This window comes from Lepisma saccharinum, chromosome 28, assembly GCF_977018435.1.
Source record: "Lepisma saccharinum chromosome 28, izLepSacc3.1, whole genome shotgun sequence".
NCBI lineage: Eukaryota > Metazoa > Arthropoda > Insecta > Zygentoma > Lepismatidae > Lepisma > Lepisma saccharinum.
The window spans coordinates 4805090-5093447 of record NC_139256.1 but is presented as its reverse complement, the minus strand read 5'-3'; the positions used below and the strand labels follow the sequence as shown (position 1 = coordinate 5093447).

The following is a 288358-nucleotide window of genomic DNA, read 5'->3' as shown; positions in this document are numbered from 1 at the left end:
AAATCCACAAGTGACACAAAAATTGCGTACAAAATAAGTCAGCATCGTTTAGACGTTAGCAAAAGTCAGTGTCAGAATGTAAAGTATGCGGCACAAATTTTTTTGAACACCTTGTTGAAAGCTCTTCTCTATTGTGGACAAGCAGGTGAAATTGAAGGAAGCTGGAAAGAAACCACTTACATTCTAAAATTGATAAATGATTGGTTCGATATTTTTAATTCACGTGGTCACTTTGAAAACATTAATATAAAACGTGGTTATGGATGTGCATTGGAAGAACAAAATGCTGTTCTGAGTGAAGTTGACAAATTAATGGAGTCCCTGCAAGTGCAGGGAAGTGGAAGAAAGCTGCCATTTCAATATGGCATTGAAATGTGTAACAATTCTCTGTTTGCCTACATGCAAAACAAGTTTAACATTAAATACCTGACAACAAGCAAACTAAACCAAGATATTCTTGAAAACTTCTTCTCGTGCATTCGTGGAATGGGTAGCACGAATGATCATTCCAGTCCACTTGATGTAAAGTACAGAATGCGATGTTATATTTTAGGTAAACATTCGTCTTCAATTTTTGTGGCACAGAAAAATATACTTGACAGTGAAGACGAAAAGTGTTTAAGTGGCGAATATGACGTAAAGGGGGATATTTTGGAGGAAAGATGTCAAACTGCCACATTGTTAAACAAGATCATTGAAAAGGAACACACAGAAAATGAAGAGGTTAGTGAGGACTTGGAAGCATGTGACATCACTGAATGTGATTTACAGCTGGACAAAATTTCAGAGGAAGCTCTCAAATGCGTTGCAGGATTTGTGGCTCACCGTTTTAGACAACAGTATAGCGACCTAGGTTCTTATGTGGCTCCAAATGTGGATTGTGGATCAGCAGAAGGAAGCTGGGTGCAATTTGTTTCTTATAAGCGGCTGACGGAAGCAAGTCAGCATTTCTTTTCTGCTATAAAGGTAGCAGAAAATTGCTTCAGAAACTTTCATGGAGATTTCTTTTGTTCTGGTAATGGAATTATTACAAATTTAGCCCAGATTGTTTACAAAGAAATTCAACAGTCTGTGCCGCTTGAAGTTATTCAATTTTTCATCAAAACTAGAACATACATCAGAATAAAAGAAATGAACAAAAAGAACAAAAAACACTGCAGAGAAAAGAAAATTTATGAAGAAATTGAAAAAAACTTGTATGATACTGTACATATTTTCTTGCTATGTAAATAATGTTAAAGGACTCTAATGTTGTTTTGTACTGTTATAGTTCATTTGTTCGAACAAGCAGCAAATGTAACAATAACAATTCTTCAGAAAAATAAATTTAAAAGCTTAATTTTCCATTTATATATTGCTTTTCTATTGTAATTTCTAATACTTTCTCCTTCGATTCTACTCATGTGGTTGCAATAGTGTACCGAATATTTTAGGGGAAGCTGAATCTGGAGACTATTTTACCTGTAGGAAATGCTTGTAAAATTATCAAGTACGAAATAATTTCCCCATCCCCCCCTCTCTCTCTCTCTCTCTCTCTCTCTCTCTCTCTCTCTCTCTCTCTCTCTCTCTCTCTCTTCTCTTTCTTCCTCATTCTGTGTGTTTTCTAGCCCTTAGAAAATCAGATAACAACTGTAATGGGATTCAGTATGCTAATATGAAAGAATTAAAACTACTTTTCAAATGTAAGACAGGTAGTCAGAATTGTGACAGTGTATGGTTAAAATTTGAATTTGCATTTTCCAAAAACAAAGAAGGAGAAGAAGAAATGAAGGTAAGACTATCATGATGACGAGAATTAATTATGATACATGAAATCTATGAGAGAAAACTCTCAAAGGAGTGCCTAAATCTGGACTGGATGTCGAAGCCTTCGCTAAGTCTGACACTCAACATGCTTGGACACGAAGGTTCCTGTGTGTGTAAGACTAATAGAAGACACAGAAGAAAGCTATGCACTAGGCTCATGCTGACCAGTAAGGCTTAAAAGGGATTTATTACTAAATGACACTTTTTCACAACATTGTATTTGATATTTGCAAGATACCCACATTCTTAACTATTCCCTTAATATATTTCTCAATTTTTTGGCTCGTGCATTTGGGGGGCTGCAACCCCATCACACCCTCCGCTTGGTACATCATTATATGGTTATTCCACCTGTTTTGAAGTTATATTGAGTCTGTAGTTGAAATATTTTGTTTCACGAAGAACGCTTCACTGTAGAGCGAGCGGACACCCTGCCCCATAGTCCTCTTCGACAACGATGATGACGTCATGTGCTGGAAGGGTGAGTTTTCAGGATCGGCTTGCATCCACCTCTTTAGTCTTTCCACCATGGAGTGTACCTGCTTTGTACTGAAAATGCAGTCTACCGTTCCGTGCCCGACTAACAAAAGTGCCTTTTTATAATTTTATGAAATTTAAATTTTTATAGTTTTATAGAATCTCAATCGAAAGAAAAGTTCTAATCGTAATAATTGAGGATTTGGCATTTTAAACCATTAATTTAGCATATTTTTAAAACCCAGTCTCTGGCACCATGCACGACCATCGACGTAATGCGACACACAAAGGGATAATTGAAGCTAGGGTTCAGAGAGGCATTTGCAAATGAATATTTAAAGTTGACCTTGTTTTGTAAATATATATATATTCGTGTTTCTTTCCTGGAGTGGTTAGCGCAATGCACTAGGAATACAAAGACCCCCAAGTTCGTATTTTTGATGAAACATGCATTGTTATATTTCTTACTTTATATCACTTTTATGCCACATTTGGCTAATTGCAACTGATATTGAAGTTGATGGATACTAATGTCCAGACCAGGATCCAAACAATAAATGTTTGGTGCAAGGACCACTCAATGCCCTTAGCAGCTTAGGTGGCTCTGAGAATATATCGATGTCTATACTCCTTCATTGTTGCAAATTACCCAAGAAGAAATGCAAGGTAAAATATCATGCAGGAATAGTAATAAGATTTCTATATTCTGAAGTGGGTTATATTGATTTTGTATAAGATGGATGATTTATTATGAAGTGTTGAATGCTAAAATAGACTGAATTGTTAATAGAGGTCAGATCTGGAAAATTTACAAAATGGGAAGTTTCATCTCATGCTGTTTTTGACCCTCTGTTCCGTTCAAGTAGATCATGTTACTTCTTCACCATCTGTTTCTTTGTGCACACTGAGGCAGTAATTTAGAACTAACAGAAATATATCCATTTCATCGAAGATTGAAATTATGTGAAAAACATTTAGATTAGTTATAAACATGCTGATAAAATTTTATAAATTATAGTATTGTTCTACAATACACACAAAAGGCATGCATCATTCCATTAAGTACAAAATTACACACAGGTACCTATAACACACACATGGGCAACACTGAGAAGGAGGCCCAAAGCTTGCATTACACAGAGCATACACCAGTTTGCACAAGAGCACATAAGTTTCCCAAGCTTGCTTTAAATCGTAAGTTAGGAAGATTACATTATCTTTTTTTGTAGACATCCACCCAGTCATTTTTTAAATAAATAAGATAAGCATTTTTCAAGCAATCCAAATCTTTACACACTGTAATTAGAGTCTACAGTATGAAGAATTGAAATGCTCATTTTTTTTTTAAGAAACTAATTAGCACACTAATTTTTATTTATGCGGAAATTATGATTTGATAGCTTACATGAGCTAGCTCCACTTTTCCCACAGAGCAGCCATTCTCGGTTTATGGTCATCTTGGACAGAAAATACCAGTGAATTTTATGCAAAGTTCAAAGGAGGTTTCGTGCTTGAGACCAGATATTACATGATCAGGTGTTCGAAGGATTTAGGACCTTTATTTAAATGCTGAAAGACCTAAACTCGACCTGTCTAACAACGAGAGCATTTATGATGTAATACCCCTTCGTATGTTATTAACACAGCATGCTATGACAGGTGTCTTCAGTTCAAATCCAAACCTGAGTATGGATATTCTTTGTGAATGTGCCTTCATCAATTTTACATCATCGTCACTCTTCCTCATGATTGGCCAGAAATGGCAGAAAAGTGAAGTAAAGTAAACAAAATCAGTCAAATCAACCAAACCTTTCACACATCATGTTACCTAGTAGCAGCAGCCCAAGTTCCAATTCTTTAATTCTGAACTAGTCATGGTTCACGTGCATTTTTTAAGTGGTTCAATTTCTAATTATGTCTGTTAATGCATACTTTATCGGCGTACTTACTGCAGGTTTTGTAGGAAACTATTTTTTTCCTTCTGTATTTGTTTTCTAGCAGGCAATTGTTTACTGTTGTCGAGGATACAGAATTTTGCTGCCATCTACTTCACATGCATAGAGCACAATGGTTTTTTCTGGTTCCTAGCTTTAAAATAATATGTGTAAAAGCTTTCATTTCCGGTTTGGTGCTCTTAGCATTAAATAAAGGTCCCACATCATAGCAGTTTTCATACATTATACTTGCTTTATTGAGAAATTTCATTAATTTTTTTAAAAAATAATTTGGTGCTCTCTTTCTCTTTCAGGAACCTGGATCCATTAACAGAAACAGTATCCTTTGTGTAAATATAGCTTTTATGCACTACTGTAGTAGTATGTGTGCAGTATGGAGTGGTGAATATGAATAAGCACTATTATAGCCTATATGCATGAAAGTGCTTGTGCTTATAGAATTACCAAACTAATGGAACTCAAACAAGCAACTCTTATTCTCTCAGCAAGTGGAGGTTTTCGCTATTTGTTTTTGAGTTTATTGACTGGAAAAAAACTTTCGTGCCTATATTGATTATACTGTACTATCATGAAAAATAATGGAGTAAGTCCTATCTTGCGTAACGTGGGAACTTTAATTGCATTATTTCATTCTATTATGATTCACTGATGAATTAAATTAAGATTATTGTTGCATGTAACTTTCACTGTTTCATGCTTCATGTCAAAGGAAAGCCCCCCCCCCCCAACTACAGCAATTTATAACAGGTCAGTGAATAATAAATATTATTGTATTTACTATAATTTCTATTAAACTAACGTTACAGTTATAACTATTTAACCTGGGATTAATTTAGTTCTCATGTCATGTCTCACAGCTTTGATTTTTTTGTATCAAATGTTATTATACAGAGCCATCTTGGTTAATTTGTAATTTGTTTGCTAAGAATTACAAATATAAAATAGAATATATTCTTAATTTCCCTAAAGTGATGTGTTGACCTAAACCAAATACAAAATAGCACAGTCTTTGAGCAATCCTAAAAATATCAAACAACAGAATTGACATTAATGAAAATTTATTTCAGCAACACTCAATATGTAACACTAAATTGGAATTGTTAAATGAAAGGCTCGATTGTAAAAGATCGTAACATTTTCGTCATTTCTGAGTTCATTAAGAAACAAATTATTAGAAGCTATACTGTAGATAAATTGTTTTCGGGTTGGTTGTGTTTACCAATTTCAGAAGGCTTCACTGAGTACAATGCAAATTGTTGACATGGCAATTTCCCTTGAAAATCGAAGGATGGCACATTTTGCTTTGTATCTTACCATATTTTACACTTTTACACCTGAGCCATTCAAATATTATCTCTTGATAGAGAAATGTCTGGAATTATGTCAAATTTTGTTTGTCCTTCTGTAGTTTTCATATTTTTTTATTAGAAGTTAATGACTTTTTTTATATATGTATATATAATATATAGTAATATTATGCTTCCAGTTGGAAATTCCTTAACATTTGTTCAGTATGGATTGTCTTTTTATATGCAGTACTTGGCACACTGGCCAGAGTATTTTCAAGTGGCAGAGTCACCTAGTGGAGAGATCATGGGCTACAGTAAGTTAATTTTATCATAAGTTTGTAATTCGTGCATAGCATTAAAGGGAAGTTGTATGAATAAATCTGTCAAATGTTTTGTAAAATTATTTAAATTATGTAAAATGGTTTAGCATTTTTTGCAGTTGATCATACATCTTTTAAAAAAAACAGTTGTAATTGTTAACTGGTAATCTTAATCTTTCACTCTTCCTTTGTATTTCAGAAATGTCTCATTGTTCATGTGTCCATCTTAATATACCATTGACAGTTACGTGACCATTTCCACTGTTGTTTGAACCAACATATTGATGACAATTTATTTTACATTAACAGAACCATCACCACAATATTAGTATCTGATCAAGAATTGCACTGTTGTGTTGCAAGCACTAATGCTCACTCTTGCCAGCTCTCACTCACAGATTATACTTCCAATTCAAATACATCACATCTAGGATGAGCCAATACCATACTGACGCTGAAAATCCCACAGATTCGAACCGATATCAATGCTTTAAATTATAACAATGAAAAGTGCAAAATATTTAAGAACTGCATCAGAATATTGAAATAGCTCTCATCAAAATCAAGTTTTTCTCACAATACAGACTCCACAAAGTTTATTATTATTGTGGACCCTGTGAAAAGCAAAATGCTGAAAAAGTGTTGGTAAGTAATTTACAACCAAAACTTTTCGATAACAATCCATGAAAATCAGTATCGGCTTCGTCCTAATCACAGCATTATTCATATAATCATATAACTCATCAGCAAATACAGTATGCAATTGCACAGAAACTGATGGTTACACAAACCACCTGTATTCAATTAACAAGAGACAATCAGAAAAAAATATTAAAAATCACGTCTTGCATTTCAGTAATGGGGAAGGCTGAAGGCCACGGCGAGAACTGGCATGGCCATGTGACTGCACTCACAGTCTCCCCAGAGTTCCGAAGGCTGGGTCTTGCAGCTACTCTGATGGCATGGCTGGAGGAAGTGTCCGAGAAGTGAGTAGCATTCTTCCTTCTCTCATTATAGTGGGAAAATGTATCACCTATGATTTATTTAAATTAAAATGGAAAAATGTCTGTTAAATCCAATTGTGCAAGTCTAGCCATCGGTGCAAGTGTGTATGTGCCGACTGGATGAGTCCAGTAGCAAAATAGAGCTGAAGGGAAATAGTTTCCATAAAAATCATCTGCTGTTGAAACAACATTGAAGTTTCACACATAGTAACATCGTCAGCAAAATACATGAAGAAGGTATGATGGTATAAGTTGTAACTTTTTTATTTGTTGTTTTAAGTCCACTTTATGCACAGTAAGGCTAATCGGGACTGGACCTACAGTTTAAAGTGGGATCCGAACCACTTGTGCCTCCACTGGATATTGAACCTGGGACCCCTTGATTACAAGGTTGTAACAATCACAAACATAACAAGGAGAGAGGGAGATAATAAACAAACCAATTGAATAGTTGTGTGAAAGAAATATATGAAACATACGTACAGCGGAGTTGTTTGGGTATGTTTGTATCCAGTGATCAGAACGCTACATTTTATAAGTAGCTTCGCTACAACTACAGCTACTCTTCCAAAATGTAGCTTCGCTACAGCTACAACTACATTTACCAAAACGTAGCTCGCTACGCTACTCCTGTTCGCTACTCGCTACTTTTGCGCTACTTCTGTATTAAAAACTTAAAACAACTATATGGCTATTCAAAAGAAGCCCTAGTATGATGGTTGTACGTACTGAAAAATAGATTCTGTTATTTATTACTATGATTCCCTTCATTCTATAATTTTTATAGCAGTGTTACATCAGTTACATATTTTTAATAAAGTGTTTGAGAATAAAGTACCTTTGTAAGTGGCATATCAATTCAAAAAACTGGGTCTTACACGAATCCGTGATGTTCTTATTGTCATATCAAAAATATTTATGTGACATACTTCCTTTTAAAATTAATTGGAAGAATATCGCAAGTATCGAAATTAACTATAACGTGTTGCGCAAAATGGGAATAAGAAAAAATGTGATATTTAGCAATTTAATCTTCTTAACTTAAACAGAATGTTATTTCGGGGATGGCAGATATTTTCTCGAACCTTGAGGATAGCTGGGGAATGCTTCTAATGGTATAAATGAGAAACAGGTGGAGCAATTTCTTTACGTAAGTTTTTCCATTGAAAAGGCTTCCCCGACGACACAGTGAGAATTGTAATTGTCACCTTGTATTCAAAGGGCCCCAGGTGCGATACCCAGCGGAGGGTAGGCTACATGGTGGTTCGTATCAGTCTTGATCAGCTGATCTGTGCATAAAGTGGACTCAAAACAAATAGTAGGAAAGATGCCTAGTTGGGAGGATGGGAAATTCCTGCTCCTCTATTCCCCACTCTGCTCATCATTCATCATTCTTCCTCGTTCTCACAATTAGTCAAAAGTGGCAGAAAACGGCCATAGATAAGAAAATAACTAAATAAACAATGCATCCTCATGATTAGAAAAAGTTACAGAAAAGGGACGCAAAAGTAGGAAAAACCCATAAATTTGAAAACTGTATTAACAAAGAAAATTGTCATTTCTGCAGAAAAGTCAATAACTTGTACGTTCTTTTTACGATATGATAAAATATATTGAGTAAACTGATGTGTATATCCGAGTGTTCTAAACATATTGTTATTTTAAAATTTGCGAACAAACATTATGACCAGAATAATTGTAATTCCAGAAACTCTATCGCTCTTGTAACAATAATTTCTTGCCGGTGTTATCCTATACACTGACAATGATCAATGCTGTTAACGTACTGAACCATTGATTGCTGGCACTATTGCTTTGTCAGATTAGTAGGAAATGGATCCCTCGTTTTTGCACTGTAAGTTGAGTTTTACACAGTAAATATCGATATTTTGCTGTCTGTTACGTCATGGATATCCACAGGATTTGTTCCAGGGGTGGCGCAAACGGGGCATTTTTTCCTGGCGGTGTAGCAAATGAGGCATGATTCTCCCCAAAATAGCGATGCAGATAAAATAAATGGCTATTAGCCGGAATATATTCATGTATGCCAGTTACTTATCTGGATATTAGAATAATTCAGATGCTAATGAAATAAATTACACAGATATCTATAATCTGCGTTATAAAGATATTTATAATCTAGATTATCTGTATTTGCATGTAATGGACTTTGTCTTTTTGAGTCTCTTGCAAAAGTAAGCAATATTGTAGTTTATTTTTGACGCCGTTGCCACTTTCCAAAATTACCTCAAAATGCTCAGGAAAAATGTAGCTGTAGCGAAAATTTCGCTACAACTACAGGAATTTTGTAGCTTCGCTACCGCTGCAACTACAATCTTCAAAATGTAGCGCAGCTACCGCTACAAATTTTGTAGCTAGCTACAGTAGCTATAGTAGCTCTGTTTGTATCTACCACAGGTTTGATCCCAGGGGATAAACATTACATAATGATTCAGGTGCCACTTTAAACTGCATGTCAAGTCCCGTGTGAGCCTATCTGAGCATAAAGTGAACTGGGTTTCTTTTCGGGATATGTTTGCTTTGAAACACTGTTGAAGTCGATGGTGTATTATTTTTTCCAGTGTAGAAATTCCAGCAAAGAAAGGCAGTTGCAGTAGCACCGAGACCGGTAAAACAGCAAGAGTGCAAAATCAGTCGAAACCAGGGCTGGCTCGGTACCTCAGTTTTAGAGCAATGGCGTGGTATGTCAAAGACCCAGGTTCAAGTCCTGGTCATTTTTCACTGGAACTTTACATGTAACCAGCCTTTTTTTAAGCCGAAGAAAGGTTCCGGTACACTTTAAGTTGGTTTGTTATTGTGTTTGTCATAAGAAGTACTCAAAATATTATGGTATGTTCATATATGATCGTGCATCCTTGTAGTTACACACATACATACAAACACACTTATTTTGTTAAATTGTTAATATTAGTTTTATTTTTGCATATAAACAGGTGCCACTATGGCATGCCACCAGTAAAAAGCAGTTGCATAACTATATGTAATTCAAAATCTCATATATGATCCCTGCTGTTGTGTTTGGGGTCATATTGGCCAGAAACTATATTTTATGTGTATAGAATTCTTGTATTAATAGTTGCACAAGGCTGTACTTGGTTAATCAAAAGAAAAAAAAATATATATATAGGTATATAGTATTTTTTTATCATCACTACATACCCTTAATGGTGTGTTCGGGTCAATATAACCCGAAGTTATTATGTAAACTTTTGATGATATATAAATGCATTATTATTACTAACAAAATTACGAAACCAGAAAAAAAAACATGAAACAAAAATATAAGCTATGAAAAGCCAATGTTGCCATATTTCTTCAAAGAAATAAGAAATATGTCACTCAGGTCATATTGACTCGAATGCTACAAACATAAGCAAAATTTGAACACTACAGCAGAGATATTCTACTGTGTATACTACTGTAAAATTGTGTGGGTATAAAGTGTCACATGTAGATTTTCTAATATGCCCGTGTTTAATAGTGCAACTTCTTACCTGTTCCATAACTGAAAAAATCATTTTATTTACTTTTGCACTCTTTCAGGAAGAGAGCATATTTTGTGGATCTGTTTGTGAGAGTGTCAAATAAAGTGGCCATCAACATGTACAAGCGACTGGGGTACATAGTGTATCGGACAGTTTTGGAGTATTATTCAGGGGATCCGGATGAAGATGCCTATGGTAAGTATTTTTTTATTTTATAAAATGCAAATTAAGTGTATGCAGACATAATTTAGAAATAATAACACTATGAAATAATATTAACTACTGAAATTGATGTTGTTGTTGCATAGAAGGGATAATCAATTCTCATTTGTTCCCTCATGGTTCCGCTCACTTTCAAGAAGTAGCGATTCATTTCATCACCTTTCTTGTTTCTCTCTCAGATGTCTGGTCAGTTTCTCTCCATTTTTACTTTGGTCTTACTGTGTCAAATACTTTGATAAACGAGCATGGGTGATGTTTTTATGATTGTTCTAGGTTGAAATGCATTTTTTGTATTTTTGTTTTTGTTATTTAACGTCGCTTTTCTGCCACTTATGAAATTGATAAAGCACAGTCATGTACAGGCATTTATTCTTAAATATGTTGCCTTTGCAGATATGAGGAAGGCTTTGTCACGAGACGTGAAGAAACGGTCAGTGATTCCGCTTGCGCATCCTGTGAGGCCAGAAGATGTTGACTAGCATTGACTGTGTGCTTGTCTCCATTACCATCAAATGTCGGGGGAATTACACTAATTATGTGTCGCGAAAGAACCTCGGAATTTATTTTTTCATTTTCTATTCTATGTAATGAACATTCTGCGAAGATTGGATTGAAGAATCTCAATTGGCATTTGAGTACAGTCTGTTATTTTTTTGGTAAAACTGAAATCTGGTTTTTTTCTAGAATTGTCTTTTTTTTTTTTAAATAAACACTGAATTGTGGAGACAACACATCGGATAGGATTAAAACACTATACAGTAAGCTTCGGACAAGAGCCAACCCAAGTGGTTATTTTTTTTAATTTTATTTATAAATGAAACCTAACATGTTCCCTGCTGTATTGTTATAATATTTGTCCAGAAAGTGCGCTTTACCATACATAACAGTGAAAACAATTGTATCAATATTGAAACACATGTTCATATATATTTTCATGTCAGTGTATTATGTGCTTCAGTGTAGGAGAATTTATAGATATTATATATGACATGGTGCATGCACTAAGTATGAGAGAAAATACATGTACACAAAAGTGAAAAAGCATTTTGAAAGTTTTCATGACCATTTTATTACTAAAACATGAGACATGTGAAACTTATTTGTTTATAATGGCTGTGAAAAAAGGTGTAATAGCTTTTCTTTTAGGTATCATGGTACAGCATATCCATTAATTTTCTCAGCAGTGTTGACTAAAGTGGTATAAGTGATGGATAAGTGTTCTTGTAATACAATAAATATGTTTACCCAAAAATCATACAAGCAGTTACTTATAGACCTAACATTTCATGGATTCAGGCTGATAGTAATTCTTTGTAGGCATATACAAATATGCAAAATGTTTATAATAAGATTGTGCAAAACCTGAAATACAATAGTGAAGAAAACTGTTAAAAAATCACATGAAAAGATTTTTCTTTTTAACCTAAACAATGAAGGCAGTGAACCTTATACGTACAGAGTATTTTGTGTACAAGAGTATTATGAAACCATGTTGTAAAATAGCCATCACATGTAATTGTACGCACTACAAGACTGAGTCAGGGTTTACTCTGTCAGAAGAGGACAAATTGGATAACACTGTGTCCACAGAATCAAAGATCGTATTGAATTTTTCTTGTCTATTTGTCACTGGTCATGTCTCAACACTCTCCGCCTGCTGCAGCCAATACACAAGGCCCTGTAAACTTCTGAATTTCCTTTGGCAGCATCCAGATATTTATCCTGGAGGCCACTTATTATGTACTACATTAATTTATTTTTGAAAATGTTAGGAATGGGTTTCCTGACCAGGGCAGATTTATTTGCGATGTAGTACAACATATTCTTGTTGGGAAACCTGATGGTAAGAGACCAGAAGGAAGACTAAGATGGAGAGATAATGTGGACATGGGCCTAAAGGAAATTGGCAGGGATGGAAAAGAGTATACTGGGTGATTTTTTTTAACCTGAATCATTTGAATATCTTGAAAAAAAATCATCATACAAAAAAATGTTCCAAATAAAAAAGTTGATAGTTTGGAGGGGGAAGTTTAGTGGTGCAACAAAAGAACACCCCCTCCCCCTCTTGTAGGTGGGGTGGGGGGTAACTTTGAAATTTCAAATAGAAACCCCTATTTTTTATTACAGATTCGGATTTTGCGGAAAAAAAATACGTAAGTTTTGTCTGAAACATTTTTTTTGATTCGTGATAGATGGCGCTATAATCGACAAATTTTCATTTCTTGAATGTTTACACTTTAAAACCAATGTATTTCATTTCGCAATTCATTTAAATTCAAAAAATAAAACATTCTCGTGCATGAACTTTGTACTAATTCTTGACAAATTTTTTGAGATTTCATTAAGCTGGTAATTCGCCTATTTACAACATTTAAAAGTTAGATTCGATATTTGTTTAATTTTTTTTATTGTTGTGTCAAAGATGCTTAACAAAGCTACAACAGAAAAAAAAATTTAAAAAATAAAACAATGTCAAGAAACAGTTCCTTTTTAGACTTTTCCTGTTAAATCATTGTTTGTTTTTCATTGTTTGATAGATCACAAGAATGCTCCGAGCGATTAATTTGACTAAGCTGTTGATACTTTTTAATATCAATGGATGTATTAACTGTAGAAGAGAAAATTGAAATGGTTCTCGTGTATGGAGAATCTGGCAGGAATCTCCGTCAAGCTGTATTTGTTTATGCTCAGCGTTTTCCAGACAGGGTGCATTCTTTCGCTTCGTTTCAACGTACAGTCAATCAATTTACTACTGAAGGAAGTTTTAACCTAAACAAAGGACCCGTCGAAGAACAGTTACTGGAAAAGAAAATGAAATTAATGTGTTAGCTGCTGTGGCCCATGATCCTCATGTCAGCTTGCGAGAAGAAGCTCGAAATTTCGGATTGTCCCAGAGCAGTGTTTTGAAGATTTTACAACGTCATAAATATCATCCATATCATGTGTCATTGCATCAAGAACTTCATGGCGATGATTTCCAAATCGAGTGACGTTTTGTCAGTGGGCACGTGAACAAATACAAATAAACCCAATTTTCTTTCGTCTGGTATTGTTCTCTGATGAGTCATCTTTTACAAACCATGGAACGGTCAATCGGCATAATATGCATTACTGGAGTGTCGAAAATCCACACTGGCTGCGCCAAGTTGAGCATCAGCGTCCATGGACTGTAAACGTGTGGTGTGGAATTATTGATGACAAACTCATCGGTCCCTACTTCATTGATGGAAATTTGAATGGTCAACAGTACCGCGACATTCTTCAAAATGAACTGCCAATATTACTTGAAGATCTTAACCTGGAACTGAGACAGAACATGTGGTTTCAGCAGGATGGATGTCCAGCGCACTATTCGAAAGCAGCATGTGAAGTACTTGACCGTGACTTCAATGGCTGATGGATCGGCAGAGCTGGTCCTGTAAATTGGCCTGCCAGATCACCAGATGTTACTTCACCAGATTTCTTTTTGTGGGGCTACCTAAAACATAAAGTGTATCGAGAATTGCAAACTACTCGTGAAAATATGATAGAGCGAATCCAAAACGCTTGTGCCATAATTGAACCAGAGGTACTTTTGAGTTGTGTACATTCATTCGAAGCGCGGATCAATAAATGTATTGAAGTTGAAGGTCACCATTTTGAACACTTAATGTAATTGAGAAGTGAATATAGTTTACTAGCCATCGAGATATCTAGAGCTAAGAATTGTCGAGTAATTTTGTATTTTCAAAATAAATTTATTTGTTTTACAACATTTTCAAGTCCTGGAATAAAAATGTTTTATTTTTTGAATTTAAATGAATTGTGAAATGAAATACATTGGTTTTAAAGTGTAAACATTCAAGAAATGAAAATTTGTCGATTATAGCGCCATCTATCACGAATCGAAAAAAATGTTGCAGACAAAACTTATGTATTCTTTTCCGTAAAATCCGAATCTGCAATAAAAAATAGGGGTTTCTATTTGAAATTTCAAAGTTGCCCCCTGGTGGTACGTTACCCCCACACCCCCTATATGCCTTCATGGTGTGGTGTTATGCACAGGGGAGCACTTTACCTTTTTTTTTTCAAGTTAAAAAAATCACCCAGTATAGATCTTGCTCAGGATAGGGACAGATGGAAGGCCTGTGGTGGTGCAGCGATGACCCTTCAGGTTTAAGAAGGCTAGAGAGATCCTAGCCTGGATCTTGCATTCAGGCTGGTCAATCTCCGTGGTGCAGTTGTTAACACAGCACACTATGGCACCAGGGGGTCCCACTTTCAAATCCCAGCATGGGTGGTGTTTGATCAATTTCATCATATCATCACTCATCCTTATTGTTGCGATTAGCCAAAAGTGGCAGAAAATCAAGGCTAAATAACAAAAATAAAATTAAATAAAATTTGGAGTAAGAAGTGGCACCTTGAGCTTATATAGCCCCAGCGCAACCTTTGCTACCAGTTTCCTGTGGAAACTTTCTCTGCAAGTACATGAATTCCAGGAGACTCATACAACAGATGTGGTGTACACCAGGCTGCAAGATTACCATACATTACTAAGTAATGGACAGACACTTCTGGGTTGTAATGATTGAATTGAAAGGTTAATGGGATTGTTACATGACTAAATCATTACCATGAAGTAGCGATGTGACGAAGCTGAAAATTTATCGATGCTGATGTACTCACCAATAATTTTTGGAACAGATTCCGATACATAAGATTATTCAACAGAAATGGGATGTTATTTTCAGCATGACAAAAATAAATTTGCTATGTACATTTCTATTGCATAGCATATGTATATACATATATAAAAAAGTCATGTGAACCTTTAAGAACAACATAAGATTCTCAAGAGATTTAACATTAGTACACAAGCAGTTCCTTGAAATGCAAAATTAATTCCTGTTGTTAATGTAAATTTAATGCTGGCAGATTCAACTTCAGAAACACAAGTTCTTGAAGCACTTCTGGAAGTAACCTACTTCTCTTATCGCAAATATGTCCAGCAACACTGAATACTGATGCAGCAGGTATGCCCAAGTATTTTCTCACCACTTGCTTCAGGTTTGGATACTCACTTTTGAATTTACAATACAACAGCGGATCCTGGTCACGTGGAATAGTTGCCTCTCCGATGGTCCAGTGGTAGCACCGTCGCCTTGTAATCAAGGGGTCCCAGGTTCGATACCCGGTGGAGGCACAAGTTGTTTGGATCCCACTTTAAACTGTATGTCCAGTCCCGATTAGCCTTACTGTGCATAAAGTGGACTTAAAACACCAACTGAACTCAACAACATGGAATAGTTGGTTCAGCAATGTACTGTTTTATTTCTGATTTTCAGGTAGGTTGATCCTCTGAATGAGAGTTTGCAATAATTTTATTACAAAAACTCTACAAATGATGATGAATCATAACCTAATTTTCAATAAATCTTACAAAATTAAAATATAGAACTTAATTAGAAGGTAAACTCTAGTATTATCTGTACCGGTTTAAATATCGGATTTTTGCCGATGCCGATATGTCAATTTTTCATACATCTGTAATCAAACTGCAACATTCAACGTTTTTTGTAATTCCTGTGAATGTTATAGCACAAAGAATGATTTGAAAAAAAGTGAGGGGTTGAAAATGGCAGTGTTGGATTGGCTGAACTCTGGCAGCAAACTTCTATGCAGAGAGTGTATATAAAAAGCTTGTTCCATGGTACCAAAAGTGCTTAGAAAATAATGGTGACTGTTGAAAAATGAAGTGGATATGTACATGTTGGTAACCACTAATACAGTGTTGCTACACTTCTTGTCTGGTTTGATATAATCAATCAGCCCTTTTAAAAAATGCACCTCCTATTAATATGGCAAGTGCAGAATTGCCAGAGAAAAATTTTTTGAGTTAGTTTCATATTCTGAGGCCAATTTTACGTATTTTGTTTGAAATTCCAGTTTGAAAATTATAATACGGAAACTACAATAATAAATGTGAATCACCTTATATTTACCTTAAAACATTTACTTGTGAGCTTAGTTCTGGTACATTTAATAGTGGAAAATACACTATTCTTCAACACCTAAGTTTATTGGGTGGGGGAGGGAGGGGGAAGGAGAAAATATTGTAATAAAAGAACCATGTTTAAAATTTATAAAAAATATAATTTACATATATACAGCTGAACAATCATCTTGCATGCATCAAACATCATTTTCTTTGTCCTCATCCCTTTCTTCTTCGGTGGCAGCTGCCCGCCTCTCCTGCTGCTGAGCCCACCTCTTTGCCATTGCCAGCAACTTGAGATTTGGTTTGGCTGCTTCGTCTTCTGGGAAGATGTAGTCAAAGAATTCCTCCCAGCCAACTTCCATCTGGAAAAGATAACACAAGTTCATAACATTCAGTTGCAAGTTCATTGCTTCACAAAATTTCACAAATTTTTGAACGTCAATGCATACACAAACACTTATTGTGTTTTCTGTTACACCTGATGACGATTGCTATATGTAGTTGAAATATTTTACCGAAGTAACATATGCTAGAAGTATAAATGTTTCTATATTACGAATGGACCAACATGAAAATTTTGCAGCTACCAATTAAGTACTGAATATTTACCATGAAGAATTTGAATGGTTCATTCACCTCCTTAATAAATAACTTTTGTTGCAAGTGTACATGTTGGAATAGGAGCTGTCTCAATACAACACATTTGGGTCTCAACATGTGAAAAGTTGCTGCACACTTAACCTGTCTTCAAGGTGACCTCTGTGGCAGAGTGTACAGCGTATTACGATGCCAAGGGCCCTGGGTTTGAATCCCTACCTGGGCATGGGTGTTTGTGAGTGCTCCTTAATTAATTTCAATCACTCATCTTCGCAATTAGCTAAAAAATTGGTGGTGATGACGATTGAATGTAGCATGTATTTAGCTCCTGATAACGCCCAGTTTTGAACATGAAACCTTATTGTTAGATCTCCCCAAAAAGCTCCTGTATTGGCAAAAATTTGTGAGAAACAAAACTATGTTCTTACCCCATCCTCGGCTTGTACACGTTGCCTCTTCTTAACCCTTTTGGGCATCCTCTGCTTGACTCGTGCTTGGTTCTCTTCATCCCCGTGGTCCATCTCGAAGTTCAGCCACGCCTCAAGCAGAAGAACTCTCTCTTCCTTCTCCTGGGCACTTCGCAGGGATTGGTTCGCTCGTTCGTAGACACGACGGGCTCGAATAACACTGTCCTCTTCGCCAACGGACAACTCAAACTGTGCATAGCTCATCCATACCTAGAAATTAAAATGGTTACATTAAAAATATAATAAAAAGCAATAAATTGAATTTGATAGTTCACTCTAATCAACTTTTCCGTGCAGTTTTTGTTCACGATAGATTTCGCCACCTGTCTGGTAGCTTCGTCAGGCATGAACTATCTCTCTCGGTGTAACCACGAAATGGATATATTTAGATACAATGTAATTAAATTTGAGTTTTTTTAAGGTCTCTTTGGCCCCTATTAAATTAGTATTATAGTCAATTTGAAAGAAATTGTCCTAAGAATTTTATTGCATACTTTTCTACCTCTTTTTGAGAGAGGCACCAAGTTTATACTTATTCCTTTAAAAACTGAAAGTTTCACTTGTAACAACTTCTCTATCATTAATTTTATCCATCGAAAATGTGTGGAAAACCGAGAAGTGCCAGGAAGTACATTACCATGGCCACAAAAATTCAAGTGAAACCGCATAGGGTGTCCTACAACACCGAAAAAACTTGCAGAGGATGCAGACAACAATAACTTTTCCTCACTGATGCTTCACTTCAATGATACAAGGCCTCTGAAAGTGGCATCTTTTACCATTTTTTCCTATCCCAACCATGCAGTACAAATTCATTTCTTTGTTGGAAAATGAGAAAATACGACCTGATCTCTAAACGATCTATGCAAGGGTGGTCTTCTGGTCATATTTTACAAATTATTTCTTCAGTGTAAAAGCAGGAGATAGAATTTTTGACATATGCATGATTTGGGAAGGCAGGGTCAAAGAATAACAGAATATTTTCTTTAAACACCCAATGACCACCACCTTCCTTATGTTCAACTTGCATATACCCTATGTTGCCCTTCGTCACCGGACACCCCAGTACGTTAATCCGGTCGCAGCACCACATCAGTATCGTGTAGGGCCACCTTTCGCTGCAATGACGTCCGCAACCCTTCGAGGAAGACTTTCCATGAATTTGCGATATGTGTCGACGGGAATCTTGCCCCATTCCTTCTGCAAAGAGGCAAACAGGTCAGTGGTGTTTTTTGGGCAGCATGACCTGACTCTCAAGCGGCGCTCCAACTCATCCCAAAGGTGTTCAATGGGGTTGTTCAAGTTTTTGCACACCCATGTCCTCGAACCACTTGTTGATAATGCCGTATGACATGGGGCATTGTCGTCCTGAAACAGGTATGGGCCAATACCGAATTGTTCCCACAATGTCGGTAGCGCAGAATTGTCCAGAACCTTTTGGTACGGATCGGCATTTATGTTTCCCCAAACTAAAACAAGAGGACCAAGACCATACCACGAAAAGCAAGACCACACCATAATCTCACCTCCGCCGAATTTCACTGTAGGTACGATAGTCCTGTAAACGGCAAAACGCCACACCCACACACGTCCATTGGACCACCACATCTGGTAGCGCGATTCATCACTCCATAGGATGGATTTCCATTGTTCGAGAGTGGAATGGTGGCATTCCTTGCACCACTGGAACAGACGGGTCGCATTGCAGGCTGTGATATGCAGCTTGTGAACTGCTGCGCGACCATGAAAACCAATTGCGACAATCTCCCAGCGGACAGTACGATCACTTGCAGCACTACTGGAAGCCGATCGAATCTCCTGTGCCAACATCTGTAACAACGCCTTCCGGTTTGACTTCACCACACGTTTCAAGCATCGACGGTCACAATCTGTTAATATTTTTGGTTTACTGGGTCTGGGTCGGCATGTCATGACCCTCTCTCGCTTCCACTTCACGATAACATCACTCACTGTCGACCGGGGTATCTGAAATTTGTTGGAAATCTCACAGGTCGAATGCCCAAACTTGTGGGCTCCAATGATCATCCCTCTTTCCGCCTCACTCAGTTCGCATCGTCTGTCCATATTGACTGCTGTAGCTGGTATGAGTGTATTCTCAACCGGCAACGCCTTTTATAGGATGTATGACGTTTACAGACGATCCCGAGCACTTTTTGAGGGGTGTCCGGTGACGAATGGCAACATAGTGTATACAACTGTAATGAATACTTACTTTAACATGAAGCGTCCTTTCCAGCAGCCTCTCGTACAGGTTTCTGCCCTTCTCCATTTCACCAAGTCCTACTTCGAAGTCTACGTATGCTTTCCACAACAGTTCTGGCATGTCAAGACGTGGTTGGTTTACAGCCAGTTCGTAAACAGCCCTTGCTCTTTCATTGTCTCCCAACAGGGTTTCCAACTCTGCAAACTAATAACAAGAAACAAATTCTGTAAATGAACAGTTTAAGGATGTATTATAACTGTATATTTAGACACTTACTTTTACAATTGAATTGTATACTTTCAGTAAAATAAATAACAAAAATGGCAGAGAATAGAAAATGAGGACCGAGCTAATATCAACACCAGCCGATGACTATTGCAGTCTAAATATCCTGGAAAATGTACAAAATGCAAAATTTTCATTATTTTTCAGCAACACTGTGCCGAGAAATAGATTTTATGATTATCTCATGTGAAATCATATATATATATTACAACAAAACACTGGCATAGTATTACAGCAGAGTTCCAATGAAAAACTGCCTCCTCGATGGTGTAGTGTTGCCTTGTAATCAAGGCATTCTTGGTTTCATACGCAGTGGAGGCATGTGGTTGTTCACATCCCACTTTAAACTATAGGTCCAATCCCGATTAGACTATTTGTGCATCAATGAAAAACTTATGATTTATAAATACTTGTGAACTGTTTCAATTTTCAAGTATCAGTGAGAGTGTGAGCAGTGGTATCAGTACTGGTTGAAAACTGTATTAGTGATTTAATATTTCCATAAGTAGCCTGTAATTTAATGCAAAAATCTGCAATTTTGTTCTTTGTTATTAATAATTCTTATACCAGTTTATCGTAAAGTTCTGTTTCCTAAGGAAAACACACTGTCAAGGTCTATATAAAAAAAAGAAGAAGAAAAACATGAAAAAAGTTTGTGCAAACCAACTTTTGTAGCCCTGCATCATAAGAGATCTGTTACCAGTACCATACCAAAGTATGTCACTTCAGTACAAAAGTGCATTTATTTCCGAGGTTCGTTTCCTGAGGACTGAAGCAACAAATGAGCCAATCCAGTCTACAAAGAAGCATTCACCGTACATACATGAACAAAAAACCGAGGCAACATGATGCATGATATTAAGAAAACGACCCGTATGAGCGGCATGTGCAGCTTTGGTTTGGGAAGTTGCAGTTTAGAAAATAGGTAATCAAAATTGCACTATAAGGCTTGAATTGTTAGAAGGCTATGTTCATATTTTTTTTTTTTTAAAAAAAAAAAAAAAAGTCTTACCCTCATCCACGTTGTGCAATTTTCAGGACCAAATTCCAGAAACTTCTGATACAAGTGGCGACACCTATCAAATTCTCGCAGCTGGATTTCCAAATCAATATATCCTCGGAAGAGTTTATCTTTTGGACAGATACCCAAAGCCATACCCTAAAAAAAATTAGACAAAAAAATATTTAACAAACACAAAAAATCATGACTGACAAAGATAGATAGAGAGAAGCACGTTGCTTGTCCAGTGTTCAGACTCGGAACTTGCGATCTATGCAAGGGTTTTCACAAATCAGTGTTGTAAATTTTTAAGCTACCACATGATTAATTGATTTGGTGTTCTAAGTCCACTTTATGCACAGTAAAGCTAATCAGGACTGGACCTACAGTTTAAAGTGGGATCCGAACCACTATGTGCCTCCACCGGGACCCCTTGATTACAAGGCAATGATGCTACCACTGCGCCATCGGGGAGGCTCCCTACCACCTGATTTTCACTATTTTTTTTCTTCCAAAATAATTCCTTGACTTCTGCAGATTTTTATTTTCACCAACATACACTGCCATTCCAATTAATCAAGTTTATTCAACACTATTTGGCCAAACTGACAGAAAAATAACACCAAATTACATAATCAACTCAATTTACAATAAATGAATGAAATGGTATATAAACACATAATTATGTGAAACTATCGCATGAAAGAGCTGGATGGAGGAAAATGTAAAATATGTTCTTAGTCTCTATTCATGGGAAAAAATCCCTGATTTTTTCAATCATAAGTTAATTTGACTTTTCCATGACTTTATCAGTATTCATAGATAAAAGCATATCAGTATATTGGTAAAATTGCCAAGATATTTAGGGATCTAACTAATATGTAGTCCCGCACTGTGGCCGTGCAGTCTAAGGCATTGTGCTTTGGTCTCCATCTACGGGATGTGCACAGGTTCGAATCTCCTGGGGGAAGTGTTGCAACTTTTCTCTTGAGAATTCAGCCTGTGTAAGGGACGGGTAGCCACCCACCATCACGAGGAAATTGGGGAGCTACAAATGAGTAGTGTAACCCGGTCATGGAAATCTACAACAATGACTGGGGGTTTGTCGTGCTGACCACATGTCACCTCTTAACTGGTTGCATGATCACTGCTGAGGCATGTTGAAGTGAGGGCAGTAGTCGGTAGGTAGGCCCTGTTGCACCATGGAATTGCTATTTATCTATATGTAATTTAGTGTAAACTTCTATTTCGTTATTATGGCTGAGCCATTACCAGTAGTGATGTGAATACCCTAACCGATACCAACACTTGGAGATTGTAACAATTGAAAATTGCTGAGAATATTGATTAACACTAATATACAGAGCAGTCTCAAAAACGTATAACTAGGGGCATGCATATTTCGTTTTTGACGAAAAAACGAAACTTGAAAAAACACATTGTAGTGTTAATTTTTCATGTTCTTGAAAGGTGAGAGATGCATTTTGTGACGAAATAATGTGAAATGAACTGCAAAATGCGAAATTAACTCTTAAACACGAAATTCAGGGTTTATTCACCGACGCGACACCTTCTGAAGTCTGAATTATCCTGAGAGTTATGCAATTCCCGGAAAATTGATTAATTCTGCTGTTAATATTGGAGAAACAAAAATTGACTCCTTTACACAGAAATAAACTTAATACTCGGATAACTACTTAAATGTGCTGTTAGAAGTGAAATGTTAATTCTGTGGAATAAGTGTAGTTTTTAAATCAAATTTATGATTATATTCACAATTTTAAAACAAATATGTATTTTTATATACCACTTTTCATCCATTTTTTCACCGCTATAACACCGATATTTTATTTTATTTACCACTTTTGAACCCGAATTTGACTCAGTTTTTTGTTCCGAAATTTTGCTTTTTTATTTCCCAAAAATATGTGCCTCTACATAACCAAATTTATGCAGACTGACTCCAAGTCATGTTTGACTCCTGTAATTTCAACAGGCACTCAAAGTATGTCTTTTGGCAAACTAATGCTTGAACAGCTGATACTCACCAATGTCTTTCTAGCCACTGTGAGATTCTTCTGCCTGATTTCAAACTGGGCGTACAGAAGCCATATCTTGCCAAATGTGAAGACCTTGTGTGGAATCAGTTCCAAGCAGGCTCTGTACACTTGTCTGGTATGATCTATATCCTCTGCCTCAAGCTCTTCAAACAGGGCATAATTTATCCATAAATAGATGTATCGCCTCCAGTACTGCTTCTCCTAGGGTACGTAACAAAGAATTAGAGTAACATAGTGTGCACAGATATTACAATCACAATCCAACATCGTATTTTCGTACAAGCTTATTCAGGTGAGTTTGGTACAAGGGTTGGCATGGCAACAATCGGCACAAAAATTCAAAATTTACAAATGGAAGAGGATGCTGTATGAAACTGAACAATGCAGGTCGTGTGTACCAGCGGTTGGTAGCAATGTGCCAAAAAAATGATTACATGCACAAACAGAATGTAATTTTTCTGCCTTGGCACTATAATTCTGCCACATCTGAAGTTGAACAAATAGCAAACAGATCTTGTCTTATTGGTCAGGGCATGTACACAACTGCAAACTTAATATAAAATAATTTTAAAAAAAAGCAAACTGCTCCCTTGTGCTTTGTACCATGCCATGAAGGTGTATAGGGGGTGATGTGATCAGCATCACGCCCCTGGCCACCTTTACCCCCTAGTTTCCTCTAGGTACCCACTGTATACGGCTGGGTGGGTGCCGGAGCTGCTTGAACAGGTGGAATTCCTGGTTCTCCCCCCCCCCTCCCCTGGGAATCTTGCATGGTAGTTAGACACCCTAATGACTGAGCTGCCGCAGCTCACTAACATCTAATGCAAACTATAAAAGATAATTTGTATTTTACAATAATTAATTAATAGCATGACTCAAATTGGAATGTTGTATTTTTTTTCTGATTACTGCTCAAAAAAGATGACAGCATATGTTGCCGTCATACTCTACCAAGCCTCCCTGCAGCAACAACCCATCTACATGTCGAGTGAAAACTTATATGAATGCCATAATATGTACTATTAAAAAGTATTGACAAATTAGTTCTCACTGAAAAGGAAAAGTAGTGAAATATCTGAAAACATTAATGAACTGAAATGCTCTGTTGTCATTTCTGACGAAAAGGTCCAAATATTCATGAACGAGACGTGATTCCGGTCCATTTCAAGCCCTGATTAAAAGGCATTTCCTGTGGTTGAAAAATTTTATGCTGTGTATTTGGCGACACTTACCTTAGTAGGTGGAACATTTGCTATTGCCCGTTCATATGTTTCTCGAATAACCTCCAGATTTCCTTCACTTTCTACTAATCTCAGGTAGTCAAACCATGCATCATAGTTGGAAGGATTGGCTTTAACTTCCTGTAAAGATAAAACAAAAATAGACATTTACTCAAGCTCAATGAGAAACTAGCAAAAAACATGTTCTTTTTGTTCATTGTGCCTTAAATGAAGCTGTAAGTAGAGCATCATTTTTTTTCATTAATATGAATTTATAAACTTTAGTAAACCATACATCTTTGTAATGTTATGTCAAGTACAAGTGTAATAATATCCAGGTGGACATTTTGTGATTCCGCTAGTGTAATCCCTCACTGATGCTGCAGCATTCATCGTACCAGAATAAATGTACTACAGCATGGAATTAATGCAATGGACTCATCTTACAGGAATAAGAGCGCACAGCTACACAACATTTAAGGTTAAGAACCATGCACTTACCTCTTCATATTGGAATTTCCTTTTGCTAACAATTACGTCTTCAATACCGGTACGGTCTCCATATTTCTTCTCATGAATTGTATATGCTTTGTACAGTTCTTGAGCCCGTTCCTTTGGAATGTGATCAAGTGCATACTTGTATATTACACGTGCTCTGTCATGCTGAAAAATAAATTTAAAAAAAAACTATAACAATACATTGTTACTAATTATTACACATCAATAAGTGCTAAGGTTTGGCTGAAATATAGACATGTCTAACAAATTACTTTCTTGAAAAAGTTTATTTTTCAAACAACACCAGTATAAATTCTGAGCATTTAGGTCTGTATAAAGTTCCTCCTACAAGTGTTCCTCAACTGCTGGGCTGCAGCCTGATACTACGCTCTGGTACCAATTATCAGGGCTCAGAGATACATTACATCCACTATAGTCCAGGAGGCTTTAGAAAGTGTGTTTCGCGGACTAACAGCAGACGTCGCTCGCACACAATTGCCGATACTCTCGCGTCGTCTGCTCTTCAGCCGAACAAACAGGCTGAGGTAGCAAGAGGCAGAGGTCACTCACCCTTCCAGAAGGGTGCAAGATCTAGCTGTGGCAACCGGGTTCGCTTATTCGTGGACCTCATTGGTTGTCGCAGACACACCCCCATATTGTTGTCTGCTGGAAGTCCGCGAAGCAATCTTTTTAAGGCCTCCTGCACTATAGTTGACAACTAATTTAACATCACTGCAGGGGCCTCCCCGATGACACAGTGGTAGTGTCGTCGCCTTGTAATCAAGGGGTCCCAGGTTCGATACCTAGTGGACGCACATAGTGGATCGGATCCCACTTTAAACTGTAGGTCCAGTCCCGATTAGTCTTACTGTGTATAAAGTGGACTTAAAACACCAAATCAATTAATACCCCGGCTGAAAGTGCCTGGAATATGCGGTGGATGCCGAAAGGTGCTTGTCGAGTTTTCCTATAGTGTTTAATTTGGAGGGGACCTAGCACGCCAATTTTACAGTAGTTATTTTAAGTCTTTAGTTTAACCATGAAACTGGCAGCTTTTATCTGAGTAATTTGAAATTGTTACAATACTGAAATTAAATAATTACTAATATTACAAGAAGTTTTTTGGGTTTATGCTAAGAAGATAATATTTGCGAAAGTGGAATACCCCCTAGATCATTTTCCCCCCCACTTACTTCTTTTTGGCCTTCTTCAAACTTTGCAAAAGCGATGAACAACTTCTCATCCATTTCTTCCTCTCCAAAGAACTCAACAGCACGTTCATATATTTTTCTTGCGCTGGAGATGAAATTATGCTGTTCTTCAAACCTATCATGAAAAAACATGAAAATAAAGATTTATTTACAGGAAAATACAAGTAATACTACGAATAATATATTTTAACCATTCATGTTATACACAAGAAACGTGCTGACGTATATGTGCACTTTATAGAATTTAATAAATAGGTACACAGATACATAGGCATGTTTCGTGTGTATATTAAGGTTTTAACTATTTACAAATACAACTATTTTTAGAGAATAGTGAAAAATTCTAAATACTGATTTTACACTATTGTATCTAAAAAAAAATATTTCCCATAGTACAATTATTTCTCCTAGCATCAATACAACAAAAATCTAAGGATGTTATCCTCGATTATACATTTTTCCGCATTTTATGTTCTATAGATTCAGGCCTTTGCTAAATGCATAGCCAAGACACCATTGTAAATATATTTACTATTTAATCTTGGCCAACACAAACAATGTCATTTTAAAGAAGCACTCACTTTGCATACTTGGTCCAGTTTTTCACATTTGGATGCACATACACAAATCTTTCATATATACTCCTTGCTCGGTCTATTTCTTTGTATCGCAGCTCAAATTTGATGTACGTCAGCCAGGCCTGCTCCTCAGGCTCCCACCCCATCCACCTCTCAAACACCTGCCTTGCACCTGAAATTAAAAAAAAATCTTTTTTAGTAGGTATCTTTAATGACAGAAATTACATGGATGTGTTCCATGTAAATTGATATTGTAAGAATTGAGTAGTGTATTTGTGTTTATAAATTCCATGTTTTAATTATTTCTGGAGCATAAGTTCTGTGAAACAAATAACATTATTCATCAGAGCATTCATTTCTTTGCTCAATGTTTTACATACATCTGTCAAGAGCAAAGAACACTATAAAATGTAATGCTAATTACAAAAGATAATTGCAACAATGTAATAAGAAATTAAAGTATAAGAGATTAACTCAAGAAAAGTAAAGTTTATGAAAGCAATCAGTAAATAATTAATTTTTAAATCACTGTTGTCTTTTAATGTACATAACTTATGAGATGCCCATACACAGATACTATTATTATTATTATACATATTTAGATACAACTACTGTCTTTCTTTCATTTGTATTATTGCATGTGTGTGTGGCATTTATTATATTATTATATTGAGACTTAGGTATCAGAAACAATTGGTTAATTTTGATTTGTTGTTTTAAGTCCACTTTATGCACAGTAAGGCTAATCAGGACTGGACCTACAGTTTTAAAGTGGATCCGAACCACTTGTGCCTCCACCAGGTATCGAACCCGGGATCAAACAATTGGTTAAATTTGATCCCTGATGTAGCTCAATTTTTCCAGTCCTGTTATTTCAGTCAAAAAATGCACCATGCCACTTTTACAGGGTCTAGATATCCTAGAAGTAATGCAAAATTTATTATTTTGGCAATGATATTGTTGGATTAGCTAATTAATTATCTCATGTGAAATTATGGATATTTTAAAGCAAAACTCTAGTAGATTGATATAATACCAACGGGAAACTTATGTATTACAATTCATAAATATTCTGAACTATTCTGAATTGTTACAATTTTCAGGTATCGTCAGCATCAGTTCAGCCCTAATTTAGACAAAATTCTAGACAGAGAAAGAGAGGGGGTATGTGAACTGTATTGCTAATACGCATGGGCAGCACCTCTGAAGTGTAAATAGCTCTGGATTAAACTTATAAAGTCTTTATGTACTGTAACAATACCAAATACAATATGGAACATAAGCATTTGTGGTGATAAAATACATAACATAAGGGAAAAGAATAAGCCCAGGGACTTAACTCTGACATTTCTACTGGCATGAGTTTCCACAGTGTATAATACTTTTTATAACTTGCCGAGCATAAAAAAAATAAATGATAGTGAAACTCATCAATCTATGCATCATGGTTTCATACATGCAGATTTTTTTCAAGGATTCTAACACCGAAAGGAAACCTCTACCAGTAAAATAAGCTGTGAAATTTGTCCAGAGTTACACAGCAACACCCTGTATATGAACTTGATTACAATCTCACCTGCAATGTTGCCAACCATTTCTTCCATGTAGGTGTACTTGTACCAAAACTGATTTGCACGAGGCAAGATGGTGACTGCTCTGTCCCATAAGTTGCGTGCATGATTCACTTGGCGATTGCGCATCTCAATCTCTGTATATTTGAGCCACAAAGTAATATTCCGATGGTCCACATCCAGTGCTCGCTCGTATATGGACCGTGCCCTGTTTAAAATAGAAAGTAAGCCTTTGTTGATGATTTTCAAAAACTTTACACTGAGAACAACAAAAGATTAAGTAGGGATGAGCCAATATCGATAAAGTACCGATACTTATACCTGATATTCTACCGATCTGATATACAATTCCAAATGGTTCACTGACCTCCTTAATACATGTAAGTTACTAGATAAACCAAACTTTTGCAATGGAATAGAAGCTGTATATTTAGAAATTTACTTTAAAAAAAATGTATGGGATAGCTTCATTTTATAACATATAGCTCAATAATAAAAAAAGGTAAAGTGTTCCCCTGTGCTTAGCACCATGCCATGAAGGCGTATAGGGGGTGTGGGAGTAACGCCCCACACTTTGTTGATCCGGTCGTGAGTGGGGGTGATGTGATCAGCATCACGCCCCTGACCGCCTTTACCCCCCAGGGTTTCCCCCAGGTACCCATGTTATTTGACGCTGGGTGGGCGCCGGGGCCACTTCCAACGTTAGAAAAGTTCCCGGACTTGAACCGGCCAGGGATCGAACCCGGGACCTCTAGCATGGTAGTCGCAAGTGCCACCGTGGGTCAGTCTAATCATGGATTTGATATTTGTACAAATTGTGTAATTAATCTTAGTGTTCATCGACTATTGTGCGATGTATAATATGTTTGTATCTGAAAGTATTTAGCAGTACTCTGTTGTGATTGTACTATATTGTGTTTGTATTGTGTTCTGTTACTTTGTGTAACATACCTACTGCCATTTTTATCTTTTGCTTTGTATTTTGTAATATTGTAATTCTGTAATTTTTAAAATGTATATTTAATCTTTATTGTAAATGATTTTAATATGATCCTCTGTAATTGGAACTATTGGTTCTGTTAAGGATCTTTTGCTAAATAAATAGATATGTTTATATTCATAAAAATTATAACAAAATGGGACAATATTGCATTAAATTTTAAGATATTTAGTTATATTGGATCGGTAAAAATAAAAGGTAATTTTACAGATAAACCGATATGCCCATATCGGTCGATTAATCTGCCTCATCCCTAGTTAATAGTAATGTCTTTCTTAATGAGCTTAAAAATCAAATATGTACAAAAAGTTATTTATGAAACTAACAAAAAAAAATATGTTATTTTCAGCCTTCTGAAAAATAACTTATGAATAATGTGCTATGATTATGATGTGAATTCAATTAACCACGGTGAAACTTCAAATTCAAAAAATATCTTGTCTAGTCTCTGAACTTACAGGTCACATCACAATTTTTCTAAATTTTCAACACTGAGATTCATCATTATTACCTTTGAATTTCCTTCTGACTTTCTTCCCATTGTGCATATTTTATCCAGTTGGTGATAACCGTTCTATTCTTCCTTATATTATCTTCAAATGTCTTCCTTTTCCTGTGCTGATAATCTGCAAGTTCTTCTGGATCCGAGATCTTTTGTTTCGGTGGCTACAAATAGAAAGAAAATGTATTACCAAGAGAAAAAGTACAAGAAGCTCATGTTAAAGGTTGGGTGTAAAAATGCATAAGTCAGGAGAGAACGATGAAACCTGTGGAGTATGTAATGTAATCCTTCATGAGTACCTAGTACCTGGCATGACACATTTGTCACATACAAAGGAGCATATATTTCTTGTTTTGAATGTTACACCAGTTGAGATTTTGAGAATATGCAATCACACTATGAGTAGCAAATGATGTCACGGGCTGCAAGAGTGTACAAGGGCTGCTGATGAATGAACCACGTGGACATGTTTGTCAGTGAATATCGAGAAAATGATCCTTTGAAGGTATATAGAGAAAATCCTATTTTTACATTCAATCTTCATGGTCTCAACCGAGCAACATGTTATGAAATTTTCCTTCATATTGGCCTTGTGAAAATTTAAAATCAAGGTTTCACTGTATTTATTTAAAATTCCTTGGCCCCTTCAGCTCAAAGATGGTTGCAATTTTTTAACACCATGGATTTTTATTTTGCTCATTTGTGAACCTGTTGTCAATGGCTGTTATGTTAGACATTAAGGATCAAGCTCCTTCATGAAATACAGGCTGCTTCAAAATGATGTGAACGATTTCAACTCCTTATATATTTTTTTTTATTTTTCGTCCAAATTGCTTTAAATTTTACATGTAATTCCTAAAACTGTCCAAGCTTTTTTGATAAAAATTTGAACACAGTATCTCACAAATGTTTTTCAACATGTCTGCATCAACAGTTTGCACTGCAGCAGTAATGCGCTTTTTCAGTTCATGGACATCTGAGGGTAGAGGAGGGTTGTACACAATGTCTTTTAGATGTCCTCACAGAAAAAAATCACAGGGGGTTAAATCCGGGGATCTTGGTGGCCAACGTAGTAACTGTTGATCATTTTGAGTAGATCGCCCAATCCAGCGGTCTGGCAGTCTGTTACTAAGGTAATTTGTAGTAAGCATGTGTAGGAATGTTTGTCCAGTCACAGTTTCTTCGTGAAAGAAGTACGGACCTTACACTTTGGTAGATGAAATGGCGCAAAACACATTAGTCTTCAGTGAATCACTCACAACTTCAATGATTTGACGACGATTCTCAAGTACCCCAGATGCAAACATTTTGCTTGTTCACTCTTCCTGTCACATGGAACATAGCCTCATCACTGAAACAAAGTTTGTCAATAAAATCATCATCACCTCTGCATAACTCTAGAAATGACTCACAAAAATTTTTGCTGGACGTCTGATCATTAGGTGTTAAATGTTGTAACAACTGCACTCGATAGAAATACATATTTAAATGCCTACGCACTACGCGCCAAACAGTTGCTCGAGGCATTGTTAGTTCTTCACTCACTTTCCTTGTAGACTTTTGGGGGCTGCGTTGAAAACTAGCTCGAACTCTCTCGACATCTGCCTCAGACGTGGACGGTCTACCGGATAATTTTCCTTTGCAAATTCATCCCATTGTCTTGAATTTATCGTAACACTTACGTATGGAGTTCTTGGATGGTGGTTCTTTACGAAATTTCGTACGAAACTCACGCTGAACACTAACAACAGACCGACAAACGTGAAACTGTAGGATGCAAAAAGCTTTCTCTGCACCACAGGCAGCCATCTTGGAACTTATCATCCTGCCACCTAGTGGAGAAATTTGGAACTACTACGACCATTGCAAACAAAACTCGAGGATATGGTTGAAAGTATTTACAGAGAACTTTAATTGTTGATAAAGTTTTATTGCTCCTGGAACGGTTTCTTATTGTTCAAACCATTTTGAAGCACGCTGTATTCATTTGTTTGTAAATTGCACTTTCTTTTTGTTTAATGATTTGCAATGACTCTCTTGTATTTGTAGATTTTTCATGGCATTTCATGTGAACTTTAATTACAACCAAGTTAAAGGTAATGCTTTAAAAAAATATAAAACTTTCATATTAAAACCCATTTAAGTTCCAAAACATATTCAATTTCCTGTAACTACATTTACGTTATTAACATCAAGCTAAAAACATGAAATCAGTACAGGAAATTATATTTGAACCATTCAACAACAAAAACTCTAATAATGGACTGAAGGTTGCATTGCTTTTAAATCTGAATTTTTACTATTTCACGACACGTGCACTACTCGATACTACATAATTACCTGGGCTGCATACCATTATGCAATATGAAGAAATGTAAAGAACTTGGTCACTATGCGCATTACGTAAGCCCGTGTTCTACGTGTGTGTCCATAGTGATAGTCATAGTATTTTACTCTAAAATCAGCACATACAAATTTTACGTTACACTTACCGGAGGAAGGATCTCAAGGTCACGCTCCTTTGCTTCTCGGAGAAGTTGTTCAGCTGTTATCTGTATCTCTGCAGGAGCTTTGTTTTTCACCTGCAAAGAAAAAGGAAGAAAACATATTACAATAGCTCTTCAGGACATTTTAAATGAGTTCCACATTTTAACATAGTACATTTTCATTCATATAAAATGACATCAACATACAAATTGTTAATCAAGAGATGTAAAGAAAAAGAAAAATTGCATACTGAAACGGCAGCAAGTAATCAATTCAGCAGTATCACATATCAATGTGAATACTTGAGCTGTAGAGAAGGATGATCAAATGTAAAATACAAATTATATAGTGAAAACAATAATATGTACAAGGTCAATTATCTTGACATGTACGTTTTGAATACTTCCTTTAGCCACCTGGCTATTCATCAGGAAAGGTAAGAGGATAAATGCACATGGGTTAGAATAAGTTAAAAAGAACGTTATTTTAACCCCTGTACAATTAATACTCTTCTTTTGGAGTTTCTGACTCTGGAAAATGTTTTGGAGTGAAAAATAGTTGACTTTTCATGCTCCAAGAAGGCGGAAAAAATCCCTAATTTATCTCACATTTTTCTGGGACCAGAACTTATGCTTCTTACCAAATTATACCTATCTTTAAACATCAAATTCCGGATGCTAGTACAAATCCATTATGGAAAAAACTTAGTATCAGACTCCAAAAGCTAGTTTATTTATATACATTATTACAATCATCATACAGTTTCCAAAAGTTTGTTTATTTATGTACATTATTACAATCATCATACAGTTGGTGTTGTATCAAAGCTGAACGCACAAGACACATGCAAGTTTTGCTCTCATTTTTATTATCGGTAATAGTTCCGAATGTTGGTAAGAATTTACAATACCGGACCCTTCCGTAATGTCTATCCTAGCTCTTATCCTCACGAAATATGTAGTCCCGATGAAGTATCTGAGGTTAACATGTTGGGGTGACGTGTTGAAATTGATAATTGATGTGTAGAAGTTGTAAAATAAGCTTCTCAATTACCGATCATTCTCTGTATACAAGCATGGAAACCATGTTTGTTCAACGTAGCGTTCACTTGTTCAGCAATCTGCGTGGTGTGAGGAAGGTGGACTTTGAAGGTAGGAAATAAAGTTCTTTTTTTGTAAGTTTTTTTAGTAACCTTTAGTTGGGTACATATATATATATATATATATATATATATATAATACAGATAAACCACAAACCATTCACAGTAAGGGTAGGTTAGGTTAAGCAAACAGTTCAAATTTCATTCCAAAACGTAAAATATTGAAATAACCATTGTTTTTGTGGAGAAATCCAGGGTTTCTTCCGATCGTGGACCACTCAACTTTACTTATTTTGCAATTTCTACACATGACCTCCAAATTTTAACTTCAAATTCGTGATTAGGAGGCCTCGGTAACAGTGTGGTATAGTGAAAACACATTTCTTCAAATTTACAGGAGAAACTACTTACGGAACTGAGTTTCTGTAGACTTTTGGAAGGTGGTGGAAGTGTTTTCTCCCTTACTTCAACTTATTCGGTCAGTAAATCATGTATTTTTCGACATAAATGTATCTCTGATGCACGATAGCTCTTGCAACCATTACCGTCGACTATGTGAATCAAATGTTCCGTGCATTCGATTATGTAACCCCCTGTTAGTGTAGCAACAACGCGGTAGTTTGACAAGATGACGTGTGATTATTTTTTTTCCAATTTAATTTTCTATGTTTGCCTAACCTAACCTTCCGTGAATGGTTTGTGGATCAATTTTTGCTTAAAAACCTTTTGTGAATAGTTAGTGCGGGATTTTTTGGTTAATAAGTTTGGAAACACTGCATATCAGCTGACGATAGACAATGTGAGTTCAGATTTGACCGCCATATTGTGTGTAACGAAAGCGAAGTAGCAACGAACAATAAATACTTGTAATGTGAAAAATTACCCTTTTTTCAGTGTAAAAAGCAAAAGTTATAATTTAACAATACAGGAAATTTCTCCAATTTGTTTGAAATTTCGGATACTTACTAATTTGGGTCTCCTAATCACGAATCTGCACTTAAAATTTGGCGCTCACGTATAGAAATTCCTGAATTATGGCTAGCCCCATGGACCATTGGCGCTAGCCCCACGAACCATTGGCACGTGGTTAGGTTAGGAAACATAGTTAAAAAATGTTAGGGTCGTAGTAATATCAGGAATATATATATTTCGTTGTTTAAGTATTTGAAACGGAAAATCTTGCGATAAATAATGAGCAATTGTGCATTGTTGGTTGCGATGACTGACCCTCTTATTTTGCAAGTTTGACACGTGAGCGCCAAATTTCGGAGCAAATTTACAATATAGAGAAAGTCTCCAATTTTGTTAATTTTCGGTATACTAACTATTTTGACCTCCTATTCACGAATCTGTTGAAAAAAACCGGGGGTCACGTCTGAAAATTTGAAAAAAAGCCGATTGAATTTTTCTTATATATAGGTGTATATGCGTAGTTTTACGAACAAAAATGTAATCTCCTGTCATTGTGTCCAACCACGCCGTTGTTTTACAAGAAAATGATTTATGATGTTCAATTCTAGTACGATCTCTATTCTTTCGATGAATTTAGGGGTGAAATGAGTGCTAATGGAACCTAACCTAACCTCGTGTGAATGTTTCATGGGGCTACCCGTGGATGGTTTTTGGGGCTACCCGTGGATGGTTTTTGGGGCTAACGTCAATGGTTTGTGGGGCTACCCGTGGATGGTTTTTGGCGCTAACAAACAATTTTTCATCAAAATGTACAATTTCCAGACGTGACCCCCATTTTTTTACAACAGATTCGTGATTAGGAGGCCAAAATTAGTTAGTATACTGAAAATTAACGAAATTGGAGACTTTCTCTATATTGTAAATTCTTACCCAAATTTCAAACAAAATGGAGAAATTCCCGGTATTGTAAAATCGCTTCAAGCAAAATCCCATGTTCAAAAATGTTCCGCTATGCATAACATGTAAGTACAAATGTAAATAATTTAGGAAATAAACGAGTGAAATGTGTTTTCACTATACCATACTGTCACCGGAGGCCTCACTTAGTGAGTATGCGAAATATTACAAAAATCAGGGAGGGTTGAGGTATTTTAAATTCGCTCCAGAATGTTGAATAACTTGGAACGAGTTTACAATACCGGACCACTCTCCAATTTCTATGAAATGTCGCCTACTCACTAATTGTGAACGAATTGCGAAAGAAAGATGGTTCCGAATTGCTGTGTAGGGACAATCAGCGTGGTAAATCGCAAGGTTATTTTACAATTTCTAGACGTAAATGTACAATTTTAACAAGCGACCGCCAAATATGAACTACAGTTACGTCATCAGGACACCGAAACTAGTAAGTAGACGAAATTTTATAGAAACTGGAGAGTGGTCCGGTATTGTAAACTCATGCCAATAACTTTTCCACATGTAAAAAACGCCTGTGCACCATGATAAATTCGGAATGAAACAATCAGAACTTGGGCCTTTATCAAGGATTCTCGCACAGACAGATGGTTAGCGCTCTCATCTTTGATGCGACCGGTCCCGGGTTCAATTCCCAGTGGGAGGTCTAAAAAAATCGGTGTTGATCCAGCACCGTGAGGACAATTGTAGAGATACTTGAAAAGAAGTAGCGGGCTCCGATCTCGAAAGCCAAAACATGGTTGCGATGGGGTGTTGACCACACGTCACCCAACAAAAAGTCGCCTGGTCCTCAAAGGGCTGTTGCGCCACGGAGTTTAGTTTTAGTTACGTTTGTAAAGCAGTACTCTGGTATTACTACAGTAAAGTAATTACCATGTACCAAGATGTGTTTTTGGGCAATTAACACGATAACAAAGGTTTCACACAACAACAAAAAATACTTGATAAAATGAAATATTACAAACCTTTGCCACTTTGGGCATTTTCTGAGGTTTTGATTCCATGTTCTTGTTTAAATTACAATTATACGAATCCTCTCTAGGTTTCACACTTAATAAACAAACACATTCAACTGCCTGCAAGTAAATGCCTTGCTCCCACAGATTATCTCCTCCAAAAGAAAAACTTCTTCTTCTTCGTTTTTCTGACTGGGACACAATCGAAATACAAGCGATTCTACATTGCGAGATTTCAGATCAAAGGTTTCATTGAGTTTGTGTTTTAAGTCCACTTTACGGACAGTAAGACTAATCGGGACTGGACCTACAGTTTAAAGCTGGATCCGAACCACTATGTGCCTCCACTGGCAATCGAACCCGGGACCCCTTGATTACAAAGCGTCGACGCTACCACTGCGCCATTGGAGAGGCCTCAGACCAAAAATGCAAGCGACAAGCGACACATGCTGCTCGGGAACGAGCCAATTAGCAGTAACGTTTCACACCGTAGCGGCCTGACTATCCGCACAATCTTGTGTTCGACTGCTGAAATCCTCAAGCTATACATGTCTCTTCTATATGAAATCACCGTAAGTCGTAACGAAACCCTCGTATCGAGAGAAAAATACCGTCGTCGTGAACCTGGTAGGGGTGTGCGGGATCCAGAAAAGTCGCGACCGGGATCGGGAAATAAATTTCGTTCCGATCCCGACTTCGGGAATTGACTTCCCGACTTTTCGGAATCCCGAGCAGTCGGGAAATACCGAATGGTCATTTTAAAAAATTGTTAATTCTCGACGTTTTCTGCACTGCAAATGTCTGGAACTTATCGGAAATTGTTTGCTTTTATTCCAGAAGTGCAAAAACAATCACTTTAGTTGAAAATGACGTGTAGAATTCGAGATTTTCAGAGCTTCGGTAAATTTCGACCATTTTCCGTCCCGAAAATTCTCCGAGTTTGTCTGGAAATGGCGATTTTTTCCAGTCCCGAATGTCGGGATTTAAAAACTTGCCCGTCCCGAACAAAAAAATTCTGTCCCGCACACCCCTAGAACTTTTTTCATTTTTGAATTTGAATTTAAAATTTTGGGTGCGTCAGCACTAAGGCTATTTTTCACCCGTCACATTATACGGGGTCCAGCCCCTTATCGTTACACATAAAAACTCTAACGTTGCAGAACTAAAATCATAAAAATATTAAAATCTTCTGACTTTCGTTAAAAGCTGAGGCTGTAAAGGAGCACTCAGCACAAATAAGGACTAAACACAGGACAAGACAAACAAAATGGACATTTCCACTCAATTTTTTTTACAACAATTTTAAAATCTACACCCTGGAAAAATGACCCCTGCAAGTTCTCGCGTTTCTCTGCGCCCAGTTTAAGGCAGAAACGAGACTTCCAAAGTTGCGAGGCTAGCGTTGCGCTGAAAACACGCCGCCGCCATGTTACTACGTCACTCCTTAGGGAGAGCTCGTTTGTCGTTTGTCGTCTGCTTCGAGCGTCCAGTTCCGGATGGGTAGCCCACAGTGAACGAACACGTGCAGCAGTTTTACAAATCTGTACCGATTTAAATAATGGAAGAAGGAGCGATAGGAGAAAGGAAAGCTATGCTTTGTAATGATCATTCTTCTATGAAATATCCGTGCTGCTCACGTGCAAGATAAATAAAATGGTTCAGCTGCGTGTGTTCTCAGGCCATGCGAAAAATATTGCTTATAAAATTGGTTGCTGACCAGACACTCAAAAATATTTTTAAACTTATATTTATCGATATTTACCGTAACCTATGTAGTGCAAAATAGGAATTTTCACATTCTTCACTTTATTTATTCTTTTCCATAAAGCAATTTCAGTTTGTGTTCCATTTCTGTTGCGCAAATTATGATCAAATATTTTTGTGCAGATAAGAGAATATACACTGAGAAGATTACATCAGTTGCACAGTACATATCTATACTTAGTTTATGTATAATTATTACAAGGAAATAATGTGTATATAACCATGGGCGTATTTAAGGGGGATTCAACGGGTCCAACCCCCTCTTTTTTTTGGTTCACTAAAATTACCAGTTTCCTTGTTCTATCCGCTTGTTCATAAAAAAATCCTTCGGACTTATTTCATTCTCTTAAATTAGAGACGTATAGGACGGGATACGGATGGGAAGGAAATTTCGGTAATTCCACACACCAGATGGGACTGCAGATCAATATCTGCAATTTCCTGATAGTTTCGGAATTTCTGCGATAAGAAACTGCATTGAGACTATCAAATCAGTTATTTCCCCCCCCCCCCTCGAATCATATTAAAGAAATTTGGTTCTTAAAAACTTAGTGACACAAGATGAACAGAAAAGTATCAATACTTCGTGACTACAAACACACAACTTTGTCGGGTCCAACATCCCCTCCCCCCATGCTTCCCAACAAGCTTCTGGCCAGCAGTGTCCTGGATTTTCACTTACGAAATAAAGCAACCCTAATCATACCAAAAGTTGATCCATCTCTCCCCCCCGTGAACTATATATACACGCCCATGTGTATAACAATATCCCATACTGAAATGGTACGATATAATTATTTTGAATTTTGTACGGTGAAAAAAGGAACCTCATCTCGTTACCCCGAACGCATTAATTGGTTGGTTCACAACTTCACCACTAAGGATCCTATCGAGACGAGACATGGCAGCCATGGTCTCGTTCTCGTTGAGAGTTGTAAATGTCTGTCTCGTGTTTATTTGTAAATGTCCCATTGACAGTCTCGTCTCAATGTATAAACATCCGTCTCGGTTTGAGAGGGCAATTCTCGTTCTCGTCTCAAGTCTAGAGAAATATAGAATTAAGAACGTATGCAGGGGCTTATCATTATAAATACAAAAAAAACCTTTCTTAATATTATTATTATTATTATTATTATTATTATTGTTTGACTCCTCGTTTCGACGGTACAGCTCTCGAAAACTAAATATTATCCTGCTTATATATACAAACCAAACTGCAGATTCAGAATTACCAGGAATGAACTGGCGTTGTAATTATTATACACAAAATTCATGATTTATCTGAGGAAGTCGCATGTTCCAGGTTTGACATTCGACCTGGGCATGACTGTTTCCTTGTGAGTGACATTTCATTGAACAGGAAATTGTTACATGGGAGGATGTTTGCTCGAGACTTTGGGAACAGCTAGGGGAATGCTTCTATTGTTAATGTTAGTGTTGCTCACGAGTCGAGGCATGTTTCGTCTCGTCTCATAAAAGGAGATGGGACAAGTGAATGTTTTCGAAATGAGATGGGACAGAAGAAAAATTTCGTCTCTTCATGGCAGGTTGGGTGATACTTAGATTGTGCAGTTGGTGGTAGTGTGTGTGTGTGGGGGGGGAGTACTCCTGCACCTCGACTTCGAATACAGCTTGTAGTTATTCATCTTCATTGTAGCGATTAGCCAAAAGTGGGAAGAAATGTGATGTTAGAGATAATACATAATAAATTAACCATGCGTTCTAATCGTTGATGTTAAACAAAGTGAACGGAAAAGCGACGTAAAAGTAGGCTAAATACCAAAAGTTGCAATATACTGTATATATTAACTGAAGAAAACTGTCAGTTACTGCAGGAAATTTAAAAACTCACCGTACCTTTTTATACCGTATCACCTCTTATATTGCAGAAATTGGCGTGTAAACCAGTGTGTTCTAAAAGTATTATCTTAAAATTTGTGAAGAAAATATTATGACGAAAATAACTGTAATTCCAGAAAAGGCATTCCTATAACATTAAGTTCTTGCCAGTCAGAACTAACCTATGTATTCGTAATGAACAAGGCTGTTCACGTGTTCAGCCATTGACTGTTACAAGGTTTGCTTTGTCACCCTAATGGGAAAACCCTCTACCGAGTGGCTGAATTATAGTAAATACTACTATACTGCTAGGGTATAATTCATCTCCAAGAAATGGAGCACAGATTTTTGCACTGGAAGTTGTAAGATACTTGTTTTACACAGTAACAAGTGAATTTTCTGTCGCTTCCGCGGCTCATGCTAAGTTGACGGGACGAGCAGAAGCCCCGCCTTCACGCATTTCTAAGTGATGACGTCAGAGGACCTCCTGTCTGTGGAGAGGACGTTTTCAAATCCGTGACGTAGGAGGTGAATTTCAGCAGTGTTTGAAGGCGTGTTTCTCGAGAACCGAAACAAATATCGCCGAGATATTTTGCACATCTCATGTTTCTGTCATTCTCTGTAAAATGAATGGATTTAAAACGTTTTTCATGTCAAAGTGGAAATGTCCATTATACTGGCCATGGGGCCAGTCGCTAGAGCCTCGTTAGTCTGCAGTCCAGGGTGTACTACGTGGAAGTGAGGTTGACTATTGGGTGCACTACGTGGAAGAAGCACCCCTTACACCCTTTTTTTAAAAAATTTTAAATATTATTTTTTTTTACCGTCTTAAGAAACGCACTAGACGAAAGCGTCAGTCCACACAGATGATGCACGCGCATTGTATACATTGCATACAATTTTCACGAACAAACTAGTTTCGCAGTCCATGCGTTTCGTAGTACGAGAACGAACTTGACGCATTGCACGAACTTCAAATATTCATGCCCGGACTTAAACAGCCCATGCCATAATTCATTTAACCACAAGTTTAAATGTGTTTAATGCTCAGGATTTTTGTAAGGTGCAGTTTTTACCATATTTCCTGCATTTGACTATTATTATTTTTTTCTTAATACTAGACCAAAGGGGTTTATGAATCCCACCAACTAGTAGCGACGCTGTATATGAATTGGCCACACTGATGCTGTATGTCTATGCGAAAATGGGTAAATTGGGTAAATTGTGCATCAAGAAGCTTTTATTGGTTTTATGTTGCATGGAAAAACACGTTTTGTCAACGCGTATGTTAAAAGTGATAGTAGTAGTGAAAATATGTTTCAAGTTTACAACGCAACGTTGACGTGAGAAAAAGGAGGGAATCAGGTGGAAATGGGGCTAGCGATAATTCCGAAGGATTCCTCAATTAAGATGAGTTTTTGTACATTTGCCTTGAAAATCCTTACTTCACTTGCACTTCCTTCGATCTTATTTTACAGTTGGTTTTAAGGCAATGTCTTATTTTCAACTTCAGACAGTGATCAACTTATTTTTATTTTTGAAACGTTATTGTATTCAAGTCAACCATGGTTGCATTTTATGTTTTTTGTTATTTTACGTCGCATTTCTGCCTCTTTTGGTTAATTGCAATGATGAGAATGATTGATGATGAGAAGGCCACAGTAGTATTCTTCAATCCTTCCATCGTCATCTCAATTTATCAACCAGTCAGTTGATAAAATGTATTTTATTTTATTCTTGTTATTTAGCTTCGCTTTTCTGTCACCTTTGGCTAACCGCGACGGAAGGATGAAATTGATGAAGGGGCGCTCCCAATGAACATCCATGCCCAGGCTGGTATTCGAACCCTAGACCCAGGCACATAGCCACGGGGTGGGCTGAACCCCCCCCCCCCCCACGAAATCGTACAAATTAATCGTTTGAAATAATGCGTAGCGGTAATTAATTTTACTTCCTTGGCAGGAATAAATGTCTTTAATAAGTTGTAATACATATACTGAGAAACTTCATGGCTTCTACCCCCTACTTTTCCGCCTATAGATGACGGCTTCTGATAAGGGATGTCCCCTTCCCCCGAAAAAAATTCTGGCTACGGTCCTGCCGGGAACTCTGGCCTCTAGCGCACTGTGCTAACCACTCAGCCGCTAAGGTCGACGATAAAATGTATTTGTGTACAAAATAAGTAACTGCCTCCCCGATGGCGTAATGGTAACGTTGTCGCCTTGTAATAAAGAGGTCTCGGGTTCGATACCCGGTGTAGGCACATTGTACAGTGGTTCGGATCTCACTTTAAACTGTAAGTCTAGTCCCGATTAGCCTATCTGTGCATAAAGTGGACTAAAAATAACATTTCAAACAAAATAAGTAAGGAGATGGTTATTACTATTTCGGTCTTGCATTCTTCATAAGTAATTGTAAATTAACAGTTGTCTACTCGGTTTTGGTGGGAATTGAAATGATTGGATAACATTTTTAGAATCTTACAACAGTTAGGTAAGTTAATTTGGTTCATTTCGTATGTTTAGTTATGAATATCATAGTTTACAATCGTTTTATACCTGGTGGAGGCACATAGTGGTTCGGATCCCACTTTAAGCTGTAGGTCCAGTCCCGATTAGCCTTACTGTGCATAAAGTGGACTTAGAACACCAATTCAATCAATCATAGTTTGCAATCATATTACATGGGATGATTTATATGTTAAAAATTTGCTCCTTTTCCCCCTTATTATTGTGGGTATTTATCTTGAAGGTATAATTTAAATATTTGTATTGGGCCTCCCCGATGGCGCAGTGGTAGCGTCACCGCCTTGTAATCAAGGGCTCCCGGGTTCGATACCTGGTGGAGGCACAAGTGGTTCGGATCCCACTTTAAACTGCAGGTCCGGTCCCGATTAGCCTTACTGTGCATAAAGTGGACTTAAAACACTAACTCAACATAACTTAAATATTTGTATCAATTTTTCATTCTTCTGAAAATTAACAACCTGCGACAAACTTGACGATATCTTCGGAAATAAGTAAGTCTAATGAAATATACTGTTAAATTCCAACAAATTATTTTAGTAATTAAATTTCAAATGTTTCTAATTACTTCATTTTAAAACTACAGCAATCCCTTGTTAGACAATCAGTGATGATTAGATGAAATGTTGAAGCGACACTCACAAAGAACACCCAAGAATTTGAACCTGGGACCTTCGGTCGTGATATTGAAAATCGACCAAGGCCACCGAACGGGCTGATCCCCATGAAATAAGGGAAACTAGATAATTAATGCTCTTTTAGCTCAAATATTCATTTTCGTACGGTGTTATGGGTTGTATTAAATGGAACTGATAGCTATGTTGTCAATCACTTTCCTTGGGTTATGCCATTTGCGTACATAACAAGGGCGCCCGCAGATGGGGGCCAGGTGGGGCAATTGCCCCCTTGAGAAGTCTGGGAAGACTACACACAATTCGAATTTTGAAATTGTAGTGTGAAAACGTGGACGAGGGGTGTTTAGAAGATAGTAGATTAAGCGGTCTCTGATATCTGATGTTTTTATGAGATTTTTTTTTTAACTGGGGAAAGCATCACCTCACTCCTCCCTCCACTCTGAGGACTCCTCCCCTTCCTGAGAAAAAATCCTGCGGGCGGCCTTGGTACTTACAATGCGTGTTTGTGGGGGGCCGTGCCGCTTTTCGCTTTGGTCTGAAAGCTTCCTTAGAGTTCATGTGTTCCCCGACCTTTAAAAAGATTTCACACCAATCGAACTCAGACTTGTGCGGCCTGTCATGCCGCTACGGTGTGAGTTTCTTCGGTATATTGTAAATCTGTCCTTTCCAAGCCACACGTGTCACCAGTCGCTTCGGTCTGAAATTTCCTTTAACAACCTTGCTTCTCAGGACATGATGCACATGATATAGTTGATGACGGACCTTTAATACAGGTTTAGTAAAACAGAATTTGTACAGTTCTGTAATAATATAATTATAATTTAAATGTATGTTAAGTTGCTCGGTAGATGGCAGTGAGACGCTGCCGCGTGAACTATTAGTCATATGCATGACGTAATAGGACTGAACTCTGTGTCTTCGTTGAGTTGAGTTGGTGTTTTAAGCCCACTTTATGCACAGTAAGGCTAATCGGGACTGCACCTACAGTTTAAACTGGGATCCGAATAACTATGTGACTCCACCTGGTTAATTACAGGGCGACGACGCTACCACGGCTTCATCAGGGAGGCCGATCGGTGTCTTCGTGTGTATGAGAGCGGCTACAAGTGGTGGTACAGGGAGGTTATTTCAGTCGTTCACCGCCAGCGTGACGGCCGTTCCGCGGACTCTTCATGCAACAGGTCCCGGCAAATTGCGTTCAGGAAGTCCGTAACAGAAACCGCTTGTTTTGTAATGTTTCCACTTTTCACAATTACAGTTACAATTACAATTGAAATAAGCACGTACCTTGTCGCACGGATGCAGGAAAAGGTGTCCTCCCAAATACAAATATTTCCGGCACCTTATTTCTGACATCTAATCTTAGATTAGACATCGCTACTTTATCCTCAGTTGACAGAAAGGGAAGACAGCATCCCGGCGCATAAAGCAAACCGAAAGCGTAAAATGATATTTAAAAGTAATAATAATGATGATCACTAACCTCCTGTGTTATAAGAGATGTTGAAAATGACTTCCTTCAACAGCAATACAACACGTTTCTTAGGTTCAAGAGATCCTGTCTATCGTAATCCCTGACCACTTTTCTGCAAGAATTCGTTTTCACGTAATTATCGTACATAAAAACTCTATGTTCAAGACTATATTTGTTTAACGACATAAGTAATGAATGAATAACAATTAACACACAATAAAGCACTGGCCACGAGTAAGCACATTACAATAACACAGTATAAGCAACACGCGTACTGATAAATGAACAGAAGTGAACATGAACGTACACTGACGTCTGGTAGCCGACAGTGTTGCTAACCATTTTTCGGCAATGTCCCTACAGACGTAGTCAAAATGTCCCTACAACAGACCAAATGTCCCTACGCCAAGTAAAGTGACTAAAAAAAAAACACCTCATGAGCATGCAAACAGAAGATAAAATATACACATTTACTTACCAAATCTTTCTGCTCGGTGCTTCCACAATTAATGAAGGAGCGAATTTACAATACAGGACCTCTCCCCGATTTTTTGTAATATTTCGTATACTCACTAATTGAGGCCTCCTAATCACGAATTTGAAGTTAAAATTTGGGGGGTCACGTGTAGAAATTGCAAAATAAGTGACATTGAGTGGTCCGCGATCGGCACGATTGCTTATTATTTACCGGAAGATTTTGTGTTTCCAATACTTAAAAAACGAAATATACATTCCTGATATTACTACGACCCCAAATTTTAACTATGTTTGCCTATCCTAACCTAACCTAACCGTACCTGAATGGTTCGTGGGGCTATCCGTCAATGGTTTGTTGGGCTACCCGTGCATGTTTTTTTCGAGCCCAAATTTTAACTATGTTTGCCTAACCTAACTTAACCTAAACTTACCGAGAATGGTCAGTGGGGCTATTCCTGAATGGTTTTGCGGTAATTGTGATTACGAACCGATAAAAAATATTATTTTCGTAGCACTTTAACGGCAAACGTTCATCATCGAAGACGCCATTTTCGTATCCTGCAATTTTATGATTGATGTACTGTTGCCAAATTTACCTGTAATCAAATCAGTTCTTCTACATCGTGATTGTCGCTGTCACATGTAAGCACGTTCTTTGGGCAATATACTGAAATCCATAAGTTTATTAATTAGCCCACAGCCATCCTCCTGCACACTCCACCTAACAATCTGTACAACATTAACAACTTTTTTACTGTTCTCTTCCGCCATTCTTACACGATCCATGCTCTCCAAGTATGAAATCAACAGTGTGGCAACGCTGTAGACAGCGTAACTAATTGTAATTTGTTCATATCAACAAATATGGCTACCATACTTGTATACGGAGAATCATTGCGAGAATTGAAAAGCTTATTTTACAACTTCTACACGTTAATGAACATTTTTTCCCCCTCACCCCAACATGTTAACTTGAGATAAATAATCACGAATAATTATTTCGTGAGTATAAGACGTAGCATAGAAATTACAGAAGGGTCCGGTATTGTAAATTCTTGCCTTAATGAATAATAGGGGTGTGCTGGACAGAATTTTTTGGGTCGGGACGGGATCGGGACGGTAATTTTTTTAAATCCCGACATTCGGGACTGAAAAATTTGCAATTTCCCGACCAAGTCGGAAAATTTTCTGGACGGGAAATGTTCGAAATTTCCCGAAGCACTGGAAATCTCGAATTTTACAAGTCATTTTCACTTTAAGTGATTGTTTTTGCATTTCTAGAATAAAAACTTACAACTTTCGATAAGTTCCAGAAACTTACAAGGCAGAAAACGTCGAGAATTAACGACTTTTTAAAGTAAAGAATCCAGCACACCCCTAATGAATAACGTTGAGTCGTTTACTGTTGATTATGTTATTTGAAGTCATACATGCTGCTGCTGTGAAGAGATAGATGTTGGTTGGTGATGCTGTATTTCCTGCATTCTTTAACAATTTTGGTCCCATTTTATTTCCCTTTTTTGTTTTTGTATCACTTAACATTGAAAATATTCTTTCCGTTTCCGCGTTAGAATGCGGCAATGTTAGCACTATTTTCGCGAGAGTGGAAATGTTTTCAAAAAGGAACTTGCCTTGAAAGTTTTTGGTAACCGATAACATGTTCCAAAATTCTGATGGAGATCTGTTAGTTAGTTCTTTTTTCTCCTCCTCGCTAAAGTATCCAGATAAACTAATTCATAAAATGTAATTTACCAAGATTGAAAAAAGTACCTACGTTTTCCCTCATTTGGCAAAATCTGTCCCTACGTTCCTACGCGGGCGAAATTTAGTGAAAAGTCCCTATGCGTAGGGACATGTCCCTACGGTTGGCATCACTGCCGACACGTGCAGTATGAAGCGCCCTCTCGCGGCTGACAACTCACCCAACCCCCGATAAGCTGCAGGCGCTGTCGCGACAACTGAGAATAAAGTAGCGATGACTAATCTAAGATTAGATGTCAGAAATAAGGTGCCAGAAATATTTGTATTTGGGAGGACACCTTTTCCTGCATCCGTGCGACAAGGTACGTGCTTATTTCAATTGTAATTGTAACTGTAATTGTGAAAAGTGGAAACATTACAAAACAAGCGGTTTCTGTTACGGACTTCCTGAACGCAATTTGCCGGGACCTGTTGCATGAAGAGTCCGCGGAACGGCCGTCACTCTGGCGGTGAACGACTGAAATAACCTCCCTGTACTTCGTCGTCGTACAAATTGACAAGTGAACAGAACGTTACATTTTAAGAGTAGCTTCACTACAGCTACAGCTACATTTACCAGGAAGTAGCTACTCCTGTTCGCTACTCGCTACTTTTGCGCTACTTCTGCATAAAAAACTTAAAACAACCATAATATGGATATTCAAAAGAAGCCCCAGTATGATAAGCTAACTGGAAAACAGATTCTGTTATTTATTATCACGATTTGAGTCATTCGATGATTTTGATAGTAGTGTTACTTCAGTTACTTATTTTTACTATACCGTTTGAGAATAACGTACCTATCCGGGATTGATACCCGGTGGAGGCACATAGTGGTTCGGATCTCACTTTAAACTGTAGGCCCAGTCCCGATTACCCTTACTGTACATAAAGCGAACTTAAAGCGCCGACTCAATCAATCAATAATGTACCTATGTAAGTGGCATATCAATTCAAATTTGACATATGAGAATTGCACAATATAGGGTGTTATCCAAATTAATGATTATAATTAAACACAAATAAAATTTGGTAGGATTTTTATGTTTTTAATCAACATATTTTTCTTGAGAATAAACATTTCATTTTTTTAATAGACTGTTATGAAGACCGTATTTTGGACGAAAAATATATCTCACTGACTCTTTTTCAAGGACTATAATTGTCGTGAACATGATGGACAAACAGATTTTATGAATATCTAGATAATTATCATGTTTATCAAAATTAACTACAATATGATGTGAAAATGGGAATAACATTATAAATGTGATATTTATCTTCTTAGCCTCTAAACGGAATGTTAGTTGGGTATGAGGGGGGGAGTTATTACTGGGGGATGCGTTTATGGTATAAATGAGAAAGAGGTGGAGCAATGCTTTACATAAGCTTTCCTGTTGGGAATGCTTTCCAGTGGAAATTTGTCACCTTGTAAAGGGTTCTTTGACACCTCAGAGGGCCCCAGGTTCGATACTTGTCGGAGGCACATAGTGGTTCGGATCCAGTCTCAATTAGCTTATCTGTGTATGAAGTGGACTCAAAACAAAAACTAGGAAAGACGCCTAGTTGGGAGGATGGAGCCTCCTGCTCCTCGTCCCCCTTCCCCCCCGGCTCATCATTCTCAGTCATTCTCACAAGTCACAATTAGCCAAAAGTGGCAGAAATTCTCTAGATAAGAGAATTACTAAATAAACCATTCATCCTCATTGTCATGGTTGGCGAAATTTCAGAAAACCGACATAAAAGTAGGGAAAATACATACATTTGGAAACTGTATATTAACTAAAGAAAATTGTCGTTTCTGCAGGAAAGTCAATTACTCGTATATACTTTTTACAATCCCATAAAATATATTAAGGAAACTGACGTGTGAACCCGAGTGTTCTAAACGTATTGTAATTTTTAAATTAGTGAACAAATATTATGACGAAAATAATTGCAATTCCACGAAGTGTGTTCTATTGTTCTTGTAAAAATAATTCCTTGCTGGTGAGATCCTATATGCTGACAATGATCAATGCTGTTAACGTACTGAGTCATTGATTGCTGGCACTATTGCTTTGTCATTGTAGTGGAAAATGGATCGCTTGTTTTTGTACGGCAAGTTGTGTTTGACACAGTAATTAATGACATTTTGCTGTCTCTTACACCATGGATATCCACAGGATTTGTTCCGGGGGTGGCGCAAACGAGACATGTTTCTCCCCAAAATAGCGATGCAGCTCAAAAAAACCGTAGCTGTTAGCCAGAATAAATTCATATATAATAATAATAATAATAATCCGTCGCGCAACAGCCCATGAAGGGCCTAGGCATACCTAACGACTGCCAGTCTCCCTCCCACGCTTTCTTTCGTCACCTCTAAGCGTGGAGGTCTTCAACCAGTATTGGAATAGTCGGGGGGTCGGCCCGACGTATCCCCAGCCGTTATAGTAGGTCTCCATGACCGGATTACGCTCACTCACTCGGAGCTCCCCAATTTCCTCACGATGGTGGGTTGCCACCGGCCCTATACGTAGGCCGAATAAATTCCGACGAGAGCCGGATTCGAACCTACGCCGTCCCGCAGCGAACGATCTCAAGACGAGAAATTCAAACATATATATCAGTTAGTTATCTGGATATTAGAATTATACAGATACTAATGAAATAAATTACGTGGATATCTATAATATGCGATATCAATATATTTATAATCTAGATTATCCTTATTTTCATATAAGATACTTTGTCTCTATGAAGCTCCTGCAAAAGTACGAGTATGCGTTATTGTGGAAATTTTTTTATGCTGTTGCCACATTCAAAATCCACTTCAAACTGCTGATAAGAAATGTAGCTGTAGCGAAATTTTCGCTACAACTACAGGAGTTTTGTAGCTTCGCTACAGCTACAGCTACAGCTACAAATTTTGTAACTAGCTACAGTAGCGCCGCTACAAGTAGCGCGCTACTTCCGACCACTGCAAATTGATATATATATATATATATATATTGTAATATCCGTTATTATAATGGTTTCGTAAGGGTAAGCTGTGTGAGATTTCATTCATTCACTCACCACGGTATGAACACACTCCTGGACTTGGGAAAGTTACGCATGTGTTTGAATGGTGGGACGCCACTTCATACTTGTTTTTCTTATACACAAAATATAACAATTATTATTTCTTTGCCCTTGGCCTGAATGAACCTATATTAATCTCGATGTAATACGAGTAATTCTGATATGATGATACTCGTCATACACACAAATATTTCGATGACGACCCGTTGCACCGCCGATACTGACGACGGCAACACATTTAGTCAGGGTACTATAGAATCGTTCTACTAGCGTCTATAGAAGATAGAACGTCCATCTATAAGTTTCTGGAAACCGGAAATATAGACACTGGAAGCCCGTGCATATTTTTAAGTTAACTTTATTTGTAAGAGCTTTCATGGATAAGAGAAGATTCCTCCTTGCAATTCCTAAATCATCAAACGCTGTCTGCAAATAGTTTACTCCACCAAAGTCTCTACCCGTCTCTACTAGAATTTCTTCAGGACAGCGGCGGCGATTGGGTTCCAAAACTAGGGAGGTGGGCAAGGCAAGGCCACCCGATTGATTATTTCTCAGAGGGGGCAGTAGTGTTCAAAGTGGAGGGGGGCCTTGGCTGCTGCTTTCCCCCAGTTAAGAATATTCTCATAAAGCATCATATATTAGAGTTAACCTACTGTCTTTCATGTCACTTCTCGTCCATGTTTCCACGCTACAATTTTACCATTCTCATTGCATGAAGTCTTTCCAGATATCTAGGGAAGGGGGGCAAGTGCCCCTCTGAGGGCGCCCTTGGGGCAAGGTGCCAAAACTGGGGGGGGGGGGGGCAAGGACATATTACTTTCGCTTGGTAGTATGGTTTAGCATAGTGCGGGGACAAAAGCGGCAAAAAGTGTGTGTGAGCGTTCCAAGCGCTATCTTCTATAAATCGTTGCGCAAAACGATCCGAAGGTAACTTGTGCCGTTATTTCTTACTCTGTCCCGGGAATCTGTGGAGCAAGCGAAAGAAAATAAGTCCCTCAGCAAGTAGTGACTCGGAGGGCCCAACCAATGAACGCGTGGGAGGGAACTGGATTGCGTGGAGGGGGAAAAGCGACTGCAGCCACCCGCTGTTTCCCCTTCTCTGTTGTTGTGTGCGGCCATGCTCCAGATATTCCAAGGATAAAGAATATAGGTCTTGTTCCAGCCAAGTTAGCGACATTCGTCATAAAATTCTCTCCCGTACAGAGACTACTTTCTTAACTTTGCGACCCTCTTCTCGAAATCAGAAGCACCCTGGATTCCCGTGTACATTGCACCGTACCATGAAGGCGGTACGGGAGGTAGGGGCCCACACATTCTCGATCTCGGGTATTTGTGGAGGTGATGTGTTCAGAACCACGCTCCGGCTGCCTTTGCCACCCAGGTACCCATTTACTTGAGGGTGGGTCAACCCCGGGGCCATGTATGCAGATAAAAATCCGACCTTAGATCACCCACACCAGGAATCGAACCTGGGACTCCTGCGTGACAATCAGACGCCCTTCCGACTTCCAGTACCATAAACAAACTATGAATAATGCTATTGCTTCGAGTACAATTACGAAATATATTATCCGAATCCACCTAGTCCAGGATCCCCTATAGGGCGTGTACATAGAAATTCTTGTTAAGTTTCAACGGGTTATGGTATTGTCTTTCAGTGAGGAAACGTACAGAAAAATACAACACTAATTTGGTTCAGAGCCGAGTTTATGTTTTTTATTACTCGTACATGACGATATTTTTAATTTAATAACTTAACTTCAAATCAGGGGCGCCGACTTGTCAAAATTATTGGGGGGGGGGCTCTTATCACTGAAATAAATTAATGAATGACTCCCTCCCTCCCTTTTTTAAGTTTTGGCCTCAGTGTTCGGAATCTCGTAAAAGCCCATGAATTCCTCAAAAATATTAAAATTTTCAATTACTGTTCGAATGAAAAATGTCAATTGTTCACGGATGGATATATCACAAGTTTCGTCAACCATAATAGCAAAATATTCCCGACTTTTAATATCTGCTACCACGAAGTCCAAAACAGACCTCCCTAATATATCAATGATCTCGTCTTGAATGTCATGTGAGAGCCATTTGTAGCCAGAACGTCCCATATACTCTCCTAGTTCACGCACATCTTCTTTTGAAACTTTTTTTTAGTAAAAATGTTAACAATACTCATACTTATATAATTAGTATATAGTAATAATTCATGTGTTTCCTGTCTCTGGTCATAGCCCCCCAAAGTTGATGGTTTAGCGGTCTCAGCCCCCAAAAGTTGATGGTCTACAACATTTCAAATGTGTATTTAAAGTTAAATTCACGTGGCACAATTCAGAGTAAACTTTACAAGAGAAGCAGAATAATACACTAGATCCTGTTAAGCAAAATTATTTAGGGGGCTCTGTCACCACATCGTTAACATTGGGGGGGGGGGGGGCGGCTCGAGTTTCCTGTAATAATAATATATTTTAACTGGAGAGTCAAGTCTCTGTGATACCTCGTTACATGTTGCACCAGCACATGGAAGATAGTTGCAGGAGGAAGCTACTGGTATGCAGGCTCTGTTCTGAGCCATTCCCGAGGGAAGAGCTGAAGGGACATAAACGTCTGTGCGCTGAGGAGATAGTTGCGTGTAAGTACAGGTGTGGTTTCGTAACCAAGCGCAGCTATATATCCAAACACATGTCTGAAAGGTGTCCTATTGCTTGCAAATTGCCCCGTCTCGGATGTGGAGCAATGGTACAGAAGAAGAACATGGCCATTTCACACTACCGATCGAGTGTTGCCGATGCGGAAGATTGGTTGACTCACTAGCTTGATATGATCATTTTTGCCCTTTGTTCGAAGACCCTTGCGAAAATAACTGTGTGGTAAAATTGCCAAGAAGATCTCCGAGGGAACACATTCTTAAGGAGTGCCCTAAAATGTTGGTGGAGTGTGAATATTGCAACAACAAAGTGGGGAAAGGAACATTGATAGATCATCAACAGCAGTGTCGACGGTTTCACATTCCTAACCTTGAGAACTGTTCCTTTGCAGCACTTGGACGAAGCATGTAAAAATCAATCTGCTATCTGCCCTTATAAGCAACTTCGGAACAAGTTAGCTAGGGTAGAAGAATATATTAATAAAGAAACTGTGTACAATATGAAGAGAGATCGAATTATTGACGATGTCTGCAACAGGATTAAATTTCTTGAAACGAGGCCAGGGAGTGAAAAAGAATTGAATAAGGCCAGAAATGCCGCACGAGTTAATTTCGTGTAGATGGTTTCTGCATAACTTTAAAACCTTTCGATAACTAATAGGCCTACAATATTCATGATTATTCATGTCAATTTATTTGTGTCTACAAAAATTCTAGAATGACAGTGCATTAATAGCAGTGTTATGTTTTGGACCGTTTTAATATTTTAGACATACACTGTCATATACTTATTGCATATGTGTGCTCTTGTGAAGATGTATATGTATGGGGTATAATGTCCTACAACTAATTTAGTTTTTGAATCCAATAACATACATATTTAATTCAAAATATTTGTACAAAAAATCTTATTTTTTAAAAAATTATAGTATCGCCTTCCAAAATATTGTTATGTGTGCAATTAACTTGGGAAGCGTGAACTTAGATTGATAACACAAGAAATTAGACAGTGTGAACAAGTGTTAGAGTAAGAATATAACCAATTGAATATTAGTACAGATTACTTGTCTTGTTTTGAAGTTTTAAGTCCACTTTATGCACAGATAGGCTAATCGGGATTAGACCTACAGTTTAAAGTGGAATCTGAACCACTGTGCCATGTGCCTCCATCGATGACCGAACCCGGGATCCCTTGATTACAAGGCGACGACGTTACCACTACGCCATCGGGAGGCAAGAATAAAGATTACTAAACACGATGAATAACCTTTGGTAGACTATGAACAAAAATGCATACGAAAGAACAAGTACCTAGTGTTCATTAATTATAATTCAAAATCGTGTATATGATATTATTATTACTGGTATTATTGAATGGGCCTATTGCTAACGCAAAACATTTCTCGAACGATCAGTTGAGGACATATAATAATATCTGTAGAATTCCAATACATTAAAATTGTCATTTCATTGTTTATTTTGCTAATAATAAAATATTCTGAGGATTCTAGAATAGCTTCAGTTTATATATTTTTAATAATTTTCACTAATTACAACTGATACAAAACACAACTACATGAAGCAATTGACCAGTTCAAGAAAATAGTGGAACAATATTGTTGTGCAGTATATCAAATTGTGGAACATAATTCATTATATTCGTCTTCAAAAATATACAATCATGTAGACAGGGCTACAATATGCAAATAAAAAGTAATTTATAATTTATGAATCGAGTGATATTCTTATTACCAGAGACTGTTTCGTATATAAGAAAGTTTTTATTTCAAAACACTGCAGTCGGTGATGTGAAGCGTTGCGGATATTAAGGGTGAACAAAGGTCCATTTTTTATTGTTGTATCACATGCACTGAAGAATGTAGGAACTCATGCAACGTCTGAAAGGAGTTTACCTCGCCTCTAATACTCTGAATTTTGCTTTAGAATAGGACAGACGCTTGAAAAACTGCTGATTCCCGCAACTTGTATTTTGCAAGTTCGCCCCTAATATCATGTAATGTAGCACAAGGGTTTTGTCGGATCATGGTTGGATATTGTCGATTTAGATTGTATCTGGTTCATTTGCGCCTTACGTTTCGTTAGATGAATATATATCTATTTTCGTAGAATTTCAATAAAATTTTAATTGAATTGTATGAAATCGTGAAATACGTTGTGGTTATGAGAGATTATACAGGGTGGCTCAAAAAGTCACTTAACACCCCCAGTACAAGGCCACTGCAGCACGCAACGTGGAAATGGTGATGACCAATCGTTGCCAGGCCAATGGGGAACCACATTGACGCCACCCGCGCGGTCGTCGGCCATCTTGATGTCCGCCATCTGGAATTCAACTTCAGAATTTTAAATGGGAAGGGGGTGATATGATATATCAAATCAGGCTAGAATTTTACGAGAAATGCAATGGTGAAGGCTTTTTCGACCTATCTTTAACCAGTAAAAAGTTATGACTGAATTCTTGTACCAATTTGCTCCTTTTCGAGGTGTTAGAAAAATGCCTTAAAATGTGTTTAGCGCATCGGTAACACATCGAGTTCAAAGTGACGTCTAGGGAGAGAAGTTCGCATGCCATTGCACAAGATTTTAATCGGATACATCCATGAAGAGCTGCGCATTATGAATGGTTATCGCGAACAATTACAGTGTGACGCTTTCATTAAATGAAAAGTTCCTTCACAGTGACAAGGCTAATGTTTATGTTCATAAGGAAGTTCATAAACAGAATATTTGATACTTTTTTTCTGATAACCCATTTTCGACAGATCAAAGCTGAATGGTTAGTGCTGGTAAGTTAATGGTGTGGCGTGCTGTGTGGAACACGATTGGTTAGTCAATTTTCCATCAACGGAAACCTTAAATGCTTAGGGCTACTTGGATTTGTTAAATACACAGGTTTTTTCATCCTTGCTTATGGAAGAAAGTAATTTTTACAGAGTTTTTCTCAATAGGGAGGAACACCAGAACACTATGGGAACGTTGTGAAGCAGTTTCTGTCCAAAGTTAATTATCAGATGACAAGGGTCGCATATTCTGTTTATGAACTTCCTTATGAACATAAACATTACCCTTGTCACTGTGAAGGACTTTTCATTCAATGGAAGCGTCACACTGTAAATTGTTCGCGACAACCATTCATAACGCACAGCTCTTCGTGGATGTATCCGATTAAAATCGTGTGCAATGGCATGCGAACTTCTCTCCCTAGACATCACTTTGATCTCGATGCATTACCAATGCGCTAAACAAATTTTAAGGCCTTTTCTAACACCTCGAAAAGGAGCTAATTGGTACAAGAATTCAGTCATAACTTTTTACTGGTTAAAGATAGGTCGAAAAAGCCTTCACCATTGCATTTCTCGTAAATTTCTAGCCTGATTTGATATATCATATCACCCCTTCCCATGTAAAATTCTGAAGTTGAATTCAAGATGCGTACATTAAGATGGCCGCCGACCGCGAGGGTGGCGTCAATGTGGTTCCCCCTTGGTCTGACAACGATTAGTCATCACCATTTCCATGTTGCGCGCTGCAGTGGCCTTGTACCGAGGGTGTTAAGTGACTTTTTGAGCCACCCTGTATATGTATTTTTTTTAAAAAACGGAACCATTAAAATTACATTATTTAGGTTGACTATGTATTGCCAATCGATACTTTAAAAACGTCCATATTCTTTTCTTACGCAAGTTGGAAATCAGCGGAAATTGACGATCGTAGGTCGTGATTTGGTCAATCAACTGTTTACAGTGTACACGAAAAATCATTAGTTGTGCTTTTCTTGAAGTAACACTTTCTTCCGACAATGACAAACTTCAACCAAGAAAACCACTGCACTCAAGATCAACCCAATTAGTGTTGCAAAGAATATCGGCTTCAGGTTGTTCAGTGAGAGAATATTGTTGTTCTCTGCTTCTTCATGCAGTTTCCTTTCCTGCTTGGAAATGAACATTGTTTGACGATACCATTCGTCAACCAAACCGCTTTCCTTCATGCGAATAATCAACTGATTGATTCTTGGCAAGTACGGAAGACCTTTCTTCATGCCGTAAGATATGAGAAAAAGTCCGATTGGTTCTTGCACAGAATGAATCAATGAATTCTGCTCCTTTCTTGATAGCTGCATCGCGTTTTGATAGCTAAGGATTGAATTCACCCCGTACACTGCTAAATTCCTCTTTCGGACAATGTACCTCACGATATCATTCATTTCTCCTCCAGATGTAGTAAATTTTCTATAGAGTGCTCTCAGTAAGTTGTTTTCGGAATCCTTGAGAATGTACTCTAGCGATAGTGGTCTGGTGGTCACTTGCAGTTCTGACTTGAGGATTTCTTCAAGTGTGTCAATGCTTTTCTTGTGCCTAGGAATAGTCAGGAAACTAACCAGAACTGCTTGGTACATAGATTGAACGATGAGGGAAAAGAAAAGCCATAAAATGTAGATAATTCTCACAAACCTTTTCCGTGGTTGATATCCCACTGACTCCTGAAGCATCATCCCAATGTTCAAAGCCAATGAGTTCTGGATGTAGAGATCGTCATTTCCTGTACTCAACACCTTTCTGTAGATTTTGAACAACACTTCAACCACGAAAAGTGTGAGAAATATGAGGAACCAGATCTCTGGCTTAAAGGCAAGGAAGAAACCCATCCATTGTGGGATAATACTAGATTTGGGGACAAGGAAGTGGACTTTGTCAATCTTAACTGGCCATGAGAAATCAAGAGCTTTCATTCTCGCTGGCGAGACTAGCATTACATTGAATATGAGTTCGACAGTACCTTTGTCAACATCTCCAATAGCACCGGTCCATGAGCCATTTTTCAACATACCCCCAAAGTTCGGCTTTGGATACATGACTTCGTACGTTGGAGTAAAATTCATTCTCTCGATTATATTTTCAAATACTTTACCTGCAAAACCTGAATACACAGTGTTGCCAGACGATCCAGTTCTTATTCCATCAAACGGCAGAACCTTGAAACCAACCGTTCTGATGGGATAGCCGTAAAGATTATGGAGTTTATTTAACTTAAGTTTTTCTAAACTTCTTGAACCTATCTCACCATTTTCGTTGCAGTTCGCTAACAGTAAACCACCTTCCTTAAGAAACGGATTATTTCCAGCAATTAAAACTTTACTCTGATTCACTAATTGGCTGACTGGTGAAACTGTCACGACATTAATGAGATGAATCTTCCAAGTGTGAAAAAACATGTAGCGAATATCGTCTAGTGATAATGTTGAAGCATTTATAATAATAATAATGATAGTTTCACTGCTCAGTAAGTAGTTAAATTGAATCCATTTTATTATTACAGCCACATCGCTAACATTAGCTAAAAATAAGAAGCAAGTATGGATTTTCCATTCAAATCTTGTGTTGGAGGTATTCTTCTGATCTACAATAGAGAAAGGAGCCTGTATCTTTTGCAGAATAATCTTGGATGCGTGCCCGCTCGTTTCAATTTCTTCAGAATTCACTAAAAGAACGTTTTCTCCTCCAATTGATCTATGCACTGAAGCAGCACAAAGCAATAAGTTTCCATTGTAGTCGGCAGTATCTTCTAGTTCAAGTTTCTGAGTAGAGTACATTGCGTTCGTCAGCAAAAGTAGCGCAAAACTGTATTTCTGGTTTTCCATACTCCCTTTGCGTAATCCAGTCCTGCAAAGAAAAGTATTACAAAGTAATTAATAACATTTTAGTAAATAGAAGTAGGGGAGACCGGGGTAATTAGAACAGGAAACAGCCTGTAGAAGTTCCACTGTAAATTACTCAGAAAGTTACTGATGGATTTTTTAAAAATTTCTACCATTTAAAAGGACATCTTTTGCATATTTTTGAAAAAAATAATGACCATACCTGCATTGCAAATACTCGTCCAAAAAAAAATTGTCATGACACCATAAAATTGTTCCAATTACCCCATTTGGGGTTAATGGAACATAAGTTAGAAATTTCAACTGAATAGCTTTAGATTGCTGTTGGGGTAATACGAACATCATATATAAATGTCCCATTTACCCTGCAAATTTGAACACAATAGCTCTACTTCTTCTGGAGTTATCAATGCTTGTTTAAATAAAATCCCAAGTTAACGTCTTTTTTTCATAAAGTTCAATTTCCCAGCTGTGAAGCAAATATGTGCGAATGAAAATCAGTGTTCTATGATTTATTTGAAAGGTTACAGGCCATTCTACAATGTAGTAAAGAAAAAACTTCTAATAGTTACATGTACAATCTAGTATACCCAAGCGAAATCAAGCAAATTACGCAATGTTCTAATAACCCATTTGCAGAAATTTTTGGGGTAATAAGAACTTTGCTTATAAAAACCAGGCAAATTGCCCATAGACAACCAAACTCACATGAAATGATGTGTGCCCTTATGTTTTATTATAGGGGTGAAGAAAATTTTGAAAGGGTTCTTTCATTCACATCCAGTATATGCAGAAGCAGAGAAACGCCAAGCATGCGTCACATCATTTTTGCAGGTGTATAATAAAAGTCAAATAAAACTTACTTTTGTGTAGTTATTCCAATAACAAATTTTCTGCATGTAGGTTTAGTGTAGGTACATAGGTATGAAATGTTATTGCACCAGTCTTTTCGTTTTAAATTATTCTACATTAACATGTTCCAATAACCCCATGTTCTAATTACCCCGGTCTCCCCTAGTTAAAATGGGCATAAAATGTGTTGCTATGGTAACGTAACTGCCTGAAATGAATTGATGGGATTAACCTAACTGGGATAAATCACGGGGCAGAAATTACGTATCTGTGTCACATGACTAACCTCGGTTAGGTTAATCCAGTCAATCCATTTCAGGCAGTTAGGTTACCATAGCAACACAAAAAAATTATGGCCCCCTCTTAACTGCTAGAGAACACTTGGAAATGCTTGTCCAGGAGATTTGCTTTCTACATAAAAAGTTCATGAACACACAAAAGAGACTTTATAACTTGTAATACACCAGAATACAATATTGTAAAATATCTAGGCCACCTAATTAATAATCAGATACTACGATTTTCAGTAGACCTGAGATTGAAAGATTGCAAGCCGTTTAAGAAAGATTGCAAGCCACTTTCAATGTAACCTGTAGGTCCAGTCCCGATAAGCCTGCCTGTGCGTAAAGTGGACTTAAAGCAAAAACTGAAAACTCAGAAGTATCTCTAGGCGATACCAGGTTTAGAATTCAGTGTGACACTACATGTGAGACCGCCACTCCCAAATAATAGCTATTTTGTCATAAATAAAAGTCGTTAACTTTCGAAGAGAAGGTAATGATTGTACTGTAAGCATAGGGAATACACTTATAATTTTCCACCCTTTCCCTCACAATCTAGAGTACGTTACAAACACGTGTTCATTTCTTGCGTTTTTTTTCGCTATTTTGGTGGCTGAATAGAACAGCTTGCCGTTGGTTCTATTCAGCAAACGTTTAACAGGGTCTTAAGTGGTTTATTATGTCTATGTGCGATTTCTGAGTGTTTCTTGAAGCTGGAACGAGGCAGTGGACGGTTTTGCTTCTTTAAGATGAAAATTTAGTAGTATTCAAAGCCCGAAAATCTTTATGATTACTTTTAATTCCGCTTATTTATTTTTATAATTAGTGTTTCCTAGCGCCATTAATTTGTCGTGGAATTTTCGCTATTGTATTAAACAACAGCAATGATTTACTAACTTTCCTTTCGGTGGATATTGTACTACAGCAGACGTTCAATGCACGGTGGAACCTTCTTGCTTGCATTGTACTATTAACTGGAGATTTTCAATAATTCATACAATTTAAGTAACTTAATCCAATTTTAAGTGAAAATGTTACAATATTGGAACATTTTGTTGGGCTTACATTTCGTTTCACTTTTAAAAAAATGAATTAATTTGCGTTCTACCAGGGAAAATGCTGTTGCCTTGTAATCAAGGGTGTCAGGTTCCATTCATGGTTGAGACACAATGGTTCGTATCCCACTCTAAACAGTTGGCCCAACCCCGATTAGTTTAGACACACATAAAGTAGATATTAAATAAAAGCTTCTTCAAATTAGTTGCATTTGGCTTAATGTTCCATTCAAAAGGGAACGGCCTTCCAAAAACAACACGTAGTTATATGTAGTGAGAAATGGACTGATGCATATGTAATAAAAAGTGTTAGATATGTAAATATATGTTTGCTTATTTTAATCAAAATGTAGTATTAAATATGGATTTAGAAATTGCGAAAAATGGCAATTTTCATTAAGCAGCGGCTCACCTAGCTAAATAGTAAGCATTAGGCTTAAATAACATTAATTGTAATGTAACATACAAATACAAAAAAGTGCTTTATTTTCTGTTACCAAAACAATGGGTTACTAAATTTGCTTTCAAGTGCTGAAGCGTGAATATCCTCCCGTTGTCCATGAAGACAGATTTGTATTGACTGAAACTGCGTTCAATATTGCGTGAATTAATGGGAGGATATTTAAAACATGCAATGGGTTTCACCGCGAAAGCATCAGCTTGCAATGGCAGAAATGTTAGAATGACGTGTGCATTGTCTATTGTCAAGATCTCAAGTAAACAGAGTGAAAAAACGAACAGAATACAGATGAGCAGGAAACATTTGGTATTTACAAAAGAAGGCAAAATGTAGTAACAGCACTAATACGGAATAGTTGTTGGAAAATGTTTGAAAATAAGGAAATCATATGTAAAAATAACTAAAATATGTAACATATGTGCGAAAAGCTAATGTAAACTAGTATGTATAAAGTGGAATATAAAACATTTTTTGCGCTTCCATACTACGATTCGGGAAGACAAGACACAATGACATTTATTTGAGCATCATATAAAGATATGTGAATTTACATATAAATTCATTCTCTGGTAATGAGAGAAGAAAGTAAATGACTTTCTTCTTTAAAAATATCGAAATGTTAAACATAAAAGTTCTTAAATTCTTGAACTTCGCAGATATTTTAATTGGAACATTGTCTATAGCTTGGCTAATAGTTGTTAACTTTAGAGGAAAGAATACATAGGGAATACAGTACTTGGCACAGTAACAGATATTGTCAGCAAAATTCTGAATGCAATGTAGCCTACGTGTTTCAAAGGAGACTGAGAGATACCTATTCGACACGTTATTGCTTCTACTGTTTTATTATAACACCATTAAGCCTTGTTTCCATGATTATGAAAAACTAAATATGCTGACCAAGGCAGTAATTTATTTTATTAAAAACATAAACTAAACGTAACGTTTCAACCTTCTAGCAAGGTCTTCTTCAGACTCTGTATCAAGTACAAAAGTCCTTTTGTACTTGATACAGAGTCTGAAGAAGACCTTGCTAGAAGGTTGAAACGTTACGTTTAGTTTATGTTTTTAATAAAATAAATTACTGCCTTGGTCAGCATATTTAGTTTTTCATACTGTTTTATGAGTACGTCTGAAAATAAATTAACAACTAACGTGAAATCAAATGGTAACATAACAATTGTGTTTAATAGACTTACGAAGATGTTTCCAAAGTATTACGACAAACTGGCACTCGTGACTATCTTTACAATAAATCTCTGAATCATTCGGTTACATACGCTTTCCACATTTAACGTTAAGCATATCATGTTACATTTGAAAGTAAATTATAATGATGAAAAACTTAAATGCATCGTGTCATGCAGAGCTCTTGAAATCGCAACTTATATGAGAGTGATTTTTCATTCAGAAAAGCTCATGGACATGTGACATCGTTATGACTTAAACACAATTGTAAGGAAATATGAAGAAAAAAGTTTAAAAAATACAATATTCTACATGTATTTACTACTAAGAGTCACCAAGAACCACGATAGAAAAATCACATGTGAAGTAGGGTTACCAGACGTCCCCTTTTACCCGGACATGTCCTCTTTTTCTGTTTCTAAAAATGGTCCAGGCGGGTTTTTACGAAAATAGACAAATGTCCTCTTTTTGTAATGCAGACAACTGATTCAACTTCAAGATTTGTTACAAGATCTTGTACATTATTGTTAATTGTTTCCGTGTTCAATTTCAAAGTAAGAAAATACAACACACTCAGTTTCAAGCGCAAAGACAAGATACTTTTCTTCCAACAAAGATAAATTGTTGGATGTTTTGTGTCTCTTCTGTTGTCGTCGCCACGCCGCGTGAGTTTTTGATTTCAAAGCATTTGTGACATCTACTCAAATCCTTTGATTTGAGTTTCACGACACCAGAATTCAGAATATACGTATAACACTTCTGTAAAATCTTTTGTGAAATCTAGAAATGTCTTCTTTTTAAAATTTTGTCAGCTTGTAAAATAGAGGAAATTTTCTGTTCTGTAAAATTAACAAATAAAAGTGAATAAAAAAATAATCTAAGGCACTTCCTGTCGAATGAATAACTATTTTGAGAAAATTGCTCGCCTCACTAAATTTACAAACAAAAAGTGGGAATGTTTTGGTGAAGACATGAGAGTAATTTGAATCAGAAGTAAGAAAGGGAGGGAAGTCGTTTCTTGATGAAACAGGACACTTTTCTTCACATCATTAAATTGTCTTCTTTCGGTTCAAATCAGATATTTTGCCATCTATTATGTCAATGGTAGCGATTAAGAGGGGGAAGTTGCCCCTTCACCTTTTGCCCCTCATGCTAAGCCTTGTCTACCAAGAGAAAGTAAACTGTCCTTGCCCTATACCCCCAGTTTTGGCACCCAATCGCCTCCACTGCATTATGTACACAAAGAAAATTCGCACTCACGTTAACTTTCGGATTATGTCCGCAAATGGGGACAAGATAATGTGAACAGCACACAAGTGTAAACTCAAAAAATTAGCTACATTCATTAACATAATTTCATACAGCCCTGTTCTTACATCCAGGTACACTCACCGGCAATAGAACTTCCCGCAAGGGAACTACGGCGGTGATATACCTTGCCATTGAAATTTTGGTATTTAACCTATCGCCGTAGAGTTAGGCAACACACATAACGCAACATGTTGCAGGGAAGCGAGTGTTTCAGGATATAGGTGTCCCATTTTTATTGCCGGTGAGTGTACATTTAAAGATGCATCACTGGAATTTCGACTTGACTGTCAAATAACCTTTGCCGACTACTAAGTTCAAGAAAACTCGTTTTGATTTTATTTGTGTGCAAAACAACATACTGTAATCCTTAAACGCATGATTGATTGATTTGCTTTATTTTACTTCGCTTTCTGTGACACTTTTGGCTAATTTGAGAAGATGGGGATGAGTGATGGATGGTATGATGAAATTGATGAATGGACGCTCGCAAACATCCATGCCCAGGCCAGGATTCGAACCCGGGACCCTTGGCGTCGTAGCGCGATGTGCTAATCCTCCGCCACGGGGCCGGCTTAAACGCATTATCACCGTTAAAGATAAAAGCTGTGCAAATAACATTAAACACTTACGTATCCAATAATATTTACGGCAAAGCTCTCAACAGGACCACAGTACTGCACGACAAAAAAGAAGGTAGGGAAAGAAAAAGGTCGCTTAACAAACGAGCTTCGAGATAATAAGGTGTACGTTTTGTATCCATGGTTTCATATGCCATGTTGACGTTTAACAATGATCAATATCATCAACTTGGCGGCTTCTGCACTTCAAAGCGTAACAAAGAAAAAACATCGAAATAGATTGTTATCAAGTACGGAAAGTCTGAAAATCGTTACTTGATGCAAAGTTCAAGAAACATTCTTTTCAGAACTATGAAAGACGTTTTGCTTTTCTTTTAACCCTAGCATACCCGAGGAGAGGCGGGAGGGCGGTACTACTTTACTATACCAGAGACACCTGTCAATGATTTATTTCGCAATTTCGCAATTTTTTATATTGCTAACGTACTATTCTGCATTGCGGAACATTTCTTTAGGTGAAATAATGAATTTCTAACGAAAATAATGTATATTTCTTACATTAACGAGTACTTACTGTTGTTCGTTATTTCCCACAAACCATCCACGGGTAGCACCAAAAACCATTGACGTTACCCCAAAAATTCACGATAGCCCCACGGACCATCACGGGGACGAGGTATGCCTACTAGGTTAGGTTAGGCCTGTTAGGTTAGGTTCCATTAGCACTCCTTTCGTTCAATTTAGCATATACGGACAATACGGAGCGTATTGTGCTCTCGTGCAGAAAGCAAATGGCGGCAGAAGCAATAGCGCGTCGGAAATAGATTTTCGTAGAAAACCACATGCATTCGCATTAAAATGGATCAAAACTACATTCACGAACATCAACAACGCTACAGAAAATGATTTGCGTAAGTACTGTCTCCTGTAAATTTGAAGAAATCCGTCTCCGGTATAGTAAAGTGTTACCGGGAGGGCTGTGAGGCCCACCACCTCTAATTTTTTTCAATTTTTCAACTGTGAAAATATTTATAAAAATTGAACTTTGTTCCCTACGGTGTTCTGAATATTCTGTATTAGCTTTGTTCTTAAAAAACATAAATGTAATGTACTAGGAGGCAAAATGCTTTTACGGGGTTAATAAGGCGCCATCTTTAAAAACGTGTTATTCCAGACACTCATGCTAGTGATAGTGTACAATTGGTTGGTAATGATGGTACTTTTTGTAATTATTATAATTAATAAACAACGGCTTTTCTATAACTAAAGATACATTAATAAAATGTTTATGGTTTTTGTAAGTTTTAGCGAATGGTAAAATATGAGTGTGACACTCATGCAGTAATTGGTTACTATTTTTTTTATTAATGATGGTAATTTTTGTAATCATTATAATTGAATCGGCAGGTTTAAGAGGGGAATGAAGACCAAAAAATGGCAAAATGACCTTTTGTTCTCGACATCATCGGAAAGCGTCGCTCTGAACGTGAGTGTGAAGAAATATATAAAAGGCAGTTTCTAGAAGAAGATACAGAACCCTGAAATCAACGTATGGTGTAAGAAGGAAATTAATCCCGGACCTTATACGGTTTTTTTTATTTCCCACAAATTTACTTTTTGGACTTATTCCCTTCTTAAACCTGCCGATTCAATTAAAAACTTACTAAACTTCTACAAACAATAAATCAAGTTGTAATTCAATAACAAAATGGGTTCTTCGATTTTTGTGAATAAAAAAAGTGTGGGCCTGTGAGCCCCCCCCCTCCTCAGTACGTTTCTCGTACTGCACGGGTAAGCTAGGGTTAATCATGCATTTTTAAGCACTGTAAAGGTGTGTGTGTGTGTCTGTGTGTGTGTCACCTAACAAGTATGGCATCCGCCGTTGATGATAATAAATATATTACATATGCAACTGGCCTAGCGCTGAGCCTCGGGGAAGTGCCCCCCCATAATGCCGGCTCTGAACATGTGCATTGTCTATTGTCAACAAGTAAACAGAATACAGATGAACGAAAAACATTTGGTATTTGACACAAGAACGCGAAATGTAGTAACAGCACGAATATGGAATATTTGTTGGAAAATGTTTGAAAATATGGAAATTTCTGAGTTCATTAAGAAAGAAGGTTATTACAAGCTATGCTGTAGATAAATTGTTTTCGTGTTGTGTTTACTAATTTCAGAAGGCTTCACTGAGTCCAATGCAAATTGTATGACATGGCAATTTCACTCGAAAATTGAAGGATGTTAGTCTGTCCGTAAAAGTTCATTAATCCATAATACGTAGCTTTGAACATGAGACATGAAGCCGGATTTCAATGTGGTTCCTATCATCCATTTAATATATTCGTAATTTATGTATTTATTGTTTTGAATGGCGAAGTTAAGGCACGAGTCTTTTCTTCCACTTAACTCTACTTGAGTTTGAGCAAATTGATAATAATACATGAGAGTTTGAGCTAAAACATTTAAATAAAAAGAAAGAGAAAAGACACACATGCACTGTAAGAAAAGTAAATATATATATACGTTAAATATAAACATACACATAACAAAAATACTGAAAATACAAAAGGGTGAATGAGTGCTGTTAATACAAGATTATTATTCATTTTATTGTATTTCCCTGTTATCAGTGCTGGTCATTCATCCTCATTGCTGCGACTAACCCAAGAGGTTGACAAGCAACATATAGGGAGATTATTTCCGTAACATCTTTGGCTGTTATACATTTGAAGCTTCGGAACGAGTCACAACTCTCGAAGCAGTCAATCAACGAAGCGAGCCATTGACGTCATCTCAACCCATAACCTATCGCTAAGCACCCGGCTCAGGCTATACACGCCCACTAGGCTCGCTGGACAGACTCGCGTAGTCCGCTGGAGATGTTCCGAAAGTAATTCGACTCTACAATATACCCACTAGAAATACTGTTGAAATCTCAGATTAATGAATTTAGCATGTACAGACATTAAAATGCAACCGAGAATAGTGTCAAATTTGACTTTGTGGAACTAAACGATAATCTGAAATTTGAACTCCTGGACAAAACGTTCTGCGTCCAGACCCTTCCGTACAACACTTACCTTAATTTCCCTTTATATAATTATTCTCCCGCCATTTTCAGCCGACACGGTAGTTGGTGTTTCGTAAAGCAATTATGAAGTAATCGATACATTGGTCGTATTCATTGACATTCCCTGTATTACACGCGAGCATTTATTTGCTTCCGTGTCAACTTGTAGCGTATTTGCACAATACAGAACAAACAAATGATGCTACTAAACTAACAGCACTAGCCAACGCTACAATAGTTGTCCCGAGGTCTTGTTAATACTGGACTTTGTGATATAATCAGCGTTTTCTATTATAACTAATGAATTTCTTATCATAAACATATTGAGCTGCTCTTATGGTTTAGCCCAGAGTCATAGCTACATATTTGTACGCCTGCCGCAATAATAGAATTCGGCGCCGTCTGTTTGGAATACACAAATGCTATTATTTTTTATGTTTGCTCGCCTTTTTTATATTCCCGAGCAAACATGTAGGCCTGCCCACCGACCTCTAAAAAAGAGCTATTACATGCATAGTTGAAGTCCTGATCCGAACGCCACTTTATTTCACAGAAAGGTTCGAGAGACCCGTTCCTCTCTCACAACCATTAGCAGGGATTTATCCAGGATTTTTCCCTTGGGGGGTGTTGGAAACTTTGGGGGGGTGTAAGTTTGGAGATGTTAAGTGCATATTTTGGACCGTTTTAAAATGTTCGCTCTAATTCAATTTGTTCATAGATGTTTCCAGAGATTAACCCTCCCCTCCCCTCCCCTCCCCTCCCCTTCCCTTCACGTAACATTTCAGAAGAAAAAAAGATGTCAAATGCTGGAAAAGATGGACAATATATTTTTGTTATAATGTTAACATTTCAGTCTACAGTTCAGTACTTGATTTAATCAATCGTTGGACAAACACAAGAGATGACATTGAAAAACACAAAATTTAAACATATTATTACCAGGGATCATTTCATGCAATTCTTAAGCTAGTTATAAAGAAATTAGAAACACTTGCGCAATATTTTTCTTACTGTATCTGTATGCTTCTTATCGTAGGCATAACTCAGATATTATCTGGGTGGGGGAGGGGGTGCCCAATTCATCGATGGAATATGGGTGTGAGAATGCATTGCATGGGTGCGTGCGCTCTTGCCTTCTGAAGTAGTAGTAATAAGTACATGTATTTGCAGATATAATATGATTCTTAAATAAATGAATATACTGCGAGCGAAGCGAGCAAGAAATTTTTTAGTATTATTTATTTGTAAACTGATAATGCATATTATTAGTTAAACATAGCGACAAAACTTTCATTTTACAGTACTACTACATGAAAGTGAGGTTGACAATTGGGTGTACTACATGAAAGTGAGGTTGACAATTGGGTGTACTACATGGAAGTGAGGTTGACAATTGGTTGTACTACATGAAAGTGAGGTTGACAATTGGGTGTACTACATGGAAGTGAGGTTGACAATTGGTTGTACTACATGGAAGTGAGGTTGACAATTGGTTGTACTACATGGAAGTGAGGTTGACAATTGGTTGTACTACATGGAAGTGAGGTTGACAATTGGTTGTACTACATGGAAGTGAGGTTGACAATTGGGTGTACTACATGGACGTGAGGTTGACAACCGGGTGTACTACGTATCACCCCCTTACGCCCCTTACACCCCTGTACAGATGAAAAGAAAACATAAAATGATGGAATTATGAACAGCAAACTCAATTCGAAATGCACAATCAGACAAAATTAATCTAATTATTTTTTCATACTGAATAATAAGGAAGGGAATGTAGTATCTTACTTCATGTACAAAACATCTGAGAAGAACTACCAGCTTGGGAGACTTGATACAGTTTTAGTACATACTTCCGTGCATGTAGTGGAGTAAACTGAGATAGACTAATTGATAGATGGATGCGTAAGTGGAGAGAACTATTGTTAACTACAACTTAACACTTTGGTTGTATTTTAAGCGACATGGCTTGTCGTATATGAACATGCACTTGGGGATAAAAGCTTTTAACAACTAATCTACACACAGTATTGAATTTTTAATGGAATGCTAATGGAACAATGTGTAAACAACATTCTTCAATGCTTCTTATCTGAAATGCACATATATCATATGCACTTGGCGTGTCAGAGAGAAATGAACAGAACAGTCATATTGAAATATGTATTATTAATTTTCCTCGGTCGCTAATAGTGTAATTTCCCCATAATGACTATTGCAGATTGCTAGATCAAATTTAAGGAGAAGAATTTATGAGCTAGAAATCGAATTCTGGACAAGAGAGGGGTGTTTTTATGTATGTTTCTTCATCTAATTCCACAACTTCTTCATTGCCTCGATTACTGTAGAACCGTGATATGTTCCATGAGTACTGGTAGTCAGAACCTGGTATATCCTTTGCAAATGACTTATATATTTTACAATGTATGCATGCAAGCAGTATATACCTCACAGTTTCAGGGCAGTGATAAGCCAAACCTATGTAGTCATGACTGACTTCACTCCATGGCAATTATCTTCCTCCTCTTACAATTCGCGATTAAAATTATCCGATACGCCATCTGGTGAGATTTTCAGGAACCACTCCACGTAGGACACCTCGCTGCGCTTCGCCGTGTTGAAGCCATTCAAAGCATGGGGAACATGCGAAAAAGTAGCGTATACTGTTCAGGTTTTTGCTCTAAATCGTTTTGTGGTTCAGGACAAGTGAAAAGCTTACATGTGTTTTTCACCCCGTGGAATCAACAAAACGAAATGTTTAAATAAATCAGGGAAAACAGAACTAATTGACAAGATTGGCATAACTGAAATGCGGGAAGGAAATTACGAAGAATGTACGAGTCTGTAGACTCTATTTTCCGAAATAATCTTTCGAAAAGATTATTTTATTGCCATGAAAGTAAGTTTTAAACTGTTCTTTATGAATATAACATTTTTTTTCAAAATCAATGTATTATGTATGTAATTTGGAACAGGTGCAAGTCGATTAAGTGCAAACATGAAAATAGTTTGAGAATTAATTAATGTCAGTAATCATTAAGGTAAGTCAGAAAAACATAATTGACATGCTAATGTTGCTGTTTCATTCAGTATGTCAATTTTCAGTGAAGACTGAAAATAACCTCAATGAAATTGTTGTTATTGTTATTATTATTATCATTATCCGGTGTTGTTATTAAACCAGTCTGCCTCTTTGGGGGAAAAAACTGCAACAGCATGTTTTCATTTATTTCCTCCCAAGCTTTGCAATAGAGGTGAATTGCTTTATTTTCAAATCATTTCCGAGAGTCCCAGTTAGGCAGTTACAACCGAGGTGCAGTGCAGATGAAACAGCACCGCTTTGAAAAACCAGTGCGTATATATTAGTTTCGTGTGCGTTTCCCGTGTTATTTTTATTATCATAATTAAATGCTTCGCTCTCAGCACAGCTTCACCTTTGTTATAGTTCCTGGAATTCACATCGCATTCTCAATATTTAAATATAACGCGTAATTTAAACGTTTCTTCCATACCAGCAATGACAACACGCTGCTATTACGTACTACTAGTGAATGTAAACAAAGATCTATCCTACGTAGAGCGGCCATATTGGAAGCGACACTAGCGCTCAGGTGGTAATTTTAATCGCGAATTGGGCTTGTTGCTTCTTCTGCCACCTTTGCCATTTCGCACATTCGTTATTTCATCGATGACGTCATCAAATGTGCAATTCCATTCGTTATTTCATCGCTGTCCACCACTTTCATCGCATACAGGTGGTGATGAACGCGGTGGATTTTAGGAATTGTGGGTAATTGTAGCCTGCTATAATGGCGTCTGACTTGAGAATGCTCTATATTCTGTCTCGGGAATCTGTGGAGCAAAGCCGCGTACAACGGTAGAGAAGGGGAGGAAGCGAGTGGGCCTAACGAAGCAATACTGTTGCAAACTGCTGGTAGCGGTAGCCGTGTTTCCCCTCCATGCACTCTCTTTCCATCTCATGCGTTCATTGGTCGAACCATCTCGAGTCATAACTTGCACATAAGACTTATTATTGTTCGCATGCTTCACAAATTCATGGAACAGTGTGTATATTTATGATTTGTATTCCTGAAAATTTGTAAACATACATACATGCAACAGTATATCTTTCCGCTTTTCATTTTTTCATGTAAACCTTACTTGTTAAATCATCTTGCATTCGGACTTCTGATAAATAACCACACATGTCTTTATACTGTCCACCATTATCCTGTATGATGGCCGACACTTCAACTCCCTTAGTACGTAACCCTTTCGTTGAACCGTGTTCGAAGATATAAATTATGTTAAATAAAATGATTGTTAAATGTTGTAAGTTACTATAAATTTATAACTCTTGAATTATGTTTATAGTCTACGCCAGGGGGTATCAATTTTTTTCTGTTGCGGCTCCCCTCAAGCGTCGAAATCTGAACACACCTTCCCTCAATCACATAAGAGCAACACAAAATCTCTTCACGTGTTTATTTACTGTTGCTGCACATACAGGTAATGAAATTATAATTTGAGTGATTAATGCAGGCGGTGTTTATACGATATTCATGAGATAACATTGATAAATATAGACATCTAGAAAAGCTGGATAATAGGTTTTACAAACAGGCATATTTCTTTGGATTTCTTCATTCAATTGTAGTCTTGTTTCTCCTATCAATATGCTGTGTTCAAAAGCATTCACCAATGCTTCCATCTTTAATCTTTCTGTTACAAGGCAGCAAACTTTCTTTAGAAAACTCACACCTTGTCTGATAGGTGAAGGATTCCTTTGCACCTTGTAGAGATACAATCAGAATATTAAGATAGTGGAAAACATCAGAAAAGTGTGTATGCCGATTCTGTACAAAGGCACTATGAATGAAGTTTTCAGCATTGGGATTCTACAAGGTACGAGTTAAATTCCTTTCTCAGTTCAATAACACGAGGGATGAGGTTGCGATTGCCGATAGACAACTAACGTGAGTTGCACTAATACAGAAGAAGATGATGATATTTCTTATTAACACGTTTTAAATTTTCCGCAGGGAGGCGCGCCGCGCAGTTTGAATAACACTGGTCTACGCATTCGCATTAACAAGAAATATTCACAGGACTTACATTCTAAAAATTAGTTTTGTTCTTAACATATTAACAAAGTTACGAGCTCATTTCAAACGTCGGTACAGAGCTGACAAAGTTACTAAAGTTTAAAATGTGAGTTAGTGCATATGTGTTCCTCAACTACGCATTTTGCTTAACCAGCCAACGAAAAAACAAAATCTCAAAGATAAGAACTAGCAAGGCTAGTGAGGAACCAAAACATAGGATGAAAAAGTGGATTTGTAGATGCTTCATTGTAAAAGGTGACTTACTCTTGCAGCTGCCATAACATATTCTAGATATACATAAATTCTTAGCCTGTTTGAACCAGAACTCCAGGATGCCTGAATCAATGAAACGTCTTGTTAGTATATTCATTCGCGGAAGAAAGGGGGATGATTTTGGTACATAGAGAGAAGCCAGACTTATCCCGATTATCTCATTTAGGATATGATAGGGCGTGGGGCAATTTTTACACAAAAATCTTTGATTGGCTATATCTGCAATCATGTAGTTTGAGAACACACCAAGACCTTCTCTTTCTGCGTCATAAATGGTGTAGTTGTAATCAACCTTAAATGATTTGGACAGAATGTCCAAGTAGAAATTTGTATTGTTCTGTAGCATTTGTTTGTGAACATCTTTACCAACTAGTGTATAATTAGAGTTGACCATATCTTCGAAAGTGTCTATTTCAGGCGGGTAGTGAGGTACTGTGAGGAAGTTGAAAAGATTTGCTTCATAGAGAACTGCAATTATCATTGAAAAATAGACCCAAATGTACCAGACGATTCTAAGAGTGTTAGATTGTGGCTGCCTTACTGTGACTTTGAGAAGTATGGAAAGAATTTGCAGGATTATTTCTGTGGAGTTTTTGTACGTCTTACGTACGGCGTTCTTGTAACTATATAGCCAAAGAATTACACCAACAAATGCACCAAGAATGCATATCCAAGTCTGTGGCAAGAAAGGCAAATATATAGCTCTCCATGTTGGTATTGGTTTCTGCTTAGCAACAACAACTACAAGTGCTTCTACTCTGAGTGGAACAAGGAACCCTATATCCTGGTATCTCTCGTGAGTCATTACCACTGGCTCTAGCCCAATATCAAACTTGTTTTGAACGATGTCTACAAAAGCATCAGTCCAAGTTCCATTAGCCCACCTTTTACCCATGAAGTTTTGTACATACGGAGATACCCTAGTGCAGTTCATGTAATGACATATTTCCACGTAAAGGTTTCCATAAGGACCCCAAAACGCATAGCCATTGTTGCCAAATAAAACACCTGACGATAGAGAGTTTTGTGTTGGATCAACTGTTGAGGTCAAAGGTTCGCCTTCAATATTTTGCATAATATGAGGTGAGAAAGATTTTTCCTGTACTACTTCACCTACTTTGTCAGTATAATTTATACCCCGTACAAAGTTGTGGATAGACGTTTTCAATAGAAAATAGAGACAACGTTCTGGTCCATTCTTTATAACCTTATCTCCTATAATCCAGACATCACTCGAAATAAGTACGAAATTGAATAATTTTCTTGTGTTACACGTTCTGTAGAAATGTTGTAATTCGTTATAGATAAACGGTTCCATCTTTATGAATAGGAATTTGGCAGTCGAATTCCAATAAAAATATCTAGAGGAATGTATTATCATATTCTTTATGAGTCGGAGATCTTCCATTAATACAAGTATGGCGTCACTCTTCCCAAGATGTTTACTGGAACTAAATTCAGTCCTAGACATCTTGGAATCATGTGAAGGCTTCATGTGATGAAGGACAGGAGTGAAGTTCATCTGATGAACCAGTCCCAGCAGAGGATCCAAATTGACTCGTGACGTCACATCCACAACAGTGAGAGGTTTCTCGTTGTCAAACTTCTTGGAGAGTATCAGAGCAACTACAGACTTGATATCTTGCTGGAATGGAGTCTCCGTTGTAGGTAGAAGTGCAGTGTATCCTGTGGTGTCGAGAACAAATGCAAGGAGCAATAGGCTTACCTGAACTTTCATTGCTAACATGTTCCCAATGTACCCCTGAAAGTAAAACAACACACGTGAGATTAGTCACATATTCTTGGCGACACTAAAGCGGGGACAAGGGGCTACAGGCTTATGAAAATTTTGATCCCGTTCCTTCTGTTACTGCCTCAGTTTAAGAAACATTAAAAAAAAAAAATGTCACTTTACGCCGCTTTTCTCATACTTTTGCCTATCGCAACGATACCAATGAGGGATCATGAAATTGAAAAAGGGACACTCACAAGGAACATCACCTCCAAGCTGGGCTGGAATCCGAGAACTTCGGTTGGAAGCTTAAAATCTGACTACCTAGCCCACAAAATAATTTTGCTATCAGCATGTAATGACATGATTTGGAAAGTTTATTACCATTTATATGTTCTGCATTAAATTTTGAACATCTGCGGAAAATTTAGATATAACCAGTGATTTTCATGAACTAGAATATGTGATAATTGAGATGAAATAGCTGGTGAAGGAAGCTTAACTTACTTTCATGGTTTCCACTTTTTTTGTCTTCTCATTTTCAACACTTTTGCGTGAACAGGGAAGAAATTAGATTATTCTTCCAACCTCCTTTTGCCCAGTAAGGAAGAGTTTTTGTGGTAGCAACTCACACAATTGTACATTTCTTGCAGATACTATCATTGATCTTTTAACAGCTATTATGAACTAAACGAATATACCTATATACACCATGGCTCTGAAAAATATATTAACTACTTCCATCCAACAGGTGTGAAAATATTTTGTACAAGTTAAAATATTCTTTACATGTTCATAAACTTACTTTTTAATCTTGAGTATTCAAGTTGATATCTTTCTCCAAAGCACTTCTGTAACCTTGAAGAATTACCGAACGAATGAGTAGCAAAACTTATTACCAATTTTAAAAGTGGATACATTTACATGCTTGACAATATTGGGTTGCATAATCAAACATTATGTTAGAGCTGATCAACAAAAATGATAAGATATTTGTGAATATTCCAGTACGTACATTACTGATAGCCTTACATATTCTTTCATGTACATTTGCCCTTCGTGGAAATTACTATTAAGGTACAGAAAAATAATTTAGTTCCATCAAATGTTTGTCCGTATTCCTTATGAAAATGACTATGTCTCCTTTCTTTGTAATTCCTTCATTACGTTCCACAATTCTATTACTCAAGAAAGTACCTTTTAGTTGATTACAATATTGAATTTTATTTCATGCAAATGCTTGTTCATATATAGTAATGCATCCATACTTCTTACTACAACATTACAAGTATATTTTCCCACGTGTTTTTATAGTTAATGTAGCATTTTCTTGTCTATCATTTCTCTTGGATATACATACATCTCCGCATAGGCAATTATTTCTGAATTTTATATGTAAAGTGCTTCTTGTCCTATTAACATAAAAACAATGACATTAGAGAAGTTCATTTTACCAAGATGGGTCATTTCTTTCATTTTGTAGTATAATGTTTGTGCAGTATGTTGTAGTTATTTTGTGTATGTGTTTTTAGTATGTATATCGGAACTTGTGACAAGATGGGTACTTAGTGTGTAAAGGGTGACATTCACTAAAGCACTCACAAGTTGATTGATTTTGATTGATTGATTTCTTGTTTTAAGTCCACTTAATGCACAGGAAGGCTAATCGGGACTGGACCTACAGTTTAAACTTAAAGTGGGATCCGAACCACTGTGCCATGCGTCTCGACTCACAGACAGTATAATCCTTTGCTGGGCTTGTGTTGAGTCATCCATATATGCTTGTGATTTCCCCTTCGTCCATTTCATCTCATCACCATTCATATCCATCGTCGCGATTTCCCAAAGAGGCAGAAATGCGACATTAAATAGCCTAATTCAATCAATTAATCAATCATGTTTGACCACATGGCATGACCACTAAATATAAACAAACATATATTTTTCAATGCGAATCCATTTCTTGAAATCGTTACGCATAAATATGATTGAAACAAACATACAAAGCAAAATTTGAAAAATAGTTATTGCCCCATAGTCGTGGCAAGATGATGTACCTCAATTTACCTGCCTTAAAATTTAATTTTAAATTTTGTTTCAAATTTCTCACTGAAAACGGCTCTAGTATTGAAGCTTTATGGCCTATTTAGCCAAGGCGTTTAAGCGTTAGAGATTATTAAAGTCTCTTCTCTATTTTTCATAAACGTTGGAATAAGGTTCACTCTCTCACCAAGTTTTCCAAAATCGTGGTTCTTGTAAAAGCTGTGAAGGAATTTCAGAATATCTCGAAGCACGATTGTCTCCACATACTTCTGATTGTTGTCCAATGAAAAGTTATTCAGTGTGACTACATATTTCTAATCAACGCCGAGGTAATTCATTGAAAAGGAGTGTTAATCACGCTTTTAATGTTACAAGATGAGTCATTCCATAGTGCTTACATTATCATTAGTACAGTGAATCTACTAGCAAACAGGTGTAAATTACAACACCAATAACAAAACTGTGTGATGACGCAAACTTGACGTCTTTATTTATTTATTTATCTTCCTGAGGAGTAAAAATCCCCACTTATGTGTACATGCAAAAACACAACATAAAATGCACATTAGTTCCACTTCAATTGGCCAAAGCAAAGTCTATTTAAGTCCACTAGACTTAATTGAGATTGAAGCTATGGCTTCAAATAAGATCTGAACTTCCGCCGGAAACACGGGTTCCCTTAATGGTAAGGCAACAGCTTTATAAGAGTGATCATATAATTAGGTATATACGCACAAACACATAGATATTTACACAAGGACGTGTATATATATATATATATATATATATATATATATATATATATATATATATATATATATTGCAAGATGCATACATGCAAAACTCTTATGCATAGATACAAATACATAATTATACATTGATACACATGTAGCTAGTAGTACCTCCCCGATGGCGCAGTGGTCGCGTTGTCGCCTTGTAATCAAGGGGTCCCGGGTTCGATACCGGGTGGAGGTACATAGTGGTTCGGATCCCACTTTAAACTGTAGGTCCAGTCCCGATTAGCCTTTCTGTGCATAAAGTGGACTTAAAACAATAACTGAGTAACTCAGCATGTAGCTAGCCTTCACACAAGGATGAAGTACGTAATTAGACACACACACACATATATATCTAGGGTAACAATATGTATATATAACCAACTATGTTAGCAGGACTATTTACATAATATGAGTAGTACTGCTCTTACCATTAATTTGTAATCACTAATATTGAGATTCAATTTTTTTTAAAGAAAAATGTTTACAATACTACTGAATGTATTACTCATTGCTTCTTATCAATTAGCAAAATCTATACCCGAGATAAGAGTTGTAGAGATAAATGCTTGTATCTTTTTTTCCGTTGTGAATATTTGCGCTCTTATTTCCATGACATCGCTAGGCCCTATCTTGCACATATCTCCAGTGTGTTTCTAGCCTTTGACAGCTGACTCCTCCCATTTAAAGATTTTTGGCCTTCAGACGAATACGAAGAAGATTACAGTGCATTCGCCATGGAGCATTTTCAGTAAAATGTAGACTCTGATGTGGAGAACACGATACAATTCACACATCGATTGGAAGTGACAAAAGTTTAAGTCTACTTTATGCCAACACAGGCTAGAGTGGGCTTGACAGAATTCTCTATGAATGAATTCAGAACGATCGCATACATACTCCAAATATTGAAACAATTACTTTAAAATGCTTTAAAATATTGCCAATTAAGGAGAACGTGGAGTGAATAACAAATTTGCATGGTGGCCGACGCTCTCACCCCTTTGAAACCCAACCCTTAACTTCCTCGAATGAATACACTAACAAGACGTTTAATTGATTCAGGCTTGCTGGAGTTCTGGTTCGAAGATATAAAACATAATGCATCACGTAGAAACTGCTTTGAAAGTTGCAAGAGTAATTCACCTTTTACCTTGAAGCAACTGCAAATACAGTTTCTCATTCTATGTTTTGGTTCCTCACTAGCCCTACTATTTTTTATTTTTGAGCTTCGGTATTTTCGTAGGAAGGTTAAGACAAATGCATAGTTCAGGAAGACATTTGCACTAACTTAAATTGTTCTATTTACTAACTTTTGAAACATGACCTTCATTTGTATAATTTGTTAAGAACAAATCTAACTGTTACTTTAGATTATAAATCCAGTCAATATTTTTTTTGTTAATATAATTGTGTAGACTATGAATATAATTCAATATATATAGTTTTATAGTAATTGAGAATAGTTCGCAATTAATTCATTCAATATAACTGATAGTATCTTCAAGCAAGCCTGCTTTTGATTGGTGAAAGCTTCAAGCGACACGTGTAGCTTCGGTGTGAAATCTCCCTAATGGTATTCCGCGTGTTAGCCTCTTCGGACTTTTCAGGCGCGCGTGCTTTTCAAAAAACATCGTAGCTCGAGAACTAATTGTCGTAGAGATATGACATGAGTTTTTTCTCCTAGAATAACAGGACTCTTAGCGGAGGTGAATTTTTTACATTTTAACATTTTATCTTCCATTACCGAAAGTTAGAGGAAGACGAAGAAAATCGAAATATTAGACAAAAGATCGTGTTTGGCATCTCCTGTGGGGTGGCATTTACAAAAGGCCAAAATGAATGAAAAAATGTAGTATGGTATTTTCCTGCAACCATGCAAAGCCGCGTTGAATATAATTCTTGGGTTGCAAAATAATAACAATGAATAAGGAAAACATGGGTTGCAAAATAATAACAATGAATAAGGAAAACATGTGACGGTCCTGTGAATCCGCACAATATAATTGTATGTTTATTGAAATTATTAATTTCATATTATACAAATCACTTTATATTAACGGTTCAAAAAATGTGTAATAATTACTTTGTACAACGTTAATTATGTTTTAAGTTATTTATTGCGCTATACGTTGTATAAACGAGATATTTGGAATTCTAACGTTGCTATAGCAACGAGAATCAATAGTCATTATGTGGTAGTGTGTCTGACAAAAATGGAAATATAGGTAATAGTGAACTGCATATTGCTCAGTTATTTCACTAATATATAGACCCATAGAAGTTGTATCTTCACCTTCGCGTTTTAGTTTCAAATATTTATGAACGAAATGTAATCGTGCAAATAATTGACTAGTGAACGTCACAAACAGTGTTGCCATCCTGCAGAAAACAATCGGATAATCGCTTCTAGCGTCGGCCCTATGGACGACGTTGCGGGGTCACAAAATGCAATACAACACTCCACGTTGCGGCTACACAAAATGCATTGCAACGTGCCACCACTCGTAACTCCAGGGTATGGAGATCCGAATTGGCAACACACCGCTCCTTGCTCCGGCTGGTCAGTTGGGAGTACCAGTTCTCACCCAGGGATCGGGATTAAGACGATCCACCCTTCCTCCAGGAAGGTAACCACCGAATTGCGACACGTGACAGTAAACAAAAATTCCAAATACTTTATAATTAAAATGTCCAAAATCTTTAATCACGAATCGCGCGCGTACACACTGATTCGCACAAGTTAAAAGTTATAATTTGTTGGGTCATGCACGCTCGCAGGCAGTGATAAGCTATTTATTTAACACGAGAGTCCGCGCACCGCCTTCACAGTTAATAGCAAGACCTCAACTCCTACCTCAAGCGCGAGGCGCAGCATAACAGATTGTTCTAACTTACAATACAAACTCATAACACAAAATAGCACAAGAAAAACTGATAATTTATATATATGTTAATTAGCGATAGTAAGCTAAAGTTCAGGTTGGCAACAATTAAAAATGCCAACGTGGAAGTTTTTACATCGCCAAGAACACGAAGCGTGGTTCCCCCACTCCTAACATAAACAGCCAATAGGAATACGATATTTTAATGAAAACGAGGGAGAAATACTTTGCTATAATATTACAATATTAAACTATATAGAAATAACAAATTGATTTTATCAAATAAATCATATTTGCCCTTGCACATAAAAAAATGATTAAATAAAGATTTAGTTTACAACGAAGACAAATGACTTCAATCTTGTACATTGTTGAACAAAAATCGATATTAAGAAGAAATGTATTTAACTTGTGCTTGAAAAACAATGAAAACGTTGCATATATTATTTGGGATAATTATTAGCCTATAAATTCTGAATGTTGCAAAAATACGCGAATAATATTATAACGTAAGATAAAACGTAAATATATACATGAATTATAAAAACAATTAAGTATAAATAATTTAATCCAAGTTCTTAACTTGAAAGTATACAAATAAGATAAATGCCAATATACAACTTAAATCTGCCTAACATGGCGGTCGTTACAAACAGTGTTGCCATCCTGCAGAAAAAAATCGGATAATCGCTTCTAGCGTCGGCCCTATGGACGATGGATGGACCAAATTTGAAGTGAAGCACGACAAAAGACCTCTCTTCGAAGACATGTCCCCCAATTTAATTAAAAAAATATGAAAGGATGCAAAATTTTATAAAATCTTAAGTTCAGCGAACTGTTACCGTGCCTCACAGTGAATCGTTTCAAAGTGTCGAACTGAAATTGTGTAGGAGCAATTCCAGTTCTAACTGAAGGTGAACCGATACTGCAGTACTCACTTCTGCACGAGAGAAACTTGCCTAGACAAATGATGGCAATAATTTCGCCACACACGGATATTCGGGGTGACGATATGGCACGCGATAGGACCTTCTCCGAAACACACATGGAAGATTCCACACAGCAGCTTGGAGTGTTGGTGTTCGTTGGCATGGTGGACGACAGGCACGTATCCAAGGGGGCGCTTAGGGGGCTCGAGCCCCCCCGAACGTTTTCAGTTTACACTAGATAAAATAAGGTTTTTGGTTCCTTGTGGTGTGAAATAAAATAAAATGAGAATAATTTTAGGAGAGAAATAATTATCGAGGAAAGACGGAGAATGTTCTGTAACCCTATTATTGATAATAGTACGTATCCAAGTTGGGAATTAGGGGGATCGAGCCCCCTCCCCCAGGAAATTTTTCAGTTTACGCTAGATAAAATTAGGTTTTTGGCTTCTTGAATAATGTGACAATTATTTAAGGAGAGAAATAATTATCGAGGCAAGACGGGGAATGTTCTATAACCTTATTATTGTTAATAGCATGTATCCAAGGTGGGGATCAGGGGGGCTCGAACCGCCCCTTCAGAAATTTTTCAGTTTACACTGCATAAAATTATGTTTTTGTCTTCTTGGATAATGTGACGATAATTTAAGGAGATACATAATTATAAAGACAAGACGGAGAATGTTCTATAACCCTGTTATTGTCAGTAGCATGTATCCAAGGCCCCCCCCCCCACACACACACACAAACAGGAAATTTTCAGTTTACACTATACAGTATAAAATTATGTTTTTGTCTTCTTGAATACTGTGACGAGAATTTAAGGAGATTCATAATTATAAAGACGGAGAATGTTCTATATAACCCTGTTGTTAATAATATTGCACGTTCTTGAATAAGAGAAGGAGTCGAACTACTGTCAATATTAACTAATCGTTTTATCTGCGAAACGTTCTAGAATATAATGAGGATATGAATATGCGGCTTCAATTTACCGGTTGATCTGTACAACAGAATCGGTTAATGAGACTTCAAAATTTTCAGAGTATGGCAATTCATACAGTCGATTAGTGATCTGTGTGTCCATTGCTTGCTTTGTAAGATCTAGTGATTCGAAAATAAAAAGGACTGAATATCGTAAAGTAACGAAGTCTACTAGTTCGGGTCCAAAGCTGAAGACATTGACGACAGCGGAACTTCCGGAGCCTCAGTGTAATGCAGCTAGTTCAGATCGAGGGCCGAAGAGATCGAAGGTGGGGATGTTCAGCTGTTTATTAAAACAGATATAAGCTTCACAGATCAACTGAAAATCAAAGTTTTGAGTGATGATTTAGTTGTGCCCGAACAAAATTTCATGTATGCAGTCCGAGAATTTCATGGCGTAAAAGAAATAATTTTGTTAAGGTTACTGGGTTCGCACACACACAAATACTTAACTACCATGAAGGGACAGCCGAAAATTTTATGAATGTCGAGAAGAGAAAGCAAGAAGTTGTTGCATATGTAGTTATTTTAACGGAAATTGCAGGCTCTACCAGGACTCGAATCAGGGCTCTGGCATACCATGCCATTGCTCTACCAACTGAGCCACCGAGCCACCCTTGACTTCGACTGAGCTTGCGCTAAAATGTACAGGCTACATAGTACATGTTCTGTGTATGTCAAATTGTAAGATGTTACCTGTTTTATTAACAAGCACAGAAAATAAAGGAGAAAGAAGGAAACTGAGGGGATTCCCACCGGTTGAGGAGACATTTTTCTTCGGTGGTCAATAAAAGCTACCGCTTCGAGATGACGATGACGGTGGCCTACTAAGGGAGATTTCACACGGTGTTGCCTGAGGATTTCACAAGTCGAACGTTGGTTTGTGAGGCCTTTTGTGTCCCTACGGTGTGAAACGTTTTTGTTGATTGGATCATTCCATACGTCACGTATCGCGTATCCCTTTGGTCTGAAATCTACTTAAGTCTTGAAGATTCAAGTCACAGGAATGGAAAATTAGGGCTTTGTTAAGGTTAGGTGCGAAGGCAGGCGAAAGCACCCTAAATGATAATATCCAAACCTGCAGGAAGAACGCATTTTACCTAAGTCTCGAATACAAAATGATAAAAACTTCTGGTGAGTTGTGTCCGAGATAAAGAATGGCGTGCCCAGGATTATCGGTAGGGAGACGGGTTACGAATACTATTTTTGGTAGTCAGTCCTCATTCGAGCATATTTTCCTGTCTTTGGCGTTCATTTTTTAAGGAATACTGGATCAAATGGGGTTATGACCCCACCAATCCTCCCTTGGGCACGTCACTAGAAATAAATAAGTAAGCATTTGATCATATTGGGAGACGAAACACTGGATGTGTTGGGAACTGAAGGGTTTTCAGAGGCCTGAATATTAACAATTTAGTGGGTTTCCGCTTTTATAAGAGCTGCAAACATGGGAGGACAGACACATTAGTGGGGTTCAGGCTCAAACCAGAGAAATATTCGAGAACTTTCTGCGTTCACCTCGCAGCCACAGTTTGAATCTCGCGTTGTCGAGTGGATTGTCCATCCCGTGCATGTGGAACGGCTTCGTAAAAACACTCAGACACCACAGATGTGTTGATGTCTGATGAGAAGAAATGGACAACCACACATACTCTGGTTCCGGCACACAATGTTAATGCATGGAAACAGAGGAGTCGAGTGGTAAAAAAGTTCCCATTTCACGTTCTGATTAAAATGGCAGCCTTAAACAGTGGCAACGATTTAGGGGATAGTTGCTCCCCATATTTTGCCTCTTAATCATAGGCCTTGTCTACCAAGAGAATGTAAACTTTCCTTGCACCCCACCCCCCCTCGTTTTGGAACTCAATCGCCACAACAGGCCTTAAACATACAATTGTGAGGTTCTATCTATACCCCTTAAAAATATGATGTTCAGCCCCCCCACGAAAGGAATTCCTGGATACGTGCCTGGTGGACGACATACAAACCACGACGGTACAAACCAGCGGTTTTTTTCTATTTTCTTGCGTAGCCGAAAATGTATGTAATGCATATGAGCGCCAGGAGGGGCGGGGAGTTCGAACCGATCCGTTGACCAGCTACTAGAAGTTGGCATCGTTCATTTGAAGTTACAAAAAACAAAGTATGTTAATTTTATTGTTAATAATAAGAAGAAATTAATTTCATTTAGGCATTATTCCAACCATGGGCGTTGCCAGAATTTTTTGCAAGAACGCGGGACAATGATAGAACTTGATTGATTGATTGAGTTGGTGTTTTAAGTCCAGTTTATGCACAATAAGGCTAATCGGGACTGGACCTACAATTTAAAGTGGGATCCGAACCACTATGTGCCTCCACCGGGTACTTAAACGGGGAGAATTCACTACTCGATTCAACAGGTGAGTGAATATCTAGTACAAATTTCGTTTCACACATTTTTTTTTCACATTTCATTCACAGTCATTGTAACGTTATTAACTTTTGCATACCTTTCGCGAAAAGGCAAAAGTTTTACTCACAAGGTTTATGTTGTGACCTCTCGCCTAAAATTATAATTTTTGGAATTTTGAAAACTGTGGAACCATTTATTTCTTGGATTAAATGGTAAAACTTAGAAATACAACCTGGTTCCTGTATTTTACATTATTCTTTTTAACACGGTTCGTTCGCTCTTCTGTTCGAATACTAACTAAATTGACTCCATTTCTGTTATTTATTTACAGTACATAAAGATTATGATTATGAATAAAAATAACAAGTTTTCTGCTTTTTTGTAACTGGAAATGAACGATGTCAATTTCCAAGGGGGTCAACGGACCCATTCGGGCCCCCCTTCCTTTTCTACGCCCATGATTCCAACAGAAAAACCAAAGTAAAAAATGCGCGAGATGGAAAAAGTTAAGTGTAAAATGTAGGAACCATATTTTACCATTTAAATCAAAGAATAAATGGATCTACAGTTTTCAAAATTCCAAAAAATAGATTTTTTTTATGTGAGAGGTCGCACAACATAAACTTTAAACCCAAAACCCATAACTTAAATTATTTTCTTTAACAAGGCGTGTGAATGTAAATAACAAAATATAGTATTACACATTTCAGTATAATAGTATAACTGTATTGAAATGTGAAAAAATAAAATAAAAAACCTTTGTGCTGCATATTCGCTCATCTGGTGGACCGAATAGAACAGCCTCCCGAAGGAAGAATGTAATAAAATTATTATAGGAATAAAACTGCTTTATTTTATTAGTTTATAATATTGTTCTACAATGACAATCATAACCATTATTATGTTTATTATTTCTATTGTTTTGAGTTTTATCAAAGCCTGAGCCCCCTACCTTGTACAAAAATTTCTGGCTACGGCTCTGGTAATGCACGACATTGTAATTAAATAGAACAGTAGTTGTTTTTTTTAGCAATTTGTACTTTTACATAAATTTCGCAGACCAAGTTCATTGTTCTTGTAGCTCATCAATTATCATTCATGTGGCCTCGCAAATCGCACCCCAGCAAGTGGCCTTTTCATTTGAGGCATCTGGTACTTGTATGTGTGCATAATGTTAAAATGCACCACTTATAATTCTTTATTATCCATTTTGATGTCAACAACACTGACCAACTTCAAAATTCTGGCGGCTCGGCTCTTGTAACTCACAACATGGAAACGTGTTGTTTCTGCAACAGTAAAATCTTATTTGTAATGTTAACTCGACTTTACTGTAGTAAAGCACTGACAGAATATTTTCTTGTGGTAAAGACCACTTCTTATTCTAGTAATCGCGTTTCTTTTCCAATCATTTATCTCATAGCACACACAGACGCGCTCTAATACCAAATGCAGCCAACACAAAGTGCAGACGACAGGACGAGCCGAACCACGACGTCACAACATGGCGCAGGTGTGTTTTGTGCCCAACGTTCGGCTCGCTAATTGGAAAGTGAATATTCTACCTAAAAATGAACGCACATGAACGTGGGAAATTGCAGGGCTTATTTGTCGATGGTATAGATTTTAAAAATGATCTTTAAAAAAAGTAGTGTCCATTGGGTTAAACCAGTTCAACATGCATAAAACACGTGGAGATAGCAACCTTGACTATGTACTGGCAACCCTGCCTGATAACTCCAGGAAAAATCTTCTAACCTCTGACCTTGACTCACTCGACGTCACAACGCACATGCCTACCATGAAGAAAGACAAGGAACCCGTCAAGCGGAACCAAACCCCCCCCCCCCCCACCACCACCACCACCCATGGCGAAAAGCTCCATGGAATGTCATCCAGCGTGTGGTTCAACAAATGGTTCTCTGAGGGCGAGTTTTCGTAAAACTTCAAACGGGCCAACATTGTGCCCATTCACAAAACTGGAGATAAAAAAATGTGTAAAATCCTATAGACCAATCTCACTTCTATCGCCACTACCAATTATTTGTGAAAAAATCATCAAAAACAGGTTACTTCAGTTTACGTCACCGTATATTAATACATAACAACATGGTTTTCTTTCAGGCAGCTCTTGCCTAACAAATCTTTCCGTCTTACTTTCGCATGCTGCCAGAACTATTGATAATAACTCCCAACTTGACACTATATATTTGGATATTTCGAAAGCCTTTGACAAAATTAATCATAAATTTCTTCTACATAAATTATCATCCAGATTTAACATCCATGGAAAATTTCTCTCTTTACTGCAGGACTACTTCCATGAGCGCGAACAATGTGTTGTTCTTTCAGGTACCTCTTCTAACTTTCTTCCCGTTTTTTCTTTAGTTCTTCAGGGGAATGTCTTAGTCCCACTCCTATTCCTTCTGTACATGGATGACCTCCCTGAAAAACTGTCCTCCCTCCCAATCAATATACTTTTGTTTGCGGATGATTGTAAACTCTTCAAGGAGATCTCATCGCATCATGACATGATGATTCTTCAAAATGCTCTCACAGAACTTCTTAAGTGGTGTCTGCACTGAAATCTACAATTAAACCCTCAGAAATGCTCTTTCCTTACTTTTTCCCTAAAAAAGAACAAAGTGGTGTCTACTTATTCTATTGAAAACAATCCAATCCAAAAAGTTTCCACTCAAATTGACCTAGGTATTATCATGGATGAAAAACTCACTTTTAATTATCATATTATTGCTACCACTAAAAAAGCCATGCGCCTTCTTGGTCTTCTAAACACATTTAGTGAAGTTCAAAACCCATCATCTCTTGCCTTATTCTTGAAATCTTTCATCTCGCCCATCCTTGAATACTGCTCCCCAATTTGGCAATAGCCTCAAAAACCAATCTTACCAGAATAGATTCTGTTCTCAATTTCTTTCTTGCCATTGTTCGCTATAGAATACCTTCTTTCCGACATGTATCCAAATCAGACACCATGGCTGCTCTGAATATTCACTCTTCATCCTTTCGTCGTGATCTAGCTGACATGAAATTCTTATACAAGATGATAAATGGCAAAATCAGAACAGATCTCCTAATCAGTGAATTCAAACTTAAGGTACCCCAAAAGCAAGCGCGCAACCTGCAACTCTTCCACAACCCGACCACTAGGCTATCCCTTCTAGAACGCTCTTTGCTTTACAGGCTGCCAGAAATCTACAACAAACTTTCCCTGGATGTAGATATTTTCCTTCCGGAACGTAATTTTTATGTATTACTGACCAAGAACATGTAAATCTATCCCATCTTGTTATTATTTTTATCTTTTGTTATTCTTTGTTTCTACTTTATGTTGTTTCAGTGTAAAATGGCCAAATAAGACTGTATCTGAAACTCTGAGTAAATAAATAAATAAATTCACATACTATCATAATGCACTTTCAGATAAATTTTATTAAACATTGACACACATACAGCTAGGTTTTACACAGATGTAAACGGATTAGCAACTATGTTAGTACAACTATTTACATATGAGCATTGATTTTTATCACTAGTTTGTATTCATTAGTTTGTATTGAGGTTGAAATTTAATCTATATAATCAATTTTGTTCGCAATACTGTTGTACACACTACTCATTGTTCTTACCAATTAGCATACGAAATAGAAGCAGTAAAATTTACAATCCTGATATCAGCTGTAGACATATGAATTGCATGTTTCTCTCTACCCCTTTGAATATTTCCATAGAGCTAGCTTTTTCCATGTCATCCTTAGGCATATCTTACATACATATACGTATTTCCGTAGCTTCTGTTCTAACACAGCCGACTCCTCCCACTAAAAGCTTTTCGGCTGGCAGACGCATGAGCAAATGTGTACAGAGAATGCACAGAAGCAGTTTTGCCAGTTGAGAATATGAACTATCATCTAATAGATAACATCAGGGTTGATAAATCAATCGTGTGTATGTGATAGAACTCTATGAATGAAGTGAGAATTGGATAGTGCATATTCTTCAATGTTTTGAAACATTTGTTTGAAATATATCCTAAACACGTGTATCACATTTTCTGATCGGTAGAGATTAAAGTGACTAATCATATTTAGTGAATGCTGGTACCCCTTCTCCTCAAACATGTTAAATACCATAAAAATGATTAATAAACTAATTCACAAATATTTTCGATCAGCACACAAATTACTTACGAATTTACTACTATTGAATTTTGTCTATATTGCACATTTACATTGACACAAAATTATTCATTGGCCTTGTGCATTTAAATAACAACACATTATTTGTCCTTAACAAATTATGCACGTTTCAAACATTGTCACAGAACTAACAGAGTTGGTAAAGAGTAGAATGCAAGTTGGTGCAAGTACCTCACTGAACTATTCCTTCTTCTTAACCTTCCATCGAAAATACAAAAGCTCAAAGATAAAAACTAGCAAGGCTAGTGAAGAACCAAAACACAGGATGAGAAAGTGGATTTGTAGTTGCTTCAAGGTAAAAGGTGAATTTCTCTTGTAACCTTCATGGCAGTTCTTAAGTATTTGAAAATGTTTTTCCTTTTCGAACCACATTTGCATGATGCCTGAATCAATCATACGTCTTGTTAGTGTATTCATTCGAGGAAGATAGGGTGAAAATTTTGGCACACAGACAGAAGCAAGACTTATTCCGATGATCTTGTTTAAGATGTGAAATGACTTGGGACATTTTGAACATATATATTGTTGATTGGCAGGATCTACATTAATGTAATTTGTCACTAAACCAACGCCTTCTCTTCGTACTTCACGAATAGTGTAGTGATAGTCGATTTTGAATGATTTGGAGAGAATGTCCAAGTAGGAATTTGTGTTATCCTCTAGCATTTCTTTGTGAACATCTTTTCCAACTAGTGTATAGTTGGAGTTTACCATATCTTCGAAAGTGTCTATATCAGGGGGATAGTGAGGTACTGTGAGGAAGTTGAAAAGATTTGCCTCATAGAGAACCGTGATTATCAATGAAAAATATACCCAAAGGTACCAGATAACTCTGAGAGTGTTAGACTGTGGTTGGATTACTGAAATCTTGAGAGGTATCGAGAGAACTTGCAGGATTATTTCACTGAAGCTTTTGCGCTTGTTGTTTGTCAAACATTCATAAATATATAGCCAAAGGGTTTCGACAAAGAAGGCACCAAAGATGCACATCCAAGTTTGTGGCAAGAAAGGTAAATATATAGCTTTCCACATCGGTATTGGCTTCTGCTTTGCAACAGCCACAACAAGTGGTTCGACTTTGAGTGAAACAAGGAACCTAACATCTTTGTATCTCTCCTGTGTAATTACTAGTGGATCTAGCCCAATGTCTACTTTATTTTGGACGATGTCTCTAATAGAACCTGACCAGCTTCCGTTGGGATACTTTTTTCCTGTGAAGCCGTGTGTATACCCGCTCCCTATAGTGCAATTCATGTACTGACATAAGTTGATGTAAAGTTTTCCATAGGGACCCCATAGAAAATATTCACCACGTTGGAATGCAACCCCTGATGATAGAGCGGTTTTTCCTGGAACAACTGTGAAGAGCAGAAGTTTTCTTTCAAGATTTTTCATAATATCAGAGGGGAAAGATTTTTCCTCTACTACTTTATTTACTTCTGAAATGTGTGTTGCATCAAATATAGGGTATAGGATAGATGTCTTTAAAAGGAAAGTGAGGCAATTCTGTGTTTCATATTCTTTAATCTTGTGTTCTCTTCGGAAGCTAATTCTTGAAATAAATAGGTAATTGAATATTTTCCAATCCTTACAGGTTTTGTAGAAGTAATTTAAGTCATCCAGGGGTAACGATTTGGTCGCCTCTTTCAACAGAATGAAAAAGAATTTAGCAGTAGAATTCCAATAGAAAGTTCTAGATGCATGCAGTGTTATGTTCCCTGTGTACCGGAGATTGTCCATTACTACAAGTATGGCGTCGCTTGCTCCAAGACGTTTAAAGGAGTGAAATTCAGACCCTGCCAGCTCAGAGTCTAGTTCTGAAGGGGTCACATGGTGAAGGACAGGAGTGAAGTTCATCTGATGAAGCAGTTCCAGCAGAGGGTTCAAATTGACTCCGGTTGTCGCATCCAAAACAGTGAAGGGTTTCTCGTTCTCAAATTTCTTGGTGAGTACGAGAGATACCAGAGACTTGATCTCGTGGTGGAGTGAAAGCTCCGTTGTAGGTAGAAGTTCAGTCTCTTCTGCAGTATCGAGAACAAATGCAAATAATAGTAGACTTACCTGAACTTTCATTGCCAACATGTTACCAAGATTACCTGAAAATAAAACGACATGTGTGAGACTGATAAGAAGTCAGTGTGGAAACCCTATAAATTTGACCGTGCCCTGTAGCCCCTCCCGTTTGAGAAACAAAATAATGGTAAGAGTATGCAACCACCTCCTTTGTAAGGAATTATTCCCACATACATTTTCCACATTCACTTCTGGAGACATTTTGCAGCTATACAAAGGGTTATCAAAAAGTTTGTGCAATCACCTTGAAGGAAACGAACTGTATATCCCCTGACAAAGTGTGCATTGTACATTTACCCATCTAGATTAAGCACAGAAATATTTGTCTCTTTTGGATGTTTAGTTCCTTACTTTTTTATATGTGAATGCAGGAAGACGAAACTATTGACAAAGTTGAGGCACGGAGCATCAGCAAGTTCCTGCATCTCCAGAGGAAAGCAGCAAAGCAAATCCACGATGAGATGAAAGCAGTGTACGGGGAGAAACCCATCCAGTTAGATGGTTTGCAAGTGGAAACGGCATTCAAACACTTATCAAATTGGGCAGGCAGAACGTTGTTTCCAGATGATGCCCACGTGAGGGAGAAAGTGGAGGAGATGATACTGAAAGACAGGAGGATGAACATTGAAAGCGTGATGGATTAATGGATGTTACTAAGAGTCCATCTGGAATATCGCATGTCAACAGCTGTACCTTCATAAGTGTTTGCATGGTGGGTGGCACGATTGCTCGCCCCTGTCCAGAAGAGGACTCGGGAGGAAGCAGCACTTTAAATGTTACTTTCTGTTCCATTATTGCATACTTTTATCATATTAACAAGCTTCTTAGGTATTCCAAACTCGATCAATATATTATATAATTTATCTCTTTTAGCCAAGTAATATGCTTTTTAAGAAATCAATGAATACCTGATGGACATTTTGACTACTATATTCCCACTTCTTCTCAAGTGTCTATCTGATATGAAAAATTTGATCTGTAGTTGATCTGTTACGTTTAAATCCATATTGATAATCAGCTATAATTTCATTAGCATAAGGGGTTAGTATTGTTAAAATTATGTTAGATAATATTTTATATGATATTGAGAAGAGAGAAGAAATTCCACGGTAATTTGCAGTTAGTTTTATTCATTATTTCCACTGTTGAGGAAGTTCTTCTTTATTCCATATTAAACAAATTAATTTATGAATTTGACATATTAATAAATTCCCACCATATTTAATTAACTCAGCTGGTATTAAATCAATGCCAGGTGCTTTGTTATTCTTTAGCCTTTTAATAGCATCTTTAATTTCAATCAAGGTACGTTCTGGTACTAAAGGTCCTGCTGTGTAAAGTAGTTCTTCCATATCGCTTGGATCACCCAAAAATTCACCGTTTTTATCCTTTATCAAGTTTACTGTAGGTTCCCATCCCTTTCTAAATGCATTTACACCTTTACATAAATCTTTGATATTTTTATTGTTGCTGTTTAAATTTCGTTAATTTTGATTTTCAAGTAATCTCTTTTTTTAATTCTTACCATGTGGTTAACTTCTCGCTTTATTCTATTGTAATTGTTTAATTTTAAGGCACTGTTAAATGTACTTTACACATATACATGGTCTATAAACTTACTTTTCAATCTTGACAATGTCAGTTCAAAATGTTCTCAAGAACTGGTACCTTGAAGAATTTCCGAACGAATGAGGAATGACAATTTTCGAGATGGATAACATATTTGAAAATGTTTTATTATAGTACGTATTGGACATTATGTTGGAGTAGAAATCATAAGGAGAACAAAATTTAATCAGCAAAAATGATAAGATATTTATGAATTTGTTATGAAAATAACTGTGCCAACTTCCTTATTTCACTTCTATCATTACGCTCCACAGTTTTATTTAGCCAAGAATGTTCACTTAAGTTGATTAGAAATGTCCGATATTGAATTTCAATTTGTACAAATACTCACATGTAGTAATTCGTCCAAGCTTATTGGTTCAGTGTTCCTGGCTTCTTATTACCAGCCAATTTCAAAATGTATTGTTATGTTCATTTTAATATTTTTCAGTTGAACTTTGCTCTTTTATGTTACTACTTCCAAGTATTGACAAAAATTATAAACTTGTTTGTGTTTTCAAATTTATTTTGGAAGTGCCTCATTGTGTTTATTAACATAAAAGCATGATAGTAGTTCGTTGCACTCAAGTTGGCGTAATTTCTTGTATAATGTTGGTATGTACATAAGATGGTGAACGATTTGTTGTAAGTGGTATGCAATGTCTCAACTTAATTTTTCCACTGAACGATGTAAAGTATTTTAAACTGAGTCAAATGTAAATAATTTCTTGTCAATTTAAAGAAAAGTACATGAATTTTGTGTGCTCTTTTAGGAGCAAATAATTACTGGCGTACACACAGAGTTGTAGATATGAAATTTTGTTATTTTACATGGCTTTTCTGCCACTTTAGAGTAGTCGCGACGATATAGATGAGTGTTGATTGGATAAATTTGATGAATGAACACTATCAAGGAACGCCCACGGCCAAATAGGGATTCGAACTCAGGAACTTCGGTGGCTACACCTAAAGTCAACCGAGCACGCATATGATATCTTATTCATATTTCTGGTACATTACAATGCTTCTATTTATTACCCTATGCCACATATACATAATTGTAACTTATCTTTCTGATGAATTGTGTATGTTTGAAGGTAGAGGTGTCCCTGTCCATCGCAACATAACGTGAAGGCACGGGTAGGATGTGCATATAAGGATCCCATACATTCACAATCTTAGCCATTTATGAAGGTGATGTAATCAACATCACGTTCCAGCTCCCCCAATGGAGTTGCCCCCATTTATTACAGGCTGTAAAGTTTGTGATAGACACGTTGGGGTGATAATTTGTTTATAGTATTATTGCTTCAGAAGGGGGAGGGGTCTGTGTGTCTGTGTATTGATTTGGTTTGGTTTGCTTCCAAATTGTGGTTTCTAGGTTCATTTATATCAAGTTGATTCAATTTTATATTCTCAGTAGCAAAACCGCAGACAGTTTACATGATATTCAGAACATTAGTTTTCCAGAAAATTTTAATCTAAAGGATTCGAAGGCTGTAGAGAAATCTCCCTTAATTTTATTATTTAAAGTTGACAAGCATTCTTAACAAACAGTGATTTAAATAATTAACTTTACAAATCTTTTATGAAAATGATTCCTTTGCTTCCAGAATCAAAATATAGAAACATGGTTCGAAGATTTGATTTTTAAAGGCATTTAAAAATATTTATTTGTATAATAAATGAAAGTACTCAAGAAATGAAAAGGGTTGTCCATAATAACCTATGGTAATACTGTTGAGCCTTGTATTGTATTATAATAACCTCTTCAGTGGTTGCAATAAGGAATAAATAAACCTAATATGAAAATCGATTTCTTATTGGGTCGAAAAATTGAAGAAGAAAAACGGAAATTATACATATATTAGGTTCAGAAAACAAAGAAGCTGTAAGCATATATATAAAGTAATATTTCGAAACGTCATGCAATCAACTAAAAGCTTGTTTATCTACTTTTTTTCAAATTTGGTACTTAATGGAAATACAAAGGTCACAGTAAAATGTAGCAGATCAGTACATTGCCTTCTTGAATAACATTAAGTTAATTTAAGTGTGCTTTCAATATCCAAGTAACATATAGACATTTACCACCAATACATTGTTTTTACCTACGCTCGCACACATATACACCACTTCCATTTCTTGAAATTATTGGTTGAAAATAGTACAAACACATCAACATTCTTCATTTACTAAATTATGCTTTTATTGTTTTATGATTACCTCTTGTAAATTGATATTCCATATGGCCGTTACATTTCTGCTGAGTTGAAGAATTGTGAGGATACCTCATTCATCTGTGACTTCTTGAAGTTCTCTGAAGGTGAAAATATACTGTAGTCCAATATAAAGGCATTCAGTATTTTGGCATAAGTTTGCAAACATATACTATAATGAGAACCAGGGGAACGTAACTCCAAAAATGGAATTTTTAGTTTTGTTTAAATAAAACTCCTCTGAAGAGATTTGGAGTCAGATCCACATATCTCCATTTCTAATCCTTAGCAGTTAAGTAGTTAGGTGGAGTCATGTATCTACAATTTACTGACTCTTTATAAGAGTCAGCTATATTCCTAAGAATACATTATTTCCTCTCTCCTACAAATTTGATAAATTGGAGTTATGTCCCTCTGATTCTCACATGACGATTTTAATGTTTTTAAAAAAATCAATTGAGCTTGGTGTGTTATTCTACTTTTCATCATAACAAATTTCTCATTTGGAAGTGTCTTTCGCTAATCGTATTAGTTAATAAACAGATATATTTGGTTTTACTTTATATCGCATTTTCACCTCTTATGGCGAATCTGGATGATATGATTGGATAGTGATTGTCACTTGGTAGTCTCAGATCTTGTCTCCGAAGGTTCCAAGCTCGAGTGTTTTCCCATGGGTCCCTTTAACAACTTTATACCTAATCAATCATCATTCACCCTCATCATCGCGACTAGCCAAAAGGGCCATAAGAGCGATGCAAAGTAGGGAAGTACAAATATACCGTGCATCCATTTCCTTGCGAGGCCGAGAGATCAGGAGAAGTGTGGCGGTCTGCGCTAGTGAAGATGCCGACATTTTCGACAGTAACGTCCCGCTAATTTTTATAGACATATCTTTAGCATGCAGATATTTATATTAATATTGCAAAACGAGCACTAACCTGTGTTCGAAGTGATGTCCACCTACATTCACACATATCTGGGATCGTTTGATGAAATTTTGATTCACACGCAAAAGTTCTTCCGTAATTCTTACTTAATCTTCACTTACAAAAAACAACACACACACACACACACTGCAATTACACAAAGAAGTAGCACGGCAAGTAAACAAAAACCATACTCTGTCACACAGTACGAAATTCACACGCTCTTGGTTCAAGGTCTGTTCCTCACTCCATTCGCAGCTTTGTCCAGGATACCTGTAGTCGCGAAAGAAAGAACAACTCGAGCTCGGAGCTTTGAGATTGCAAACATAGCTCATGAATACCATTGACTTTTAACGGTTTAGTCTGCAACGTAATCTTGATACAGTGTTGCACATTCGAAACCTGAAAACGATTCCTAGCGAAGCAAAACGCTTTCGAGGGTAAACTTAAGCGGGACGTTACTGGTCGAAAATGTCGGCATCTCCACTAGCGCCACCCGCTACACTTCTCCCGATCTCTCGGGCTCGCAAGGAAATGGACGCACGGTAAATTTTTTTCTGACGTTTCGACACAGCGAACGGGTTCGTTCTACAGGGTCTCCTCTTCTTGAAAACACATGAGGGGGGAGAGGTAAGGGGGTTATTAAAGTTTTCTTCGCATTTACCAATGAGAACTGTCATGATTTAGTTTAGTTTGTTATAAGACTTATACTAGCAAACTTATTGGCTTACTGAATAGGTCCTTACATCAGAAATTTTCTTATGATTTCCTGGAAAACTTTATATTTAGAATAGTTGCATTTAAACTGTCGTACAACAGTTATCAGCTTAGCTTTGCATGATATTTATAAGCAATAACAATTTAAAATCTTGTGCTGTTACCTATGCAAGAAAACAGAGGCTTAAAATTTTTAGGGCATACTTTCATCATCAATTAGGACTCAGTTAATGATAAGAAAGAACTCCTGACATTACACATGTGACTTAGACTGTTCTTATGGATATTTTCGGTGCTCTATGGATTTTGCCTGGTGTCCCAGTGTGCCTAACCACCTCTGCACACACCCAATCCCCTCTCTCTCCAATTTTCATTACACTCCAATTAATTTGACCCATATTAGTCATGGCGATTTTGTTATTAAGTTTAGCTAACATTGCACATTGCACATCTGTGCTGTATTAACTCCACCCCACCCCAAATCAAATTATGAACACACTTCTGTAGGCCAAGGCTACTACTCGAGTACAGAACTGCAGGGGTCTCCGGTTCGAATGCTGGCTTGGGCATAGGTGTTCTTTGTTAATGTCCCTTCATCAATTTCATGATATCATACTCACCATCTTCGCGATTAGCTACAACTGGAAGACAGTCTAAGTAAAGTAAACCAAACCAATCAATCAATCTAGTGCATAAGTTTTAGTGACAAATTCAGTAGTTGAAGGCTCACTGTGATTGGCCACTGAAGTGACTTTATTTATATGATTGTGCATATTTTAACAAAAATAGTGCTAAAGTGTAAATCACCAACCCTGAGACCTTCTGTAAACAAACGGTCTCACCGATTCGATGTATCACTCCGCGTCAGCTGATTCATGACCGCAATCATCTACTGTTACACTCATAATTTGCCGCACCTATTCATTTTATATAAGAGCCTCTGAATGTGAAAACCCGCTCTCAAAACATCGGACGAATATGCAGCCGCATACATTGTTACTCTCCCGGTCATTCTCTTTTTCATAACTCTTAAAACTGCAGACACTGACACACCACTGCACTGGGATACCAACTTAACCACTTCATTTACTGGTTTCTCAGGATACCACTGACAGAACGTTACGTAAACATTGAGTAGAATCTGTTTCTCACAGCTTTTCAAAGGCTGTCCTTGCTGGTGTTTTGGCTTGGGCATAGGTGTTCTTTGTTAATGTCCCTTCATCAAGCTCGGAGAACACGGAGACCTTCCCGCACGCATAGAACTCGGCATGTTATTTTTCTAAGGATAAGTCAGGCAATATTACTAAGTTGCACTACTTCCTTGCTGTTCACATGATTATTTTTAGAAAATAGCCAATGTTATAAAATATCCTCGTTGAAAGTTACAATGCATATTACTACAAAATGTTCACACTTATCTTGCCTTGCCATGTCACCAAGTTATTTTACGAAGTGCACTATATTTGGCGGAACAAAAATCGTTGTTAGGATGCTTGTCAAAGTTTCCAACCGCAATACATTTACGAACTTTCTTTGTCTTGTTTTGATCATCATCATCAACATATTTATTGGACTTACAGCAATGCATATGGCTGTTTATGCCCATCATATATTTTATTTACATAAGATGCAATTTACATAAAATCTACAAACAAATTTCAAATACACTCCCATCTAGGTCTCGCTGCAGAATATGGGCTGCTTTTTTCCTCTACATAGACGAACAAAATTTATATCCCCTGAAAGTAAGTACATTCTGCTTCCATTTTCCGGTGTTATTTTTCCGATTACTATTATATTTTTGTGTGAAAAAATGTTTTTCCTGCCACTAAAATCAACGCATTTCTCAGCTCATTTCTCCATTCGTTCCCGTCCATATTATTTACACACAGTTTCTTTCATTATTTCAAACGAGGAATGCCTACAAGGATAGGTTAGGCCTGTTAGGTTAGGTTTCAATAACATAAATACAATGAAATATGTTTTTCATGCTACTAAAAGCTAAGCATTTCTCCATTCGTTCGCGTCCATATTGTTTACGCACAGTTTCTTTCATTATTTCGACGAGGAATGCCTACAAGGTTAGGTTAGGCCTGTTAGGTTTCATTAGCATAAATGCAATGACAAATTATTATTTAGGCTAAGAGAACTAAACCTAGCTACCTAACAACGTAGGCATTTTTTTGCTTTCACTAGATTTGTGCAGTGACACGATTTCAAGAGCGCCCATCCTGAACTCGTATTTCGAGGGTTTTTTTTTCGAAAATTACACACTTCCACACCTTGAACGTTCATTTCCCCGATTACTAACTTCAAACCGTTACCATAAAATTAGGAATCTCATTCCTCCTAAGCAGCCCATATTCTGCAGTCTTACCATTATCTATATCAAACCTTAGAAATATACATTACCACGTTATATCATTTTGTCTAAAAAAATGCAAGTAAAATATATTCAATTGGCATGCAAGAAAGAAGCCAAATTTATGGGAAATGATTTCTTCTTCTTCTTCTTTTTCTGACCCTATCAACTGGTAGTCGATTTTAGTCATCTTCCTGAGTTGTTTTTTTTTTTTTATAAGTATTTAGTTCGCTATTCACTTATATTTCACAAGAATGAAAAAAAAACATCTATTGATATTTATTTATACTGTTTGTTAGATCGTCAAATTACATCTTCTTGCATATCCATAAAGAAGCCATATGGTGGGAGGAGTAGGGTCCGTGAGCAGGGCAGTAAGAGATGTAGGGAATGGAATTCTATTTCGACGCAAACCACTATATAATTTATCTCGTTCTCTGTCGAAATTGGGACATTGTAAAAAGAGATGTGTAGCATCTTGATTATCTTCTCCACATGCGCAGGCTTGTTTTGTTGTAATATGTAGTCGTGATAAATGATCATTAGTGCGAACATGACCTGTACGTAGACGTATTATAAAAGTAATAACTGATCTTGGAAAATTATATGGGTAGTACCAAGGTTTGTTTTGTGAATGTTCTGCAAACCATTTATATGTGTTGCCCGTGGATTGAAATTGTTCTATACACCACTGTTTCCCATACACTGTATGGGAAATGATTAGTGGTGCAAAGAGTTAACCATAAAGGTGAAGCAATAAGTAAAAAAAGAAAGACCATTGGGTTTAAAGTGAGACGTCATTTGCGGCATCGTATCCCATGCTACAAATTGGCCGCTGTTTTACCTTACGTAATGAATCCTGTAACAACGCTGGATTTTCGTGTGGATTATTTTACTTCTATGAGTTTGCAATGCTTTTTGCATGGAGATGGTTTTGTTTACAGAAGGTCTCAGGGTTTGTGATTTGAACTTTAGTTCATATAAGTCTTGAAATTTTCCAGGTGAAGAATCATGAACAAATTATATCAGATTATCGATTAGGTGAATTATGGAAAGGTTTCCGAGCTTTCTAGAGCTAACGTGACTCTCATTCTCAGGGTAGAAAAATAGAGTATTTGTGAAAATGAGAGCGCTTGGAGTTTCCAGAACTCATCTGGTTGAATGCCTGAGATATAATCTGTTAATCAATATATGCTAGTTCATCAAATTTTAAGACCATTTTATGCATAGATAGAATGCAAGTGTTATTACTATGCCATCATGGAGGCATAGTAATCTTTAATGATACCTTTTTATCATCTCATGAAGATACTTGCACTTACAGGACTTTATTCTGGAAAATGTGGAAGCATCATTTAGCGATGAAAGTTCAAGTAATTCTCCTGATAATGAGTCTTAGAATCAGTGAAGGTAAAACAGAACTTTTACCTCTCAGAGAAGTGTGTAACCACGATGTAATGCCACTACTTTCAATGATATTCTCCAAGAAGCTAGACAGAGAAAAACCTCTTACTGTCATAGATGCATTGTCCAGAGTCCCCATAGCTCCTTTCCTGAAGATAATCCATCAGTTGGAGTTTATTCCTGTTGTTCATCAAGCAGAGTATTTATATCAAGACTTCCGATCCGGCGAGGCCCAATTCAGAAGTTCTAAGAATCTTGGAGGGAGTCACACGATACTTCTGGCTGTGGAAAACATCATGCACATTCACAACATAACATTATATGCATCAAGAACCTTCTATTGGAATACTAGTGCCAATTTCGTTTCTCTTTTATTGCAAAAGAGAAAAATAGCAGATGGGGAATTATCTTATTTTCGCAATATAAGTCAAGAGGCAAAAATATTCAACCACATGCTCATTGCAATAACTTCATGTTCGATGAAAGAAAATGTTATATACTATAAGTCACAAAAGATTCAACTGGTATGGAGGGCATCTATGTGGCTTTGGTACGTCATTAAGTATAAGAGAAGTAAGGTGGTAAGTAAAATTGTGCAAGACATAACATTTCCAGTGAATATTATGCAAAATCTTCAACGGTTTCCTCTCTATGTAACTGATCTTAGATCTGCAGGAATTAAATTCTCAAATAAAAGATGCATCATATCAGGTACCTATGGCACGATTTACTGGATCATATGCCAATTTATGAATTGCACTCCAAAATGCAAAGATTTGCATTATTTCACAGGTTTAAAGACACCAAGTGGTAGCTGGACTGGACTTTTGGGCTCAATTGTTCGAAAACATGCTGATATTGGAATAGATGCAGTAGCAATGACCTACGAAAGATACCAGGATCTAGGGTTCCTTGTTCCACTCAAAATCGAACCACTTGTTGTGATTGTTGCAAAGCAGAAACCAATACAAATATGGAGAGCCATATATTCACCTTTCTTGCCGCAAACTTGGATGTGCATTCTTGGAGCATTTGTTGCTATAATACTTTGGCTACATACTTACAAACACTTGGCAAACACATACAGAAGCTCCACAGAAATTATCCTGCAAGTGCTCTCCATATTTCTCAAAGTCTCTGTAATCCAACCACAGTCTGTTACTCTCAGAGTCATCTGGTACCTTTGGGTGTATTTTTCGTTGATAATCTCTGTTCTCTATGAAGCAAATCTTTTCAACTTCCTCACAGTACCTCACTACCCCCCTGAAATAGACACTTTCGAAGATATGGTCAACTTCAATTATACACTAGTTGGAAAATATGTTCACAAAGATATGCTACAGAACAATACAAATCCATACTTGGAAATGCTTTCCAAATCATTCAAAGTTAACTATTCTTATCCAATTGCTAATGTACAAAGAGAAAGCGTAGGTCTAGTTTCGAGTTATATTAATGTTGAAAACCAAAACAAAATATATTTATGCACAAATTGTCCCAAGCCATATCACATCATGAGCGAATCCATGGGAATTTCTCTTGTTTCCATGTGTGTACCAAAATCATCACCCTTTGTTTCGCGAATGAACACTCTAACTAGACGTCTGACCGATTCTGGTATCATACAGCTCCTGTTTAAACTGAGGAAGGTACAACCCAGCCCAAAGATATGTTCTATGATTTCTATGAAATGTGAAAGAGTATCTCCTTTCACTCTTACACAACTTCAAATGCACTTTTTCGCACTGGGTTTTGGGTCCATGCTAGCCTTGTTGGTCTTTTTCTTTGAGCTTCTTTATTTCCAATGGAAGATTAGGTGTAGCAATGCTTGAACGAGTTTCCCACACTTGTAACTCATTTGTAATATGTGTTCCACTGATTGAATTGTGCTCTCTATATACTTATCAATTATACATACAATCCACTTTTCTCATGTGTACTTTGATGACTGAATATCAAAATCAAGTGTTCACTACTTTTGATGAGTGACATATAGTTAAGTAAAATGAGGAGCTATCTTAAATGTGAGTTTGTAATTGTTGTGTTTATTATATGGTTCTCGTGAGTTTTTGATCTTGTGAATCCTGAGCTCAAATACTACAAAACTGTAGTTGTTTGCTGATTTAGACTATGTCACAAGATAGACACGCCCTTGTTGTGTTTGCTTTGCATGTATAGTAAATTGATCCCAAATGAAAAATATTTTGTAATGAAGAATTTGGGTTGCTATATTTTCCGTTATTTGTTACACATGAATTTCACAAGGGTCTAGTGTAAGTTTACGGATAATGGATCATTTATGTATTCAGGGACTCTAAACTATAAACTATAGTTCTTGGTTCATTTGATTCAGGCCCTTATAAAATTCATCTTCGAAGGGTGGTTATAAACAAAATCCATTCTTCAAAAGTTTAACAGAATAAATGAAGTTAAAGTAGAACACTGAAAAGTTTAGAAATATCATGCAAATACATATAGTTGTTTTTGAACATCTAAAACACTGTCATCTCTAGAAGTGTTAATTTACTGCCACTGACCACTTCCATTACTGCACACTCCATACCACTTTTGCTGTTACAGATATTTATTTTTATGTCATACAAGAAAAATGCATAATATTCACTCATAGTGCCTGCACAATGCACTTCTAAATCACTGGAAACTATGGTGTCAAGAATTAAACTGTAATTGTAATTTATACTTGTTCTGTGGACTACATTGTTGATATTTCTGTCTACAGTATCATAGAATATGTCATCTTGTTACACATAACATGTTTCAGAATGATTACAGTACAAATATATCCACTTAATTACATATTCAGCATAATTAAAATATATTTATATTATGGATTGCACAGAAAGCAGTTTTATACATGGTATAGAAATGATTCTATGATGAAAGGCAGGGTGTGAAATCCTGGGGGGGACCAACAATCTTGGCCTCAAAAATCCCCCCACCAAAAATTCCCAGAGGGGAGAGTTTTTGTTACAGCAAACAAAAGATAAGCAATTACTTTTAATTTCAAATAATTATACTGTACTAAGAATAATATCGAAAACATACACAAATTAGTGTAGTTGTGAGTGTTCAATGCTTTTTCTCTCTCAAGAGATCATTAACACATCTACATCAATACGCACAATAAAAGCAAATAAAGAATGTAAAACAATAATAACTATGAAATCTAATTGATTTATATTAACATGAAGCAAAAACTAAATAGAACCACTTCAACTGTTTCATAATTTATTAACATCTTTTACCAGTTAATAAAGGTTGCTACATTATAATATCTGATATACATGAAAATAACAAATTTATTTCTATGTGTGTAATTAATAATAATACGATTTTTAATTACTAATTTAGTAATTTATTTTTACTTTTAATAACATTATAAATACGTATATCGTATAATTTATATGTATATTTGTGGGGGAGGGGGTTTGTAGATTATGATCTTTCTCCCCCCACCAGTCTTAAATGATTTTGCACCCTGCTGTAAGGTGATGTTACTAAGAGATAGTTTTATTTTTGAATAGTTTAAGATTAATCCTCCTTAATTTCACATTGAAGTTTATTGTATAGTATTTTTCCAGTGTTTGTGGCACTCCATTTATATAGGTTTAGTCTGTGGTTTTCTGTATGTATGTTTGCCTTTGCTCATCTGTTATGATTATGTATATTACTATTTTTATTGAAGTTTTTGATGTTGTGCTTTACAAATAGGAAGCATTGTAATATATATAGGGATGGTATTGTAAGTATTGAAAGTTTGGTGAACAGATTTTTTAAGATATATGTGGAGGCTTATGGACCTTTTTATTGAGTTCCCCCTATGCAATATGCCATACCTTAGTCTAGATTCTACACTTGCATAATAGAGTATTTTTACCATTTTTTCGTTAGAGATACTGCTCACTATCTATGCTTTGAGTTAATAAATGAGTTATAAATAACGTATTGTAGCAAGTATTATACATTATTATTCTCATTGTTTTTTCAGTAAAGTATTTGTAAAGTAAGTCTACAATTGGGTTTCAGTACATCTGCTAGTTCATAGTAGAAGTAATTTGAAAACAGTAGAAATTTTCATCAGAGATATGCTGTAATTTGTCTATGCAGTGGCGGCGATTATGGGGTGAGGGGTCAGTTCCCCTCACACACACTTTTCGCCACATTTGCCCCCGCACTATGCTAAATCTTATCTACAAAGGGAAATATACTGTCTTGCCCCCCCCGCCGGTTTTAGCACCCAATCGCCGCCACTTTGTCTATGTGTAGATATACCTCATTACTTTACTGTTTTACTCACATACACATGACTTCCATATACACACACACACACACACACCAGGAATTAAAATATTTTGAATTCTAATGTAATATTACATAACCAAGATAAGAATAAGAAAGGTTATTTGATACAAAAAGTCAGAGAAAACACAATTTGTATAAAGAAGAAAAATAAAAGAAAATGTCATTAATTTTTAATTGAGAACCAAATTTTTCTTTCTACAATTACTGTTGTTAATATGTTGTTGAAAAGTTCAAGTTCTTACTATGCAAAAAGGAGTTTATACTAATCATAAAGAAAACTATAAGATATTCGTTTAGTTAGATGCTTTATTATAGTTTAGAATAATTACTAATATGTACATTATAGCAGAAATCTGTGTAAACCTTAAAAACATTCAAGTAATGTGTTTGCATTTGTAAAAATATATATCAATTCCAGAATATTTTTTATCTAGGTTACATTACATGAGTGTCAAAACATTGCTCTTTTTTTATTTCAATGCAAGCATATTGTGTCACTTCAACATAATTCTTACCAGTTATATTAAGTTTCAAATTCACAACTTTCTACAAATACAGAAATTGTTTTAATAATTCCACCACCTTATTTCAAAAGGCAATGACCACAACCTGATGTGCATTTCAGACTGAAATGTGATATATATGTCTTTTTTTCTGGAATTACAAAGTAACAGTGATATTACTTGAATCAGCTTCAATAGTGTGTGTTATCATTGTCTAAAAGCTTCATAAAAGTGTCATTATTTGCAATATTGCTTCTCTTTTATTTCTTAAGTTAAGGATAAAAGGATATTCCTATACTACACATATATATTATTGACATACAATGTTTTAAGTTCAGGTCGAGACAGTTTTCCTGTTCCTGTGAGTGGTAAAGAATCAACAAATAGCACTCCACCTTTTAAATGTTTGTAGTAAGGAGTTTTGTCTGGAAAAAAATGAAAAATTATATTAGATTCTTAGTAAGTGAAGTCATGTTTGAAATTGGCTTGTACACTCCTCCAATATGGAGTCACATGATTTAAATTTTTACATTTATACAAAGTTCGTTGATAAGGCTAGGTGGTTGGTTACCCAAGTGTCCCCTTCAGAAACAAACCAAGTAAACAAAGATAAATAAGTGCTTTTTCTGCACATGTATGATTTTTTTGTTTTGTTTTATTCCTTGTGATCTCATGTTGTCATTCAAACCCCAAAACCATGAATGTGCTAAATCTTATTTTTGAGATGAAAGCATTTTAATATTCAATATCCAAGAAGAAACAAGTTTTTACATTTGGATAAATAGAGCAGAGAGAATTGGATGATACCCTAAGAATTATGACAACTGATTCTTGCTCGGCATTTGGATTTTATTCAACAAATGAAAGTGGAGAGATTTCAGGCAACCAGTTTAGCCATACAAAATTCAATCAACCTCAAACAGAAAGGTGGAGTGCGGCCCAGGACATTCACATACAGATGCATGGAAGCTGACCTCCAATACGAGACAGCCCTAACCATAGATGTAGGCCTGACATTTAACAATGTAGTGCATGGAAGATGCAGACAACCAAGAACTTAAAAGGGTTTCATTCCCACACCACCCCCACAACATCTGGCAGAGTATCGAAGACACTAAACATCAAGACAAACCAATTTTCCGAAGTGGAAGAGCCTTACCACACCTCAGGACATACTACTTACCAAAGCTTACATCTATGGCTTGTAGAAGAACACATCCCAATGCTGACTCCAGTACATTGGCAGGACCATGTTCACAGTATAAGAACAAATAGGAGAGCACCTAAGCGATGCAAGAGAGAATCACCTAGATCGGCCGTTGTTTAACACCTCAGAACCTAATAGGCTCCTTCACAAAGAATATTAATAAGGGGACCCATGACATCATCCAGTAGAAATTGGCACTAAATTTAGAGACAGGGTAAGCACACTCCACTCACTAATTGTACTTCAAGAGATCCCGGACAAGAAGTAGAAATGTGTAACTGCTGCATGAATCACATTGCACTGAATAGCACAGCACAGCAGAGGCCATAACCTAGAGTACTACCATGCTAAATCCCCGTACGGGAACTTGCAGCAAGAAGTGGCAACATTTGAATCCCTCCTCCCCGAAGAAGCCATCAGGGAAACAGGATTCTGTCAAAATTACAGTTCTGCACTATGAGTGGGGTGTGGTTCTTATTTGTGGCCCTAGCGAATAATTCAACTCGATTGTAAATATTAATGGTGGCCGCGGTGGCTCAGTCGGTAACGCGTCTGACTACCATGCTCAAGGTCCCGGGTTCGATCCCCGGCCGGTTCAAATCCGGGAACTTTTCTAACGATGGAAGCGGCCCCGGCGCACACCCAGCGTCGAATAACATGGGTACCTGGGGGAAACCCTGGGGGGTAAAGGCGGTCAGGGGCGTGATGCTGATCACATCACCCCCACTCATGACCGGATCAAGAAAGTGTGGGGCGTTACCCCCACACCCCCTATACGCCTTCATGGCGTGGTGCTAAACACAGGGGAGCACTTTACCTTTACCTTTTGATTGTAAATCAACAGCCACTAGATGACTAATCGCAACAACCGAGAGTAAATAAATCAGTGACCAGGGCATGAGAAAGTGTAGAGGGGGAATCAGGCTATTGATAACACTTAAATAGTAGAAATAATAACAACAATAATTATTAGTATCATTATCATGGATATTTTTCTACTCAACTCACTAGATAAGAGAATATCCAGAATAACTCTTTTTCTTTATTTTTTTTAAAGATTCTCATACAGTTAATGTGCTGAAATGCATATCATTTTATTTTATTATTAACTTTTACAAGGAAAAGCTTTAAAAGTTAGGGGGAATTTTACTCAAAGTTTGTGGTGTGGCCTCACACACAAAACTCTAATGTTTGGAATTTTCAAAACTGTGGAATCATTCATTATTTGGTTTTAATGGTAGAACATGAAAGCATAGCCTGGAGCATGCATTTTACATTCAATTATTTTGATCTAACACAGTTTTTACTTTTCTTATTAGGTTTGGATACAAACTACCTGGACTTTATTTCCATTATAAACTCTAAACAAATAAAAAACTTTCTGATTTTTTTGTAGCTTGAAATGAACGGCGTCAATTTCCAGGGGAGAGGTTGATTGTCTGTTTCATCCCCTCCCTGCATTGCCCATAATATGTGATGAATTACCATTTCTAAACATATTGTGGCTGGGTGCGTATTACTCACTAATATAAACAATACTAAAAATAGTATAAAATTTAAAGAACTACTTACGTGAATGAGTAAGCAATTGTTGAAGAACGACGTTTCAGGGTACAACTGCCCCCTTTATCAGGTTAATAATTCTTTCTAAGCACTAAAACATAATGCTGAGTTGTAAGGTGTAATATGAGGATTAGGTAGAGGGTTGGGTTGAAAACACTTAAAAACTGTCCTTGACATATTTCAATTTAAAAAAAACCTCACTATTTAAAACACCCATTAAAACCGAAAGCACCCGTATCCATTAAGATCCCTTAGAAACAGGAACTCATAAAAACATGTACGATTGCACATCTGGCACTGGTGAAACAACTTCAATCGGAGAAGAGGTGAAAGCTACTTCCCCTCTATCCCTTTCCTACTCTCCCCTCCATTTACGGCAGCTCTGACGACTTCCGGAGTAACATGGAATCCAATGTTAAGTTCTTCTTCGTTGCTTTGACCCACTTTTTGAAAATCCTCACCCATCCCTCTTCGAAATTCCCATCATCCGGATTAAGTTTTACATTTCTCCCCATGCAAATATTTGCAGCCTCGTAAACATTTCTATTCAATGTATTCCTTTCTTTTCTGATAACCTTCCTCTTGATAATTTTATGCCCGCTCCTGATTATATGCTCCGAGAACCCTGTTTTGGGGACCCCTTCTCTAATATCATCATCATGGTCGCCCCATCTTACACGCATGCTTCTACCCATCTGTCCTATATACTCTTTTCCACATTTGCATATAATTCTGTATACACCTTTAAATCCCTCGGGGTATCCTTTCCCTTTATCACCCTTTTTAAAATCTGTAAAATGTTTTTCCAAATTCCGGGGAGCCTTCATCCCACATTTAATCCCATCGTCGTCGAAAACTAGACTCAAGAACGAAGTTTTTCTTGTAAAGAAGGCTAGATCGGAAATTAAATAGAAATCTCCATTGTGGAGAATGTGCACCAGTTACAATACATTGTTAATCAAGAATTACACCATTGACATCCTTTCTATGAACCTAAGGCACCTCAGTAAACCGACTATTAATACAATGACCTAAGCTTAAACGCATAATTTCCTAATGAAATGATATGTGATCAAGTGTGTGTGTATATATATATATAGGAAATAATTTTAAATGTATTCTTATGTAGGTGTGTGTATAATATATATATATATATTACAGAAATATATGAAATTGTATTCACTATGTATCTTTCATATGGGCTCTGTAATTAGGTATGTACCTGTTGAGTTCGATAAATAAATAAATAAATATTCCCTTATCGTTTTTTTAATTTTCTCCGATACCCATTTGAAGTATGGGATCCCAACAAAACTAACTATCCCCTTACTTTTTTCTTGCTCTTTCCTGTTTTTCTCATTCGTGTATACGATTGTCTCTCTTTTGATAATTTTCTGTGCTTTCCCAGCTATCCTATTCAATTCATGTGTGGTGAACCCATTCTTTCTTCCCACCTCCATAATCCATTCTACTTCCTTTTGTTTTTCATCCTCTTTGTTGCATAATCTTCCTGCTCTAATGAAGAAATTAAGAAAAACATTTGTTTTTATTTTCCCGGGTTGTTCTGATTTTTTATTTATGTACGTACATGTCCCCGGCTAACAGCTTATGGTACTCACCTGTCTCTATTCCTTTATCCAATTTCGTAATACTAAGATCCAAATAATTAATCCTATCGTCTACAAGGTTTTTCATGGTGAATTTAATGTGTGGGTCCTGTTTTCCTAACTCTTCAAAAAAATTATCAAGCTCTGCTTTCTTTCCTATAATTAGTATATCATCGACGTACCTCCCGTACGATAAAGGGAAAGGAAACCCCGAGGGATTTAAAGGTGTATACAGAATTATATGCAAATGTGGAAAAGAGTATATAGGACAGATGGGTAGAAGCATGCGTGTAAGATGGGGCGACCATGATGATGACATTAGAGAAGGGGTCCCCAAAACAGGGTTCTCGGAGCATATAATCAGGAGCGGGCATAAAGTTATCAAGAGGGAGGTTATCAGAAAAGAAAGGAATAAATTGAATAGAAATGTTTACGAGGCTGAAATATTTGCATGGGGAGAAATGTAAAACTTAATCTGGATGATGGGAATTTCGAAGAGGGATGGGTGAGGCTTTTCAAAAAGTGGGTCAAAGCAACGAAAAAGAACCTAACATTGGATTCCACTCTGGAAGTCGTCAGAGCTGCCGTAAATGGAGGGGAGAGTAGGAAAGGGATAGAGGGGAAGTAGCTTTCACCTCTTCTCCGATTGAAGTTGTTTCACCAGTGCCAGATGTGCAATCGTGCATGTTTTTATGAGTTCCTGTTTCTAAGGGATCTTAATGGATACGGGTGCTTTCGGTTTTAATGGGTGTTTTAAATAGTGAGGTTTTTTTTAAATTGAAATATGTCAAGGACAGTTTTTAAGTGTTTTCAACCCAACCCTCTACCTAATCCTCATATTACACTTTACAACTCAGCATTATGTTTTAGTGCTTAGAAAGAATTATTAACCTGATAAAGGGGGCAGTTGTACCCTGAAACGTCGTTCTTCAACAATTGCATACTCACTCTCTTAAGTAATTCTTTAAATTAATTTTATACTATTTTTAGTATTTGTTTTTATTACCATTTCCATCCTAGATGGAAGTGGTTCTTCAAAATTAATTGTACAACCGCCAAAACAGTAAGGCAGAAATACTACGCTGTGCTCTGGTTGTTTACCTGCAACATATCTTTGTATCTCCTCTTGTGTGACCGAACAGCCAGGCTTCTTCATTACTATGGCTTTTGCCACAGCTGTACATGTCGGATCAGGGATTGCAATTACACCAGCAGCCATGACGGATGGGTGGGTTTGTATCAAAGCTTCTATTTCACTTGGAGACACCTGCAATGTAACGTATGGTTTATAATAATACATGCAGTGAGGTATTCTGAAAATTTGACCTGGTTTACCGCAACAATTCTTATTTATTGTATTATTCATTCTTCTCCCATTTAATTAGATATAATAAAATATCAATGCATACGTGCAAGTATGCAACAAAAAAGTCCAACAAGTTTAAAAATTTTCCGGCAATTTCACTATGCATGAAAAAGTTAGTTTACTGGCGGCAAATGCAATAACATGAGAGAAAATGTTCTAAATGTCAATGTTACATGGGTAAATATAAGGCAAATAGAATAACATTTCTCATAGATATTATGCATTATAATTGAAAAATTACCATTATTGTTCTACATACATTCTACATAGTAATTAAAATTATCATCAATTTAGTCTCGTCATAGTTTCATTTCCATGTCTGGTGCGTATTTGTTAAAAAATATATAATTGATTCATTGCACAAATTCAAATCATAAGCTTAGTTTAATTGAAGTTCTCACTTAAATTTAGAATAAAATCATTTAACTTCGGAAACACATAATTTATTTACCCATCAGTTTCAGGGATTCACTGCTGAGAATATGTTCTCAAAAACCATAGGCCTTTTGTAAATGGAGAATAGTGAGTTATCGAAACTGATAGGTGAATAAATAATGTTCTTTGCACGTTACACTATATTGTTGGTTATTTATGTAAGAAGTGGATTCAGTGTATGTTTTATATCATAAAATTACCAAAGATATATAGAAAATTAAGTTTGTAATTAAAGAACATCAACTGAAGATTTCAGGTTACTTACATGATGAGATTGATGCTTAAATGTCTCTTTAACTCTCTCAACAATGTAAAGGAATCCTTTGTTGTCAAAGTATGCAATATCTCCAGTGTGCAGCCATCCTTCTTTGTCAATAAGTTCTTTTGTTGCCTACAAACAAGAACAGAGAGTTTCGTCAAATGGTTCATTATTCCAAAACTAAGAACGTGCATTATTTGAAGAATATAAAGTGTTTTATGCCACAGAACAGTATTCTATCGTACTTCTATGTGGTTGGACAAATACAATAAATTTATAATCACATGCAGATTTTAAAAAATGTTATTTCTCTGTGTATATCTGTATTAGCACTTGAAGTGGAAAATGCTAGCTGTGGATATGCTTGGTGGAGCCTTGGGGTTAACTGGGTGGATTCACCTATGATTTAACATAGTGACAATGAGACAGCTGGGGGATGATTTGCAAAAATTTTGCTAGCTTGGGGATACCATCCACCCTCGTCCTCCTCATTTGGAGCGGTGATCATTTATCACACTCATTTACATCCCTTCTTAGTAACTGACACAGCAAATTTGACATTTTATGATGAACATATTTGACAAATGCTTATACTCTGTGTGGTATTTGAAAGAGGCACATAGGAGAGGTGTGGAGGTGTTCTCTCAATCTTGGCCATGTGATCAGAACCATACTCCAAACACCTTTACTTCCAAGATACCCATCGATTAGATGTTTGGTTGGTTCCAGAACCATGTTATGCATTAAGTTGTCAGAAAAATTCCCAACCAAGATCATCCACCCTGCGACTCGAACCTGGGTCTCCAGGGTGGCTGACAGACACCCTTAAACATGAGTTTGAAAATATGAGAGGCAGCATATATTCCTAAGGGACAAGATAAACTTTAATAATGGAGAGAAAAAAATGATTCTACATGAACTTCTCTTTTCCATACTGGATTTACTTTGATAAAATGTGAGGAAACTGTATGTAAGAAATAGAACAATACTAAATTGATAACTACAAACTTCTAACAATTCAGGTCATAGACAAACATCAAATCTGTGCAATCCCAGAGGAGGCTCTAATTTTATTCCACGTTTATTATTGCGGTTAACCTGAAAGAGTCTTTAAACAAAAAAAAATGAAAAGCTAATAACACTATCTATATTTTACTTTCAGTACATCCTAACAAAGCAATTATTATTTTGAAATTGTACCAAATCGGTGTTTGTATTATTCTAAATATGCCCATTTTGATAACCATAATACAAATTATGCCTCAGTAAAGTTGCATGAATGCATACAAAGGAGCGAAGTAACATACACAAAAAATGTTTGTGTACACAATGTTACACGTAGAGAGAAAAATGTTACTTTCATACATTGCATTCCACCCTTGAAAAGAGACTTACCTCTGGCCTGTTAAGGTATCCTACAGTTTGGCAAGGTGCTTTAACAACAAGTTCTCCTCTCTGATTGGCTTCCAAACTATTTCCTGTTTCTAAGCAAACAATCTGGAAAAAGTAGCGTATTGTTTCAGTGTTGTGAATACAAATTAGATAGATAAAATTTGTTGTCTCAAATATAAATCCATTTGTACATGAATACATTAACACATTCATTTAACACAAACATTTATGACCATTATGCAAAATAAATTATATTTCACATTTGTTAGTAAATTTTTATTGTTTATTTATGTATATGCTCATAGGCGTGCACACGGGGGGCAAGGGGACAATTTCCCCCCTAATCATTGACATCGCAGATTTTTCCATGGGACATATTACCCCGATAATAATAGTGTTGCCCCCTCAAGAGACACCACTTGAATTTGAAATTATCACGTTCCTGCATCTCCAATTAAATAACTGTGACTGAAATCAAGTTATACATGTGAAATATATACTTTTAGATTGACATTCGTTTTCTAAGGAGTGGTTAGCATATCGCGCTACGACGCCAGGGGCGGGTTCGAATCCTGGCCTGGGCATGGATGTTTGTGTCCATTCATCAATTTTTATCATGTCATCACTAATCCCCATCTTCGAAAATTAGCCAAAAGAGGTACAAAAGGCGAAGTAAAATAAAGCAAATCAAATCAAATCGTTTTTTAAGAAGGAGGTGTGGCCACCCTTGCTCCCCTTCCAGACTTCCATGCCCCTGTATTATTACAGTTTCACCTAGAAATGTAATGTAAAGAAATCTTATCGCCTTTATTAAACGATATTATACTCTTAAAAGAAGGAAGTATTTTCAAGCCGATTAAAGTTCAAACAACTACGGGAGAAGGGGTGCAGTGGCGCGATCACAGGGGGCAGGGCGACATTGTCCCCCCAACCTTGGATGGAAATCAATTCCAGGGGGGGGGGGCAAGGTGGTAAACACTGATGTAAAAGAAAGCAAGACTGGCAGAATCTAAGAGTAGCAGGACAAAAGGATGTTCAAGATGGAATTATGTTTTCAAGTATATCGTGCATATTCTCTAACAGAAGGCCAAAGGCACCTGCAGAGGGCACAGAGGGCCAATAGCCCCCTCGATTTCAAATTTTATCGGGAGTTGGCCCTGGGCACCGAACGATCCAAATAAAAAAAATGGAAAAGAAAATGCCATGGAGCAACATGAAATTTTTGCGCCCTATTAAATCAATATTGTTTTGTTTGCAAAAAATTGGATTTTAAAATTTTCTTGCTCGCTTCGCTCGCAATTTCATTGTTATTTGTAATGCATTGTAAATTACAAGAGAGAGAAGTAAGAACAACTAAGTACTTCCAAACTGTTGCTGCTGAACAGTTTTGTCTCAAATGCATGAACAATTGTTCGGAGACAATTTATATCATTTTGCTGTTGGTTTGTTATGGGCGGAGAATTGATTGTGTAATGTATTTAAGTAATGTGTTTATATATATATATTGTTTGATTGATTTGTTGTTTTAAGTCCACTTTATGCGCAGTAAGGCTAATCGGGACTGTACCTACAGTTGAAAGTGGGATCCGAACCAGTTGCCTCCACCGGGTACCCCTTGATTACAAGGCGACGACGCTACCACTGTGCCATCGGGGAGGCCGTGTTTATATATATTTATGCGCGCACGCACATCAATGCAAAAAAAAAAAAAAAAACAGTGAAATAAAGTGAGGTTTTTCTTTCCCGACTGAACTTTCATCAAGGCTTTTGCACCCCCTAATCAGAGGGTCTGCGCACGCCTATGTATATGCTGGTAGCATTATCCATCATATTCACATACATAGTGTATGCAGTATTGAGGTAATGCATTTTCAACACTAGTGTAAGAATGTCTCACAATTAATATCATTTGTATAATTACAGTACACAGATTAATATTCTGGAAATATATGAGGCAGTATTTCGATGAAGTAAAATTTTTATTAAGGTAGCCAATAAAATATTAGCTGATTAATAATAAACATAAAATTGTAATGCCACAAATATGTAGTTTGGTGTTTTCATTCATGATCATTTATGTCAATAGAATAAGAGGAATTGGGCCCTTTACCATATAGATTCATACATAGATTACATCAAACACACATCTTATATTAACGTAGTACGAATTGCATGTGAGAAAACTTAATATAACAATCTAGGAAGAAAAATTACCTTTGCTTTTACATGAGGTAGTAGTATTCCTGTAGATGTAAGTGGGATCTCTGAAAGAAGAAAGGCAACCTTAAGTAGTACAATCTTATTGATTCAAGTAAAGCTGCTTACTAGAAACCATACCACTACCGTAAGGGTGTCATAACTGCACACAACTTAGTTTGTGTCACCATAGATGATGTAAAATGGCACAGTTTTCTAAAACTGATGGCAAACTTTTCCATGCGATTTACAAATATTTATTTTTCGAATTTTTTCTTCTTCACACATGCCGGTGATCTAGTCAGTAGGGACCGAGTTCGATTCCCAGGGTGGGTGATCTAAGGTCGGATTTTTTCTGCCATATCCCCATATAAACCGGCTCTGGGGCTCACCCAGTCTCAGATCAATGGGTACCTGGAAGGATAAAGGTGGCAAGAGCATGGTGCTGATCACATTACCTCCAAAATGACCGAGATCGAGAATGTGTTGGGCCCTACGCCCCCATCCCCTAAATGTGCTTTCATGGCACGGTGCTGTATGCACGGGGAACTTTACCTTACCTTATCATATGCCTGACTCAGTGGCTGAGAACATAAAGTGGTCATCGTTTGTACTCACCTGCCACCTGCTCACTCTTGGATATTCATTGTGAGTGTTCTTTCATCAATTTCATCTCTCAACATCATTGTTGCGATTAACCAAAAGAAGCAGAAAAGCAATGTAAAATAACGATAAATGCAAATACAAATCTTCCTCACGCATGAAGAATAATTAGTATTCATTGTGGAAGCAATAACCCCATCCTGCTTTCACTCCCCACCCTTCGAAGTTAATTCTACTTTGGCAAATCTGGTCAATATTATATTCTGCTCTCTTCTTTGTTCCCTAATCTACTTATTTGTATTAGAGGTCAGGCTATATTGGCTGATATGTATTGTGGTTTGAACATCTTAGATACAGATTAACAAATATGATTTGATTGACTGATTGTTTATTTAATGTCGCATTTCTGTAACTTTGACTAATCACAATAACAAATACAAAAATATTTTAAGTGTATGAAAATAGAGGTAATTTTACCTATATCAGCAGATTCAAATAATTGATTTACCTGTCCCATCCTTACATTAGTGTCAAAATACAGAAAAAATATTAAATCCACTTTTTAAAAAGTTTCTATATTCTAATGGAAGAATATGATTTATATGTTAGGACTATGATTATTGAGTGTATTTTTTTTACATTATTTTATCTTGCACTAATATAAATTAGAAAAGGAAGTACCTTGGTTTCTTGTGTTTACGTGAAATGTAGACATGTTTTAAGCCTAGTACAACCTCTTTCACAACAAAAATAATATCATTGAGATTAATTTCATACAAATATTTAACAAATAATTCAGTTTCTTTTCTGGAATATTTCGTCACATGTTTCATATTTCCTGTTGTTACTCTACCAGAATGTTTTGGTTTGTTCCTCTCTAAAGTATTTATAAACATGAAGTTTAATTAAATATGCCATATAAAAACATACTCAACATTCCTCAAAGCTGTTGGACCATATAATATGGACTAAATATACCTGTTTAATATTTATATCACTTTCTTTGACATTGTCATTTTTATAAAATGTATTTTTATTTATTTATTATTTGTGTTATCTACAACTTGCTTCTTATAAAATGTAAACTTATTTTTTGTGAATGTTTTCTTTCTTTCCATTGACTCCTATTGTTGAAAGCTTGTAAAATGTCAGTGCAAACTTAGAGAACTCATTTCAGATACCACATGAAGATCAAAAATGTAATTATATAAATTAACAATCATGAACATAGCTTTCATAATCTTATTTCTGTTTGGTGGGTTCAAAGTAGGAAAATTAATTACTTTCATTTATACTATCAAGCTCTTATGCATACCTGTTTCAGGTCCAAGAAAATATTTAGCTGCAGAGGCTGAAGCTATTCTTAGACATTCAGTCATTGCATATACCTGTAAATAAATTACAAATAAATCATGTTATCAGTCATCTACCATGAACCATTTAACTCTGTTAAAAGTTTCACTTGCCTGTAGTGAACAATTCACACATTTAGTAAGTATTTGTTTTATTGTTCTCAAGGATCTTTTTTTAGCAGGTTGGCGTTTCTTTCTAGGGCATTGGCATAGTCAAGCATGGAATCCAGGTCCCTCCCGAACCTTTGTCAAATTGTCTAGAAATGATAATAACTGTATTGATGATGTTTGCAAAAAAATTTGTATTACACACAATGCTCGCCTTTAAAATTGGGTTTTCATTGTTTAGGCCAAAAATTTCATTTGGAAAGAGCAAAAAATCATGAAAACAATTAATTGATTAATACAGTAGTTCGAATTAATATGCACAGCTACAGGTATGTAGTAACTTAACCTAACAATTGTCCACCACATTGTTTATTTTATCAAAGATTGGGCCCCTTCTTATAAAAAAGGTTCTACCTATACCCCTGGTCTAAAGATATCATGCCTCAATCACTTTTACAGGAAAATGCATAATTTTGATATACCGGTAACCTTTAACCTTTTTTCGTTGCCACCGTATTGACCCCGCTGAGTTGTTGTGTTTTGGTAAAGCTATGGGTGTTAAATTCGGCTGAATATGCACAATGACCCTTCATTGTCGTGGACGTTCACAAACATTGCAAGTCAGTTTGAGTTCAGCGTTTTCGTAACAAGGGCGCTGTAAGATAATTTTATTCATACGCCACGAAGAACAGTTGTGAGAGGATTCAATACAGCCCTTATTGATTGATTTATTTTAGTTCGTTTTTCTGCCACTTTTCGATACACGCAAAGATGAGGATGGGTGATGATATGATGAAATTGATGAAGGGACATTTACAAACACCTATGCCCGGGCGGGGATTCGAACCCGGGACTCCTGGCGTTGTAGCGCGTTGTGAAATACAGCCCTTATGTTCGATAAATTGTGCAATAGTGTATGTGTTGCGTGAGTGTTATTTAATAATGTCGCGCCGGCGCCATTGTGCAGTGGTTAGCATATCGCGCTACGACGCCAGGAGTCCCGGGTTCGAATCCTGGCCTGGACATGGATATTTATGAATGTCCCTTCATCAATTTCATTATATCATCACTCATTCCCATCTTCGCAATTAGCCAAAAGTGACAGAAAAGCGAAGTAAAATAAAGCAAATCAAATCAAATTAATAATGTCGTTCTCGAAACCTAGTACGTACCAGTAGTACAGGCACCAAGGGTAAAATACTCGTATTACGTTCACAAGACAGAAATCTTAGTTTTAAAGCTTATTCTTACTTCAAGGAATTGGCGTTCGCAAGAAGTGCGTGCTGAAACAGTGTTTTCTCAGAGTCGAGAACTTACGGCTAAAGCGTGTGGTGTCTGTGTGCATACTGTGTTGCGCATTATAAAACAGGGTAAAATATCTACCACAGATATCGTTGAACCCCTATTCAAATCTTCTGGGAAACATGCCAGAAAACAGAAACGAGAGTGATGATGATGACCTTGCAGTTCCTCTACAATAAATACCTTCAAACTTCTCTCATGTACGAGTTTCTGTTATATGCTGCAGTGATATGATATAATCCTGTGTAGAATTATTCACTATATATTTCATTGTACTCAAATATCACGTGCATGCATTAATGTATATAAAAAGTTGAATATTGGACACAACGAATTCTCTGCGTTTCCCTTCCGCTAACAGTTCGTTTGGCAACAGCGCGACAGCACTGGCTGCGTATTGGCTGAATTCATGTTCCTTCTAAAAGCGTACGCCGTATAAGTCATAAAAAGCATTTCTACAATATAATGTAGAACCCTACACACTGAGAATTCGCTTTTCGCTATATTCTGCAGCTATTGGTTGGCAACACTGTATTCATACACGTGCATTTGTTTATCGTACAGGTCCTTCTAAGCGCGGATCCAGTATAGCTGTTATAATTGCATTCATGTTTTGGATTCCATATATCCAAGTAGTCTACTTGTTAGCACTTCTGCCTTTTTGAATTCCAAAAGTTTACTGATGAACTGGTATCATGGTAAGAAATGGGATGCTATTATACGAGTTGATTAATAATTTATCTTTTTTATATAGATGATTGTCTAATAAACTCAAATTTCATTGGAAATGATATGAAGATATTGGAGGCTGGAAGACCCAAGTTGCTAATTTATAAGGAAATTAAGATCCATAGTTTTAATATTTTCTGTATTTTTGTACATTTTTTAAATTGATCTTAATATTCAACTCCTGTACTATCCATACTCTTTAAATTTATGATCACAATAAAATACAGATATCTTTTGTACACTAGAAATTACATAATATGCTTAGAAGTCATTGCTTACCTGTCGGATTTCCTTCACATTTGGCATTGTCTTTAACAAATCATTTTGTGTCTCAATACTGAGTTTTGCTCCACCGCTGAAGAGAAACTTTACACTGCTGAGATCATAATTCTTTGCCTTTGGAGTCTTACTCAGCCACACATAATGAAACGGAAAAGCAGCAACGAAAAATGGCTGGAAAGCAATAAGAAAATAGCATCTTTAGTAACCATAATGAATGAGCACGTTATTAAGTCTCAATGAAAATAATCAAAATAGTAGTAACTTAAATGTAATGTTCGGTAGTTGTCTCCTGGAGTTCGTTTGATTCCCGGCATCCTTTTAAGTTCAATTGCATTCAGTGTGAATGTTCTGTGGTCTCTATCCTCTGGAAGTCCCAAAGGATCTCTTTGTGGGATTGTACTATGTCCTGGCTTCCCTCTTCTTCCAGGCGACACCTTAGGAACTCCTTCACCTGTTTTCCTTCTCTTTTATCTTTGGCCTCTGGGCCTCACAGGAATCTATAACCTCACTTTGGGAGGTCTGTTGAAACATGCTCTCCAGCTGTCTATATCCATCAAGTATTACTTGATGCTTCAATAATAAGCGTAACTTAGCGGTGGCGGGGGGCACTTTACCCCTCAAATTTTCAGATTACTAAATTTAAAAGTTAAGGATTATTTTGTTAACCTCCTGGGAACTGAGGATCAAAGTATTGAAGAGTATATTATATTTAGCAAAATAGTTCTGGATGCTATTTGTATGCGATGGAAAACTAATTAATTCTGCCCCTCGAGGTTAAATCACAAGTTTGATTCTGTCCCCCAAAGTTAAGTCCCAAGTTTGATTCTATCCTCCAAGTTAAGGCCCAAGCTCGATTTGCCCCTCCAAAGTTAGGCTCAAAGTTATGCTCATGGCTTCAATTGAAACATCCTCACCACTGTATCAAAATTTCAAAATGAGGAATGGTTGCTAGAATGACCTTACACTGCACTGCACATGAATTTGATTGAAGTTGTGAATTCGAGTATCAGCATGTTTGTGCCCTTAACTCTATGAACACTGTGTCATTTGATGTGTTAATGATGAATGGAAATTGCATGTGGCTATATCTGTCTCTCGTAACTGAAACTGTCGCAACACAAGTTTTTTTTTACATGTCTCTGAGATTGAGTATTGTTTTCAGAGGTGTGGCACTTGATACATTCGTCTGAGGGATTTGCTGTCTTGTAGTGGCATGTCAGTGTTTGCTAAGAAATTATGGTGAGCTTCTCTTAGCCGTTGCGTTACTGGAGTATATCCAGGATCCTCTAGCATCTGTATGCTGCGTGTACACATGTCATTACCTGAGATGATACGAGCTGCTTGCACCCGCTCCAATCTTTAAGGTGTGAGTAGGCAGTATGTTCCCAGGTTGGACCTGCATAACCTAGAGTTGGAATGATATACATCTGCAGTGGATGTAGCCTTGTCCTCATAGTCAGTCAGGGCAAGCGGACATGGCAAAAAGGACAAACACACTTCGTAATCCTCTGTTTCCTGCATCTTGGATATGAAAGGTAAACATGAGTCCTCGATCCAGGCATGGATCCACGGGGAGGGCGATAGGAAAGATCGTCCCTCCCAACTGTTAGTTTTTCGATATATTATTATGCCTAATAATTTTGAAGACTCAAGTTTCCAGTCTTGTTAGAGTTTGATTAAAACCCACTTTATGGCCATTGTATGCTAATGGGAACTGGACCTACAGTTTGGATCCGAACCACTGTGAAGTATGCCCCAAAAGCAGATCGGACCCGTGACTCCTTGAGATAGACTGACGCCAGGCCCCGTAACATTAGGTAAATCTATTTTGTAATCTAATTTCTTTGAGGTGAAGAGTGAAAATGTAGACAGCATATATTATTTTGTTCACAAGTTCGCGAGGATAAATTCACAGAACATGAACAGCAGTTATTACATTTGTTCATCTTGTTTGTGAGCAGAAGCCTAAGGTGCGGAAAGTGTTTAGAAGATTCTCTAGATTTTAGAAAGTTATTTCATATGGGAGCTTCTTTACCTGTAACTTCCCTGCCTCTGTTGCAGCCTTTCGTTTGATAAATATCTGGGAATTTTGTACATTTGTACATTTTTACTTGTATGATATAAATTGTACCTGTATCATCGAAAATAGTGTGTATTAAGGTGTAAGTAGCAGTCAATTAACACTTCAATAGATATTTTAGAAGATATAGAGAAAACTGTATGACATGCTTGACATTTCTAAATTTTATGTTTTATAATAATATAATGACCCCCCTCCCCACAAATTTACCTTCATTTAATACTGTTAAACTTTTGAAACATGGACTTGGTTTACAAAGCCCTCCCCTGGAGATCAATTCTAGCTACGGGCCTGGATAGGTTTGGTTCAGTTTACCATGACAATGAATGGAATGATGATGACACACAATAATAATCTATTCCAGCCCTTGACCCAATTTTTACAAAATAACTCTAATCCGTAAAACGTGGAAGTCAACTTGGTTCCTGTATACAGTACTGTATATTGTGTAACTTAGAATTGGTTGTTGGCGAGGTAAGGTACCCAACTTAAATTCGCCCCTCCCAACCGTGTCTTCTGGATCCGCAACTGCCTCGATCTAAGGTGACCCCTAGATATTTGACATTTTCCCTGTGTGGAATTACTTGTCTGCAATACCAAAGTTGTCTGTTCATACTTAGTGTGAGGGACACGCACGTTTTGCAGCATTCACTTTCAGATGCCATTTTCGAGCCCACAGCACAGAAACATGATTCAGGCATGACAATAATAAAAACAATTTACCTGGTATTCCTCCATGGCTTCTAGAAACCTTTGCTCACAGAAGTAAGGCATTGTATATAGTTGGTCTCCCTCCATAAGAGATGTTAAACCCAGTAAGAGACCTGCTATGTGGAAGTTACTGAGAGTGGTAAATGCGGGCCGGGGTTTCAATTGATGGCTGAAAATAACGGAAAGTATAATGTAAGAATCTTTAATGTGGTTTTGCATCCTTACATTCTTAGTGATATCTAGAACATCTTTTGAATTTATATCATAGAAAAGATCAGCTTGCTGTCTTTCAGTCTAACAGTTACGGGTTTACATTGGTGGAGTAAACTTGTGAGTAACTGGAACAAGTAAAATAAAGTTAGGTTCTTTCCTCATATAAACACTAGAAAAATACATGCATGACTAATAGCTTCACTAGTTGCGATACTTGAGTCGAGTTGCTTCGCTGCCAAAGGAGGATGTCCACTTGACAGAGTATGATTGAATGCCTTCTTCCCTACATGTAGCATGAGGTAAGTACTAGTGCACCCTGTGTTAGGTTACGCACTCCAAAAATCAATCTCAAGAATAGTAATAGTAACAATGCAAGTTGGATATAACTAAATTGAAGCACATCACTTTATCGCAATATGTATTGGATTAGTCAAAAAGTAAATGCAATGTTTTTCTTTTCCTCCGTAGGTTGGCTGTACAGCTTTCTGCGCTCGCAAGCCGATAGATAGTATCGTTGTCTTCGCCTGTGGCAGGTTACAGCGTCATCACTTCAGTTCGCTCTGCAGTGTTGCCAAGTAAACATGGCTCCGCCACTGTCCGTGTGCACCACAGAAGAACAGCGTTCTGTAATCCGTTTTTTGTGGTCTGAAGGTGTACCAGGAGCTGAAATCCATAGAAGACTTCCAGCACAATACGGTGACAATGTTTTACCGCTGCGAAGTGTTTACCAGTGGATTGAAAAGTTCAAAAGCGGTCGAACAAGTGTGAAGGACGAGGAAAGAGCAGGTCGTCCAGCCACATCCGCTACTGATGACAACATTGAGCAAGTCCGTGAGCTGGTACTGAATAATCGACGAACGACTGATGAAGTGGCAAACCATATGCACGTTAGTCATGGTTCTGCATATGAAATTATCCATAACAGGCTCAACTTTTTGTAAAGTCTGTGCGAGATGGGTCCCTAAAGAACTCACTGACGAGAACAAGCGGAATCGTGTGAGAATCTGTCGGCAATTATTGGACAGACATGCTAACGAAGGTGAAGCCTTTTTGAAACGAATCATCACTGGAGATGAAAGATGGATCCATCACTTCGAACCTGAGAGCAAACGCCAGAGCATGGAATGGAAACACCCTGAATCTCCAGTGAAAAAAAAAAGTCAAGCGTCAACACTCTGCAGGAAAAATGATGCTCACACTTTTTTTGGGACTCAGAAGGGGTAATTATGGAACATTATGTGGAAAAGGGGACAACAATAAACAGTGAACGATACAGTGATATGCTTTCGAACAAGTTGAAGCCTGCAATTCGAAGCAAACGACGAGGTCCATTGTCGGAAGGTATTCTTTTGTAGATGACAACGCCCGTCCCCATACCGCCGCCAACACCGCTCAAACTCTTCGAGGTGTTAGAGCATCCTGCATACAGTCCCGATCTCGCCCCGTCGGATTACCATCTGTTACCAGATGCTTTAAGCGGCCGTCGATTCGACACAGATCAACAGGTGAAGGAAGCGGTGCATACGTGGCTTGCTGCTCAACCGAAAACCTTTTTTTCTCAGGGTATCGGAAAGCTTGTGGAACGTTGGACCAAGTGTATTGAAGTGCAGGGGGACTATGTTGGAAAATGATATCATTGTAAATTTCTATTGTTGCTGTGAAAAAAAAAATGATTGCATTTACTTTTTGTCTGGCCTAATATATTACATAACACAGGTTGACTACAGTTTATCTGTAACATAACTTTCTTCCTTTAAAGATAAACTGTAGTTAATCTGTGTTATATAGTACATACTGCGATAAAGTGATGTGCTTCAATTTTTGACAGGGATAGTTATATCCAAACTGTAGGTCCAATCCTGACTTGACATTTTTACAACAGGTAGCACTTGTTACCAAGAGATTCGAATCAAAATAATAGAAGAAATAATTTAAATGACGACAGTGTAATGAAATATTAATAAATTATAACTTATGGTGTAAGAGAAAGAACTAGTGAGCATGGAATTTTATTTCCTACTTAATACTTATATTATCAAGTTAGTTAATATTGCAGGGGATGAAATAAACATATTTTTTACTTGAAATATTATGTTCAAATATTTTAATAGCATTTATAGCTTGAAATTGATTGAAATTTTGTTGTCAAGATTAACTTGTTAATGTAACACTTACTTCAGACATCCATTTTGTAGGCTCGTTGTGGAGACGACATTAAAGTAAGCAAGGACTCCATAATGTGCATACTGTGCTGCTTTGGGTAAACCTGTACTTCCACTTGTTGTTGGTAAATAGATTATGTCATTCATGATATCCACATCGGTATTTTCATTGTATGCTAAGAAATGATAAATTTATGTGTAATGAAAATACATGGAAAACCTAAATTAACGCACACGATAATTTAAGAGACAATTCTATATTTATGAGAAAGAATAGCTATACCAAGATTGATTAATTATGTTTGTAAATTGCAATTAGGACAACAGAGATATAAATTACTTGGCAACAGTTGTCTCTGATATCTGATGGATGTACTAATGGTTAAAATCCTGCTTTTAACTGTAGGTCCAGCCTTGACTAGCCTATCTGTGCATAAATCATGGACGTATCCAGTTTTTTTTACCAAACATTTTCCATGGAAGGGGACAAAACTTTTTTTTAAGGGTGGAAACAAAATACTTTTTTCCAGGGGTACAAGCAACACTTCGCCAATGAGGGGAAGGAATATACGATTTGAAATCACGGTGGCTGTGTTTTATTTTGAATTAATTGAAATGGAAATAACATGATTTTACTTTCCAACATACAAAGCACATGAACTAGATGAAAATTTTCACCTCTCGTTTCCCATGGCATAAAGTTTTCTTAAGACAAACTTCAAGTCAATTCAATATGAACACAAAAGCAAAAATCACATATATCAACTAAGTAATGGCTGCACATGTAATTCAATCAACTATGAACTTGCCAGTTCTTTCATGGGAAGACATTCAAAGTTTGGCTGGCACATCTTAAAAACCACAGAGCAACATAAATTATTAAAACTTACATTTTTCATACTTATTTTAAATATCTGTGGTTCCTAAAATGGAGTTAAATTTGTATTACTTGTCAAATAAAGGCATGAAGTTTTGGCAAATTGATAAGCATGATTTTAGAAATAAGATGTTCTCTTCCATTGAAAACGCAAATACAGATATAAGAAATTTACCTTGTCCATCATCTTTCAGTAGTTCTTCCAAGGATGTTGCTCCTTTCACGTCACCAATTGAAAACAAATTTACTTCCCAATCCAGTTTTGAAACAGCTGTTTTTACTAATAATTCAGTTTCCTTGTCGCACACCACAAAATGCGTGTTACTTTCCTTCATTAGAGCATATTGGTCCTCTGTAAAATTAATTAAAATAGCATTGAATTATTAGAACAGCTTTCAAAAATACATTCAAAGCATTTAATTAACATAGCTGCGACTAAATATTTATAATAGTAATCTTTTTGTTAAGTTTACAAGGCTCAGACATTTCCTTATTTGCTGCTGCAATATACTGAATCAAAATTATAATCAAGAGATCAATTAGTATGATGGTGAAATGTTACAAATCCAACGTGCTTCAAATTATTGCTTGCTTCATTCCAAATGGTGGGTGCAGTACAACACCTCCACTGTGACCGTGATCGGGAATGTGTGTGGCGCTACCTCCACAAGCCGCATCGTCGTATATAATCAAGGTCTTATTGTCTTTTTAAAAGTGGCTCAGTCACAGGTACTGTCATTACAATTACTTCTGCATAATCATAGAGCATGCTTCATACATGAACTGGTAGCAGAGGGTTGTTCTTTGTTTCACTAATAACCATCTAAAATTGAAATTAATTTCCATAAAATTATAATTATAACCTCTATCTTTTAATATGAAAATATAGAGAAAAGAAACTTCAAAGCCAAAAAGCATTCCATTAAAAACCGTCAGGAAAAGTAACTAAAAGAAACTTACTTTCGTTAATCGCTACCAGTGATGTGCGTCTACGCGTAAACAACGATAGTCTACATTCTACACGTAGACTATTTTATACACGTAGATTAGGTAATCTATGTAAACAACATGGCCAAAGGTGATAACTTAACAAAGGGCGCCGTGGAATTGAAAGAAAATCATATTGCGTATCATTTGCTGATGTGTGAGGAGAACTTTTCATTCTCTTTCTTCCAAATTCGAACAATTTCTCACCTAGGAAGAAACCTAATATAGGAAATATTCTAGTGTTTTATGGGGAAAAGACAACTCTTGCCTCACGACTGCCATCTGTTGTTGTTTTTTGCATACTATTTATCTTCTTCCATAGTTGATGATGATAGAAGAGTAGAGAAATTTTGTTGTAAATAGGATTCTTTTAATTTCGTGAAGAACCAACATAGTTGAAAATTTCACTTTCCTTTCATGAAAGCCTTGAAAATTAATTTTAATGCACTTTAGATTGTCTACGTAGTCTATGTAAACTACAACCTAATGTAATCTACGCGTAGATTACGCGTAGACAACGCATGTAGACGTAAACTTATAGTCTACGGCACATCACTGATCGCTACTTGATAAAAGTCACCATGTTACGGCTACAGTTACTTATTTCGAAAAAGTAACTAGGTTACAGTAACTATTACTTCTGCATTTCAAGTAAGCCGTTACTTCCAGTGGCTGTTCTGAAGAAACATGAAATTCACTCACCAGGCCTATCAACCGGGCAGCCTCCTCTTATGGCACCATTGCAGCACCAAGCACCCAAAATGAACAAGTCGGTGAGGGCCATTTCTTTTGTTATGTAGTAGAGAATGTCCCCTTTCTTGAATCCACGCTTAGTGAGGGCGCTCGCCACTTTCTTGGACAGTGGCTCTACCTCGGAAAACTTCACACTTGTTCGGTTCACTGTATCGGTCTAAGAGAAGAAATGACTTTCGTTAAAATACAACATTTATTTATTGATCAACAACTTTCTACACCAGTGGCTCTCAACCTTCATGAGCCCGCGGCTCGGTAAATTCTGTTTTTAAAGGTCGGTGCCCCGATCCCAACAATAACTAACTAACACTCTCTCTAGCCTTCTTAAACCCGAAGGTTTATGGCTGCAGCAACACAGGCCTAGTGGACGTCAACAGGATTTTTCCAGAGAGGGGCAAGGAAGGTATTTTTTCCAGGATGGCAAACAAGGCACATTTTCCCCAAAAATAGTGTTGTTCCTCAAAAAACATTGCTTACATTTGAATTTATCATATTCATGCAACAATTAACACATACTATTGTGGCTGAAATGAAATTATATGTGAAAATATATATAATTTTTGGTTGCCTTTCATTTTCCAGGAGGGGCCACGGCCCACCTTGCCCCCCTTCCGGACACCAATCCGAGGCCTTCCATCTGTCCCTATCTTGAGCAAGATCTATCCACTCTTTTCCATCCCAACCGATTTCTTTTAGGTCCATCTCAACGTTATCCCTCCATCTTCGTCTTGGCCTTCCTACAGATCTCTTACCATCAGGTTTCCCTACAAGAATCCTGTAAAGTCCTCTCCCATACGTTCCAGATGGGCTGCCCAACAATATTATTTGTAAATTTTTTTTAACTTTATACCTTAATTTATACCTAATCGGAAAATTTAATATTAAAAAATATATTATGGCATAATCATAGAGAGTATTAGTTCTATTATGTCTAGGATTGTTGACAGATATACTGTATATAATTTTGATTAAATTAGTTGACAACAACTGGGCCTAATGGAATATTTTAGTTTCCTCTGGCTAATATCATTAAATTAATTTGGTAAGTGCTGATTTTCATTGGCATGTTCCATTTAGGACAACGAAAAATTCAAATCAATCAGAATATTTCGACTTAAAAGAATGGAATACCTAAGAAGCTTGTTAGTATGATAAAAATATGCACCAGTGAAACAGAAAGTAAAATTCGTGTGGGTATTAATTTGTCTGACAAATTTACAATTCATGATGGGTTAAAACAAGGAGATGCATTATCTCCATTGCTCTTTAATTTTGCCTTAGAATATGCTGTTAGGAAGGTAAAAGAAACTAAAGAAGGACTAAAATTAAATGATGTGACTCAGTTGTTAGCATATGCAGATGATGTAGACTTACTGGGGGATGATGTGAATACAATTAAGAATAATGCTAAAATATTTTTCAAAACTGCTAAAGAGATAGGTTTGGAAGTTAGCAAAGAGAAAACTAAATATATGCTTACAGGTCGAAACCAAGTGTTAGATAATAATCAAAATCTAATTATTGATAACAACTCGTTTGAACCAGTTTACAAATTCAAATACTTAGGAGTAATAGCCTATTAACAAATGAAAATTATATTAAAGAGGAAATAAAAAGTAGGCTTAATTCAGGAAATGCATGTTACTTCTCTCTTCATAAACTTTTGTCTTCTCGTTTAATATCTAAGAAACTAAAAGTTAAAATATACAAAACAGTAATTTTGCCTGTAGTATTATATGGATGTGAAACTTGGTCCCTTACATTGAAAGAGGAACATAAATTGAGAGTATTTGAAAATAAGATCCTTAGGAAAATCTTTGGACCTAAAAGGGATGAGGAGACAGGTGAGTGGAGAAGGTTACATAATTTGTATTCATGTCCAGATATTATCAGAATAATTAAATCAAGAAGACTTAGGTGGGCAGGCCATGTGGCACGAATGGGAGAGGAAAGAGGAGTTTACAGGATTCTTGTTGGGAAACTTGATGGTAAGAGACCTGTAGGAAGGCCAAGACGAAGATGGAGGGACAACGTTGAGATGGACCTAAGGGAAATTGGTAGGGATGGAAAAGAGTATATAGAACTTGCTCAAGATAGGGAAAGATGGAAGGCCTGTGTTGCTGCAGCCATGAACCTTCGGGTTTAAGAAGGCTAGGGAGTTAGTTAGTTTAAAAGAATATTAGTTAATGAAAATTGCTGCGCAAACTACTTTGAATTGATGCCCAATTATGTTATGTCTAAGACTGTACACAAAGAACATTTGTCGGAGCAGGAATTTGTCCATGATATTTGATAAAGGTTTCAGTAGAGAAATGAACGTATAAGGGTAATTTTAAAAAAAGGAGCTAGATATGAGAAGATGATTTAACAAAACAATAAAATTGTTGAAAATTTGTAAAAATAATGATATATTCTGTCCTTAAAGAGCCTAATCAAATGCTAAGCTTCATCAAGATCATTTGCTCCTAGCTCTTTAGAAAATTAAAAATTGTAAATTTTTCTAGTCCACGGAATGGGCATACTTGTCCACAAAGTGAACATTTGTCACTAAGGGGGCTTTTATCTCGTTAGAGTAGATCTTAAAGTCCTTGGAATGGATATCTGTGTTTTTTGTTCTTTTAAGCAACCAAATATTTTCTGTACATAACCTTTTCCTTAGTGAAAAGTAAACTTGAACTTTATTTCTTTTTTATCATAAATAATTATTTTTGATCTCCGTGAGCATCTCTGTCCACGGAGGGGACATTTCTTTTCTCTTATTGTATTACTCCATGGAAATACAAGTTAAGCAAACATAAATTTTCAGGTGACTTCTGCACATAATGTTTATCACTAAATTCATAATAATTAATGATTGGCAAAATTTCTGACCTTGAGAAGCTTGTTCACGTAGTGGACACGTGATCTCGACAAAGTTCGGATACCAGAACTTAATCCCAAAAATCTCATACATAATGCTAGACAAGCACCTCTGACTGTCCCTTGAAATCATAATGGCTTCCATTCCCTCAAATTTCCTGATGTGGAGTGAACAGTCTTGCGCTTTGTGGATTTTTATAGGAACTTTTTACATTTTCATATTTTACTCAACTAAGATTTTCATAAGATTATTTCTTTATGTTCATAGGATATTCTAAGGTGATTAATTAGTTAATTGCAATAAATTAAATCTTAACTTGTCTAAATGAAAATCTATTAAAATAATATACATCCATACATTTTGATTGCGGACAGTCCACGGAGTGGCAAATGGACATATTCTGTGTAAAATTCTGAAAAGAGGAAAAACATTTCTGGAAGAAATATAAGCTGATGAATCTCGCAACTAGTAACTCCTATTGAAAAAAGTGTAAATTTATTTAAAACATTTTTTGTGGCTGCCCGACAAGTTTTCTACCACCTTTTTTTCTAGAATATCCCATAAACTAGGTGTGTAGCTGTATTGCAATAGAGATTCTCGGATCCTAGAGACAGTAACATAATCTGTCTATGCTCCTAGCTTTAAATAATGGCATATACTTAGGAATAAAGCCGATCTATTCTACTTACGATCCATGGCAAATCCCCAGTGCGTGACAGATGTCTTCTGGTTCGCTCAAATATGTACTGAGTTACAGGAACTTTAGGAATATCATCCAAGCTGCCTTTGAAAGGTGATTCAAATATGTTGTCTTCGTTCGACATGTTGCCAGTTCTAGAACTATCTGGAAAATAATTATCTTCATTATTAATTGTATCGTCATAGTAATAACTAAGGCCCTGATTTATATGTAGGCAAAACGGTAAATGTCTGTTATATCTGAGACACATTTCTATCGGATATTTTCAGTTTTAAATGGTTCGTACTTACCAATTGTGTATTGCGGAACATAGTTGAAGGTACCATTATGCTTTTTACACGAAAATAACTTCGATTTTTCACATTACGAGTAATTCTTTTGGGTCCTTTCTTCCGTTGCGGAACATACAATATGGCGCGCACAGATGTGGATCATCACGCGTCGTGCTTGTGTTTTGTCGATTTGGAGTGGGTATGCAGTGTTTCAATCTTCTTAACCAAAAAATACCTACTTTCGTGTTCATTATGTCATCACAAATCATTGCCGGATAGCCCCAAAAACCATTCCAGATAGCCCCACAAACCATTGCCCCAAAAAACATTCACGATAGCCCCACGAACTATTTCCGATAAGGTTAGGTTAGGTAAGCATAGTTAAAAAAATTAAAATTCTGGAAAAAAGGCACGTTTGGAAACACTGGCGAGACCGCGTGACTTTCGACGCTCGCGCCATCTGCAGGTACATAATGGAAACAATGGCATAATGTTGTCGCTTTGCACAAAATGCGAGTTTATTATATGAAAAGTGCTTATTTCTTGTTGTGCAGCATTCTACGGTGAGAAAATACCTCCACGCACTTTCAAAATACTACAGAAAGTCATTTCCGTAAGTAGTTTCTTCTGTAAAAATGAAGAAATGTGTCTCCGATATAACAGACATTTACCGGCAAAACATGCAAAATATGTACATACATGCGTAGAATGTAAATTAGTAAAATATGTAAACATGTATGGACATCCGGAAGAGGGAAAATGAATGTTCATTTTAAAATTATATATATTTCACACAAAATTTCATTTCAGTCACAGAATTTATGTTAATTATTATAAGGGTGTTGAAGGAACATGATAATTTCAGACTGAAGCAGTGTTTTTTTGGAGGGGGCATCACTATTATGGGGAAAAATATGCCTCCTTTGCCCCCCTGGAAAAAAATTACCTAGCTTGCTCCTCCTTGGAAAAAATCCTGCGCATGCCCATGTATGCAAGTATTCCGGTTAAACCTCCACCTTATGCGCTGGCGCAATGCCTCGAACTGAAAGCATTGTTAAAATACAAGAATGATCCCATGGCCCATTATAACATATGCAATGATTCCTATGGACGTACACATAAAGCCTAGTTTACATTGGTGGAGTAGACGGGCGAGTAGCTGGAGCGAGTAGAATAAAGCGAGCTACTCTCCCCGTGTAAACAACTGGAGCCAGTACTCGCTCCAGTAGTCAGGACAGTTGAGTGGCTGTCCACGATTCCGTGCTCGTAGCGAACGTGCTCGTAGCGAACATGTGCTCTCAGCGAACACCGGAAGGAAAGGATTTGCAGGTGCATGCTGTTATCGAACACACAAACTTGCCCTGTTTTGTTTGTTCTTGAAAGTGGTCAACATGCAAGTGTTGCCAGTGATACCTTATAATCATTTTGTGTTTGAAATTAGCTAAATGAAGGATCCTCAGCAATTTAGGTTAACTACATGAAAGTTTTTGTTAGCTATATATTTTTAATTCTCTTTCACTCATCTTGCTGGTTTCACAGTCGATTGGAGAAGGGTCTCACTTACCGCACAACACTTGAGCAACCTTGTGTTCTGACGTCACAGGAGAAAGGTTTTTAATTTTAGGCTAAATGCCTACGTTGTTAGTTTAAGCTAGCTATGTTTAGTTCTCTTAACCTAAATAATAATTTTTCATTGTATTTATGTTAATGGAACCTAACCTAACCTTCTAGGCATTCCTCGTCTGACGTCAGAACACAAGGTAGCAAAACTGTTGTGCGACAAGGAAAACCCGATTGAAGAATGATCAGGGGTGGGTCAGGTCTGGTCAAGAGGCAACAGCCACTGAGGTATTTCTCCACGCAACTTAGCTTATCACTGGCAACACTTGCATGCTGACCAGAATCAAGGACAAATGAGACAGGACAAGTTTGCGTGTTCGCTAACAGCACGCACCAACAAATCTTTCCATAACTGTGTTCGCTGAGAGCACGTGTTCGATATCAGCACGTTCGCTAACAGCACGGCACCCTGTCCACGGAGGAGAGCGACTTGATCGAGTTGCTTCCTCTCCCATCGATTTTGTTCAACCGCGCGTAAACTCGCCAGACCACTCAATCAATGTAAACAGTTTCTGAGGATAGTATGGAGTCTGTACGGTGGTAGAGTGTTGTGATTTTGCATATTAAATGTATTTGTATTTTTTTAAAAATTCAACCATGAATATAAGGTGATCCAAGTCCGACAACATAAAGTTTGTAGAGGCGGAGGAGAAGTAAAATTGAAAATAAAGAATTTACGTTCTACGTACAACCAAGAACAATTGAAAATACAAAAATGAAGGAAGTTAGTTTTCTTTCTAGACTTGTTCTCGTGCATTATTGTATTCATTTCTCGTAAAACTGTTTTAGAGCTTTTTTAAAAAAATCGCCAACGACGTCGGCGTGTTCATATTGTCAAAAGAGCACCAAACAGGTGCAGCCACTATCCCACTTTGACAGAAAGTGTGTAAACAGCTACTCGCCACATAATGGTCGAGTCCAGCAGACAAGCCAGTAACTCGTCCCAGTAACTCTCCCGCACATCGACCAATGTAAACCAGCCTTAAGAATAGACAAGACTTTTTTTTTCCAGGGGCAAGCAACACTTTCCAACGGAGGGCAAGAAATATATATTTCGAAATTGTGTCAATACTTTACTTTGAATTCTTTGAAAAGGGAATAGCATTTATTTCACTTTCCAACGTAAAAAAAGAACAATGAACCAAATTATTATTTTCACCACTCGTTTTCCAGGGTGATCAGCGCTCCCCTTTTCCCCCGCGCTGGATACGCCAATGATGATTTCAAGGGCGCACGCAGGATTTATTCTCAGGGGGGACAGAGTCACAAACTTTTTTTATTATTATTATTATTATTATTATTATTATTATTAATAATAATAATAATGTTACTGCTATTATTACTGTTTTATTTTTGTTGTTATTATTATTATTATTATTACATTACTCTAATGTTTTTTTAATTACATACATTTTTAATTTCCATATTCTGTATATCTATATAGAATTTGCATAATTGTATACTTAACATTAATTCATGTAGGACAAAAACTGTTTTATATAGATAGATATCAGTGTAAAATACACTGTAAGCTTAAATGTAACCCTACTTCAAATAATAATAATAATAGTTTCTGTAACTTACGGCCTGTAAGTCATAGAAGACAATACTTTATGTTATAAAATATCTCAACAATTTCAACATTTGAATTACATTAACTCTTTCCAGAAATATCAGGGAGGGGAAGTGCCCCCTCTGGCCCCCTCCTGCGGGCTCCCATGGATGATTCTATTGAATTTGTATGGCTGAGGGTACAGTTGTAGATATTTTAGGCACATGCACATACGTACAGTGGGATCCAAGAGTATTACCGTGCAAATTGTCCATGACTATTTTCATTAACTTTTCTCTTACATCCTCTGTTGTTTTAAGCGATGGATTTTTATGTATGCTGGTGCAGAAGTTGTCAACAGCTTGTCTTGAGTTTTCTTTAATTCTTGAAGCTCTTATTGGGTCAAGTTAAGTGCTCCAACATGGTGATGGACAATTTGCACAGTAATACTCATGGATCCCACTGTACATGGCCGTATCTATACAGAAATAATGGATGGGTTCAACTTATACCACAGCCCAAGGATGGTGGAATTTCAGTCGTTATAATTTATTATTAAAATTATAAGCTATAAAAATTTTCTCTCTATAAGCAATTTATATGTAAATGTTAGCTTGGTATACATTAATTATTTTCAGGGGTAGAAAAATACAGGACACCCAGTCATGAAGCCTGAATTTTTTAATTCAGTTCTAAAATTATTATATATATATTTTATATTTCTAGTTTTCTTACGAATATTTGAATTATTATTTTTAAAGTAACGAGTACAGTGTGTGTGTGTTTTCTGTATCATGTATATAATTTAATCAGAATAATGAACATACAATTATAAATTTTGATACCTAAATTTTAAAATCTGGAACGATATAGTAGATTCCACCATATATTAGAATGTATTGGATAGTTATCCATGCTCTTACCTTCTCTAGGAAGGCCAGCCACTCCGGTACAAGAATAAATTAAATGTTTTAAGATCACATTTCAAAGCTTACCTTACTTGGATTCATGGCTTTCTTATTTGCAATAAATAAAGAATGCTGGCGTCTGAATTATTTTTAGTTTTGTCTACCCCTGATTATTTTGACCATAAACATATTATTTTTTACATTTAACGTTAAAATAACTTTTCAAACTTTATCAACCAATGGCGTGTTCTAACCAATTTTGAAATATTGTTTATTTTACTACACAATTAATGCCAAATGGTTACTAAACCAGTCAGAAGATATTGGACCCGTTAAACCCTCCCCTTATGTAAGGCCATATGCACGTAGAGTGAGATTATTTCCGTAACAGCTCTGGTCGTTCTGCGCTTGCACCTTGGGAGCGAGTCATAACTCCCGATACCTCCAATCAAGAAGTAAAGCGCTGACGTCATCTCTACTCAGCGCCTATAGCTAACTCTATTGCTCACGCTGTACACTGCTCGTAGGCTCGCTGGCTAGACTCGCGCAGTCAGCTGGAGATGTTCCGAATGCACGCGGACTCTGCCTCTAACAGCAGCTGATAATCCCCCCACATACCGTTCACTCACATACCTCACGAGACAACTACAAATAACTAACGGCCTTATCCACCTCTGCAGATCCTTTTGTATCCTGGTGACAAGCACCACAGGACAGGATTTTTTTGCAGCTGATTGTGAGGTCGATGCCCGACGTAGAAATATACAGGAAGTGCACAGTTCCGATGAATGAAATAAATCTGTTCGGCGTACATGCCTATGGCTAGTGGTCAGTGGCAGGCCCTGAGTCGAGAACGTGACGAGCCGAGGCGGGGAGGAGAGAAGGAAAAACGTGAGACTCTTTACGAAAGCAGATAAATATATACAGGGTGTTCATAATTAATGTTACCCTATTTAGAGCCCTCTGGAGCCCGTTCGAAGCAACTGATTGTTGTGTAGCTTGGTATAGATGCTATGGACCATGGGGAAGCGAACCCTGAAAAAAAATAGTAGTTGAAATTTTCACCACCAGGTGGAAATGTGGCGCTGAGACAACAACCAGAAACCGAACATGCAAAACTTTATTTTTAGTTTGTCGGTACAGCAAAGTAGCACCGTCAACGTGAATGGAACCGTAAGACATCGTGATCAATGGTCGCACGCAACACTGTTGTTGTTCACTGTGCACCAGATTTTAGAACCACATTTCCCCTTTATCAATTTTATCATGTCATCACTCATTTTCACGATTAGCCAAAAGTGGCAGAAATGGGAAGTGAAATGAACCTAATCGATAAATCAATATGATAATACGTATACTTGAGGTTTGATAGCTGTTCATCTATATATTTTTAGTATTAATAATAGGGAGCACTTTTTGATATTCACCAATATGTCATTTGAGAGAGAGAGAGAACTTTTGCAATGTATATGTTCCTGAATTTCCAAAAGGGATTGTCACACACTAATGTCAATAACGTGTTCATAAGTGGATCCAGGGGTATAAATAATAATAGTAATAATAAGATTTATTTTTCATCAGCCATGAAACTATTGCGAATATCTAGACAACAACGAAAGCAAACCACACGAAGGTTCACGTCATTGCTCTAGAAGGAATTCCAATTTTGGAATACCAAAGTGGTTTTTCGAAAAGAAGGAAAATTTTCGAGAACTGCTTCGCTGACATCGGCCGGAGGCGCAGCCGTGCCTTAAGCATAACATTTTAAATGTTCAACTACTCAATTATGAGTTAGATAACAAGTTTGAACTATCGAACGCCTTTTGTACACCCCTGCACGCTCACACCTCAAGACACATACCTGTTCTTCTCAGAGCCAGAGACAAGTTTGAACTATCGAACAGTGACGTGCGGTGACGTCGACACTTGGGGTAGCAATCAGTGGCGTGCTCAAGTGGGTGGGCTTCGTGTGGGTCATACCCCTCCCCCCTTTATGACACAGTATTTCTAAAAATAGAACGTCAATAACAGGAAAAGATTGCAAAATGATGAATGAGTACTAAGAAAGTACACGTAACCCCCACCCCCATTTCAAAATAAAAAAGATTTGATTTGACTACTAAGCCAGAGATCCTGGGTTCGAATCTCGGCTTGACCATGGGTATTCTTTGAGTGTGTCCCTTCATCAATTATATTGTATCATCTTCGCGATTAGTCAAAAGTGGCGGAGAAGCGAAGTAAAATAAACCAAAGCAAGCAACCAATCAATGATTTGACTTGATTTTTGTTACTTAGCGCAGCTTTTTTCTCATATTTGGTTAATTGCGAAGATGATACGATAAATTACTGAAGGGACAAACACAAAGAACACCCATTCCCAGATCGGGGTTCGAACCCAGAACTCCTGGTGTCGTAGCGCGCTGTGATAACCACTCCCCCACGGTTGGTTGATTTGGTGTTTTAAGTTCACTTTATGCACAGAAACAAAACAGGTAGTTTGTAGTTTCCTCAAGTCATTTGGCTTTTTGAGTTCTGAGATACATTTTTCATTTCAAATTATTTCATTATTCACTGCAGAGTACAACACAGGAACAAGAATGCGCGCTCACCACAGGTTCGAATCCCGGCCTGGATTGTTCGAGGTCCCTTCATCAATTTCATCATATCATCACTCATCCTCATTTTCGCGTTAACCAAATGTGGCAGAAAAGCGAAGTAAAATAAACCAAACGAACAACAATATGAACATGCGTTCTCTTGCTCAAATAAATACATCTGTTGGAGGCCAAAATATTAGTATATTTAAATAAAACACTACTAAAACGAGAGCGAGAGAGAGCCTGAGCAAATATTTGTAATTTAATCATTATATATTCCATATTTGTAAAACAAAAATAAAGAAAGAAAGCATAACATTATTGTCTGCACATAACACGTTCCCATTTCATAAATAATAAAACTACATCCCATAAGGTTCTGTAAATACAGAGAAGATACGTTAGTACTGCAGAAAATTTTCCCTTGAGTTCTTTAGAGGATTTACAAAGAATCAAGGGAAACCCATCTGTCCTGTAGGAGATATACTGGGGGACCTGAAACCACGGGCTTTCAACCATTAGGGCGGGGGCGAGGGGGCAAGGGAGGTAGAGGCAGAAATCTTCCCTTTTCCTTCGGGCGGCCGTTTACCTGGAACTGGTATGGCGGAAGAAGAGCGAGCTAGGCCAGTTTTGCCCGCGGATCACGCCGAGGGACTAGAAGCGCGTGAAAAAAATAGTGTTGCATATGAACTGTGGCTTTAACAAGACAATAAATATTGTGATTTGAAAATAATTAAAGATGTGAGATTGATTAATCTATCTCTGCTAGACTAGCTACTCCTCAGTGCACGTCACTGCTATCGCAAGTCTTTGGTACGCCCCTGCACGCTCGCACCTCAAGACACATACCTGTTCTCAGAGCACTTCCCGTCGACAAACACTTCTCACAATCCTTTCACCAATGCTCGTCTCCTGAGTGGTCGAGGCGTTTTATACCCATTGGTTCATTGAACCCGGCCACGGCAGCTCAAGAGGTAGCGCACAGCTTCAATTGCTCCCTTGCCCTAAAATTTCTATTGACTTTAAAGAATGTAAAATCACTATGTTTATAAGGTGAAGCAATCGCCTGTGCATTGTTTTAACCCTACTTTACTCTAGTATAGGCTAATAGGGACGGGACCTTCAGTCTAAAGCGAGATCCGAACAACTGTGTGGGTCTGTAAGGATTGATTTTTGTTATTTGACGTCGCTTTTACGCCACTTTTGTCTAATCGCGCCGATGATGATGAGTGATGATGAAATTGATGAAGGGACACTCGCAAAGAGCACCGCCATAGGTCAGCATAGGTCTGTAAGCAGGCACGTAGCCAGCGGGAGGGCTCGGGGTCTGACCCCCCCCCAAAAAAAAACTACAATATCAAATTTAAATAGTGTATAGTGGTAATTAATTTTACTTCCTTAGTAGGATTAAACATCTTGTACAATAAGTTGTAATATACTGAGAAATTCATCTTCAGGGCTTTTACCCCTCCCCCCACACTTTCTTCGTCTTTAAATGGCGGCAGCTGATAAGGGATGAGCCTCCCGAAATGAAATACTGGCTATGGAGCTGCGTAAAGGATAACATGGGAAGACACTCGGATGTGAACCTCTCTTCAGCACAGCACACCCTGGACTGCAGACTAACGAAGCTCTGGCGCCTGGTTGTGATGGTTTCAGAAAGTTTCAAGCGTCCTAAGATAATAAAATTCTTCTTGTTAAGGCGAAGAGGGACAATTACGCACCAGGCATGCATTTATTCCAATATCGTCGGAATGAGCAATGCTACTAAAAAGATCTCCGCCAGAAATGAAGAGTATGAATTTCTCCCCATGTGGCAAGTGGAAGCGGTTTCCTAAGTTGATTATTAAGCCTTGTACGATTTTTGAAAAATATGATGAATTAGTATTTACCGAATCCCATGTATTCCTTATGGGACATCAACTTCAACTTCAAGTTACGGCTCATCAAATGGGAGTTTCGACTTTTCCTACTGCTATGACATAGTTCTACGTGTCCTTTCTCCGTCCATGTACTTTTCTACGTCATCGGATGTTTGATATTCCCGAAAGAACGAATAAAATAATGGTCCCATAAGCCTAGTGCATTTCTCCTTGCCTCCTACGGCCATCCTGGCAGTGTTGCCAAACCTGATGAGCTAAATTTCACCATTAATATAGCTAAAGAGGACTTTCAAGGAGCTAGATTAACGAAGGCTGCATAAAGTGCCTACTAGGGTAATTTTAGTTGTCAGAGGGGTGGGGGTGCTGCTATTACCGTTAGCTTTAAAGTGATGGCAATTTATTCTTAGTTTTCACTGCCTAGATTTGGCGGCATCACCCATCTCAATAATCCAATGATGTTAATATAAAATCGAAAATAAAGAGTTCCCGGATAACAAAATTGTCACCTTCATCTTAGCCACAGCGCTATATATAAAAATACATGGGGAGGAAAGAAGAGGTGGGTGACGCAGCCTATAGCTATACGAATATCACGTCACGTGCAAAATGTACACTCATGGCAAAAGTTGGTATTTATGGGCCTGAGCCAATGGTGGCATCATGGCAGGGCAGAGGGCGGGTGCCACAGTTCACAGTCAAACGAGTGCACGAAAGAGCCAGATCTGGCTCCAAAAGAGCGAAGTTGGCAACAGTGATCAGCAGCTGCCCCATCGAGAAAGACCTAGGGGAAATTGTCCCTCCTCGCCTTAAGGCTACCCGTTGAATCACTACCGGCCAAAAACCATGTATTTAAATTCTTTCTTAGATTTTTTTCGCGTCACTCCCACCGAATACCACAAATCTTGGACTCGTCTCGAATGTTCGAGATTATAGCGAGGCAGCCTTTAGAAAATTTGTCTATAATAATAATCTTCATCGTCGCGATTAGTGAAAATCTGTAGAAAAGTGATGTAAAATAACAATTCAATCAATCATTCTAACGGATTGCGCACACTTTTCAGGTTTTATCAGTGGTATCTGATAAACCGTTGACAAGCTGTCACAATGTACAGGATTGCGCACAAATAAATGATGCGATGTTGTCAGATGTAAAATGTTCTCAAGCCGTTCTCACTTCTGTTGTGTTTGTTTGTGTGTGTGTGGACTTACACGTGTTTTTGCTGGAAGGGTAGCATTAGATAGGCATAGAGGATGACTTGATTGGTGGACTAGAATGTAATGGTTTGGTGTATCTCCGTTTATACCGAAGGTCACGAGCTTCGATTGGCAGAAGTGTTTGTTGTGCAGTCATTAACCTAACCTAACCTATCTTGACTTGCTACATTTACTGGTAAAATTATATTTTTTTATTTAATCCTTAAGAGATTTACTATTTTATTTCTAATTTCTCTCTCTCTTCTTGTCTAAAGGAAAAAAAAACAGTTTTGCGCACAGACTTTAAAGCTATCAAAGTGGCAACGTTCGATCAAAATCTGTGAGCAAAACAGGTCAGTGAGATTTGTGCGCAATTCTGGATCTAAAGTGTGCGCAATTTCGGTTGCGGCGAGCAAAACAGCTAAATGGCTGGGAATTTTGTGAAGAGGTGAATGCCTAGGTAGGCATTCGGTTGCAAACAATCACTAGGCGAGTCACTGTGACGTCAGACTAAGGCCCTCTTATTGACAGAAGCGAAAGCTTTGGCTGATCTGAAGAGTTGACCTTTTGAGCAACGCACAATGCTCTAGGAGGGACAATCATGATCAGGGGCATGTGCGTCGCCAGAAATTTTTGTAGGGGGAGGGGGTCAGGCCATTGATAAAACTTGAACGGTAGGAATCATAACAACAATTATTATTATGCTCATAATTATTATTGTTACATAACAATAAAACAGTTTTAGTCCAAATTTATTACATTTTTTTTACATTTATGCAGTTATTGCATTGACTTGTATAGTTATTATAGTTTGTTATTCATTTTACACACTTTCTTCAAAAAAATGTTCTAAAAGTGAATGGGAAGTAAGTAGCAATTTTGAAAACTATGGAAACATTCTTTGGATTAAACGGTTGTAGAATTTGAAAACATATCTTTGTTCCCGTATTGTACAGTAAATTATTTTCTAATCTAACACAGTTTTTACTTTTGTTATTCTGTTCGAATACTAACTGAAATATATTTATGTTTTTAACAGTAAATATAGCAATCTTTCTGCCCAGGAGGGAGTCGACGGACAGGTTCGGAGACCTTCCCCTCTCCCTCTCGACGCCCGTGACTTAAGGAAAAATATTGGATGGATGCGCTCCACGTAAAGAATTGTTTTATAATTTTATTGGAAAATCCAAAAGCCGAACCCGGGGCCTCTTAATCACAGGGCGAAGACGTTAGTTATCATTATGACTACTCGAGCAGATAGTTCTGAATTTGTGCGCGAAAATAATTCTCCTACTGGTGACGTCACTGCACACATGTTATTTGTAGTGATAGGCTGTCAGAAACCAATAAGTCATGTAGTTAATATTTGAAATTCTTAGATATGTCAATGTAAACGTTATTAGATTATTTCTTGCAAGATATTATTTTATGTACTTCCCACTCTTGTGGGGGAGGGACAGCTCACACAGCATCTAAACAATGGTTATTTAGGATTGATTGATTGATTGATTTGCTTTATTTTACTTCGCTTTTTTGTGCCACTTTTTTACTAATTTGCGAAGATCGTGGATGAATGATGATATGATGAATTTACACTCACACACATCCATGCCCTTCCGGGATTCGAACCCGGGACCTCTTTCTATTTAGGATTGAACAATCCTGAAAGTGAAGATGACCGAAGCATGGTGCTGATAACATCATGTCCGCTATGGCTGAGATCGAGAATGTGTGGGGGGTCTCTTCGTGTGCATTCATGACAGGTAGTGCACAAGGGACAGCTTTACCTTCACCATTTTTCACCCACTGTACCATATCTGGCCTTCTTAGAGTTTGCCTGGTGTACGTACTGGTGACTCGAACCATCAATAGAGCTACCCGATGGCGTAGTGGTAACGTCATCGTCTTATAATCCCCGGTTTGGATACCCAGTGGAGGCACATTGCACTGTGATTCGAATCCCACTTTAAACTGTAGGTCCAGTCCCTATTAGCCTCTCTTTACATAAAGTGGACTGATACCAACAATTGTAACCTCCAAGAACTATCGTAAATACGGCACTGTTGCACACTCAAAGAATATGAATGAAATGTGTTCGTTATTTTAAAAGAAGATTGTTGATTGTGTATTGGGTTGAGATAGCAATAGTATTAACATGAGAAGACATTTTCTTTCCATTCAGTGCACACGAAGCACAGCTTACTCCCTCGACCCACGCTTTGTACTCACCCACAGACAACAGCTTCCTATGTGACGATGCTCTTTCATGTTTTTATACGTATACTGAACAAAAGATTTCGACATTTTTGTGTGGATAAGCTGGATAAACAAAACTTCACTCACTTATTACAAAATCATCACTCGACCATTGTAATGAGATCAAGGGAACAGAGATAAGGTGCAACGCATTTCCTAACATTGTGTGAAGTGCGTTCGATTGATTTTCTCTTGTAGCATTTCAATTTCTTTCTGTCATTGATTCTGTATTTATTCATTTCTTTGTGTTTCTTTCTCTAATCTATATCGTAACGATCCGTAGTATATTTTAATTATTATGGACAACGAACTCCAACTTACAGTCATTCAACCATCGTTTTCCAATCATGAAATATTCAGAAACATCACAGGAATGCAGTGTCAGACAGCACTGAAGCTCTTCCTGGTCATCAGCGGTATAAACATGTAAACGGACGAAATCCAGGAAGAGGCTACAGTCCTGACTGTGCATTTGTTTAGTAAATTGAATTGCAATAAATGTCTGGGAGGCAGAGAGTTCAGGGTTAGTTCTAATTCAGCTGTTGAGGAGCAAGTTACGATTGAATAGAGAGAGAGGAGGAGGTTCTAGGGAGAGCGTGCTAACGCTAGTCGCAAGTCAGACTCTACGTACAGTCACAGGTATAACCTCTCACGGCAGATCTTCGGTTGGAGTACAGAGACAGGTATATCCTTACATTACCAATGCTGATCCAGTCTTTAGTGGTGCGAAATTCAAGTGTCACGTGTTGCCATTCAAGTGTGTAAATTTAGTAACTCTACCGCCTTACCACCAAGCTCACCACGAGCAGAGAGTGCTTTACCATCAAGGATGAATGATGATTAGTGAGCTACATTCCCAAAAGATCCCCCCATACCTAAGGGTATGAGACGTGGTGGAGGTGCGGGGCAATATTTCTCTCTGTTTCTCTTTCTCTTTCCCTCTTCTTTACCTTTATTTTTTCTATCTCTCTCTCTCTCTTTTGTTTTCCATCTATTTTCTCTCTCTTCCTTTTTCTCATTTCTTCCCTTTGTTCCTTTTCTCTCTTTCTCTTCAAATCTATCTGCTTCTTTTCGTTTCTTTCTCTCTTTCGCTTTCTTTTCTTCTATCTCTTTCTCTTTCTCTGTTCCACTTCCCCTTTCTTTCCTTCTAATCTTTCTCCCTTCTTTTTCACTTCCCTTTCTTTCCTTCTCTCACTTTCTACCCTTTTGTCACTCACTCTCTTTTGTTTTTCATCTACTTTTTTCTATCTCTCTCCTTCTTTGTTTCTTCTTCAGTTTTCCTTTGTTTCCTTCAGTCTCTCTCTTTCTCTTTCAATCTATCTCTTTTCTATCTTTCTTTCTCTCCATCTTTCCCTTTCATTCATTCTCATTCTCTCCCTCTGTTTCATTTCCTTTTTGTTTCCTTCTATGTCCTTTTCTCCGTCTTTTTCTTTCACTATCTTTTTCTTCTTCAATCTTTTTTCTCCTTTTTTTGACAATAAATGAGGGAAGTCAGTACAGTAGAGCGTCGATTATCCGAACGTCGGTCAACCGAACGACCGCTTAACCGAACTGTGTACTCGCTCACTTTCAGATATCTGTAATGAAAAAAGTACGTGACTTAGCTGCTCGTAAGCGTGTAGGCTTGCTTAGACAGACCAAAATAAAGGATTTTTTTAAACGTTAATTTTGTGTACTGTGTGTATGGTTCATGCAAAATGCGTATGTAATATGTACATATTTTTGTTTAATAAACTGTACCACATACTATATATTCCTACTAAAGTTGCCTTTGTACGTTACTTTGTAATACATACTTAAAGAGATGCCTGTTTTTATGAATAAATTTACTGTACAGTACTTCTTTTTGGCAAATAAACATGTACAGTTCGATTATCCGAACAAACCAGTTTTCCGAACACCCATGTCCCCCAATTACTTCGGATAATCGACGCTCTACTCTACTTGTGCTTAAAATGACGTATTTCCATTTCGCAGAGGAAATATTCGCAGTGGGTACATACTTTCCGAATACTTGCTGTACTTTTTCAATTCCGTAGATCCATAAGTCATACTTTCTCACTAATTTTCTACATACGAACCTCGACGTTAAAGCATTTGGTACTATTTTCTTCAATCTACAAATCTCATACTCGAAAATATGTAATTCAGTAAGATAAATTAACAAAACCATTAAAGAATAGAATCGTCTATTAAATGTGGTCATACTGTACAAATGTTTCAACAAAATATAAAATTAAGTAGAAATGACACTTGTGCCATTATTTTGACATGTTTTCGTGACATTGAAGTCTCGACAGGAACCTTGTGATGAGAATTTGCCATCTACTTCCAACCCTGCACCCTTGGCTCTGGAAGTCAGGAACGGTTATTCCTGTTGTGGAGGCTGCTGCATTGCCTCCCGATGGGGCGACCTGTTCCTGTCTGCTTCCAACTTGGCCACCCTCTCTATCAGGTTTTGTATTGCGTCTTTGAGGTCCGTTTCCATGACGACACGTCCACAAGTGTGACTCCTGCTCCTGTGGCGCAGCTTGGTGTCAGATTTCTTGACGCGTTTCCTGCAGGACCCGCGGGCTGCTCGGACATCATCCAAGCTCCTTGCTCTCTTCGGAACATCTAACATGTATCTGTCCTTGTCGACTTCCTTGATGCCTGTACCTTCAGCGTTCAACACCTTCCTCACCCGTTTGGGTACGTTTTCCATCTTCGGGTACTTGGCTCGTATGCAATCGCGGATGACCTGCGATCTGACTCCATTGGGTCGATGCAGCCTCTTTATGGTGTCCTTCACCGCCTTGACCATATCAATGTTGTCACCGTGATGGTGATGGTGATGGTGATTCTTTTTATGGTGATGCCGTCGCTCCTTGTGGTTGGGCGTGTCATCTTTGCCAGCTTCTTCATTCGTCTTGTCTTCTTCACACCGTTCTGGTTCGCTATCATTATCTGATGCTACTTCATTATCATCTGATACTTCACTATCATTATCTGATTCTTCACTATCAGTATTTGATTCTTCACTACCATCGTTTGAGACATCGCTGTAGCTCGAGCCCATGGTGATCAGAGACTAGTTTCACTGTAAGTAATGCAAACTATGATGTGAATTTAGAATTTTTTAGTGCTACTAATTTTGACGATCTATCCAAATGGTCGTGACATTCGAAACCACAGAAATAGTTTACCGGTTTTATTATAACGCTAAGTATTGTTGCTTGAAAAAGCTCATTGTTGTTTCCGTGGCAGAATAGCAAACTTTCATACCAAAGATTGCTACAAGATCAAGACTTATCATGGCGGGTTATGTTATTTCGAAGTTTCGACAACTTTGCTTTCTAGTTCGTATTGTGTCCTTATCTTCATGACTTGGTTGAAATTCTCATTTTTGTCTCCTAGGTTCCTATTCGCACGGCTGTTGTGTTACTTGGGTATGGTAATATTGAAACATTGTAATAGGGGCAATAGTCCTAATTTAATTTACTCCGAACATGATTTGTTTTATGTAGCAAATTAATTAACAGTAATTGAAATGTTTTGATTGTCACTCACCCAAGTACTTTCCAGACATAACACTGCTTGATTTTGCTTTTCATTAGATTACATTATAAACTGGCATATTAAATCTGTTTCTTAATTAAGTCTAGGCATTTTGTGAATGCGATACAAAGTGTACAAAATAAGAATAATATCTGGTGCCCAGTGGCGTGGCGTGACTTTTAAAAAGTGTTACCGGCTATCAATCAGTACGACAATTATGCCTGCTAGACGTTATTACAACCCCCCCCCCCCCCATTTCGGTAAAGAAAACATGTCTTCGGGCTAGATATTTGTTCATTTCGTTCTTGTTTTGCAATCAGCACATTGATTTAGCCACAAACACTCCTAGAAAGAACTACCACTCATGAGACAGTTACCACGAAAATCCAATGAATGGTGATAGACCCTTGTCAATTCTTCATCTGTGTCCGTTTCTTTGCAATGAGCTGCGAAGGGGAAGAAGAAGATCCACACTTTTCTCGGGTCAGTTTGACCTTTGTGTGGTGAGCACTGAGCAGACGACAGAACTCCGCTCCTTTGTGGAAAGGAAGCCCAGCTGTATACGTACTACTGTTGCCAACTTAGTATTTTGGATCAAGGTTTGTCCAAATCACGAATCACACCAAGGAACTATATTTTCGTCTATTACCTAACTGGTCTCAGTTGTAGTTCAATCCAGCCTTGGCTCTGCAGTCTACTCTGGTTGCTGCACAGAAATTGTATTCCTATTTTAGGCGGGATTTAGCTCTTTTCTGTCAATCCGATGTGACAACACTGGCTGCCCCGGTAGGTCTGAACGGCAACAGGGCCCCTTAACAGGCATATGAATAACCCCATAAAGTCCTTCCCCGCTCTTTCCTTGCATTGGCGCACTCTTCTCCCTTGTTGCCTCTTCAGGGTAGCGGAACCAAAGTAAGTATATATATAGTTGAGAAAGTAGCGCAGTCTTCCCTCCCGAAGCTGAAAAAAGAGGGTCGTGGGCGGTCCCAACCCTGACGTCACTCACAGGACAGGAGTGACGCTGTCACTGGCCTTTCCGCTTGTTATAGGATCTGCTTTGTGTGAGGGAACATGAAAGTGCCTTGTGTTTCCTTTTTCTGTAATTCTTCTGTGATAGTGGATAATTTTTTTGCAACAACAATAACATTTCAGAAAAATGTCGCGCAATTGTGCTGTTGCTTTGTGCCCGAACAATGCAAGAAGTAGGTGTAAGCAGGCACGAAAGTTTTCGGTTTAAACTAGGTAAAATGAGGATTTTTGTTTCTTGTGGTGTGAAATAAGATAATGTGACGATAATTTAAGGAGGGAAATAATTATCGAGGCAGACGGAGAATGTTCTGTAACCCTGTTATTGATAATAGCACACATCCAAAGTGGGGTATAGGGGCCTTGACCCCCCTCTCTCCAGGAAATTTTTCAGTTTACATTGGATAAAATTAGGCTTTGGGCTTCTTCAATAATGCAACAATAATTTAAGCATAGAAATAATTATCGAGGCAAGATGGAGAATGTTCTATAACATTGTTATTGTTAATAGCACGTATCGAAGGTGGGAATCAGAGGGCTCGAGGCCCCCCCCCCCCACTTTTAAGGATTTTTTTGTTTACACTAGATAAATTAGGATTTCGGCTTCTTGAATGTGATGATAATTTGAGAGAAATAATTATCGAGAAAAGACAGAATGTTCTATAACCCTGTTATTGTTACTAGCGCCTATCCAAGGTGAGGATCAGGTGGCTCGAGCCCCATCAGGAAATTTTTCAGTTTACACTATTAAAAATTAGATTTTTATCTTCTTGAATAATGTGACGATAATTTAAGGAGAGAAATACTTATCAAGGCAAGACGGAGAATTTTCTATAACCCTGTTGTTGATAATATTGCACGTAAACTTTTCTTGCTCTTTGTCGTAGCGAACTTGAGCTCTATGTAGAGACTTGTCAGCATTTGGAAACTGCACAACAAAGGTAGCTAACTCCACACGTAGGGCGATTCGTTGTAATTTCTAATATCTGGAAGACGCGAGAGGGAATGTTCTTGAATAAGAGGAGTCGAACTACTGGCAATATTTATGAATCGTTTATCTGCGGAACATTCTAGAATATAATGAGGATATAAATATGCGTTCATTAGAACCATTCCTAAATAGATATTCTTTGACCGGACGGTGGATCCAATGAGAAAAATGGCGTTGTCTCTGACGTCATTTCCTTTTAAGCGTTCAATTCAAGGACTTGTAGATGATGTATTTTATCGCGTACAAAGCGCTTTACTTCAGTCTACAATACGAAATGATAAAAACTTTTGGTGACTTGATTTTAAAAAAATGTTTCCGAGATAACCAGTGGCTTTCCCAGGATTTTCGGAAGGGAGAGTGGTTACGCATACTATTTTTGGTGGTCAGTCCTCATTTTGCTATCTTTTCCTGTCTTTGACGTTCATTTTTTAAAGGAATACTGGGTCAAATGGGGCTATGGCCCCACCAACCCTCCCTTGGGCACGTCACTGGAGATAAATAAGTAAGCATTTAATCATATTGGGAGACGAAACATTAGATGTGTTGGGAAAGGAAGGGTTTTCATTGTGCATTAATAGTTTCGCGGTCCAGCTGTATTCTAGAAGACTTCCTTTGTTTCGTGCCGATGTGTGACAAGACTGCGGAAGCTGTGACAAACAATTTGAACACTTGCGAGGGCTTAGGCCTGTGAATATGAACAATTTGGTGGGTTTCTGCTTTTATAAGAGCTGCAAACATGGGAGGACAAGACATATTAGTGGTGTTCAGGTTCGAATCAGAGAGAAATATTCGAGAACTGTCTGTGTCCAGTTCGCAGCCCAGGCCCACAGTTTGAATCTCGCGTTGTTGAGTGGATTGTCCATCTCGTGCATGTGTAACAGCTGGTACACAGATGGTTTGATGTCTGGTCAGAAGAAATGGACAAACACACATACTGAGATGGTTCCTGCACACAAAATTAGAGCATGGAAACAGAGGAGTCAAGTGGTAAAAAATGTCCCGATTTCACGTTCAAAGCATAAGAGGTTAGATCCTGTTAACACCAAAACAGCGACAGTGTGCTCATCGCATTTTCTGGATGCCGATTACGAACGGAACTTAAAAGCAGAACTGCTGAGCATTACCTGCAGACTGCAGCTTAGTAAAAACGCTGTACCATGTTTAAATTTGCCTAGTTGTGTGGTGAATTGTAGTAGTGTTCAACAGCCAAATGACATAATTGATCGAAGTGGATGTGCCAATAAACGTCAGATTCGAAAGCGAGCAGTGGAAACACTTGAAGAGTTGTCTCCTCGCAAAATAATTTGCATGGCACATAATTCAGAGAATTTGATTTAAATATATACCCAATATGCCCAATCTCCAACAAGATAGTGTGTTGGAAACTCGGAAAAAGAAATTAAAATGTGCTGAAGAACAAGTAAAGAAATTGCAGACACTACAGGATGAAAGTGCTAAAAAATCAACTTTTAGATTATGAAACATGAAGTTGTAATGTCTCGAACCCAGTGATTTATCCACCAACTTCGCCCTAACACCCCACACAAGTTTTTAAAAAGCACAACTTTGTGGTCACTTTGCTCTAAATATACCTTTTCACCCCCATAAACAAGAACGTACACCACTCAAATAGAAAATTCTAAACAAACCTCTGCTCCACCTCCGAGCCGGCTTTCCCGCTTTTCATTACATGTTAATTCTATTGATAGTTAACCTTCAGCGACACAATTTACTAGATATAGTTTGCTCTATACATATACATTTACTTACACACACACACACGTTAGAACATTCATTCGATTTTTAAAAGACATTTATTTCCGAAAACACGGAAGAATTGTGAATTCCTATGCCGTTGCTGGTGCTCGTCTTTGAGCTGTCCTGTGGCTGACGTCATCCGTGAAGGTTTACGAATGGTTCCGAACTTTTCCGAACGCCAGACTGCACCTCCCTCTTCGCTTCTGTCGGCTGCAGATAAAATGTCCTAGGCAATATCTACTCGACGGCAACGGTGTTCATTAACGTATTCAACAATGTTGTCATTTTATTGAAAGAACTTTTTAATTCTTTACATTTTGCTGTTACCTGCGGTAACACCGGCTACATACACGCCACGCCTCTGCTGGTGCCGAAATATTTGTTCCAAACACGCAAATTCGCGAAATACTAGACCAAGAAATGTTGTTCTACTACAAGCAACGCGAAAGGATAAAATTTTGGGCGAAACAGCCAACACCATATGAACCTAACCATCAACAACATCGGTCAACGGGATCCTAGAAGGCGGATCTATAAAATGCCGAGACTAGATTAACTTAAAATTAACAAATTCACAAAGCAGCAAGTCGCATAAGATAATACATACCGCAACCGGCTTAATGGAACACAAGTCACGCAGCGTCTTCGCTGGACAGTATTCGCCATGATTCGTCCTGTCCTGTCCTGTCCGTCTCACTTAAATCAGTGGTTCTAAACCTTTTTCAGTTCGGAACCCACCATTGATTGATTGATTGATTTAGTTTATTTTACTTCGCGTTTTGTGCCTCTTGGCTAATTTGCGAAGATGGGGATGAGTGATGAAATGATGAAATTGATGAATGGACAGTCACAAACAACCAAGCCCGACCGGGATTCGAACCCGGGACCCTTGGCGTCGCAGCGCGATGTGCTAACCACTCGGCCACAGGGTCGGGCTCGGAACCCACCATGAAATACATAACATTTCGTGGGACCCATAAGATGGGCGTCGGCAGAATTACTTGTAGGGGTTTGCACCCAGTTTATAATCATATTTTTGCTAACATTGTTACGTGCCTGATAGGCAAACACAAACTATGCGCGAGACGAATTAGTTTCACGAGAGCGATAACAGATGTCAGTGCGCCGAGCGTGAATGAGAGGACAAATTGTAGCTTTTGGATGAAGTAAAAGATGGATGTATACATGAGAATAATTAGAAAAGAAACGTGGTAACAATATAAAATTGCATAAATAGAACAAGATACATATTGTAAATAGTAAATTACTAATGTAAAGTATATGTTCATAGGTGAGAATTTAAGGAAAGTTTATAATCGAGGAAACGATTACACGAATGTGTCCTTTTCCGATCTTTGGATCGGAATATTTTTCTTACCACTGGCAAGGAGTAGGTTGTCAGTTTTTTTAGTTTGTTTCTGTCTATGGTTGCGCTGTGATAATTTAGTCGCCCCAAAGCACATTCTTGGTTGCGCTTCATGTTAGCGGCACAAGGCTACGGCTAGCGCTTCCAATTAGCGATCTGTGGTTTTCCTTATGTTATCTCGATTGGCAGGAGGTGGCGCTGTCTCTCCTTAGTTAGACGCCCCTAAACATTTGTTTTGTATATCTTGGTTAGGCCGACATGCCCAAGAAAAGGGGAAAGGGGGCAGGAAGAAGAGTACGAGAATTTATACTTGAAAGAAGGAAACAAGAAGGAGGAGAGGCAATACAACATCCCGCCATAAGTCATGACCCGTTAGGTCTGAAACGCGATATATCAATGAAGGAGAAAGAATTTATGCTGGTGCCAATAGAAGAACCATCATCGTCGCAACACATTTACGAGAACTACAAACCAAGTAACAATGATGATACAAGGAGCAAAGATAAGAAAGATCTTTCCGCATTAGGAAAGAAGGCTTAAATTGACATTGTTATTAAGGGATTTGTACATAGTCTGATTGGAAGTCTGATTGGAAGAAGAAGTTTCCAGTAATCCAATTGTATAAAGTAGAAGAAACTTTCCATTAGCCAATTAGAAGAAGAAGAAGCTTTCCATCAATAAATTAGTAGAAGGATGAAAGAAGAAAAAGCTTTTCGTTAGTCTGATTGGAAGAAGAAGTTTCCAGTAATCCAATTGTATAAAAATAGAAGGAAGAAAAGAAGAAGAAGCCTTTCTTATTGGAAGGATAATCCATTTCTATTTGAAGAAGATGAAATAGAAGATTTTCCTTTCAATGATACATATATATAAGAAGAATATAACCGATGTAATTTGTGAATCAACATATATATATTTCATTGTACATACAAGCTTCGCTATATATTTTTCTCTGTATTGTGTACAGTTTTCAGAATATAGATCTGCATTTAACTATATCCTCTTGCTATAAAACGCTATCTTATTTGGAATTCTCGAATAAAGAACGTACCCCCTGAGATTAAGATGTCTGTAGCCATGGAATAAATAGTATTATCAAGTACGTACCCCCAGGGTCTGTATCCAACATCGAGTACTTTAAGAAGCCCTCTTTTACGCTTGCTTAAACAAATTACACATACTTCATTCTAGAAAAGTAAATATGTAATTTAAAAGACTAATTTACTCTAGTCTAACTAAAAGCACACGCTGAAATTGAGATATGCCGGTAGAAAGCAATCGGGACGGCATGGGTTCGATCCCGGGATCACTCTCCGGGAATTTTCGGCCTGTGCATAGGGTCGGTGGCAACCCACCATCGTGAGGAAATTGGGGAGCTCCGAGTGAGTGAGCGTAATCCGGTCGAGAAGTCCTACAACGGCTGGGGGTTGGTAGTGCCGACCACTCGTTCCCCTAGTATGGCTGCAGATCTCCACGCCCCCCCTGGTGGCCCGCGTGGGAGGGAGGCCTGCAGTCAGTAGGTAAGCCAGGGCCCAATATTGGGCTTTAGCGCTATAGGAGGAGGAGGTAGAGCAATGATGGAGCGCGAATAACAGAAATGTAGAGTTTAGACTACGTACAACATGGGTTGAATGTAAATTGTTAAAACAATATACGCATCTTGGTAATTTAATTGTAATAGGATTTTGAGACTCACAAGGGAGGTTATCTAAGTGTCCCCCTCCGATTTCCATGAAACTTGGCAGGTATATAGAGGGGCCCAAAGGAAGAAATACGTGTTTTTTGTTTCGGCTAAGAAACTGTTTTAGGGGGCAAGCCCCCCTCAAATATCAAGATGAGGACAATTTGAAGTAGGGATCTGACCCCTGTGTCCCCTCCGATTTCCATGTAACTTGGCAGGTGTATAGAGGGCCCCAAAGGATGAAATACTTGTTTTTGTGTTTCAGCTAAAAAAAACTCTTTTAGGGGCAAACTCTCCCCCTCAAGTGTCAAGAAGAGAAGAAATTGAAGTGGGAATCTGACCCCGAAACCAATATGGCATAGGAAGAAACAGGGGGCATAGGGCCCCTCAATAAATCTGCCAAATTTCATGGAAATCGGAGGGGGTCACAGGGGTCAGATCCCCACGTCAATTTGTCCTCATCTTGACATTTGAGGCGGGTTTTGCCCCCTAAAACAGTTTTTTAGCCGAAACAAAAAACACAAATTTCTTCCTTTGGGCCCCTCTATACACCTGCCAAGTTTCATGGAAATCGTAGGGGGACACTTAGATAACCTCCCTTGTCAGTAAATAAATTTTCGAGCCCGACTTCGCGACCCACCAAACGCCCCCTCGAGACCCAGCAGCGAGTCGCACCCCATAGGTTGAGAAACAATGCTTTAGATCCATGGCGCAGTGTTAGCGTCGTTGCCTTGTAATCAAGGGGTACCGGGTTCGATACCCGGTGGATGTACATAGTGGTTCGGATCCCACTTCAAGCTGTAGGCCAGTCTCGATTAGCCTTACTGTGCATAAAGTGGACTTAAGACACCAAATGAAACAATAACTTAGATACGGTTTCTGTAGAACGTGTACACAGGTGTACGCGGCAGAACAAATAACGTTATGTAAATAAGTGCGAGCGGCCGTACTTGAAAAGACCTACTCTAGATGCACGGCTGTGTTTCGCCTGAACAAGAATGCAGGAAAAGCATTAACGGAAATATGTTACGTGTGACGCCTTTAATATGTAGTAAAATGTAGACTTCATTTGTCTGTGAAGCATACAGGTGCTATTAATTCATTTTGTTATTTACATGGAGTATGACCAGTGCCGGATCTGCAAAGATTGCCCCCCCGCAAAATATTACCACATTACCCCTTTACCTACCTGCCTTTACACACACACATACGCATATCATATATAATGTATGCGTGAGTGTGTAATTATTGATCTCATGTTGACAAAGTCACATATAAGGGCCTAGAGAGTGATTCCAAAGTCCCTTAACACACCCTATAAAAAGTAAAGGGCAGGGGCGCCAACTTGTCAAAATTATTGAGGGGGCTCTGATCACTGAAACAAATTAATGAATGACAAACTCCCTCCCTTTTTTAAGTTTTGGCATCAGTGTTCGGAATCTCGTAAAAGCCCATGAATTCCTAAAAAATATTAAATTAAAATTTTCATTTACAGTTCGAATGTAAAATGTCAATGATTCACGGATGGATATGTCACACGTTTCGTCAACCATAATAGCAAAATATTCCCGACTTTTAATATCTGCTACCACGGAGCGCAAAACAGATCTCCCTAATATATCAATGATCTCGTCCTGAATGTCATGTGAGAGCCATTTGTAGCCCGAACGTCCCATCCACTACCCTAGTTCATGCACATCTTCTTTTGAAACTCTTTTTAGTAAAAATGTTAACAATGCTCATAATTATATACTTAGTATATAGTAATAAGTCATGTGTTTTGCTGTCTCTGGTCATAGCCCCCCAAAGTTGATGGTTAAGCGGTCTCAGCCCCCAAAGTTGATGGTCTAGAACATTTCAAATGTGTATTTAAAGTTAAGTTCATGTGGCACAATTCAGAGTAAACTTTACAAGAGAAGCAAAATAATACATTAGATTCTCTTAAGCAAAAATATTTGGGGGGCTCTGCCCCCACATCGATAACATTGGGGGGGGGCTCAAGCCCCCCAAGCCCCATGGAGTCGGCGCCTATGGTAAAGGGGTTATGTTGGGTACAATTGGTCATGATTGAAAGAGGTTAGGTTTAGGGGAACCACATTGTTGTGTTCCAATCGGACGTCCACCAAATTGGTGACCGCCATATAGAATTCAACTCATTTTTTTTAAATGGGAAGGGGGTGTTGTCAGAGAGCGTGATGTGATATACTGGGTGCTTTTTTTTAACCTGAATCATTTGAAAATCTTGAAAAAAAAATCATCCTACAAAAAAATGTTCCAAATAAAAAGTTGATAGTTTGGAGGGGGAAGTTTAGTGGTGCAACAAAAGAACACCCCCTCCCCCTCTTGTAGGTGCAACTTTGAAATTTCAAATAGAAACCCCAATTTTTTATTACAGATTCGGATTTTACGGAAAAAAATACATAAGTTTTGTCTGAAACATTTTTTTCGATTCTTGATAGATGGCGCTATAATCGACAAATTTTCATTTCTTGAATGTTTACACTTTAAAACCAATGTATTTCATTTCGCAATTCATTTAAATTCAAAAAATAAAACATTCTCGTGCATGAAGTTTGTACTAATTCTTGACAAATCTTTTGAGATTTCATTAAGCTGGTAATTCGCCTATTTACAATATTTAAAAGTTAGATTCGATATTTGTTTATTTTTTTTTATTGTTGTGTCAAAGATGCTTAACAAAGCTACAACAGAAAAATAAAATAAAACAAAAATAAAACAATGTTAAGAAACAGTTCCCTTTTAGACTTTTTCTGTTAAATCATTGTTTGTTTATCATTGTTTGTTTTTCATTGTTCTTTAGATCACAAGAATGCTCCGAGCGATTAGTTTGACTAAGCTGTTGATACTTTTTAATATATATGACACTGTTTTCTTACACCTGGGAAATGATACATTTGTTACAATCGTGCAGTCGTAACGTTTTCCTGATTAAAGAAAGATAGGTTGACGAAATCTTCACCACTGCATTTCTCGTGAAAGTATTGCCTGATTTGATTATAGTCTGAGTGCCACGCGGAAAACAAGGGGTGGGTAATCATAGGTTGGAATATTTCTGGCTTTGACCCCACATAATCAGTTCTAGGACCCACCCAGCCTGAAATCAAATAGTACCGGGGGTTGGGGGCTAAAGGCGGCCGCAACGTGGTACTGATCACATCACCTCCAAGACTGCAGACATCGAAAATATGAGAGATCACCCACATACCCTAAATGTGCCTTCATGCACAGGAAAGTTTACCTTTACCTGTATTGTATTCGCTTATGTACCCCAGAGTACCTTTGTTTATTATGTACATACGTATATAAGAACCCTGTACCAATGGCTGAGGGCTCGCTAAAGGCTTACTTGTCTCCGCCCCCTCCCGCACCGCGGGGTTTTGCGAATTGTACCGGCACTGAGGATGACCACTTTTCGTAGAATGCCTCACAAAGGTTTTTCCAACAGTAACATTTCGTAGGCCATTTCGGGATATTTTGCACACCGAGCTACCTGAGCTGCGAAGAATTCCTGTTACGACGTGACCATCGTATGGTCAGAAGGCCGTCGGTCGAACTCGGCAGAGTTCGTACGAAATCAGATCCAACGTGAACTTTGAATTTGAATTTAAAATTTTGGGTGCGTCAGCACTAAGGCTATTGTGCACCCGTCACATTATACGGGGTCCAGCCCCTTATCGTTACACATAACAACTCTAACGTTGCAGAACTAAAATCATAAAATCTTCTGACTTTCGTTAAAAGCTGAGGCTGTAAAGGAGCACTCAGCACAAATAAGGACAAAACACAGGACAACACAAACAAAATTATATTGGCCATGGGGCCAGTCGCCAGAGCCTCGTTAGTCTGCAGTCCAGGGTGTACTACGTGGAAGTGAGGTTGACTATTGGGTGCACTACGTGGAAGGAGCACCCCTTACACCTCTGATCCAACGTGAACGTATGATAGCGTCTTATCATAAAAGATAAAATTATTTTTGTCCTAGACACCATTTTAGGCGAAAGAGGATCTTCGGCGTTTTCATCGTACGAGGGAGGGGTCCGCGCAACTTTTTTGCAGTCTAATTATTCTCAAGTTAATTTGCACCATTATTGTGTAAAAAAATGTATTTTGTGATTAGATAATGTAATTTTTGAATATTGTAACGCAAAATACTTGTAACTCAATACTTATAATTTGGACGCATATAGTGGTTCGAATCACACTTTAAACTGTAGGTACAGTCCCGATTAGCTTTACTGTGCATAAAATGGACTTAAAACACCAAATCCATCACTCAATCAATACTTATAATTGAAGTTAAATACTCACCCACTTTGAATTGTTACAATTTTTGCCGATGTGGCAAAGTGATTAGCACAGCGCAGTACAACGCCAGGGATCCCGAACTCGACATGGGTGTTCTTTGTGAGTGTCCCTTCATCAATTTCATTATATCATCTTCATCACTCATCCTCATCGTCGCGATTAGTCAAAAGTGTAAGAAAAGCGACGCTAAATAGCAAAATTTCAAATCAAGCATCGTTATCAGTGGAAATCGGCTGTCGGTATCAAATCAAAGTGATATCAATTCTGCCCTACTATGTGTATTTGTTGTGTGCGTGTGTGTAATTACGTAATACTAATAGCAAACGTTGGTTTTAGTATGGAATTATACCAGAATGGAAGTTGTCTATGTTTTGACTTCTCAAAATATAAGGACCTTGCGTTTACTAACGGTGCCGAATTGGGTTGTGATTCGTAGAAGGCTTAATTCTAAAGAAACTCGTTCATCCGCCACTGTACAAAATGTAAACACGCGCTTCTGTGGATGAAGGCATTCATATTATCCCATCTCCTTCTCGGTATACCTTGTGAATGTTTGATCTAGCATGTAATGCCAATATGTCACACTAATACTGTTGAAGAAAAGGCAACACTTACTTCCGGGTTTCGATCGTTTTCCTTCCGCAAGCTGAGTCCTGGCACGGAAGATACGCGGTGACACTTTGCTCCTGCTGCAGGACGAATACAGCTGCCCCCTTTGGCCGTCAAGGCCTTTTATTCGGAAAGGCTTTCGAATCAGCTTTAGTTCACTGAACTCCCGTCGGTGGCTCCACCTCCGTATGTAAATATTTGCCTGCCCCGTCCTTTTTCGTTTGTCTTCCTTGATTGTGCTGTTGAACTTATTGTTCAAACATGTGAATGTTCCTTATAATTCGATTAAAAGGGTTATCTCTATTGTATTGTGTACAGTGATTTTTTTCTTACATACTATGTGTTTTAAGCGATGGAGTTTTATGTATGCTGGTGCAGAAGTTGTCAACAGCTTGTTTTGATTTCTCTTTTAATTCTTGAAGCTCTTATTTGGTCAAATAAAGTCCATGACCATGGTGATGGACAATTTGCACGGTAATACTCATGGCTCAAGATAAGATTTTCACCCCGGGCGAGGTGGACTTTTGGCGCCCCCTGCTTTCTACCCTCAAGCAAAATCTTGACCATGTTACATGTTTTAAATAACATAAATAATAGCCTTATTTTTCAAATACTTTACGTGTTACTGTTGAAGAATACATTTACTGTAGATATGCATTTATTTAATACCTTCATAATGATATCAAAATAACAGTAATCTTTTAGTTTAAATTACTTCTAATTTTGCAATATTATTACTAGCTATTATTATTATTATTTTGCAATTAGTGCAACATTTTACCACCCTTTTCATTTTGGCTGGCAATCAAGGTAGCCCCCCCAGTCTTTTTTTAAAATTATTGACAAAAGATAACGATATAAGCTGATATCACTATCTACCAGAACGCAAGAAAGGTAATCACCAATTTTCGTACAAAGCCTCTTGAGGAATTTGCTGGTAGGACTCTTATGGTGTTCGGTAATTGTTCGTGGCATTCGCTTCCGGATATTTTAAATGAAAGATAAGGAGTTTATTGCTCTTGGCGTATCTTATCACGCGCATTTTTTCGTTCTTCGTTTGCCAAGTTTTTTTTTAATCATATTTCTGCAAAGCCAGAGCCTTATCTCTGCTTACCCTTTGGTCGCGAGTTTCGACGTAAATTAACTAAAATTCAAATAAAAATATCTGTATTTCAGATTTTCACGACAACCAGAGATTATCTGCTTAAGAATCAAATCCGCATGACCTTCTTGATTGATTGATTGTTTTGCTTTATTTTACTTCGCTTTTTGCGAAGATGGGGATGAGTGTGATGAAATTGATGAATGGACACTCACAAATGTTCATGGCTAGGCTGGGATTCGAACCCGCGACCACTGGCCGCAGGATCTTATCTTAAGATAAATAAATTAGGAGTGAGGATTTTCTATAATTTTGGAATCCTCTAAATATATATAGTAAAGCTAAGAGAGATTTTACTGTGGGAGAGAAGGTTCAGATCTAGATTCAGATTGGCACGTGAGAGGGCAGTGAGATCGTCGCTCGTAAGGGCTTCAAGTCTTCCTTGCAGTAGTGTTTGTTCATGTGTGTAAATGTCAAAATACGAGGGGAGGGTGAAACGTTTTGAGCCTCACAGGGAAGGGGTGTTTGAGCTACAGTTTCTTATTATGATTTCTCTATATAATCACCCGCTAGATCAATGCACTTATGCATTCTGTGCTGCAATTTGTTTACAGTCATCTGTTAGAATGATTTGTCCTGAGTCTCACAGCACTGAATGACCTCATCGTCCGTTTGGAAGTGACGTCCTCGAAGTGAATTCTTCATAGCAGGGAACAGACGGGGCAAGGTCGGGGAATAAGGTGGATGCGGAAGTGCGCTGAAGCAACACTCGACAAAAGCAGCTTGTGCAATTGCGGCACGGTGAGGAGGCGCATTATCCTGATGCAGGATAACTCCACTCTCTTCTCTGACACTTCATTTGTTTTCAACCTGACAAGAACATAGAGAAAAACATGTGAATTTCATAAACGTTCGCACAAAGTGTCCTAAAACTTAGACTTTACAACCTCCAAAATTTTAACTACCTATCATCACTCCTTCCATGTGAGGCTCAAAACTTTTCACCCTCACCACGTATATTGTGTTTCAGTTTCCAGAAATATTTTACATAAAGTAGATTAAGAAATACAGTAATTGACTCTGAAGAGCAAGTCTGTCATAAACATTTCATATCAATTACGTGCATTGATTGATTTGGTTTACTTCGCTTTTCTGCCACTTTTGGCTAATCGCTACTAGTGACGATATGATCAAAGAGCGCTAACAGAGAATACCCATGCCCAGGTCGAGATTCAAATCAGGGACCCCTGTGCTAAACACTCCGCCACGGAGATGGCATGCAGTGTTTGGTGAAGTGTCGTAACGTCTGGGGCCTCCCCGATGGCGCAGTGGTTGTGTCGTCGCTTTGTAATCGAAGGGTCCCAGGTTCGATACCCGGTGGAGACACATAGTGGTTCCGATCCCACTTTAAACTGTAGGTCCAGTCCCGATTAGCCTTACTGTGCATAAAGTGGACTTAAAACCCCAAATCAACCGTAACCTCTATTTGTCCTGGAAAATAATGCAAAAAAACTTAGGACTTATCGCTAAGAAAAATGAACAAGGTATATTTGGCCGCATACAGACAGTCCCCTAAACATTTCCTCGAACGCCACTGATTAGGTATTTTTTTTAAGAAATAAGAAAACATCTTTTTAAAGTTAAATAAGTTTAATATTTGTTTTCCTTCTGTTCTGACGTTATAAATAAAGAAGTCTTAATTTAAAATACAGTTTTGTATGAGTACATATAGGTATATATATATATATTTACAGTCTCTCTTCAATGCAAGAACTATATAAATATCTCACATTCCGCATTAACAATAGAATAATGTTGCAGAACAATATCTTTTTGACGCATGAAGAACTTGTCAATTGAACATTTCAATCCTTGCAATTATCTTAAAGGAACTAGGTCAGGTTATCTATATTGGTTAAAAAGTGGTGATACCAGTCAGACATGTCTATAATCATAGTTAATTGTGTTTGTAGGTTTAAATAATACTGGCTAAACTAATGTGGTCCACTCAATCTTATCAAGATGTTGAGAAACACAGCGGATCGTTTCAATGATAGAATTACCCCTAGTGAGAAATCTTTACTGCTTTTGCTTTCACTGAGTGAGGGAACAATTTCACTTAGCCTCTGTTCCCTCTGTCTCCGTTGTCATAGCAATAAGCTATGATCTGAATCCCCGAATTTTGCATAACCTTTTCATCACTAAGACAATATTAATAAGTTATCACTAAAAACCGTCTGTTACTCTCAGCATGGCTGTTAACGGGATTCGGCAATGATCTGTCTTTGTATAGTTATACGCATACCTATATTGAATGTAAGTCTTGAAGCTTTCTTGAGGACGCATGATGAAAGGATTCTCTCGGGCTATCGATCAGGAGTTGTGGAAAAGGTTCCACGCTTTCGAGAGTTAACGTCACTCTCATCTTCAGGGTACAAATGACGATGAGAGTGACGTTAGCTCTCAAAAGCGTGGAACCTTTTCCACAACTCACCTGATCGATAAACTGAGAGACTCTTTTCACCCATCTTCAATGTTTTATGGAACTTTTCATACATTTGCAGGAACATTGATTTTAGGATGAAGATCTTATGCGCGTTGCACTGACAGGCGGTTCACATGCTTTCTCCGGACCACTTTTCTCCTCTTGACGTTCCTCGCAGGTAGCCCCATCTTCTTCATGAAGTTGTGTTGGCTGTTCGGCAAGAAGACGTTCCTCATGGCAGCACTAGGTATGGGGGTGGTCGAGGGTGGGACGATGGTGCTCCGTCTCTTCCGCCCCAGCATCAAAGGAACCAGCACTGCCATAGTGGCCGGGACGATTCCCGCCCCGATGGCGGCCAGCACGGCCCTGGAGTTGGCTGAAGGGTTGTTGGTGACAACGCGCCTGGCTACGAATCTCGTACCGGCGGCGGACGTAGCGTTCCCAGGGTCGTCGTTCTGGGGTTTGTCCGCCAACTGGCCTGCCACGTCAACGGAGTCGAAGTTGTTCTCTACTTCCAAGAGGCCTCCGTGGGAAGTGGTGGTGTTGATGCCGTTAGCTGAGGGGAGGACCGTGAGGCGAATTCCCATTGGCTTAGAAGAAAACGCGTAGCTCCGTTTTGACCCTGGCTTCCTCCTGTTCGGCAACATGTAGTCCTTGGTGCTTGACAACAGCACCCATCGTCCATCTTCTGGATCGTCGTTCGAGTCCACGCCGTGATAGATGACCGGGGTTGGTCTACGAAGTGGTGGAGCGTTGTAGTCATCCACGTGGACCTCTGGCTTCTGGGGGCTCCACGGTTTCTGCCACGGGCGATGCTGGACCACAACTGGAGGTCTTCCCTTGTCGAAGGAGTCCCAGTGGGAAGGACGCTCAGGTGGCGGCGGTGGTTCCTTCTCGAGCCATGTGGAGACGTGAGAGTTCTGAGAGACGTGCGTGGGCCACTTGGGAGGTATGCCGTCGGTGATAATGACGGGTTCTGAGTTTTGCTGCACTTGCCACGGCAATGGTCTGTTCCATGGCGGCTTCTCCGTGGAAGTCTTTGTCGGCCATCTTGACGGATGCGTACTCCACGGAGCGGCTTCGGTGGACGTCGGCGGCTTCTTGTTCAAAATCCATTTCGTGATTTTGCTCGAAGACCACGGTATCGGTTCCAGGGTGACCCATCCCTCTTGTTCGTTGTAGCTCGTGTACTGGGCGTGAGGGTCCTTGGACAAGGTCCACGTGGCAGCCTTGGACTTGTCCAGCTCCGGGTCGGGAGCGGACACCGAGGAACCGTTCTCGTCCGGCCACTCCGAGAGCCTGTTGGCCAGTCGCTCCTCTGTTGGGAATCCAGGCTTCTGCGGGTGATCTCTCTCTGGGATGTCTGAGTCGACCATCTTGGGGAAATCGGGGAAGTCGTGGTGAGGAGGGAGTCTGCTGAATGCGAACGGGAAAGGGTTTAGCGCGTTGGCTTTTTCGCTGCTACTCTTGTCGTTGTGGCCGTCCATCGGGGTGTTGAAAGTGTGGACGTTGGACATCGGCCTCTCCCTGGATGGCTCTTCCTGAATCTGTCCAAAGAACTTGGTCAGCTCTTCTTTGGAGTAAGGCTTGAATGTTGGATTAGACGGCTCACCCTCCATATTAATGGTTTCACTGCAAGCCTTATTGCCTTCACAGTCTATGGTGAAGGTGGGGATGTGGATGGTTGTCTGCGGGCGAGGCGTTGTTGTCGTCGTGGTGGTGGTAGTTGTTGGCTTTCCGGGCGTCGTGGTGGAGAAATGCTTCCTCCAAGGATTCCTGTGAGTGTCTCTCCCGATCTGGAACGGCTTCGAGGTGATGATGATGGAGTTCATCGGGGATTTTCCGCCGTGGTGATACGTCGAGGGAGCTCTGTAGAACCCCAGCTGTCGATCCTGTGACGACACGAACTGGAGGGTGGCGTCGGCTGTTGCGAGAGGGCATCTGTCTGTCGCCAATGCCATGAGGAGAACTACAGCTCTAAGGCAGTACATGATGGTGAGGGTTGATGCGTCTACGTCGACTGGTTTATCATGTTAATAAGTGAACCTGAAAATAGAGAAACCTCTGTTGTAGAACAAATTTTGGATCATGAAAATTATATTGAACTACAGTCGGAGACACGAAATTAGTCGACTGGTAGAATTTGCCCTACTGCCCACAGGGATTTCCACATCGACTCATGTCCCGATTTGAAGATATCCCTTGGTCGGTAGCGATACCTGACAACATCAAACTTATTATTTTGGGATATCTTAAAAAGAAACGCTTTTCTTATCGGCTACAGAATATTGGAGAGTTGATGACAGAATTCCATGAAAAAATTCAGGTCATTCAGAACCTCATGAGAAGCGTCAACAATATACAGAGTGTTTCGTAAGTTCGTTTACAACGCTTGGGAGGTGATTGTACGAGTGAAAATAAGGTGGAAAGTTCATGTAACGAAATTCCGGAAACGGATTTGTTGCCGAGTTATTGACGTTTGAAAACGTGGGAAAATGATTTTCCGAAGTGAATAATGGCAAAACGGGTGGAGAGAAGTCGTCGGTGTTGGGCGGTCCAATAAGAAATTGGGTACACTCTTGTCAAAAAATCACCACACGGCAATGTTGTGCAATGTCGGCGCAAGGGATTCCCCAAAGGAGGTGTTGACGGGAGTGGGGTGGGTGTGCGTTCTGCGTGAGCTGGAATCGACGAAAATTGGCATGTGTTGAATGGTACCAAAAAACAAAGAAAATTACCTGAGCGAAGGGCACCATGACGTAAAAACGAAAAAAATGAACTGTCATAGGTTGCATACCCTGAAGGGCAGATGGGTGTCCGTGTGATCTGAGGTTAAGTACCACATTTCCCGCTAGGGGCGCCAACAGTGTAGGTTTCCTCATGAAGGAGCGCACGTGTCTGTGCCATTCGTGCTTCAGGTGTTGTGCCAGCAGCAGGTTGTTAAACATTCACGGTTGAATGGAAAGACGTGAGGTTCTTGGACAGTAGTGTTGGGCAAACATTTGACCTAGCAGTGTTATGTGTTCCACCTTATTTTCACTCTTACAATCACCTCCCAAGCGTTGTAAACGAACTTACGAAACACCTTTATAATTTTTAAGTCATATTAACTTACACAATAATCAAATTTCGTACTCTCAAAGACTTGATTGATTCGGTTTATTTACTTCGCCTTTCGGCCACTTTTGGCTAATCGCTAAGATGAGGATGAGCGATGATATGGTGATGTTCTTCAAGGGACGTTCACAAAGAACACCCATGTCACGGCCAGGATTCGAACCCTGAACACCTGTCCCCTCAAATATCAGGCAGGGTACGTCCCTAATTATATAGAATAGAGGTTTATTTCAGTATGAGCCTTTGCGGCTGTACACACATTTCCATACATCAATGAAGATTTTTTTTCATCTTCTTTTTTCCTCCCATAATCCCTCTCTTTATGCCCTCAGGTGTTCAACTTTACCTTACATGCTAATTGCGTGTTCTTCTCTCACTACAGTCTATTAACCTGTTTTATTTTTCTCATAATTTTACACTTATAGCACTAGTTATCATATTGTCAAAAAGAAGTTTTCTGCACACCGCTCTCAGGCACTTTCACTCCCGTCCATCAACTAAGGTTCCCAGGTCGGTTATAGGTAGACGTGTGTGGAGCAAGTGACAGGACTGGTTTGGGCATGGTTCAGGCTAGGGGGATGGCCACAATTCAAGCGTGTGAGATATGACGGGAGTGCAGAATGTGTGGGGAAGACGAGACAAAATTCCACATTCTCCTCCAGTGCAAGGAAACAGCAGAAGCTAGACGGATATACATAAGGGATATGAACGAATCAAAAATGAAAGGGCTAATGAGGTCCCTAATTACTAGGGACACAAATTTATGGTAAATAAAAACTGAGGAAAGCGGTAAATAAAATGTTAGATCAGCGGTATATACCAGCGGTGGAAAAAAAATTGCACACACTTTTTCATTATGAGAGGAGACAAGATACGAAAGACCTATAAATTGATAAACTACTTCATTTTTATATACTGTACACATGCACAAGTACTTAGCTGTCCAACCAAAAAGAAAACATCAACACAAAATCACTTCATTTCTAAATTGCATATCTCAAGTGATTTATTCATTGTATGTATTTAAAGGATATCCTTGCTGTCCAACAAATAAAATAATCACTACTGCACATACACAAACACATGTTAAAAATCACATGACGATAAACAAAATTCATTCATGACTGAACACAAATGACACCATTGTTTCCCTTGATGTGCGGGAACAGACTAATCTTATCGCTGCTACAGCTAGCAAGTTCAATGAAACTGGAAGTTGAGTAGACATTCGGGGGAAGAAAGGAATGCAGCTTGACAGAGAGCGAAGTTTTCGAACTGAGATTATGCGCATGGGAAATCCCAATTTGCAGCGTCTTCCTGATGTGATCGAAGATAAAACGTTCTTCAGCTGCTAGTGGTAGGAAACTTTAGGCAAACGTTTCGTTACAAATCGACAGTTTGCGCGCGCAACCTCGATTTCCGGTTTTTGCGTGTTTTCTACTTAATTTGATGATATTTCACGGTTATTTCGCGAAAAAGCGTTCATTTCGTGGAAAAGCACACATTTCGCATTACTTCGCGAATAAAACTCCTGCATATTTCATCATTGGGGGTGTAGTTACGTGCAGAATGTTCAAAATTGAATCTTTTTTTCACATTTCGCGATTTCGCGCATCGCGAAAATTCAATGTCCCTACTAATTACATATAACGTTAAGTAATTAACGGACTTTTTTTAAATGCAAATATAGGGGAAAACACCACTGACAAGGACGATGATGTTTTGTAAATACAGGTTCCTACCAATTAATATTAATTAATAATTTTCTGTTAGCTAGCGGTAACGCAAATGCTTAGCGCAAAAACAACATGTGAAGAGGCAAACAAACAATTAGGTCGTACTCGCCAAGGTGATGGAGGGAACTGGAGTGGTACGGCCGCGTGAGTGGGCATGGTTCCTCTCGCACGCTACACGGAGCGTGAAGCGACGATAACAGCTGAACAGCCCTTTTCTGAATCGCACGGCTGGCGCTCTTGCCGTAATTCCTTGCTCACGAAAATCAGATTTACCCTCAGACGCGATCAAACGGTCTTAATATTTCACTGTCAGCACTTCGGTGGAGCGAGAAACATCGCAACGAAACCTTTCACGGTGCGGTATTTTTGCCAGCTATTATTAGAATAATTAAATCAAGAAGACTTAGGTGGGCAGGCCATGTGGCACGAATGGGAGAGGAAAGAAGAGTTTACAGGATTCTTCTTGGGAAACCTCATGGTAAGAGATCTGCAGGAAGACCAAGGTGGATAACGTTGAAATAGACCTCAGTAAAATAACCCTATAGCGCTACAGCCAATAATGGGCCAAGGCGTACCTACCGACTGCTGGCCTCCCTCCCACGCGGGCCACCAGGGGGGCGTGGAGATCTGCAGCCAGACTAGGGGGACGGGTAGTCGGCCCGACCAACCCCTAGCCGTTGTAGGACGTCGCGACCGGATTACGCTCACTCACTCGGAGCTCCCCAATTTCCTCACGATGGTGGGTTGCCACCGGCCCTATACACAGGCCGAAAATTCCCGGAGACTGAACCCGGGATCGAACCCATGCCGTTCCGCAGCCGCCATCCAAAGCAAGGTGCCTTAGACCGCACGGAGGAGGACCAGACCTCAGTAAGGATGGAAAACATTGGATTGATAGGGACAGATGGAAGGCTTGTGTTGCTGCAGGCATAAACCTTCGGGTTTAAGAATGATAGAGAGCTAGTTTTTTGTTTTCTTTTTAGTTTTTACTAGTTTCATATGAGTGTAGCTAATCGATATTCACCATGATTGAATCTGTTACAGCTCTTTGCCTTAGACTGGATAATATAGATCGACCTCAAGGAAAGAAACCTTGGACGAAAAGTCCCCGCGCAGCTTTCCCTTCTTCCGTTCAGCTCGAGCCATAAGGAAGCATGGTCCACTCTCCCCTGCCCCTCCTCGCGGGGTACAGTGCACAGGAGTCGCAGGTCTGCACAGGTTTTGCTTGTGGTTCCACTATAGTATCGCTGGATGTATCGCCGAAAGGAACAACAAAATGAATTTCCAACAACAAACTAGTAAACTAAAGTTTCAAATTTGTATCAACTTTTCTTCCTTCCTGTTTTGATTGTTATTTAGCGTCACTTTCTCTGCTAATCTTGGCTAATCGCGACGATGAGGATGAGTGAATTTTGAAACAATTGCTCTTCAGTCCTTGCTTTTTATATGTACTGCTTTCACCTTCATTCCTTTCATATACTTATGTATTTCATATCTTACAATATGTATTTCTTCTTGCTTGTTCTGTCTGTTCGTGATTATTCATTTTACTGCTTTTCGTCTTATATTTTCCGCCTAGTTTTCTCATATATACTCTCTCTTCTTCGAGCTTTATTTTCTTCTTTCGTCTCTCTCTCTATCGTTCTTTTATTTCCATTTCTCTCTGTCTCTCTTTCCTCTCTCCAGTTCTTTAGGTTCTCTTTTTCTCGTACTCTCTCTATTTCTATTTTCTATTTCTCCATCTTTCTCTCTCTCTCTCTCTCTCTCTGTCGCGATCTTCAAATATCATTTCCTTATTTCTCTCTATCGTTCTTCTATTTCTTTCTCTATCGCACTCATACCCATAGGCGTGCGCACGGGGTGGGAAAGGAGGGGGCAAAGGGGGGGACGTCTGCAGATTTTTTCCACTGAGGGACAAGTAAGGTATTTTTCCATGAGGCATATTACCCCAATAATAGTGTTGCCCCCTCAAAAAACACCACTTGAATTTGAAATTATCGCATCAATGTAAATTACTATGACTGAAATCAAATTATACGTGTGAAATATATGACATTAGATTTCTAACGTACAGTGGTGGAAAAAAGTTCTTCCCCATAAGACTTTAATGGCAGTAAGTAATGCCGGAAAGGTAGGCAACACACATTGCACCTTTAGGTGATCGGGTGATTCTGTCTGTCTCAAGAGCAACTCGTCTTTCATGCAATAGCCAACAGACACAGGAAATGTAGGAAAGTCACGTGACTTGTCAGGTGGAATGTTGTTCGTCATAAAATCGCCTTTTCTCAAGTCAGGTCGCAGAACCGACAAGAGTTATAGCCTATGTCCGAAAATGATTCCCCTAAAACCGTTGAACGAAACGCTAAAATAATTCTTGCCTTAATTACAAAGGCTACTATACTATATGTGCCGCGGTAGCTCGGTCGTTAGGGAGTTTGATTACCATGCGAGAGATCTGAGTTCGATCCCCGACTGGGGAGAATTGGAATTTTGTCCACCTGTTCAAGTGGCTCAGGCGCCCACCCAGCATCGTATAAAGTGGGTACCTGTAGGAAACTTGGAGGGGGAGGTAAAGGCGGCCAGGGGCGTGGTGCTGATCACATTATCCCCACCTTCGGCCGTCACAAGAAAGTGAAGGTAAAGGTAAAGTGTTCCCCTGTGCATAGCACCACGCCATGAAGGCGTATAGGGGGTGTGGGGGTAACGCCCCACACTTTCTTGATCCGGTCGTGAGTGGGGGTGATGTGATCAGCATCACGCCCCTGACCGCCTTTACCCCCCAGGGTTTCCCCCAGGTACCCATGTTATTCGACGCTGGGTGGGCGCCGGTACGCTTACACTGTTAGAAAAGTTCCCGGATTTGAACCGGCCGGGGATCGAACCCGGGACCTTTAGCATGGTAGTCAGACGCGTTACCGACTGAGCCACCGCGGCCTGTCACAAGAAAGTGTGGGACCCTAACTCCGCACCCCCTACATGCCTTCATGGCTTGGTTCAAAGCACAAGTAGCACTTTGCTTTTTCATTTACTAGACGTCCCGATTTTGTCGGAACAGAACTTTCTAATTCCTACGTCGACTTTCTTCCAAGTTCCGTAGGGATGTGAATAGGCTCCAGTTTCTCTTGACACAATTCATCCATGTTATATTTCGTTATAAAAACCACGGCCGATATCCTGCGTGTGGGGGGGAGGGCGCTATAATTTAAACATGTGAGGTGATACTTTTCTCACTACTCCATTCTCCGATTCTTCGTATCAGAAATAAATCTTAATTCCACACACTGAAAATGTAGCACTTCCTACATCTTAGCATGCAAATATCTAGCAGCAAAGTAATGTGTAGGCAATAGGCACATAGTGGTTCGGATACCACTTTAAACTGTAGGTGCAATCGCGATTAGTCTTACTGTGCATAAAGTGGACTTAGACACCAAATCAACCAACCAACACAATCCCGTTATTGTCCAGATTATCGAAACCAGAAGCTTCGTCGCGAATAACATAAGCAGGAAGACAATGTGAAATTAGGACGGCTAGATTGGATTAAATCGACGATACAGCACGCGTTCTGAAATGAAGAAGAATACGAAAGTTGAAGGACCGCGATACACACACACACTTTTCCTCCTCTCAATGGTAAGATATCTTTCTAGCAGAGAAGCCTTTAGGTAGACCATCAAGGCCACGACGAGAAAGTGTTCTTCTACATGCAATGACGGAACCAAAACATACGTCTAGTTTGATATGAAAGCTGTGTTCCTACGTCATTGATAACAAGAACACGGGCCTCGTCTGCTAACCCTAGTTTCGTAGAGCAGACGCCTGTTTGCCACCCTTTGGTTCAGTGACCTTCGCTCGTAGTTAGCAAGAGCGAATGACTCACCAGATACCTGTTGCCTGTGAGCTTATACAAGAATAGATATTTCGTTAGCGTATGTAAGTATTGTTTCATCTGCAGTTATATCAGTTAACGTTCGAATTGTTTCCTAATGGTTACGTTATTTGTAAATTAGTTCTCGAGAGTGAGCTTTCTATCTATTTGCACGGAGGGAGGGGGGGGGTATACAGCCTGCATGTATTATTCTTTCCTGAAACAAGAAGAAATTCCAAGACAAAAAAAGAGTCGTAGAAGAGTAGTTAACAAAAAAAGAAAGAAGAAAACGAAAATGTAAATGTTTAAATAAATTGTTGTATAGATCGAGTGAATAATATTTTCTCACGGGGCCTCCTCGATGGCGTTATGATAATGTCGTCACCTTATAATCAAGGGATCCCGGGTTCGATACACGGTGGATGCACGTAGTAGTTCGTATGCCATTTTAAACTGAAGGTCCAGTCCAGATTAGCTTATCTGTGCAGAAAAACTAAAAAAGAAATTGTCACAGTGTAAGAAAATTTCATATTCAACCACATACAAAAGGGAATAATTTATTCCATGTTGGAGTTCACATTTATAGCATCTAACCAACACAATTATGGATCGCAACGTATTTTCTCAGATCCATTTAATTATACGTGCATGATAAAATAACAGAAGTTGAGGAAAGCCAAGCGAAACACAGATGCCTTCTCCAGAATTTCAAATCTCGTTACGTAAGGTTCTGGGTTGAAGTCCCGAGCAGGCATGACTTTCTTGTTCTTGCCGTTTTATCTGCTTTATTTCATCATAAATCGTCGTTATGGTTTACCTACAGGGGAAGAATAATGACAATTGCCAATACAAAGCCAATAACAAACAGAACAACAACTCAATTAGGAGATGTCAAGAAAGAAACAAGACTTTACAGTGTCTCCGTCTCTCGGTTTCTCGAATTGAAAATTTCTCTCCTGTTCTCGGTCTCGGCCAGTTAAATATAGAAATCGAAAAAGTATGTGAAGATACATATATTTCATATATATCCCGGTTTTATAGGAGATTTCGTGAGAGATGAAATAAGTACTCTTTGATCATGTTTATTTTTATTAGTTTTGTTACGTAACATCACTTTTCTTCCTAGTCGCGGACGAGTGACCATTACATGAAATTAATGATGAAATACTCAAACACCTGTGACAAGGACGGTACTCAAATCCGGGAACTTTGGTGACGAGATCGAAGGTTGACCACTTAATGAGCTTGCCCACCGAGTCTGCTTAATGTTGCTTGTGTCAGGTAATTCGAAATAACTGTCAATATTCCACATTCATTATCATTTGTTTCATAATTTATCTTATTGATGTTATTAACCGGAAGTCGAAGAAATAGTTGAAATGCAATAATGCAAGATTGAATGTCTCTGATGTTACTTCGTGCCGAATAATATGACGTGATATTATGATATGAATATATTAATAATATAATATGCCTAGTCATTCCATTGATTGATCACAATTGCCCACACAAAATATGGTATAATGTCCACTCCTAACCAACCTCCGTGGCGGAGTGGTTAGCACAGCGCGCTACGACAGCATGGGTCCCTGGTTCGAATCTCGGCTTGGCCATGGGTGTTCTTGGTGAGTGTCCGTTAATCAATGTCATCATATCATCACTCATTACTCATCTTCATCGTCGCTATTTGCAGAAAGTGAAAGAATAGCGACACTAAATAACAAAAATCCAATCAAATGGAACATCTTCATCGATTTAATTCTATACCGTACCAAATTCCCAGTTTATTACTGCATCTTGCTTCATTTTACAGCATCTCAATTGTTTTCCGATTCGAAAAAAATTGGAATGTTGAGCAGTTGATTGTGCATTGTTTCGTTGTTTGGATTGTTTAATTAACGTCGCATTAATTAGTTTTAGACCAATCGTGACAGAGGGAATCGAGACACAAAGGAAGGGGAAAAGACAAGAGAGACACCGTGGCTCTCTTTAAAGGTAGCATTCCTTGAACACGACTGAAGTGACTGCAGAATATTATGGATAAAATTTGTTTCGCTTTTTCCTTTTATTTCTGTTTCAGTTATTTTACTTTGCTTATCTTCTACCACTCGTATTAATCGTGTTGCTGAGGAAGAATTATAAACTCGTGAAATGGACGATGAGACAAAAAATATATATGCCTCTCTCACGGTTCGAGACTGTGACCACAAAATATTGTCTTATTTTTAAAATTTACGCCAAATATGGTTTCACTCGTCTCTTTCTCAAGGCGTTCCATTGCCTCTCCGATGGCGTAGTGGTAACGTCTTCGACATGTAATCAAAGGCTTCTGAATTCAATACCAGATACAGGAACATTTGGTTCGGATCCCACTTTAATCTGTAGGTCCAGTGCATAAACTAGACTTAAGCAATTAACGTGTGGCAGATCTTGTTAAGAAAACAGTTGCTGAAATGTTCTTCTTGAGGCCACGTAGCACCCAGCTGTTGTTTGTTGTTGCTGGGGCATGAGTCATGTGACTCATGCTATCAATGCTCAATCCTTCCCGAGAACTCAGATCCACCAGACAAACTTAAGCGAATAATTTTTTATTTGGGTTGCATAAACAACAGGCTTTAAGACGTTACGAAATTCTAGGTCCCGTGGCCCAGGAAATTCTTTCTCCGACTGTACTTTCGTCTAGAAATTTAGTGGGGAGGATTCATATCGCCGTTATTAAACGATATTATACTCTTACAGAAAATTAAGTATTTTCAATTCGAGTAAAGTTTGATTTTATTTTATTTGAATTTAAAATTTTGGGTGCGTCAGCACTAAGGCTATTGTGCACCCGTCACATTATAAGGGGTCCAGCCCCTTATCGTTACACACAACTCTAACGTTGCATAACTAAAATCATGAAATATTAAAATCTTCTGACTTTCGTTAAAAGCTGAGACTGTAAAAGGGCGCTCAGCACAAATAAGGACAAAACACAGGACAACACAAACAAAATTATACTGGTCATGGGGCCAGTCGCCAGAGCCTCGTTAGTCTGCAGTCCAGGGTGTACTACGTGTAAGTGGGGTTGACTATTGGGTGCACTACGTGGAAGGAGCAACCCTTACACCTCTCGAGTAAAGTTTAAAGCAACTACGGGGGAAGGGGTGCAGTGGCGCAACGACGGAGGCAATGAGCATTGCCCCTCCCCAGCCTTCGACGGGAATCAATTCTAGGGGGGCGAGACATTGACGTAAAAGAAAGCAAGACTATAAGAGTAGCAGGACAAAAGGATACTCAGGATGGAATTAGTTTTCACGTCTTTCTTGCATTATTTCTTCCAGACGGCCAAGAGAACCTGGGGGACACAGAGGGGCAGTTTCCCTACCCCTCAAATTTTATATAAATAAATTTACATTTCGTAAAATTTTCTTGCTCTCTTCGCTAGCAATATCTGCTTTTCTTAAAGTCTTGCCAAGTTCAGAGCCGTAGCTAGGGGGCGGCGGGAGTCGGCCCTGGGCGCAGAATGATCTAAATAGAAAAAGTTGTGAAAGAGTGCCATGGCACCCCATGAAGATTTTTGTGCCATATTATATTTGTTTTCAGTTTGCAAAAATTTGGATCTAATAATTTTCTTGCTCGCTTCGCTCGCAATTTGGTTATTTTCTGTAATGCCTCATGAATTACGGGAGAGAGAAGTTATAACTACTAAGTACTTCAGACTCTTGCTGCTAAACAGTTTTGTTTGAAGGAAAAGGAGCGCCGCACATTTGATAGACAATTTATTTATCCCTTATGGTGGCTCTATGTGGCATTTTATATATATATATATATATATATATATATATATATATATATAGTAGATAGTAAATGTGACTCCCACTGCAACTTTGATTTCTTGACCAAACGACCTCAAAAACCTCAAAAACCCACTTTCTCTCCCCGTTTCGCGCCTCATTTATTACGCCGATGATGTTTCACGGCGCAGAAAAGCAGTGATGAGTGAAAGATGAGCTCTCATCCTCTCATCCTCTCATCTTCTCATCTTCTCATCCTCTCATCCTCTCATCCTCTCATCCTCTCATCTTATGCACCTTATCGTAATCTTCCAAGTCTCGGGGACACCAATGTTTGTATATCGTGACCTTTGTAAACCTCTCTCGGGAACGATGTGCCACACACACGCGCGCGCGCCTCATTCATTACGCTGACGATGTTTCGCAACGAAGAAAACGGCACCAAAACATCAAAAATTCATTTTACTCATTTGGCGTTCGCCAAAACCTCAAAAGTCCCGGTCAAATGTTTGTATATCGTGACCTTTGTAAACCTCTCTCGGGAACGATGTGCCACACACACGCGCGCGCGCCTCATTTATTACGCTGACGATGTTTCACGGCGCAGAAAAGCAGTGATGAGTGAAAGATGCACTCTCATCCTCTCATCCTCTCATCCTCTCATCCTCTCATCTTCTCATCCTCTCATTCTCTCATCCTCTCATCCTCTCATCCTCTCATCTTCTCATCTTCTCATTCTTGAAGTATGAATGCACCTTATCGTAATCTTCCAAGTCTCGGGGACACCAATGTTTGTATATCGTGATTTTTGTAAACCTCTCTCGGGAACGATGTGCCACACACGCGCGCGTGCTTATTTATTGCGCTGACGATGTTTCGCAGCAAAGAAAACAACGCCAAAACATCAAAATTTATTTTACTCATTTGGCGTTCACCAAAACCTCAAAAGTCCCAGTCAAACTGACGTCACTATTTCTCAACAATTGCCAGAGCTGATGTTAACAACCTGCTGTATACGTCGGCCTTGGGACGACGAAAGTATGGGTGGAACTGTCAACGCCTGTTTATTTGCTATTTGTCCCCCACAAAATATTGTGCGCATTGAAAAGTTTTTTGTTGAAAAAAGTATAGTATTGTTTGTTTGTACCACAAACGGGGAAGGGGGGGGGTTATTGCTAGGACATTGACTATAGCGCTTATTGTGTTTTAGTTTACTGCGTGCTTCGAGCCTCGAAGCGACTGCAGGTCATCAGCCGCCGGCCTGCGTGGAAATTCCCCCCCGCTCTGCTCCGGAAAATGACCGCTTGCGAGAAGCGAGATATCATCATCCGGCCGGCCTGCTGCGTGCTTCGTGCCTCGAAGCGACTGCAGGTCATCACCCCACCAAAGGAGGGGTAGTCCTGTGGGGTGGGGATTCCTATATAACGTAGCAGTTTTCTTCCTATCATAGTGAACGTCAATCGTGGCAGTTCAGTATTCTTTAATTTGTTTGTCTGGCAGTATACATACATACATATCATCGTGGAAGTTTTTTTAGTGAGCTACAAGTTTTTTGAAGTCTCTCTATCTCTCTTGAAAGGTAAGTTTTTATTTTTTTCATGATATATTTATATTTTGTTTTGCGTCTGACACACACATATTCAAGAGGAGTCATAAAAAAATTGACACACACACTTACATGTCGCATATTTTTTACCTCCTACAACAGTGCACACACACACACACACACACATACTGTTCGCGTCTATAGAGGAGCCCAAGTTAAGAGTTTAGTATGGGCCGTTATGGGCTTTTACTTTTGAGATCCCCATCCCCATTCTGCCAGAAACAAAAGTTATTAACATGCGAAGAGAAAATAATAAATATGCAAAAAGGAGAGGAAATGTAAGGTTTTGATGCTCTATACCTTCTATTACAATTCAGAACATTCAAAAAATGTGCTTTCCTTTCTTATGTTAAGCGCGATTTGGGGAGTCAAAAATAACAGCCATTCGCCTGTTGCCACTTGCTGCAAACACGTGTTGGGAAGAGGGAAGGGGGTGGGGAATGGCCAGGCAAAAGTTCGTGAATAGGCTTCCGTCTTGGGGCCAGGTCAAGAAATTTATTATTTGTGTGTGGGCTTTCTTGTTTTGGGGAATTTTTCTCTGAAAACAGGCATATTGTATGCATTGGTGGATCTAGCGGGAATACCCCCGGTTCACTCGCTCTTCCCAAAGGATGACTAACTATTATAAAAAGTTAGATAGCATTATATTAAAAGAACATAAAATGATCGAGCAGTTCTTTTCCAGATAGTAAAGTTTGACGCAAATGCATAAATAGGGAATAGATTTATGAGATACCTAAGTAAATTTAATCCGGAACTTGTTGTTTGAAAGGCAATAACGTTAACTGATGGACACAAAGCGAGAGCATTTTAGATTGAATATTTCCAATGTCTGTCTTTTTTTTCTATTACACAAATACAACAGAACTTTATCTATTTCACACCTCTAGTTTTTGATTAATTGAGTTTTAAATTCACTTTTCTGCACAGATATGTTAATTGGGACTGGACGGACTTACGGTTTTATGTGAGATACGAACCTTTAAATGCCTCCACAGGGTATAGAACCCTAATCCCTTAATTAAAATGCGACGACCGGGGTCCTTTGGTGTATGCCGGTATTATAATGAACACTGTTCCGTTTCAAATGAGACAGTGCACCGAAAAATGTGAAAGAGGCCTCCCCGATAGAGCAGTGGTAACGTTGTCGCCTTTATGTGCATAAAGGAAAGAAAAACACTGTGATAAAATAGAGAGCAAGACGTATAAAAAGTATATTCGGAAACAGTTATTTTCAAATCTTCCTCCACGGACCGTCATTATTGTGGACCAACAGCTGCAAGAATGACCAGCTTCCCACCAAGTCATGCATTCTTGTATGTTCCAGTCAAAGCAAACTATTGTAGGTGCCAGCACCCATGTTGTGACCCCACGCTTTTGATGGGCAATTGTTCTCCCATATTTAAATATAAGGGGAATTTGATGCTGAACGTGCTGCTATTACATTAAATTGCAAGTTTAATTTCATCTTAACATCGGAAATTATATCGGAACATCAGTGTTGTGAAACTAAGAATTTTAATAAGACGATTGTTAATAACAGAAAAGATATCGGATCTAAAAATAGCATTAAATTTGCACAGCACTTGTTTACGTCACTTTGAATTTTCACAATTTAAGTGTTTTATTCTTGTGAATCTGGTAAAGAATAATACATAATAATTCCACGCGACTGCACTTTTTTTATAGCTAGTTGTTATTAATACCCGACTTATTTTTTATCGTGATATCATACTTTTCCTCATAGCTAGTAAATATAGTTCTCTATTTTATACATACATATTTATTGAGAAGAATAGTTATTACAAGAAATATGTTACATTCTGTTTCATATCTCGCAACCTCTAGGATTTTCTTATTTACAGGAATTATAATCTTAAAAGGACGAAAATACGAGGGGGAAATGTCTGCTTCATACAAAGAAAACATATGTTAATATTAAGTTATAGGATAGGGCATAGTGTATAATAATAAATATTATGCGCTTATCCACTTAATACATTTTATTTTTGTAATTTAGGTAGTTTTCCCGATTCCTACTCCCGCCGTTGAATTGCACATACTCGCAAGTTGCAACAAGAGGAAACATAAAACCGTAGTGCAGAAATCTATTTTTTTTTAAATTATAGACCCATAGCAGCTAGGGACGACCAAAATAACGTCTAGTTTAGTGCTCTTTGTGCATAAATATACTATATTTAGCCCGTCTGAGCTACCCTGTCGTTGCGCTTTAATATATTAATTCTTAGGTTCAGGACAACGTAATTTTCAGAAATTTATGACTTGCTACATAATCCTAAAGCTTTGGTAAACAATTTTTGTTATCGATTTACACAAGAAGTTCTTACCTTCGTTGAAAATAACGTTTGAATAGCCATCCTATCGCACTCCAATGTAAAGCTTAGAGCAACCAGATGACGAACGAAATTATTTAGGGACAAACAGGGCTGGCGCCTCTAGAGGAAAAGTTTGGCAGTGAACAGCCCCGTTGACCACTAACTTTTGTTGTTGCGTGTACCACAGCAGACGCTCGATGTGCGCTGGAGCTTTCTTCTACTGCACACCATGCGGCAACGCTGTTGCCATAAGCCCCATACTGAACTCTTAAGTTGGGCTCGCCAATAATATATATATGTGGAAGGAAAAAAAAATGTCTAGCATTTTTTCAACTTTTTTCCTTCTGTTTCAGTGTGCTTTCCCCTACCAACCCCCCCCAAAAAAATTTATCTGTATATATAAATAACAGAGGAAAAATGGAACCGCAACCAGGTCCCTCCGGTCTTTGCGGGAAAGTGGCATGTCGCAACTGTGGAAAATTAATTTCTAAACCTAATATTGCTAGGCATTTGAAAAAATGTCGTCTACCGGAACATGATGTCGTAGTCCCTCCGGCAAAGAAATCTCGCACTGATGGGCATGAATGCGGCGGTGCTTTGAATAAAAGTGCACGCATTATGACGTATAAATCTGAAGCTGACGAAAAATGTGACTCGAGCACCTTCCTCGACAATGTGAAATCTCCGATAGTCGATCAATTACGGGATTGCCTCGTTAATGTTGCAATTAAAATTCATCTCGTCTTGACCCTGCTGTATGAGAAAGTTGTCTCGTCCGAGTCAAGCACTTTCAGCTTTTATGTAGGGTGCGAAGGTTTACATGAGAGCAATCACGACGATCTGGAGGAAATTGTGACACGGCTATTCGAGCACTTGGGACAAAAACAAGAAGAGTTTGAAGGTCGTGGAAGTGGATGGAGTCTTTGCGGTCGCAGCCACATGTTACAGCTTCGAGTCTGCAATTTCAAACCGTTACGCAGCGCTCAAAAAAACAAAAAAACAAAAAAAAAGCAAAATGCAGTGTTGAACATAAAAAGTAATGATGCGAAGAGTTTCCTATGGTCTGTCATCGCCGCATTACACCCAGCTAATAATGTTAACCCCGAACGCCTGTCCAATTACAGAGGATATGAGGGGGGATACAAGAATGTCATGCGAGGAATTTCCTATCCTGTGCCCCTGAATGAGATCAATCAATTTGAAAAAAACTATAGAGAGGAAAAAGGAGAAGATATCGATATTTCCGTGTTTGGGGTTGACGATTGCGACAACATTCGTGTGTTAAGACCTGCGAGAAGCCAGAAAAATGTAATTCGACTCTTGCTCGTAGATGGCTGTTACAGTTTGATACGGAATTTTTCTCGATTAGTAGGAAGACAGATGAGCAAGAATCGCGATAAGATCGACATTTGCGATCGATGCTTGAGAGTTTTTCGCGTGGGAAAGAAGACGAAAAAACAGCACAAGTGTTTTGGCTCCGTGAATGCAGAACCCGAAGATGTCATGCCGGAACCCGGAACCAAGATGAAATTTCAGAAACACCAGGCTCTTCTCCACCATCCCGCTGTCCTTTATGCCGACTTTGAAAGCTTCCAAGTTCCCATGACGTCTTGCAACCCTGATCCCTCTACCTCAAGCACGATCCAAATTTTTCACCACGAGCCTTGCAGTTTCTCCATCTACGGAGAAAAATTGAATGATGTCATCTTGTATTGCGGACCTGATGCGGCAAAACATTTTGTTAAGAAGATAGCGGAATGTGCGAGAGAACTTGCACCCAGCCTGAAAGGTTCTTATGTTTCTCCACCTGCTCTCACGACGGAACAACAGCGGAGACATGACACGGCGACAAGATGCGCGGAGTGTGAGCAGGCTTTCACCCCCAAAAATCACAAGGTCATACACCATGACCACCAGAATGGATTATTCCTGAGCACAATCTGTAATTCGTGCAATCTTAGGATTAAGGAGTCGCATTTCGTTGTCGTGTTTCTGCACTACACCGAGAAGTACGATACGCATCTCTTCGTCAAAGAGCTCTACAACATAACTTCTCGAATCAGCATCATCCCGAGAACGAGCGAGAAGTACATCGCCGTGAGAGTGTGGATCCCTCTCGAAGAAGGAGGAAGTGTGGAAGTTAGAATCCTGGATTCTTATAATTTCCTGTCCTCCAGCCTGGCCTCCCTTGCAGCTCAACTTGGCGACGAAGATCTTGTGGCCACCAAGCAAAAGTGTTCTTCGGGGAGAGATGAGAATTTGAATCTGTTGCGTCGCAAGGGCGTCTACCCCTACGAGTACGTCAATGATTTTGACAAATTTGACGAGACGGAACTTCCACCCCGGGAGGCATTTTATTCCCATCTCACGGAGGACGTCTGTTCCGAAGAGGACTACGAACACGCTCGTAGTGTGTGGACGGCCTTCAATTGCCAAACTTTTCGTGATTATCACGACCTGTATTTGAAATTGGACGTGACTCTCCTCATGGACATTTTCGAGTCGTTTCGCAAGAGATGCATCTCGATCTACAAGTTGGATCCTGCGTATTTCTTCACGACGCCGGGATTGACTTGGGAATCCATGATGAAATACACCAACGTGGAACTGGGACTCATCGCAGAGAAGGAACAGTATGCCTTCATGGAGAGTGCGATACGCGGTGGCATCGTCCAATGTCCCCGAAGGCATGCGCAGGCAAACAATCCTCATACGCCTGGTTACGATGCATCGAAGTCCAACACCTACATCGTCTACTGGGATGTCAACAACCTGTATGGCCACTCCATGTCCCAGTGTCTTCCCATCGGCGACTACGCGTGGATGACCGAAGAGGAACTCTCCTGCGAGGATGATTTTCTCAACTGGAGCGAAGATAGCGAATGGGGCTGTTTCTTGGAAGTGGATCTCGATTATCCCGAAACGCTGCACGAGAAACATCACGGATTGGCCCTGGCCCCCACCAAAGAGAAGCCACCTGGAGGATCATCGGAGCCAAAACTCATACTAAGCATGGAGAACAAGAGGAATTACGTTCTGCACTACCGGCTCCTCCAATTCTACGTGCGTCACGGCATGCAGCTGAAGAAAGTACACAGAGGATTGAAATTTAGGCAGAGCAGGTGGCTGGAACCGTACATAGCCGAGAACACGCGACGCAGAGCGCAATCGTCATCGCCTGCGGACAAGGATCTGTACAAACTGTTCAATAACGCCATCTACGGCAAGACGATGGAGAACGTGCGTAATTACATCGACGCAACGTTGGTCACGGACGAAAAGAAATTCGAAAAGATTGTCGCGTCACCCTACTTCAAAAACTTCACCATTTTCGACGAGAATCTGGTATTCGTCGAGAAGAACAAGAAGCAAGTGATGCTCAACAAGCCGATTGCCATAGGTGCCACAGTCCTTGAACTATCAAAATTGCACATGTACCAATCGTACTACGATCAGTTTCAACCTTTTTATGGAGATAACATCCAAATATGTTACATTGACACGGATAGCTTCATTTTTCTAATCCAAAACACACCAAGCCTCGAACATGATCTGACTAAGATGAAGCATCTTTTTGATTTTAGCAACTTACCATCAGGCCATCACTTGCATTCGACGGAAAATAAAATGACCATAGGAAAGTTCAAAGACGAAGCGGGTGGTAATTACATCAGCGAATTTGCGGGGCTTCGTGCCAAAATGTACTGCGTCAAGATTGCAGATAAGAAAGAGATCAAGAAAGCGAAGGGGGTGGGAAAAATTAGTACCAGTAAATTTACCATGAAAGACTACAAAGAATGTCTGTTTCAAGATAAAAGAAAACTCAGCACCGATCATCGCATTGCGAATAAATTACACGAATTGTACACGACGCGTGTAACCAAGGTCGCATTGGATGGCAGAGACAACAAGTTACGTGTTCTCGATTGTTAAATCCACACGAGAGAGTGGGGCCACTGCAATGGAAGCGATAAATGTGACGTGTGTTAACTGTAACCCCATGGCCATGAAGTCCGCTGTGTGTCTTTTGCCATTCTTCAAAAACAGACGGAGGAAAAGAGGGGCCCTCGGGCGATGAAAAGTTGCAAGTTGTAATTATGTCGTTAAGGCTCGCTCTAAACACGAGGCTCATTAAATTCAACTCTTACTTTTTTCTTCTTCATAATTACATGTTCTCGAGCCTTTTGAATTGCATCGCCGCAGATAAAATCTTCTCTTCTCTTCTCTTTATTCGATCTATGAAGGGGCACAGCATGTAGAAATTTAATTTAAATAACAGGAACAATGAATCTTTTCGGTTTTCGCAAACAGACCATTATGGAAACTGCACCAATAAATTCCAATAACCTCTTACCTTCCGTGTTAACTAAACTCAATGGTCTACTCATCGTTCACCTTAACAGCATTTGGACAAAACTGGATGACGATGTGGGCAAGATGTTTTACGTCTTCAACAACAATTTATATTTTTACAAAATTCCGATCGATGGAAAACTTCAAATCACCGTGAATCCGGAAAACGTAGGCGAAATCAAAATATCTACCGGCAAGAACATTTTTCGAATCAAGCACGACAAGATGCTTTCTAACATTACGTACGATGTTTCTGCAGGAGATTATCTTTACGTTCAACTCCTAGGAGATTACGACAAACTCATTCCTCTCTTCGTAGAATTACGAATCGTCCATCCTATTATAAATAACCGTTAACCAAAATGCCTAACGACATTTTCGGCAACACCAAGCGTGTAGACCACGCAGAAGAGATTCTCATGCTCGACGTCCGAATTAAAAAGTTGAGGAGCGATTTGATCGCTTTGCAGGAGACCTTAAACAAAAGTTTAGAGTCGGAGATCGCTACGCTCCAAACGCAATGTCTCGACCCCATTCTGAAAATCGATTCCGAACTGAAAACGCTCATAAAAAATTATGTCGACGTACCTTCTTACGACAACGTTCAAAATATACAGTTGAGCGTGGATAAGCTTCAAAATGATTTGGCCAAATTACAACAATTTCAATCGAAAAATGAAGATTTGGAAAAATTGAAACTCGAAATCGAAGAACGAACTTCGGCAATCGAAAAGAATTTCTCTGAACTTCAAACCGTCGTGAAGGATATTGATGTAGAACGCTTGCATGTTGTTGTTTCCAAATTACAAGAAGAATTCGCCGGCACGTTGGAAGAAATTAAATCCAAGTTACAGACTTTGGAAGATACCATGACGAACCTACCATCGTCAGACGAACTGCAGGTCATCAGCAAAAGCGTCGCGAACATAAAAATTCAATTGGAGGCTTATAAAGATTTCGAACACATTCAAACCACCATCGCTACGCTTCAGGCGTCTCTGGAGTTGATCAACGAAGAAATTAAAAATATTCACGCTGAAGCCAGTGCGTTGACGAGCATACAAGACACGTTGAGCACGGTTCAGCAGAAGATCGAATATTTAGAAACTTTGAACGTCGAAACGAATCTTGCTCATTTTCATCACGTACTGGACAACATACAGAGTGACTTGGAATCGTTACGGACAAGCGTACCTTCGAGCGAAGATTTGGAAAAATTGAAATCTGCGGTGACGGCACTATCCGATTCGAGCGACATCAAAAGTTCATTGAGCGATCTCGAGAGTAGGGTGGCCAATCTCCCCACCTCAAAAGAATTGCACGCTTTGAAAAGGAACATATCACGTATGCTGAAACGACTGGAAACGGAAACGGCGAACGTGGAACAGATTCGAGACGAACTTACTTCGCTGGTGTCGACGCTGCCCACTTCGCAGAGCGTCGCCGACCTTCACACGCAGTTTACCGAAATGCGAAGCATCGTGAACGATCTTACCGAGAAGAGCTCGAAATTGAATCAAGTCGAGAACCTTCAGAACATCGTCGTCAACATCAGAGATCAAGTTGGAGTGCTGGAATCCACGCAGGAATCGACGCTGGCCTCTTTCGGTGCCAAGTTGCAAGAACTAAACGAAAGCTACAAGCAGTTGAACGTGGAAGTGAAAATCAAACCGTCATTTTCTACAGTAACGGATACTATAGTCGAATATTTGTTGCCCGTACAAAATACACTGGGACAGCTTCACAGCAACCTCGTTAGCGTCGATACTAAATTCGCTAAACTGCATTCTCTGCAAGCCATCGAAATTAACAGCGTACCCAATCAGCAGAGAATCTCCACGTTCGTCGAAGGTAACAAACTGTACATGTTACATCCTTATCATCCGTACTACAAGTTTCTCCTCGATGGCACGATTCAGATAAACGAATTTTCGTACTGGTCTCACGGCAGAAAAGCTAGCGTTCCCACCATGACCTTGATATCGAATCGTGGTGTCCAGAAAGCAGGAAACATTCCTCTGGCACGTTGGAACGAAACGCGCAACATATATGAAATACACGAAGACGAAGATCTTACCGTTTTTGACGTGAGTGCCGGCGATAAGCTGATCATTCAAAACACGAGCGAAGTGCCACCCTCTTTGAATCCCATCACGCTGGTGCTTCTCTTCAAACGTAATCTCTAAAAAAAAAAAAATGTCTAGGCAAGCTATTGTCGAAGAATTGCATAAACCTGCACGCCGCAACTACGAGCGTTTAGCTGTGGTAACCAAGAGAATCGATGACCTCTGGCAAAGTGACCTCGTGGAGATGAGTAGCGGCAATCTAAAAAATGTACATAAATTGAACAAGGGCAACAAGTACCTCCTCACCGTCATAGACACGTTTTCGAAATTCGCATGGGCTCTACCTTTGAAAGCCAGAACAGAAACGTGCATCACGGAAGTATTCAAGACAATTTTTCGCGAAAGCGACAGACGACCTCGGTTTTTGCAAACAGACAACGGGAAGGAATTTTACAATGCCGTATTCCAAAAATTTATTCGGAAACATGACATTCGACATTATTCAACCTTCAGTCACATCAAAGCCAGCATCGTGGAAAGATTTAATCGAACCTTGAAAACACACATGTGGAAACGATTCACGCTTCGAGGAAATTACAAATGGGTCGACATACTGCCGGAACTCGTTAACAACTATAATCACACGGTACACAGAACAATAGGCATGAAGCCAGCTGACGTTACGAAATCTGACGAGCAGCGTTTAATTTCTACAGTTTACTGTCCAAAGTACACTCCCACGACTACCAAGAAATCAAAATTCAAAATTGGAGACCAGGTGAGGATCAGCAAATTCAAACGCACCTTCGAGAAGGGGTTAACAAAAAATTGGAGCACGGAACTTTTTACGGTGGTTCGAGTTTTACCCGGAAACCGACACACGTATATAATAAAAGATAGTAGCGGTGAGATTTGAAAGGAAGATTTTACGAAGAGGAACTCTCTAAAACAAAACATCCCGACACGTACCTCATCGAGAAAGTATTGCGTAGAAAAGGCAACAAACTGTTTGTCAAATGGGTGGGACTTCCAGAAAAAAGTTGGATCAACGCGAACGAAGTGATCTTGTAAGTACGTGGAACGTGGTGAAACGTCTACCGGATTCGGAAAGTCAAACAAGAAAAAAGAACGGTGAGTTGCTTCCCGACAGCATCCGCTGTCTGATCGTAGGTCCTTCGGGGTGTGGGAAAACAACACTGCTCGTGGACAATTTTCTCCTCGCACCGAATTGGTTAGATTGGAAGAACAGGCACCTCTACGTATTTTCGAAAAGTCTCGAACAAGCGAAATACAAGCAACTGATGAAACTGTACGATGGTCTGGACATTGCAACGTTCGCTTCGGAAATAAAGCCACTCGACGATTGTCGTGAAAATTCAGTCGTTGTGTTCGACGATGTCATCCTGGAAAATCAAAATGAAATTCGCAATTTTTTCACGCAAGGTCGTCACAAAGGAATAGATTGCTTCTTCCTAGCTCAAACGTTTTCCAAAATTCCAAAACAGTTAGTACGCGACAACGCTAATTTCATATGTTTGTTTCGTCAAGATCACACCAACCTCAAGCACGCGTACGATGACTACGTAGGCGGAGACATGAACTACAATCAATTTTCGGAACGCTGCTGCTCCCACTGTTGGAACAGTGACGATTTCGGATTCGCGACGATCGACATGACGAGGAAACCCAACGACGGAAAATACAGAAACAAAATCAACGACTTTCTAAACGTTGCAACGTTGTGAGAAACGACGTGTATAAATAACGTTATGACGAAACGAAAAATCGAAGACGAAAATCTCAAGCTTCGCGATTACCTCGCGAAACGCTTCAAAGGTTGGAAATCCGAGAATCGCGGATTCTACGAAGAGAAGAAACGTCAAGATCAACCTGTGATCGACGCCATCAGCGATCTAGGTAAAGAAATTAAAGGCGTCACGGAACAAAATAAAAATTTGATCAACGAACTCGTACCACTTGCAGCTAAAAGTTACACCGTACCCACGCCCATTTCGAGCATTCCTTCGACGCCGTTCGAACTAAGAGACGTACCACCACGACGTCGAGCCATAGGTAGCACGTCGTCGTCTTTGGATAAGATCGAGTTGGGACCTTTGGCACGAGACTACCTGAGCACGGGGAAATTCGACAAGGATGAAGTGTTCGGATTGTATCCGAGCATGGAGAGCAACGAAGGCGGCGGTGTGGTTTGGAAGATTGGAAAATCGAAGGTGACCTTCGAAGGCAACGACATTAAAGTTAATTTAGGCGAGAAGGATAGTTGGAACAGGTACCCGGGTACGGTGGGACTGTGGGAACTCGTTGCCAAAAAGCAGCCGAAAGATTACACCGATGAAGATTACCAGAGTTACAAGGAAATTTTGATCATGACGGATGCCTTGTACCAAAACAACGACGCCTCGCAGAATAGGGTCAAATCCAGCAGCGGCGAGAAGTACAGAAATCTCATCAAGCCGATATGGAACCAGGTGAAAACAGGCAGCGGCGTCAAACTCTACAACACCCTGCCCAAAGAGTTTGTGTGGGTGGACGACGTGCGCAAGCTCATAGACAGGTTGTTGGTTATTGCAGGAGAGGAGAATGCAGACAATCGTAATTTCTACAACGAGAAGGTAGGAATTGTGGACATGATCAGCACAAAATTTTCCAACTTCATCGTGAACGACGACAAGGGCATAGGTTACCTCATTAAAATTATCAACACGCTGCCTCCGAGATTCTGGAACGTGGCCGAAGGAAAGGGACTCGTGAACGACATCATCAACAAGTTACCTTTCGAGATGCATTTACCCGGCTACCAGTACTGCGGACCGGGTACCAAACTCGAGAAAAGATTGAAGAGAGGAGACAAGGGTGTGAATCCGTTGGACGCCGCATGCAAAGATCACGACATCGCTTACAACACCACTCGCACCGATCTGGATGCACGTCACGAAGCAGACAGAAAGTTAGAGCACGCAGCTTTCGAAAGATTCGTCAGCAGAGACGCTTCGCTGGGAGAAAGAGTTGCGGCACTGGGCACCACCATAGCCATGAACACAAAACAAAAACTTGGGTGGGGTATATAAATAACATACAGTAAAAAAAAAAACATCATGTCTGGTATAACCGACTTGCCACACGAACTACTGTGTAAAATATTCAAACATGCAGTAAATGGAGATTGTGAGGATATAAGAAAATTTTTGATCATAGCGAGATCAACGCCGGAATTTCGCATCCCTTGTGAAATGGCTGTCAAGGATTATCTTCGGGAAATTAGCGGCATGAGGTGCGACGATCTCGACACTCTTTTTTCGGCCGCAGGGGAAAAATTAAACAATAGGTTAGATGAACTGCATGAGGCGAGGCAGGGGAGAAGACGATTCACAGATGATTGGCATAAGTCGAAACAAGAGACGGAAGATATCATCACGCACATCATCGCATTTTCCGAAGCACAAACTTTCTTCCTCTAACACAGACAAAAAAAAATCTTCGATACAAAAATCTCGTGAAAAAAAAAATTTATATAAAATAACACACATCGTGAAAAAAAATAATCTTCAGTGTATATATAAATAACACACATTGTGAAAAAAAATTAAATTTCTCTAACACACACACTGAAAATTTCTCTTCAATATGACGACTGAAAAAATGAGTGACTTTCAGGCATTAAAACAAATGCTAAATTTGTCAGTAGAGTATGTAAAAATTCAGGAATTGGAAGTGGACAAACCTTACACGATAACTTCCGGTTCAATTGTTTCTACCCAGTATGGTCCCAAGGCGCGTTTGTTGCTCAACGCACAATACAGTCTATTTTTACCAGATCGATACGCTAACATGTTATCCGACGAGAAGCTAGCTATTTTAATCGAGAACAAAACTCAAATCGTGTACAAGGGTACAAAGGAACTTCTTGGTAAGAAAACAAAGCACGTAATAGAATTTGTGTAAGGGCTCTGTGCGGAGTATATCCTTGAAAAAAAATTACACGGAACAAAAAAATCTCAGAACATTTATATATAAATAACATACCGAAAAAAATTACACAAAACAAAAAAAAATCTCAGAACATATATATAAATAACATACCGTGAAGATAACATATAGAGCATCAACATGAAGCCCAAGGGTGTCGTGTACCAGATACCTTACTCCAATCTGAAAAATCTAGGTACCCTCGATGGTTTACTCACCAAGAAACAACGCGAGAAGAAACGTTCTTGCTTGATGAAAGGACACGGAATGAAATTACTTCTCAGCACACCTCAATTGAGACGCTTGCAGCGTTCGCGGAAACAGCAAAAAATCGGAGGTTTCATATTCAGCATTCCGGCCATCCTGGCAGCATTGGGGGCTGTTGGAAGTTTGGCCGGCGGAAGTGCCGCCATCGCGAAAACCGTCATCGACTCGAAGAAGAACAAGGCGGAACTGGAAGAACAAAAACGTCACAATCTGGCTATGGAGAAGAAGGGGAAAGGTATAACCAAAAAGCAAAAAAGCAACCTCGATGCTTTGAAAAAATATAAAAAAAAGAAGAAGCCCTGTCCAACTTCGATATTGAATCTCTAATCGAACTGTTGGGAATAAGAAACTTCAGGGGTGTTTTCATGTCCGATTCTCTACCCTCTGCTGTGAAGAAAAAGGAGTATGGCGTGGTCAACCTGGACAATTACAAAAATCCTGGTACACATTGGATATGCTACCTCAAAATTAACGATAACAATGCATTTGTTTTCGATTCGTTCGGTGGCACACCACCTGCCAGGTTGGTGAAGTATCTCAGTGTTGCCAACCTCTACTACAATGACAAACGCATCCAGGGTTTCACCGATGTTAACTGCGGCCACCTTTGCCTTTCTGTTCTCGCATACATGTCTAAAATAAATAACCCGTCGGTGGAACATTTTCAGAAAGCATTGTGGAATCTTAAACACGATGGGCGTGTTCCATCTCACGAGCGAATCTTCAATCTTGAAACTCACGCTGCACGACGACATCGTCTATCCTAAATCCGTAGCTTTGCGTGCATTCTACAGCATGTACCTCATACCTAACGTCACGCATCACAACAACAAAATTAGCGTCGGAAGCGAACACATCGTCGTCACGCCAGGCCAATACAATCTTTCCACTTTGCAAGCTCAGTTACCCAAAGGCACGTACTTTTCTCAAAATTCGGTCACGCACAGAGTGGAAATCGTGTCGGCGACAGAGACCGTGGACCTGGGCACCATGGGAGAACATTTAGGTTTCGAGAACGACACCAAACTCGAAGCTGGCATCAAACATACGGCAACCAACATTCCTAAATTTCTAGCCATAGAAACTCTAAACGTTCACTGCAACGTGGCGGAAGGCATGATCACGAAATCCTCGGACGGATTGTTAGGAAGTCACAAGCAGACAGGAATCATAGCCACATTCAAACCTAGTTCCGAATTCATGGAACCGATCATCTACACACCCTCTTCGCCGATCTATTTTCCAGTATGCCGCAACCGCATAGACGACATAGAGTTGGTGGTGACAAACGAGAAAGGAGAGGTGGTGGATTTCGCAGGTGCAACGACCACTGCCATCGTGGAGATCAACGTATAATAAATAACACGCATAGTAAAAATGGAGCAAATCGAAAGTTACGAATTGCAATCTTTCCCTCCCAACCGTCGCACGTTCGCCAATCTCAACGAAGCGAACAGGGAGATCGAATACGACGTGGACGTAGGCGACGGGTTTGTTCATCCTCACAGAGCGGACCTCTACCTTCAATTCGACGTGGTGAAGAAAGAAAGCGGAGACGCATTTCCACCCAATGCAAATTTGATACTCGTGGACAACTTCGTGCCTCACCTATTCTCGCAGGTGGAGGTGAGGAAACACAACACCGTCATAGACAGAATAGACTATCCAGGCATCACGTCGACGGCAGTGGGAACATTGAAATTATCCAAAACGGACGCAGCATACTACCAGGCGGGAGGATTCGAAGCGGGGACCAAAATATCGACTAGAAGTCACACGGTGCTTTTTCCCATGCGTCTGCTGCCGGGATTCTTCTCGGACTACAAGGAGATCATGTGGAAGGGAGGATTGCGCGTCACGTTTCGAAGAGCGGCCAACGACAACAACGCACTGATGCGATACACCAACTTGAACGCCGACAGCACGCCGATAGCCAACACATTACCTGAAGCAGCCAAGTGCGTCATCCGGAGCATGGAATTGAGAATGCCGATCGTGGAATACGAAACAAACTACGCCCTCAAGTACAAAGCGGAGATCTTGAAGAGTCCGCAGGTACTGATTCACTTTCACGGTTACCAGTGCGTGCAGAAGATGGCGTCGGGGAGTCACATGGAATTCGACGTGACGACACAGTTCAACAACATACAGTTCGACATGCCAGATTTCGTCGTAGTGCTCTTTCAAACCGGTCGCGATAACAACCAGGAAAAAAATTCCAGCAAATTCGACGACTGCAAGATCAAAAACATTTATCTCAAGAATGGACGCAACGAAGTCTTCCCGCGCGAGAATTACAACCTCGACATGACCAAAGACGATTACCTCAAACTTTACGAAGCTTACACCTCTTTCAAACGCGTGACCGAGGGAAGCATGGACATGTACTACACGCCCAGCGAATTCAAAACCCGCAGACCCATGTTCGTCATCAATACCACGAAGAGGAAGCAGGTGGTGGTCAACGATCGAACCAACATCAAGGTCGTCTGCGAGTTTAACAGTCCGTTGCTCGAGGACACCGTATGCAGTGTGATCCTGGTCGCCGAGAAGTCCTTCGTCCACGACGTGAAGAACGAGAGGGTCACAGAGCAGTTTTAACAGGTTTTTAACATCTTTTTCTTGCACAATCAGTTACAATAAGAATTTTGTGCTAGCACAATCAGTTTCAATGGCACAATACGAAAATTTCACTAGTTCAAGATCAATTACAATATCAATTTCATCACTTATCAGTTACAATATCTTTTTGCACTATAGCACAAAACAATCAGAAAATTTGCACAAAAATTTTGTTGTTGGTGTTTTTACATGAGAAAATTAACAATAAAATTTTTTTATCGTTTCAGATGCTGTCGAACATCAAAAACACATACACATACACATACACACACACTAAAAAATAAGCATGCAACTTTATTTGTAACACACACATACATTCTCCATCTTCATCAAGAAAATATTATAATAAACATAATTATTTTTATCTATATCTCACAATAAAACTCTATATCCAAAAATATTACAACATCAAAATACACGTTAGTACACGTTGCATGCATTACGGAGGTCCTCTGTAGGGTTTCATGGAAGTTTGGGGGAAAAAAAAAACACGTGAAACTCTACAGAGGTGCGGCTATCTAGAACCGCAGCCATTAGAACCTTTTTGGGTTGGGCACCACGCACCCTGGCGGGGTTAGGGGCCAGGCATCCTAAAAACAACAATTATTATTTGTTTTTGCTTGGGTCACAATACGAAAATAATAAGAAGCGCCAGCGCGCGCGCGTATGTGTGGCACATCGTTCCCGAGAGAGGTTTACAAAAATCACGATATACAAACATTGGTGTCCCCGAGACTTGGAAGATTACGATAAGGTGCATTCATACTTCAAGAATGAGAAGATGAGAAGATGAGAGGATGAGAGGATGAGAGAATGAGAGGATGAGAAGATGAGAGGATGAGAGGATGAGAGGATGAGAGTGCATCTTTCACTCATCACTGCTTTTCTGCGCCGTGAAACATCGTCAGCGTAATAAATGAGGCGCGCGCGCGTGTGTGTGGCACATCGTTCCCGAGAGAGGTTTACAAAGGTCACGATATACAAACATTTGACCGGGACTTTTGAGGTTTTGGCGAACGCCAAATGAGTAAAATGAATTTTTGATGTTTTGGTGCCGTTTTCTTCGTTGCGAAACATCGTCAGCGTAATAAATGAGGCGCGCGCGCGTGTGTGTGGCACATCGTTCCCGAGAGAGGTTTACAAAGGTCACGATATACAAACATTGGTGTCCCCGAGACTTGGAAGATTACGATAAGGTGCATAAGATGAGAGGATGAGAGGATGAGAGGATGAGAAGATGAGAAGATGAGAGGATGAGAGGATGAGAGCTCATCTTTCACTCATCACTGCTTTTCTGCGCCGTGAAACATCATCGGCGTAATAAATGAGGCGCGAAACGGGGAGAGAAAGTGGGTTTTTGAGGTTTTTGAGGTCGTTTGGTCAAGAAATCAAAGTTGCAGTGGGAGTCACATTTACTATCTACTATATATATATAATGTATATACACGGTGTCTCAAATGTAATAGCGCAAACTGACACAGGTGAAAGTACACGACAATAGAAGCAAAAAAGTCTCAGTAAACATGGGTCTGCAAACAAGCCGTTTTCGAGATAATCGCGAATGTGTGGTCACAAGCCGCCACTGACTTCATTGTTTGTAAACGTCGTCCTAGTTGGTAAAATGTACTCTTCGTTGCTGTAAGGTTCCATTTTCACTACACAGTACAGCACAACTGACGTGACTCCCACAGTACTATTAGGCTGTGTACTGATTGTATCCATCCTGTTTGATTACAACGCCATCTCTCGGAAATGTTCTGTTTTGTAAACAAAGAGCAAACCTCAGAGTAAAGCACTCGGTGTTTACAAAATGCAATCTGATTGTCTGAATTTTTCGTCATAGACGTGACAAATTGCAACTGATATTAATAAATCCCATCGAATTTATACATATTTATGAATGCCCTGAGGCAAATTTTTCACAGCTTAGCTACCGGCCCCGTGGCGGAGTGGTTACCACATCGCGCTACAACGCCAGGGGTCCCAGGTTCGAATCCTGGTCTCGGTATGGATGTTTGTGAGTGACCATTCATTAATTTCATCATATCATCACTCATCCCCATCTTCGGAAATTAGCCGTAAGTGGCACAAAATGCGAAGTAAAATGAAGCAAATCGATCAATGTACAAAAGGAATTAATTGTATTTATCATTTTTGTCCTTCAAAAATACAGTTTGTGTGCTTGTTTTCCATTATTAGCTAATGTGAAATTAAACGTGTTGAAAAAATACCAATGCCAATAATAGTAATAATAATGTCATTATTATTATTATTATTATTATTATTATTATTATTGGCACGTTTATCCTCCAGGTACTTGCCCCCCCCCCCCCAGACAAAAATGTGTGGTTGCGCCTTTGGTCCACATGAACCTAAAATATGACGTGGTTGTGATATCAGTTTACCAAACATCAGGACACAACTTTTTGATTTTGAATCCCCCGTCGGCGGGCATCCACAAACGACCTGTAAGTACGAAAGTGGATAATATCCCCTCTTATCGTACAAACACAGAAAACATTAACGTTTTCCTCGATATTACGCGTATACACATGTGGGCCAAAGGCTGTTGGCTCATTCTTGGGAAAGAGTTTCTTTCCTTGTTATTCTTTCTCGGAAGAACACTTTTCCAACACATTATCTACGCAGATGCTATTTGTATATCAACAATAATAAAGTATCTGAGATCGTCTTGAGTGAATGAAACTTCATGACCGTTCTTCAACGAAGCAGACAAACATGAGTCGCAATGGCGCAACAACGGTTACCATGAGGAATCTGCTAGCCTAACGGAAATAAGTGGCGCTCGCTTACCAACACCGCCTTTCGAACACTCTTCGTCATGGACTCTTTGCTCCATGCCTTCCCTTGCACTCGCTTTCCGCCTCGCGGAGTGATATAGTCTGTGCTCCTGACACCGTTCTACAAAAAATTGCTCCTTTTTTTGCCGCGTCAAGGCATAAACACGCGTTGCCTGTCATGTATGTTTACACAGAGGCGCAACCACGAATTTTTGTCTGGGGGGTAGTAACAGGATAAACGTACCAATAATAATAATAATAGTAATGTAGTAGTATCAAATACCTTAATATCCTCGTAAATCACGCAAAAAGGGGGTAGAAGTCTGTGCTAAAGCATTTGTTTTGGAACAAACAATTTGAGATATGTTTTCTTCCAAAACGTTCAATTTCACATTAATAATGGACAACAAGCACAAAAACTGTATTTTTGAAAGACAGAGATTGCATGTACACTAAATTTTGTACGTATTCGAAGTTTCTTTAATACATACATATATATGAGGAACTTCCTGCAGTTTCATTTATACTTATTCCCAGTTTCAAGTTTCGCTACTCGACTGTCAAGAGTCAATGTGCTAGCTATCACCCGCTCATTCCAGATCTGTTGCCCAAACACGGCCGTCTTTGGCTGCCGCTGAGGAACCTTTCTCGTCATCTTACAGGCAGATGTGTGCAGTGCAAGGGAGGGCGGGGGGTTGCCCAGTTATACGGTCCGCGAGGAAGGTCCCGTGGGTTCCTCAACAGTGATACCAACTCTACCATAATGGTACCAAACCTAGCAAAATTTGAACTTCGTTGGCACCTAGCACTCTGTGTTTGGCATAATGGAAAATCCAGCATCATCTCAAAAATGGGTGTTCTTGGGAAACAGAGAAATTGAATTCTAATGAAGATATTTTGAGGAAATATTTATTTTTATAAAATCTCCAGATCTTGTTTGTACATCTCTAGCGGACTTGTTTCAAACAAAAGGAAGTATGCCGACCAAGGGACAAGATTTTACAGGCCCTGATCCATCCTCTTGTTTTCATCTCTTCTTTATCCTCTCCAATTTAACAAGGGAGGAGCATTTCATAAAAGGAAATCGGTAAAAAGAGTTGGAGGTCACAAATAAAACAAAAGAACGCCGTTACCAGTCATGAAATTGTCTTTTACTTTTTCAAGCACTATGCTAAACCCATTTTTTTTCAATGGTCGAAATTCCTAACGTTGCTTAACTACAATAAATAATAAATAACGCAGTTCACAACTCCAAAGTAGCAAAATAAGATTGAACCTAAAACTACTATAGTCATCAGAAAATGATAATAATAAATTTATAATAATTGTATAATAATAATAATAATAAATAATTTATGAGTTGAAACAGCCCCTTTTCATATCAGGAGGTTGGTATTGGCAAAGTTGTTCTTAATCCACACATGACAGGCAGGGAGGGCCTGCAGCTAACATTACAAATCCAATGGTTAATCCAGGATACAGGCGATACATGTCACTGTGTAATTGATCGCATTTTCGAAAACTTTCCTCGGTCTGTTTACCATAACTTGCTACACCCCAAAAATTCCACGAGTCGTCACTGCAAACAAGTGTTCATGCATTTGAAACAAAATCAATTAAGACAAGTCTTGGCAATTTACAATGCATTACAGAAATGAATGCGAGATAAGCGAGCAAGAAAATTTTACGAAATGTGTTTTTATTTGGATAGAATTTGAAATCGAGGGGGACAATTGCCCTTTGTGCCCCCTGTAGGTGCCCTTAGCCGCCCCCCTTGCCGCACCTAGACTAGATTTCCGTTCAAAGTTGGAAGGGTTTGGTTTGATTTGGTGTTTTAAGTCCACTTTGTGCACAGTAAGGCTAATCGGGACTGGACCTACAGTTGAAAGTGGGACCCGAACTAACATGTGTATCGAACCCGGGGCACCTTGATTACAAGACAACGACGCTACCACTGCGCCATAGGTGAGGCCCCAAAGTTGGATGGGCAATGCCCCCTTGCCCCCCCCCCCCCCTGTGGTTGCGGCACTGTTCCTACACAAAACACACAAGACTCTTCGGGGGATTCCTGGCGTCGCAGCATGATGTGTTAACCACTCTGCCACGAGGGCCATCACATTTCTGGAAGTTCTTACACACTTTTGCATATATGTTGGCGACTGGAATGCTTGATTGGAACTAATTTGCACACTTTTCACAATGTGTTCATAAAATGTTTCCACTATTTTAGGAACTGTCCTGAATTAACTCAAAATTATACAAGGGCATTATTTCATAACTTCTACTGCATTTTCGATATTTTTTTTCCGGGGACCTAAACGAAGTTCCCCAGAGCGAATTTATTTCCCCCGGTGTGGAAAACACTTGCAAGAATTTTTCCGTGGATACGCCCTGCCTCTATGCATTGCGTACATTGCGTACATTGCGTGAGCTCCAAAACTGGAGGGGGCACAAGCATGCCTGCATAATCAGTAACAGCTGGAGGCATGTACATATTTCGTTTTTGACGGAAACACGAAATTTCAAATAACATGCTGTAATGTTCATTTTTTATGTTTCTGGAAGGTGTGAGGTGCATTTTCCTACCCTGTTTTGTCACGAAATAATACGAAATGAAATGCAAAATGCGAAATATACTCTTAAACACGAAATTTACTTTATATTACGACGTGACACTATCTGAAGTCTGAAGTATCCTGTCAGTTATGCAATTCATGGTAAATTGATTAATTCTGCTGTAAATATTTGAATTTGATTGATTGATTGATTGATTTAGTTTATTTTACTTCCCGTCTTTTGCTTCTTGGCTAATTTGCGAAGATGGGGATGAGTGATGAAATGATGAAATTGATGAATGGACATTCACAAACAACCAAGCCCAAGCGGGATTCGAACCCAGGACCCTTGGCGTCGCAGCGCGATGTGCTAACCACTCGGCCACAGGGTTCGGCTGTAAATATTTGAGAAGCAAAAATGAACCCGTTTACACAGGAATAAACTTAAAACTCTGGTTACTACAGAAATGTGCTATTATAACGGATAAGTTTATTTTGAGTAATAAGTGCAGTTTTTAAATCAAATTTAGGATTATATTCAAACTTTTAAAACCAAAATATCATTTTATATAGCACTTTTGATGTGATTATTCACCGCTATAACACCGAAATTTTATTTTATTTACAGGTTTTGAACCCGAAATCGACTCTGTTTTTGAACCGAAATTTTGCTCTTTTATTTGCCAAAAATATGTGCCTCTAGTAATAGCAGATACTTGATGGGCGATTTGCACTACGATGGCAATCAGAATGACTTTTAAAAAACCTAAAACTTTCCTTCCTATCTTACAAACCAGAGTGAAACGACATGTGGAGAGGTTTAATATAAGCTAGATTTTCCTCATTTCCTACATGTTGTGAAATAGATACATAGATGAAAGAAGATTTACGCAAGAAATCGTAGTTTCAATTGAAGAAATAGCATACACACAACATCTCGATACATCAGAGTCGAAGACGTTTTCGATATGTGGAAGTATCGAAGTAGAATGTTGGATATTAAGCGTATAATATTAGATGTGTAACCAAAAATATAACTTACACAGCAGTGCCATCTATCCTTCGTATTCTAATATTTATCGGTAAACGAAGGAGTGTTAAATAAGAAGACAAGGAAGAAAATTTTAAAAAATGAACTTGTACATATTTTTTAGGGGTACATTTTACGGTAATTGAATTTCGAATATGTTGAATTTACAAATAAAGCAGCTTTTCCTGCAACAATTTTGAATTATTCATCATCTCTATTTGTGTGAACAGTTTTGTCATTATTTAAATATATCTAAGGACCGAGTTCAAAATAAAATTATTTTCAGTCTTTTCCGAGGGGTGTGTCAAGGAAATAATTCTGTAGGGGTTTTGAGAATGTCATAAATTTCATAAACGGTGTTCAAAAACATTGCAAATTTTATGATACAGTACTGAAATGAAGAACTAAGAGTCATTTATAATTGAGTTAGAGCCAAGGAAACGTCACATTCCACCAGCACATGGATCAAACCCAGGAACATTTGATTACAAATCGACAGCACAACTCAGTCAGCATCCAGCCAGTGTTTTTTGTTGTTGCTTTTTTGTATGTTTTATTCAATGCAATGTCTGTATCGGGCAGATTGGAGCGAATAGGCAATCATGAAACGAAGAAAAACTCGTGTGCCTTTTTCCTTTTTTTAATTTTTGTATTTAAATGTTTTTCGTTTATATATAAATTTCTTAAACTACTGTCTGGCTGCCTTAGCTGAGACCATGGACGGAAGTGCGCATGCGCCAACTGGACGTGTTCATTGGCAAAATAGGGGTGACGGCACTTGGGTCAGGAAGGGGTTCCACTGCTGTGGAAACAACAATGAAGTTTCAAACGTAGAAACATTGTCACTAGAATACGTAGAGATGTTTACGAATTATGTAAGGGTACAGAATGAAAAAAATAGCCATCCATATACTATCTAAACACACAATATATCAGGAAAGTATTCATCACGTCATATTAAAGATAAACTTGTTTGTAAATCAGTAACCTTTTTTTTTCATTATTATTAAATAAAATTGATCTCCTTAGTAAAGATTATAATTAGCACAAATGTACACAGCAGTAATCAGGATAGTATTCACTAATAATAGTATTACTATTATTACACACAGTATTATGAATATAATAAAGAAAATGTAGTAACTGAATAGTTTGTGCATTGTGAATTATATCGAGGGCGTTTTGTAGAATGTACAACAGGGACCAAAACGACACAGTTTTCTTTGTTCCACTTCGAAACAATTTGTTACGAATTGTAAGAGACATAACAAACACAACACAGCAAGCAGTAATACACACAACAAGCTAACCCATACAAGCAAAATGCCATAGGGTGGTTTGGTGTGTTCTACCTTATTCCCCTCTCGCTTTGAAATCGTACTTTCCAGGTAGTTTCGTTTCCCTTGGCCGGACTGTATTGTGCATTAAAATCAATTTGTAAAATCTAGAGATGGTTAAGTTAAAGAAAAGGCTTGTGCCTTAACTGCCATCCAAAACAATAAATAAATAAATAAATCGTAGTGACTCCTCTGGTTTAGAATTTTTTGAAAAAGTGTACACTATAATAAAAAGTTATTGAGATAACCATCTGTTGTGTTCGCCATAGGAAGACAGGCCAATAGATATGCGAGGAGTTAGGTTATCCTTAGGATTTCTTGTCAGGTGATGGGGACGCGAGGCATTTCTTTCTCGCTACGAGCGCGGTATCATGTTCTCACTGAATTTAACCATTTTTAATAACAAACTCTTACAGAGGTGGTTACCCTCCGGAGGGCAGATCTCACCTTCACCCTGCGAAGACTTGTGACGGCGAGGGTGAATGGAGAGCCGTGAGGCTGAATGAGGAGCCGCGAGGGTGAGGGTGAATGAAGAGCCGTGAGGGCGAGTGGAGAGCTGAGAGGATGAATGAAGAGCCGTGACGGTGAGGGTAAATAAAGAGCCGCGAGAGTGAGGGTGAATGAAGAGCCGTGAGGGTGAATGTAGAGACGTGAGGGTAGGGATGAATGGAGATACGTGAGGGTGAGAGGCGATCTTTGAGGGTGAAGGCGAACCGTGAGGGTGAATTGAGAGCCGTGATTGATGATAAATTAAGAACCTTGAGGGTGAATTAAGAGTCGCGATGGTGAGGGTGAATGAAGAGCCGTGAGGGTGAATGTAGGAGACGTGAGGGTATGGGTGAATGGAGATACGTGAGGTTGAGAGGCGATCTTTGAGGGTGAAGGCGAACCGTGAGGGTGATGGTCAATGGAGAGCCGTCAAGGTGAAGGAGAATGGAGAGCTGTGGAGGGAATAGAGAGCCGTGAGGGTGAATGAAGAGACGCGAGGGTGAATGAAGAGCCGTGAGGGTGAATGAAGAGCCCTGAGGGTGAATGTAGAGCCGTGAGGGTGAATGTAGAGCCGTGAGGGTGATGGTCAATGAAGAGCCGTCAAGGTGAAGGAGAATGAAGAGCTGTGAAGGTGAAGGAGAATGGAGAGCCGTGAGGGTGAATGAAGAGCAGTGACGGTGAGGGTGACTGGAGATACGTGAGGGTGAGGTGAATGTGAAAGAAGTTGAACGAAAATGACCACCTCTGGCATCCAATAAAGACAAATGGTAGCATCACATTCAGTTTCCAACCGGGGTTGTGATTCTCTCACTCTCGTAGTGAATACCTTATTCACAAAGAACGTAAGAGAGTATTATTTGTGATGGATCAAAAGGCTGCTTAAAGTTAACCTCTCAGATTCCTTATTATTTTTTTTAATTGCAGGTTTTTTGTAATTAACATATTCACAACACCGTGAATTACTTAACCTGATAATGATGAAAGTTTGCACAAGGCAAATTAATCCATTAATGTTTCCTTTCGCTTGCATACCGTACCGTACCAAGTACCGTTGTCCCTAGAAACCGTTTTCCTCTTATTAAGCTGTTCCACATGCATGCTTCATACAATCATAAATTACATTTAGTATTACACATACTCATACAGAAAAAAATTGAGAACTGCGTCGCTCACCGAATCAAAAAATCTCACAAATTTTAACTTTTCATTGTATAGCATAGGGTACTTGGAAATGAACATGTTTATTATGAACAAACTGTTTGTGAGATAGAAGAACGTGTTAGTCATCAGAGGATAGTAAAACTATCAAAGTTTGCATCACAAAGAATCACAAACACTCAATCTCACTGTATAGCTATAGTTACGCTTACATCAAGAAGATTCACATTCAGTTTGGCTGATAGACAAGTTCTTGCCATAAACGGGCCAGCATGTCCGCGAGGAGTGCTGTCACTGGCATACTCAGGGGGAGAGCTGATGGGGCTGCAGCTCCTCCCGTGTCACAATTTTCAAATTAAATTTGAGCGACTTGAGCAAGGACGTTGTAGGAGAATAGCTAGTGCTGTTATTATTAAAAATTAAGAGAGAAGCATGGGCTAGAAATTGGCTCGGATGAAAACATGGTAATGAGTGTGTACTCAACAAGCTTTTGCATGAAATGAAATTCACAGGATTGGAAATTCCTAAATATTAATGAACACGAATGCACATCTTCTTCGTTCGTCGAGCAGCGAACAAAAACAACAAACACTTGGAAACCACAGACAAAAAACTCTTCTCCTTGCCAAACTCTGTAACGCTATTCCTCGCTCGCAAAGGAATATGAGTCAGATTGTGTGCAATTCGTTATTCATTTGTTTCCTTTTTGGGGAAGTAATACGTCACCAGGTCATGTGACTATGGAAAGGGAAGGCTCTCGCGTGGCTTGCGGAGCTCTCTCTCTCTCTCTCTCTCTCTTACTCTGGCAGCGGTTGGGTTCACTTCTTGCAGTTCTACCTTGAACTGGTGAATCGGTCTGCGGAAGACATCATCTGTGTACTGGTAGTATAATTATAATATATTTAAGTTTAATCTAAGATTCATATTACTTCATTTAGTTAATTAGTTTCATTTGTGCACTATTTAGTTATGCTATGTTTAATCCTACCATTACGCAGATGGTCCTTTCAGAGTTGACCGATATCCACTAATCATGTTCATTTGTATTCAATTAGATTTAGAACATCCCTATTAAATATTGCTGATTAATAAGATATTTTCCACGTAAGAATAATACAGAACATTGAACCAATCTTAATAAGTAATGGGAAACACAATCTGATTCCGGTACATTTATTTTGCCCTATATTTGTAAATTGAATGATTAATGTCAATCAGATAAGTTATGGTAAATTTGTTACTGGAAAATTTATATTGTTAAAGTTACTACTGTTATATACGACAAATTTCTAGTCGTTGTTTCCTCAATAAATTGTTAAATATACTATTTATTTTTCGTACTTCCCACATAGGCCTCTGATTCTGCTAAATATTATTTTAATAAGTAAAGGTAGTTAAATTGTCAGCCCGTAGTATACATAATTGTAGAGGACTAGTGGTATAATCCAAATCTAAATTATATGAGAAAATACTTGGGTGGTGACAACTCACAGATTATCTTCACATGACCCAACTTTTGCTCAGACTGTTGCCACAGAATCTCGCAGAGAAGCCAGTTGCAATTAGGACATGTTCTAGTCGTCAAGACCAGCCTAGCAGCCGGCCAGGTAGCCAGTCCAGCGCCAACTAGGGCTTTCGTACTGGATATCCTGTTCGTGGTTTCGGCCTTAAAATTGAAGGCTTCTCTCATTTTTGTCGACATTTGCATCTGACACACGTGGCCTACCTGTACTCGTCTTTTTACACACGGAACCAGTCTCTTTGAAATGACGGTACCAACGGTAGATGTTCTTCCGAGATGGATCTTTACCAAAGCGTATTCGGAAATGCCGTTGTAACGTTTTCACACAACTTGTCTTTTCTAACTCCAACACAACACATGCTTTCTCCTGGCCGCTCGCCATATTGAACCACTGTTGCCAGAACCTGAGAGCGTAACTAACTCTCTAGCTTTCTTAAACCCGAAAGTTTATGGCTGAAGCAACACAAGCCTTCCATCTGTCCCTATCCTGGGCAAGATCAATTCAATCTTTTCCATCCTTACCGATTTCCTTGAGGTCTATCTCAACCGCCGCAACCGAATTGCGCACACTTTAGATCCAGGATTGCGCACAAATCTCACTGACCTGTTTTGCGCACAGATTTTGATCGAACGTTGCCACTTTGATAGCTTTAAAGTCTGTGCGCAAAACTGTTTTTTTCTTTAGACAAGAAGAGGGAGAGAAATTAGAAATAAAATAGTAAATCTCTTAAGGATTAAATAAAAAATATAATTTCACCAGTAAATGTAGCAAGTCAAGATAGGTTAGGTTAGGCAAAACACAGCAAAAACACTTGCAAGTCCACACACACACACAAACAAACACAACAGAAATGAGAACGGCTTGAGAACATTTTACATCGGACAACATCGCCTCATTTTTTGTGCGCAATCCTGTACATTGTGACAGCTTGTCAACGGCTTATCGAATACCACTGATAGAAACGGAAAAGTGTGCGCAATCCGGCTGGAGCCATCTCAACGTTAACCTTCGTCTTGGCTTTACGTGGGTCGTTCAATATATAATTTCCGTATGCTGTAAAAAATGTTATTTTTAAGATACATTAGAAAACTATACATACATGTGTTAGAGGATCCTTCCTCACTTCTCCACGTAATCCCCACAGAGATTGAGGCATTTGTCCCACCGTTGCACCAATTTGTCCATACCCTTTGCAAGAAAATCAGGGCTCTGGCTATTGAGCACTATTCTCACATTTCGCTTCACTTCTTCATCTGTTTCGAAACGGTAACCTTGCAATTCAGACTTAAACACCGGGAAAAGGTGAAAATCACTCGGCGCTATTTCGGGGCTGTATGGAGGCTGGGGCAGCCGTTCCCACCCCCAATTCTTCAATTTTGTGTTGTGTTTGCACTGCTGAGTGGGGGCGAGAGTTATCGTCAAGAAGAATGACACCAGCTGACAGGAGACCTGGTAGCTTATGTCGAATTACGTTTTTCAGTTTATCCAATGTTTGACAATAACGGTCAGCATTAATTGTTGTTCCTCGTTCCAAAAAGTCCATAAGCAGAACGCCCTGAACTCCTTATGACGCGAGCCCGCGTTTTCCGAGCAAGCATTTACTTTTCGCCCTTGAGCGCATGCGCCTTCACGTCTGATAACGAATCGATTGTTGTTCCTTGTAGACGAAGGATGGCGCTTGTCAACCATGTGCTTCTTTTTAATGGTATTGCTTTATACAATATTTTATAGCACAGGGAAACTTATATATTGAACGTCCCTAGTACTACAGGTCTCTTCCCATCAGGTTTCCAAACCACAATCCTGTAAACTCTTCTCTCCTCTCCCATTTGTGCCAAATGGCCTGCCCACCTAAGTTTTCTTGATTTAATCATTCTAATATTATCTGGAGAGGAATACGAATTGTTCAGTTCTACATTATGCAACCTTCTCCATTCACCTGTCTCCTCATCCCTTTTAGGTCCAAATATTTTTCCGAGGATTTTATTTTGAATACTCTTAATTTGTGTTTCTCTTTTAATGTAACTGACCAAGTATTACATCCATATAATACTACAGGCAAAACTACTGTTTCGTATATCTTAACTTTTAGTTCCTTAGCTATTATACGAGAAGATAAAAGTTCGTGAAGATTCTGAATTATGTCTACTTTTTATTTCCCTCTGCAAGGAGCAAAATTTCCCGTTTTGGCCAAATTTTTCCCTTCGTCTAAAGAAACCACAATAATAGAAACAATAGCAAAAAGTAGTAGTAATTTATAATTTCGTTGGTTCATTTTCGTATGTACGAGGCCTCCCCGATGGCGCAGTGGTAGCGTTGTCGCCTTGTAATCAAGGGTTTCCGGGTTCGATGCCCGGTGGAGGCACATAGTGGTTCGGATCCCACTTTAAACTGTAGGTCCAGTCCCGATTAGCCCTACTGTGAATAAAGTGGACTAAAAATGTATGTTTATAGCCAGCCTCCTATGTACCGGGCCGGATATCCAAGGTTCGAACTCTGGTCAGGCCTGAATGTACGGCGTGTTCCATCATTAATTTCATAAGTTCATCGCTATCCGAAGATATGGAATACAACGTAAAACGAACAAAATATAAATTTAGATAAGCGCATAAGGCTTACACTCAAAGGAGTGCAAATAATAAGTAACAATAACATATTATATGTAAGAAACTGGAATCTAATGTAATGTCTACTAATATTCAGTGTAATGTCTTCAAGTTTCCCTGAAATAATGGTTTTTTTAATCGACTTTCACTTTTCTTTTGGGTTAAAAAAAATCGGTCAGAATTTCCCGCATATGGCAACACTGTCCTGACCAAGAACAATAATGCCTGCGCATCCGCATCAGAACCATATACGTAAACTTTGAGAGTTTTCCTATCCTCTAATGATCAACACGTTCATTCTATCATAAGTAGTCTCTTCATAATAAACACATAATTTGTTTCATCCTAGAGGCGGCGATTGGGTTCCAAAACTAGCGGGCAAAGATAGTTTACTTTTCCTCGTAGATAAGGTTGGGCAAAAGTGGCAAAAAGTTGGGGGGGCAAGCGCCCCACTCCGCCTCCCTTATCGCCCCTTTGCATCCTCTTAGTGGTAACGGTTCCGATTGTTTTATATTTTTTTCAAATTCTCCTAGCAGAAAGACTAATTTATTGTAGAATTTTGGTAAATATTGTCACACGAAATCTGAACCTTCCTGAGCACTGTTTCGATTCGAAAATAAGTTATTTATGTTGGAAAAGAAAACAACTCAAAAATTACCTTACGCAAGCATGCGCGCTTCCCATGGATAAGGTATTCTCCGTTGACAAGCAACAGTTAGTATCGTAGACTAGTGGGAATGAATGTAGAAGTAAATCAGAACCGTAGTAAGAATGCATTTAGGGACTTTATTTTAATGCTAAGAGAACCAAACCTGGCCTGCCTACAGCCCCGTAGCCAGGCAGGGGCCGGGGGGGAATCAGCCCCCCCCCCCTGGACCTGCGTCAGCTCCCCCTGGCACTGCCATCAGCCCCCCTTTACATTAGTTAAACTATTTTTCATAATTTGTTTCCAGTGAAGAGTGAAAATGTAGACAACTCACAACTTTAAGGATAAATCCACAGAATATGAACAGTATCTATTACATTGGCTCATTTTGTTTATGAGCAGAAGTAGCTGCAAGTATTTAGAATATTCTCTAGACTTCAGAAAGTTCCTTCATAGGGGAGCTTCTTTATCTGTACCTTCACTGTCCCTGTTGTAACCTCCCACTTAGACAGAAATCTGTGACTTTGATGTCATTATGCAAATTCCCTCCGCATCTGCGTCAAAGGTCAACAGCTCCCAAGTTTTGGGATTAATTGCTTCGGCCGGGGGTGGAATATACTGTAGGCACTGTGATTAAATATTGTGCGTTTTTGTATGTGATATACATATTTGTATCATCTAAAATAGTATGGGGTGCGCAAGGGATAATTTCAGTATCAGTCAATTAACACTTCAAGAGATGTTTTAAAATATGTAGAAAAATGTAGTCTTTGTGTAGTATATGATATTTATAAATGAGTGAGCGCCCCCCCCCCCACACATAATTTACCTTCATTTAATATTTTTTTAAAAAATGGACTTTGTTTTCAAAGCCCCTCCTGATAACCCGTGAGCCCCCCCCCCCCCTGGAGATCAATTCTAGCTACGGGCCTGCCTACCCTACGAAAGCATATCTTGAACAAAATCTAAGTAATCGCTAAAACTTCGCCATAAGACGTAAATCGAAATGGAACCATGTAAAAATTGCATTCGTAGCATGATGAAATCGCAATAAAACAAAAGGAACTTGGGCCCCTCTTAATGTGTGGGCAGCGTCTTATCTATTGCTTGATTGTTTAAATCTCTGGATATCTCTTCAACACGGAGACCACGTCGTTTCATATGAACGTATAATGGCTGCTACGTGACGTCATTATGGATACCATGATACCCATGAGGGACATACGAGTTAGACTTTTGGGGTGATTTCTCGATATCAATTGAATCAAATGCGATAAGAAAATGACAGGAAAATTACATTTTGTATCTCTCGCTTAGCAGTATCACTAACAGGACAGTGGAAGGCCTTGGAAAATCTTAAAAATGGATTGAACTTGAACTCTCGTAGTCAATATGTCTGCGTTCTGGTAAGATAGGAGAGATGACTGGATTTTTCGTCATCGCTTCTCGGCCTAATTGGCTAAGATCAAAGTGTAGTATCTGTTCTTATCAGCTTAACATCTGGTAAGGCCTGCTTTGCAGGTCCAGTTTGTTAACCTGTTTTTTGGACATTGGTGAGACTGTCGTGGCTTGCCACACTCTCGCTACCTGTCGGCCTGACGTTGCAGTACAGTTGGGATCGGCAGACATGCAGAAATTAAGCAAAGTTCTTTAAGTAGTCCTATAGCATGTAAATCTAACTTTCTATCCGTGGCGGACTGGTCACAGCGAGTGACGACGCCGGGTTCCTGGGCAAGACAAGGGTGTCTGTGTTGGTCCTGAATGAGAAACTAGAGAATTGTGTAGAAACTGGTATGAGAAGAGAAAAAAAAATGGATGACTACCGCATATGGATTTTCTTTACTTTTTAAAAATAGTGCGTTAAGTATTCTACTTTAGGGAAGCCTTCAGATGGTATCCCTAATACATCTTTGAACGCTACATTGAAGAAAACAGAATGAAGAGGCATAGTGAACAGCACTTTGCCTACTATTATATTTTCCATTTGAGCTACTTCCAAGAGCACCCCATTTCGAAGGCTCCCAATGTCAGCCAATGAAATTCAGACTTCTGGGAATCTGCTTGTCCGCAATCAAGGTCACGTTTCCAACCAAAACTCCCTCACTTTTTTTCCAATCTTACCGCCAATTTAGTAAAATGCTGCAACCTCTTTATTTTTTCTTTAGATAGAAAGATTTTGGAGATTTTTTTTCGGACCCACATCCACAATCCTCATAATGACAGGAAAAACGGCGAAATTTCCTATTCCACAGTTTAATAAAGGCGAATTATGTTCCTGGTTCCATATTCCATTTTCGAAGTCAATTTGGAGCATCAAGTCACGAATCATGATTGGTGTTCGCCACGGTTCAAAAGACCGGGTAAAGGCCTCAGCTGGTAGATGATGGTAAAGTGATTCCCTAATCTTTTTGCTGTTCCTGTTAAATTGGCATTACGTTTCACATTTTCACCAAGCGAAGAGTAGCATGACCTATTGGAATCCATCAACTCAGTTTTCGAATCTTGAAGATGTCAGCTTCCACTGCAGCTTTCAAGAATTTGGAACGTGAAAATAGATGGAGTTGTTCGTAGAGTCATTTATCATTTTGAAAATAGTATAGAGACCGTGTCCGACGGGAGCCGGGGCATACAATATTTTGTAGACAAATTCAAGAGGCCTCAAAGGATCGTAGATTTAGTCTCTTAATCCGAAACATCGATGTCTTTCACAGTCATAACCGTAGCTGTCATTAGTAAATATATACACGTATATATATTTATATCTTAAATAGGCCCCTATTATTGCAATATTATTGCACACTATAATAAATACGTTATCAAGCTTCGGTGTAGTTTCCTTCCATAGCGGTGTATCAAGAATGTTGTGTTTTTTTTAATAATTTTTTATAGATTTACTCAATCCTGCGGCCGGAGAATGGTGTTGATCACATCATTCCCAGTATTGCCGAGGTCGAGAATGTATGAGTATACAAGGGGCGTATGGTAACATTTGGGATCAGGCAAGTGACTCATTCGATTCTATTTCACATAAATATGAAATAATAGTAATTATACTATTGCAATACATATGCAACTTCGAACCTGCGATACAAAGAAGCCTAATTAAAAAAAAATGAGAACTTTTACGATTGTGTAGTGGTTATTTCTCTTGCATTATGTAATAATTGGTATCTTTAAGGTTCAATATTTCCTTGTACAAATTGTAGGTACCGGACGATTTAAATATATGCGTTGAATGTAGTATTCGAAGTGGAGGGTGACATCCACTCGGCTTTACGATTTGTTCTATCACTTCTGAAACTTTATATTGTAGCATGGAGAATTTCCTTCATCTACCTGCCTTCAATCACCGGCGAATACGATTGCCATTTTTTGATTGTAGGAATCGAATTTTCTTTTTCCACTGCAAATAGTGGCGGCGATTAGGTGGGGCGAAGGGAGACAGTTGCCCCCACTTATGTACCAAGGGAAAGTAAACTGTCCTTGCTCCCCATATTGTTCCCCTAGATTTGGAACCCAACTGTATATGTGTTACAGTGCTGCATCGAGGCTTTCTTGCTCGATCGCCTAATAGTTCGCACGGATGACGCTAGATGGCTTACGGAATCGACCGTTTCTTCGTTCGAGTGAATAACGCTCGAACAGGCAAACGATCGGTAGACGCTCGAAGCCCAGTAGTTCACGTACAACCATCATTTGTCTGTGGCAGTGAGCCTTCAAATATGCTTCGTGAAGTGAAAGACGCAGGGAAATTAAAACTAAAGAGAACACAGTCATCATCTCCATGTCAAAATGTAATTTAGCCTATCTTACCAATACATAGCAACATATGAAAATGAATTATGGGCTAAAACTACCAGCACGAATTTTACACATATATTTGTACGATTATTGTCGTATTGAAGTGATATTTGTTGTTCTATACAAGGTTATTAGAATTATATGATTAGTTCTATATATTCGAGCGTGGGAGATCCGATCGAGTTTGAGCGAGCGAAAGTGGTTCAATGCAGTACTCTAATACGTGTCATGCGTTGCAAGACTGAAGCATAGCTAATAGATGGTCTTTATAGAGCATACAGAAAACAACATATACATGAAATATTCCATGAGAATGAATGGAGCTTGCACCGCGTGTTCTTAGCACACGTTACCCATGTCTCGTAGTCAGAGGCACCATAAACATATTTTATATATGTAAATATGTATAATATCTGTCCCTGGACTTGAATTCGGGGGTGGGGGGGGGCAGAAAGTACCTCCCCCCGTAGTCGGCGCCTATGCTGGTAGTCATAGACCATGTACACCTGAGACTTTCTTTTACCTCCAAGAGAATGTTGAAAAGTGTTAGTATTTTCACATTTTAATTACATGAAGCCCCTTTAAGGTTCTCCTTGGTGACAGTGGTCGACTTTCGAACTCGCCAATGAAATTCCCGGGTTAGAGTCCCGGACTGGGCATGAGTGTTCTCTGTGCCTTTTCATAAACCTCATCTAATCATCGCTCATCCTCATCGTCACGATTAGCCACAAATGGCAGAAAAGCGACGCTAGATGACGAAAATGCAAGTACAAGGTTCCTCTGGTTTCTAACAGCAGTCCTGCGAACAACTTTACGGATTGACAATGCTTTCAATTACAATGCCAATTATTTTAAAGCCTAATTGAAAACTAATGAAAGTTGCATGACTAAGTATCTTTATGTAAGTCCATACCTACCGTTTAATAATTTAGATTTCACCATTTTGTATTTTCAGGTCAGTTAAATTAAGGTTCGCTGACGAAGATAATGCTGAGAGCTAGATATGAAATGTGACCGTGGTCATACAAGTGAAGAGGTGTTGAAGGAAGAGGAAGTTAAGTCTGTAATTCTTAACCCAAGATTATCAAATGCTGTCATGTCAGAATGGTTTGTTGCACAAAATTTTAAATTCTGCAGCGAAAGTAGAGAAAGAGCGTACAGAAACGACATTAAATATCTACAACAGCAGGGAAAAAGAGACGCGGTACAGTTCGGATTAGACGAAAGCATTTCCTTTAATGTTTTTGCTAGCATAAATGCTACGTAAATGCTTCCAAAAATCTTATAGCAGATGGTACTTTGCACGGAATCACTTCATGTAACCTTTCAGTTAGCTTTTGCGATTACAATGTGTAACATATACAACACGAATGGCACACGTTGAGTTACAACATCTATGCTGAGTGGACAGTGTTTACAATTGAAACAACTAATTTATTCTTCCATACGTGTACTGTGTACGTTATAAAGTATGTATTTAAGCAGTGCCATTGATTTTGTACCTAACAGCATTTTATATGAAACGTTATTCCCCTCGGTTGAATAGTTATCGTCTTTTAAAAATGTGAAGTGATACATTGTTTACTTCTCACGCGGCCGCCATTACAACTGCACTCGTGACTTAGACGTCGCTTCTGATTGGTTATGCTACGAAAAAAGCTACGGAAATAGGACGGGTCCCATTTCTCAAGGATAGAATGGGTCCTATTCCCGTAGCATTTTTTGCAGCGAGCTCTTGTAATTCTAGGTAGGGTCCCGCCCACTTCTAATTATTGAGATTTTACTGTATTACTTTTGCCGTTGGGTGTACGACCAGTGCCTCAATTTCATTATGCGAAGTTTATACAAGAGAGTGTCATGCCTTCATGGGTGTCGGATTGATTGATTCAATTGGGTTATTTTACGTCTTTTCTTCAACTTTTGGCTAATCGCGGCGATGAGTGATGATATGATGAAATTGATGAAAGGACACCCACAAAGAACACTCATGCCCGGAGTGGGATTCGAATCCGGAACTCCTAGCGTCTCAGCACGCTGTGCTCAACACTCGTCGTTAGGGGTACGTGACGCTTTGGACATGCAAGTTAAGTGGGAGAAGAGATAAAAGAAATTTAGCCAATTGCTAAGATGAGAAGGTAGAAGAGAAGTGAAAGACAATAAATAGAATGAGAATAATAACTGTCTGAGATGGATACCAATAGAGTTGCAAGGATACCAGAATTCAAGATGATTACACAAGACAGAACAGATTTTAGAAGATGGCTGAAAAACTCCGAAGTAGATGATTAGTTTGTTTTATTTTACTTCACTTTTCTGCCACTTTTGGTTAATCGCGACGATGATGAGTGATGACATGATGATATTGACGATTCGAACCCGGTACCACGAAGTGAAAGAGAAATGTGCATGACGAAAAACTAGGGATGCGACGAAGCTGAAAATTTACCGATGCCGATGTACTCACCGATAATTTTTGGAACCGATACCGATGCCGATATTTAACCGATTCCGATACATAAGATTATTAAACAGAAATGGGATGTTATTTTCAGCATGACAAAAATAAATTTGCTATGTACATTTCTATTGCATATCATATGTAGATACATATATATTCTCAAGAGATGCGAATGTACATTTGCATCTACAAAATGTTATGTGAACCTTTAAGAAGAACATGGATTCTCAAGAGATTTAACATTAGTACACAAGCAGTTCTTTGAAATGCAAAATGAATTCCTGTTCTGCCAGATTCAACTTCAGAAACACGAGATTTGGAAGCACTTCAGGAAGTAACCTACTTCTTCTCTTATCGCAAATCTGTTCAGCAACACCGAACACTCAATCAGTGAATACTGATGCAGCAGGTATGCCCAAGTATTTTCTCAGGACTTGCTTCAGGTTTGAATACTCATCTTTCAATTTCCAATACAACAGCAGATCCTGGTTCAGCAATGTACTGTTTTATTTCCGATTTATAGTTAGGTTGATCCTCTGAATGAGAGTTTGCAATAATTTTATTACAAAAACTCTACATTAATGACGAATCATAACCAAATTTTCAATAAATTTTACAAAACTAGAATATAAAACTTATTAGAAGGTAAAAACTCTAGTATAATCTGTACCGGTTTAAATATCGGATTTTTGCTGATTCCGATACCGATGCCGATGTGTCAATTTCGGCCGATTTTCATACATATATAATCGGCTTTGGCACATCCCTACGAAAAACAATATATAAGACTTTCAATATCCAGATGATAAGACAGGTAAGATAAAAGTTTTAAACCATAGACTTCTCATCCACCATGAAATTGGAAAATTTCCATACAAGTAAGAACCTTCATGTTAACAGAAAATTAATACTGAGTGAAATTCGAAGCTTTCATTGTTTTAATTTGCAATTCATGTCATTGTCCATTAAGTACCAAATCCCACGCAACACTTACAGTTGTGCACACGTACAATAAAGATTCCTGAATAATGTAGTGGTTACATCATGCGGTTAATGAGACCTCTGAAGTGTTGGTTGCTGCTTCTATTTTCCTAATGCGTTATTTTACAAGTGCATGAACATTTTTATAGATGGCTTATTATGAACCGTTACTGTACTTTACACGAACTTCTCTACAGAAGTAACGGTTGCAAATATAGAATGCTTATTCAAATTTGACCGTTAGGCCAATCAGAAATGTATTACAATGAATAGCAGCAATTTAATTTTAAACGAAATTCCTAATGATGCTAATACTACAGTATTGGCCAAATTATAGGACTCATTGTAAAAAAGAAGTACATTTCCTTGTTTTCAAAGTGTTCTAACTGTTTTTCTGATTCGATATAATCTTGTTTCCCACAATCCTTTCTGTTACTGTTTCCCAAGAATAGGTGTCAGCACGATTCTTGCACATTCACAAAAATGCCTGGAACAATACGTGCATTGTTTACTGTGTTATTTATGCGCTTTGTTTGGTTATAAAGGGCCTCCCTGATGGCATAGTGGTAACGTCGTCGCCTTGTGATTAAGGGGTCCCGGGTTCGATACCCGGTGGAGGCACACGGTTCGGACCCCACTTTAAACTGTAGGTTCAGTCCCGATTAGCCTTCCTGTGCAGAAGGTGAACTTAAAAAACAACAAATCAATCAATGTTTGGTTATATCAAAGGAAATAATATTAATTCTGTTTGCTGTAAGGGTGTTCTTTATTTGTACCTCCGGAGTAACATGTAATTTCATAAACCACGTGGTTTGAATTTAGAAATAAAGAGTGAAATAATGATTAAAATGGGCTCGAAAAGAGCCAAAAGTGATCATACAAAGTACTAACAGTACTTGCAGTGTGTATAACAAAACATTAAATTTCTCAACATAAAGTGAGTTTATCTGTTTGTAATTTTTTTCAACTAATGAGTCCAATAATTTAGCCAATACTGTAGTATTGTTATTTCGAGTAATGTCACAACTTGCTATGTTTCCAATTTGCGCTTCCTTTATTGTAAGTTAGTAAAATTTTTTCTTTTAAGTTCTAGTTCACATAAAAGCCACTAGTCGGGACAATTCTTTCCTTCTCATTCCCTGTCCCAACTATCTTTCTGGCTCCAATTGGGACGTGAAAATATCCCTTTTTTCCACACATTTACGAAAGAAGTTTTAGATTAGTATTTCGTTTGAATGCGTTCGGTTGTTTTTTTTAAATCGAAAACAAAGGATACATATCGATTATCCAGTAACTTCTGGAGATAGCAACGTAAAATTGGGTAGACTGGCAAGGGTGCCTGCAGGGCAAATGCCCCCCCCCCCCCCGAGATTTCTAGAAATAGTTAATGTACGCATTAATGCGAATGGTGAAATTGTAGCGATAATATATATAAAAAAAATATATTGTTTTCTGTGACTTGCAGGCCGTTACGTTCCACTATTATTATTATTATTATTATTATTATTATTTGAAGTAGGGTTACATTTAAGCTTACAGTCTATTTTACACTGATTATATAACTATAGAAAACAGCTTTTTGTCCTACATGAATTAACATGTTAAGTTAACAGCTGTGCAAATTGTATATAGATACACAGAATATGGAAATTACAAATGTATTTTTCTTTTAAAAAAAAAACAAGAATTAGCAGTAGTAGTCGTAGTGGTAATGATAATAATAATAATAATAGTTTCTATGACTCTGCCCTCCCCCAGAAAAAAATCCTTCGGGCCCTTGTAGACTGGTAAGATCGATATGGTAATAACATCTTAATGGCATAAAAACTGCCTTGGCAGTTTCGTTCATCTTTCTACTATAGGTACGCAAAAAATGCAAAGTGAGTAGTCGATAACATTTAAGATTCAAAACTTCCAAAGAAAGAAAAGCTGGAATTGGATAATTTGTGTATGTGGTTTATTTTTCATCCAATCATATTCTGAATTGCCACCTTTCCTGTCTTGTGAAGTTGAAATTTAAACCATTCGATTCGCACTGATCACGTATATAATGAGTGATACATACAAAGAAATGTTGCGTACTAGAAAAACTGTAAAGTACAATTTTTTGTCTCAACGTAAAGAATTCTGTACCTTCACTTTGCATATCTCGAGTACTTGTTATATGTAGCTCCACCTTTTTTTCATTATAGACATCTCGTTTCTCGGAAGTGCTAACAAGTGAGACAGAAAGTGAGGAAGGATGGGACAGGTCAAAATTTCAATTTAAAATTTGATTAAAGGAATAAAAGGCAAAAGCTACAAGTTCCAGAACACTTCTGGGCCAGTGTCACTAAGGGGTAGAGTTTTTCAACGCCACTAAATGCCTTAAAAATATTTACTAATAGTGGCCTGTATGTGCCATTTAATTCATATCGCTAGATACGTATGTGCGTGTATGCATTCACATGCCCACATGTATAACGTCTGTATGTGAATGTGCATGTGCGTGTGTGAGAATGAAGTTGTAGAGAGACACATAACCCAGAAAGGAATCTGGATGAAAGGAAAATGAACATTCATGGGTGAATAGAGTTCGGGCTACATTTTTGCGTAATGTTCATTTACGAGGGGTTAGGGGGGGCGAGGATTGCAAGTGTATTCTATCAGTACTGCCCTTTCCGAAAGGTCCAGCGTAAAGTTTTTCTCAATTTAGTATCACTATATTAAACGCCAATCATACATATCGCCATTTAATTTCTTGTCACTGGAGTATATATTATAATTAGAGATGTACTGCAGACTGGACAGTAACACGTAATCTACACGTAGAGTTTACATCTGTTTGTAATTTACGTGATCTACATAGACATAGAACAATGTAAAATGGTGTTTTAAAGGGGAAATGGGGGGGGGGCAGTTTCTGCCCCCCAAATCCACGTAGAAGAACACATTTTATGTATATTTATATTTATAAAGTATCGTTTATACCGATCTTGACCCCCAAATATCTTAAATTGGCGCCTCTGGTATCCAAGTCAAAGCGAAGTCAAAATTTAGGTTTGCGTAAATTTTGGCAGACAACAAAGTGTAGAGTAAAAACGTGTTGAATTTGGTACTGACTGAGTGCAAAAACTATTGCAAAGTCTTCCACACAATTCTCAACAAGTCGAAACGTAGGACAACACTTCCACTTGTTTTCATGCTTGTCAACACGTACATGTATGTAATTGTTTACAAAGATAGCACGTCACAGATTATAACAAAATCAGTATCCATCCACACCACAAGCACACCCTTTCACAAGCATGCATTTACCTGATGATAACTCCTTCAACGTTTCCGCACACTGGACAAAGCAACACAAACACACACGTCCGTCCGTTGCGAGGGTGGAAGTGGAAGACGAAGTCTATGGCATTTACCGCGTCCTTACACTCCGTGATTCTCCGACGCGTCACCTACTTCATGCACGGAGGGGACAACACCCAATGGCGAGGCCGCATCTGGAAAACGGGGTCTTCCAGAAAAGAAAGAAGCGAATTCACGGTTGAGGATACGATCACCGTCCGTGGAGGAGGCGCGCGAGAGCGTGTCCATCTGCTCCCACGTGCTACATCGTTCGTTTGCTCCACTTCCAAAACAATGGACGATCGTTTTTTCAGTCGGGAGCGGACCATGTCACGTACCGGGGGGACCTAGTTTTCTTCTCTTGTCATCCAAAAAAGCATCGAGTGCATTTCGGAGAACTCCAGCGCCATCTACGGATCAACAAGTGGAAATCAAGCGTGGCTTCTTTCTTGCGACCACAAACAGGAAATGAGATTTGCTCTGCATATAAAAATCATCCAATTGATTCTCCACGACATAGATTTTTTCAAGGTTCGAGGCACAAGAAGAAAAATAATAATATAATGATTAAATAACCAATTTGATCGTGATAACCATGAGAATTTCCTGACATGTTCGTGGACGTCGGCAGGATTTTTTCCAAGAAGGGACTAGCAAGGCATTTTTTTTTTCAGGGGTGGGACACATATTTCCCCGTACCTCTCAGAAAACATTGCCTCAGTTTGAAGTTATCATGTTCTGCAGTGCTCTTTCAATATTTAACATATATGACTGAAATTTAATTATTTGTGTCCATGGACGTCCGCAGGATTTTTTTCAGGGAGGGGCAAGCAAGGTATTTTTTTTTCCAGGGAGGGCAAAGGACACATATTTTATTCCAAAATAGTGATGCCCCCTCAAAAAACACTATTTCAGTCTTAAATTATCATGTTTCTTCAACGAATTTATAATAATTAACATAAATTACTGTGATTGAAATGAAATTATGTGTGAAATATATAATTTTTTAGGTACACATTCATTTTCCAGGGGGGCCGTGACCCCCCCTTGCCCCCCCTTCCGGACGCCCATGTTTGTGTCAAATATACATGTATTTTGGTTGACTTTCATTTTCCAGTGGGAGCCATTGCCATGGACATGTTGATGTAAACTGAATTCCCAAGCGCGAAATCTTATGGAGGATTTCCCCCGGCCAACACACTTGTCCTGGAAAGTTCACCCCCACCAAAAATTTCCGGAGGGAAAATTCTTTGTTGCAACAACAAACATAAGCAATCAATTTTGACTTTAAATGCTTATAATGTATAAAATGTATGTCATAATTTTTGTGGGACAAATTTCGATTTTATAATTTTATATGCAAAATATTCATTTGACTTTGGTATTTCATCACTTGATGCTTCTTGATAATGTTGCAATTTAAAAAATCATGTTCGTAAAGTGATTTACATTCATTTTCTCTTTTTATCTCGCTTTTCAACCTCTTTCGATTAATCACGAGCATGAGGGTGAACCATGGGCGGAGTTTGAGCTTTTTCTTTGGGGGGGGGCAGACCCTAGAAGAAGCATATGATGTACCTGAGGGTTATTGAATATCCCCTACTTTATAAGGGGTCTGGAGACCTTCCCCCGGAAATTATAAAACAACAACTTAAAAACACCGAGTTCTAGGCCTTTTAGATTTGAAAATGTTAAATTTCCTCGCTTAAGTAAACAAATATTAATTAGTATATTGGTTGTCAGTTTTAAAAGAAGCAAAACAGTAAGATTATTGCATTTTGCATTTCATTAATTTTTTATTGATACAATACTCCTATTACTTTAAAAAAGTTACAGTACAATAGTAAGCTTCAGAAATTTTAGTAAAATTAAATTAAATTGAAAAGTTCTTTTGATACCGCTTTTCTTGAACTCAAAATTTGACTTTTCAATTGCGAAAATCTGAATATTTGAAAGAAGAAAATATGTTTTTCCTGTTATGTGAGAAGAGAAAGCTTGAAATGACAGTAGCCGTCAATACAAACGACGATGGAAATAATTATAGTCTTGGTAAAGGAAGCACTTAAGCCTTCTCTTGGTTGTTGCTCTAGTTGTGAAGGATTACTCGCATCCGTAGAGATGTAAGACGCTCGTCGTTTAAAATCCGTGTTCTTAAAGGCTGTTCATTGTAAGAGTCACTGCGAAAAGCGTCCCACCAATATGTTATGTTATGAACATGAGTACTGTGTGCGAATGAAACTTACTGCTTTATGGGAGGTGGGGTGAGGTTGCTACCACCTGTAAACACAGAGATAAGTGCAATTATTATTATTGTTGTTATTATTATTATCTTTGATCTTACGAATAATCTCGAAAAGATCTTAAATTAGACACACACACACAAACACGTATATGTGCATATATTAATTATATGATATAATATTTATAATGTTTGTTACATAAAGTAAACTACTAACTAACTAACTCTCTAGCCTTCATAAACCCGAAGGTTCATGGCTGCAGCAACACAGGCCTTCCATCTGTCCCTATCTTGAGCAAGATCTATATACACTTTTCCATCCCTACCGATTTCCCTTAGGTCCATCTCAACGTTGTCCCTCCATCTTCGTCTTGGTCTTCCTACAGATCTCTTACCATCAGGTTTCCCAACAAGAATTCTGTAGACTCCTCTTTCCTCTCCCATTCGTGCCACATGGCCTGCCACCTAAGTCTTCTTGATTTAATTATTCTAATAATATCTGGACATGAATACAAATTATGTAGTTCTAAAGTATGTAACCTTCTCCACTCACCTGTCTCCTCATCCCTTTTAGGTCCAAATATTATCCTAAGGGTTTTATTTTCAAATACTCTCAATTTATGTTCCTCTTTCAATGTAAGGGACCAAGTTTCACACCCATATAATACTACAGGCAAAATTACTGTTTTGTATATTTTAACTTTTAGTTTCTTAGATATTATACGAGAAGATAAAAGTTTATGAAGAGAAAAGTAACACGCATTTCCAGCATTAAGTCTGTTTTTCATTTCCTCTTTAATATCACTTCCATTTGTTAGTATTACTCCTAAGTATTTGAATTTGGAAACTGGTTCAAACGAGTTGTTATCAATAATTAGATTCTCATTATTACCTAACACTTGGTTTCGACCTGTAAGCATATGTTTAGTTTTCTCTTTGTTAACTTCCAAACCTATCTCTTTAGCAGTTTTGAAAAATATTTTAACTCACAATAATTTTTCATCAATACATCTTTTTGCTCATGTAGGTGTAGTTATTTATTAATTATAATAATTACAGAATTATTATTATTACCCACCAATTATACACACTCACTGGCACGAGTGTGTCGAATATCACGCATCCAAAGGAGGTGCTTGATAGGCCCACCAAGTGAATTTTGCCTCCTATGATTTTATGAACAAAAGTAATACCACAGACAAATACATTTGTCTCTGGTAATACAGAAATATTGGGAACACCCTAGGGAACAATGTAATTTTCAATTTTTTATAAACATATTCACAGATGAACTATCGAAAAGCAAAATGTGGTGGGACTGACAGCCCCCCCTCCCCCGTCTAGGGTAAGCTAGTGTTAACCTAGCCACACTACTTCCATGCCATGGTTTCAAACATTGTTGTTAAAGTTCCAGGGATTTTAAATAGATTTAATTCCGGTCCAGGAGAGAAAATCAGCAAGCGTGAATTGGTTCTGGACCGTATATAACCTTTTTATGTTTGATTATTTCAATTCGGTCCAGAAACCTTTTTTCTTCGGATCAATTTAAATACTGTCGAGGAACCTTTTTTTCCGGATCAGTTTGAATAAGGTCCAGGAATCTTTTTTCCGGATGAATTTAAATACGGTCCAGGAACCTTTTTCCCGGATCGGTCCAAGTTCCGTATTAAATACTCAACTTGGATCGAATTTAAATTGTAAGAGAAAAAAGTTCCCGTCCTGTTACGGATTCCAATAGAACCCATTAGAATGTAAGGGTTACTGGATCTTTAGCAATCCCAGTGTTGTAAAGGTCCAGAAATTGTAAATAAATTCAATTCCCGTCTTGGAGAGAAAGTCAGAGGTTTTAGACCGTAAATGACCTTTTTATGTTTCTATTTCAATACTGTCCAGGAACCTTTTTTTTTTTCAGATGAATTTAAAATTCGGTCCAAGTTCCGTATTGAAACGAGACAATACGCAAGTTGGACCGAATTTAAATTGTGCGAGAATAAATGTTCCGGTCCTGTTGCGGAACCCAATAGAACCCATTAGAATGTATGTTTTCCTGGACTTTTAACAACCCTGTTTTCAAATACAGTGATGGGTGTGTATTGCACGTAGCGCGTGATAAGCAGCCACCACTGAGGTGTAATGACGAGAAAGCATCGCTCGCGAGTAGAAGGGGCGTCACTGAAAATACCTCACATTTGTCACGATCTTCAAGCTTCGTGGTGCAACTCACACTTTCTTCACGGCCCAGGGGATAGGGTGCTTTAATAACACCTCCAGGCTCTGTCACCTGAGAGGCAGTGGATTTTTCATTAACCCCTTTTCGTCCCAAGTCGCTGCACACCTCCGACAGACGACACATCGCCTTCATGGAAGTTTAAGCTCGTGAGGAATTTAGGATGACAGGAGCACTGGGTGTCATGCTTGCTGGGCGAGCAGTGAAGGCACAAACAACAAAGGCTTATGAACACGCAGGTGGTAAGAGTTCAAACAGTCAAGGGCTGTAAACACCTTGGGAATGTCATGGATGTGAACTGAGTTTCACTGGAAAAATGGAAACGATGTTCATTTGTCTTCAGGTCGAGAGTTTCAGACCGAAGTAACAAGCGACAAGAAGGACCTACAGTCTGTAAAGAAATTGATATCAGAGTCTCACTTACCTCACCAAACCCAAACACCGTCTTGGCCAAGCGCCGTATATTCTTTGTATTGAGGGCCTCCTGATGATGGTAACATTGTCGCTTTGTAATCAAGGGGCTCCGGGTTCGCTCGGTGGAGATACAAAGTTGTTTGGATCCCACTTTAAGCTGTATGTGCAGTCCCGATTAGCATCCAACCCTCTGTCTTGACCCATCAAACCTTGGTTATGAATGAAACATCTCAACCAGGAATTATAATTTCCAACTCGCTGGATATGCAAACTATATTATTAAATATATCATATTTATACATTGTTCCGGTTCAGTTTCATTAAGTTTACAACGCCATAGTCACATGCAAAAGTTTGTTTGTGCAATTTATGGCAGCTCTGTTAGTATAACCACATCTCTTTTAGATGCCATATATTCGATATTTTCTGAGACATCTGGTATTTCACATGTACTTTATTATCGAATACTAAAACTGGGTCGTGCTTTTCGAGCATGTTGTCGTCAATGTTTGTCGTTTAATCAATCCTGTACCAGCTCTTGTTGGGATCTGTAGTGATTTGTTGTTTCTTTAAAAAATTAGACAAGATGGTTCCCGGTCGGCTGGTGAGAGGTCCAAGTTTTAAAGATTGGTAAAGCATTTGACAAAATAGTTATTCATAATGGGATTTGTTATACTTTACGACGCTGTACAAGTACTGAAAGTACTATCATTGTGTATGCAAAACCGAAATCCTTCAGTTCTTAGAGCAAAGCAAGATATTGACATGGCTACATTGAAAACGATTGATTTAGTGTGTAGGAGTACGATAGTTCAGAAGTTACAGGAAAACCATGCGCTGGAAAGTAACATTTTCAATCTTCGGTTTCAAGACTTGGGTTTCTTTTCGTATGCAGTCCTATTAAATGCACGTACATGGCGTTTAGATGATTGTGAACGTGTGTTTTATGGTGACGTCAAGTGAACTTTAAAGTAAGCGAAAGTATGTGCTCGTCACTAGTTAAAGATTCTCGCATCCACAAAGAAAATCCGATACACATTCCCACCTCACTCAAAGATTATGTGAATTCAATCGAAATTGTATCAATATCTATGAATGTAAACACTGGTTCAGTGCCATTAATCTAACCTTCAATAGTCAAGAAAGACGCTAGTGGTTGTATGTATGTATGCATCAAACTGCAAACCTGACTCTTGACTAAGGCAAGAAAACACACTTTAGTGCATCATTAGATGCATCAAATCTAGTTTTCTGTGTGTACAGCACGTCTAAACCTGTTACAAATGCTTTCTGACTAAAATTTCAACCTTGAAGTCGAATGCTGTGTCGTGCAGCGAAACCAACCAGCCACCAAACGTGCGGATGAACTAAACAAACATCTCCGTTTATATCTGCTTGACCTCCAATGCACCAACTAAAAGCTTCACAGGTGAATTAACCCATCTGCGCGTGACAGACACGTTTTGTAATTTGATCCGCCAGCCAACCTGAGGAAATTCCACTTACAGACTCACCTCCACAGCCATGCAAATATTTGTGACTTGTCGTCAGTTTGAGAACAGCATTTACAATCCGGAAACGTCGTTCAATTACATAATTAGGCTATCTCATACCATAAAACTTTCTCTTTAGAATTTACGTTCAGTAGCTTGAGAATTGCAATACATGCTCCCTTGTACCATAAGGAAGTTTTGCCTTGAAATAATTGCATGCAGAGGTCAGCACTGTTGTATTCATGTCTAGAATCTCTTCTCTTCATAAAGATCAATAATCTTGAATGAGTTTTGTTGCATCAATTACAAGCACATCAACACTCTACTTTATGTTATCGATATGAACGGCTTATTTCATTTGGTCGAAATATTGTTGACAAAATATATTCCTTTAATGGTAATCAATTTAATTTTATTATATTGCATGCATGAACAAAGTAAAATTCAGAGATTTGTTTTAGCTGTAATATTCCAAATAATGATAAACCGAAAGAGTTAAATAAGGTAAATGGGATATAGCAGAAGAAAACAAAACAGAGTGATTCGGAGCTCACTTTAAACTGTAGGCTGTCCTAATTACCCAGGTTGTTCATAAAGTGCACTTGAACAAACTTTCTCGTCTCGTCTTCTTGTTGTCCTGTAAGATTCATCGAACTTACAGTCTCTGAAGAACTCTATTCCTTTGACGATGACATCACTTAACCGAGGGATGTTTTCCCTTTATATACGTACGTACATTTGTACTGAAGATTTGGAAAGTGTATCAAATTAAAACTTTAATTTGTAAATTTCTGTATATAGCGTTATGCAATTTTGCTGCATTTTAGTATGGACTCTGCGGATCTTCATATACAGGGTGTTCAAAAAGTATTGGTCGATTTTGAAAGACTATATTTTCACCAATAATGAACAGAAATACTACCACCATTTGAAAGAGGAGTATTTGAAATTTTGCACATGTATTCGATGTGCTCTCAACGTGTGGCAGGGCAGATGTCCAGGCAATACTCCCATTCTCGTCAAAACCTTCTAAAGCATGTTTTGTGTATCGTTTCCGATGGTGCTGTCGATACACATTCACAAATCTGACAATGTCTGTGGAAGTTGATGAACGTAAACCTTGATGAAACCCCACAGAAAAAAAAATTGCTCACTATGAGGTCCGGTGACCGGGGAAACCGTCATCGGAGACGTCACACAAAACATGCTTGAGAAGATTTGGCGAGAATGGGAGTGCTGCCTGGACATCTGCCCTGTCACACATTGAGAGCACATCGAATGCATTTAAGGTCTGTGTGAAACGAATTGCCCATCTTCAGTTTGATTCGGCTTGTATTTCAGAATGTGATGATAATGAATTAATAATTCAGAGGGCAATATCTACTTCGAATCAACATAATTTCATTCCTTAAAACAACACAGGATGTAGAATAAATGGAAATAGTGATGGACAATGTGCCTACCATTATCTTTGAAGTTGACTGTACGTACACAGGAGCCTGATAGGGAAGTTTCCTGTACTTTACCAGTCTCTTCCCCTCCAAAAGCACTGCCTTCTTTGCCGTACCCTGTAGGAAAGACCTTACAGACAGAGCACTTGCTGAACTTGAGCCGAAGCAAGAAAAAGAACAACAAACAAAAAAAGGAGAGCCTTTTTTTGGTCTGCTTCCATTGACGTGTCGTGCAACGCTACGTAGAAGTGGAAGCTGGATCTCTCCCGGGGAACGATCGAGGCTTCTCAGCACGAAAGCAGAGGCAAGAAAGTGTGTGGGCGCCAGAGCGAGGCGGGAGTAGCCGGGTCACTTCATTTGGCTTCTCGTGCGGCAGTCGCAAGCACCGGTGACTCTCGCTCGGCACGCGACGAAAGGTCGCTACGTGCAGAAAATTCGCAAACTTGCATCGGGCAGATTTATACTCGATAGTTTCACTTGAGACGTTGCTTCTTAGTGGGTGGTGCTGGTGCAGGAGTTGATTTTGATTTGATCGTTATTTAGCCCCGTTATTCTGTCACTTTTGGATAATCGCGACGATGAGGATGAGTGCTGATATAAAATCATCAATTTCATCCAATCGTCACTCAGGAGCGTATATTCTAGGCTAGCTAGGCTATCTGCGAAGCCTAAAGTCTACATAATAAAATGCAGGAGAAAAATCGATCGGAAATTGTAAATAATATTATTCATATCAGTGAGATGATGCTGATTCTGGAGTTGGCAACCTGATTTCTTATGAGTTGGTACCCTGATTTCCTATGAGTTGGCGACATGATTTTCTATGAGTTGGCAACCTGATTTCCTATGAGTTGGAAACCTGATTTCCTATGAGTTGGCAATCTGATTTCCTATGAGTTCTTAACCTGATTTCCTATGAGTTGGTAACCTGATTTCCTATGAGATGGTAACCTGATTTCTTATGAGTTGGTAACCTGATTTCCTATGAGTTGGCGACATGATTTCCTATGAGTTGGCAACCTGATTTCCTATGAGTTCGAAACCTGATTTCCTATGAGTTGGAGGGGCCTCCCCCATGGCGCAGTGGTAGCGTCATTGCCTTGTAATCAAGGGGTCCCGGGTTCGATACCCGGTGGAGGCACAAGTGGTTCGGATTCCACTTTAAACTATAGGTCCCGTCCCGATTAGCCTTACTGTCCATAAAGTGGACTTAAAACAGCAACTCAAACCAAAACCAACTCCTATGAGTTGGAAACCTGATTTCCTATGAGTTGGCAACCTCATTTCTTAGGAGTTGGTAACCTGATTTCCTATGAGTTGGCAACCTGATTTCCTATGAGTTTGCAACCTGATTTCCTATGAGTTGGCAACCTGACTTCCTATGAGTTGGTAACCTGATTTCTTATGAGTTGGCAACCTCATTTCTTAGGAGTTGGTAAATGTATTTCTATTCATAGCCTAAGACCACGTGACATAGTGAGATCGTTGCCTTGTAATCAAGGGATCCCGGTTCGATAGCCGGTGGAGGCACATAGTGGTTCGGATTCCACTTTGAGCTGTAGGTCCAGTCACGATTAGCCTTACTGTGCACAAAGTGGACTTAAAACACCAAATCAAATCAAACGAATGTCAAGATAAATACCTTCAGGTGTAGACTCCGGGTTTAACTTCTTCACCTTAATCTACACACAGAGTATCGTAACGATCCGTAGTATCTTTTAATTATTATGGACAACGAACTCCAACAACTTCCAGTCATTCAACCATCGTTTTCCAATCAGGAAATATTCAGAAACATCACAGGAATGCAGTGTCAGACAGCACTGAAGCTCTTCCTGGTCATCAGCTGTAAACAGACGAAATCCAGGAAGAGGCTGCAGGCCTGACTGTGCATTTGTTTAGTAAATTGAATTGCAATAAATGTCTGGGAGGCAGAGAGTTCGGGGTCAGTTCTAATTCAGCTGTTGAGGAGCAAGTTACGATTGAATAGAGAGAGAGGAGGAGGATCCAGGGAGAGTGTGTTAACGCGAGTCGCAAGTCAGACTCTACGTACAGTCACAAGCATAACCTCTCCCAGCAGATCTTCGGTTGGAGTACAGAGACAGGTATATCCTTACATTACCCATGCTGATCCAGTCTTTAGGGGTGCGAAACTCAAGTGTCATGTGTTGCCATTCAAGTGTGTAAATTTAGTACCTCTAGCGCCTTACCACCAAGCTCACCACGAGCAGAGAGTGCTTTACCATCAAGGATGAATGATGATTAGTGAGCTACATTCCCAAAAGATCCCCCCATACCAGAGGGTGTGAGACGGTATCTAATAAATGCATCATCTCAAATAAGAAATGGATAAAGTCTGTACCAAATACCTAAGTGCACCACCGAGAAAGATGCATAAACAATGCGTCAGCTGATGCATTAAAGTGTATTTCGACAGAAACACATTTGCATCATGCGATGCACTATGGAGTTCCATTTATGATGTACAAAAATGCATCAAATTGTAAACCTGATTCTTCGCAGAGGCCATAAAACACACTTTAGTGCATCAATCGATGCGTTTCTGGTACACTCACCGACAATAAAAATGGGACATCTACATCCTGAAACACTCGCTTCCCTGCAAGACGTTGCGTTATGAGTGTTGCTTAACCCTACGACTCAATAGCAACTTCTAACTGCGCCGCAGTTATACAACACACATAAGCGAGTATATCAGGATCTAGGTGTACCATTTTTATTGCCGTTGACTGTACATCAATAGACGTGATTCATTTTGTTTTCTGTGTGTATGCATTACGTAGCACTTCCTATTTCAAGGTTTTGCATCAGTCAGTTATGTTTTGAATCGATGTCGTCATACTCCGTAGATCGACCATTGCTTTGATTGGTCTGTTAAAATAGAACAGAATAGAATGGTCTATATTTAAGAAGATGTTTTTTTTCGGCCATATGCGCCGTTCTTAAATCAACCCTTGCCAGACATACAATAAATCATTATAAACAAATAAAAAACATAATAATCATGATAATACAATAAATCTCTCTATATATAAAAATGGATGTATGTGTGTATATGTGTGTCTTTGTTTCTTCAGCAATAACTCTCGAACGCCTGGAGCGATTTCAACCGAACTTTGTACACGTATCACTTGCAACCTGGACATAACTACTGTGGGGGGGTAAGACACCCCTGGCACCCCTAGGGGTGGGAATGGGAAGGGGTGACATGTAAAAATAATCGAAAACCACCGATATTAAATTCCGCACAGACATCCGTGACTCTGCAATCCGCACAACGATAGTGTTTCTCGGGTTGTCTAACATTCAGGCTGTGTTGCGAATGGAATCCATAGTTTTCGTGACACTCCCAATGCGGTTCAACTCCAAGTTCATCACCGATCGGCATGGGGGTTGAGAGGGGGTGAAAAAAATGCCACAAATGACCTAGATTAGTGTCGAATCCATAGTTTTCGGAGTCTCTAATCACATTTAATATTAGTTACATTTTACACTGTAGTTATATTCATTATTTTCCTGTCTCATACAAGATTGGGATAAATAAATACCCGGGAAACTCCGGGTAATCAGCTAGTATAATATAAAGGTTATACAATAATAAAATAATACATTGAATTGATTAGTATGTATACTGTGGAGTAAATATAAGTAATAAGTAAATACCCAATATGCTGACCAAGGTAGAATTTATTTTATTTTAAAATATGAACTAAACGTTACGTTTCAACCTTCTAAAATGAGGTACAAAACAGGAAGATATACATACACGAAAATAACTCCCCTCCAGACACAAGCTAATTAGAAAGTTATTTATCTGGAACATTCCTTTCCAGGTGTTCCAGCAGGTGGCCTTCTCCTGTCAGCTGTTGTTTCATCTGACAGGTGATTTAGATAAACATTTCCTTTCATCTGGAACGTGGTTGGACTCCTTGTCTCACGCTCTTTTTCCTTATTCTTTCTTTCTTCATTCCTCTTTCTAACACATTCTTACATTCTTTGTTTATCTTCAGTCCCCCATTCCAGTTCATTGTGTCTTCTTCCCCTTTCTTCTCAATTTCCTTGGCCTCCTTCCATTTTCTCACTAGCATTCTCTTCTCCCTTCCTATCTGCTTAGCCTCATCCCACTCTAGGTCATGTCCTGTTTCTCTCGTGTGTTTAAATATCGCATTTCTCTCTCTCTTAAGTGGTCAGCATATTGATTTTTTGGTTATCATGGAAACAAGGCTTAATGGTGTTATAAGTAATAAGTCATTAGTAGTGCATTATGGGGAGGTGAGTAATATGTATGATGTGTAAGTGTAGGTGCAATTCAGGAGCGTATATTCTAGGCTAACTAGCCTATCTGCGAAGCCAGAAGTCTAGAGAATAAAATACAGGAAAAAAAATCGATCAGAAATTGTAAGTAATATTATTCATATTAGTGAGATGATGATGCTGATTCTGGAGTTGGCAACCTGATTTCCTATGAGTTGGCAACCTGATTTCCTATGAGTTGGCAACCTGATTTCCTATGAGTTGGTAACCTGATTTCTTATGAGTTGGCAACCTGATTTCCTATGAGTTGGCAACCTGATTTCTTATGAGTTGGCAACCTGATTTCCTATGAGTTGGCAACCAGATTTCTTATGAGTTGGCAACCTGATTTCCTATGAGTTGGCAACCTGATTTCTTATGAGTTGGCAACCTGATTACTTATGAGTTGGCAACCTGATTTCTTATGAGTTGGCAACCTGATTTCCTATGAGTTGGCAACCTGATTTCCTATGAGTTTGCAACCTGATTTCCTATGAGTTGGCAACCTGATTTCCTATGAGTTGGCAACCTGATTACTTATGAGTTTGCAACCTGATTACTTATGAGTTGGCAACCTGATTTCTTTGGAGTTTGTAAATTTGTTACTATTCATAGTCTAGGACCACGTGACATTGTGAAATAGCCCAGATCTTGGACGCAGTATACGCCACTGGTGCAATTATTAAGATTAATGTAGGTTAATGTAGTTTTTGGGACAAAAGTAAGTTCTTTAGTTTTTTCTTAAAACTATGATGGCAAATAATGTTAGTTAATGGTGCATGCAGTGTGTTTAGTGTTGCCCACGAGACGAGACATGTCCCGTCTCGTCTCGTGTCTCGTCTCGAAAACGAGACGAGACACGAGACGGGACAGGCTTTTTAAAATTCGAGACGAGACACGAGACGGGACGAGACAGCTCCTGAAAAGTCTCGTCTCGTCTCGAAAGTCTCGAAAAAGTATAAACAAAATAACTAATCAATTGCAAATATTTATTTTTTCGGAATAAAGCATTTTCTTTGAAAACCCAAAACAGATTCTATTACATGAATAAAAGATCTGTAAGATTCTCCCTCGAAAAATCCTAATTCGTCACACATTGTCCGTAACGAATTTGCCCAGGTTTTAGCCTCGTGTCCCAGCTATCTTAACTTGCAAAATCTGGCAACTATCTGCTACCCCAAGAGCTCTCGTCCATTCATCCTTGCGCAAAACGATCCGGAGGTAGTCACTGCCATTGTTTTCTACGGCCCTGTTCCAGTCATACTGGCGACAATCGTCATAAAATTTCTCGCCCAAACAGACCCTTCTTTCATTTGCGACCCTCTTCTCAAAATCCACAGCAGCCTCGAGTGCTGGTTGCAAACTCCAAAGATTTCGCACAAAAATACTAAGTAAAGGAAAAGTTCCAGTATAACACAGTGCCATGAAGGCACATTTACGGGAAGTGGGAGAAAGGTCATTTTGAGGGCGAAGTGATCAGCGTCACACTCCGGCCGGTTTGCCCTCCAGGATTGTCCCAATGCACCGATTGATATGAGGCTGTTGAGCCCCGGAGCTGCTTTATGCGGGGGCAATGCGGAATAATTCCGACCTTTATTCAACCACTCCGGAAATCGAACCCGGGCCTCCCGCCTGGCAGTCAGACGCCCTAACGACTACACCACCGCGGCTCTAAAAACCTAGTAAAAAGGTAGTGCAATTAGATACTCTGCTTTGACGTAACGAACATAAAATTACCTGAAGTCACAGGAGTAATAAGCGACATTCGACAGCAACAAGTGTCGCTTGGAAATGAACCCACAGTAATAAATGAAACCTTCCGAACGGAAGCGACTAGACCGGCAAGCGGCACGTGTTGCTTTGTCGCTTGCGTGTAGTTCGGACTCGGCCGTTTTTTAATAGCGTGCATTCTGTCGCCTCTGCTTGTTGGTAGTGAATTCACAGTGAAAGCTTGCTAATAGACTAAGGGAGATTTCACATCGAACCGACACGCGACCCGTAACACGTGTCGCTTCAGGATTTCACCAATCGAACGCAGGTTTGTGCGGCCTGCCATGCTCCTACGCTGTGTAACGTTGCTGTTGATTGGCTCGTTCCAAAGCAACATGTGTCGCGTGTCGCTTGTCGCTCCGGTCTGAAATCTCCCTAAAGGAGCGTGTTGCTTGTTGCTTTGGTGCGAAAACTCTGTATCGATTGTCGCCTGTCGCTTCAACCTGAAAGCTATCTTCTGGAAATTTCGCACCGAAGCGACAAGCGACACGTATAATTCACACCCAAGCTACAAGCGACACAATCCCCTTCAGTCTGAAGGAAAACATTCACCCCACATCCGTGAACAACCGACCGGGACGACAAGAGACACGTGCAGCTTTTCGTGTGTCTTCTGTTCGAAAAGTTGCATTGACTACTGAAAGTTCGCTTCCAAGCGACTCGTGTCGCTTGTCGCCTGTAACTTTGGTGTGAAGAAATCTTCCTCACAGGAAACTCTTCGAACCGAAGCTGCACGTCTCGTTTGTCGATTGCTTGTTGTTCTGCTTAGGCCGTTTTCTGGATACCGTGTATAGTTGCGAGGGTTGTTATCCGCGCATGCGCGATGAATGTTTGCTTATAAACTGAAGTGTCCCTGTCGTTCGTTGCTTGAGTGTGATACTTCCGTGTCGCTTGGCGTCGTAGCGCGATGTGCTAACCACTCCATAGACGGAATGGAAGGGGATCCTGTTCGCTTGTCACTTCAGTGTAAAAAGTGTAGCCTGTCGCCTATCGCGTGTTCCTTCTGTCTGAAAGCTCTCTGCGTGTACGATGGAAAATGAGTGGATGGGAGCTAGAAAAGCAAGGCAGATTCTATACACTATCTAGCTACTGATAATCAACAAACTTTATTTGATATACTCATGTTCTTATGATTAAGGAATCATATTTATTCTCACTATAGCTACAGTGAGCAAAGTGATTACAGATTTAATCCATTTTTGAGAATAATATTTTGTGATGACTCCCAGTTATAACATTTGTTGGCATAATATCCTGCATTACTTTTACGAGACGAGACGAGACAAAACGAGACGGGATGAGACGAGACGAGACAGAACCCTTCGAGACGAGACACGAGACGGGACAGACGAATATTTTCGAGACGAGACACGAGACGAGACAGAATTTCACGAGACGAGACGAGACAGACCAAAGTCTCGTCTCGTCTCGTCTCGTGGGCAACACTAAGTGTGTTCCATTCCCTGATCCCTGCAAACAATGAAGCACTTGTTACAGGTGGCGGCTTTATGTTTGAGAATTTTTAGATTGTGCTGTTGTTAACTTACTAAATATTCTCAGTTCAGGATGCCACTTCAAATCTGACTCCCCTCTTGGACAATTTGCTGCGGCCGCCCCTGAGCCACGCGCAAGCAAAGTGAGACGAGGATGTTTCTAGATCTTGGAAGAATTGCTGCGAAAAATCTTGCATAAATAAACCCAAGATTAGTTTGCAAGGATAATCCTGAGAGATAAAACACTTGCTCAAGTACGAAAGTAATGAGTTCACGCAGAGATAAAAAGTTTTCCCGACGCTCCAGGTGTATCTGCTTGATGTGGAGGGGATCATCGAAGGGTGGCAAAGGTCTCCCGTCGCCAGAGACCTTCATCCTCCTTTGGCATGACCTACATGCCGGCGTTCCTGGTCCTCGCTTTGATTCTCGTCCTCTGGCTTGCTGGAACCGAAGGAGGTGTTATAGTCGGTAAGTGTTTGTGGCAAAGTGGGCCTGAGGGAGCACTTGCCCCTCTGTGATATCTGGAAAATGTTCATTTAATTGAAATGGTGAAATTATAGCGATATTTTGTTCTGTGATTTACACACATGTAAGTTAGAGAAATTACTACAATGTCCAGCAAAATAACGCGAGGGCGTTTTTAGAGACAGAATGTTGACTGCCGGGACTAGAAGTGTGCCGGGGCGGGATTGGGAAGGAAATTTTTATAATCCCGACGTTCGGGACTGAAATAATTAGTCACTTGTCGACTAGGTTTGGAAATTTTCGAAATTTCCCGACGTGGTGAAAATCTCGAATTATGCACATTATTTCCTCCTCAAGTTATTGTTTTTGCACTGGAATGAAATGCTGTTAATTTCTTGACATTTCAGGCACTTATAGTGCATAATTAACCACTTTTAAATACGGTCTTTCGGAATTTCTCCACTGTCCAGGATCCCGAAAATTCGGGAAATCATATTCTGACCATGGTAATTCACGCGTCCTCATTTTCAATTTTTTTCAGAGTACCCTTCGGCTCATTAAGTGGGCTCTGTTTGATATCTGTGCATCGTGAAATAGTCGGCTATAAGAAGTCAAAGAACTACAAAATCAATTTATAGATATTATTGAAAAGAAGCAATGTGAATTTAGTTTCTATTTAAATAGTGGATCGAGTCTGAACCTTGATAAAAACGCCAAAGAATTTTCAATTTAATTTCAATTGTATAATTTGTAAACTAATAATAATGATAATAATGATGATAAACGGTAAAATACAAGTTCAGGAAAATGTGAATCTTATTCTGCACCCCCCCCCCCCCCCGTGAAAAATTCTTGAGGGCGTCCTCGATGTATGGGCTTTATTTTTACCTATGATGTAAGATTGCTGTGTAGCTGGGAAATATCCATCTCAACGCCGACTGAGTATGTAATGTCGAATGTTAAACTCCAATAAATGAATTGTATTTTTAGTCAATTTTGATTTATTATTGTTATCCACTATCTATAGTAGTAGTCACGAATTGTTTTGGCACTAATGAGCTGTTGCCACATGATCGGCATTGATCCTACAGTTTACATTGTTTGAATTGTTATTTTAAGTCCATTTTATGCACAGATAGGCTAATCGGGACTGGACCTACAGTCAGTTTAAAGTAGGATCCGAACCACTGTACCATGTTCCTCTACCGGGAATCTAACGCGGGACCCCTTGACTACAAGGCGACGACGTTACCACTACGCCAACGGGAAGGCCCAGGAAGAAAGCTGGAAAGATACGAAGGTATATACGAGGGTTGGGGAGTAAGTCATGGTAACCGAGTAATAATTCGACAATCGAAGGAGATATTAAAAATCTGTTATATACAACTGAAAGAGTTGGATATTTTGTTGGTAGGAATCATGAAAGAAAATCCAAGCTACCCTGTGACATACACATGTATTAATGTACAAGTTACAAAAACCTGTCTGACCCTGTGACATACACATGTTACAAAAACTTGCCTTATTATGACATACCTTCGAAAGATTTGTCACAGGGTCAGACAGGTTTTTGTAACTTGTGTATTAATACATGTCTATGTCACAGGGTAGCTTGGGTTTTCTTTCATGATTCCTACCAACAAAATATCTATAATGGATACTCTTTCAGTTGTATATTACAAATTTTTAATACATCCTTCGATTGTCGAATTATTACTGGGTTGCCATGACTTACTCCCCAGCACTCGTAAATGGAAAGATATAGAGATTCAGGGGGAAGAAAGATGATACGGAAATAGAGTACGAGAGAAACATAGATAGGTAGCTACCGAGAAAGGAAGTGAGAGAGAGAAAGATAGAAAAATATGGATGAAAGAGGAAGAAAGAAAGAATATGAGTTACAGGGAATTTTAGTAACCATAGCAACCGAAGCATGGCGAGCTCCTCCCAAAAATATTTCGTCCACCCTTGAGAGTACCCAAGCGATATGGGCGATACCAAAGGATGTGACAAACTTCCATTCTTGGAGCTGTTTGAGGATCTTCCTGTTAACACCAACTTGGGACACAATCTATGCATCGCGTCACAAGAACAAAACACTAAGAACATAACATTCGATTTACCTAATAAAGGGTGTCTCAAAAAGACGGGGCATTTTGCAACGAAGATATAGAGAAGAGAATAACTAGTTGCAAGATGTAAGGAAATGAATAGTGTAGACATGGGTAGATTTATGGCTTGATGATGATGTCCAATAGATGACGACCTTTTCTAAGCAACCATTCCTGCAGTTGCCAAGGGACATCCTGTATAGCTCGACGTGACATGTCCACAGGAATCTTGGCGATTCTTCAGTTGTAGCAGGCCGAGTCGAATTCCTGGCTGCAGATCCAGGCGCCAGAACCTCGCTAGTCTCCAGGGCGTACACGTGGAAGTGAGGTTGTTACTTGGGTGCTATTAGGCGCATCCAGAAAGTAAGTTTCCCATTCGCCCACAGGTGGCAGGCCATGCGTATTGAAACCGGTTTTGTGCATGCGTGAGAGGCACATGCCCTGGCTAGTGAATGTCCTAGAAGACGCCTCCCGAAAGTCCTCAGTAGCGTCGCGGCAGCGATGAAACACGGCGGCTGATATTCCATCTCCCGCCGCGTGCCAGGTTCGTTCGGTGATCAAGTTCTTGAACGCACAAAACATACAGCCGATCGAAATTCATCGTCAGCTGTGCCAGACGTCATGAGCAAGCAGATGGTGCAGGACATTTACTGAAGGCCGGCAAAATGTGCATGACGACGAGCGCAGTGGGCGGCCATCGGCCGTTCTGGACAGGTTCGGTTGGGAGGTGTTCGATCATCCATCGTACAGTCCGGATCCCGCTCCAAGTGATTGCCACCTGTTCTTGCACCTGAAAAAGTTCCTGTCCGGTCAACATTTTCACAGCGACGAAGAGGTTCAGACGGCTGTCACACATTGGTTCGGCGCCCAGGCGGCGGACTTCTACAACGCAGGTATACAGAAGTTGGTCCCACGCTATGACAAGTACCTGAATTCCGGCAGGAATTGTGTGGACGAGTAACTGGACAAGTGCTGTATCTGTGGCAATACATCATTGAATGAAATAATGTTTCCCTTTTGTGCACGGCCCCAGGAAAACTTACTTCCTGGATGCACCTAATATTATAATCGAGAAAATGGGGGAATTGTTTCAAACCAACAAAACTGTGCAGATCCGAAGCACAGAGGGTTCCATGGTACGCTTCAAATGCTGTATCAGAATCATCCGTTGAAGATCAACAAACCTTACGATAGCTGGATATCTAGAATTCGAGTGACAATTGCATAAGACTATTACCCTATCACACGTAACTTGTATGGAGTTAGACAATCGCTAAGTTCCTTGCTGAACTTCGTTCGAAGCGATGAACTCCTTATCAACGCTTCCTAATTCCGCTCGGCCTGTGATATCTCTTGCTACAAAAGAAGGAAGAAGGGAAATTCGCTAGTCACAACTACTACAGGAAAGGGGGGTGATGATGCTGGGGTTTCTACATCCTATAGGAAAGAAATTGGTAAGACAGGGTGTCCGAAAAGTATTTGTTCAATATGCTCTCCGTCAGAGGCGGCAAAAGATCCTCGGGTGAGGCGCCAAACCGGAGTTTGCTGCTTGAGTAGCGCCTAACCTTGTATTTGAAGATTTGTGATTTGTAATTTGATTAATTTCACTTCGCCCTTCTGCCACTTTTGGCTAATCGAGAAGATGAGGATGAATGATGAGGAGATGAAATTGATGATATGACAATAACAACACGGGCCCCAAGGATTATTATATTAGCCGTAAGTCTAGACGCCGGAGCCTCGCTAGACTGCAAAATGCAGTCCAGGGTATAGTTGACATTTGGGCGTGTTTGGAAAAGGATCACTACTTACACCCCGATTATATGAAGAGTTGGATTTATGTAGACAAGGCTACTTCTGCATAACATGATAAATATATTGCAAAATCATGTAAAAATTTATGCTAAGATATTATTGTTATTTTGATATCATTATGTGGGTATTAGATAAATGCACAACTACACTAAACATATTCTTTAACAGTAACACTTAAAGTATTTAAAAAATAATGCAATTGTGTTTCTTATTTAAGTCATAAATAGAGCCCGGAAGTTTGGCAAAATGCCTCTTTTTATCTACTGCATATATTGATAAAAAATTCCGGATATACGTTTTTTATGTTGTTTCGAATGTTTTAGAAGCCTTTTCATTTTGCCTATTTGGGCCCCCACTGCCTATTTTTAATTATAATGCCTTTTTTTGCCTTTTTCAATGAAAATTGACCATTTTTTAAAAAAAATATGTTGGCATTTATTTTTCTTCCGTTTATTATGTGAATAATTTTCGCCTTATTTAAGTAATATTAAACTCACGCATGTTTCAACATTGCTGAAGGAGAAAAGTGTGAGAAAAAAGTATTTCATGCTCAGTTAGGATATTGCCTTTCGGTGCATGATTGACTGCTGAAGTGGAGAGGTTGATTTCGAACACAAAGAAGATATTTCTGAAATCTCCCTCTCGAACCCGAAAATTTCAGGAAGTTGCGCCTGAGCTTAGTTTACCTCCGCAACCAGTCTTGACAAGATGGGGAACCTGGATATCAGCAGCTATATATTATGCTAACAACCTTGAAAAAATCTGTGAGGTGATCGATGCTCTTCCAGAAAATGAAGCGGCTTCAATTCGTGAAGTGAAAAACTCCTGTGCTATTCAGAACTGAAGAATGAACTGTCGTTTATTTTTGCACATTATTGTGCATTGCCAGAGACAATTACAAAGCTACAAAAAAGAGGTGAGACTCTTGTAGCATCCATGAAAATCTTCGAGGAATCTATGCAGCAGATGATGGAAGTGCCAGGAGAAAAGGGGTCAGCTGTTGCGGAAAAGTGCAAACGTGTAGTGAGTGCAAATAAGGACTTGAAACAATTGAAAACAATTTGTGATATTCTAAAAGGTGAAAATGCTGTTACCAAAATGAGTCCAGCTACATTATCTTGTTTTATGTATGCTCCAATAACTTCTGTCGAAGTAGAAAGATCATTTTCTATTATGAAAAACATTCTCTCTGACAGACGACTATCAATGAATGTTGAGAACTTTAAAAAAACAGCTTGTAGTTATGTGTAATCAAGACGGAGAAAATTGAAATGCTCTTCCCAATGTAGATTTTAACATTTTGCCAGAGATTATAGATAAAAGTAAGTGACTTCCAAATGTGCCTTTCTTCGCTTTATTTTGCCTTTTTTTCATTTTTAGTGCCTATTTTCCACATTATAAATGCCTTTTTGCCTGCCTATTTTAACGAAAATAAATGCCTGAACTTCCGGGCTCTAGTCATAAATATGTGACATGGGCACAGTTTTTATTGGGGATGGAAAGTAGGGATATCAGGGTGGAAAGTTATTTATGGCACGGTGGAAAGTATAGAGGGCCCAAATATCCATCTGCCTGGATGAAAACTTTATCTGAAGCAGCCCCTGTTCTCCGTCGATCCACGCAAGTCCTTAAGCAGAATCATAGTTTGTTAAGCTGTACATTTGATTTACTGTTGTTTGTTTCATGATCAATAATAGTAAAATGTCAATAAATTACCTTTAAATACATTTTCTCAAGCAGACCTCATCTCCAGGAAGGTATCAACTCGGAGTAAGCCTCGGCACCTACCGACCTGTTTGGTGAGAGTGAGTCAAGGCAAGGACTTCAAAAACCCTTCCCTGCTCCCCCGCCTAAACAGGCAATAGTTAGGCTGGAGAGTTCAAGAACTAACCGATGTCTAACTACGCACTGGTAATGGTTAGGATAGGTTAGGTTCAATAAATTACCCTACAAAATGATTATTAATATAGTTTTACATGGGGTTGGGGTTTACATGAACCATCTTTGGTGGTTCACATATAGATCATGAGGAACTGCCTACCTCAAGCGCGAGGCGCAGCATAACAGATTGTTCTATCTTAAAATACTACAAACTCATAACATAAAATATCACAAGAAAAACTGATAATTAGCGGTAAGCTAAAGTTCAGGTTGGCAACAATTAAAAATGCCAACGTGGAAGTTTTTACATCGCCAAAAACACGTAGCGTGGTTCCCCCACTCCTAACATAAACAGCCAATAGGAAAACGATATTTTATTGAAAACGAGGGAGAAATACTTTGCTATAATATTACAATATTAAACTATATAGAAATAACTAAACTGGTTTTATCAAATAATTCATATTTGCCCTTGCACATAAAAATGATTAAATAAAGATTTAGTTTATAACGAAGACAAATTACTTCAATCTTGTACATTGTTGAACAAAATCGATATTAAGAAGAAATGTATTTAACTTGTGCTTAAACAACAAAATTTGCCTGAAAGATAGTAATAATCCTAGCCATTCTGGATTTGAAAAACAATGAAAACGTTGCATATATTATTTGAGATAATTATTAGCCTATAAATTCTTAATAAATGTTGCAAAAATACGAGAATAATATTATAACATTAGGTAAAACGTAAATATATACATGAATTATGAAAACAATTAAGTATAAATAATTTAATCCAAGTTCTTAACTTGAAAGTATACGAATAAGATAAATGCCAATATACGACTGAAATCTGCCTAACATGGCGTTCGTTACAAACTACGCACTGGTAATGGTTAGGCTATGTTAGGTTCCATAAACTACCCTACAAAATTATTATTAATATAGTTTTACGTGAGGTTTACCTGAACCCTCTTTGGTTGTTTACATATAGATCATGAGGAAATTTACTAAGTTTTTTAATCTCATACGCAACTAGTTTTTCCAAGTATTGACGATTATTACTTGGGAAACTGAATGTGTTGTTTATTGCTATTGTTTACATAAAATCTGAACACGACACTCAGTCGTATTCCTCATGTATTGCTATTGTTTAGATTCAGCGACCCTCTGCTATTTGCTCAATGGACTCAGCTTATCTCTGAGCAAATAAGGAAAACAACGCTACTCGTCTTGTTCTTCCGTATTCAAAGTTCAGTGACAAAATCTGCAACAATGGAATCCATCCAGAACCGTAGCATGAACATAGTCGAGGGGAAGGAGAGAGAGGTATATGATGTAATTCAGGACGAGCTATCACAATCCACTCAGTTCAGTGTCAATGCCTTTGCACAAATCCTTGCAGATCATATCCAGCCATTATACAGGGTTAACCTGAAAGAAATAGATACTTTCAAAGTTTACAGAAAGAAGAATTTTTAATAACATGGCTGAAATACTTGCATGGTTGGAAGAGTATGTCCTGAAGTTTACATTGGTAAGTTAGTGTTCAATGTGTGACCCTTTTGTAACACGACAGATGTCAATGCGATAGTCCAATTCTCCCCAAACATGACTTTTCCCCTTGCACTGACAACCTGTTTCCTCAAATTTCTTGCTCCAATAGTAGATTAACTGCCCAGTGACGACGCCAGAGGGGGGCAGGGGGGGCGGGTGCCCCCAGTCAAACACTTCGCCACCCCACCCCCCGTCCGCCCTACAACTTAAGTTAATAAAATATCGAATAATAAGGGAGTTCATTTCTAAGAGTGTGACGAATTTCACCTTTTCTAAGTGGTGTATTCTGTATGATATCACTTTTCCTGCTTATAATACCAACTTGACTAAAAAAAGGTAAAGAAAAAAAGTAAAGTGCTCCCCTGTGCTTAGCACCAAGCCATGAACATATAACACGCCACCCCCTATACCAACTTGACTAGCAAATATAAATTTGTTTTAGTATATATATATATATATATACATATATATCTGTGTGTGTATGTGTGACTTTCGTTCAAGATTCGAGCGCCGACCTGGCCTTTGGCCATTTTTCATTCATATATGTCCTGCAATCGTCGCGATTAACCTAAGTTTTAATCCGTTTTAAGAACTGGAAAAAGCGTTTAATGTGGATGGTTTTATAACATTACGAACATTCTGAGGACCACAAAACATCATCTGTAGTAATGGCAAATTATTCTAATCGTGGGTCGTTAGTGACAACGCTATTTAGTAAAAATAAATTCAAAGGTGATTCAAGATTTGGTGTTTTAGCCCACTTTATGCACATTAAGGCTAATCAGGACTGGACCTACAGTTTAAAGTGCCTCCCCTGGGTATCGAACCCAGGACCAAAAGTGATCCAAGAGAGCAGACACTACACGTCAGTTGTTGTGGATGCATCGCGGTTTCTTGCTATTCAGGGACTTGATTTTCGAGATGATGAGTCTGAGGCAAACCTTACCAAAGGAAATTTCTTCGATATTCGTGAAGTTAATTTCAAAATGAGGGGATATTATTCGGAAATGTATTGAAGTTGAACCTTAAAATTCAAATTACACTCAAAAATGTATTCAAAACAAATTAATCTGCGTAATGCCCACACTTATTATCAGCAAAATAAGCCAGGAAGTGGAAGAAGCGAAAGTATTAGCACTGATGTCAGATGACACAAAATACATTGCGAGATGGGAACAACAAAGTTATTTGTATCGCGGGCAGGTAAAAGAACACTTTTTATGATTTGCCACTCTTCATTCATTACAAGCAGGTTCGCTTTTTCTCGTACATATCAAAATCGAAGAACTTCTTCCCAAGAACTCCATAGGTGCTTGTAATTGTATAGCACAAACATACGTTGGAGTGGTAGAGTGAGAAGTGCACAAGGGTCAGAATATTTCTTGAATTATGAGACAACTGTAACCTTTTTCAGATTTTTAATCCTGTGATAGCATTTCCCTGAAAGATGAAACGTATATTTTGCCCAAAACTCTTCAGCGTTACGAAGATGGAACGAAAGTACTCCACTTAATGGATTTAGATTTCTTCGAAATCCTAGGAAAGTATAAATTGGCATTTCACAAGACTCACACTCTAGTTGTATTCTCTCCAATGCAGCATGCGAAAGAACCTTTTCGTGTTTGAAAACTTTGAAATGCTTTGCTCGAAGCAGGAAGCGGATGCCAGCTGCCTAATTTGGCTGTCCTTACTATTGAGAAGAAATGTCAAGTCCTGGACGTACCTAAGGTGTGTAATGTGTTCTCCAAAGCACATACAGCAGAATTCTCCTACAGGAGAATTGCACTTCATTGAGTAACTTTCGTTGTTTCTAATACTTAAGAAGATACATTTCTTCCAACGTGATGTTTATTTTGCAACAAAATTAAACTCTTCGATTTTTTTTTCGTCATTTATACTATTATCATCTTATAACTTGAATATTATATATCAGTAGTTTCATCTCAAGAAAGACGATGAATTATAAAATTATAAATGTCTTCAAATACTGAAATAGACCACAAGAACCAACGCAACTTGCGACAGTACGCACGAATAGAAAATAATTAATGCCTTTATTAATGCGAATCATGTGGAGATAATCTCGTAATCAAGAAGAAAATTTAGGCAGTAAACGTCCACTCTGAATAAAGGACAATCACAAAACACCATAATGAATATAGCTAATAATAATAATAATAATAATAATAATAATAATAATAATAATAATAATAGTTATTATTATTGTTATTAATAATAATATAAGTATTATTATTATATATTTATATATATATATATTATATACATTATATTTATATATAGTGTTTTCGGGTGTTTCAATGTGACTACCCCAACAATATTTGTCGCCCCCCTTCCGCCCCCCGCCCCCCCCCAGTCAGTTTTCCCTGGCGCCGTCACTGTGACTGCCTTGTGGGTGGTTGTTTGCCATACCGTGCTCTAAAACGACGATGTCCGACAGTAACAGAATTTGTTTTCTACTTGGCTAGCGGCCATATTGCTCGACTGACGTCAAGGTCTATACAACAGTACTAAATGCTTTCTGATTTTAAGAAACAAATTTCAATTTAATTCTTTTAGGTTAACTTTGTATTAATGCTTGATGCGAAGAAGTACTGTGTGATTCCAAAGTCATGCATCCGTCGTATTGATCGTTATTGAAAGAACCCACACTAAGCTCAATTTTAGTATTTTTTTTTAAAAAAAATAAGATAGATGAATTGGAAACACGAACAAGTTAAATGTCAGTTCACAATATTTTAATATTTTTTTTTGAAAGATCAAAATATACTTGCATCCTTAGTTCGCATTAATTGATGTTTCACATTAATTTATTCAGGTTATATATAATTTTAATATTTAAATATTGAAAGCCGTTAATAACATTAAATACGTATTTCTCGGTCTTATTAGTTATTTTTTTGTTTCATTCATTTTTATTATGTTCTACGATGTGACTAAATGCCTTAGTTAGTCAGGATTTATTGCAGTTTAATTTCATAACATTCCTTAGTTATTATCTTGCTTGGTGCTGAGAGTTCAGTGTTATTACAATGATATCCTCAAGGAAATATGATTTACCTTCTAAAATGATTCTTTGTTATGTTTTTGAAATATAGTACTTGACTATCAGACCTCTAACCATCCACATTCATATTGATCGATTGATTTGGTTTATTTTACTTCACTTTTCTGCCACTTTTGGCTAATCGCGAAGATGATGATGAGTGATGATCAGTGGCGTAGCGTTATAGTACGCCCGTACGCCGGGCGTTCCCAGATTTAAAATTTAAAAAATGCGTAAATGCTGTAAATATAAAGTAAATCTTGACTAATTTCATATATGTCTGACCTCCATGGCATTATAATATCTATTTTTCGCGATCCGCTTGCAACGCTCCACTCTCAACACTCGTTCTAGCATTTTTTTTAAATGCCTTTCCTGGCCGTACGCCGAGCAGGTTCGGCGTAAAGGACCCTATATTCCTTGCTGCCTTTCTAGAGGGAAAGCTTGGATCTCTAAAGCACGCGCCCAAATGCTCTCTCTTACGCCCGCGTATGGAGCAGAGGGCTACGTGATTGGTTCACGTGACCCTTCCTGCCTTCTGAAGCAAACGACAGCTGAAGATTTCCTACCTGGTTCTTCGCGCTCGTGCCACTCGTGCTATGTGTTGCTACAATACGCAATATTTGACTGACGTAACTTTACCTAACTGAAATATAGCACTTATTAATGGCCACTGCATTGTATAATTTATCGCACGAACAGCGATGTGCATTAAATACTAAAAGATCAACACAGTTTTTGTCAAATAAGTTGCTGAAGTCCTCGTGGAAGAAGTTCAGCCTGTGGCTGCTCTACCACTTAATAAAAAATAAAAAAATAATAGTTTTGCGGGTTATTATTTTTTCGTTATTATGTAACTGCTTAATATTGTAGCAATGGAAATGTTTAGCATTCATTTGAAAACTCTTAACATCGAATGGTCTCTGGACAAAATTATTTTAAAATGTTTATCAACATTCTCAAGATGTAATAAACAGTGGTCTGAATTACTAATCGGCACTGTTACGTCAGTTGAGTGTACGATAGTTGGATCATCCACACACCTCCGTGTCAGATTGTTTTGCACAGCGCGCCAAGACGACAGAGGCCCCTGATTCGAATCCCGGGGTGAGCACGGGTGTTCTTTGTGAGTGTCCCTTCATCAATATCATCATCACTCATATTCATATTCGCGATTAACCAAAAGTGGCAGAAAAGCGAAGTAAAATAAACCAAATCAATCATTAGTTGGATCATTCACAACAATGACGTCTACTGTTGTCCAGAGGCTTGTGATTCAGGTAGGTTTTATAATGATTTGTGTCATGCCGAAAGGTATAAAACACCAGAGTTCAAGACATTTGTTGCATAGTGAGACATCTAATTTTCTAGCTAAAAACTGCATGGATGATGATGCTTTATTGCAAACCCAGCTGACTTCAGGCAAATAAACAACACCTGTGACGACTAATTCCATAAGTAAATTATTAACCAAAAAAGGGCCGACCTTTCCTTCGGACTTGGCGTTCCCACCCGAAATGCCCATGCTACGCCACTGGTGATGATATGATTAAATTGATGAAGGATACACAAAGAACCAGTTTCATATCGATAGGTGTGCAATTTTGCACATTTGAGTGCCCTTATAATGATACGGTATTCCCTGAACAGCATTCGCAAAGCGATTTTAGATGAGGAACCCATATTCGGAAGTTCTCGGTTTCAATCACCTACTCCGTAATTTGTCTCATTTACTCCGAGCAAATGTTGAGAGTCTGCCTTTAATGAATGCCATTTATTATTTTTTCATTTTTTTTCTTGAGCCCCTTTTAATCACCCACGTCTGGCAAAGAAACTCTTCATTAATTAAGAAATGATGATGGTACCAAGTTTAATTAAGTTTGTAGCCACTAACAAGGAACCATATCTTCAAAAATTGTATCGACGAAATTCGAAATGTGTCAATAATTTGTCTAATTGTATGAGCAACACTCGATATCTTCGTACAGTAAACGTTTGCACAAATGGCGTAGAAATGCAAAGAGGCTACAACAATCTCTTGATTCTTCGGCGGCAGAAAAGAGTATTTTTTTGCGAGGTTTACGAAGTAAGAACAGACATCGTAAAGGCGTGTTGACATCCTGATAAGGAAAATGGAAACGGGACGCTGGTTGGGGGAATTCAAGGATAACAATAAGGAAAGAGTCATGTGGGACTATTTTTTTCAAACTGTTGCCTTGCCACTACATATCAGTGTGAAAAAGCTCAATTTCTCCTGTTTCCAGCTAATTTAGTTGTTTCTTTTAAAGTATGCTTCCACGCACAACGCACACACTCACGTTCCAACAAATAAACACACACGCACATGAACAATGTGTGAATTAACAAGGGGATGCTGGGGATTTCCCCCTCAGAATAAATTTTACCCTCGGCAAAAGAAAATTATATTTAACCCTGCCAGGCCAGGGATGTTTTTATGTCCCTCCAAAAAAATGGAATTGAAACAATATAGCTAGCATACAATTTCTAAGCTATGTAAGAAATTACAACTGAAAAATCACCGCTTTTCGTGCGGAGTGGTTTGCGCATCGTGCTACGACGCCAGGGGTCCCGGGTTCGAATCCCGGCCGAGGCATGGGTGTTTGCGAGTGTCCATTCCTCATCCCCATCTTCGCAATTAGCCAAAAGTGGAAGAAAAGCAAAGTAAAATAAACCAAATGAATAAATCAATAACAACTGAAAAATCATTCGTATCCACTAATAGTCATCAAAGATTTCCCTGTCGAATAGCATGCAGCTTTGAGGATTACAGAAGGGCAACATTCTACAACTGACAACCTCACCGAGCCAACAGGCTGCTTCTGCATTTCACTTGGCATAGTGCTCATAGTTTAATACATGTGTTAAAGTGTTCACAAGAAACTTCTAGGCTAGATTAAATGGACATTAACTTTGAAGTTGTGAATAGAAATTTTGTCGTTTTCGGTGAGCTAGTTCGATAGCTCTTTTGCAGCTTCATTTTCTCGGTTGACCTTGGTCACTGCGCAAAGCGGCATGTCCGTAGTTGACATACAAACGTTTGGTTGGTCGACAACTCTTAGAAACGTTGGAACAGTATGACTCTCAGTGGCTAAGGCAGTCTGTAGTTCTGACGTCATGCAAAGGTTCAGCCTAGCCTTAACGATGAATTCCATACTCTGTCCCAAATATCTCTGGCAAACGAAAACAAGTCTCTGCACAAGTAGTGACGAGAGACGGCTCCACCAATGAACACGCGTGGAGGGGAGAAATCGACTGTCGTTACCAGCCTTCGAGCAGCGTGTACTGCTTTCCTCTGATCACTAGATCCCCCCCGCTTCTCTGACGCTATACGCGGCCTTGCTCCAGAGAAAACTGAGACAGATTCATTGTCCTTTATTTTACTTCGCTTCTTGTGCTACTTTTGGCTAATTTGCGAAGATGGGGAATGAGTGATGGTATGATGAAATTGATGAATGGACACTCACAAACATCCGTGCCCAGTGCAGGATTCGAACGCGGAACCCCTGGCGTCTTAGCGCGATGTGCAAACCACATTGAAAATCTAAATACATTACATTGGAAACTTTCTCAACAATTTTCTCCTTTTTCCATTTTTTGCCGTCTGCACATATAATCAACGCGCTAGCTACGTTAACGACCGGCTGGCTTTGAAGTCGACGGAGCGCGCCCACCAGCTGCAACAATCAAATTCAGCGCACAGTGTTGCCACATATCTACTCTACGCCACCTTCTCCCTCCGTGCACAAGAACCTTCCCACGGGCTCCACATTGAAGTTGCAAACTACGGCAACAGCGTATCCGTAGTCATGTGACTGGGACTCCACGTGGAGTAGACGAGCAGAATGACAGCTGCGCCCATTGGCTGAAGGCTGAGTGTCATTGGACGAAAACAACTCGCCCGTTATTTATCCCCACTCACGTTTGTGGCGGCGATTGTCTTTAGTTCGACGTTAACGAAGTAAACACGTGGACTATAACCGAGTTGTCCTTTCGCGAGGTCTTTTGAATTACCCTGTATGCATATATTACGGAAAGGATAAACACCTTTCCCTCCCTTGTAGCCTCGAGGCACAAGCACTGCAGCAGCTTCGGGCCACGTCTCCCAGCTGCTCATGTCCAATGACCTGGAGCGGTTGGACCGTGAAGGTTTCTTTCACGACCCACTTCCACCGAGGAAGAGCTGCATAAAAACGCTCCTTCCTCGCTATCAGGGCAATGTTTACACGTCCATGTTCCATGCCAGTAGGCTGCAAGGAAGAATACCGAAAAGAATTGGAAGCATGTTTTCCTTCGCGTCTTCCTTGCATTTGCTTTTATGGTTATTAATATAGCAATTATTCCGCTACTACCGTGTTATCTTCGACATTTTCAAAACTTTGTGTTGGCTCCATTTGAGCTTATGGTTCGAACCTTATAGGAGTGTTTTCCGTTACTATCTGGCCTTCTAGCGTACGCAGGATTTTTTCAGGTGTGGGAGGGGGTTCCTGGAATTGTAAAGCCCGATGGCGCAGTGGTAGCGTCGTCGCCTTGCAATCAAGGGGTCCCGGGTTCGATACCCGGTGGAGGCACAAGTGGTTTGGATCCCACTTTAAACTGTAGGTGCAGTCCCGATTAGCCTTGCTGTGAATAAAGTGGGATTAAAACACCAACTCAACTCAACTGGAATTGTAAAGCTGCATGCTAGGAGGGAAGTAGAATAGAATATATGGACTCATGGACGTCCGCAGGATTTTTTCCAGGGAGGGGCAAGGAAGGTATTTTTTTTCCAGGGGGGGCCAACATGGCATATTTTCCCCAATAATAGTGTTCATCCCTCAAAAAACATTGCTTAAATTTGAATTTATCATGTTCGTGCAATAATTAACACACATTATTGTGGCAGAAATTAAATTATATGTGTGAAATACTCCTATGTAATTTTGGGTTGAATTTCGTTTCCCGGGGGGGCACGGCCCCCCCTTGCCCCCCTTCTGGACGCCCATGTATGGACTGGTGAAAGTGACAGTGGTGTAAGTCACTTTTGTGAAAAAAAAGCGAAGAGTCTGACTCACAGCACTTTGCTGATCAACACAATAGCTGTTTCCCTTATCACTAGAACTTCAAATGTCATCTGTAGCCAGTTGAATGAATCTCTGACGTACTCCACGTTTTCTGTTCACAGATTGACTTATCGCGATCTGGTTTCTGTGTTTAAGTATTTTTTTTTTACAAAGTGACCTTCACCACTGTAACTTCATCCCGTCCATATGTTTATTTCAGTATGAGCCTTTGCAGCTGTACATACACACATTTCCATACATCGATTAGGTTGCTCTTTCCTCTTCTTCTTTTTTCCACCCATAATCCCTCTCCTTATCAGTGGCGAAGCGTAGAGTTGCTAGCAGGGTAGGCACAAAAGTGCGATAATTTCCATCAGTTGCTTGAATCTGTACCAAAAAAAAAAAGAACAAAAAAAGGGAGTATGTCAATGTCTCTCCAGGCAGCTTCTTTACTTGTCAGTGGGGGACATTTTCAAAAGCGTTGTTACCAGCAATCAGTACGATAATTACGTCTGTCAGACGTTATCCCTTCCCGCCCACCAGATGTCAACGATCTATATTTTTTTTATTTTTTTTGTTTGTATTTTCTCAACCCCTGAGTGATTTATGCACACACCTCCAGAAAGAACTAGCAATCATGAGACATTGCGAAAATCCAACGAATAGTGCTCGAGCCCTGTTGTCAATTCTTCATCACTTTCTTTTTTTAATTTTTTTTATTTATTTTGCAACTGAGGTGAAAAGGGGAAGAAGAATCCTATAATTTTCAGGTCAGTATGACGTTTGTGCCGTGAGCAGAAGTCAGAATTCCGCACTTTCAACGACTGTCAGTTTGGTACGAACTACTGTTTGGTACTACCAATTTACGAGTAGTTTTTTTTTTTTTTTTTTGGAGCAAGACTTGCATTGCACTCACAAAGCCCCTCTCCTCTTCAGGGTTAACGAAACGGCCTACCTCTTCGCTTGTGTCGGCTGCATAAAAAAATGTCTGCTTGCAATATCTATACGACGACACTGTTAACGCATTAAATAACGTTTCAACAACTTTCAAATTTTTCATATTTTGCTGTCACTTGCCAGTTTCCACTGCAACTTGTAAGGAAAATAGATTTGAGAACAGTTTAGAAATGATTGTTATAAGAAGGAAACATGAAAGAACAAAAGGGATCTTACCTTACAGATAATTACAACTTCACTCAATTAAGAACTCAATTGTTCTTGCATAAATCTGATCACTGCACACGACACGAATCACAAACAAAGCTCTACCGCCACTAACCTCGCGCTCCGAGCCTTGTAGCGTTGTGAGCAGAGGCAAGTTTTCACAGGCAGGGAACAAGCGAGGGAATCCCCTTTCACGATAAAAATGAATTATTCTATTTCCAGGGAAAGTAAAACTACTTTATAAATATAGGGCGTAACTAGCATTTTAATTTACAGAATTTGATATGAAGACTTACTTTACAAATATAAGTTTTTTAGACTTTCTGTTTACGCTACGTTGTTGGGTGAATCGACAAGACCATCAGCACTCTGACCAGAAAACGAAGTCAGAACTACAGTACTCCGTAATTTTCAATTTCACTTACACTTGTCGATGAAAGGAAGGAAAACTTAAGTTTCGTACAAAATATGGAGAATGTACAAATGAAATAGAAATCTCTCTGCACGAACACAGGCTAATGTTTATATAAAATGCTGGTACACCAAAAATTTCCAACCCTGGCGGAAATGCAGTGTTGCTGATATTCTGTTCGTCCTAGTGGGTAACATAGCGAGGCCGGCCTCAGGAGCACGTTGTAAGCATACGTACAGTACTCGTAAGATTAGGCTTCCCACATATACGACCGTACGACGGAATGTGAAGAGAAGAGGCCCAGAAAATGTGCCTCACTCCGTGGAAAGTTCGTATACTGGACAGGGTTAGAATTTTTTTGTAATTATCATAAATGAAAATTCCAAACTCTTGCATTGCATTACATATGTTTTGAAGAAATAAGTAAAGATACCTTTAAAAGAGTAATGGTGTGGGTAGGCCCGGCCTCCTGGCTCCTTATGCCCTCACATGTTCAACTTTACCTTTCTAATACTAAAATAATAGTAATTGAGTATTCTTCTCTCACTACAATCTATCAACCTGTTTCATTTCTCTCATAATTTTACGCTTATAGCACTAGTTATCATATTGTCAAAAAGAAGCTTTCTGCACACCGCTCTTATTTGAGGCTTCTCAATCTATTAAGATTGTACTCAATGGCAAAAATGGCCATCTGGTTTCTCAAGCTGTTTCAAGAAGGGCGTGAAATTGAAGGGGGCAGAGGGAGCCGAATGAGCAAAAAGATAATGAAATGGCGCCATATCAATCAAAGATATACGGGGATCGGGAACCGGAACAAAAAATCGAAATGTGCAAATGTAAGAGAGCACCTTAGGGAATTGAACAATGTATGATTTTGTTTGAATGGTTAGCTTTATTTTACTTCGCCTCTTCTGTCACTTTTGGCCAATTTTCGAAGATGGGGATGAGTGATGACGTGATGAAATTGATGAATGGACACTCACAAATATCAATGCCAAGGCCAGGATTCGAACCCGGGAGCCCTGGCGTCGTAGCGCGATGTGCTAACCACTCCGCCACGGGAGCCGGCAATGTATAAACAAGGCAGGTCATGTGTACCGGGGTTAGTAGGGAAGTGCCAAAAAAAAAAACATGTAAAAGTTTAGTTTCACATGCGTGTATTAGTCACAAGGCTACATGGTCAGTACAAATAAAAATGGGGCGCAAACAAAGCGCCCTATGAACCCTCGAAGTAGTCCCACAGAGCGTCCACAACACGCTGCCATTTTGCACGGTGGCTACTCACAGCGAATTCCTGCAAAATATTAGCTCCGGGAATTCTGCGTGTTTTCTCCCTAGAATCCAAATCCAATTGAATTTATACATATTTATTTATGACCTGAGGCAAGTTTTTCACAGTTTAGGTTTTATTTTTCCCGAGGAAGAAAAAGAAAGCTGCCTGGAAAATAAAACAGACTTCTCTCAATCAGTTTATTTTGTTGGTGTCCTTTGCAGAACGTTCTGTCTGACAGACTGAAGATTATTGCAAGATAAAATACCTTGAAGTTGATTACGTAAATTTGAGTCTGAAATTCTAGCACAGTTAAGTGTTTATCGTAGATTAGTATACCCCGTAACATTCGTGACATGTTTGCCCCCTCCATGTAGGACTGCCTTGACGGGGCGAGGGGGCTTAGTAGGGAGGTCAAATTCATCTCATCATTTCACCCATTCTTCATATCCATATCTCACGTTTTTCACCATTCCACCACATCATTCATCTCCATATCTTTGACCTCCCTATTAAGTAAGGTAGGGAGGTCATTTTCATCTCATCATTTCACTCATTCTTCACATCCATATCTCACGTTTTCACCATTCCATGACGTCATTCATCTCCATATCTTTGACCTCCCTATAACTAAGGGTCCTGCTAGAGGAGACAACCTCGATAAAAAACCCCTATCCCAAGGTGTGAGTTGCACGTGCCGATGGGACAGTGTTGGCTGCAGGGGTAGGTGCAGTCGCGAACGTGGCCTCGGGGATTTCGGTTTGGTCCTCGAGTAGCCTCCATTTTTGGGGGTAGGCCTTCCTCGGCATAGAGGGCATGTCGAGGCGACAATTTATGGACCCTCCACCATAAAATATTTTTGTATATGGGTACAAAAAACAACTCAAACGGGGGGAAACCCCCAAAACGAGCGCGGCCTTCGAGCCCGCTTCAATTATCGGAAAAGACAAGTAACGTGCCACGTTATCTTGTGATTAGTATTGTGCAGAAGACCGACAGTACCGATGAATCTGCAACTACAAAGAAACATGGAGCTGCTACATTAAAGGACTTGTCACCGTTCCTGATCAAGAAACAGCTAGACTACGCCGCTGGTTCAGACGTACCAGAAATAAAAAAGCTAAGAAACGGGAGTCTACTTATCCAGACCAGCACAGATCGCCAGACCAACAACCTGTTAAAGTTAAGATCTTTGGGCAACTTCCCTGTTAATGTTGAACCACATCGTCAACTTAACAGTAGTAAAGGTGTGATTCGCCACTGGGATCTGCTAAACGCTCAGGAGGAAGAGATCCTTGAAGCACTCTCAGACCAACATGTGACCGCAGTGCAGCGAATAAAGACTCGAAAATCCGGAGAACTTGTTCCAACTGCTTCAATTATACTGACCTTTGGAACGACCACTCTCCCAGATATTGTACGGGCTGGATATTTGAGACTCAAAGTCCGTCCGTACATACCTAACCCGATGCGGTGTTTCAAATGCCAGCACTTTGGGCACACTCAGCCTTCCTGCAAGGCCACTACCGCCCTTTGTGGTAAGTGTAGTAAGCCTGATCATGGGACCGAACCTTGTTCTTCAGGTCCCAAATGCATTAACTGCCAAGGCGAGCACCCAGTCTGGCATCGTGACTGCCCCTCTTTCCAACAAGAGAAGAAAATCAGAGAGTTGGTCGTCACAGAGAAAATCTCTGCTGGCGAAGCAAAACAACGTCTCCGTGAGAGCATACGCACCACTTTACCTGTGCCATTCGCTACAGTTGCTGCAGCTGCTCTTACCCGTCGAAGTATAAGTGTACAAACCAGCGACGTGTCCACTCAAACTACAACGCTTCCCGTAGTAGCCCGCCCTGCTTCGAGGAAAACAGCAACCACTCCTCGCTCTACAGAGAAGAAGTTCAAGCAGGTGCATAGCAAGGATTACTTTCTGAAGTCCAGTAGCTCTCCAGTCAGAGTGGCGGCCACCACCCTGAAACTTAAGGCGCAGCTGAAAGCTGCCCGGCGGGCGCTCAAAGCACCTGCCCCCACTCCCCCTTCTTCATCCCCTTCGCCCTCTGTGTCCTTACCCGAGGACATGATACAGGACGAAGCCGCGGATGAAGAATTTATCAAGGTGACAGGGCCTAGAAATAAAGTACGCCTTAAAAGGTAACAACCATACATCCAGCTATGGCTTATTGTCTCCAATGGAACCTTAACGGTTTCCGTAGACATCTCGAGGAACTGCAAATTCTAATATCTGAATTTGACCCTGCCATCATATGTCTCCAAGAGACACATTTTCGTCCAAATGAATCAGTGATTCTGAACGGATACACGCTTTACCGCACCGACAAGCTTCCTGAGGGTCGTCGTGCACACGGTGGTGTTGCAATCGGTGTTCGAGATAACATCCACTCAACGCCAATCTTTCTCACCACCCCCCTCCAAGCTGTCGCCGTGCGGGTCCATCTACCGCAGCCAATATCTGTGTGCTGTGTTTACTTCACAAGGGAGGAGCGATTCTCTACTGAGGACCTCCTTTCTATATTCGAACAACTTCCGTCTCCTGTAATTCTTTTGGGCGATTTTAATTCCTACCATTGTTTGTGGGGCTCCGTTCGTACAGAGCCCCGGGGTCAAATTGTAGATCAATTCCGTGAGGCATCAGGTATAACGTTGCTGAATGATGGGACTCCCACATATTTCAGTCCTTCCTCAGGCACATACTCTGCGTTGGACTTGTCCTTCTGCAGTCCCAGCCTTGCTCCTACCACATCTTGGAGCGTTCACCCTGATCTCTGTGGGAGTGATCACTTCCCTCTCATTCTTACCTTCGAACATCTTCAGCAATCACGTGAACAACACCCTCACTGGAATCTCAGTCGGGCCGACTGGGAAGCCTTCGAGCGTGCAGTGGACCTTGAAGTCGATCTTGCGTCGACTTTACCACCAATCGACGCATTAGATGTCTTTGTGTCAAGAGTGCATGATGCTGCACGCACCTCCATTCCACATCCCAGTGGACCTGCGAGGCGTCGCCCAGTCCCCTGGTGGACTGCGGAGATCAGTGCAGCCATCAAGGACCGTAATCATGCCCTAGATCGATTTAATAAGAACCACACTGCCGCAAACCTCGAGCAGTTCCGCATTAAACGTGCCCGTGCCCGTCGGCTCATCCGAGCCAGTAAGAAGGCGTGCTGGGTCCAATACGTGTCTTCTCTGACGAAGCAGGCTTCGTCGAAAGCCGTTTGGACCAAAGTACGTCGCATCCAGGGGGGTGCATATACTCCTCTCAGCGCTCTGGAGCACGACGGGACGTTGTACACCGATTCCGGAGACATAGCAAATATCTTGGCCACGCAGTTTTCTGATGCCTCTAGCTCGCAAAATTATGAACCACGTTTCCGCCGCGAGAAGGACCGTCAGGAACGACGCCCTCTAGTTTTTCGAAGTCATAACACCGAGCCATACAACTCTCCATTCACTGAACGGGAGTTCGATCAGGCGCTTCGAGATTCTAAGAATACATCTCCTGGAGTGGACAAGATCCACTATGAGATGCTTCGTCATCTACCCATTGTAGCAAGAAATTTCCTTCTGGCGGTATTCAACAGGCTTTGGTTGGAGGACTCTTTCCCCACTTCCTGGAAAGAAGCTATTATTGTTCCCATCCTGAAACCAGGTAAACAACGCACCGCAGCCTCGAGTTATAGGCCTATCGCCTTAACTAGCTGTGTGTGCAAGTTGATGGAACGCATGATCAACAAGCGTCTCACCTGGTTTTTGGAGGAAAACTCATTGATAAGTAATTTTCAATGTGGTTTTCGCTCCAACCGTTCCGCACTGGACCATCTGGTTCAGCTGGAAACACACATTCAGGATGCATTCCTCAACAAGGAACATTTAGTTGCAGTTTTCTTGGACCTCCAAAAGGCATATGACACAACGTGGCGCTTTGGCATCCTAAAACAGCTCCATTCTTGGGGCGTGCGTGGCCACATGGCGTACTTTATTAAAAACTTTTTATCCGACCGTTTTTTCCGGGTACGTGTTGGGAACTCCTTTTCGGATCTTCACGAACAAGAGAACGGTGTCCCGCAGGGCAGCGTATTAAGTGTGACTCTGTTTGCCATAGCAGTGAACAGTGTTATGGCAAACATTCTTTCCCCTGTGCATGGCCTCCTCTATGTAGACGACCTCACGATCTTTTGTCGCTCACGGAATCTCGCGTCAGCTTCTCGTCAACCCCAACTGACGATAAACCGTTTGGTTGAGTGGTCCTCCCAAACAGGTTTCACCTTCTCATCCGAGAAATCCGTGTGTGTGCACTTTTGTCGTCAGCGTACATGTCATTTAGATCCTGACCTGTACATGGGGAAGTCTCCCCTGTGCTTCGTGAATGAGGTCCGCTTCCTGGGCCTCATTTTCGATAAGAAATTAACATGGCTTCCTCACCTTCGCCAGTTAAAGTTCTCTTGTCTTCGAGTTCTCAACCTTTTACGCGTTTTATCTCATACTTCTTGGGGTGCTGATAGGACGGTATTGCTTCGTCTATACCGTGCACTCATCAGGTCGAAGCTAGATTATGGATGTGTTGTGTATTCTTCTGCTCGCCCATCTAGACTTCGCATCCTAGACACTGTCCACCATGCTGGTATACGTGTGTGCACTGGTGCCTTTCGGACCAGTCCAGTCGCCAGTTTGTATGTAGAGGCATCTGAGCCGTCGCTGTCTCTGCGAAGACAGCGGCTGGTAGTTAACTACTTCCTCCATCTTCGCTCGATGCCTTTACATCCTTCATTCCACACCATCTCAGACGAGGGTAGGCTGGCAAGGTATCGGCTACACCCTAGTATCACTAGACCATTTGGTGTTCGTGCAGACGAGATCCTGTCAGCACTTGGTGTTGACAGTGATCTTCCTGGCGTCTCTCCACTCATTTCGCCTCTCCCTACCTGGGAGTTTCCTGCACCTTCTATCGATTTTTCTCTGACTGCTCTTCCAAAGTCAGAGACACCAATGGTTGTATACCAGCAACGGTTTTTAGAACTTCGTGCGAAGCACCCCAATTTTAATGTGTTTTACACGGATGGGTCCAAGACAGTCGAATCAGTTGGTTGCGCCTTCGTCCTAGACTCTCAAAGTTCCAGTTACTTGCTACATCCTGCCTGTTCCATCTATACGGCAGAGTTGTACGCCATTCTAAAGGCACTGGACTTTGCAGACGTCAATGGTCTGAAGAAAGTCCTTGTGTGCTGTGATTCGACCAGCGTGTTGCAGTCTCTGGATTCGCCGTATTCCCGGCATCCGGTAGCGCAACGCATATTCAGACGGCTTGTGTCCTTATCTGCCAGCACAGATGTACACTTCTGTTGGGTCCCTAGCCACGTGGGCATCCAGGGGAACGAAGCAGCTGATGCTGCCGCCAAGTCTGCTGATGCAGATGGCGACGTTCTCGTCCACCTTTTGCCAGCTAGCGACCTGCAGAATGTGTTCCGTTCTCGCCTTCTTGACACTTGGCAGACCGAGTGGGATGCGGAAACGGGGAACAAGCTTCACGCTGTTAAGCCCACCATAGGTGTTTGGCGTTCCTCGTCTCGTCCCTCTCGGCGAGAAGACGTTATTCTTACCCGCCTGCGTATAGGACACAGCCGTCTCACGCATGGTCACCTACTGCAAGGGCTGGACCCTCCGTTGTGTCGTACTTGTAATGTTATTTTAAGCATCCGACACATTCTCGTTGAATGTGTCGATCTTGCTTACCTCCGGCAGACTTTTAACCTCTCCGGCTGTTTGTCATCCCTCTTGGGTGATGACAGCACTATTTTATCACATGTTTTTAGTTTTTTGCGAAGAGCTGGACTCTTCCACCGTCTGTAAGGAGGTTTTTAGTTTATTCTGACTTTTTAATGTGTTGTGTTTGTCTCGTGCAGGTCTTTTTACAACCTTGCACTTTTAGTTTTTCCCAAGGGGCTATCTACACCCCTTTTTTAAAATTAAGTCAGAATTTTAGATAAGGGGCCATTTCCCCGTATACATAGAAGGGTGCGAAATGGCCTTTAGTGCCGACGCACCCAGAAATTTTAACTCAATCCAATCCAATCGTGACATGTTTGTAGATGTATTTCGATTGTGAGTATGTGAAATTGCAAATATAAACTCCGGATCTCAAATTAAATATTTTAAATATATATCCCCTTTAATTCAACCGAATTAGTGTTTTTGGATACATTGGAATCACACAAACCCTTTACGTTGTAAATATATTTGTGTGTGTACGTGTGTGGGTGTTGAGAGGCGGTAATACGTAAGGTTGAAATAAAGAAAACATCTGCTTGAATTTTTGGAAAGTTCGACTTGAAAACCGGGAATCTCACTTGAATTTTATCATGGTCCCAGACCCTGTTTTGGCCGCAACCGATTTTGCGCACACTATAGATCCAGGATTGCGCACAAATCTCACTAACCTGTTTTGCGCACAGATTTTGATCGAACTTTGCCACTTTGATAGCGTGTGCAAAACTGTTTTTCTCTTTAGACAAGAAGAGAGATAGAAATTAGAAATAAAATAGTAAATCTCTTAAGGATTAAATATAAAATATAATTTGACCAGTAAATGTAGCAAGTCAAGATAGGTTAGGTTAGGTTAGGTTAGGCAAAACACAGCAAAAACACGTGTAAGTCCACACACACACACAAACAAACACAACAGAAGTGAGAACGGCTTGAGAACATTTTACATCTGACAACATCGCCTCATTCTTTTGTGCGCAATCATGTACATTGTGACAGCTTGTCAACGGCTTATCAGATATCACTGATAAAACCGGAAAAGTGTGCTGTAGCCCCTGTTTTCCATTCTGCCGTGGCTTCTAATCAAGGAACCTAAGATTCGATATCCGATGTACTAACTCAGTTCGGATCCCGATTTAGACAGCCGATTAGCCTATATACAGGCAACACCTTACGATTTGATATACACAGGACATGTACTATGTAGACATTTTAACGAAAAATCGATTGAAGTCAAGGATGGCTAGGTGGCTCAGTTGGTAGAGCCCCGATTCGGGTTTTGGTAGAGCCTGCAATTTCCGCCTAAAATGTCTACATATGCAACATCTTCTTGCTTTCTCTTCTCGACATTCATAAAATGTTCGGCTGTCTCTTTATGGTAGTTAAGTGTTTGAATGTGTTTCGAACCCAGTAGGCTTAAACAAAAGTATTTCTTTATACCATGAAATTCTCGGACTGCATATACGAAATTTAGTTCTGGCAAAACTAAATCATCACTCAAAACTTTGATTTTCAGTTGATCAGATCTATGCAGCTTATTTCTGTTTTAATAAACCACTCCAATATCCGGTACTCCTGAAATATTCACTCTATAGAGAGAGAGAGAGAGAGAGAGAGAGAGAGAGAGGGGGGGGCGCCTTGATCTTTTCGGCCCTCGACCCGAACTACCCGGAAGTTCTGCTGTCGTCAATGTCTTCATTTTCGAATCACTATATCTTATAAAGCAACCAGAGAGGACGCTGACTGATCACTAATCGACTGTATGAATTGTCACACTTACCTCTGAAATCTCATTAACCGATTCTTTGTACAGATCAAGCAAAACATTGAATCCGCGTATTTATATCCTCATTATATTCTAGAACGTTCCGCAGATAAAATGATTCGTTAATATTGCCAATAGTTGACTCCTTCTCTCATTGAAGAACGTACCCTCTCACGCCCTCCCGAGATTAGAAATTACAACGAATCGCCCTACGTGTGGCGCTACCTTTGTTGTGCAGCTTCCAAATGCTGACAAGTCTCTACATAGTGCTCAAGTGCGCTGCGACAACACCGAAAGCGCAAGAAAAGTTTACGTGCAATATTATCAACAACAGGGTTATAGAACATTCTCCGTCTTGTCTCGATAATTATTTCTCCCAAATTATCATCACATTATTCAAGATGCCAAAAATCCTAATTTTATCTAGTGTAAACAGAAAAATTTTCCTGAGGGGGCGGGGCTCGAGCCACCTCATCCCCACCTTGGATACGTGCTATTATCAATAACAGGGGTATAAAACATTCTCCATTTTGCCTCGATAATTATTTCTCTCCTTAAATTATTTTCACATGATTCAAGAAGCCAAAAACCTAATTTTATCTAACGTAAACTGAAAAATTTCCTGGGAAGAGGGTCGAGCCCCCTGTGCCCCTTCTTGGATTATTATCAATAACAGGGTTACGGAACATTCTCCGTCTTGCCTTCTCTCCTTAAATTATTGTCACATTATTTTATTTCACACCACAAGAAACAAAAAACCTCATTTTATCTAGTGTAAACCTAAAACTTTCGGGGGGGGGGGGGCTCGAGCCCCCTAAGCCCCCCCTCTGGATACGTGCCTGCACACACACACACACACAATTACTTTCAGGAAAGAGTATTTCAGGATCTAAATGTCCATTTGTTTTGTCGGTGACTGTACATTAATCCAACATACACTTTTAAAGCTCAAAACAGATATGAACGAGATATTTTAAATGTACATACGGAAACGTTATGAAAACGCCGGCTCCCGGGGCGGAGTGGTTAGCACATCGCGCTGTGACGCCAGGGGTCCCGGGTTCGAATCCCGACCTGGGCATGGATGTTTGTGAGTGTCTGTTCATCAATTTCATCACGTCATCACTCATCCCCATATTCGCAAATTAGCCAAAAAAAAGTGGCACAAGAAGCGAAGTAAAATAAATCAAATCAATCAATCAAGCAAGAAATTGTGATTTATGCTGTAAAGGAATAGAAAATAGAGAAACACACGCGGAGACAGGGAGAAGGAGAGAGAGAGAGAGATTCTCGACCTCTTAAATCCATAAACATATCATTACAGTAAATTTCGATGTTAAAAAGTGTCGAGAGCTGCTATGCGACAGTTCATGCACTAATAATCATTTTTCTTTGTCCTAAACAATCTCTGTAACAACATGTCTACGTATGCAGTGTCCCAGATGCAGAAGATGCAAGACTTCACGCTTATGGTGTTGAAGGTAGGGCAAAACTCTGCGAGAAAAAGTGGTATCCTGCTTTGCATAAAATAATTAAAGTGGAAACTGCGTTTTGGCATGTAAACACAAAATATACTGTCCATACCGAATATAATTATATAGTTCACGCGTAGATAAAGCACAGAAAATATAGGAGAGAAAAGAAAACTGAGGAGCATTCCCACCGGTTGAGGAGACATTTTTTCTTCTGTGGTCAATAAGAGCTACTACTTCGAGGTGACAATGACAGTGGCCTAATAAGAGAGATTTCACACCATGTCTCCTGAGGATTTCACAAGTCGAAATTAGGTTTGTGCGGCTTTTTGTGTTGCTACGGTGTGAAACGTTGATGTTGATTGGCCCATTCCAATCGACATGTATCGCGTGTCCTTCGGTCTGAAACCTTCCAAGTCTTGAAAATCCAAGTCACAAGGATGGAAAATTAGGGCCTTGTTAAGGTTAGGTGTGAAGGCAGGCAGACGACAGCACCATAAAGGATCATATCCAAATCTGCAGGAAGAACGCATCTTACTTTAATCTCCAATACGGAATGATAAAACTTCTGGTGAGTTGATTTTAAAAAAATGTGTCCGAGATAAAGAGTGGCGTGCCCAGGATTTTCGGAAGGGAGAGGGGTTACGCATACTATTTTTGGTGGTCAGTCCTGATTTTGCCATTTTTTTCCTGTCTTTGACGTTCTTTTGTTTATTTTGTTTTTTTTTAAAAAAAAGGAATACTGGGTCAAATGGGGTTATGACCTCACCAACCCTCCCTTGGGCACGTCACTGGAGATAAATGAGTAAGCCTTTGATCATACTGGGAGACGAAATATTAGATGTGTTGGGAACGGAAGGGTTTTCACTGTGCATTAATTGTTTCGTGATCCACCTGTATTCGAGAAGACTTCCTTTTTTTTCGTGCCGATATATGACAAGACAGCGGAAGCTGTGACAGGCATTTTTGAACACTTGTGAGTGCTAAGGCCTGAATCTGAACAATTTGATGGGTTTCGGCTTTTATAAGAGCTGCAAACATGGGAGGACAAGACACGTTAGTGGTGTTCAGGCTCGAATCAGAGAGAAATATTCGAGAGCCCACAATTTGAATCTCGCGTTGTCGAGTGGATTGTCCATCCCGTGCATGTGTACAGCTTCGTAAAAACATTCAAAGACACCATAGATGTTTTTATGCCTGATGAGAAGAAATGGACAAACACACATACTGAGATGGTTCCGGCACACAATGTTAATGCATGGAAACAGAGTCGTCGAGTGGTAAAAAATGTTCCGATTTCCTTACAGTGGCGACGATTTAAGGGATAGTTGCTCCCCATTTTTTGCCTCAACATTATGGCCTCTTAATGTTAAGCCTTGTCTACCAAGAGAAAGTAAACTTTCCTTGCACTGCCCCCCCCCCGCCCCCCTCTGTTTTGGAACCCAATTGCCACCACTGGTCTTAAACATACAATTGTGAGGTTCTTACTATACCCCTTAAAAAAATGGTGTTGAGCCCCCCCCCCCGAAAGGAATTCCTGGATACGTGCCTGTGTGTGTGTGTGTGTGTGTGTTGCCTAACCCTGGAGCAATCAGTGGATTTTAATATCAAATTTTCAATGGCAACTTCTACAACCGCCGTAGAGTTATGCAACACACATAACGCCTTGCAGGGAAGCGTGTCCCATTTTCAATGCCTGTCACTGTACAAGCCAAGTAAGTTCTAGGTTTCAATCCATCATTTTGTACTCACTATAAACAGTTTTTACTAGTAAAGTTATCGAAGAGCGCATATGAAGTGAGGTAATTTGTACTACAATGTGTAATATAAAAGGTTCAAGGCGGTTTTTAAATCTTTTGAATAGGGAGATAATATAAGCAAGAGAAGCGTTTTGCGTTTAACTAATAAAACAGAATAATATTGTTTGAACCGCAGTATCTTGCGTATGTCAAATCATTAAGGGGGTACAACGAGTACAATTGGGATGAAAGAACCCGGGGAATACTGTACCCTCTCTTAAGAATGTACCCCTGTATCCACATTCATGCGCCATTACGTGTCTGTCTGTGTGTGTGCGCGTGTGTGTGTGGCATAAAGACATGAGAGCTGTGCGTATTCCTACCAGAGCGGAAACTGTTCATGTCCTGGAGAAAGTCTTTCAGAATCCTGATGGCAAAGGAAGCATGGTCTCAGTTAAGGTGAAATGGCGGTAAAAAGCGAGTAAAGTTTCTCCCACCAAAGTGGAAAAAATGTGGAGCTAAAAGAAAGAGGAAAGAGATTTACTTTAATGTATTTATTCAGTCTTTCTCTCTCTTTCATCCTCTGTTTTCCATTTTATTTCTTTCCTTCCATCTCTCGTTCTCTGTTTATCTCTTCCCCAGGGTGCGAAATCGTTGAAGACTGGGGGGGGGGGGGAACAAAGAGCTTAATCTACAAATCCCCCTCTCCCCAATATATATACAAATTTTACGATATATATATTTATAATGCTATTAAAAGTAAAAATAATTCACTAAATTTAAAATATATTATTATTATTAATAACATGGGAGAGCATTAATATAAGCTAGATTTTCTTCATTTCCTACATGTTGTGAAATAGATACATAGATGAAAGAAGATTTACGCAAGAAATCGTAGTTTCTATTGAAGAAATAGCATACACACAACAACTCGATACATCAGAGTCGAAGACGTTTTCGATACGTGGAAGTATCGAAGTAGAATGTTGGATATTAAGCGCATAATATTAGATGTGGATCCAAAAATATAACTTACACAGCAGTGCCATCTATCCTTCGTATTCTAACAATAACAAGGAAGAAAATTTAAAAAAATGAACTTGTACATATTTTTTAGGGGCAGTCGGTAACGCGTCTGACTACCATGCTCAAGGTCCCGGGTTCGATCCCCGGTCGGTTCAAATCCAGGAACTTTTCTAAGATAGGAAGCGGCCCCGGCGCCCACCCAGCGTCGAATGACATGGGTACCTGGGGGAAACCCTGGGGGGGGGGGGGTAAAGGCAATCAGGGGCGTGATGCTGATCACATCACCCCCACTCATGACCGGATCAAGCAAGTGTGGTGCGTTACCCCCACACCCCCAATACGCCTTCATGGCGTGGTGCTAAGCACAGGGGAGCACTTTACTTTTTTTTAAATTACATATAAAGAAATTAATTTGTTACTTTTAAATATATTCAGATATTATAAAGTAGCAAACTATGTCCTTTGCTAACTGGTTAAAGATGTTAATAAATTATTAAATAGTTGAAGTGTTTCTATTATGAATAAGTTTGATATAGTTTTTGCTTTATGTAAATATACATCACTTAGATTTCAAAGTTATTTTTGTCTTGCATTCTTGTTTTACTGTTATTGTGCGTGTTGGTGTAGATTTGTTAATGATCTCTCTCGAGAGAGAGAAATCATTCAACACTCGCAACGACACTAATTTGTGTGTGTTTCGATATTATTCTTAGTTAAGTATATTTGAAATTAAAGGTGGGCCTACTTGCTTATCTTTTGTTCATTGTTACAAAAATCCCCCCGGAAATTTTTGGTGGGGAGGGATTTTTGAGGGCTAAACTGTTGGTTGGGGTAAATCCCCCCATCCCCCTCAGGATTTCGCACCCTGCTCTTCCCTCTTCTCTTTTTGTCTTTTTTCCTGTATTTTCCTATCTCCTTCCAATTTCTCTATTTTCTTAATATTTCCTCCACCTCCCTCTTTCCTTGTGTCTCTTTTAACTATCTCTCTCTTTCATACTCTGTTTGTCTAGTTTCTTTTCACCTATTATGTTATCCCTTTCTTTATTTCTCTATCTAAATATCTCTTCCTCCGCTTATCTTTCCCTCTGTCCTCTCTCTTTCTTTCTTTCTTAGTCTTTTTCTTTATCTCCTTCAATCAGTGGCATATTGCGGGGGCAAAAGTGGGGGGGGGGGAACTGCCCCCACTAATCCGTAACGCAACTCCCATGCTGCGTTTGGGATCGAACCAAGAACCTCTAGATTGAATTGGGTGATGTAGTTATTTCTCATTCATCTCTCAGATGGTTATCACTCGCTTGGCCTAAATGTGATAAATGCAAGAGGTTACTTTTAAGTGAATGGCGATAGAAATTAACTTAGGTTAGATATGGGTTTTATACTCTCCATGACTGAATCGATATGGATGGGTTTAGAAAGGATATTACTTGCCTTACAAATAGATGAAGATTGTTCCTACACTTGTCCTCTCAAATGTCACTTGTCTGACCTCCCTGTCAGACATCGATCCAATCACACACCATCGTCCACTAATCGTTCTCCACTTTACTTCTCTCTCACAATCTGCAGTCCTTACTCTCTCTCGTATTCTCGCCAACTGATCACACCTCCTGACAATCCCAACACTCATGCCACATACGCCTCCCAAGTCAATCACCTGACCTTTGCCTGATTACTTATTCAGCATTCCTTTCTCTGCTACCTGCTATGCTAAGACTTTATACTTCTTACCCAATACCTTGGGTACGATACGAATCGCTGCCACTGCCTTCAATCAATTTGCGTCTCCATCTTTTTCATATTTTCAATAAATGATTCTGAAAATTTCTCCTGCGCTATCTCACGAGATCTTAATGTTCAGATGAAAAAGGAAGTATGGTTTGAAACAATGCGAAACAGTTCCCTTTTCGACCATAAAATTACCTGTTTTCCATGCATTTACTCAACTATTGGAAAATAGTGTCTCTTACTATTCAATCCGGCAACAAACTCTTGTAGCTGAAGACACACAAACATCGGTGAAGGGGAGATGTTTCTATCTTTTCCAATTTTCTTTAATATTTTTGGCTTCAAAATTCCCAGTTCCTGAGAAAACTCAATGCTGGGAACAACAAATATGAAGGCTATAGCCCTCAGTCGGCAACAATTTGCGGTTCTTCGACACATTGCCAACTTCTAAGAAATAATGTTTCCAACTCCTAAAGTACGATTTCCGAAACGTTTTCGTTTCCCAGCTCCCTTAGTGTTTCAACATTTCTCCACGGTGCCCAAGTAGGCCTACCTAACACTTGCAACGTTCATCTAGTGTGGTTAGGTTGCGTGCCTTAAGTTAAAAAATATACACATATTTCAAATTCAGGAACATTTTGTCTGTAAAAAGTCGATAAATAAGCACATATTTGGAGTAAGTGTAATTTCAGTGAAAATATTGGAACATTTCGCGGCGCCCTTGTACGCCAGCCAAAGGTTCGCATACTTTGGGAACCACTGCCCTAAAGCATCAACGTCTTATTATTGAAATGAAAGGATTAACCACATTTTCTAATAGATTTTCCTTGTGTACTTCAGTCTGTGGGCTTCAGGCTTCGCAGATAATGTAGCTGGACTATTTGGATATGTTAAGACTATATCACAGTGGGCCATAGCCCCCCCCCCCCCCTCCTCCCTGGTGACGACGTCTGTGATTGTTGCACGGGAATCCTTGACCTTCGCACATTGCCAAGAGAGGAAGTCACGGTATTTGCTATTCAGGTTGTTTGGATTCCACCTGACCTAATTTTTATCCAGTCTCTTTCCACTTCCAAGATCAGGTGAATAACACTTTCTCTTTGCATTCGAGCACCCAACAATCAACCTCTTTGTTGAGTTATGCAACAGTGAGCAAAGGAAGCTTCTTGTGGCGTATGTTGAGTCCATTTTTTTGTTGTTCTTCCGAAAGAAAGAAGGGAAGGTAGAAAAGACCCTGATCGCACACTTCTCAAAGAACTATAACTTTCGTAACTTTGAGGGAGGCCCGATGGCGTAGTGGTAACGTCGTCGCCTTGTAATCAAGGAGTCCCGGGTTCGATACCCGGTGTAGGCACATGACACAGTGGTTCGGATTCCACTTTAAACTGTAGGTCCAGTCCCGAGTAGCCTTTCTGTACATAAAGTGGACATAAAACAAAAAAACAATCATTGGGGGGATGCATCCACAGCGCATTGAGTCCCATCGCCTCTGTTGAGACCGGTTAGAAAAATAAACACTTACTTATCTTCATCTATAAACTACTTGCATTTAGACACGAGACTAATTATGTTGTTTCTTCCTTTAAGATGCTGTGACGTATATTTTCCGCCTTCCAGCACGTATGTCCTTGATTTCCTCCTGCAGAAACGATTATGCCACATTATCTCTATCCACGTCAAAGCCATGTTTGCATGTGCAATGAATGAGGGTAGAAACATACTCGCTGTAATTTTCCAAACAGCCATATTGCGTGCATGCACATCACAACCTATGGACTCTTTACAATCAATTCTCTCCCAGCCGGACTCTGTGGCCGAGTTTTTAGCACATCGCGCTGCGACGCCAAGGCTCCCAGGTTCGAATCCCGCTCGGGCTTGGTTGTTTGTGGATGTCCATTCATCAATTTCATCACTCATCCCCATCTTTGCAAATTAGCCAAGAGGCACAAAACGCGAATTTAAATAAACTAAATCAATCAATCAATCTCTCTCTTTTTCACTCTTTCTCCCCTCTCTTTCTCTCTCTCTCCCTCTCTCTTTTTCACTCTCTCTCCCCTCTCTCTTTTTCACTCTTTCACTCTTCCTCTTTCCCCCCTCTCTCTTTCTCCCCTCTCTTTCTCTCTCTCTTTTCTCTCTTTCTCTCTCTCTCCCTCTCTCTTTTTCACTCTTTCTCTCTCCCTCTTTCTCTCTCTCTCCCTCTTTCTCCCCCTCTCTCTTTCTCTCTTTCACTCTCTCTCTCTCTCTCTCACACACACACACACACACACACATAAAACATACCGATTAAAGCTAATAGAGATGAACAATCATAATTTACATGTACTCTCTAGCCCAAAAGTTTATGGCTGCAGCAACACAAGCCTTCCATCTGTCCCTATCCTGGGCAAGATCAATCCAATCTTCCTTAGCGATTCCCTTTAGGTCCATTTACATGTAGTGAAGCATTTATGGAGTGTTTCTTCAAAGCGACTCCTTGCTTCTCAATAAGGATACACCTTCAGAGTTGGGATTGGAATAAACGCGAAAGAAATATGTAAAACAAAGAGAATAATCTTGTAGAAAACTTTTCTTTAAAAACAAGTTTTATAATTACAGTTAGCAAGTGAATATTCTTGACTCTACAGTAATGTTTCCATAAAATTATATTGTTTTATTACATGGATGTGAAACTTGGTTCCTTAAATTAAAGGAGGAACATAAATTAAGATTATTTGAAAATAAAATCCTTAGGAAAATATTTGGACCTAAAATGGATGAAGAGACAGGTGAGTGGAGAAGGTTACATTATTTAGAAGTACATAATTTGTATTCATGTCCAGATATTATTAGAATGAATAAATGAAGAAGACTTAGGTGGGAGGGCCATGTGGCAAGAATGGGAGAGGAAGGAGGAGGTTACAGGCTTCTTGTTGGGAGACCTGATGGTAAGAGACCTGTAGGAAGATGGAGGGATAACGTTGAGATGGATCTAAAGGAAATCGCCAAGGATGGAAAAGATTAAATTGATCTTGTCCAGGATAGGGACAGATGGAAGGCTTGTGTTGCTGCAGCCATAAACGTTGGGGTTTAAGAAAGCTACAGATTGAGTGAGTTAGTTATATAATACGGATACACACACGTGGTTCCTCAGAATGGCGTAGTGTCGCCTTGTAATCAAGGGGTCCAGAGTTTGAAACCTGTTGTAGTTACTTTGCACGGTAGTTCGAATCCCATGTTAAACCCAAATGTTGTTTGAGTTTGTGTTAAAAATCCACTTCATTCACAGAAAGAGTAATGGGAACTGGGCTTACAGTTAAAGTGGGATCCGAACCACTATGAGGTTCCACCGGCTATCCCTTGGTATGCAAAGAGATGACGTTGCCAGTAGTTAGCACAGCGCGCTTCGACCATAAGGATCCCGGGTTCGAATCTCGGTCTGGGCATGGATGCTCTTTGTGAATGCTCATGTATCATCGCTTATCCTCATCGTCACGATTAGCCAAAAGTAGCAGAAACAACAAAAATCAAATTCAATGAAATTATGAACCCCCAAATAGAACGTGAAGGCACGCCATTGTCCTACAGGACTCTCATTCATTAATTCTCTGTTTCCTCAATTCTTTTAGATACCGAGGAGGACGCGCTCACCGTAGCTTCCTGGCAGAACAACAGGTACTGGTCCCTGGACAGGACGGCTGCGGAGGAGTACTTTCCCGTGGACGAGGGGTTCTTGGACATGCCCAAACCGACGCAGAGGCGCCTGCAGAGTGTGGACGGTGCCCTAGAAGAGGCGAGGGTACGGACGAGAGGGATTAGGGCCGTGGGGAGGACAGGGTGCAACGAGCAACTGGGGGAGAAATGCTTGGATGACGACAACCAGCTGAAGGACTTGGAGTTATTGCCGATACCCGAAGAGGGTAGCGGTGGTGACGGAAGTGGGGATGGTTGGTAACACTGAAATCTGACCGCCTGGTGGACAATGTCAAATGTACGAGGGGGGAGTCAAAGGAAAACCTTAAAAGTCCGTACAAAATTACGGAACAGACTGCATAAAGCTCAGTGCTACATGAGGTATCAACTGTTATTTACAGAACGACAAGGCTGCAACACTGACCAAGTGCTCTTCAAAACGCCATATTTGTCATTTTAAAGATTGTGCCTCCTTGACACACTTGCACTAGTGAAGAATAGTGGGTTCTTGTTCTATGGAGGGCTAAAACTTATAGAAATTCTCCAGCAAATGAAAATTTAATATTCGTGCGCATGCTTACCACACCAGAAAGTTTAGCAATGGATGAGGAAGTTCGACAATGGCCTCGGATGCGTGCAAGGACCTTCACAGTGCCTCATAAGTGACTGCACGTGCTTCCCAAGGATTTTCTTCTTGAGGCATACAGGCACTAACTCAGACTTGAAAAATAGTCTAGGTAGATCAGCAAAGGGTCTGTGCTAATATGCAGGAAACTTGTGCAACCCTACATGCAGAAATCTGCTAGATAAAAAGAACAGTTAAGGTTTTATTTGACTTCACCTCGTAATTTTGACTGAACGCATTAAAACATAATGAACTTAAGTTGGCACAACGAATGACATAGGATTTTTCAATCTGATTGCAAGTCATAGAACATTTATCTGGGAGCTAAGCCTTCGTAATCTAAGAAAAGTGACGATTTATTCTGTGTATATTGGCTGTGAATACTTAATTAGTGAAATGACAGCACTGTTATCAATATATTGATATCAAGTCCATCTTCAGAGATTCACACCAAAACTCTTGAACATAAAAAAAATAATACTATTAATAGTGCTATGATTCATTTTCTCCCTGTGAAATCGAGCAAACATTATATTAAATTAATAATCAAATTTAACATATTATTCCGTCCCAACCAGTAGCTGCGATTGGTTGTCAAAACTGAGGGACAAGGACAATTGCTTTTTCTTGGTAGACAAGGCTTAGCATTAAGAGGCCATAGTGCGGGGGCAACTGCCTCCTAATCCTAAATGACGCTACTGTCGGACAATTATTCAGAACTCTTTATTCCGAACAGGAATCGCCAAATAATGTAAGTTGTATATTATGTAAATATGTAAATGTCAACTTTACCTATGTATTGTATTAGATCTATGTAGACCTAATTTCTTTGTTCACAAGGTGTTATTATTTTGTTCACCATATTAAATTATCCTTATGCGAAAAACAATAGCGTCATGAACATGTGTGACAATTTTGAGATAAATCTAAGATTCCTATCTTCGTAGCGCTCAACGCTAACCACTCCGCCACAGAAGTTGGCTCTTTTAGAAGTTAAGAAGGTGATCGATCGCCTTTTACGTTTGTTACGCTGGGACGTTCTTTTAGTTGGCGGAGGAGAGTTCATACGTTTGAGTTTTTGTTTTAAGTCCACTTTATGCACAGAAAGGCTAATCGGGACTGGACCTACAGTTTCAAGTGAAATCCGAATCACTATGTGCATCCACTCGGTATCGAACTCGAGACCCCTTGTTTGCAGGGAGACGACGTTACCACCAAGGTTGGTAAAGAAAGCTCCAGGAATTTTAAATAAATGCAATTCCGGTCCAGGAGAGGAAATCATCAAGTGTAAATGGGTTCTGGACCGTAAATAACCTTTCTATCTGTAAAGTATTTCAGTTCGGTCCAGGAACCTTTTTTGCGGATGAATTTAAATACGGTCCAGGAACCTTTCTTCAATGGTAACAGGGCCTCCACGATGGCGCAGTGGTAGCGTTGTCGCCTTGCAATCAAGGGTTCCCGGGTTCGATACGAACGAACTGTAGGTCCAGTCCCGATTAGCCTTACTCTGCATAAAGTAGACTTAAAACTCGAAATCAATCAAACAATCAAATCAATCAATGGTAACAATACGCAACTTGGACCTAATTTAAATTGTGCGAAAAAAGAATTCCTATCCTGTTGCGCAACCCAATAGAACCCATTAGAATTTATGCGTTCCTGGATCTTTAACAACCGTGGTTGCTACTACGCCAATGGGGAGTCCCCGAGAGTTCATAAGTGGGCAAAAAAAAACGGCATTCTACAGAGCTAAAACACATTTAGCAGTCAAAAACACTTGCAAAGGTAGGTCAGCTATGTTCAGCAAGAACAAATAGGACCTTCTTTAACGGAACCAGTCCACTGAAAGTTAAAAAAGAAAAGACGGAAGGTCATAAAAGACAAAAGGGGATTGACTCGCATGAAAATCGTGAGGTTTTCTTCACTCTGCCATCCCGAAATGAAAGTGGTTGCTCCTCTTCACGTTTTCCTAAATTAAGATTTCCTCTAAATTACCTGCAGTTTCCTGTCAGAAGCATTTTCTTTTTCAATCAGCCCAAATTGCACTGCATTTATGTTCAGTTCTTACGAGTTTTCTCTTTTATATATATTTTTTTTAAAATTTAAGTAACGGAATATAGAAAGTGAGCTTATACTCCCTCTCAAATTTCTAGGTGAAAAATGAAAATTGACTAAAATAATGCCTCATTCTTTTTATTCCACTTTTCAAGACGTAGCCCAAATGAAAGACGTTCATAAGAACTCCCCATCTCTGTAAAATACAAAAAAAAAAAAAAAAAAATTCTTCGCGCATGCGTGTTTCAGTTTGTGCAGACAGGCTAATCGAAACTTGACTACAAATTAAAGTGCAATCCGACCCATTATGTGCCTTCACCAGGCATCGAACCTGGGATCCCTTGATTACAAGGCAACGATGTTTATAATTATTGCTTTTGTTGATGATGTTGTGGTATGCTAAGGTGCAAACGAAGCGATTAAGAAAGTGTCTACTATTTCTTTGCAAACTAACAATAATATTTATTTAATAGGTCACCAATGCTTTCACAGGACGCAGGTTTATTTTACTGTTGTTTTTTTTATTATCTCGAAGCTCGCTTTGCTTCAGCATGCGGGGCGGATGCCCCCGCCCCCCGATAGTCTTCCTTATCGGTTCAAGTAGACCACAGTGTTGCCTCTGCGTTTTGCATCCACGCTATAGTGGAACCTCATCGCGCTGGGGAAAAGAACAGGGGGATGGAGCCTTCAGAGCGGCCACGTCAGTGTTGGCAGACCTATTGATTTCTTGGGAGAATTCCATAATAAACTATTGCTATGGCACCTCCAACGGCGTGCTCAAAAACACGTTTCCTGCCCATCTTACTTGAACATGGAGGGGAGAGATAAAGTGGAAATCCACGCAGCCGTAAAAAGTGCTGTTTGAACTGCGAAATTATGCCAAACGATACTCAATTGTGCTAAGATATTATTATTATTATTTTATTACTATTACTACATTACTATTTTTAGATGGTTGTATTTTATCCCACCCGAAAATCTATTTCTATTTTAGTTATTTCACATTGCTTTTGTGTCTCTAAGGGTAAGTAATACGACAATATGGATGAATGAAAAACTGATCAAATGATGAAGTGACACAAACACAGTGAAACGGTCATGCCTTACCTTACTAGGTAGAAACACTGACTTCGTAGCTTGGGCAAATTATTTTATACATGTATATGTGTGTGTGTGTGTGTGTGTGTGTGTGTGTGTGTGTGTGTGTGTGTATATATATATATATTATATATATATATATATATATATATATATATATATTATATATATATATATATATATATATATAACAGGTGACGGCGGAACAGTGTGGGAGGGAGACCAGCAGTCGGTAGGTAAGCCAAGGCCCGCCAAGGTGCTGTAGAGCTGTATATATATATTGAATGCAGCAACAAAGAGGCAGCATAACTGACAAATAAAGCATGTGAGTGTTAATATCAAGAAATTTGCTAGAGAAACTTTCATCAGCTTGAAAATACTTAATTTCCTATCCTTACTATACTATTCTTAAATACTTAATTTTCTACAAAATTATATAGCGGCATGGTCGTCCAGAAGGAAGTGCAAGGATGATCGCACCCCCTCCCCTTCTGGAAAATGAATGTTGACATAAAAGTACATATTATTTCAGATGTATGAGTTGATTTCAGTTACAGTAATTTACATCCATTATTATAATAGGGATGTAGGAACGTCATAATTCAAACTCAAGTAATATGCCTCGTTCACCCACCTGATAAAAATACATTGTTTTCCCACTCGCTGGAAAAATCTGCCTTGCCGCTATATAATTTTGTAGAAAATTAAGTATTTAAGAATAGTATATATCCTTAGTGAATTGTATTGAAGTTAAAACTAAATGCTTATCTTTGTTGTCATTTTGATGTTCAAACAAGTACTCCACCGGAAATTTTAGCGCAGGGTTTCTTACAGAAGAGATCTTCGTGGGAAGACCTCACCCTGGGATTTAGAAATGAAACTTGTGCTTATGTAGTGTGCTTTCTATTTATTAGCCACATTTTTTTTTAATTTGTAATTTTCTTTATTAAAATAATAAAATATAAGCAACCTGTAACACACAATGTCAACAGACAAGAAATTTGAAAAATCTTAGTTTACACATTCAATACATTTAATATTTGGAACTTCATGTTTCCACCACGTCAAAATAATGCAAGGATATACAGTAATCAATGTTAAAAACTTTTGCAACTGTAAATTTTGACCTGTCCCATATTATTGTACCTATTGTACTATATATGATTTAGTGAATGGAATAAATCAATCAATGAATCAACCATAACAGAAAGAAACACATAAATTAGTTATAATTATGTACTATGGGCGATTGTTGGTCATGTTCCATTCTACTTACAAATAGTTCTTATTTTATCCGACAGATGTCACAGCAATGCTCCGACTGGCTCTTGACATCTGCCGGCGGATCTCTGTACTATGTGAACGATTTTATTGAAAGGCAAAGTTATACCACATATTCCACTCGATATTCCAATCATATTTTATCAACATCAAAGAGAAATGCTGTTCCAGACATTAACAACAAATTTACACTTCCACAACTTAATTCACTCCCTAATGTATATTCTCACAAACTCTAAAAACTCGAAGAGTAGCTACAGAGACTGATGCACTACTCCGAAGTTCCCGATTGCGTATTTACAAACCTTATCTTGAACCTTAATAATAATAATCTAATACTATATAAAAATGTTTGTATGTGTGTGTGTGTGTATGTGTTTGTTCCAGCATAACTCTCGAAGCGCTTGGACCGATTTCAACCAACTTGTACGCGTATCACTTGCAACCTGGAAATAAATACTGTGGGGGTAAGACGCACCTGGCACCCCTAAGGGTGGGGGTGGGAAGGGGTGACATGTAAAAATAATCGAAACGACCGATATTAGTGTGGAATCCATAGTTTTCGGGTCGCTAAGATGAATAGTGACACTCCAATGCCGTTCAACTCCAAGTTCATTTAACACTATAGTTAGAATTCATTATGTTCCTGTCTAATAGAAGATTGGGATAAATAAATACCCTCGCAATCAGTTAGTAATAATAATAAACTTACTACGGCGTGGCTCGATACCTCTCTTCATCGGGCTGACAGTGCATGGATTTATAAGAATTTGAAATTCTCCACGTTCAAGAATGTGCTAAGAAAAAAATATTATAGATGTGTAGCTACGAAACATCCACCATAAAGTAAGATGACGGACATTTCTTGAATTAAAGATTGAACTTTAAATTCAGTTTTCACAGCAAATACCTCATATTTAAGACAATTCATCTGGTTTAGATATAAACGAGAAATGTTAACTGTACAAGACTGGACCAACCTCCATGGCGGAATGGTTAGCACAGCTACAACGACAGGGGTCTCGGGTCTTTGTGAGTGTCCCTTCATCATATCATCACTCATCCCAATAACACATTTTCAAGCTACGATAAGTTATAGATAAATTCCTTAGGAGAGAAAAATAACTATTTGTAGCCTTTTTAGATTTAAAGGCAGCTTTCGATACAGTACCACGACAGCAAGTATGGTCAGCGTTACAGAAAACAGGAGCCTCAGAAAAACTAGTAAAAAGAATACAAAGTGTCTACAAGACAGGTAAAAGAATAGTGAGAATAAGAGGCGAGAAATCAAGCGAATTTAACATGAACAAAGGAGTTAAACAAGGAGATAGCTTCAGCCCCTTACTATTTATAATACTAATGGATCAATACATAAACATGTAGAAGAACTCGAAAATGTAAGGTTGGAAATAGGAAACTGAAACCAGTTTATGTACAATCACTTCTGTATGCTGATGACATAGCATTAATAACATCAAGTAAACAGGAACTACAACATACAGTAATAGAACGGGCAAGCTTCATACAGGATAGGGAAATGATAGTGAACCCAAAGAGGAGTAAAGTAATGCATATAACAAAGCATGGAAATGAAGAGAGATTGGAAATAAAATGGCAAGGAGAACAGCTAGAACAAGTGAATAGATATGAATATTTGGGAACAATGATAACAGCCGATGGAAAAGTAGAAGAAGAAATAAATAGCAGGGTTCAAAAACAAATAAAATATATTACCAAATAAGTAATACAATAGTAGGAAAAAGGAGGCACAAGAAACTACTAAATTAAGGATTTATAAAACCATAAATACACCAACAATGCTCTATGGCATAGAAAGCTTAACGCTCCAAAATAAGCATAAAAGTAGATTCACAGCAACAGAGATGAAATACCTCAGAAGAGTCGTAGGAAAAACCAGACGAGATAGAATCAGGAACACCAAAATCAGGGAACAGCTACAAGTAGAATCAATTGAAGAGATAATAGAGAGAAGAACACTGGGCTTGTATGGCATGTCATGAGAATGGGAGAAGAAAGAAAACGAAACAAGTAATGGAGGCGAGACCAGAAGGAAGGAGAGGAAGAGGAAGACCTCGGATAGAATGGGAGCAATACCTGTCAGAGATGGTTACTAAAAGAGGAAAGGCACTAATGGAAGTTAAGAGAATGGCACAAGATAGGAAGAGTTTTAGCAGATGGCTGAAGGACCCCGACGCCAACAGCACGAAGGGGAAGAACGATTAAACAAGATCTCATTGTCGCAATTAACCCAAGGTGGCCGAAAAGCGAGGCTAAGTAACCAAAATCAAATCTTCCTTGTTGCTGAACTAATGTCCAATAGAAAATTATACGTTCTCAGAGCTTCTTAAGCAATCCGAATGAATCTTTACCTTTGTACACGAAACCTAAGTGAAAATGAAGTTGATTCCATGCTAAAGAATTAACTGAAGTGCTACTGTTCACGCTCTGTTGTGTGCTCCAAACACAAAGTAGCATCATCACATTGAAAGACGCGAGAACAATAGCAGTCATCTCAGATTGGAGAAATCGGTCGACAACGACCTCCTGGCATTCACCATGACATCTGAAGAGTATCGAGAGAAGCCAGTTGGCTGCAACAAAGCATCCACCGAGCTAGCGACACCAGGCGCCCTTTGTGACGACAGAAAGAAAGCGAGAGGTGCAATTACGCATTACAACTTTCTCCCTGAAAAAGACTAAAGACAGTTTCGGATTTTGTCGCTCAATTATTAGTCTGTGGCAGAGGCGTGGCGTGCATGTAGCCGGTGTTACCGCAGGTAACAGCAAAATGTAAAGAATTAAAAAGTTGTTTCAATAAAATGACAACATTGTTAAATACGTTAATGAATGCCGCTGCTGTCGAGTAGATATTGCCTAGGACATTTTTTCTGCAGACGACAGAAGCGAAGAGGGAGGCCGTTCCGCTACCCTGAAGAGGCAACAAGGGAGAAGAGGGCGCCAATGCAAGGAAAGAGCGGGGAAGGATTTCGGTGTATTATTCATATGCCTGTTAAGACTGTATATCATGGAAAGGCCTTTTCCGAATTCGCCTTCCTTCTGCCGATAGAGCGCGCACAGCGTTTACACCACCAGATGTTTTGTCCAGGCCCGCTTCGCGAGGCCCTCAAGAACACGCCTCCTCCGGTACACGGGCAGTTAGTGATTGACAGGTCGTAAAACCCTTGGCATTTCTTTTCTCAGACATGTCCTAGGTTTTGCTGTTCGGGTCTTCACTGCCAAAAGCTGATCTTACCATTTCGTGTCAAAACTCCAGACGATAATATAGAGTCCTGCAGCAACAATATGTGGCTTGTAACATACATAATTGTGAAAGCGTCTTCTCTTCAACGAATAAGGAGTCCCAGTAGTCTATTATTGACCTCCGGGGCGAGGTAGTTAGCGCAGCGCGCTTCGACAGCAGGGGTCCCGGGTTCGAATCCCGAGTAAGACATGGATGTTTATGTTCTGAATGTGATTGTTAAAAAATATGGAACTGAGTAAATACTGATATATGAGAAAAGCAGAGAAAATATGACATCGGACTGCCACGTAGTAAACCCAGGTTCGATTCTCAGTGTGAATGATTTCAAGCGGAAAATTTTCCAACATTATCCTTGCATAAAACCAACACTGTGAATGTATTTGATCTATTTTTATAAAACTTTCACTGATACGCAATATATGCACTAATTTAATCAAACTTGCATATTTTAATTAATATTAGGTCTAAAGCAAAATATGGTTATTTAATACCATGTTTTCCAAAAAGATAATAATTAACAAAATGGTCAACTTTTTCTATTTATATATATTTTTGTTGTTGTAACCTCAATGCAACGGCAGTATTTTCCTAAACTTGATTTCGTTTAAAAACTGCAGCCATGTTTGACTTATGATTTGCGTCATTTTTAGCCTTTGTAGACAGTTGCGGTAATTATGATAACTCATCTAGCTTGGGTAAAGAAACATTGTTTTCAGTTCATTTCAAGCTACATTGTATGTTTCGTGTATTTTTTCAACATATTGATTTTGACCAAAATTCAAAGTTTAGGATCTTTTTTTTAGGGAAGTTATGTAATATCAGAGTATTTCGACTGAATTACTGTTATAGCTCTTTGATCGTTTCTTGATTCTCTTTTTCAAAATTTTGAGCCCAGATGTCTCCGATGGGGGAGCTGAAAAAAAATATATTTACAGCGTAAGGATTACTCTATGACAGGTACCTGTGAAACAAAATTTCCAGATTGATATTTCATGGATAACAAACCTACAACAGGGGAGGGATTGTTCAAAAACAGGCATTTTACATTATTATTTACAAAGAAATGTTTGCTTTTTAATAATCATGTAATTAGAATTATTGTATTTATTAATTACATCATGCGAATGGCGTAATAAGTCCGTTAGTAGTGTTACGAATTAAATTTTCCTTTTTCTTTATCTCATGAAGAAATTCCTCCCGGCTCGACAAATGTCACAAGGTCTTTCAAACTAAAAAAAATAGACTGCTTTATACCAAATTTAACTCAGATTACGTGTCAGTAAGCAGTTTCTTACCTGTTTAGACCACTACTTCAACTGCGACATTTGTCCGAACGGGAAGTTCACCGATTCTGGCCTATGTTAACTTATTCTTTATAGAATTACAACAAAATGGGTTGCTTTGTTATTTTATTGTAATTTTGAAAAATCCAATTATGTATAAAAATATGTTTTGTTACTATAATTAGCTACTTGTATTTGAAAGATATTGGTAAAGCCACCCACCTGCATTATGCAATGTGTTTTGAAGGCATATTGGTGGGTTGGTGGTGGTGGCTCTTTACATATTCATAGTCTCGGTTATTTATAGATGCGATGCAGATCGTCTCTATGCTCCCACGAAGTTGTATAGTACAGTCCCTTGTACGTAGATGCACCTCATGCAGTGGGAGAGCCCACTTTCCTCACCCTCTCCGGGAATCGAACGGCAGTCAAGCTCTCCTATCGACTGTCTTTATTCTCCCAAAAATAATTTCCGAAATAAATTATGACCGATTTTGAATCAGGTACAGCACAAACAACATTGGAGATATTGAATCGGTAGAGAAAACCCGATTTGCAGGTTGTAAACTTATATTGGCTCCCGAGCGTTCGTGTATATAAATACAACCTCCCCCCAATTTTTTATAATTCTCTAGGCATTGAATTAATAATGAAGGTTAGTATATTGAATCTTTGACCCGAAATTCATTATAAAATTTTAAAATTAATTCTTAATGATTTATTGATTTGGTGTTTTAAGTCCACTTTATGCACAGTAAGGCTAATCGGGACTGGACCAGGCATGGAACCCGGGATCCCTTGATTACAAGGCGACGACGCTACCACTTCGCCATCGAGGATGCTCAGTTTTTAATGGGGATGTAATTTAAATTACTAATATTACAAAAGCCTGCCCGCTATTTATTCCATCCTGTTTAATGATTACGAAAGATTGTTGTTTCAATTTAGCATGTAGAAGGATTCGAACAGGTGTACCAGCCAGATTATATCGGCGTTATCTTCCAACGTTTCGAGCACATACATAGCAACAACATCTCATCCCTGAAGATGAGAGAAATGTATACGATGGAAGCTAACGCTGATTTGACCTCCCCTGTTCAATTGACGTCGCCAGGTAAGCTACAACTCCTATGTAGAAGGGTGGAAATGCAAACGAGTTGGATGAGATAATTGAGGAAATTAATGAATGATAGCCTAAGCCTGATGAGGTGGAGGCCAAAAAAAAAATGTACATATGAAGATAAAGTGCCTACTGGCAAGAGCTAAATAGAATAAGATATTAGATGGAAAATACAAAAATTGATTTAGTAATAATTAGAGGTTATTGTAAGCGTAAAAAATTGATGAATGAAAAAATATGTTTTGATATGTTTAATAAGTTTTGATTAGGGTGTGGATTTATAGGCAATTTTTTCTATCTCTATCTCTCTCTCTCTCTCTGTCTCTACACCTCTCTCTCTCTCTCTCTCTCTCTCTCTCTCTCTCTCTCTCTCTCTGTCTCTACACCTCTCTCTCTCTCTCTCTCTCTCTCTCTCTCTCTCTCTCTCTCTCTATATATATATATATATATATATCATTACATATGTTTTGTGACTGCTGTTTGTCTACTAACTATTCATGCTGTGCTTCAAAAGCTGCTTACTTTTAGGGATACTTCATATCGAAGCAACACGCGACAAGCGACACGTGTCTCTTGGTAACTGGCTCTCAGTAATAAGTGCTACCAACCATTCAGCTTGTGTTGTCTGTTGCTTGTGTGTCCCTCGGACTGAGTTCTTTTTCATACCGTGCATCGTGTCGCCCTGGCCTGTTGTTCGCTCATGCACAGTGAATATTTCGCTTTAGACGGCATGAAATATCCGTGTCGCTTGAGGATTTCACCAATTGAACGCAGGCTTGTATGACATGTTATTCTACAGCTGTGTGAAACGTTGCTGTTGATTGGATTGTTCTCTGGAGGTATGTGTCGCTTGTCACTTCGGTCTGCAGCTACATTGAGAAACGTTGCTGTTGACTGGCTCGTTCCCAAGCGACACGGGACATTCACATCAAGCAACAAGAGCCTATTCAGTTTAAAGCAAAACATGCACGAACAACAAACCGAGTCGACATGATACACGATATTGAGAGAAAGTCCCAGTCCGAGCGACATGCGACACGAGTAGCTTCTTTCAGTCATGAACAAGCTATGAAGATGTAATTGAATTCATTGTCACTCGCCCTCTTAGGGAGAACTCACACCGAAGCGGCACGCAACACATGTCGCTTGGGAACGAGCCAATCAGCAGCAACGTTTCACACCGTAGCGTCATGACAGGCCGCACATGCCTACGCTCGATTGGTGAAATCCTCAAGCGACACGTGTCGCCGGTCACTTGTCGTTCCGGTGTGTTTTCTCCCTCCATCGTGATTAATGTATTCACATAATATCCAAAGTAAAATATTAATGAAACTAGAATTTAAAAAATTGCAAGATGTGGGTTCCATTATTATAACATAATATTACATATAGTATAATTGAATGTGCAGTGAATTATTTTTAAAATTTAAATATCTACCTTCAGCATAGTTGTCTTACCTCTTTATGAAATACATCGGTGTTCTCTAAATGTGAATGTATTGCCCAAGCGTGTTCTTTGTATAGACACAAATTGTATTTTTAAAATGCGTTGAAGTTAATGTGACTATAATTGAAATTATATTCAGAGATCGAGACGAAAACGAGAGAGCGTTTACATAACTTGGAACAAGAACAAGATTTACAGTTTGAAAGAGGACCAGACTGTCTCACTTCCTTTCGCTGTGATTTCTGTAGGGCCTCCCAAGGCACTTATCTAGAAATACACCGAACCAATTGTGTCAGGAATAATAATAATAATATGATGTTTAAATTAAAATTATATTATAATCACATAAATAGGTAAAAAGATCGGATAACAGCAAGTATTCATTATCTAGCTTACCTGTAGTTAAGATCGGCATAATTTGCATAAAAAACAAGTGCCCTGGCAAAAAAATTCATTTCAAATTGATGAAGAATTGAATATTTATTGAATAAAAGAGAATGATAGATCCGCTTAGCGAAAAGTAAAGTTCCTGATTAATATTTTATGTATATTGTTATAAATAGTAGCGTGCAATCATAAATCTTTGGTAATTGGTACTGTCCTTCTAAGCCCCCTAATTCCAATCTTTCTTCCAATAAGTTCAAAGAGTGGGCCTCCTCGATGGCGCAGTGGTATCGCCGTTGCCTTGAAATAAAGGGATCCCGGGTTTGATACCCGGTGGATGCAAGTAGTGGTTCGAATCTCACTTTAAACTGTAAGTCCAGTCCCGATTAGCCTTTCTGTGCAAAAAGTGGACTTAGAAACTACAAATCAATCAATAAGTTCAAAAGAAATTATAACCATCGATTATGTAATAAATGAATGCTACACAAATATATGTTTTCATTATTTAATTTTTGCACTTGGAAAGTCTTTCTTGGGGAGGGGTACGGACCCCTCTCCAAATAAGTCATTGAGTTTCCTCGATGAAATTAGTAGTAATTATCTCGACTTGTATTCAAGGGGTCTCACGTTCGATCCCCGGTAGAACTACACAGTGGTCTGGATCCCACTTTATCCTGTAGGCCCAGACCCGATTACCCTATTTAAGCATGTAATTGACTTAAAACTAACTTTAATTTTGCTATAATATGTGTAAGATTCAATTGGGACAGTCTCTGTATTAATGTATTTATCCTTTTGGAAAATAGATATAAGACAAATGGAACAGCCGGGTGAAGGAAATCAACTTTGGATTTTCCGAAATGGTCGGAGCACGGTCAAAATCCGCCCCCAAAGGAAAAGACGGTGCCAAGTGTAGAAGAAGAAGTAATTCAAGCCACGCCCACAGTAGTAAAACCTGGTCAGAGTCATCTATCGGCAGACGGCTGAACTTGTAGGACTTGAACATAACCCCGCCAGCCGATGGCCAGCCAGCCCCGCTATGGCTCGAATAAAGCCATTCTCAAAGCTGTTTGAAAATGCATATCAATGTTTGCAAATGGCGTATTGTCACAATGGGCCTCTCAATTTGAAAAAACAAAAAATCAGTTTACTCAGGAAGGATGCAAGAATATACATAATATTTATAATAGAATAAAGCGAGAAGTTAACCGCACGTTTAGAAGTAAAAAAAGAGATTACTTGAAAAGCAAAATTAACGAAATTGAAACAAACAGCAAAAATAAAAATATCAGAGAATTATATAAAGGTGTAAATGAGTTTCGAAAGGGGTGGCAACCTAAAGTAAACTTGATAAAAGATAAAGACGGTGATTTTCTAGCTGACCCAAGCGATATTCTAAATAGATGGAAGAACTACTTTAATGACCTTTTAAATGTCCATGTAGGAGATAAATCAGAAGTAAATGAAGTCCAACAAGCAGAACCTTTAGTTCCAGAACCTAACTTGACTGAAGTTAAAGATGCTATTAAAAGGCTAAAGAATAACAAAGCACCTGGCATTGATTTAATACCAGCTGAATTAATTAAATATGGTGGAAATTCATTAATATGTCAAATTCATAAATTAATTTGTTTAATATGGAATAAAGAAGAAATCCCTCAACAGTGGAAAGAATCCATAATTGTTCCTGTGTTTAAAAAAGGTGATAAAATGAACTGCAATAATTACCGTGGAATTTCTCTACTCTCAACAACATACAAAATATTGTCTAACATTCTTTTAACAAGACTAACCCCATATGCTAATGAAATTATAGGTGATTATCAATGTGGATTTAAACGTAACAGATCAACTACAGATCAAATTTTTCACATCAGACAGACACTTGAAAAAAAGTGGGAATATAATCAAAATGTCCATCAGCTATTCATTGATTTCAAAAAAGCATATGATTCGGTCAAAAGAGATAAATTATATAATATATTAGTAGAGTTTTAAATACCTAAGAAACTTGTTAGTATGATAAAAATATGCACCAGTGAAACAGAAAGTAAAATTCGTGTGGGTAATAATATGTCTGACAAATTTACAATTCATGATGGGTTAAAACAAGGAGATGCATTATCTCCATTGCTCTTTAATTTTGCCTTAGAATATGCTGTAAGGAAGGTAAAAGAAACTAAAGAAGGACTAAAATTAAATGGTGTGACTCAGTTGTTAGCATATGCAGATGATGTAGACTTACTGGGGGATGATGTGAATACAATTAAGAATAATGCTAAAATATTTTTCAAAACTGCTAAAGAGATAGGTTTGGAAGTTAACAAACAGAAAACTAAATATATGCTTACAGGCCGAAACCAAGTGTTAGGTAATAATCAAAATCTAATTATTGATAACAACTCGTTTGAACCAGTTTCCAAATTCAAATACTTAGGAGTAATATTAACAAATGAAAATTATATTAAAGAGGAAATAAAAAGTAGGCTTAATTCAGGAAATGCATGTTACTTCTCTCTTCATAAACTTTTGTCTTCTCGTTTAATATCTAAGAAACTAAAAGTTAAAATATACAAAACAGTAATTTTGCCTGTAGTATTATATGGGTGTGAAACTTGGTCCCTTACATTGAAAGAGGAACATAAATTGAGAGTATTTGAAAATAAGATCCTTAGGAAAATCTTTGGACCTAAAAGGGATGAGGAGACAGGTGAGTGGAGAAGGTTACATAATTTAGAACTACATAATTTGTACTCATGTCCAGATATTATTAGAATAATTAAATCAAGAAGACTTAGGTGGGCAGGCCATGTGGCACGAATGGGAGAGGAAAGAAGAGTTTACAGGATTCTTGTTGGGAAACCTGATGGTAAGAGGCCTGTAGGAAGGCCAAGACGAAGATGGAGGGACAACGTTGAGATGGACCTAAGGGAAATCGGTAGGGATGGAAAAGAGTATATAGATCTTGCTCAAGATAGGGAAACATGGAAGGCCTGTGTTGCTGCAGCCATGAACCTTCGGGTTTAAGAAGGCTAGAGAGTTAGTTAGTTAGTTTGGATGCAAGAAAGCCTTGCAAGGTTTAATTTTACAGTAACTTAGAATCGGGCTCTATACGCCGATCCAAAAGGTGAGATATTTGACAGCTAATATCTTTTAAAATATGGAAGTGATAAAGAAATTTAAATATTCACTGTTAAGATTCATCCTTTCTAATCAATTCACCACAAAGCTCATTCAAATGTCTCAAATAGTTTTCGAGTAAAAGTGTTCTGAATGAAGGTCTGTTTTTCCGCTGCCCATGATATGGCCTCTTAAGGGGCCCTGTTGCCGTTCAGACCCATCGGAGCAGCCAGTGTTGTCACAGCGGATTGACAGAGAAGAGCTAAATCCCGCCTAAAATAGGAATACAATTTCTGTGAAGCAACCAGAGTAGACTGCAGAGCCAAGGCGGGATTGAACTACAACGGAGACCAGTTAGGTAATAGACGAAAATATAGTTCCTTGGTGTGATTCGTGATTTGGACAAACCTTGCTCCAAAATACTAAGTTGGCAACAGTATTGGCGCTTCCCTACCATAAAGGAGCGGAGTTCTTTCGTCTGCTCAGTGCTCACCACACAAACGTCAAACTGACCCGAGAAAAGTGTGGTTCTTCTTCTTCCCCTTCGCACCTCATTGCAAAGAAACGGAGACAGATGAAGAATTGACAAGGGTCTATCACCATTCATTGGATTTTCGTGGTAACTGTCTCATGAGTGGTAGTTCTTTCTAGAAATGTTTGTGGCTAAATCACTGTGCTGATTGCAAAACAACAACGAAATGAACAAATATCTAGCTCGAAGACACGTTTTCTTTACCGAAGGAAAAGGGGGGGGGGTGTAATAACGTCTAGCAGGCATAATTGTCGTACTGATAGCCGGTAACACTTTTTAAAAAGTCACGCCACGCCACTGGTCTGTAGCTACCAGAGTAGAATAGTCACTTTGAAAAATAAGTGACACCTTGACGATTCATGCCCTTTTGCACCAACGTTGCAGAAACTCGCGGGTTTTAAAGTCTACAAGTCTAACCATCAAGTTAGGATCATCTTCCATTGCACCAATCCGAAAGGCATAGCAGGCCGTGCGAGTCACAAAACCCAGGGTTTACTCTATACTCTGTTTCGGGGATCTGTGCAGCAAGGCCTCGGTATAAAAGGGCAGATGACAATTGATTCATTGATTTGCTTTTACTTCGTTTTTTGTGCTTATTTGCGAAGATGGGAATGAGTGATGACATGATGAAATCGATGAATGGACACTCACAAACATCCATGCCCAGGCCGGGATTCGAACCCGGGACCCCTGGCATCGTAGCGTGATGTGTTAACAACTCCGCCACGGGGGCCGGCGTTTCATCAAGTTTAAAACTAGAAACAAATTTGAAAAGCAAAAGCTTGGGCTAGTATTATACACCTGATGGCAACAACAGACAACAGAAACATCCCACGAAAAGTGAAAACGAGCGGTAGTGCGGGCCGCTGCTAACAGAGCCGTGTTTTCCCCTCCATGCACTCACTTCCCCTCACGCGTTCATTGATAGAGGCCTCCCGCATCACTACTTGCGCAGATACTTGCTTTTCTTCTCTTGCTCCACAGATTCCCTGGTCATAGTGTAATTAGAAGCTTAGGCTGTAAAGGGGTACTAACCACACTCAAGGACAAACACCACAGGACACAACACCTCACAGAGTACAGCGCCAGAACCTCGTTTGCCTTCAAGAATCATTTACCTGGGTGCATTACCTGGAAGTGAGGTGCCTTTACAGAAGGTCATTCTTAACAGTGGTGGCGATGAAGTTCCAAAACTGGGGAGGGGGGCAAGAACAGTTTACTTTCCCTTGGTAGATAAAGTTTAACATAGTGCGGGGGCAACTGCCCCCTTCGCTCCCTCTAATCGCCGCCACTGGTGGCGTACGTTAAGAAGAGTCGGAGGAAGCAACGTTTCCATAGTTTTTCACAAGTTTTTCACAGAATATCTTCATGTATTTCTTGCTTTCTGCGTGTTCTATGAAAGGTTAGAGTGTGTTCAAAATCTGAAACCATGATTCCGCTTCAATTCTTGTTTTTGTGCTTCCTTTTCGACTGCGCTGGTTCTCCGCCAAAGAGAGAAGCGAGTCTCTATATTCTATAAATGTAGTAATTATTATCACATGCAGAGAAGAAGTAAAGGTAATAGTACTTTTTCTGGAACAACATTGTAAAACTAACATTATCAACTACTTAGCATCGTAAAGTGAATTATTTAGGGGTGTGCGGGACAGAATTTTTTTGGTCGGAAATTTTCGGGACGGGAAATGTTCGAAATTTCCCGAAGCTCTGAAAATCTTGAATTCTACACGTCATTTTCATCATAAGTGATTGTTTTGGCATTTCTGGAATAAAAACAAACAATTTCCGATAAGTTCCAGACACTTGCAATGCAGAAAACGTCGAGAATTAACAACTTTTCAAAATGACCATTCGGCATTTCCCGACTTTTCGGGATCCCGCACACCAACAGAAGTATTTCAACAAGCGATTCCGTCCGATCTAGATGTTGGAAACTAAGAACAAATTGTCATAACTATAAAGTTAATGACAATAGCACCCCTTTCCCTTCATTTACCTAAAATTACCCTAGGGAGCAGCGGCGGCGCCAGGATTAATCATCTAGGGCTGCTGAGGGGGCGCGGAAAGAAATTTAGTTGGTGAGATGCTGAAAATAAAGAAACCATGAAACACGCATGAAACCTTTCAAAACTGGGGGGGGGGGGGGGTAAGGACAGTTTACTTTCCCTTGGTAGATAACGTTTAGCATAGTGCGGGAACAAAAATAGCAAAAAGAGGAGCGGGGGCAACTGCACCACAAATCGCCGTCTCTCATTAACCTAAATTACTGACTGAAATGAAATTATATATGTGAAGTCTATAACTTCAGATTGACATCCATTTTCCAGGGAAGCTGTGGACCTTGCCCTCCCCCTGGACTTATATGATGATATGTATTAAGTCTTCTAGGCCAAGAAAGTGGTCATACAATGTAAAAATTTGGATACACGTTGCAGTCTTATTGAACTATGTAGAGAAATACGAAACGAAATTATCCTTGCCTTTAAAAACATTTTTTGAACCTTTCCAATGTAACCAATGGAGGTACAAAATGCATAGGCCGTGTCCGAAAGGTGCAAAACCGTTCTTGAAGCGAGCATCCTCCGAGTATGATCTTGGAGTGCGGTCTTGAAGTCGTGGACTGGAAGTGAAAGTCTTTCGAATTGCACTTCGACTGCACCGCCAAATACGATCAGTAGATAAAACTGAGTACTCGTTATTTTCCCCACGTTTTAAACACTTGTCTTTCACCATAGAAATCACGTTGCATTTTCAAATGTTCGTACACATATATTTCCACACATTAGAAGAACTATAACCAACAACTTGCTGAGCCATAACGTATATGTTGTGTTGCTGGCTTTCTACCTCCGCGATTTCAAACAAACGAACGAGTGTGGAAATCACGTGACCGAGTAGGCTTCCATCTGCACTGCGAGCTATGCACTTGCGTTCTCCTGTTCTGGGTGTTTTCGAACTGTACTAGGTGACGCCACTTCCGCTAAAACAATGCTTCAAGTACGTACTTCGTACCTTTTGGACAGAGCCATAGTAAGGGGTGTCTTAGAATTAGAAATATTTACGTTTCTGAATCCGCCCTCTGGGGCAATTCGCACATTACGGAGAAATTACATAGATCGCAACGCTTGGCAACATTGTTAATATTCAACGTACTTTTTTGTGTTCGTGCGTTTTATAAAAATAATTATTCTTATGTTGTGCGTCGTTTGTACCGGCATCATTATAACCTGGCAGGAATGAGAGACGTCCCAAGCGCAATTTTAATTAAATATTGGGTGAGAAAGTTTGAAAACACTGGAAGCACTTAGACGAGTAAACCGCCGGGACGTCCAAGGTCATCATGATCGAACAGAAACGTTGACTGCCTACGCCAGTCTGTTAGTGAGGATCCTCGCCATTCGTTAAGACTGCGTGCGTTAACATGAACGGTCACCATTTGTCCAATACTCTTTTCCACAAATAAAAATGTAATGTTTAAGCTATCTTTTGGTAATAAATTTATCTTTATACAAAAATATTAAGTATTTATTTTAATAGTTTTAAAAACGAAAATATTTCTAAGACATACCGTAAAATCAAATCTTCGCTGCAGGTTTATAAAGAAGAAAAAAGCCTCGCGATATAAACTTGTAAATTTTAACCATGAAGAAAATAATGATTTACTTGATATTTGAGGGCAGCTGCAAATTAAATTACGTTCTTTTTTAACCCTAAAAATAATAAACATCCTATTAGCATAAAGTTTCGGTCTTAAATAAACGGACGGCTTTCGGTTTCTTACTTGGCTAGAATTATGAATCATGACTTGTCTTCAGTTGGATGCACGCGCAGATGTGATTCTGGGAACGTTCATGTCTTTGCACTGCATTATAAAAATTGCTCAAGTCACTGTAGCTTGTTCCTAAATTTGTATTGAACAAAACACATGGCCAACAAAATAATTTATTAAGATCATTGCTGCCACATAACCACATAATATTGTTGTACTGAGATGTTTTAAACTGCCTAATGAAAACTTTCCCATCTTTCTTAGTTGGTTTGGTTGTGCACAGTTCAGGACACAGTTCGACTCACAATCACAAGCTCCAACTTTACACCATATGTTCTCGAACTGAGTGGTTTTGAAAGAAGGTCCCTAATCAAGGCCTTACCTGCAGCACTGCAAATTGATGGCTCTTCTGGTATGTCAACCATGACGGAAATTTTCAATGTACTTTTACACCAGGTAAAAAAACACGACACAAAGAACAGAAAAAAAACAGCACAATATCACAGTAAAAAAACAACACGCAACAGCAGCACCCACGCTTGTAAATTAACCTTCCTTTTCACCCTAACCTGCAGTGTTACGTACCCTCCATATTTCCGAGTAACCGACCCCATGACGAATATGTTCAAGTACCGGCTGTGATTTCATTTCTTATAAATAGCATACGACTGGTGATCACTGGCTAACTTCATAATGTAATTTGTTGATTACTATAGAGTTTCAAACATGAAAATCGTACCGCGTTAGGTGGTGCTACGGATGCACAGAAAATTCTGGAAGTTAGCAACACTTGTGGCCCGTGTGGACGAATTCTTTCCAACACCTTTGCCAAAGGCAGATGCGGTCTTGATGTTGCTTGCCCTCGGACTTTTTTCTTCGTAAACGGGGATGGACAGTTACCATGCAAGAACTGCATAAGTCACTCGAAAAGCGGGGAGAAAGGCGAGCAGTCCTCTTCTTCTAACGCGATCAGTTGTGCCGCATCGCCCAGTGTCGTCAAGGGTGTAGCCGGTTTATGTTTCAAGCCAAAAGAACAGAAAATAGAGGAAATAAAAATTCTGCGATGTAAATATCTTATAGTAAATAAATTCCATTCTAATGTGTATAGAGGCATTGAAAAACACGAACTTTAAATATCAAAAGTGTTTTAAAATACAACGCAAGCGGCGCTTGCCCCGCCTTTCCTTACCGCACGCTTCTATATACCAGACATTCATAGATATACAAACAGGGTAATGTCAGCAAGCGGAAGTTACGGAAGAGATTTCTGCACGAATATTTCCCATTGACCCTTGCCACAATTCGAAGTGC

General features: G+C 39.0%; 6 protein-coding genes and 1 non-coding gene across 8 annotated transcripts in view; 3 read left to right on the top strand and 4 right to left on the bottom strand.

Annotated features, from left to right (window-relative positions):
- Naa20A (N-alpha-acetyltransferase 20 A) overlaps positions 1 to 11376 on the top strand; it is a 25048-nt gene extending 13672 nt beyond the window's left edge. For both annotated transcript variants that reach the window (XM_083114146.1, XM_083114147.1), the window contains 5 exons: positions 4532 to 4556; positions 5751 to 5841; positions 6704 to 6833; positions 10416 to 10552; positions 10973 to 11376. In XM_083114146.1, the coding sequence (XP_082970272.1) occupies positions 4532 to 4556; positions 5751 to 5841; positions 6704 to 6833; positions 10416 to 10552; positions 10973 to 11058 (469 nt within the window). In that variant the 3' untranslated portion in view covers positions 11059 to 11376. The remainder of the gene's footprint in view (positions 1 to 4531; positions 4557 to 5750; positions 5842 to 6703; positions 6834 to 10415; positions 10553 to 10972) is intronic.
- Positions 11377 to 16693: 5317 nt separating this feature from the next.
- On the bottom strand, positions 16694 to 36352 carry crn (pre-mRNA splicing factor crn). Its single transcript, XM_083114107.1, has 13 exons — positions 36211 to 36352; positions 32265 to 32354; positions 29782 to 29936; positions 28276 to 28478; positions 26703 to 26871; positions 26104 to 26236; positions 24914 to 25075; positions 24425 to 24553; positions 23181 to 23393; positions 21145 to 21291; positions 19857 to 20051; positions 17585 to 17833; positions 16694 to 16921 (listed from the first exon to the last, which is right to left on the bottom strand). The coding sequence occupies exons 1-13, from the start codon at positions 36247 to 36249 to the stop codon at positions 16754 to 16756; spliced, it is 2052 nt and encodes a 683-aa protein (XP_082970233.1). The 5' UTR covers positions 36250 to 36352; the 3' UTR covers positions 16694 to 16753.
- Positions 36353 to 56143: 19791 nt separating this feature from the next.
- LOC145980578 (glutamate receptor ionotropic, kainate glr-3-like) lies at positions 56144 to 57595 on the bottom strand. Its single transcript, XM_083113613.1, has one exon. The coding sequence runs from the start codon at positions 57593 to 57595 to the stop codon at positions 56144 to 56146; it is 1452 nt and encodes a 483-aa protein (XP_082969739.1).
- Positions 57596 to 103943: 46348 nt separating this feature from the next.
- Positions 103944 to 157722, bottom strand: LOC145980564 (uncharacterized). The gene is made up of 13 exons (XM_083113595.1): positions 157644 to 157722; positions 130054 to 130208; positions 126454 to 126661; positions 124940 to 125116; positions 123901 to 124063; positions 121525 to 121681; positions 118719 to 118892; positions 116264 to 116336; positions 114364 to 114413; positions 112153 to 112254; positions 110764 to 110889; positions 109799 to 109964; positions 103944 to 104745 (listed from the first exon to the last, which is right to left on the bottom strand). The coding sequence occupies exons 2-13, from the start codon at positions 130186 to 130188 to the stop codon at positions 104618 to 104620; spliced, it is 1659 nt and encodes a 552-aa protein (XP_082969721.1). The 5' UTR covers positions 130189 to 130208; positions 157644 to 157722; the 3' UTR covers positions 103944 to 104617.
- Positions 157723 to 160395: 2673 nt separating this feature from the next.
- On the bottom strand, positions 160396 to 215762 carry LOC145980560 (uncharacterized). Its single transcript, XM_083113586.1, has 2 exons — positions 215644 to 215762; positions 160396 to 163270 (listed from the first exon to the last, which is right to left on the bottom strand). Exon 2 carries the CDS (start codon positions 163213 to 163215, stop codon positions 161329 to 161331), a length of 1887 nt encoding a protein of 628 aa, XP_082969712.1. The 5' UTR covers positions 163216 to 163270; positions 215644 to 215762; the 3' UTR covers positions 160396 to 161328.
- Positions 206545 to 206738, top strand: LOC145981108 (U2 spliceosomal RNA). Its single transcript, XR_014440932.1, has one exon. It is a non-coding gene; the product is annotated as a U2 spliceosomal RNA (small nuclear RNA).
- A 15649-nt stretch (positions 215763 to 231411) lies between the features above and the next one.
- LOC145980721 (uncharacterized) lies at positions 231412 to 267327 on the top strand. Its single transcript, XM_083113784.1, has 2 exons — positions 231412 to 231545; positions 266990 to 267327. The coding sequence occupies exons 1-2, from the start codon at positions 231464 to 231466 to the stop codon at positions 267313 to 267315; spliced, it is 408 nt and encodes a 135-aa protein (XP_082969910.1). The 5' UTR covers positions 231412 to 231463; the 3' UTR covers positions 267316 to 267327.
- The last annotated feature ends 21031 nt before the right edge of the window (positions 267328 to 288358 follow it).

Excerpts from the sequence above, each read along its gene's own strand:
- crn (XM_083114107.1), bottom strand. The coding sequence starts at position 36,249 with ATGGAATCAAAACCTCAGAAAATGCCCAAAGTGGCAAAG. Across the intron at positions 29,937-32,264 it reads ACCTTGAGATCCTTCCTCCG|CCACCGAAACAAAAGATCTC; the intron begins GTAAGTGTAACG and ends TTCTATTTGTAG. Across the intron at positions 20,052-21,144 it reads ATTGCACAACGTGGATGAGG|TTTGCAGAGTTGGAAACCCT; the intron begins GTAAGACTTTTT and ends TCTTGTTATTAG.
- LOC145980578 (XM_083113613.1), bottom strand. The coding sequence starts at position 57,595 with ATGTTTTTTCACACTTGGAAGATTCATCTCATTAATGTCGTGACAGTT.
- LOC145980564 (XM_083113595.1), bottom strand. The coding sequence starts at position 130,188 with ATGTCGAACGAAGACAACATATTTGAATCACCTTTCAAAGGCAGCTTG. Across the intron at positions 126,662-130,053 it reads CTGGGGATTTGCCATGGATC|ACCGATACAGTGAACCGAAC; the intron begins GTAAGTAGAATA and ends TTCTTCTCTTAG. Across the intron at positions 112,255-114,363 it reads TACCTCATGTAAAAGCAAAG|ATTGTTTGCTTAGAAACAGG; the intron begins GTAATTTTTCTT and ends TACTTTTTCCAG.
- LOC145980560 (XM_083113586.1), bottom strand. The coding sequence starts at position 163,215 with ATGTACTGCCTTAGAGCTGTAGTTCTCCTCATGGCATTGGCGACAGAC.
- LOC145980721 (XM_083113784.1), top strand. The coding sequence starts at position 231,464 with ATGACCTACATGCCGGCGTTCCTGGTCCTCGCTTTGATTCTCGTCCTC. Across the intron at positions 231,546-266,989 it reads CGAAGGAGGTGTTATAGTCG|ATACCGAGGAGGACGCGCTC; the intron begins GTAAGTGTTTGT and ends CAATTCTTTTAG.